Source organism: Molothrus ater, chromosome 3, assembly GCF_012460135.2.
Source record: "Molothrus ater isolate BHLD 08-10-18 breed brown headed cowbird chromosome 3, BPBGC_Mater_1.1, whole genome shotgun sequence".
Taxonomy (NCBI): domain Eukaryota; kingdom Metazoa; phylum Chordata; class Aves; order Passeriformes; family Icteridae; genus Molothrus; species Molothrus ater.
Genome location: NC_050480.2, coordinates 56,029,030 through 56,282,357, shown reverse-complemented (window position 1 = coordinate 56,282,357; position 253,328 = coordinate 56,029,030). Strand labels below are relative to the sequence as shown.

The window sequence follows — 253,328 nt, the reverse complement described above, 5'->3', positions numbered from 1 at the left end:
CTGTCTCTTGTGCTCCCAGACACAAGATTTAAAACCTTGCAAATCTTTGCAACAGAATGAATTCTGTGATGCAGGGCACCGTGAAGTGAAAAGCCACAGTGGGCTGCTGCTATGGCATGGCAGTCTTTCTCCTCTTGGAGTCTACCTGCTCATTATATAGATAAATGTTTATTCTTCCCTTCTCCAATTTGTCTGAACACTGGACAGACAAATATATATCTGATCCCTGAGAACTTACATCTAGTTTCCCCAGACTGACAAGTCACCAAATGTAATTTGCTTGCTGTTAAGAATTGGCAGAGATGTCCCAGCAAAAATGAACTTACAGAATCCTTCAGAGCAGCATGTGTTGTTAATGGGGGTTTAATTACCCAGGCATTTGCTGAAAACAAACATGACAGTACACAGATGGTTAGTCCAATTTTTAGTGTACTGGTGGAGAGTTGTGATATCAGGTGGTAAAAGCAATTGGGAAGAAAAGTACTTAAAGACTTATTTCTTACTAAAAGGAAGAGTTGAAAAGGTTATGCAAGGGAGCAATTAATATGATGGTGATCATGAAATGATACAGTCTCTGATCCCCCGGATGAGAAGAAGAGGTGACAGAACAGTCAGGGTCCTGGACAATGAGAAAATTACAAGTGTGATACTGATAATTAAAAAAGGGAAAGCAGGTGAGTTATTTTTAACCTGTCACCAGTTCTCTGATAAATTCTGAAACAAATAATTATGTGGTATTTTGTAGGCACCCTTGAGATAACAAAATAAAGATTACTGTTATGAATTTGTCAAGAACAAAGTGTTAAGCCAGTCTTTTTTTTTTTTTTTTCCTCTAAAATAGCAACCCATTGGCAGGTAAGAAAGAATCAGCAGGAGCTGGCATTTGACACTCTTTCACATGTCCTTATAAGTAAACTACAGAAAAATGGTAAAAATGGAATTGTTGAGGTGTAGAATCAAGATGTATACAGTACCCATTTTCTGAGGTGATGTTAAAGGTTTGTAGTCAAAATGATAGGATGGATCAAGTGGGGATTTGGGTAATATATATTGGGGGTTTTCCTCCTTTTAGGATCCCAAAGCATTTTTGATAACTTGAAGGAATTGCTGGGAAATATAGTGAGACAGTTCAATAGGAACAAGTTCAAAGTACTTGAACTACCAACTTCCATTATTAACTACCAACATTGGTAGTTAATAAATGGAAGCAGTCAATATTTGACCTGAGGCAGTCTGATGATTCAAATAAGACACAGGAAAATCTTCCAAAAACAAAGCACTAGAATAGATTCTAGAGTGGCAGTGTTGGTGATGCCTCATCACAAGTAGTTAAGGCAGATTAGCCAAATCTGTCCTGGAAATGATAGAGGTACAAGGTGATCCTGCTGTGGGACAAAATTATTCTGAGACTTCCTTTTCTTCCCATCCTATGTTGTTCTGACTCCTTAATTTTAAATTAAAAGCCTTTTCTGAGCAGCATTCCCTTCTCCTCTGCTCTATTTTGTGTTCTCTTTGATGTGACATGTTCTTTGAATAGTGCCGCTGATACTTTTCTGCTCTGTTCACCTGTTTCAAAATCATAGAAATTGTTTGCGTGACACTTTTATTCCTAGTGTGCAGTAACAACCTGATCTTTGACACAATAATCACTGAAGAGCACAATTGTTTCAGTGCTTGATGAAAATCTCAGCAAATAGTGAAGTAATTAGAAATAGCTTCCTGTGTTTGTTTTCTGAGTACCCTTTGGCTTTTTTTGGGATTCGATCCTTTAAATATTTTATTCTTCATCTCTTCTACCTCCACCTGTTGTATTCTGTTCTCCAAAGCCAGTAAATTTATTAGGAAGGCATTTCTTGTTCTCTGTGCTTACACAGCCCTGTTCCCTCTTTAAGTACATTTCTTCCCTTGATGTTGCCTGGGCTAAGTAAAGGAGGATTTAATGTAATTACTTAGTGAATTTGGAGAGAGCTTTACATTGTTGGTAACTGGGATGAATTTAGGAGTTTGCTGTGTATCTGTCTGAGCAGAAGGAGTTAAACAGATAAAAGGCTGCTGTTTGGTCTCCTGTGTGCATTGTTTTACTCCCATGACAATTTTTTACCTTTGTTAACAAGCATGTGCCCACTCATTCTTTCTGTCTCTCTTATTAGGAGAAGAGAGAGCAGTGAATCAACATGTTTCTGTCTTCTGTTGTGAAGTATTAAATTTCTACAAGGCTTGTAAGATAGTATGGTGACGAATCTACTCCTATCACCATGACCTGGAAGTTTTGTGTGGAAAAATTGCTTCCGAATATGTTCAGCCATTTAGTTCTGCTTCTGAAAAAACCCCACCTTTTATTCTGTGAGACACAGGGAACCTGTATTGGAGCCACCTGTTTTAAGTAGACTCTCAAAAAGCCATAGGGGGAGGGTGTCTCAAAACTCAGATGGGGTGATTCAAAATAAAGGATGAAAGAGGAATGGGACTTCTGTGAGCAGGAAGCACAGGCAATCTGTACCCTACAGCAGGCAGAAAACCACATTTGTGCTTCAGCCACCACAGATATGTGCCTGTATGAGTTGTGATGTGTGTTGCAGAGTGTGGATGAGAAGATCTGAGGTGCTGGTCACCACAGCAGCCTTGGGAATGGCCAGCTGCAGCTGCACGTCTGTGCTGATGAAGGCTATAGAAGATAAAACAAGCTTGCAGAAAGGCAAATGAAAAGATGAGAGTCTTCAAATATTTACTTTTCCCTTCTGTCAGGGTTTCTCACGTCTAGAAGTGAATGGGATATCCCTGTGAGATTTGGCTTGTTTGCAGGAGGGAGTGTCGTGCTCTCTGCAGCATCCTGCACAAGGGCAGCAGCTCAGGGGAGGGTGAGAAGACAGCTGGGCATTGAATAATCAGGAAAAAAAAACCTTCGAACTGCTGAAGTAATAAAGCCTCTATTCTGGCCTTATTCTCAAGCAGTGCAGGATAGCCTGGGAGCCCAGTCCTCAGGGAGACAGGGTGCCCGAAAGCTGGGCTAGCTTGAGGCCAATTGCTGTGGGCTAACCCCCTTAGCAAGCTTGATGATCATCAGCTCTTTAGTGACTGCAAGCTCTCTTGGGATCTCAGCTCTTGCTTGCTAAGATAGGTTGCCCTTGGCTGAGGCTGCAGCAGATGCAAGAGAGGAGAGGTCCTGGCGTTCCACAGCGATGTTTATTGGGGGAGTCTGTGAAGGGTCCCAGCGACAGCTCCTCTTCTGTCCAATGGGCTAAAGTAGGCCCCTTTTATAGGGTTAAGGGAATCCAAACTTGACCAACAGTAAGTAACGTAGCCTATAGGGTCACAGAGATAAGCTTTGGGGCATAGGTCAGAGAGACAGGAACTTGTGTTGCTGTCTCAGCAGTTCCTACTATTCAATTCTCCATGGGGCCTTACTCAGGTCCATGGGGTTTACTACACTGAAGGCCATGAAAAATCTTTTCTCTGTCCTGCACGTTGAATTCACTAGTAAATCCCTCTGAGACCATTGCAGGCAGCCTTTGCCCTTGGGTTTGGAGTGGCTGGTGAGACTGGCCACTGTTGTCCTGGTAGGGCAGCTTTTCCTGAAGGGGCTGGGAAGGGATTTATTGTCTGCTCAGTCCATTTGTTGCACAGCTACACTAAAGGCAGGCCCACATAAGATTCAGCAGAGTGGCTCTGACTGGAGAAAGGGCTCTGCTGTAGATGTATGGGTGCATCTGTTTGGTCTTCAGACTGCAGTGGTAATGTTCATCAGGGGTGTGACCCCGGCAGTGCTGCTGTTTCGGAGTAAGCATTAACACTGATGCCTTACTTATTGCTAGGCTTGATCAATGATTTCAGTAATCAGGGGGGAATCAGTGCTTATCTATTAAGATTCCTCAGTAAATCAAAGTATGACAGACAGATAATAGAACTCGATGGGTCTTTTAGACCTTTTGTTTCCTTAATAAATGCAAATCAATTGTATTTCTTATCCAAAAGCAAACTAGACAGCTGCTAAAGAAAGGCCTGGTATCCTTGCACCCCAACGTGTGCCAAAAACAGGTGGTACAGAGGGCACAAGCACCCAGGTTGCTCCTGGTGGGGCCAAGATGGAGTATGTTGATTACCAGCAAGATGGCAGGACAGAAGCCAAACTGGTGTGAACTCCTGTGGAGAGTGGGAGAGTTTTGATCACTTGTTTTCCATGAATCAGCTCTTCTGACTGTTTCTGTCTAGGAGGGGTGGGGGGAGAATGGCAGTCAGAGGCAGCACAAATTAAATTACAGCAACTTGGGATAGCAAAGTAGCATTTGATGTGAATTCTGAGGTTGAGATTCTTATAAAGATCACAGCTGGCATCAAAACGTCTGAGCTCGGGGAAATGAAAATTATTTGTGTTGCTTAGTTCTTTGTGACAGGGAGTTTAGTTCCTTGCATTCTAAAAATATGCAAGACCTCCCCCCACTTTGAACAGCAGCATTTCAGCATAAAATATTTCCCTCTACACAACCTTATTTCTCAATGGAAGGGTCTTCTTCTGTAGATGCTATTTTAAATTTACTGTACAAGAGACATGTCAAATAAAGAATGTTTCTAACATTATTTATTGAATATGATTTAATTGACTTGAGAAACAGTTCTGTCAGCTTGAAAATACCCCAAGTCATTTGTGTGATGCTCATTCAATGATTTCAGACAAGCAAGTGTCTCCATTCTGGGGTTTTCCTTTGATTAGCACCCATTACAATGCTTCTGTGAATGAATTCTTTTAGTCCTCAAGAATCTCATGCTGTTCAGACAGTGTTATAGGAAAGAAATGGACCTCTTCTTTCAGTGTGTGCATTGAAGTATACAGCAGTGTTTTACAGCATGCCTTAGAAAAAGCAAGAAGTCAGGAGACTCTGTGAATTGCATTCATAAACCACTGGACTGGCACTTTGTGATGCTCTCTTCTGGGTGACCCATTACAATTCCAGGCAATAATCCCTCCTGCTAAGAATTGCCACCCTGTGTGATTTAACCAGACCCGCTCCCATGCAAGGCTTGGTTCTGCCTGTGTGAGAAGGGAACCAGGAGCAAGTGTTTGGATTTCAATATAGGGAGAGCAAGGGGTTGGTGCAGGATATGGGGCTCAGCCCATTCTGGGGCAGTGGAGAGCAGCAAGCCACTGCTGGGATCCAAGAGGGATGGGGATAGGGTGTGTGTGTACATATGCAGGTGGATATGTAGGAAACAAAGCCTGACAGTAATTTTGCAGGAGGACTGCTGCACATCCAGAGCTTGCTGTATGTTGACCTTGGGATGCACTGAAGGCTTTCACTTCAGAAGAGATAGCACAGTCAAATACAGGAACAAGTTTTACATTCTGTACCTATTTCATCACATTCAGACACCTGAATGGGTAAGGTGTGCTCAAACCTCTGCAGCAACTTCTGCCAGCTTAGTCCACAAGAAATGATACTTGTATCACTTTGTTAGGAGCCTTTTCCTTTTTAAAGGAAAACTTTAAAACCTTTTAAACCTGTTAAACCTTTTCCTCTTTAAGTTCCTGTATCTCATTTGTTTCTGTATTAAATGTGGTGCTGCATTTTCTGACCATGTTGGAAAATGTGCTGTTCAGTGCTTTTTTCTTTATCACAAGAACACTGCTTTAGACTTAAATATCTGCACCAAAGTAATGTGAGCTATATATTGAGTCAATGACTGCTAAATATGTGAGGCTGCAATTCCCTACACAGTAAGTGTGAGTTATTCCAGATTTTGCAAGACCATCTGTATTCCAGACTTCTAGCTGAACTTAGTGCAGAATATGTTTGATAGACAATAGTGTTATTAGATAAATTAAGTGTTAGCATTTGGCTGTCAGCTTAATTATGGTAGCTGGCTGCTCCTAAAAATCCAGTAAGTTGTTTGGGATGGAAGTGTCAGTGTGATAACCTTCTCCAACTTCTTGCAGATCTTGAAGTTGGTACAGCAAGGCAGGAAAATGCCTGCAGCAAAGCCCTGCTCAGATGCTTTATTTATAGGTCCCTGATAGCATTTTCTGTTTTGACATGAAACAACCATTGACTGAATCACAGGATGACCTCACAGCTACTGAGCCACAGCTCTCTGACAGGGCACTTGGAGATTCTCTGTTATTCAGTTGGCTTGGCTGTTAGATTTTTGTTTTCCTTTTATCAGCCAATTCATATCAGATGTCCTGTGTGTTAACATGGGGCTGAAATGGTCAGGAAGCAAGATGTGCATGAAGCATCCTGGAGATGTCTCATGCTCTCTGTTGATGCTTGAAAAATACATTCATTCAAAAGTGAGCATGTGGCTTTTTTCATGGACCTGTGCCCTGGGATTCACTTGCTCCTACATTAAATTGCAACCCAGTCAAAACCTGTCTGCTTCTGCAGTCTTTTTCCTTGCTTGCCTCCAGGATCTGAGCTGGAGATGAGCTTTCTGGTAGGAATAACCAGACTCTGCAGTGAGGGTCATCACCAACACTGGGTTTTGCAATAAATAGGACTGGTAGTTGAAACGTATTACACAAGTGCCTTATATTTCAAAGCAATTATTATAATTTGCTTTTATATGATACTTGCATAATGTCATCTGTTGCATTTCAAGACTAGGGCTAAGGCAATATCCAAGAGCCACAAAACCTGACTGTAACAGGGTGCTGCACCCTGGGGAGTGGGAATGAATCTGGGGGTTCCTTCAGGCAAAGTTACGCCGAGTGTGTTCAGGAAGTGACCTTGTGCCAGCTTCTTGACTGGCTATGCAGCTGTGTGACCAGGCCTTTTTCCCTGCTAAATTCTCCTGACAAACTTCTGTTCAATGGCAGTGAGCTGTGCTGTCTCTCCCAAACACTGCTGAATGAAACATCTCTGTCTCCTCTTCATCTCATTTGCCCATTTATGTGAAAATATTGGGTTACTCTGGGACTGGATTTCTCCCTCCTTCACTAATGTTAGTTACCATGGGGACTGCTAATAGGAGAAAAATCAGTGATTTACCCAAGTAATAGCTGAAAACACTTCCATGTTTTGTTCATGCTATGAACTGAATATAAGATTCCTGAAGGATGGATATATGAGTGAGGATTGTTGTGTGAATGGTTGTAAATGCTATGTAAGGGGAGTGTTGTTCTTGCCTTCAATATATCTGGCATCATAAAAGAGTGTTCTGGTACTTTTGCTTCCATGTACTCTGTGCCTTACAATAGAGGGATTTCTCTATGAAATTGTATTTTTCCTCCTTTCAAAATACTCATAAAATGCATATATATCAGTTAGATGTGACTGGCATTTTTAGGATAACAAATAATTCTACAAAGTTTCAAAGAGAAAGAATGCTCAGATCTTAACCAATGACTTGATTTGACCTGAGGTGAGGCAAAAGGCAGATTCCCAATGAGTCTCTTGAATGTGGTGACAAGTGCTTTTATGTGTACGCTGCTTTCTGAATGGCACCAGGCAATTGTGCAGAAATCTGAAACTGCTTTCTTTTTCATTTTTTTCTTTTTTTTTAAGTAGAAGTTGTAGATGACTGAAAGAGATTTCAGGAGTGTAATTTCCATTTTTCATTACTGTGTAAGATTTTTTTTCCTTGGTGATGGCTCTCCTATAGAGGAGAAATTAAACAGAGAGAAGAAACTGCTAGGAAAAATTTCAGAACAGCCCAGCACCAAAGATTTGGTATTTGGCTAGGGCTGCTGGTAACTCTACTGAAGAATGTGGCTTCCAGGTATCCACTGGATGTGATGTGATGAAGAGGAGTGGATGCAGCTCTGTAGCTTGCCTCTGCAGACCCGTGCCACACTGCCATGAGGCAAGGTGAGCTCCACCCTCTGTCTTTGGTGCCAGGCTTGTTCAGGCACTGATTTTGGGTACAACACAGGTTTGGTGCATGCTGAGAGATTTGAGCAGGAAAAGGGAACGTGTTGAAGTATTCTGCTTCAACCTTCAGCTTGCCCTTGGGATGCATTAGGTGTGGGTTTCTGGTCTAAAATCAGCAAATGGTACTTACAGAGTTAAAAAATCCTCATGTTGGTCTTTCTCCCCCCGCCCAAACCCAAAAAACCCAAAATGCACATGCATATAGACACACATACAGAAGAAGGGGTGCAGTGGAGGAATTTGTATGAAAAGCGTTTTTATTTTATTTTTTTATGCTTATTAAAAGCTTATATCTAAAAATGGGATTTAGAGTTCTGTTCTTCTCTAGCAAAGCAGAAAATTTATGTATGCTTTACCTGCTCAGCCCTGTTTCAGTTGTGTATAGAATCTCTTCCAGCTGACCTTTCCCAAGCTGGCATTTATGTTTTGAGGGATTGTCCTTGAATCCCTCACCCTTATCCTGCCTCCTTCTGTCACTAACATCACAGTGAGTTGGCTAAGTCATCATGGAGTGCTTTTCCCCTCTCAGACTACTGTAGAAGTAAAAGTTGGAAGCTGTGCAAAACACGTTACCCAGATTGAAATTAGTGAAGACAAGGCCCCACATGCCAGACTGGAAAACAGTGTGGGGAAACTGAGTGACTGAAACAATGACTGAGTGATGAAGGGCAGGGTTTCCAGGTGGAAACCCCTGTTCTCGATCTGCCTGCTTTTTCAGGGGTCTTGCATCTGGGGCTGCAGTGCTGCTATTGTGCATGTGTTCACTGATGCAGGATGACTGCACTGCTCAGCTGTTCTGTGGGCTTCCACCTAAAGCCTCTCACATCCCCTTCCCCAATCCTTCAGGTGAATGCTTCCAACTATAGTTCAGCCCAGGGAACCTTCACATTCCAAGAAAGTCATCCCAAGCTCTAAAATATTTCATTTGCCCCTTTTTATAGCAGGAAGAGAAAATATGCCCTTGTATGGGGTTTTTCCAGTGTGGGTGGCGATGGAACATATCCTAAGCCAAGAGCACTTTTACAACCCCAGCTCTGCCCATTGTAGTTGGTTTGAAAGGCTGTTTCCAAAGAACTATTAGAAATGTTTATGGGTTATTTTGTCTTTTTTTCTAATTGCATCTGCTGTAGAGAACCTTCCCATTGCCTGCCTCTGTTATTGATATAAAGCTCTGTTAAGGTTTTTTAACTGTTGTACAGTATTTCACTTCTTCTATAGTAAGAATTAATTCTGATTGAATACTTTGCTTCACTGAACTGCAGATAAGATGAATGGGGAGCTGCTGGCTAAGAAAAGGCTCTCACAATGTGTTTTAGACCTCTGTGTCCCTGAGCACTTGATCTATTGATGAGTTTTGTAATGCTGTTATCCTGCTGATCAAGTTGCAGGATTTTACCTCATGCTGCAGAGTGCCTGTGGAAGAAAAAAGGGAGGAAGAAGAAGTGGTGACCCAGTTATTGGCATGTGTGTGCACACAGAATGTCCTGGATGCCCTCCCTACAAGTCATTGTTGTGGACAGTTTCCTTTGTGCTGGGGTTGGTCTCAGGGTTGTTACTCCTGCTGATGTTCTTGAGGAAAAAAGGAACAGGACAGAGTGGATGGTATGCTCTGTGTAATTTTTTTTTTTTAATATCCAGGGCTGTGGCCCTCATACTACCTCGTAGAAGGTGAAATTGGTGTTTTAGGGCTGCTTTAGGAATCTCCTTAGATGTGTCTCTTGAGGCTTAATGCCCTTTGGTGTGAGCTGTGCAGAGTGAGGGAGAGAATTAGTATTAACAGTACTCTTTAAAAAAAATATGGTGGCTAACCCTCAAAATCCCAGTGCTGAAATTGCATTTATCTTCTTCCAAATGCTTTCTAAAACCATAAGCTTAATAATATTTGCTTGGAGGGAAACCAGAGATATTTTTAACTGGAAGAGACTAGGCTGCAGGGAAGGGGCATTTAGCCCAGGACCACAAGCATTTAGTGCTGCTTCTTGGCTCCAGCCTCCCTGAAGGGAATGAAAGGCAACTTATTTGCTTTGTCCTTGTACCACTGCAGCAACACAGTGCCAGTGACAGCCTCATTACCTCCTGCAGTTCTCCCAGTTTAAATATTTCTTTAAAACAGATACCTACAGGGCCAGATTCCAGGTAGTGTACCTCTTCTCATTGGATATACACCCACATGGATAATTTACATTTCAGGCACTCTCATTATACATTATTCTTGACTAAGCAACTGATAGAAAATCCAAAGTATTAATTACAAGCATGATATCCAAAATCTGTACAAATAGTGAATGTTTTGGTCTTATGAGAAATCTGTTCTCATGTCATAGGCAGGGTCTATACTGATTTGGACCCCGCTGTGCAGTGTGTGTAGAGAATTACACATGACTGGCCCAAAGTAAGGTCCTGTTCAGGTTCATAGCAATTGCCATTTATATCAGTGATGACCAAGTCACAAGGCTGAGGCATATTTTCCAGTGTCTGTTAAAATTATTATTTTTTTCTGTCAGATATGAAGTGCAGTTGATACCTACCTCGATGCCTTCAACATGTTTTCACAGCTGGCATGTAAATACACATATATCAATCCTTCCTGGTAACTGGCTGGCTGCCAAAGCAGCTGAATGCAGTCACAGCCCTGTTTGAATCTGGACACACATCTTGCAGCCTCTGAGATGCTAAATAAGTCATGAGCTGTTGCAAGAGTATTTAATGCAAGAGTATTTTTATTCAAACTAGTATTTATCCACTCTCTTGTAAACAGTTCTTGGAGTTCTTCAAAACTTCCCAGCACTCTGCTTGTGGATTTCCTGTAGAGCTTCTTGCAGGGGGCAGAAGATCTCTACACAGTAATTCTGAGGTGGTGCTGGGGGAGACAAATAACTTCACTGATGTTTAAGAGCAAAGCTGCACATAATTGGGTTTTTGTTTGTTTGTTTTGGGTTTTGTTTTTTTAATTGCCTCAATAAATTGATGCTATCTGGTGTTAAGGTAGATGGCCCATGAGAGACCCATCAGGAGCCCCTGGCTTGCCTGGGCTTCCCTTCAGCAACAGTGGCCTGAGACACACAGCTTGGGTGAGTCAGGACATTGGGGGACTTATATGAACTGCCTGGCTGATCTGTGTGTGCTCTTTAGACAGAATTAATTACAACTAAAATCAGAGAATGAAGTTCACTGGGATAAGTTTCTGCCACAGGCATGACCTTCACATGTAGTAGCTGCCCTTGTTCCGGAGAATACAGTGCAGATGTACTTTAGCACAAAACCAGATGTGTTTGAGTGTGTTTCAAAGTTGATGCTTGCCAATATAGATGGTTCTTTTTGCTCTAGACATCGGCCTTTGAAATTAAAAAGAGAGCTGAATGAGCTTTTCTTGTAAATGGGGCATTTCTACCTCCCTTCCATGGGACTTCCCTAGTTTCTAATTAAATGCATGTTAAGCCAGAGCAAGAAAAAAGTCCCTTTTCTTTGTGGCTATTTATTGTGATTATCTATTTTCAAACAACTTGAAATAGATGAAAATTACTGAGACTGCATAAAGACATTTTGCTCTTTTGTGAAATTTCATGGAATTTGGCTTGTGGGTTTAAGAAACCTGTAACCTGCACACACTGGGATTGCGCTGGGTGTATTTCCACAAAAAAAATAGGCTAAGAAGGTCAAGCTGTGTTTAGCCCCAAAGTTCTTGGCTTACTTCTAAATGAAAAATATTATTTGTTTCTAACTTCTAACAATTCCTAGCACTGCAGTGTTTCCCTACTTTATTTAAGGTTTTCTGCAATTAGAAGAAAATGAATAATGCAAAAATGGATTTGCAAATTAATAGGTTGAATTTATGGTGCTAAAAATGAGGCTGCATTATGAATTATTAATGTATATCTGAATGAGCACTATCTTGTCTTATAACGTCTGTAAGGTCCATAAGATTGAGCCTCTTTCCTCACCAAAATAGTCTTGTTTGGTAGCCAAAAATAACAGCATCAAAATCACATAAGAATAACAAAAAAAACCAAAAAAACCAACCCAGATGAAATAGGTTTTATGAGTCATATTCATTAAATATGTAGAAACACAATGATCTGTTTTAAATACAGACTAACTTTGAAAGAAAAAAATAGTCTAAATATTATACAAATCAATGTGGATGTTAGTCTTTGTAGAAAGGAAAGGTTGTTAGAGGGTGGCATGAATTATTTGTTCAGAAACTTGCATTAGAAGATGTTTAAAAAAGCTCAGTATATTTTATAAAAGGGCAGAAAGCCTATTCCAGCACAACTAGCTGAATGAAATTCACCTTGGGGATTCAAGTGCCCTGAGGACACCTACTCAGTACTCAGCTTCTGCAGCCCTTCACATTGCTGTCTTTGGCCAGCGGCTCCAGAAGCACAGGAACATCTGACAAAGGTCACGTACTGAGTCCTGACTTCTATCCTTCAGATCTGAAAGGGAAAATATCTAGCACTACAACAATGGGACACGTGAATGTTGATGTACTGACAGACCAGCCTTATGTTTGTATTTAGCAGGAGCATCCTGTTTATCTGACATGAGGCAAATCCAGAAGTCCCTACCTGAGGTGCTCCCCTCTGGTTAGTGCTCATTTTCAGGGCTCTGCGCCTGAGTAAAATGGTCATATGACCTCTCTGAACTCTTGGAGGAGGCAAAAGGCCTGGACCTTTCCCCTGGTCTCTTTTGCATGTGTGTGGAAGATTCCTGAGTTTGTTTGTAGAGATAAAAGTGAGCTCAAACCCTGATGATTGTAAGTCACCATTTAGGTTTCTCCTGTTTAAATCAGATCAGTTTTACAGTCCTTTGGGTAGTCCCTGTGGATGCTGAGCTTGTTCAAACCAGCTTCCTGAGAAGTGAAAATCCCAAATATACTATGAGTTTTCTTTGCAGTAAGTGTCTCCAGCTTCACTTCCTCTGTAATCTCTTCCTTTGGGGCAAAGTGACTCAATACTGCTGGTGGTAATGAGCAGACCATTTTGACTGATGAGCACTTCACACTGATTCTGTGATGCTGGGGTAAAGAGCACAGAAAATTCCCAGAGTGCAGCCTAAAAATGTGCTTCACTCAAACCTCTTTCTTCACACTGATAAAAGGAAGGGGAAAAATGGGTGTGAGGTTAAATACTGTTCTACTTTCAGGTTTTGGCTTTTAGATCCATCCTTTTCATGAACAAATATCACTCTGTTTAAGCAGTTATCTATGCAGTTGGAGCACACCAGGCTTTTGTCAGTGCTGGGATCCCAGTTTGCCAGGTGCTGGGCAGGGGGTGCCAAATCATTTAGAGCCTAGTGAAGCCAAGACACCATGAATGGACAGAGCAAAGTGCTGAAAAGAAAGGAGAAACATGAATGGAACAAGTAGCTGTGGGAACAGATGTACATTTGCAGGCTAGAAGCAAATAGTAATTAAGAGGCTTTGAATGATTTGCAGTACTTGCATACAAACATCACCTCTTTAACTTGCTTTTCTCACTTTCTCCCTAGATCTCATCTGATGTGGCCCATCAGATGGACTCTCAAGTAGAATTTTGTATAAAAGGAATTAGAGGAAAATAAATATTCTATTTGTTACGTCTGGGAGACTCTTTACATCTGTTTTTGTGAAGACTCGTGAACAGGAGGTTTTCCAAGTGGGGAGAATTTGGTTGGTGACAAGATATTGCTCTGTCAACATCATAGGATTTGAAGAACAGCTGCTGGTTGTGTTTGAATCTAGAAGGGGGGGAGAGGAAAAGTGCTAACTCTGGGCTGGTAACTGCTGAGAAAAGGAATAATTTCTAAATCACTCTTTTTCTAAAATGTGGTGACTATGCACTAGGGACACTAACTCTGAAACATCTTGGTGCCTTTTTTCCCATTTATAATACTAACCCATCTCTAAGACACTGGCTATGGCTTCCTTTTCTCTCTCTCATGATGTTTGTCAGTGCTTTTACAGCCTTTGGCAGCTTCCCAGCCAGAGCAGGTTGCCTGCCAACAGAGTCCCCTCATGGCAGCTCATCCTATAAAGGGCTGACTGCTTTGATGGATGATAAGGCTAAAGAGAATGAAGGAACAAGGGATTTTTTTATTTTTAAGGCAAAAGTCCCTCTCTCATCTGAAAGACACTTTGTAAATCGAGTCAGTCCAAACCTTGCAAGCTTTTATCAAGAGGGAACCCACTGGGGGTAAAAGCTGTTCCTGTGGTGCTATATGTGTCATACTGGATGGGGGAGGTGGAAACATTAAGGCAGGAAAGGTTAGGAAATTAAAAACAGAGCAAATTGGAGTTTTAGGCTATGAGAGAAAAACACAGTGAGTGAAGGGAAGAATAATCAGTCAAGGGAAAAAACTGGAACAAAGAAGGAAAGAAGTTGGAAAGGAGAAATAGAAACAAAAATGGTTTGTAAGCAGAAGAGAAGCTGAAGAGAAGTGCTGGAGGAAAATAAGGTTGATATATACCCATCCATTTATGGACACTTGGTAGAGGAATAAGGAAGAGCTGAAGCCAGGATGAAAAATAAGTCATTAGAAAAGATAAAGTCTTTTTGCTCACTTCTCATCAGTCCCACTGGTACCTCTCAACATCAAATCTAATATTGATGTTGAGTTCTGCAGGTATCTGGTTGAGCCTCAAAGGTCTTGGCTATAATCATCTTGTGGAGATTTGCCTCAGTGCTCATAATTGTTGCAGACACAGAAGGAAATACATGTTTTGAATCAGTCCAGTGTTTCCTTCATTTTTTGTGTCCTGGCTGGACTCTGAAGTTGTCAACTACTCCAGCTTTGCCCACCTTACCTTATCTTACCTTAATACATATTTTGTTTATCAGCTTATTTATCAGCTATTCACATGTCAAGAACTTCTAGTGCAATGTGAACCTCTCCCGTAGATTATGTTTCACATCCTCTGGCTATAGAGAAACATAAAATGACATGTTCCCTCAATGTCCATATGATCCTTCCACAGCATCAATATGTCACTTCATTTCCTTGCTCATTCCAACAAAACTCCCCATATGAGTGTGATTACTCAGGAGCATTTAAATTGTAACTTATGGGAGAGACCTGTACAGATTTCTTGGCAGGAGCAAACCTGTCCTACATGCCTGTATGCTTGGGTAAAACTCTCTTGGGTCTCATTCCAGACTGGCTCATTACAAACCCTGCATTTACAATTGCTTTTTCCAGAGGCAATGTCCAGCATATTAATGGCTACTTTGTTAAGACATTTTTGTCTCTCTCTTTTGTTTTTTACTTTCCCCCCAGCTGAGGAGGTCTGCAGGACTGTCATTAATTTAAGGTAACTCTTAAATGTCTAGAAATAGAGTTATTCTACCTTTTGAATACCTTTCTTATCTATGCCTGTAGCTCTTGGGGCATTCCTGTCCCATTCGCGTTTACTGCGATAGCACAGACAAGTGCTCCCTGAAAATGATGCATCAACTCTTCTATTTCACAGTGAATTTTCTGGATTCCTTGGATAGCACAGGTTGTGTTCTCTGTTTCCACAGCAAGTCAGTGGTACTGCCTATCTTCCTGCTGCAGGCTGTGCTGTGGAGGCTGGCACGGGCTGCCAGGCTGCGCTGCTGCCGGCAGCCAGCAGGAATGGCCCTGGGCCCGGCTCCGCTGGAGACGCCTGCGGCACGACGAGGGAGCAATTCCAGAAGAGAGGGATTGAACTGGGTTGAAGCAAGCTGTGCTCTTACAGCACAGTGATGAATCTGGAAAAAGGTCCCATTTTTTTGTGGTTTTGTTTTTCCCCCTTGGTTGCTGGTTGCTCATACTGTTACAGGGATTAGATAATGTGTTTATACCTCAGCCTGGTTTGGCTCTTGTTACCCCCTACCTTCAAGGCTCATTCCCTGCTTCTGTCTTTGATCTAGCCTAGTTTACAAACCAGTTTCCTTAGGTTATAGACAGAACTTTTGAGGTTTAAGAGGCGGTTGTCTGCTTAGTTGCAATTGAGGTTTTATGGGACATAAGCACTGACCTGGACTCTGGATTTTTTAAAAGCAGCCCTTGGATTCCAGTGAAGGTGGCAGGTGCTCTCCAGTTCATGTTGAAGTGCAGGCATTCCAGCCTAATCTCTGAGTTGCAAATGCATGCAGATCCTTCCCATCAATGCCTGGGTGCTGGAAGAATTATGTCTTCTGGGATTATGCAGACTTCAGTTTCTATGGGTTTGATGTGAGCATCTAATCTGACCTCCTATACTTCAGGCTTACTCCTACAGATAACCCTAAAGGTCCTGAAAATAATATGTGTTTAAAAAAACTATGAATGTAAAAGTGAAATAAATGAGTTAAGAAAATTCTAAGAGTAAAAGTGAATCCACACAAGCATTCTGCCTGTGCTTATTTTGTGAATCTTTGCTTCCTCTATCAATCAAGAAGAGATTAAATTTACTTGTTTAATACTTGGTTAAACATTACATAGTCCATTGGCTCCAGATAAATGTGTCCCCAATTACATGGGACTTCTACTAATAGAACTTGAGCTAAGTAGTAGTCATTAGAGGAAATCAAATACCCCAGTAAAGTGGCTTCAGCTGAAGTTAGGTGCAGTGCAATCATGGCCCTCAGGGCATGTGGCTTGATTGCTTACAGCCTGGCATGTATGTTTCTATAAGTGCCATTTTCTAAATGAAAAATGTCTTCTTTTTTTTCCTTTTTTTTTCCTGTGGATCCTTTCAATTCATAATAAAGGACCTCAAGTACTTTTTGAAGCCTCCTTGAGGGAATTCTATTTTTACTGGGATTTTATAAAGGGAAGTAAATGGAAAAACAGGGAGAACTACAATGTTTCATCTTGCTCACCAAAACTTCACCTTGTTTGAACTCAGCAGTCAGAGTATATTCAAACATCACGGAAGCAGAAAGTGTTCAAGTTTGTGGAATAATAGCCTTTAAAAATTCACAGAGTGTTAAATATTGGATGAATAGCTGAATGAAAATTCCAGACCTAGAATGTGGAAAGATTAGTCAAACTTCCCAAAGGAAATGTAGCTCGGGCAGCTACGCTGTCTTTCTAAGCTGCCTATCCCTCCTCCCCAGGTGTAATTTTTGAACCCACCAGTCACCTGAGCAGATCTGATGGAAGCATGGGGTTTCAAAGGACATGGAGTTGTTCCAAGCTCTGTCAGGGTGGTTAGTCAGAAGGGAGGAACAAAGAGGCTCTGCAGGAGGATAGAAGCTTCTCCATGCAGATCCTCCATGATGCTCAAACCCCTTGCAGCAGGTGCTGTCCTCAGTTCAGCAGGGAGCAGGACAAGGTGGGGGGATGTGGAGACAGCCAGAGATGTTTGGGGTGGTTCCAGGGGGCCACCATGGTGGGGGACCACAGGCTGGAGGTGGTGTGCTGAGATCAGCAGGGTGCATGGGATGTAGAACATTAATAACCAGGAAATCAGCTTCATTAATCTTGTTGGGAATGGAACAACTTGTCGGTGCTGTGTGAAGGAAGGGAGAGAGGGAATGGATCTCTGTGAATTTATATCAACAATTTTAATGTGTAGCTCAACACTCAAGAATACAAAACATTGCTGCAGCCCTCCTCAGCCCCTTCCCTGATTCTGCTAATAAAGTAAGACATCAGGAAGAAACTGGGCTGTTGGAGCAGAGCAGGTGGGAGGGGGAAGGCCCAGCTGGGACTATGCAGGAGGCACCCAGGAGGGCCTGGGCACTGCAGCTCAGTGTGATGCTCCTGGGACACTGCCTGTGCTGTGCTGGCCCTGTGGTGGCCACTGATCAGCTGGCTACAGAGATCACCCAGTGCCACAATCAGAACCTGTAATTACACCAGGATTTTTTTTAGATCTCTTTTTTGTGGTTGTTGGGGGTTTTTAGTTTTGTCTGTTTGGGGGTTTGGGGTGTTTTTGCAGAGGTTTGTTTGGCTTTTTTCAGGGAAAAAGGTAGGATGTTGCTGCTGAGCAGGAGCAAGATGTCTTCCAGTTACAGCTGCTCCTGCAGAAGCTCTGTCTGGTGATGCTTTGTTTATCTTCCTTGTGAGGATTGTGAGAAGGGAGCCAAAATTACCAGGCAAGCTCTGCTTTAAGGGATAACCTCTATGATATCTCTCCTTTTGCATCAGAAATGTGCAAATAGAAAATGACAGCATTATTTTCCTTTCCCTCTTTTTTTGCTGCAGTATGCTTTCTGCCCTGCCTGGCATACTGATTTGCTCAAGAATCCAGGCAGCAATCTGGTGGAGAAAAAAAATTAAGTGCACACAGGCTTTGCTCAGCACTATATCATGACTGGACTCCTACTAGAATCTAGTAGTTTTTGCCCCCAGATCTCAAAGTACTTAATGTGTAAAATAAAGTCCTATTTCAACAATTTTTTTTTTCAAGCTTTAAACAAAGGGAATGACTGAAATATATTTCACAAATCAGCTCATGGGTGTCCTCCTTGGCCTCGTATGTGTCACACAGCTCTGTCTCAAGCATTTTTGCATAACGTGCGACAGCATTTTGCATTGCCGGGATATTCTGGTTGCAAGGACTTTCTTAATTTAAACTGAACTTCAGCAGTAGCAGTAAAGCTTTATGCAAGCCTTGAAATCATCAGGAGAGTAGCCTAGAAGGTGTAATTATGTTTGTGCTCTTTTGTGCTGGTGCTCTTATTTGTGAGCCTAGGAGAAGTAGCCAAGCTTGCCTCTGGTAGGAAATTTTAAAAAATATGCAATTCAGAGAGATTTAAAAAAATATTTGGGAGAGGAGCCAAGCAAAATGGTAGATTTGACACATATTAGAACCCTAGAGGTAAGTCAATCCATAAAGAAAGAAATTCCTTATAAGAGAGAGAATTTAGTTATTTTAGAATATAACATTGGTGATGCAGACCCTGACCCAGGTTTGCCCAGCCCAGTGTGCTATTTCTGACAGCATCCATAGGTGAAGACCTATGGAAGAGTCTGAGCAAGACAGGTATGTGTGGTACTTGATGTTCTCCCAGCCCTCATGTTTTGGAGCTCAGAGATTTCATGGCTAGACGTGGTCCCGGGCAGTTGCCCTCTGTGAGAATATGTCCAGCCTTCCCTTGAAGCCACAAAAACTTGTACCATCTGTAGTGCCCTTTGTCAAGGAGCTCCTGCTGCCCTTTTTGCTGTTATTTTGGCTCCTTCAAGCTTCAACTGATGACCCCCTGTTGCTGGTACTGTTAAAGAAGCAGACAATCAGTCTTTTTGCAGCCTTTTTTTTTTGTATACCCAGAAGTCACCTCTTTCACAGACTGATGTATCCTACCTCACTCATTTGTTCCTTGTACAGGAGCTTTCTCTACCTTTGATCTTCTCTTCTGCCTTCCTCTGAACATTTGCCAGTTCTGCTAGAAAGCTTTTGAGGGATTTTCTTGCTCAGTTGTATGAGATTCCTCTGCAATTTTTCACAGCTGGTGCTAGTCCTTACTATCCTGAATAACTTGGTCTTCTTGGTAAGTTTTCTCACTTCACCCTCTTCTAAAATTTCCATAAATACACTGAACAGCAGTGTATTTATAGAAATTCAGACTGCTCTTGAGCTGTTGCTTACTCTTCGTTGAGAAAATGTTGCTACTCTGTTTCCTAACCAGGCAAAGACCTTCTATGGATGCTTGGTTTCTTCTAATGCTTTAGAAGATGTTTTTGAAAATCAAGGCAGTCAGTGTCCACCAAATTACTCTTCTTTTCAGATTTGTGTATCCCTTGCTCTCCAGGGAGAACAAGAAAGATCTTCTCATTATAAAAGCCTAACTTTTCATACTCTGATCATCCCAAGTAGCTTGTGCTTCTCTAGTTGACCACTAGTTTTTTTCACTAATAAAATTCCTCTTAATTGTCTTGGTTCAAAGGTCAGGCTGCTTTTCCTATGTTGCTTCTGATGATTTTTTTTAGGAATTGGTGCCACTTTGGCCCACAGCTGTGACTGAATGTTGCAGTGCATCCTAGAGCTGAAGAGATGGTCTCCAGGAGCTCAGCACCCTGCTGGTGTCCTGGCCCCATCCTGGGCCAGTACTCAGGACACATCACACTGTTCTCAAGTGAAAAACCATGTGCTCAGGGAAAGAAAAGGTATTAAAGCATAGATAGGTAGGCTAGACTGGGCCCTCACATGGGAGGGGGGTGTTCAGTCCCTGCTGTGCCACTGCTCAGTCTCTCTCTGCCTCTCTCCCTGCATGTGCTGTGGGTGTAGTGGGATTTTCCCAGCTCACAGGGTTAGGGCTGGATAAGTAGTCTGCAGACAGCAAGAACCTTATTTACTACTGGAATCTGTGCCATAGTAGAGCCAAAAGTAGGTGGGTGAGTGTACTTACAGTACCAGTGGAGCAGCACTAACCTTGTGTGACAGAGTGAGGGCTAGCATGCTCCAAACGTGTTGTGCAGAGGGAGTGGGAAAGCCTTGGCTCAGCACAGTAGGATCAACCTCTCCTCATGGAAAAGGTGCTGGTTCCCCTTGTCAAAACATTGCCGCTAGGTAGGATTTTCCAAAGAGGACATTTTTTGTCTGATTTGACCCTTTGTGTGTGAGCTTTAGGGCCTGCCTAGGGTTGTAAACCCATAGCTTCAGACATGCTGGAAGTTCTTCACGGTCTGGAGATGAAACTGGGGTGGCAGAAAGGGCCAGGCCTTGTGAAACACAGAATGACAGAAAGGGACTGTGACAGAAAGGGGCACGTTGGCCGCAAGTCTGCAAGAGTAGTTAAAACTGGCTAGAGTACAGTTATTCCTTATGTTGCACTACACCTCTAATTTAAGCTTCTATGTGGAAGTTACTTTCAGCAGATAGTGATTTGCAGGAAAAAAAAATTGTTCTACTTAGTATTATGAGAGATATCTCAGGCTGTCTGGGGCACATTGAACTGTGTGCTCTCTCTGCTCCATGCATTGTGCATTAGTCCAGCCACACCTCACAGAGGCATTTGCATGAGCAATTAACTGCCATTTCCTGCAAATCAAATTACTTGGAATTAGAATTTAAAATTACTTTCCAATTACTGAACCACACTTGTTAGTGAGAGCAATGTTTTTACTGTGCCATATTTAGAAAGGGCAGAGGCTCTTAACTCTTTCAAGAGAGCAATTATTTCTGAGAAGCACAGTGTGTCCAGGGATCCCAAATTTATTTGCTTTACACTGCTAACAACCACTGGAGCTGGTGATGCTGTTCTCACAAGTGAGACAAATTAATTTGCTTCTTAAACTTTATAAGTAGAACAACATAAAATCTCCTTTATTAGCATCACATTTCAAGGATGGTTGTATGGGCTTCAGTACAAAGTTGGTTTTTGTTTTTAAGGTGTATACAAGCAAAATTGTGCAGAGCCTTTTCATGACAGGCTGTATAACTGTATGTGCAGATGTATATGTAATTCTAAATGAAGATATCCCTATTATCACTTAGAGTATCAATTTAAATTGCCAATAGGAATGATGCACTAATATTAGAGAAAAGTATTTTCTGAAAATATCCTTTGAAAATTTACAGATCCTGAATTTCCTCATGTCTTGTGTCTGATAGTGATCAGAAAAATTGTCTTTCTGTCTGCCTGAAACACAACTAAATAATAAAAGGGATTATGCAAAAATGATGAAGTAGGACATCATATTTTAAAGTTGTGCTGTGGGAACTTTGGCTGGCATCAATGTGTTAAAGAAAATAAATGCATTCATGTTTCTTGATTCCAGCAAACCAAGTCTTGCATGTAACTTAAATGACTTCCTGGCTATCTATTGTGGTTTCACAGAGTCAAAGCCTTATTATTAATGTCTGCTTGAAGAACACAGTACCCTGTTAACTGTTAATAGGAGTCAATGAATCCTAATTGATTCAGCGACCAGGGAATATTTGATGTTCAAGATCATAAAATATTATGAGAGCAGCCATTAATTTTTGCTATCTCCTGCCTAGAAAAGGAATGGATTTAGTTAAAAGGAATACTAGAAGTACAACTTTTTTTTTCTGTGTTATATATAAAAGCATAATGATATTGTGTAGCTAACTTGAACTGACAGGAGCAATGAAATGTAAGGTTAAGATTCTTACTACCTTTAATCTTGCTGAGGCTGGAAGTACTGCAGTGCACTAAGCAATAACACTATGGAAATAAAGAGACCAATTATAATTGTAAACAGGGGCATGGAAAAAGGAGAGCTTGACTCATTTCTTATCAGATTTATTGGCAGGCTGTTAGAATAATCATAGAATAACCCCTTCTGAAACCAATAGAGGTCCCCAAATTAACAGCAAAAAGAGAATTTGCCCTAAATTTGTTTCATCTCACCCCAAATGTCGCCTTTAATTTACCCTGTCAAGTTAGGGCATGGGTTTAAGGAGGAGTGATGGCACAAAAGACATGTCATTGGTGCTGCCTTCTTTCTTTTGTTCAGGCCAGATGGCTCTGCTCTGGGGAACCTGCAGTGCATCCTGGAGGGCAATCATAGTATGGGAGGTGATTGCTGAAGATGAGCTCCTCTGCCAACATCCAGACAACTAGAGTTAGGGTTTCACTGACTCTCATGTCCTGATTGTAAGGAAAGGCAATATTTGTGCTGTTAAAGGGTGTTTGGACCTGTGATGGAGGCTCAAAAGGAAAGAGCGACACTGGAAAATAAAAGGAGAGGGAAGAGGTAGGGAAAGTGAGAGGAAGATGAAGTAGGACAGCATGGGTGGATGGAGCAGGTGAGCAGGCTGATGGTAAATGAGCAGAGCTGTTTGCTGCCAAGCAGCTCCCAGAGGACAACACTGGGAAAGAGAGACTTGTCTCTGTGAGGCCTGAACATACTGCCTCCCCCTGGGCTATGGCTGAGCTTGTCAGCTTGTATCAGCATGTTTTCAGAGTGTCCTCAGGAGGGTTTGATTCAAGGGTGATGAAGAGTGCAGAAAAGAAGCCTTTTCTTAAGCCACTTACTAGCACAAGAAGCCCATCAAGCAGAGGGTCATGGTAATTCAAGCCTTTACCTTCTGAAGAGAAGGCTGACATACTTTCAGTGATCTGCCTTAACCATTGCCATGAAAGGACCTGGTTTTGAAAGAGATGAGGACTTAGCATCATCTGAAGCATTTTTTGCCACCGTTGCCAGGATGCTGGAACAGCTGAACAGTTGCTTGGATCTGTCAGTTTGGTGTCTGTTCAGAGGCTCATCACACAGTTTTGCTGGACAATTAGCTCCCTGAACCTTCTCTAATAGGAATAATGCTGGGCAGAAACCAGACAGGACAGTGCTGTGCAATGTATTCAGACAGTTAAATGGTTAACAACAGAGCTCCTGTTGTGATTCAGTCATGCCAGTAGCATAATGCCAGCTTCTGTCCTCATCTGACACTTTCATGCTGCTCGGAAGGAACCGCTGGGGAAATATGCTTTCACAGATTGTTAGTTGTACAGCCACAGCCCTCAGAGCCTTGTATAATAAGGCACTGCCTGAGGAAAGGGAAATAACCAAGTGCTGGTCACATACCACGTCTATTTTTGCTATCAGCACAACCTCAAAAGGCAGCTGATTCTGGGTGGGAGGTAAGGCTTCTCAGAGGGCACCTCAATTAACATCAGGGCTTGGACAGGGGCCCCGCCTGGTTTCATAGATAAAGCTTTGCTGCTTTTTCATTTACTGAGACAAACCTGACTAAAATGAGCAATTGGGTTCTCATGCTGCAAAAAGCCACTGACAAAGCTCTAAAGTAGGATCCTCGGTGTGTGTGTGTACCTGCTGGCAAAGCACAGGATGACAGACTACCTCACAGTTAGCAGGGGCAGGACGAAGCTGTGGCACAGAGAAAGCAGTATGTAGGTCCTAATTATTTTTTATTTTGGAGTGAAATCACACTGAAAAGCAAACAGTTGCAGTCAATACTGAAAAACGAGCTTATTTATCTCTTTGGACACAGAAGATGCTCCAGCATTGATTAACTGTAATGGACTGCAGGGCACTGATTGCAAGGTAAGGTATGATTTATCGAGGGTGGGAAGACACTTGGTATAGGGGCAGCACCTTGGCAACCTTTGAAAGAGCACCACCCACGCGTGCAGAGCTGTCCCAAGCGAGCTCCATGCGCAGTGAACAGGGACTGTGTTGTTGCTGCAAAATAACCTGGGAGCATCAGGCAGGGCAGAAGTCTGTTCTGTCACTGTACTGGTGGCAAGGTGAGGGTGAGGAATCTGGCAGAATGCCTGGATCTCTGAGTTCACTCATTTATGGTGCACATTGTATTTTTCTAGAAATACCCATTCATACATTTTTAAGTAAAGTAACCTCTGTGGAGTCTGAAATTCTTCTTCCTCATACCAGTGACTACAGTCATAATATATCTGTGATGTGAAGAGTTTCACAGTGGGTTTTGCCTGTGTAGTTAGTTTGATCTTTTCAATGAACTTAGATCCCAAAGATACAGAGGAAAATTCCAGATCAGCCCATTTCCAAGCTCAGTATGCATAAATCAGATCTGACCCCACTGGGAGGAACCACATGCCAAGTTCACTGGCTGGTAGAATAGCAAACTTCAAGAAGTTTAATTGTCTCACACAGTTGTATTTTTCAAACAGTCCAATAATATCCAGTTTCAATTTCAGGGAGCAATTGTCTGTAAAGAAGTGTTAGCTGAGTCAAGTGAATTCTTTGAACAGTGCTGGGATTTTGAACTGTCCTTGTGAGAAAGGCTGCCTTTTTTTTCTTTTTTTTTTCTTTTTTTTTTCCCCTTGACCAGCCAGGGAAAGCTGCAGCTCCTTTCTATAGGAGGGAAGATGGTGAATATTAATCATCCCTTGGCAACCTGTCAGGTGGCGGATTGCAACCCCAGAGAAGTGATTTGCTGATTATCTGATGTGACAGGTTAATAAACAAATATTTACACATAGGGTTAAAAGTAACAGTAGAGTTGGGCAAGAGATCTGCATCTCCTGAACTCTTAGGTCAGTGACTTGTGTGGGAAAAATGTTTTCCTTTCTAGCCTTGGGAAAAAGGGCGGAAATATCTTTGTCAGGAGATATTGTTTAAATTCTCTGTGTGCTTGGGGTTTCTCTTTGAGCAGATCATTCAAGAAAAGAACAAGTTTGGCAATTCTGGGTTCCTTGACTGACTTCCAGCCTCAGGACTGCTGCGGCATGTGCTGACCTGACTAACCAACTATCCCACCCTCTCTGGGTACCAAAATATTTGACATTATCAGGCGCTCTAAAAATATCTCCCACAGTGTCTGATGTCTCTGTGGTTTACCTGAGAGCTGGGTCAGCACATGTGCTGTTCTGGGCTTTGTGCATTGCACAGGCATCTGCTTCCCAGCTTCCCTTCATAAGCAACAAGTGCTGGAGCAAGGGAGAGGGAAACACTGAACAGCATCATCCTTGATGCAGGTGAACCAGCATCCCAGCTGATCCTTGGCCACTGATTCCACTGTGGGAAGGGAGGAAGGGTTTGGAGGTAATTCCAGGGGAGTGCAAAGTCCCCTTAGGGAGATGCTCTGTTAGGCTGGGTGAGGAGCCCGTGTGGCAGCTCCACCATCCAAGCCAAGCCTGCAGACAGCAAGGTGTGACTCCTGTGGAGGAGAGCAGCTGGAGAGGGTAGAGCTAATGATGGACACGTACACCTTAATGATGAGAGGAGGCTATGGATGCCCTTGGCAGTAAGGACAGAGCTTCATACTCATGATAGATTTCTTCAGGGGGCTAGGAGATGAAACTCATTCAAAGCATGTAAAGAAGAAGAAAAAAATTCAAAACAAGCAACCCACAAAAAACCTGAGCCCTTTGAACATTGCTATTTATGATTACATAGGAATTCAAGGCTTCCTTCATGTTCATAGCTAGAAACTGTTTTCCTAGATAAAGTTTTAGAGGCTTAGATGTAATCAGCTAAGGAACTCTTCAAATAAGCTAAGCCGTGTTTTGATTTGGTGCAAATAAGTGAAGTAATAGGAATAGCTATTCCTGGAGCAGCTGAAGCTTTGAAATGCTGATTTAAAATGCTCCATGCTGCCATTCAGCTGTCCTGTCATAGCAGTATGGAACAAAAGACAGTTTTCCTCTCTGTGAACATACAAAAAGAAGGATATATTAGCAATTGGAAATAAAAAAATAGGGGAGATAATTTTTGTCCTCTTTTACCTTTTACTTTATATTTTTATTCTATTTTTTTCTCCCTGTATTTCTTCTTCGCATCAAAAAGACAATAACAGTGTTTCTTACATCAGCTACAAAGGACATCCAGTTATCATTTCTCTACTGCTGTTACCTCACTCAACATCATGATCTGAAAAGCCTGATCATGTGGGGCACGACTATAAATTTGCTATAAACACTCATTCTCCTGACAAGGAAGAGACATCTGGGATGATGCCTATGCTGCAGTCAGAAGCCCAGGCAGAGCAGGTGTGGGCTCTGTGACCCTGGGGATGAAGGCTGGGGAGCTGCAGGGTGCCAGCTGGAGGAGCTGTCAGGTCTCTGCCCAGGTGTTGGGTAAGCCTTTGGCATGGTGGTAACTGTGTTGGCTCTGATAATGGAGCTGGTTTTGGTCTACCTATACATGTGCTTCAGCCCCACACCCTGGGCAGTGTGGTCAAACACAATCTGCCTTTTGGATTTCTGTCTCTGCATTCTGCCCCTGCCTTCCCCTCTTAGGCCCAATATGCAGAGAATGTTTCCTGTGATATTTGATCCAATGTTCTGATATTTGATCTGAAAGAGGCTATTCTCAGCCTGCTGGCCATTGGGAGGAGACCATTGCTACCCCTCTTTCCTGTTCCCTAAACACCCCTATCTGAAGAGGTTTTAGCAGCCTCTCTTAGGCTTTGTGCTTACATGGGGCTACTCAGAAATTGACTTTACTTTCCCCCATCAGCTGGTATCAAAGGTAACTCACAGAATAAAACAGATTTGAACACAGCCTATTATGAGTCTGTGCCTAAAAATGATTGTGGAAAAACAATATTTTGTCTTTATTTTGCTCCCAATTTGGGGCATATATCTTCCAAGGTCTGTGTTATCTGCAGACCCTTGGTGGTTTCCATGTAAGTTCAGTGATGTTTTTGGGATTTTTGTTAGAGTTTTAGTGAGTTTCTGAAAACTCAGCCATGCAGCTTTACTTCAATGAGTAGCACTAATGTCCACTAGATTCCTGCCATGTGGAAACACTCCTACAGCTTTGTGGTGGTAATGTTGGTAGAGCAACAGCAAATTTCTTGTTCTGCCATGAATCGGGGGGCAAATTAGTCTCTGGGTTAAATTTACTTTCTGAAATCAGAAATATTTTTAGGAGCACTTGTTTTTCCTGTTGAGAACAACTAATTGTGTCTGTTAAGACAGATCCCAATAAATGGATTATTCTATTTAGAAAGATCCTAGTAAATCATGTCTATAGTTAGGTTATTTCTTCTGCCTGTGGTACATAAACACAGGGAGTTTGCAAGTGAAGGGCGTTATACTGAGGACAAATGGAAAGAATTGCTCTGTTGCATGGTGCTCTATTGTGTTGTGCTTTTGTTGCCATGGGATGTAATTCTATTACCTACTGTCCTGCTAGATTTCAAAAGGGTAGTTCATAAGCACTAATAACATTTGTGGCAATCTGAGCTAAGTTAATGAAAAAGATAATCAAATCTAATGCTCCAGGGCAAGATATGTGATATCTCCAGGGGTCATAAAGAGATCATACAGCTGTCTTGGGGCAAGGGGCAGTTGTATGTGTGAGTGCAAGAAGAGGCAGCAGAAAAGTGAGGGTCACCTTGCCCAGAAGCACTGTGTGCTGGTCACTGGCAGAGGCAGGAGGGGATTGCTAGATATGTCTCAGAGATGGAGATGCTTATGAAGCTAATGATATTTTTAGTAATGCCAATACCTAATAGATAAGTTTCAGCTGATCCCAGACATTTGTCTCAATGTGTTGATTGGGAAATTGGATTAAGTAGCTCATGCATGGCTCTGCCTTGCCCACAGCAGGCATATACTGACTTGGGAGCTGACCAAGGATGGCATTGAAATAGCCTTTGGAAATTTTTTTATTGGTAAACACAAGCTTCAGTGTGAAACTGACTTCTGAAGCAAATGCAGTATTTTATTGCATCTCTAGACAATACCCAGTGGTGAATTTTTCTTACTTCTAGCTATAAACACAGATTTTTTTGGTGGACCCTTTCATCACCACATACTGGTATATTACTTGAGGGTCCAAACAGGGGCTTCGTGTTCCTTGCAGGTATGTAACTGATGATGTTCAGCAAAGGACACTTGCAATGGGAATTATAGCCAGCACCCAAAACACCCATGTTTTCTCTCATAGACTCATACTGTATTTATTGCAAGTACCTCCTTCATCTTACTCTGCACTTCTGTATGTTCACTGTGAGCATTCTTCTATTTCTTCTACTCTTCTCTTTAACACATATCTGCTTTTTGCTACAATAAGATTCTGTCCTAGTTTCAGCCAAAGACAAGTTAATTTTTAGCTGTAGCCACGAGGTGGCAGAGCCTGGAGCTGCGTTGGTGTGCCTAAGTTGTTACTCTATACCATGCAATTCATCAGGGGGAGGCAGAAATAAGGGATTCTCACTTCCAAGGAGGATGATGTGGCTTGTTGGCGTTGCCAATGTGTTTTTCTCCGCTCCTCTGGCAGCAGAATGCAGGCCTCAGTTTGCTTTCAGCTGGAGGGGCATGTAGTACATCTGGAATTGACTCCCCCAGGGGTGGAAGCACAGTCCCACCATCTGCCATGGACTGATCCAGGCTGCATTGGAAAACTGTGAGGCTCCAGAACACCTGCAGTTCTTTGATGTCATCATTGCATGGGGCGACATGGCAGAGGAAGTTTTTGAGAAAGGGGAGAAGATAACCCTGATCCTCCTAAAGGCCAGTTCTGCAATAAAACAAGGTAAGGTTAAAGGACCTGCTCAGGAAATTCAGGTTTTTGGAGTAAAATGGCAAGATGAACGTTGTCACATTCTCGTGGACATGGTCAAAAATCAGCAAAGCAAAATACCAACTGTGTTCCCACCAAGAGGCAAGAAGGAAACATAGTTTTCAATCTCATTGCTGTTTCCAGTAAATTTTTCATATCTCAGCTAAGGATACCTGCCCTTGTCTGTCTCACTGGAGACAGAGCTAGGAGGGGAATTGGTCATGGCTTTCATTTTAGTGGGAGCACTAAATTATGTAATTCCATTCTTACACCACAACAACTCCTTGTACGAAATCCCTATCTGTGTGAGGACATCAAGTGCTGTAGCCTGTGTGTATATGGCCAAAGGTAGATGATTAGGAAAAACAAGAAGGCTAAGGACTGCATGAAGTGGTCCCTCCTTCCACATGCCTTCCTAAGCCTCAGAGCCTTCCTAAATTAGGTGCTTTAACCTCCATACTTTGCCTCTGATAGTTAAACAATTCTGAATAGATGTGTTGGACCCCTTTTCAAATGCCTAGATCTAATTTTCTGTAGCACTGAAGAAGGAGTCCTAAGAGTTCTCCAATAAAGAGACTTCTCAAAGTATGTGAGAGCCTGTGATGAGCAGGTGCTGTTTGTTGGCTTCAAGTGTCCTTGCAGGCTACAATGGTGCCCGTGCCCACCACATGACAGTCTTGTGCCCATGGGTGATCCTTGCGTGACTGTCCCACCACGGGTCCATCCATACTGGCATTTGCTCATCACAACTTTTTTCTTTGAGGAAAAAAAAATAAAGGGCTGTATTTGACACTAGAGTACTTTTTTGCTTTTTCCTTCAGAAGAACAACAGCTATCCACAGAATTTAATGGGAAATATTAAAGTATTTTGAGACTAGAAGCTTTTAGTATGATAGTCTGTACCTTTTAGCACCTTTTAGCGCTTACATGTTTTTCATGCAGTAATAGTGGAGTACTTTGCTGTTCGCAATTGTTGTACTTCTATCAACATTTTCTAACGTCTTTCCATGTTTGTCAGAAAAGCTCCATTAATTTCTAGGAGTAGGATTATTTGTAAAGTTTCTCCTGACTTTTCTGAGACTCAACCCCAAAAATTCAGCTACTAGTTTTTAGGGTTTACTGTAGAGCAGAATAAATAATTGTAATAAATTTCCTGGACTTTGCCATAATATTAATCACATTTCTATAAAGCTTGAATTGAAAAAAAAATTAACAGAAAAACTGATTGAAAGCTACTGTACAAAATTAACTGCTTCCACCCACCCATTCCCCCAGTTCCTCAAGACAGCACCATGTTTCTGTTTTAAATGCTTACAATATAAAGCTATTTAAACTAATTCAGGTTTTAATTAAACATGGTAGGCTGGGGTTTCTGTGGTATTGAAGTGCAACCCAAAATTTTCAATATGTAACACCACATAGATTTTGCTTAAGTGAATACCACAGTCACTTTTATTTAACTTACTTTCTTTCTCTGTTCTACAAAAGAAGAATTAATATCACCTGAAAGGAAGTCAAAGTTATTCTGGAACAGTGAGCTATTACAAAGTTTCCAGCATTGCAAATAGAGGTAGTTATTTTAAACAACATAATTCACCCTTCTGTATTGCTTCTCTCTCTTTCAGCACAGACCTGTCTCTTCATAGGATGGATTCTCAGCTGCAGAGCATCCAGATCCTAATTTACGTGTATGTGAATAATCAAGGTTAATACATTCCCTGTGGGAGAAACTGTCAGTGCCATTCAGACCACATGCTGTTTTCCTACCTTGCCACAGAGTAGGCTGTTGAAAATGTGTCTGATGAAATTGCAGGTCCTTCTCTATTCTCATGAATTAATTTAATGTTTCTAATTGGGATTAGGTAAAGTACCTCTCCCCATGACTGGACAGCCAGCAGGTGGGACAAATGAGTTTAAATATCTACTCTAAATCAAGGAGAGAGAGGATAAATTTACATATTTTCTTTTTCCCCCAAATGATAATTGTTTCTATTCCTATAGAGTGTACTGGTTTGGGGGCTTTTTATACATGCAGCCCAAATCAATGACCCAAGCACGTGTCCCAGGTCACAAATTGACTGGAGAGTAGGAAAGACAAAATTCATGGCTTGAATTTTCAACAAAATTGTCCTCTTAGCAGAGGTAAATGGAAGTTTATTGCCAACTTTACTGTATTAGATTAAATTAGGAACCTTAACACAACTTTCTCATGTCCTCTTTATCCTCTATACATCTTGATGGATTTGTGCAATCCCTTGGCTGGTACTGGGGCCACCCTTTTTACACAGATCCCAAATACTGCCCATAAGGACTGGTACCTGCAGGAACTGGGGGCTTGTGTGTTGGAGTAGGATGCAGTGAACAGCAGTAAAGTATTTATTCTGTATCTGAGCTGGGCAGCTGAGAAAGCCCAGCCTGGGTACAAGCCTTGAGGCAGTTTCATTTTGCCTCTAAGCATGTTTGGACAATATGTTCACAGCTGTGCAATTCATTTGACCTTGCCCTTTTAACACAAGGATCTTGTACTAACAGAGGATACAGGTCTGGACTGTCAGCCAGACTATCATTGTGTGTGGCCAGCCAGTGTGGTCACACATTCCTCTTCTTGTGCAGCATCTGGTCAGTGTGCTTCCCAACACACAGATCAATCCTCAAGGCAGCTGGCAGTATCTGCTGGCGCACTGTAAAGTAGGGAGCCCTTGGAGTGACAGTGTCAAATGTGAGCAGTGAGGTGTGCCCAGTGCTGCAAAACTGGTGGGGTGAGAGGCATGAGTGGTAGGGCATGGACTGAGAACCTGTCAGGAGGGAACCTGTGCATACCCCAAATTCTCTCTCCCCTTTGTGTCCTGGTTTCCATGTTGAGAAAAGGGGGCTGCAATGACCCCCTGCAGGTGCCAGCTGGGACTCACCATCTCCTGGTAGGGCTACACTCACAACTGCTCCCACTTATCTTGGGAGGGCTTAATCAAAATGTGGATTATCTTGCCATGGATGCCAGGACATCAGAAATGGCCCTGTATGGCATGAGATGAGGCTTGGCAAGGATGGGCTTGGCAGGTGCTAAGAAGAGCTGATGGACCCTGGTGATTGCATGCAGAGAACACTCCTGCACCCTGCTCTCCAGCACAGCCCTCAGCACCTACTGCCATCTGGCATTTCATTATCCAGTATGTCCAAACAGCCCCAGACAAAGACAGCAAATCAGTGTTGCTGTGTTGGTTCAGTTCCCAAGCAGCTGGCTGAGATAAAAATGGGTTAAGCATTTAGACATTGACCATTATTGGATTATATCAGGATCCTATCGGTTTTTAATCTTCGATAAGATGCTGAAGCATGCCTTTTAAATTCACTGCAGCCTTCACATATTTTTTACTTTGATTCCTTGAATTCTTCCTGTCAGTTCCCCCAGAACAGCCAGGATGAATACAGGGCTCTGTGAATGGTCTCATGCTTTATAGAGAGGCAATGCTGCCCCTTTACTTATCTGTTTTATTGACCCATTGACATAGCTGAGGGTGGTGCTGCAAACTGATTTGTGATTGGTGATATTCTGGATTCCTAGGATACATGTAAATGTTAATTTTATGAGTTAAACATTGAAGAGGGATCATTAGTTTTTAAAAGTAATATTCCCACTTGGCTCTTCTCATAATCACTGTTACAAGGATGATTACTGGGATGACCATAACAATAAAAAATAAGAAGGGAGAAGTCTTTTGCCTTAGTCTGGAGTTTGAAAAGACCTTGAGGTTTTTAAATTTATTTTGCAGTGGACAGCATTTATATATATGGTCAATGCCTCTGCTTGCTCTTTTTAAGATGTTTCTTCTCAGAAAATATATAAACCTGGGTCTGGAGGTTTTTTTAACTGCAGGAGCTATTTATTAACAGCAGGAGCCCATCACAGATGAGATTGTGGGGGCGGTGTCTGAAAAGTAGAAGCAAGATAGGGTAGAGGACTGGACCTCGAGTCCACCCCTTTTTGCTTACTGCTTTGTTGCTCTTCCCTCTTCAGCCTCTCCTTTTCATGAGAAACTGCTGAACGTGGAAAAAGGCTCCACATTTCCATAGTCATGGCACTCTTTTCTTCCCTCACACCAGTCTTTATAGCCATTATATGTGTTTTGATTGGGGTAATAATGAAGAAGACAAATGGAGAGAAGGAAAAACGTGACACTAAAAGCAAGCATCCATCTCGCCCGTGGGTGGATGAAGATTTAAAAGATGGCACTGACCATCCCTTAGAAGAAGAAGGTAAGAAAAATCTTATCCCAAACACTTTTGTTGGTTGAATCTTATCTGCTGATATGAATAAAGGAGGTGCAGACTTTGGCACTTCTCCACAGTGGCAGCAATGCTCAGTGCAGCACTGCTGCTGTGCCCTGATCTTGTCAGCTCCCAGCCAGGGAGGCAGTCCTCATGTCATGTCACTCTTGGTGTAAATTTCTATTCCCTCCAGACCCCAGAAATCAGAGTGCAAAATATATATATAAAATATATTCTCAGAGACTCCTGTCTCTTCCTCTGTTCAGCAGATCTCAGACCTATGAGGGACTCTATGGACAGTGTAAGGAAAGAGAGGAAATCTTGCTGAATTCCCTACAGTCTCTTCCCAGGTCTTATTAGTGTGAGCAAAGGGAAGACCTGAGCAGATGTTTCTACCTGCAAGTAATCCCACTTTATCACTCAGTGGTACATGTTTGGTCTCAGCACAGCTAAAAATTTGGAAATGGGTTTATTACTGTTTTTACAAATGTCCTCCATTTGTGCCTCGTGAGAATGTCAATGACAGCTTTGTTGAGAGCTGTGTTGATCAAATATTTAAGAACAAATTGTGGTGGTGGTGATAATCTGGTCACTCAGCTGCCTATTTGAACCCATACAGAATGTCCTTTATTTTCATTAGCTTTTTCTGATTCACAGCTTGGACAAAAGTCTAAGGTAAAAATGTACCCTTCCTTCTTCTTACTTCCTAACTATCCTCCATAAACTCACTTTATTTCTTTGTAAAATAAAAATCTACAGAGTTCTGTTCCTATCAAATTTTGAAAGTTGTAGTTAATGCAGCTCTTTTTTTTTTTCTTTTTTCTCCCTCAAGCTGGTTTCAAAGACATGTTGAGGGCTCTGTCTGGGTTATTTTTTTCCCCTCATAATAGTACTTCCCCCAGTCGGCTTCTAGGCATCTTAAAACTTACAGTGTCCTGCATATAGACCTCTTTCTAAGAACTAATTTAGCTCTTTTCTCAGTCTTTCACTCATTCAAAGTGATAAACACCACTTTGAGTTAGTGTTATCAGTTTCTAAAAAGAGTTGATACCAAGAAAGGTTTAAACCCTGTTGACTATATTCCAAATATATAAAATTTCTTTACAAATCAGTTCACCTATTGTATCCTTTGTTCAATGCAAAATAGATTCTGTATAAAATTATTCCATAATTTCTTTGTCACTAATGGCTTACTACTTCAGTTAAATTGCTGCAAATTAGAATTCCTGTAGGTAGTTCAAATGATAAGCTATGAATTACCATCTTGGACTATAGCTGTTTCTGTCAGTTAAAAAATTTAGATCCTTTGCATAAACAAACCTATTAGCTCTTATCAAGGAGCCTCACTGCTGTAGCTCCATATATAAAATTTTGGTCTTTTATGTGTTAGTTGTTTTCCCTGTTATTCAGGCTCTAAATTCAAAATTGTACTAGCTTTGTTGCAGAAAAAAAATTGCTCGCAAAAAATTTTTGACAGGTAAACATGTTGGTACTGTTGCTAAGTTTTATTTACCTACTAAGTTTTATTTACTTTTAAATAAAACCTTTCTCAATATACCCTGTCATCCAATATTAAAGTTTCTTGCTCTTTTTCTTTTACTAACAAATAATGACCTTTCCCTTAGTGGTGTGTGATTCAAACCAATTTCTTTGTAAAATAGTTGCGTCTTTTATCTCTAGAAATAGTAAAATAATTTCATCATTCATAGGAAAATTTTTCTTCAGCCTAGCCTAAATGAGAAGAGTAACAAGGAGAAGAAAAAGAGTTAGTAAGGATCTGCTACTTTGCTAGAGCCTTAATTTAGGATCAAAACATGTTAACCTTACTGTCAGTGTTAAAATTTTCACTGACTGCACTAGGTGCTGAAATGGAAACATAGATGTAAGAAGAGATTTTTTAAATGCTAAAGAATGCTTTACCTTCTGTGTAAATTCTATTATTTTATTAATGTATCTTACTTTATCAGACAAGCTCAGTTCTACTTAAACGTCTCTGGCTGGCTTGTGCTTAAAGATTAAGTTCCTCTGAAGAGAATTTGAGTTAGGTAACATGACAGTGGCATTCTTAAGGCCTTTTCTAAAGCTAGAATCTAAGGTTGCTCCAGGTGAACAAGCTGAATTTTCAGCAGCCCCCTGAATAGGAAGGTGCAGCTGAAGACCAAGTCTTTTGATTCATGTCCCTGACCAAAGCAAGGTCTATTTGCTGAGAGAGTGAAGCACTCAGCTAGAAAAAACAGAAAAGCATTGACCTCACTTGTAGCCCCACGAGCCTTCCCTGCAGTGGAACCCTCAGGGAAGTTTCCCATGAGAAGGAGATGCCTTTGAGCAGCAGAGCATTCAGTGTGAGGAGCTGAACTGCTTGGGCAGACTCAGTAGGGTCACTTATTGGCAGTGAAGGGTGGAATGGTGAGGGCTAAGTGCTCCTGAGCTTGTCTGTGTTGTGTTTCCACAGCTGAAGAGATGGATGTTTCTCATGGCAGCCAGAAACTCAGTTCTTTTGTTAAGTGCAAAGCACTCAGTCCATTTGTTTAATGCTTTAACTGGCATTACTTCAGATTTTTTTGCACGCCCATCTATCCCATAACCTTTTTCTTCATTTATGTTATTAACTTTTTCCGTCATTTATATTAAGATCCAGAATAAGAGATTGTTATGCTGTGGATTGGCAAGGACACTGATGATACACTCTACTTAAGGACTACAGAACAACACACAAAGTCCCAAATGTTCCATTCCTCCTGAAAATGCACTGCTAGTTGCTTGTGATACTCCTTGTAATAGACCTCTCCCACTTAAAAGCATTCTCCTCTCCCCAGTTTCAAAAACTTAATAATACTACTACTGACATGGATGAGGCAGTAGCAATTTAAACCTCCTTTTCAAGGACAGTTCATGTTTTGTATCATTTAGGAACACAGGACTCAGATGGACACAGTGCATTACTGTGTGTATCTTCCTGCTGCTGCAAATACATCCAGCCTTTGTCATCAGCTGAATGAACATGAAAACTGGACTTTTGTCACCCTTTTTCTTTAACCTTGATGAAAGGTTGGTCCAGAATTTCTTAGGATAGGGTTAAAAACCTTCCTCTACCTTTCTGCCTGCCCAAACTTATTTAATACTACTGTATATCTATTTAATCTGTTCCATCCTCTTGATTTCAAAGGATTCTCTTCTAGCCCTGGCATATACTCTCCTGTGGTTTGTGGATTGCAACCAGATTACCTCTCATCTTTTCTTATACTAGGTTTTCTCTTTATATAATAGCCACTCTATTTACCCTAAGATTGTAAGAAACCTTCAGCAACTATATTCCAGTTGAGGCAATTTTCACAATATTTTGATGCTGGGTTATTTTTTTCAGGGTCTGTGCCTCTCCAACTTGGTACTTCTTTTGCTTAAGATCCCTGATCCACTCTTGAGGTTTCCAGGATTAGCCTGCTAAGCACTATTTATAACCCACTAGTAGGGTAATCCATCTCTTTTAGTTCCCTATTAGTCACACTCAGTTCAGGGCTGGATTCACTACTGGGATTCCTGCAGTGGCCCATTTTGCAGCAGTCTGCCATTAATCAGATAAAGAACCCACAGGGTCAGTTACCCAGCATTTAAGACTAAAGATGTGAAAGCTTTCTTTACATACATTGAATTTTTTTCCTATGCATCATGTCTTTACACTGGAAAAGAGAGTTAGAGAGGAATTGTATGCTCAGGAAGCAATTCTATAGAGAAGAAACTTGTTTGGAAAGCAAATGCAGTAGTCTTGACTGGGGTTTCTCAAGGATCAGTCTCAGGATCAATTGTTAATATTATCTAGTGGTCTTTGCATAAAACCAAGGAGAGTAAAAGTGAAATGTCTTAATGACGTACAGCTGGAAGCCAGCAACACAGAGAAGTGTCAGTGTGGGTAAAATAAGTGGCCAACAGAAGTGAAAGGACAACTTACTGTTCTCAGTATGAGTTTTTAATTAAGAACTCATGCTTCAAACTGAGGTAAAACTTATTACTTGATTTGCAGGCTGATTATAACATCCCATATGGACTGCTGGGAAGAACATAGTTATCATCTGAAAATGTATCCAGAGAGGAATTTCTGATAGAGATAGAAAAATGTACTTTTAAAATGAGATTCCATTTGGGATGTGTGAGCCAAAATCATTCCAGATTTACTTAAAAAGCAGGAAGCTTGATGATTACTGTAAATGGCAATTGATGGAATTGATGGCAATCTTGAGAATGTGGCTAACAAGGTAAAAGACTTGCTAGCAGGATGTCTGTTGTCCATCAAGTGGTGGAATGCAAAGAGACATAAGCAAGACACTTGTGGTACTGTGTAATGTGACTGTACAAACAGGAGTGTGTCTAAACACAGCAATTAGAGATATAGAGTGCATGCACTAAACAGATGGTGCTGATAATGATTTAAAGTTAGCATATGGATCATGTTAACTGCTAGGAAAGAATGGTAGACACATGATGGAAGAGAATCTATAATAGATTAATTTATTTTAAGAAAATAAGTTTGCCAGGAGAGTTTTGTTTTCGTGTGTCAGTTCCTGCACTTCTAGGTTTTTCTGCTTCAGCCAGTATTCCCATGTTGAGTGTATTGAGGTTTTCCATTCTCATTGGCCCTGTCACCTTTGTCCCATGTTCAAAATCTTTGAAAGTACATTTCTTTTTTCACTTTATTATTAAGTTGAGATATCTTGACCAAACAGCAGCTTCACTTCTCTTCTACTTACACAGGAAAACCCCCCCACAACACAAAACAAGCAAGCACTCACTATTTTACCAAGTGTAAATCACACAGGGAACATTACCAAGAGGCACCCTTTTACTTTTTGAGCGTGCACAAGATGATCACTAAAATAATTTTTACCAGGGCTCACTACTTTCCATTAACCTGGAGCCAGGTCCTTGCAGACTATGGCCAAGAGCGCTTATCACAGGCATGAAATGTTAAACAAAACAAATTCTCAGGGTGAATTCTTTGTACACAAAATGAAATGATGGTGGTTTGGGGACCAGAACCATTCAGTTTAGATTCAATTTATGAAACTGGATTTATTTTGCCCCTTTGCACAGGCTGAGCCACACGTGAATATTTCACTGCTTTTAAAATGAACAAAAAAACCAGCCTGGTCTCTAAGGCAACTGCATACTACTAAAACACAGTAGTAATTGCTGTTTGAACTTGTGCTGGAGATTGCTATGATTTGGGAATAATAGCCTAATAGCAACAGAAAAAGAACTGGAATATTTTTTCCTGACTCAGCTCTCTGTAGCAGATTGCTCAATACTATTGACTAGTCAAAATGTAGCATTTAAATAGCTTTAACTTCCAGATCATAGCTGCAAAAAATGCTGTCCATGCTGATTCTAGGAATATGGGGGAGAAAGAGGCCTCAGAGACAACAGAAGATGCATTTTGTGATATGAACAGACAGATTTCATTGAAATGGAGAATCATTTTGTGTTTTTAAATTAAAGCCAAGAAACACAATATCCTACATTTGATATGTTCTTATCCTAAATATAGATGCCTGACATCCTTTTCCTCTTATGCTGAAAGTATCGGGAAACCAAAGAGCTTAACCACAAAGTCACATTTCTGCAGAGCCAAAGCTTGCAATGTTTCTCCTATGAAACATGAATATGGAAGAAGTTGACATTCAGCTCTTCAGAGGAGATTTTGCACATATTGGTAGTTAAGCTCTCTCCTTAACTTCAATAATTTAATTGATTTTTTCCTCATTAGACAGCTCAAGAAGGAACACACATGTTCACATTTACCTGCTGAGAAAATTGGGCTGGAAGGCTGTCCGCTTTTTCAATGCTGTTTCAGGTTGTAAGCCATTTTTGCAGGCAGGCTTGCAGGCTGAAGCGGAGAAGGCAATGACTTCTTTGTGGATCACACTTGCTAGAGCAGGTCAGGACCCTCCTGCCTCTTGGGATTTAAACAAGGTGTTTATTCAGTAGCTGGAGCTAGGGATCAATGAGTTGTGTCAACTGGAACCTCAGACTTTGCCTTACCAGTGGTGTAGAAGTGCAGCATATGCCAGTGCAGGATAAGGTGCCTTACAGCGTGAATGCCAAGGATATTAACAGTATTCTGAAGCAAAAAAAAAAAAAAAAAAAATCCCTAACCACTTGTATTTTCTTGCAGAGGGTGAGGAAGAGTGGCAAGGACTTGAAGAAAATGTTGCCCATGTCTCCTTCACTGGCGAGCGCTACTCTGAGGCTGAAATGATCAAGAGGTCGCAGACATTCTATGAGCTTCTAAATAAGAGACGATCTGTCAGGTTTCTCAGTGATGAGCCAGTCCCCAGGGAGGTCATTGATAATGTCATCAGAACAGCAGGTAGGTACTGAGTGGTTCAAGGTCTGGGGGAAAAATAAAGGACCAGCACTGTTGTTCAACTCTGTAACTGTGGTGTAAAAGGTGGTGTGGAAAAGCCAAGGGAACTGGAATTTTGCTTATGGTTTTCCTAGATTCACCTGTAGCTGGAATGAATTAGCACCCATTGATTGATTGGAAATTACTCAGCTTGAACAACTGTATGTCAGAGACTCGTTTGGAGTCTCCCAATTTCTCTGTATTTGCAGTTCACCCATAAGGGAAGAAGAGCATTTCTACAGCATGGAACAAAAAACTCAATTTTCAACTTATAAAAGATGTTATTTAAAATTAAATTTATGTGTGGTTTACCGAGACATCTTTCAAATAGAAATATTGAAGTGTTTTCTCAAAAATGTCAAGCCATATGTACTTCACATGCTCTAAAATTTAATGCATTATAATGATATTTATCATGTGTGGGTTTTGCATTTTGGGGTCCCTCCACAAACAAATAGATTAAATTGTGTCAGCCATGCAAAATATTCCATACATATTGAATATATGTTGGCATAAATGGTTGGTGCTTAATAAAGGGAAAGAATTTCAGTCTAAAAAACCTTTTCCAGTCCTTCCAACATTATGCTAGACCCCTGTTGCATATGATTGGAGTGTTATGCTGAGGACCCTAATAGAGGTTATTTGACTGAATATCAGAAATGGATTACCGTTGTTGTTGAGATTTTATGTATTTCAAATCATTACTGTAATGTCCTGGCCTAATCTCATCTCTGCCTAACTAACATCGACTTCAGCCAGGAGTGGTTTTGATAGTCATGATTTCTCTTATTCTATGAGCCAGCTGCTGCTACTATAGAAAATATTCCCAAGGTGCCCTAGAGAAAAGTTCAGTAGCCTTTAGCAGGGTTAATAATCTAAAGAATCTCCACATTTGAGGTGCATTATTTTTCCTTTAAGAACTGTAAGCAGCTTTGTTACCACACTGTAAAGAGTCTCCATCTCCCTCTAATTAACTAGGCATCATTAAAACACTGAGCATGTTTTGGCAAATGCAGCAAAGCAAACAAGCCTGGCGTGCAGATGAAGTACTTGGTAACCCTGAAAGCTTTGGGCTGTGTATAGAAAAAGAAAACAAAAGGAAGCATGAGTGCCATCAGTTTTTACCCAAATCTGAGGAGAGGCAAGGTTCACAATAAAAAACATTTTCATATAACTAGAGAGTTCAAGCTGCTTCTCTAGTATTTCTTGAACTAAAACCAGTCCTTAATATTGTATGCATTCAAGTTCTTCAAATGTTTTAAAATGTGTATGAGGGACCAGGGAGGTCTAAACAGTCTTCTTAATGTCTATATCTGTGAACCTGTGCAGATATATATTCTTCAGCTTCTGGCTTTTAACCTCTAGGCAGTTAAAATATTTCTCCAGTGGTGTTGGTGGGTGAACAAGTACAGATTTAATATATATAATATATATTAAAAAAATATATATCATATATATGTCTACACTATGAACACCAGCTGTCTTTGGGACAACAAACTCAAACCTGTACACTCTGTGGCAGATGTCTGTGTTGCACAGCTCCTTATCTTTGTCAGTCAGCAACAGGTTCCTGCTGGGGATCACTCAGCCTTGTTTTCCTGAAAGCCATTGTTTTCACCCTTTAGCTAAAACCACGTGTCAGAGTTGGCTGTCTATTCAGACAGAGCTCTGCTTTTGGTACAGCACTTTGTAATAACATTACTGCATTCATATATATTGCACCATATTACTGCCTTGTCATAAGAAGCACCAAAAAAGGAGTTTTTTACAAATCCTTAACACTAGCTTCCTGTAAGATGGCAGTATGAAAGGACTAACCTTGGTTCTTCAATGGGATTTCACATTCTTTGAGAAAGAAATGAACAGGATTGTTGCCAGAACTTAATCCTTTTCTTCCCATCTCATCCACTTGCTTTCCCATTGCTCACTTGGTCAGCCTAAAAGCTCACAAGGAAGAACTGATATCTCTCACTGCCTACCCTCCTTCCTGGGTTTTCACTTTTCCCTGTTTTTGTATGAAGGTACTTCACCTAGTGGAGCACACACTGAGCCCTGGACCTTTGTGGTGGTGCAAGATCCATATTTAAAACATAAGATTCGTGAAATTGTAGAAGAAGAAGAGGAAATCAACTACAAAAAAAGGATGGGAGACAGATGGGTTAATGACCTGAAAAGATTGAGGTACGAAAAGTCAATCACCCAAGGGGTGTGAAGATAGCTGTTGTTTCAGTGTAGGAAAGACTTCTATAATTTTCTATTTCTTCCTCCCTCTCACTTTTAATGTTTTTCTAAAATCTGTGTTTGAAAACAAAAACTTCTAAATATATGTAGAACTGTGCCTTGGTGGCTGGTTCATAAAATTGCTTCCAGTAAAAGGGATTATTATTCTCTATTTTGAAAGTTTTCCAAGCACTTGGCTCCATCATTATTTTTTCCTACGTAACCTCTGCGACTGAAACTCTTGTCCCAGATTTTTTCTGTTGTTTGCCAAACAGTCAAGCTCCCAAAGTCACCGGAAGCTTTGCTACCAGCTGAGGAAGCCCCAAGGCCTGTCCCTATCCAAGTGCTGAATTATGCAATATTTAATTGTTCCAAATGCCCTCCCAAGCCTGACTGACTTGCTTAACTTCACACAATGGGAAGATGTCTACTGAGTCCTGGCTTGTCAAATGGAGCATGTGCACAAAGCTTTGTAGGGTTGACTTGCCCTACTTGTTTGATTATATTACTATTTTTTGGGTGCTTAGGTGCTATGCAAATTTATGTGCTATGCAAACAACTGCCAGAGGTTCTTATGTTTTGAGTGACAACAGTAGAAAGCACTCATTTTCTTGTCTAAACCCTATATCATGATTGTCATTTAAGAAATTGGGAACCAAATGAATTGTAACAGGGATGAAATACCCAGGAACAGAATAACAATTTTTGCCATTGGAATATATTTCAGTTTAGACAAAAAAGTTGTGAACTTTTCTGGCAGCAGGCTTTCCTGCAATGACAAAAAAATTGGTACTGCTGGTAACAGGCAAATCTGCAAAATTCCAGGAATTAAATAATCACAAAGGCAAATGCTCATGAGTCCAGTTCATAGATAAGAGGTCAAGAGCTATTTCTTATTTGTATGCAATTCCACTCTTCAGAGTGAGCACATCAAGCCCTCAGCCAAATCTGTTAAAATTGAGAACTCTATTCAAGCTTTTTTTACTTTCTGAAATGTTTCTATTTAAGCTGATAATACTTAATCCTTTGCAGTAAATGTTCTAAGGTTTTGCCCACTGCTTTAATTGTCATGTATCTTTAGTGCCCCTTTGCAGATGGAACTGCAGGAATGCAGTTACATGTAAATGTATGTACATGTAAATCTTAAACATTCTTTTGCAGAACAAATTGGATCAAAGAGTACTTGGACACTGCTCCATATCTGATCCTAATTTTCAAGCAGGTGTATGGGCAGCTTCCAAATGGCAAAAAGAAGACCCACTACTACAATGAAATCAGTGTTTCCATTGCCTGTGGTATCCTGCTTGCTGCACTGCAGGTACGTTGACAGAACCAACATACTCTGAGTCCATATATTAATTTGGATTACCTACCAAGACTGTTCTGCCCAAATGAGGGTGGAACTCAGTTTAGATTTTAACATTTTTAGTCTCCTGGATTACTCCAATTCCTGGCAATACGTCTTAGTTTTGAGTTTTAATGTTATTCTACACAGGTCGGCATCTGAGAAGGTGATTCCTATCCTCAGTACTGGATAACAGGAAGAAAAAGCTAATGTAGCTTCCAGAGTTGTCACTCTTTTCTCGGCACAGGCTTCAGCTCCTGTGGTTTCTGCCTTATGCTAACGGGGCTGACAAGCTCTTCAGACTACCCAAGCACGACTGTGTGGTGCCACACTAGCCCCTTCTTTTCAGTAATCTCTATAAAACAGCTTGACACCAAACCACTTTTAGTATACAATGCTGAAAAAAAAATCAGGGACATATTCCACAGAACACGCTGTACTATTTCAATCAGTCTTTCTGAGGCATTTCTGAAAGTGCACTGATCTCTAAAGCTCAGCATGTTTGACACCAGCCAGTTAGATTTTCTCAGCAGTTTCTCAGTGCTCAGTTCTGCTTCTTGTACCTGATGTACTCACACAAGTGTTAAATAGAGAAGCTACTCTGATAGTTAACCTGGCCTGTCAGCAAGATAACAGCAAGGTGCCTCCTCTTATATTAGGCCAACTTCCTACCAGGCACTGCCATTTCTCCTCCATTCTGTTTTGAATGACACTTCCTTTCGTGCATTGCTGCTCCTCAGGCACCATTCAGCACCATCACTGTTAGCTCTTCTCCTCTTGAGAAGATTGTAGAGATTACTAAACATGACAGGTGCATTTCCTGGGCACCTGTCCCTGGCTGACTTGTATCTCAAAGCCTCCCAAAATGCTTGCATTGAGTAGACAGAGAGACTGAAAACCACACGTGCAGCTCTCAGGAAGTGACTCAGCTGTGTGATCACACCTTGGATGATGTCAGCTCTTTATTGTTTGCCCAGAATTTTTAGGGTTTTTGTGAGGTTTTGAATGAGAGGAAGAGTGATACATAGACTTATTTTGGGATTCTGATGTAATCCATAACAATGGCCAGCGTGAGAGACGCCAACAGACTCCTGTGACAACTTCTGAGGCAGAGTCTGTGTCCCCTCTCCCTGCAAGGTACAGCTCTTGAGGAGGAGCTCAAGTGTTCACAAGGCATCTTCCTGCCAGCTGTATGGAGGCAAGAACTGAAATAGTTCTCTGTATGAGCCAGATTGTAGAATCAGGGAATAGTTTGGTTTGGAATGGATGTTTCAAGATCATCTAGTCCAATCACCAGCACCATGGGATGACTTTCCAATCATATCCCCAAAACTGCCTCTCAACTTCCCTGTGGCCATGGATTCCCCATCACACTGGCACAGCAGGCAGGCTCTGGCTCTACAGCACACAGGCATGGCATTCAGACTGTGCTGCTGCTGCTGTGGTGGAGAAATGCTCCACTTCTCTGTAAGCAGAGCAGGCATCCTTCATGATGCCACTGAGTCTGTTAATAAATCAGGTGTTCTAAAGGCTGCAGCAGGTCTAACAAAGCAGCATTTCTGGGCTAGCTGACAGAAGGATGTGTACAGGTGTGGTGGGAACAACCACTACAAACAAAGAGCACAGACCTCTGTCTCTCTGTTGCTGTCTGTCTTGCTGCAGAACGCGGGTCTGTACACAGTGACCTCCACCCCGCTGAACTGCGGCCCCCAGCTGCGGGTGCTGCTCCAGCGGCCAGCGAACGAGAAGCTCCTCCTGCTGCTCCCCGTTGGCTATCCCAGGAAAGATGCCACTGTGCCTGCGCTGACACGGAAACCGCTGGAAGACATCATGGTGGTGATGTGAGCCCAGTGCCAGGGGAAGGAGAGCAACCCTACTGCCAGCTGAAGTTGTCACTGCTGTTTCTGTGCATCATCCCCCTATGTTGTTGTTGCTCTGGCTGTTTACACCTCTATTTCTTTTAGTGCTCGTAATCTACTAACAGCAGTGAGCAGTCAAGCACTGGGCCTTGGACAGCTGCTGTTACCTATCTGACCAGGGTGTTGTTACAAGGGATATGTACAATGGCATTTAAATGATCTTGTCACTTGATTTTTCTCATGCATTTTGGGGACGAATCTCTTCTTGAGCTGGAATATATATTTTCTTTATACTTTTGTGATTGCCATTACACAGTTATTTTAAGAATTTTAATGAAGGTTGTATTAAAAGATACAAAGAGGTCAAACTGAGCTGTCCTATCTTGGCCAGTGTGTGTTGTTTAAATACCCCTTCCCCTTTACTGTGTTTACTGTGTGTAGAAAGATGGAATTTTTCTCCTCAATGGTACGATTTCTCTGCTTGATTGATCTCAAAAACTTTTTCTGTACCAGGCTTTCTTAAACTATTGCGGCTACAAGTGTCTCAGGTTGGGGGAAATTGAGTAGCAACAAGGCATATAAATAATTTGCTTGTTACCATTTATTTGTATGTGTTCCAGGCACAGTTAGATCATGTTGTAGCTATCAGTCGTGCCCCTGGAGGGAGCTCCTATTCTGGTTATCCTGTTCATACCTACAGCTATACCAGTTTAACATCCTGAAACCGAGACTGCTTTAGACACCCTGACACGTGGGAGGTGCTTTCACGGCAGCCCCAATCCGGGATGTGGGAGCTGCTCCCTGGAAGGGCCGGCGCTGCCCGTGCCCGGGCGGGCAGAGCCCCCTCGTGGGGCCGCGGCTCCGCCAGCAGCGAGAGGAGAAAGGCTGGAAGAGACGCGTGCTTCCTGCAGGGCTCTCCGTCCCGGGAAACACCTCCCCACCTTGATCTCTGCTGCATCCAGCGTCAGGCACGTTCAGCCAAATTGGCTTCGGCCTTCCTAGAGGGATGAGATGCTGGAAAGCAGAACCACAGAAGGGGGACCTTGGGGTCCTGGTCCGTGGCAAGTTGAATATGAGTCAGCCGTGCCCTGGCAGCCAGGAGGGCCAGCCCTGTCCTGGGGGCATCAGGCACAGCATGGCCAGCCAGGCAAGGGAGGGGATTGTCCTGCTCTGCTCTGAGCTGGGGCAGCCTCACCTCCAGTGCTGGGGGCAGTGCTGGGTACCACAGTACAAGACATAAATGAGTGCCCAAAGGAGGAGCAACGAAGATGGTGAAGGAAGGACCTGAGGGAATGGCCTGAAGTTGTGTCAGGGAGGTTTAGGTTGGTATTAGAAAGGGGCTCTTCGTCCAGAGGGTGGCTGGGCACTGGAACAGGCTCCCCAGGGCAGTGGTCACAGCACCAAGCCTGACAGAGCTCAAGAAGCATTTGGACAATGCTCTTGGACACCCGGTGTGACTCTTGGGGGTGGTGCTGTGCAGGCCCAGAAGCTGGACTCGATGATGCTTGAAGGTGCCTTCTAACTCAGGATATTCTATGTTCTGGGTTAACTCACTCCTTATCTGAAGTCTAACCTGATCTATTGGAAGGCTCAGCAGGGGGACTGAAAGTACAGGATCCTTAAGGTTCCTTCCAATTCAAACCATTCTATGATTCTACAAGTCAAATCCCATTTACCACCACTTGTCAGCTGAGCAAGTGGAGGCGATAAAGTTTTGCAGAGGTACAGATTTTGGCCGTGTCAATGCCTCTGTCACCTAGTGGGAAAAACTGTTTTCTTCTCTGACAGACCATTTTGCTGGTATTTAGCAGATATGGCAATGTCTCCATCTGTTGTACGGGCCTGTTTCATGTTCTCAATGGTACAGCTATGGCAGTAAGTTTCTTGCGTGGGCCTAGTCTGAGATCAGCTCTTGTAACTACAGTCAAACACAATCTAAAACAGAAAAAAAAAAAAAGAAAAAGAAGAAAAAAAATAGAGGAAGTCCTGGATCTACACACTGTCAAGGTCTAAAAACTAGTAAGGGAGATAGGGATGGGCTGAACCAAGGCAAGAAGCCAAGGCTGATCACCTGGAGGTGCCCAGTTATCAGTAATACATGTTAAAGTCACTGTTGCAAGTTTTCCTTCTGTACAGATGCTGCTCTTGCCCCATCATGTCGCTTCACAAGCAGTTTGTACCTGCTGGTTACTACTGTGTTTTAATTCAGAGTTTCACATCAACAGAGGGAGGACTGATTCCCTGCCACGTTGCAATCTTTCCTACAAAAATAAACTCTCAGCTACAGAAATAAATTGCTTCTGCCCAGTCTCAGTCTGCAAAATAGATGATACTCAGAGAAACTTTACTAGATTAATTCAGTTTCAAACAGCAGGAGCTTGCATATATAAGGCTATTTCTAGTGTGGTTTCATAACTAAAAAGCAAAGAACTAAAGCAGTTTAAAAAATACATAAAAAATGTCACAATAACACACATTGGTATATGCCAATATACCTTTTCACACCAAAGAAAATTAATGGTTGGTTTTTTCCTCTATGTGTTCATTCTCAACACTAAGATACACATAGTAGTTTGAAAACTCAAGCTCTCACACCTACTAGATGGGAAAGATTCTATGCAAAAAGCATTTCTGGAATCATGAAATGTAAGTAAAATAAGCTTCTTTTTCTTTTTTTTTTTCTTTTTTCCCTCCCTTAAAAATGCTTATTCAAATGGAAATACTTGTATTACTACTGCTGATGGTACTGCAGAGTCCCTTGTAAATCATGTTAGTACTCCTGTTGTGACAAGTCTACTTGGAATTGTCACTATTCTCTAATGAGTGCACTTTAATTAAAACACAATTAAATAATAATAAATTTTGCCTTTCCATGCAGTACACTGTTGAATAAAACAAAGGTTAGCATTTAAATTGTTTTACATTTAACTAGGGATACCTTGTCAGCATTTGCTCAATTTTAAGGTAAAAAATGTTTTTTCTCTTATCTAAATGGATTTTCCCATGTTTTCACTAGTGTACATTGACTGTTGGCCTGGTGCCACCCATCTCCAAGAGAAGTCTGATTTCATCTTCCCTGTATCTTTCCATCAGGTAGCTGCAGACAGCAGCTGGCTCTCTCCATTTCTGGGAACTTCCTTGAACTGTGTGGACAAATTTGTGTGCATTCAAGGACTCTCACTGCCTGAAATTTGCCTGAAATCAGGTGCAACACGGTGGGTTGCATTTTGCTCTTGAAATCAGGTGCAACACGGTGGGTTGCATGACAATCCAGATAATTAAAGGAATAAGTATCACATTTGTTGGAACCACGGCCAACTGCCCATCTCCTCCCACTGCAAGGCTGACTGAGCTGGCGCTGATTTCAGTCTGCCCTTGAACAGGGAGCTGGAGGATATTGCAGCTGGGGTTCATTAGCAATCCAGCTGGCCATGCCATGAGGCAGGGAAGCATTGCTCCTGGAGCAGCACCATCTTCCCCACTCCATGGTCTTCTTTTCAGGACAGGTGAGCCAGAACTCAAATGATGCTGCAGAAATTTTTTGAACTGAGGACTCTGTTCCACTGGTCTATGTGCCCATCTCCTCCATAGCTATGTGATCGAGTTCAAGATTCCCCTAAATGAGCTGGGCTGTAGTAACCATCTCAGTGCTCTCTGCTTGATGGAAATAGCAGGTTGTCAGTATTTAGCTTCTTTACAAGTAGTTCAAAACAAAGTGCTGTTACCTTGAATTTGACAGAAATAATTGTTCCCAGGCACAGTTACTGGGTGTGAGCTGGTCCACAGGGATGTAACAGGCTATAATTTATTAGCTGTGTGTTTGAGAATTTCTTACAATACAAATTCACACTAGTACAGTAAAAGTAAAGCAACTTCTGAGTGTAAGTATCAACTTGGTGCTGTGAACCTCAGATGAACAAAAACATACAAGCCCCTACCTCAGGTTGTGGTTTTGCTCTGATTAAGCTGCAGCACTTCAAAGACATTTAAGCAGGTAGATGTGCCATCAGCATCTGATTTATTTCTTTAATTGCTACATAGCTGTCATGGGCCCATGAAAAATCAATATTGAGAAATAATCCAGCTTGCACTCCAAGGCAGGATCAGCTATATTTGAATGCCAGGTACTAACAAAACATGAATCCACAGCACTAATAAACTGCTCCCAGCAAAAGACTTGAAAGAAATAAAAAATGCAAATGCTAATTCTGCCAGCGCATGCAAGTCCTAAGAAGTTTTATTTCCGGAAGGGCTCAGCCTTGGCATCATGTTGTGTCACTGATGAGACCTCCATGGAGATCATTAGGAGGAGGTTGGGCTACTCTATTGTTTTTGAAGATTTCCACCCACCTGAGCTTAGTCAAAGCAGAACAGCCACTGTACTTAGAAATATCAAGGAACTTAATTATTTTTTTGGCTAACATTACCTATATCAAGCATCTGTGAGAGCCAAGCCTTTGCACACATAGACAGAACTCTCCTTGTAGAGTGTAAATAATGAGAACACTAAATTACATGAGAGCTGGGCAACAGTTCCATTCACATTTAAGATGGAAGAGTCATTGAAGCTTGAATCAGTGCAGCAGCAAGGTACCAGTTAAATACACATCCTGTTCCAGGTTGTGCATGTGTATTAACTTAGCTACCAGATTGGAACTGAGTTGAACTAGTTCTGATAGAAACAACAAAGGCATTCCAAGAGCCAAGTCACACAGTGTAAGACATGGGAAAACAGTGCTGATCAGCAAGATGGATAATAACCATGACCCCAAGGCATCAGTTGGCAAGTTTTTTGAGGCATACATTTGAGAGATGAGGTGTTTGAAGGATTTTTAAGAAAACTCTTGAGATTTTTTATGAGGAGCTGCCCTGTGCCTGAGGGTAAGTTCTTGTCTATTACTTGAGGGCAGGATGTTGTAGCTGAGACCACAAGTGACTGAGCTTGAAAGGGTGAGACCAGAGTCCAACAGTTTTGCCCTACAATGTGACAGCATTGGTGAAGTTATCCTGAGGAGTACCTCCTGCAAATACCAGGTTCAAAGTGTGAATATTGGGAATCAGATAGACAAAAGCACAGCTGTGGAGACCCACAACAGGCACAGATAAGCTTCAAAGAGAGAAACTGCTTCAACAGGCTGCCTTTCATTTTTCAGTTGTATATGCAGTAGGGACATGGTCTGTAGATTATGCACTGGATTTTAATGAAGCTTTTGTGTCATTGTTTTTGTAGTGCAAATGGTCCAAATGTCAGAAGGCTTTTAACATCTTCAAACTATTCCTTTAGCTCACTCATAGGATAGCAATTATCCATTCAGCTTGCAGAAGGCTGTCACAGCCAATTCTCCGTGGGACTAATGCCAAGGTACCACTCTTGGTAAAGAGAAATATGCTCCCTAGCAGCATGCTGTGAAAGATCTCTCTATGCAAGTAGCATTACCAAGTGGAAGGGTTAACAACAACCTACTGGCTTTGCCTTCCTGGGGCAAATAAATATGAGATGTGATATAAGTCCCTTTTTCAGTCTGAAGATCTTAGTTTGCTTTCAGTACTAGTGTAGCAGTAAACTTGTTCTTTGTGGCTTATGAATGAAGAAAAAAGAAACAGACCAAGACAAGCCACAGCTACTAGGCAATGCTAAGTGCCCACACAAAGGAGTCAAAGAGCTGAGGAGAAAAAGAGCTTTCCTACACTGGCCATTCAGTTTGTTCCTGCTTGTGAACTGGTATGCATTAGATTTAGATCTGACTAAATTTCAGGAGACTAAGTGACCCATGAAAAATCTGTGTCATTCTTGGAATTATGTGTTAAAAGCTACTAATGAGCAATGACTTAGCTGCTGTCAAGAAGGACAGCACTCCTCTTTTTAGACTTAATACAATACAGCAGCTCATTCTTTAATATTGCTCTCCATTTCTCTTTTAACTGGAAAATGAAGATGGGGCACATGATAGAAGAAGAATAATTTTAAATTCAATGAAATATAAATATTGGTCAAAACAAAAAGGTGACATAATCAATAAACAAAGTGATGGACATTAGCTTTATAAATTTAAATGTTAAGTGATCACATATTTTATGGTTTTGTAAAATGGTATAAAGTAAGAGCATCCTCAACTTTTAACTAGGGTGAATTATCAATTAACTTTAGTAGCAGCTGCTCCTGAAAAGGGCAGAAAAACTTCAAAATGAATACTTGAAATATTTATAAATAAATTATCTATTTAGAAATCAAAAGCCACTGAAAATACTGACTCATTTTGATTAACTTTCAAGAAACATGAAAAGAATTGTGATTATTTTCTTTCACTGCTTTCGAGACCAAAGCAGCATATGCAAGTATAATCATTTGAAAGAGATTTAGGATCTGTTTCATTCTGAACTGTATTTCAGACTGCCCTTGAAATGAAAAATTGTATTTCCAAACTCTCTACTAGCCAGGATGTCAAGGCAACAACTGATCAACTCTGTGTAGGATTCCAGATATCCTTACTGTATTTCAGTAAGGATATATTATGCACTGAACAGGGCATGGTGGCTCATTTCAGTGGCTCAGTGAGATCTGAGAGACAAACACTATGCACAAACCTTAAATCCATTGCCCTCCAATGTCTCTGTTTGCTACAATAGCATCATAAATCAGAGATGGTGGATGTATGGTACCTGACAGGGAGATTTCTTGTTGTCACCACTAACTCTGGCTGTGCAAGCACATGTGAATGTCTCTGTATAAGAGGTGTATGTATAAATATAAAGCATAGATAAGGACTGTGAAACAGCAGAACTGTTCCTGCCTCATGTCATACAGATTGGTGCTTCCTAACTGGCTGCAGTTTTGCCACTCTCCCAGAAATAAATCTTAGAAAAAAGCACCAAGGTCAGAAGGATTCTTAAAAAGTGTCTTAGTTCTTAGCAGAAGATAAGAATGTTTTATGCAGGGTAACCTCTAACTATTGCTTCTCCCTGATACCTGGTATCAGGTATACCTCACAATTTGAGTGCATTCATGATGAATGAACAGCAGCAAAATAATATCTGCTTCTTGTTTATTCTTATGGTTTTGACCTCAATTTCTTTTCTGTCCTTCATTTCACATCTGTCATCTCACAGTACATTTTTGCTATAAGTACTTTTTGAGCTTTAAGCATAGTTGTAAGAACAGGTGTTCCTATTCTTCAGTAGAACAAGCATGAGTACTATGCAAAGTGTGTTGGGCTGGCAGAAGGGTCAGGAAAACAGCAAGCACAGGTCAATAGCAAGATATCCATCTTTCTGCACATATTTTTACTGTGATTTTTTTATCTATGTGGGTATAGTACCTGAACTCCACTAGATGTGTAGCAAAAAGTGGTTCAGGCTCGAAAGTTTGTCTTTCTTTTAGCTGGATTTGTTGGTACTATCTGTATATAATTAGATGACAAAACACAAGTATGAATGAGGTAATAAACAAAGGTTAGAGCAAACTCCTGTCAACTGTTGTCTATTTTAACTGCCAGCAGAAATCTGGCAGGCACCTCCTTTCCTGCAAATCAAAGTGAATAAACATTCTCTGTAAATATTACCTTCCCATCCAATTTAGTAAATTGTTGATGAACAAATTGCAAAGTTCAAGAATTATTTGGGATTAGTAGAGAATTTCTTTAGCATGTAATTGATATTCTGTGGATCATTTGATTAGCAGCTGAAAACAGTTTGTAATTGATGCTGTAATTAGCCAGCACAGTGCTCACTCCATATGAGACTGCAGTGTTATAAATTTGGGTAGACCCAGAATACAGAGCAATGCAGCTTGACTGCTAACTAATTCACACTGTTTTGTAGGAGACTACACTTTCACCTGCAGGAATTGAATATAGAAGATTGCAACCAGGTCTGAATCAAAAATTGCCTCAGAATTCTCTTGCCTTTAACTCTGTACTGATGTCAGTTGTCTTTGGGTACCGACTTTGTGGTATCTCAATGGTGTTTCAGGGCAGATAAAGGTGATTGATTTCTGAAAATCTGCATGGAGAGTAGCTATGGATGGTGATGGGTCCTCTGTATAAAAGTCTCCTGTCTGTGGGGTGTTCCCTCAGAGCACGAGACTCCCTCTTGGTTGAAGACTGTGTATGTTCACCTGCACAATCATGCAGCAGACCTGTATTGTGGGAGGAATGTGTTTCCTTCCTGTCCCTTAGATCCAGGAGAGCAGAGTCCTTCTGTGAGCAGCTAAGTGGGGAAATACTATTTTCTGCATGGATTATGATGTAATAGGAGACCCTATTGCATGCAGGCCAGTATCTCTGTCCAGAATTAAAATGCCTTTTGTAAGAAAAGTAAATGATGTTTTAAATAATCTTTCTTTTTTTTTTTTTTTTTGGTTTGTTTATGAACTGCATAACTAACCTGGCACTTCTGTTCTGCTCTCTAAGGGCTGGATACATAAATGTAATTCTATGGTTTAGCTTCTCGGAGAAAGTCTATTCATATGGAAAGAGCTTCCCCCTAACCTTTTGTAGATACAATCTTTTTTTTTTATCCCTAGCTGCTCCTAATTGGCAAGAAAACACATGAAGTGCTCCATTACATTTGCTACCATCGCCTTTGTACCACTAGATGGCACGAAAATGCCGTTTAGGAAGAGAGGACCTTTGCCTGGAAATAAACCGACTCCTTAAGTCCCCTTACTCCAGTTACCTTAAACCACACTCTGTTACTCAAATCACAGATCTAGGAATATACATCTGAGAGATAAAAGCTGGAGGTTTATCTGTGATCAAAAAAGGACCACACACAAAGACTGAATTTGTCATGCACTTCAATAGTTTAAGAATTGACTGTAAATGCAAAGGGTGAAACTCACTTCATCCAAGATCTGACAGGCTTGTATAGGTGGGGCTTTTCTTTGCTGTAGAAGGGACCCAGTTTTATCTGGCTACCTAGTCACATATTGCCATATGCTTTGCAGTCCTACAGATGCAAAGCTTCCCACTAGTTATAGAGCAGACTGTCAAGTGCACAGGTGTCTTCAAATAAGCATATGGTCACTAATTTTCAGCCATTTCCTTTCACTGATTTAATTCCCCATGTGTTTCCCTTCCTCCCCTGTTGGTCTTCATACTCTTCTCCAGACCTCTGCAATCCTGGCTGGCCAGCAGCTAAGGCATGACACACAGACACTTTGTCTCTTGAGAAGCAGATCCAGCTCCAGTCTGCTCAAAGGCTCTTACTGGCTCATGAGAAACACAAGGCATGGGTGGCCTCTGAGTAAAGAGAGTAGACTTTTTTAGTTTCTGCTGTTTGACTGAGAGAAAAAGGAGATAGTTCCTTCTTTCTTCCCCTTCAGATATGGATAAGTCATGAGGGAATTATGTAACACAAGAAAGTATGGTGACCTTAGAAGCCAAGTGGGAGCTTAGAAGGACAAAAAGGTCTGGGAATGGAACACAGGTTTGAAGGCACGTCTGTACGACTGTGTTCGGGCTAGATCTGTTGTGTTACAACAAAAATTGTGTACTGGGGGAAGGTAGGCTTGGACTTGACAGCAGGTGTGGAGGAGTTACTGTGGTGCCCAGGTAGTCAATCAGTCAGATGCCAACATCAAGTGAAGGAACATTCTCCTCATGGAAGATTCAGTCAGGTAGCAAAGACACAAGGCTGGAACTCCTGTCCATGTGACACTGGATAAATCACTTTCCATATTTTTTCTGTCAGTGCATGAATGGTGGGATTTGTGCTGATAATCTACAAAGGAAGTGAAGGGAGGAAATTATTAGAGCAGCCCATGATAATCTTGGTCTGATAATCTCAAATTTGCTACTTACATCAGTTTTCCACATTTCATATTCAGCTTATCTGTGACTAAATCTTATCTGTACTTGATCATTAATCACGACTGTGTTCTTCCTGTAAAAGTCGTTGTGTCTAAAAGGGTACCAGGAAAGTAGAAGACCAAGAAAGGAAATACTGCAGAAGTATTTTAACACTGGACAGGCTGGCAGCAATGAGCTTTGTGCACTTGAGGAAGAAAAAATTTACACTTGAACTTAAAATTTGTCTTGGATGCTGCTTTCAGCATTTCAGTTACTTCTGAGGAGGATTCCAGGTGTCTATTTGAAAATAGAAAGTGTTCCCAGGCAAGGATTTCTGTCTGTATTCTGCACTCCTGTACTCACAAAGAAGAAGAAAATTTCTTACAAAGGTAAGGAACTAGATGTAATATACAGTGTTGGATTTTTTAAAGATAGATCCATACAAGTTTAATAAAAGCCTCCTTACTATGTTGTTTGTATAATGTCTATATAGATATGAGTGAAATTTCTCCAATTATTTAGTGATTCCTTGCTGTGTAACCTAATGTACACTGCTTTGCATTTTTTCACTAGAGGCAGAGCAGTTGATGGAGAAACTGACTTTGACAAAATAAAATATCTTTAGTTTTTACTTTGAAAGAGTTGCTAAGGGGAGAAATTGAAGCAGAGGGAGCACTGAGAACTAAACAATGAGAGAGTCTTATGAATTCATGGCATATGTGGTAGAGGGTGGTTACTGTTTTGCAGAACTGCATTACTTGAGAGATACAATTCCACAGCAATCTTTACCAACTATTCTTTGGTGTTTTCATGAATTACAGCAATATGATGTATACAGCTAATAATATGCCCTTGGCAGCCTCCCTGCATACATACCCTTACTGGCTGCACCTGGAGCTGAGGAGCAAGCCTGCCTTGGGTAGTGTGGTTGTGCCTGTTGTGGTTAAAATTAAGGAGCAGAAATCAGAGTGATGCTGAGGACTGCAGGGCTGACCACCACCTCACCCAGACTAGCCCATGGCTCTTGCTGAGCTTGCATGTGCTGGGTGTTGGGCATCTATCAAAGCCTGTGGTGGTGCAAGGCAGAAGGAACAAGTTCTCCCACGTGAAGAAAGAAAAGTGTGTGTGGCTGAAGGAGGAAATAAAGCACTGATCCCACAGTCTTTAAAGATAAACTCCTATGCAAGACTGAAGGGTTGATTATTTTTAGTGAGGGTGAGCCTAAGGGAAGGGCTTGTCAAAGAGATTAAACAATTGCAAGAAGCAGAGCAGGATTCTCCTGCAGCACTTTCCTTTCCATCACACCTGCATCCTGATGTGAAATAAAAAGTGTGTGCATGGTGTGGGGGGGGAGGGGGAACATGGAGGAGGAAAAAGCTGCACTTGGGAGAGCTGAAATGGTAGCAGTTAGTGGTGGAATTGTTATTTCCTGTCACTGCTTTTACCCTATTAGCTTCTCTTATGCTGATTTCTTTCTGTTAATCCCCTGGATAGCCTCTGAGGGTTGTTTATCATCCTGGGGCAAAATGGTTCCAGCCTGCTCTCACCACTCTTTTCCTGCACACAGTGTTGCTGATGTGCCTAAGTATCCAGAAGAGCCTGAGGACAGAGTGGGAGGATATTTTCTCACTTTTCTAATCTCTCTGGGCCCATGACTTGCTCAGCACTGTTGTAGTTCCCCCTGCTTCTGACCCAGGCTGTCAGAAGCAGTGCTGTCATGCTGCAGCAAACAAGGTGCTGCACAGCTGCTGGGCAGGTGCTGTGTAGCCTTCCCTTTGGGAACACGTGTTTGAACACTGTTCAGATAGGTTTTACTAATGTGTTTGAATGCTGTTCAGGGCAGTCTGGTCACAGGGGGATGTTATGGGTGCACTGGGGAGGGTGGGGTATTATTCAATGCTGCCTTTTGCCAGCTAGGTTTTACTAATTTCCTGGTTCTGCTGCATGGCTTATCTCCCAGACAGAAGGAAAAACAGGCTGGGAGGGTGTGTTTGCCCCAGAGAGAGAAGGGAGGACAGTTGGAGGTTCAGCCAGGTGTTGTGACAACAGAAGCTTTTTTTTTTATCTGGAGCAAGAGTGTGAATATGTGCCGTGCATTCCGAGACTGGGAATTAGGGTATAACCCCATCTGAGTCTGTCTTCTCTTCTACCTTCCTATTCAATTGTTTAGGTCAGCTCTCTAAAGAAGAGCAACTTCAGGTGGCAGTCCATCACAGAAGACTTCTGTGACTCTTTAGTCCTGATATCATTCTCTAGTTTTGTATTGCCCTACAGATCCTCTGCCTTAAGGTCTTGGAGTCTAGAAGAGGAGGCTTGTACATAAAACAGCACCATGTATTTCCTAAGAACTAAACTTTGGGGGAGAGGAATCAAAGAAATATACAAGCAGATAATCCTTATACAGACCTATTCTCTTTAGAAGCCTATCAAGCAAAAAGTGGAGTCTACTGGAACTCCCAGATTTGAGTGGAGAGAAGGTGGGACTGAAGGCTGTCTACTCTCCTAATAGTCTTTCTGAATACTTCAGGAAATGTGTCTCTAAACCTAGTCAGATGATCCCTCCTCCACAGTTCTAACTTCTTACATAGCAGATTAATCTGACTTTGGGAAGCTCTTGTACCATCACAAGAAAACATTTTTAAGTCTTGTCCTAGAGTATTCGCTCACCCTACTTTATAATCTGAAAGGAGGGATGAGACCCCCTCCCTAACCTCTGAAGGGCCTAGTGATCCTAAGTGTGACAACCCTCTCCAGAAATGGTAGGTAAATGGCTGAGCTGTATGAAACTGAACTATGTTCTTCCCTGCCTGATGTAGGCAGCTTGTTTTTCAATTTAACTCCCTGTTTTTATACAGTAAATTGCCTTCCAGTAATGAAACAAACATTTAAAAGATTATGTATACAATTTCAGGCATCTTCAAATCCATCACAGATGTCCTTGGGGTTTTGTATGCTCAAGGGAAAGCTTTGGTTTTTAAAGATGGAAGAAACAGGAAGAAGATGAGAGATGAAAGGGGAGAGACTAGTTGCTTTCAGAAATATGGGAATTATCAGTCTGAGCCAGACTTAGACCATGTAGTCTGGCTTGGATACATGGAGTGCAGAAGAGGACTCTAATTATCACTCAGCACACACTGGTGGAGTGCATGTCTGCAGCCATGGAGGCTCCTGGTTTCTGCACAGCTGAACTGTCTCCCTTTGGAGCTGGGATCCCTGCAAGCAGAATTAGAGCTTAATTACTCTGCCTGTTCCTCCTGGGAAGGGATCCACACACTGACGTCTGATAGCAGGCTGAGCTAAGGGAGGAGCAGGGAAAGAGGAGCTGTTGCCTTACTGTGGAACAGCTGCATTTTGGGCTCAGTGCCAAAAGTGGGGGAGGAAAACTTCTGGAGGCCTGAAGAGATAGAGAAAGGCAAATCCCTTCAGGTCTTGGGCTTCAAGAGACCAACGCCGTGTGTGGGCAGGAGCTGGGACGCTGTGTGGGAAAGATTTGCAGTTTCAGTAGGAGTTCCCTCCCAGGTCTTCATGCAAAGCAAGTCCCCTAAATCCCAGGCTTTATCACAGATCTAGGCTAGTACTCTGGGATGGGCTGCAGAGCTACAGCCTCCACCCCCTTCCACCCACTGGGACAAGATAGTGATAACATCTGGATTTAAAGATGCACTAATGGATTTAAAGATGGTCACTAATTTTCTGCCATTTCCTTTCACTGATTTAATTCCCCATGTATTTCCTTTCCGCTGCTTTGGCACAGAGGGTCTCAGAGCTGAAACCAGCAGTGTGGCCATCTGAACCCCTCCTTGGCAGCATGAAGCAGCACATTATGGGAAGCTCATGCTCAGGGCACAGAACTTGGCAAGTCTGTGTAATGTAGTTGCCACAGCTCTCAACCTTGCATGCTTTATGCTCTGTTGGGTGCAGGACAAGAGCATTCCGGCAGGGCAGGCAAAGGGTTCAGTAATATGGCAGCTGACTGCTTGCTATGAAGTGAGAGCACAAAGACCATGTATTGTTTTTATTTTATGGTGTTTAAGATCAGAAAAGCACTTTGCAACACTGCATACATGCCTGGGCTTCCAGTGACTTCATGATTTAGAAGTGTCCAGCCACACCTGGAGGGAGCTGTAAAGTGCAAGTCAGGATGACAGCATCTTTTGTAAACAATGGGATTTCCTGGGATTATGTTTGAATGGTTGGCCCTCTTAGAGAGGGGGACTATATTAGATCTCTGACAAAGTGATGAGAAGACTTTCTGTGTTATGTAATTTTTAAGGCTACTGGTTATCACTGAGCCAAAAGCCTGCTTCCAATTTAATGGGTTATGGTTATCCACATGGTGCTGTTGCATAAATTCAAATCCCATGGGATACAAAAAAAATACATCAAAAACTTTAGTCAGTTTAAACCATGTCTCTGTCATTTTTATTTTTGATAAGCATAAAAACACCCTGTAATGAAACCAGGTAATGGTGTGTTACTTGCAGGAATGTGTCATAGGATTATGTTGTGACCAATCAAAGTGCTTTTTCAATGTCTCACAGCTTTCTGGTATGCTCTCCATAAAACTTTTTTCTTTTTTTTTGTTTTTAAAATTCATTCTGACTGTCTGATCAGGACCGGATAAATACCTCTTAATGAACCCTATAATGAATACAAAGCTGCTCTGCAAACCTATTTAATTTTCATGAATCTCATTGATAGAGGAATATATTTTTAAAAAATAAAAGGTAAACACTTCCTTTGAAATCAGGCAATATTTTGTGACCATAATGCTTAGCTCTTGTTCAGTGGCAGTGACCAGGTAAACCATGCTGTTGTGGCCCTATTAGGTGGTATATATAAGCTTTCTAATGTACACTTTAAATGAGATATCAGCAAATAACACGTGTAGCTTCAAAACAAGCTTTGGCAAGCAATCAGTCTGGCAACATTTGACTCGACTTTCAGCAAAGTAGAAACAAGAATGTACACTCTTCAAATTTGCTTGTCTGTTGGTGGAAATAGTCCTTGTGGTATTTGTCCAGTTGTGTTACTGAATCCAATCACTGCAGCAACTTAAAGACATTTTCATTAGCTAGGACCACTGGATGTCAATTCTGAAATTCTGAGCAGTAGTTTTAAGAAAAATGCTTTTTAAAGAATCAGTCTCACTTGCCTCAGTGATTGTGGCTTCAGTGCATTGTGGCATGATTGCTATCAGCATCAGGCCATGCTGACAGGCATCAGGAGCTAGGAGATAACCAGGATGTCCTGGTTATCTCCTGGCATTGCCCATAATATTGTTGGAAATCTGTCCTCCCTAGCAAGTGCACTGTCCCATTCTAAGAAAGACTGTCAGGTTTTGATCTTCTGGGGTTTTGCTGCTTCTAAAGTGAAGGGACTGAAGTGGGCCATGGATGCAGTTCAAGTGGTTCTTTGTTTTAAGCAGCCATTGGATCTCAGCAAACATCAGAGAACTTTGGGGTACCAGACATTGCCTTTGCAATCTGAGCTGTATCTTTTCTGGCATGCAATGGTAGAGATAAAAATTTCTTTTACAATATAGAGAAAGGAAGTACATTTTGGTTAAGGTTGGTATTGTCAGGAGATAACATTTGCTTGAAAATGGTGTATTGTTCTAGCACAATATACTGTAATTTAAATAATTCAGAATACAATTTCTTCTGTGGTTCCAGTTTGTAAATTAAACCAGAAACTGACATTTTAGCTGGTACATTCAGTTTCAAAGCATTGACTACTACACATAATGTAAGCAAGAATTTTCATTTTTTGCTTTGTGTAATTTTCATAAGTAGTGGTGCTACAACTCTTCTTCATCTGAATAATGTCTCTGACTTTTTTTTCCTTCCTTACTCTGGAAAAATACTGTAATATCACTCTGGAAAAATACTTTACTATTGTCATGTTCAAGATACCTGTCTCAGTTTACCTGGTTTCACTGTGCCAGGCAGATGAATGAGTTAGAGTTTTGTCTTCTGAGACATAAGCTGCTTGAGGGAACTTGAAGTTTACTGCTTTGCTCTGTACCTAGATGTTCACTGAAGGGTAGTTTTCTTCCCTGAAAGCATTTTGTTTAGCTTTACCAAATTAATCTTTGTCAGTGTTGCCTTAAGGGTTATACCCTTCTTCACTGTAGGTTTAAACTTGAGTGTGGGGACATGATAGCAGAGTTCTATGAATCTGAGCATACCTGGAATGTGCAGAAGGAGGCTCTGAACATGGGCTTTGAGTCAGCAGAGGATATGCTCCTGAGGATGCAGGGGAGCTGGCCAGAATCCCTGCTTTCACTCTTGCTTAGGAACTTGCTGCAGAGAAATGGGTTTGTCTCCCTTCAGGTGAGATTACTGCCACTCAGTCCTGCCTTCCTGGCAGGGGTCCATGAAGGCCAAATTCTCTTTCAGCCTATGCAAATCATGATTCTGCTTGTTTGCTTCTCTGTGTAGGTTTTTCTTTCAGCCCCATCTGCTGTCCTTTTGCCTCTTCCACTATCTTTTCCAATGCATCATTCATTCTTAGTGACACCTGATTTGGATCTGGTGATTCATGTATATGCTTCCCTGCTGAATAACCAGCACAAGACAGGAAAGTCTACCTGCTGACTAGTGACTGCTTCTTTCCTCCTTTGCCTTTTTCAGAGTAGATTGAAGTCTGGCTTTTAATGGAGAGAAGGAAGAAGGGTTATGCAGTACCACCAAATTGAATGCCACCTTCACTCAGCTTTTGTGCAAGCTTTAAACAGTGTTAGAAAATAATATGAGGGGACAGAAACCTATCATGTTTAGACCATAGCTAGAGCTTTTTCTTTAGATCTCAGTATCACTATTATACTCCACATTAACAAACTTGTTCTGCTTGTTTTTTAAACCAAGGTTTAGCAGGGTTTTGTTTGTTTCCTGTGGTGACATTTGAGGGATTTCCATGTATGGCTGCATCATCTGAAAAAGATGCCAAGGCTAAAATGGACCTCATGTCACAAAGTCCACAGGAGTCTGTGTAATGTGGATTTCTCCCACATCACTGTTCTGCTCAGTGCATGGTAGAATGGATATTCCTAGTAATGGTTGTGTGATTTTACAGGCTAGGGATAAACCAATTGGAAGACTGGGGAATTATTCCCAAGTCTGGCATAAGTAGCTCTGTTCAAGCTCTGTTTTGACTCCATTCATGAGCCAGCTTCCACACCTTTCTCTCCATGCTCAGGCTTTCAAGCTTCTAGAAGTAAACTCAAGCACATGAGCCTGAATGGGGTTTCACCATGGTGCAGTCAGACAGTCATGAAATCAAAACTAAAGAACATGCCAAGGAAAGCACTCACCCCACAGGCTAGATGTGGAAGCTGTGTATTTTTTGCAAGAGGAGTTGTCCCTTCAAGTAATTCTTTACTCCAAAATCAGAAACATCAAGTCCCTTCTGAATGGCATCCACCAGGGTTTGGGCAGGGACAAAAGATGGGAGCTGCTGTGCCTTCAGGGGATGACTGTGACTTCCAGGCACACTCTGCTCCTGAAAGATGGAAATTCCTGTTGTGCACAGAGGTAATGTACAGTTTTGAGCATATGGCAGGTGGGAGCTTCTTGCCTCTTTGAGAAGCAGTACGTGATTTATCTCTAGTTCAGTAGGGAAAAAAAATCTGGCGTGCTTTTGTAGAAAGGTTGCTGGGCCCTGACCTCCTTTGACCTGATTTAATTGAGGATTTTGCCAAGCTTATTACATGGGATGTTCTTTGGCAGCACTGAGCAAACAAAGCAGGCTGATCACATATTATCATTTTACACGTGCACAGAACGAAATATAAAAATAGCTATTTAAAAAAAAAACTTCCTTTTCACTGACATATAATAACCTTCCTTTAGTGACCTGTCATAGACCTCAAGATCAGTATGACAAAACATCTCAGCTTCCTCAATTTTATATCTTCCCAGACACATTACTAACACAAGGCTGAGAAATGAAAAAAATGCATATACCATTATTTTTTTTCTTTTTTTTAAACAATCTTACTGGTTCTACAGAAGAATCCATTTTGTATCTGCCTACCAGCAATGTCTGCCAATATTTACTGATGTACCTGCTTTACCTTTTACATATTCCCACAAATGAAATACTGGGACACACTAACATATTTCAGGAAAAAATATCCTTTGTATACACAAAGCATTTGCTTTTGAAGTATTAAACCTCAGCTTGTTGGCCTGACAGCTACTTTCAGGACAGTGCATTTCATGACATGAATGAGTGAGACAACAGGATAGGTCAAAAGGGAGTTACAGGTGAAATTACCCTTCCTTATTGTTTTTAGGCAAGATGCCATTTCTTTCAGAACATTATTTATTAAGTGAAAAGGTGAGAATAAATATTTCAAACTCTTCGATGAAAATGAAAATCACATTCCAATGTAACTGGCTTTGGTTTTATTTGAAGAAGCAGTCTAGCAATTCTCCTGTGGTAACTCATCACCTCCTTGACACCGGGTATGTTTCTGGGCTTAGGACAGTCAATAAGAAAGCAAGTGACAGCAATTTTTATTGTGCCCATATCAATTAAAAAGTGATAAAGTCTCACAGTGACTCCTCTACTATTGAGAGTTTTCCCATGTTTGGAAGCTAACAAGACTAGAGATTTTTGCCTTTATGAAATGTTATTAGCTACAAGACTGAATCACTTGCCAAATCTGTGGAACAAAAAACTACTGGTGACTTAACAGCTCTTAAGGTTCATTGCAGGATTGGCTTTAGTTTTCTTATTTAGGAGGTGTCTATCTCTGACCTAAGGTAACTGCATATTATATGTTGACATCAGTAGCATTCCTAAGTGTCAGGAAAGGAGACTAAACCATAATTAATTGGCTGACAAAACTGCTAAAGACTCATATGTGAGCTGGTTCTTTTCCCTTTACTTTTTTTTTTTTTTGCCATCTCTTGTCTTCTGTTTGGCTGTTTCATGTTTACGTTATAGAAAGAAACAGGTTTATGTTATAGAAAGAAACCTGGGATCAACATAGGATCCAAAAGAGACACAGAAATGGGAAAACTTGAGTGAATTCGAGCTTAGGTATGGCCCTGTCAAGCTCTCCAATTTCACCAATAAATTCTAAATTTCAACCAAATTCAGCAGAAGCGGAAACATCTAAGATGATAAGTCCCTAGAAAATTATAATGAAAATTCATTGTGAGGAAGAAGACAAAAGAAAATTTGAGTTCAGTCCTTATCTTACCTCAATGATCGGCAAGTGTTGCTGTCAGCACTCAATGGTCTAAATCAGCCGTGTCTCATGCTGCCTCTTGCCCAGTCAAACAGGTAGCATTTGGCAGGGAAATAGAAGTGTTGTGAGAATCAGGGCTAGAGCATGGAATATGGGATACTGAGAAACTAGGATCATTACTACAGGAGAGATTCTGGGGATATAAGCGCAATCTGATGGTGCAGTGGGAGCTTTGATTAGTATCGTGGGAAAATAAAAGACTTTAGTGACCATATGGATATGCAGAAGACAAGTGCTGTCTGGATAGCAGCTTGGATTTGTAATACTACTTTCTTCTTTACATGTTTACCCCTTTAGTCACCCTACCCCCTTATCTTTTTTTCTCCCTCCTCTGCTTGACAAGCTTCCTCACTTACGTCACGGCCAAGGTGGCCATAAATCAGCTGAGAAATGAGGAATGAATAATTTCCTTCCCCTTGGGGCACTAGCACGTCACTGCTATGAAACACTTAGGTCACCTGTCTTCCCAGCAGGAGCGCAGCAAGGACACTGTGTAACCCAACAACTTCCACGTGTCTCCTCCCTTTGGAAGAACCACTGTAGTGGCTACAAAGTTGGGGGGTTATATTCTTAGTGAGTTCTGTTAGCTTTTACCTGCAGGGTATTTTTTTTCAAGTCACGTTTTCTCACAAACTTCATGTTTTCAGATACTTCTATAGAGCCCTATGTTTTTTCTGAAATACTGCAACAGTTCTGGGCTGATAATTGCATAGATATTAGTTGTCAACAGCTTTAAAACTATATGAATTTTTAGAAACAAAAAAAAAAACCCCAAAAAACAGAATCACAGAGGAGTTTTAAAGCAAAGTGAAAGGAAAGTTCTGAGCAGAGCACAAGATCACAGCAAGGCTTGTAAATGTAAGAAATGTAGGTTGCATAGCAAGCCTGGCCTGGAGATTGCATGACCCACCTTGGAGATGCCAGCTTGTCTTCTGTGCCCAGTTTCACCTAGTTAGAAAGAGGTTAGTACTCCTGTCTTTAGAAATACAGTGTTGCCAATTTATTTAGCTTATCTTTTCAGAGCATTTTGTGATGCACAGCTAGAAGGCACTGTAGAAATATAAATGACTGTTTGGGAATTAGTACAGTTCTGTTACCATCTATTCAGCTCCTCAGGAAAATTGTTTTACAGCCTTGGGCTGCTCCTATAACACACTGAACTTGACACAAATCTGTTCCAGCGTGACCAAGCTGGAGGAAGTAAGCAACAGTGCTTGTTTTCCTGCCTCTGTAAACTCATCCTGCTTTCTCTCTTTGACTTACCCAGTAGAAACAAGACAGTTTAAAAATGGCTCTAAACTGTAGCCCTTGAGATTCATGACAGACCTTAAGATAATTTCCTCACTATAAGCTGAGGTGATTTAGAGATATTGCCTTTCCTTAGCTGGAAATGTTTTAAGAATGTGTTAACAGCATATAAATTAAAAAGGGATTGAAGGCTGGAGCTTTAACACTAATGCCACAGGAGGACAAGTCAGTGCAAGATCAAGAAGTTGTGGAAGTAAAATCAAAGCAATGTCAGAGCGATTAAGAATAAACCACATCAGAAGTGCAACTGGTAAGAGCCTTAATCATTCAGAGTCAAATAAAGCAGGGAATATGGTATTCCTTAGCACCACTTCTTGGAGAGATTTTTCTGACCAGATACAGAATGGAAGAAAGTGCGGTGCAATAGGCTGTGGTTCTCAGATGAAAGATGAAGACTGGACTTGTCTGGGCTAAATGGGGACATATATGGGGTGTCTAGTGGCTGATATAATGTAGTCCACTCTTTTATAGCATACGTTTGTTTTTTGGGGTTTTTTTTCTCCTTTGCATCTGGTGCAGGAAGTGTCTTAACTACAGCAGTGAACTAGCTTGTATTTGTATTTTTCCTATTTAATTCTATTCCATAGAGGGCTGTGTTGTCAAGGAGCTCTAAAACCTGTGCTCCACATTTTGCAGTATGGAGAAAACTTCTGTTTGCTAGGCTGGCAGCTGCTGTGTAAGCTTTTCAGTCCTTTTTAATCACTCTGCCTCCCATAGCAAGCTACTGTGAATTAGTTCTTTGGGGCTCATTATCCAGACTCTTTTACCACCCTTGAGAAGGAACAGGAGGTACTGAAGAAAGCCCAAGGGGATATCCTCTCCTTAATGAATCTCTGCTCTGCCTGTAGAGCCACAGTGCCAAGAGGAGGATGGAAGGGTCATGGCTGGAATGTATCATGTTCTGGATGGTGGTGCATGAGAATGAATCAGAGCAGCCATGAAATTGCTTTGCAAAACACTGGAAGTCAAGTTGGCTTTCAGTGATACCAGGAAACAGAAGGATAAGGACACTGGAAATTTCCTTTACCCATGTCCTCATTTAGGCTGGAGTGCTGAAGTCATTGACAATTGAATGATCAGTAACTGGAAAGAGGAAGGAAAAAGTCCAGTATTTCTGCATTTTCTTGGTGTTTTCTCTGATTCCAGAGAATCTGACCTTAAGCAGCATGCCAAGGCAGGGAGGCAGGGCTCTTCGCATGCAGCAGTCACTCTAATTGACAGAAATGTGATTGTATTCCTTGTACTTCCATTGATAGGTTTTACTTACCCAGATGCTGCAGATTTATACTGAAGAGCTATCAACTGAGATTTCAAATGAGGGTGTTTGCCCCTCTTGCTCAGCAGATGTGAGAGCAACAAAAATCCTCACTTTTACAACAGAAAAAGAATTCTTCCCTATTCTGCATGGTAGTTGCTGCATTCTGATTAGAAACCTGCTGAGAAAATTTTTACAATAGAAGGCTCTTCTCCCTCATTTACTGAATCATGTCAGGTGCAGGAGATAGTAGGAAACAAAGCATTTACAATAAATGCTGAAGCTTCAAACTCAACACACATCTCTGTGTAGACTGGAGGTGCATACTACTATTCCAGGTTTTTACTTCATTAAATCTCCAGGGCTTTTGACTCGTTAAACCTGCTAATCCCAGGATTACTTTTTAATTGCAGTTTTCATCTCATCTGTTGTGCTACCTGTTGCTCCATCAAAGTTGTGCTCAGAAGGAAAAGCATGAGAAAAGGAACCAGGGGAAATTTGTTTCTGTGGTCAGTTGCTGCCTGGAGCTCTCTCACTGGCTTTTAAGTACCTTGTGAAAGCATGACTGAGTGAAACAGTTACATCTGAATAGATTAGGCTGTGAACATCTTTATGAAGATGGGGAGGTTCACTTACAGGTACAGTATGTTCTTGCAGCTAGCTGCATCAATATGAAGAGGGCAGAGAGGCACACCAGCTGTGCACAACTGCACCATATTCAGCACCATATGCAGTGTTTGAATATGAACAAGGCTCTCATTTCAGTCTCAGTTCTTTCCTTCTCTCCCTGTTGAGTGAATAAATCTGCTTTGTTCCTGTTTATGTGATACAAGTGGGTGAGAATTAGCAGTTTGGAATTACTGGTTTGGGTTATTAACTTGGGTTCATGAATAAACAGAATGACTGCTGCCAGGGAATCATGCATTAATTATCCTTGAGCTATGCTGATGGAAGAGTGATAGAGAACCAGCAAATATACTACAAGCTTCTGACTGTTTTATTATTATTAGAATTGCTAAAAGGAGAAAACTGGGAAAAACTGCTTTTCCTGTCTGCATCTGGACTGTGCAGGGGGCTCCAATTCAGGCACCTCCTCTAGAATGTGAATGACGGATGTGTTGTAGTTACTAGTTTTTTGTTGTGATCATTGCTAGCCAGTCAGGGAAAGAACAGATCCCATTCTGGTATCTCTTGCCTTGGCCATCCACTTGGCTTCCATAAAATTGGTAACTGTGGCTGTTCATCTTGGGACCAGCTCTGGTAATGAAGTTGTTAAGCGAGACCTGCAGAAAACCCAGAGAAATGCACCGATTAAACACTTTAGTTTTATCTTCTGTTCTTCTTGCCTGGTCTTTTTCACCTTCTTCCGGCCTTGTGTTTTTTGAAAAAGCTGTATGGGAAATTATTTGGTTCAACATATGTTAAGGAAGTGGAAACAGCTGGGGGCCAAAGGCAGAATGTGGCTGGCAAGGCAAGTTGTTATTTTTATACAGAGCTGTTCAGTTAGGTCTCTTTGTGTAGAGACATCATCCCACTTGGCCCAATTTTACCTTGATGCCTCCTATTAATCCTCCTGCCTTTGAGCATTTTGTCTGAGTAGTTTACACACCTGCATGTTTATGCATTGTGATCCACTGCAGCTTCTCCTTATCTCTCCCTTTCCTCAGCACTTTTCTCTTCCTTTTCCTCTCCTACAGCAGTTGCCACTCCTACAGATACCAGGGGCAATGGGAGGGAGGCCCAGTTTTGTCTGTCACCTTCCCAGCCCTTCCTCTTCCCAAGGGCAGGAGAGCCTAGGGTGAAAGCTGGCGTGAAGGAAAAGAGACAGCCAATTTCTGCCAAGTTTGAAGAGCCAGACCAAGGATCAGTTGAGAGGGAATTATTAGGCAGGGGAGAGGATGGGATTTCCATGGTGCCCAGGGAAATGGTCTAATTTAAGTAATTTGCATGAAGTCATAATGAGACAGGACATAAAACTTCAAATGTATGAGTGATATTTTCTGCTCTGTATTATTATGTGTAATTACATGTATGTATTCTATTATTATGTATTCTAGGGTGATAGAGCAGGAACTCATAACTACCTCTTTTGGGGCCGGAGAAAGCCTGAAATTATTCCATTAGGAAAACAGAGATGTTACTCTCTTAGAAGAGAAAAAAGTAATGTAGTAAGTGATGCTATATCAAGGCAAAGAATAAAATTGTCTCCTCCTTTTTTCTTACCCTTTCCCTGTATGTTTCAAAAATTCCCCCTTGAGTCTATTGCCACTTATTCCCAGTAATGAATTCAGCTGAGCAGACTGGCACATTTTTGCCTGTCACGTGGAGATCTCGCATAATGTGGGCAAAGCAAACAGATATACTTGGGCCTTGATTATACCAAGGCCACTTTATATGGCCACAGGGATCACTCTTAGTGTTTTTAGTCAAACATCAAAGACCAAGGCCATTCTGTTATTTCTTCCTGGTTTGCTAAGGAAAGTGATTTAGTTGCAGAGCTCTTACTGCTGTTTTGTTACTGTTGTGTACAAACCCTTATAAATTCCTGGGAACTGAAAAACACTTCCAAGCAAAACATGATTTTGACCTAATGGCTTTCATGTGAGAGCTTTGTAGCCTAATTCCTGTGTCAAAGATCCCATAAGACTTATTCAGAGTCAGCATGGCAAGACTTAACTTTTGGTTTTGTATCATTGACTCTGAAACGGGAGTTTGGCAGCCTTATGCAGAGAGGAGAGATGAGGCTCAGAGCCCCCTCACTGATTCCTGCCACAGGAGTCTTTAAAACAGCCTTAATTCTGATAACCTCCCTGACATAATTTCAAACTGTTCTATTGAGTGTCACTAACAGTATTTCTCAGAATCCATCTTTATGTCTTCTAATAGTTTATTTGTTGAAATATATTTAGTATCTTCTAAAGCTCAGTAATGAAGTTGCTGTTTTTATGTATTTTATGTGCAAAACAGGGTAGCCTTTATGCTATGCAGTGCCATTAGGTGAATATAGGAACATTAAGCTTAATAGCTTAAATGCTGAAACAGTAGGCATGGCAGTTGCTTTACCTGATTTTTTTTATTAAAGCTTTTGAAGTGTTTACTTGTTATGTATTTATCATATGCAATAAAATGCTCCAAGGGCAAAGAGCAAATGGGTTAAGCCATTGTAATAAGTAAAGCTAGTATCAGTTAGCTTGCCATTGCTTTCTCCCATTAAGTTGGAATGGATCTTAGCTCTGGCAGCTGCACTTTTGTTTCTTTAATGTTTTTTTTAAAGGTCCTAGGTTGCAGCTATGCTTTTGTCAGTAAAGATAAGCTGTTGGTATTGATGCCAGCTAATTGCTTCATTTCTACAATCAGATGTTTTCCATTTTAGAATCCTTTGATTTCCTATCAGTCAGATGGTAAAAAGAGGAGAGAGGTTCTGTAATAAAACTTTCAAAGAAGAAATAGAAAATAAAATCTATTTAGAGTCTAACAATATAATTCTTGCCTCCTTTCTAGTTCAAAGGGACAAATTACCAGCAGCCTCTGAAAAACCAGAACATGTACAAGACTTCATAAGCCAACGATTTCAGGAAATATTGACAGATCTAGTTCTGAGGCAGAATTTCCTGCTTCCTGCCTTGATGGATAAAATACTGACACACACAGATTCATCTGTTCATTTTGAATATGTGCTGACAGAAGCAGTCTGACTTTCAGAGCACTATCTCCAGGTGTACACACTCGGGATGTCCCTGACTACACAGAGCAAGACTCTTGCATCCTGTTTGATATCCCGGGGGATCTACAAGAGGAAAACATAAGCTGTCATGGACTCGTGATGGCAAAGGTATGAAGGTGACACCCAGTGTCCTTGCTGGAGAAGGAGCATTGCCTCCTGCCAGGCTTCAGCACATTTTTGTCTGCATGAAGAGAAGTTGGCTCAGTAGCTAAACTTTAACAGCAGTAGTTCAAAATGGTTTCTGTCACTTTCTTTGCATTGCTGTTCATTTGTTGCTAACCATCTCCATCCTTTTGGTCTTCTTTTTGAAGAGAACCCCATGAAAACATTTTAAAGGAAAAAATCTCAACCTGACTTGACTGTGGAAGCATAATATGCCTAAAAATTTATTATTTTTTCCTTTTTTTTTTCTGTTGTAACTCAAACAGTTTCAACTAGTCCTAAAAATATCAGCCAACTTTTTAGTGCTAAGAGATTTTTGCTTTTTCAGTAATTTGGAGCCAGTAGCATTGGTCACGCTTAGAAGATCGTCTCACCCGAAGCTGTCACAACTTGCAACAATGCTACGTGTTGGAATGATGGACCTATTGGTGGAAACCAATGGTTAAAGCTGAAGTTGAACAGGCAAGGAGAGAGATTTCTCAGGAACACTTTCTGTCTGTAGGCCTTTAGAAAAAGCTTGATTTATAGGAAGCAATGCATTGGCATTTAAGCTGTCTAGACATAGGTGCCTACTTTGAATTAATTTTGAGGGCAGTTATGCCCTGGCGTGCTTTCTAAGTGCCATAAAAATGCCATAAAAAATGTGGTATGGTTATCTTTTGGGGGGCCATTAAAATAGTTTGTTCAGATATTGTACTTACAAAGACAGTATTAAAAAAAACAAACTAGGGAGACTTTGATAAAGTAATATACAGCAAATGTAGTTGCATACATTAGGTATGTGTATGGTTCTAGTCACGCCCATGGTAGGAGTGAAAACTTCTGTGAGAGGATAACATTAAAGAAGCAGCAAATGTTTGGGGTAAAGCTGTGGTTGTTGGCACTTAATGCACATCTAAGCTATGCATCTGAACGCCATTCAAAAGGCCTAACTTGCATAAGAGTGCCAGGAAACACTACTTTATTTGTAGACATCCTGGGTAGCTGTTGCCAGATTATAAAGAAAAGGCAGAGAAGGCACAGAAAGGAAAAAGCCTAAATGTAATGTATCTTTTGGACTGAACAATCTGTCCTCTTCTTTTGAGACACTGCAAGCTTAAGGAGACTTCAAATAGCTAAAAAGCTGTAATTAGAGCCTTCTTCTGAAACATGCATTTGTTTCCCTGACACTATGCAGGAGAGTTCCTGTTTTCCTGTTGTTTCCTGTGGCATAAACATTTATTTTAAATTTCTTTTGTCATCTGGGGAGATGCTGTCTGGGGGAGAAGTGCTTTCACATGACATTCTTCCTTCCCGCTGCTGTTTTTGTGGCCTCAAAGGCAAATGCAGGATATTCCTCTTTCAGTTCCTTCAGTGCCTCAGCTTATTCCAGTATTTCTGATCAATTAATTTGCAGTGATGTCAGCATTTCCAAAGTGTTGATACAATTGTGTGAAACAAACAGAACAGACTGGCATTGAATTTTCTAGAAAAGGCTGAAAGGTTCTTCAAGCTTGTATAGATCATAGAGGGTTTGAACAATAACAAAAGTAGAGTACTTCAAGTACTGTAATGTAAGTATGATTCAGTTGATACTAAAATGAGATGAGGATGAACATCAGATTGACATAATTTGTCTAGACCCCTTGGGGTCAAGAATGAGTTTAGCAAAACCCTCAGAAGACTTTTTAATCAATTGGGACAATCCAGATAAAATTGATCCTCTCTGTGTGTGGCCCTGATCTGTACTATCTCTCAAGTCCCTTCTTTGCTGTACTTCTGTGACAATTACATGACTCAAGTTGCTTAGCAGGTGATATCCTGTGTCAACACTAAGAGTTAGAAAGGTAGGAGAACTTCAATTAGCTGCTGGTGCACACTGATGATCATATTTAAGATTCTGCATTGCCTTCTGCACATTATTTCTCTATGGCTGCACAGCAGTGATCGGGACTGAGCAGTCTAGTGGATAATCTGTGCTAACAAACCATTAATGGGAAAAGTCTCATAGGAGACTGGGAACTGCAGAGAACCCATGTTAAAATTAGCACACAGGTGTGCTCCTGCAAGAAGTACTTGACCTGATTTACTGCATGACCTAATGACTCATGACCACATGGTTAAACACCTCTGGATAATCTAGCTTAACTTCCTAATAGTTGCAGTAAATCATTTAAGTAAACCTTCAGAAAGACAGGTGTGAAGAAAGGAGTTTCTTGGTTTAGATCCTTATAAACTCAAAAAATGGAAGAGTGACATTAGGAATCCTGTCTTTTGAGATGACATGTAAAGTCCAGTTTATTTAAGGTGCTTTCTGAAGGCTATAACTGATGAAAACCAGAAGTTTGTGTTCATCAGGACAGAAGATGGGAGGCAGGTGTGTGTGTGTGCTTTACTCTGAAGAACTCAGCAGGAATTATACTTAAAGATCATGTGGGTTTATCTCCTACTGGGAATTCCATGACACTAGTTGACCTTGGCCTTCATTCAGTAATGCTCTTTCTCCTGTAATTGGTTAAAATTTGTTTGCTTTAGCATCATGTGAAGGAAAGAAGGTAGAAAGGAAATATGAAAGGTAAAATCAACTGTGTAGCAAACAGAAAATATGTAGGTTTTCGACAGATGTGCCCATGATCAACTGAAAAGGATATGATAGAAGTGATCCAGTGATTTGTTATAAATTAATTAACCCCTACAAGTAATTAACCTCTTTGTACAAAGATCTATATTTCAATAGGAAGACATGCAGTCTGAAGAACAGTGAATTTTGTTTGTGCTGCACTTACCTTGCAACTGTTTACTCCAGTATTGCAAGAGGAAAGGTTTTATCTTGTCTCAGTGAAGGTTTCAGTATATAGCTTTGCTTGTTGGCAAACCAGCCTGTGATACCTACAAAATGTTGGTTATTTTAGAAATCAGGCTTCTCCTCTCCTCAAGCAACCTTCACCATATTCCCTTCCTCCTTCTGATCAGAGCACTGTCATCATGTTAGCCTGCCATCCTAACTATGGAAATTTTCTTTGTGTCTCTCCCCATAAACCAGATCTTCTGTCCAGGTTAAGGACAGCTGATGTGATCACAAACCAACCATAAATATCCATAAAGATATTTTCTCAGGCCCTGGCATTCCTATAGAGTTTATAGCAACTGGCAGGGGATTGGGTCTTTCAGTAGGGTCTGTTTTGGGGGAGGGTGTGGACACCAGGCTCTGGCAGAGGAGAGCAGGGAGTTGGGAGTGTGAATGTGAGCAGAAGGAAGGAAAGAGCTGCCTGCTAGTCTGCAGATCGGTGCTACAGCTCAAGGAGAAGAGGCAGAAGAGGCTGAAGTGGTTTTGGTGGTTGGGATATCAGTGAGCTGCTTACCCAGGCAATACCACAGCATCTCCATGCAGGGCCCCTTCAGCTGGATTGGGCCTGAATACTGGTGGCTGAAGTAAGATATAAATACAGTGTGGGTGTCAGCTGCTCCTTGGTCCCTGCCTGGGTATGCATTCTTACTACCTGATAAATTTTATCTCTGTTTCAGTGATGATTCACTCTCCCTGAAGGATAATGTACATTGTGGTTACTACAGAGAAGTGGCATGTAAATAGGCAGTTAATGCAAAGTAGCTGGCACAAATGCACTACTACTTACAACCTGAAAAATGTGACTTTCCAGGTGACGTAGTGTATTTTTGATATTCTTAGTCTTCTAGTTGAAAAATGTTTCTTCCCTTCTGTATGAGGCTTCTTTACCTGAAGCAGCAGGGTGTGGTTTTGCAGTGGGGAAGATGGATGTGGGAAGAGGCTTAAATTAGATGTCAATAAAATTCAGAGTAGGAAGGAAAAAGTCATTATGAAAGCGTTTATCACTGTTGCTTCCATTGCCAAAGCAGGTAAGTGTGCCATGAAACCATCAGGTGTCAGGTTCTAAACAAACAAGAGATAACAGGCTGCTTCACAGGCTACTGCATGTTGAAGTTATGCAATCCTTGGCCACGGCATGTCTTGGTGTTCAGAAGTTCTCAGAGCTTCAGAAACTGCCTTTGAAGGTTCACAGATGAAAGATGGCTTGAGATTTAACAGGCACAAATATACCTACCATGGCTTAAGGTGTCTGTCATACACCAATCCCTGGAAACAAAGTATGAAATCTTGCAGAATGTCAGTCTGAGCTTTCCATGCTAATTTATTCCTCACTGATGTCCACTGCTGGCCAGTGTCAAGCACAGTACATTGTGCTAGATGCCATTTTTGATCCACCATTAATTTTTTAATGTTCATAACTGTGCTGTTAGAGGGCACGTTTGTACCAGTACTACTGCTTCTACACTTGGAGAAGATGGTGTTATCTTGTACTGTTTTAACTATTGTCAAAAGGATCTTGTCTTTCTGTGTGGATGAGGCAGCAAAAGGCATTTCAGTAACAGCTGGGCTGAACCAACAGTTTATCTTTTGCTCTGAAGACAGAAATGCAGTAGAAGATATTTTTGATACAATCTTTATAACAAAATAAAAGTCAGATGTTTAAATTCCATATGACAAAGATGCCCTTTTAGGCAGAATTGCCTGTTTGAGAGTTCAGTGACTTGTTTTGAGTAAAGAGAAATGCTGTTTGGATTTTGAAAACAGAGGGGAAAACTGAGACATTCAAATTTGTTATAAGGAAATTTTTATTAGTCTGTGGATACCCGCTAAGTTAATTTAACTGGGACTTCATATCCTGTTTTCCCAGTTGTTGATTAGGAAACTAATACTGCTTTTTGTAAAGACTGAGTGGAAATTTATAATTTTGGCAGGAGACTCTAATGGTTTGCACACTGCAGACACCAGCATGCAAGAAACTTGGGTGAAGTTTCTTGCAGAGGGAGAAGAGGAAGCTTTCCAGTTATTTTAATTTCTGTAATGAGGATGAAGTAAGATATTATCCTTTCTCTGATAGTTAATGGGCTACAAGTAATTTGTTGGGCACAAGGAGAGGATGAAGTTGCACAGACTAACTTTCTTGGATACTCTGTTGTGGTACAAGCAAGAAAAATGACAGATAAGCCTTTGATCATGTCAGTTGCTGGCCACATCTGCCTTCAGGCTGGTCAGCAGGACAAGTGCAGACTGCAGAAAGTAAATTTCTAAGATAGGTTATTGAATATCTGCATCCATAGCTATTGACTAATATTGACCTTATAGGAAAGAAGCCACGGAAGCCCTCCATACCTCCTCCTCAAGACTTGCTGAAACCCCCCTGCCTCATGCTGGTGTATCCTGTGTCCTAACAAGGACATGGAATCCTAAGGAGGAAATTCAGCAAACCTGCACACAGCACCTTCCCTAGTACCTTGGTCTCCTTTCTCTAAACAGCTTCTCTATATAGCTTCAAGGCCCCTTAGTGCCAAGATCCTGGAATGTGGTGTACTGGGAGCAACTTCTAACCACAAGAAAGAGCCTCCCTGTCTCAGGCCAGTGCTGTCATTGGTCCCTCATTGAAACAGGATAGTAGGAATAAAGTTCTACCTTTTTTGCCTGCATAGGCAGCAGAAACAAACACAGCTGCCAAGAAGGAGGCCACAGATGCAGTGGTGATAGCTGAGACTGAGTTCAAGTGTCTCATTAGACTGGGAATGCTGTAGGAAGGTGAAGGCTGCACGATGGTCTATTCAGCCCCAAGTCTTAGAGGCAGCAGCCTTGTTTGGTGAGATAACCTGTTTTCTCCTGTGCAACATCCACCTCTGTTTAGTGTCCCACCTATGACTCTTCTGCTGTTCCTGTTGTTCCCAAAGCTCTGGATGCAAGTATAAGAACCAGAACAACAGGGCACAGGACACTGTTGAAGGCTGACAGTTTAGGGAACTGTGAGAGCAAGGGAAAGGAGGAGGAGGGGGAGACTTGTTCTCAGCTTTCCTACATGCCAGGTTGCTAACATAGCCCTGGTGGTAAAGCAATGGTGATGTTCTCAAACCTTGTCTGCCTCTTCTAGCTCAGTACATGGGTAGTTTGAGCACACAACTATCTGCATTAACCTTGGCTTGGATCATACACTTCCAGCTGTAGAGTGAATTGGTGGTGAAGTGAGACAACAGAAAGTAGGAATTTCTGGTCAGGAGGCAACACAAAATTGGGAAGGGGTTTGTGTGACATTCATTGTGATTCAGAGGAACCCCCTGACAGGAAATGTGCAGGTTTGGTAAACAAGCCAATAGCACTAAGAAAACACTTGGCTACATGTCACCAATTTTGACTCCCAAGGGAAACTGATTTGCAAAACATTGTCATTCAGCTCAACTCTCAGAGGCTGTGCAGGTTTTGCTCAGTAAACATTGCCTTACTCAACAAAGGCTATTACTAGTGAAGAAAGAAAAGGCCAGGTATACAGTTGCTGTGAAGTAAAAGCCTGCAGGCAGAATAGCTGACATTCACTTAAAACCCTATAATTCTGCTAGTGAAGAAAAGAAAATGCTCTCAACTGGCAGATGAAATGTACTCTTTTCCTTGTCTTCATGTAAAAGGTCAAACAGAAAAAAAAAATCAGGAGGTCAGAAATAAATCAGGAAAATAGCCCTTAAGTAAAAATAGCCCTTAAGACACTGCAGTGTTAACAGTGCTTTTCTTCCTGTAGCCTGATCTTGCTGCAGAAAAAAAAAAACAAACCTGAAGAACCTGCCAAAGCATTAAAAGCAATACAATTGTGTTTTGAAAGGCAATAAAAGCAGACTGTGTGGGTAAAGGGCTGTGCCATTCACCTTTCATCTCTCTGATGGTCACCCAAGGATCTCTTTTGTGTTTATAAAGGGTGCCATTTTAAGACCATTTTTGTTGTTTGGGAGAGTTATTTGAACTGTATCTATGCATTGCTGAGGTAACTTTAATTGGGTTGCTGTTTAGGTGATGCACTTAAACTGTTGACCTTCTGATAGCATAATATTCAAATGAAATAGTCTTGTTTGGGTAGGGGCTATTAAAATGTATAGTGGCTTATTGACATACTTCAGGTTTATTGACCTAACCTTCTGAAGTTACCATTTGTAATGCAGAAAAGCTCCTCTGTGCCTTGCATTAATTTCACAGACTTTCCCCCACTGATTTGTCAGGGGCAAGAGCTCAGAGCATCCTTTACCCACTATTTAGTGAAAGTCCTCCTGGAATTTGCATGTGCAAAGAAATTCAGTTCTTGAGTAGACCCGTGCCATAGGGTTTCAGTTTTAGCTTGCAGAGGAACCTTTCAGCCATCCCTTCCAGGAAGAAAGCCAGGTCAGACACAGGGCATTTGATTCTCAGTTGTAGGTAAAGAGTTAACAACATCCGTGTTTTTTCCACAGATTAGACATGCATAATTAGAATAGCTTCTCATGTCACCTTGCTGGTTTATGAATTCAGAAGGATTTGTGCATTTTTACTGGACGCTGTGATCAGACATAGATTCTTTTGTAATTGTTTTCTGTTTGGGGCTAATCTCCATAGAAGGCTGAGACCTGGAATGTGACATCAGTGTGAAGAGGGTCTGTCACTTCATAGCTGTAACTGATTTAGATTAAGACAAACTAAATTAATTGACCTTTTCTTCTTTGATATCTAAGAGCTACTTTCCATTCTCTGAATTTTGACTAGCTTTTTTTCATCACCACCCTGAAGATGATGTCTGTGTCTCTGAAACACACTACACAATCTAATCTGCTTTCAACCTCTATCTACCTGCCCTTCATTCTTCATGGGTTCTATCTGTTAGCAATCTGATGGAGAGACTTCTCCTTGAGGTCTTCTGTCTGTCAGAGCAGTTTATCCTTTGTGGTTTAACTATTTGCCTTTTTCACATCCCTGGGTTTTACTTTTGGGGAAAAAAATTGTAGTGATAGATGGCAGTGGATTTCCATACTTCAGATACAGATAATTTCTCTTGACCTGACCAAACAGTTTGTTTCTTACCCTGTTTTCCCTGCCCTTACCCAAAACAACTTTTCTTGATAATTCAGGTTGCTTTCTGATTTCTGGAGCATGTTTATTCCTTTTCCTGAGTGGCAATGAAAGCTGGTCCTGCCTGGTTGCTGTGAGTTGTCAGGACATAATTTCAAGTCCTACTCTGAAGAGCTCAATTATGGGAGTTATTTTTTTTCCTCCTCCGCCCCCAAGATTTAGCATAAGCCAAAAGGGAAATTAATCTGATGGCTCTTAAAAACAAATTTGTAAATTTTTTTATATCAGACTTTTGCCGCAAAAGAGTTTCAAATCCTGTTTTTATGAAATCCATGGAAATTTTCAGTGGATCCAAGTCTGAGGTGGGTGTCTGTTAAGAATCAGAAAACAAAATGTGGTATGAGTTAAAAACAGAGATCATGTTAACTGTTTTCTTTCCAGTTTCCTCTCAAAAGAAGTTCTGTTGTCCCACATATTTCTTCTTCAGGCTGTTTTCCTGGAGAAAGTCTGGATGGGCAGTAGGTTATCAGTTACTCTGCCCCATAAGTTCATGTTTTTTCAAATTACTACCTGTGAATGAGGTAAAAAAGGTGTGCTTTTACAACTCTAGTTTCCTGCCAAACTACCTGGGCTCAAGGCACCTCTTCACAGTGACATGTCCAAGGCCAAAAGCAATCCCCATATAGACCATGAGATAAGAAGTTTTTTTGACTTAATAACATGCCTAATTTTCCCTAAAAAGCAAAACAAGCATCAAGCTTGTTAGGATTATTCATCTTTTATGTGGTCATTTCTTTGCTTAATCTATGAAACTTATTAGAGGCTGGAATACATCTAATTTATACAATATGGTATTGGGACTCCAGGGAAAGGTCCTACTGTTCAAAAAAGAAAGGGAAAGTGAGACATCTGGAAAAAATCAGATGAGGAAAACCCGAATACAAGTTGGTGGAATTGCCACAAAAGTTTTATTTCACTAAAATTCCTAGGGTGAGCTTGCGGCATTATTCATTTTACATGCCAATTATCCTTGCCTTTGCATCTATTTATAGTTGCTCTCCTCTGGAGGCCCAGACTGAGAAACATACTTTTGAACTCCTTCCACACTCTTGTTGCACAAACCCATTTCATGCTATTTTGGGGCCAGACACCTGCAGCCAGAGCACTGGAGGGGCAGTGGAGAGGAGCAGGCCCTCAGAAAGAAAAGAAGTAAAACAATTCCTGTACAACATTTTGTAAGACTTTGGCCAGTGCCAAAATGGGATTAATCAATTTTCAGCAGCCCTGAAGAAATCACGTGCCTGGTGCCTGACCAGTTTAACCACAGGAGCTTGTCAGTGCAGGGGGAAGGCCGGGCGTTAACATCCAGAGTCAAAAAGCAGCTCTGGCTGCAAGCGCCACCATCCCACTGAGCTCTGGCTGCTCCAGGGCAGGTGTAGGAACGAATCCTGCAGATAACCTGGAGCCAGAGCTCTGGCCATCCATCCATGGTACAGTCAGAGGGCTCCTGGCTGCTCTGCCGGCCCTGTGGGCCTCGCACAGCCTGGCATGGCCCAGCACTCTGCCCTTCCAGAGCAGGGGCTTGTGGCAGGCGCTTGGCTGTTTGGCACTGGAAGCAAACTAATGCAAAACACAGTCAAAGGTTTCATGTGAACTCCTGAGGAGAGGCTGGGGCAGCTGGAGAGGATAAGCACAGCCTTGGGTTTGTTTACGAGGAGAGAGAAAGGGCTGCTGTGGGAAATGGCTGCATCACTTGTGGTGTACTGTGTGCTGTTTATACAATAGTGCCAGGTGGCAAGCACAAACACACTCGTGACAGAGCACCTCAGGAACTCCTTTTGATCTTCTTCAAAACCTAAAAAGGGAGAGAGTTGTTTAAATTTGTACTACTGTCACTGCTGCTCAGCTGTTTGAACCTTTTTTCCACCCACTTATGTTTACTTCTCTCTGCGCCAGTGAGTTTCTAGAGCACATTAGAAACATTGCAGGCAATGCCAAAGTTTGAGCAGCTGAGGTCACTTCTTCAGTCTGGAGGTGGGGAGACTTGACAGATCTTATGGTGGTCTGCAGCTTCCTCATGAGGGAAAGTGGGGATGCAGGCACCAAACTCTCCTCTCTGGTGACCAGTGACAGGACTTAAGAGAATAGCATGAAGCTGTTTGGGGGGGGAGTTAGATGGGTTATTACAAAAAGGTTCTTCCCCCAAAGGATGATCAGACACTGGAATATGCTCCCCAGGGAGGCCACCACAGCACCAAGCCTGCCTGAGTTCAAAAAGTGTTTGGAAAAAACTCTCAGGTACATGGTGTGACTCTTCAGGCTGTCCTGTACAGGGCCAGGAGCTGGACTCCGCTTGATCCTTGAGGGTCCTTTCCAACTCAGGACATTTTGTGATTATATGAAATCCATGCTTGTCTTTTGGATGGATGTTTTATAACAGTGAAGATCTGGGTAGTGTGATCATAGTTGTATTTGTAGCAACCTCTGTTGTCTGCAACTTTCCCTTTTTTACGGACATGTTCATAAGTACTATCCCAGACTCAAATGAAAAATACTTGTTATTGTTTCATAAGACTTTAGCAAGGTTGGTACATTGTGTGAGTCCAGGAGTGTAAGAACTCCTGGCTTTTCTATCCATTCTTTGTGAATTTAATTTACATTTTCAGATTAGTTTTATTCCCTGTAGGTATGTCCTGGACTCCTCTCTAGTAATTATTTTTGATGACTCCACTAACGCCTACTTCTTAAGACAGAGATGATCTATTTCAGACTCCTCCGCTGAATGAATTTAGCCAACAATCCACTCATGACTCTGGCAGATGTTTTTACTTTCTTTCTTTCCTTCAGGCCAGTAAAAACTTTATAAATCTTTCCTCTACCATTCCAGAAATGTGAGAGCTTCCCCCTTGACACCTGAAACATCTCACTGACCTTGTCTGCATACAATAGAATATATTTGTAGATACTGCAGACACCTAAGTTTAAATAAATGAAACCCCAGTATTTAGTCTTATGAAGGGTTGATCCAGATTAGACTAGTATCCACAAAACTAGGTTTTTCTTAAGAATACTTACTCCTGAGGCTCATATACCCACAATTCAACAGCTGTCAACTTGATTCTACTGTAGCAAGTCCAATTGCTTATGTTGGTTGCCCCTGTTGTTTATAAAATAACATTGTGTCTCCCCTCCTAATATGCACATCAGTAGCCATGAAATTAATGGACTATTTCCATTGATCTCAGAAAATGTTAGCAAAAGGTCTGCAGAAAATGCATGAAGTCCTGCTCCAAATCAAGCTGTGGCATGATCAGTCTTTCCTTTGTCTCAGTTTTGAGATGTTAAGTCATTGGTCTGCTCTCCCATTGAAGACCTGAGAGTTCAAAGAGGCTACTTCAGACTCTCCATATGCCCTTTATGCCTTGTCCTGTTTGGTTGGAACTGGAAAAGTTGATTATTTCCAGGGAAAGAGTAAAGTGAACTGATTGCTGTAGTCTATCTCTCCCGAGACTAGGGGACACATTATTTTTTTGGAACTAAGTTTTGCTAAGAAGCCAAAGATTAATTGGTTATGGAGACTAAATTATCCTTTGACTTTATAATTTATTAGAAAACTTCATGGCATTGTAACTAGAGGCTGTTAGAAGCCTTCATGATGATGAATAATTATGACATGATGAGACATGTCTGAGGAGGAATTTTTGAAATCACTCTGATGCGAATAAATAAAATAGAGATTAGTATTCCAGGGAAAATACATAAATTCACAAAACTGCAAATGAAGATTAGCATACTGTTTTGTGGTTTGGTTTCTTTGGTTGGTTTTTTTTGGTTGTTTTTTTTTTTTTTTTAATTGTGAAGTTGCTGGAATTTTTCCAAAGTAGTAGCATAAAAGACGGTATTTTGTATCTTATTATCTCTGTGCTAATTGCATCTTATTTACAGCCATTTTAAAAGAAAATTCCCATCAGGGTAATACACTATTTCAGATTTCTTCATAAAGGAGTGGTATGGGAATCTCTCCCTTATCATTCTATCTCAGTGCCATTCTTTTTCTTCTGATTCACAATGAGCTTGCAAGTTGTCTGTGTAGAATTTGCAGTATTTTACTGTGAAAATTTGTGTTGTACTCCCTGGACATCTTGGTATCTCACATCTACCTGAGTATTTTCTGCTTTCTGTGCATTCTCTGCAACTGCAAATCCCAAATGCTTGCATCAGTTAAAAGTTAGTGTTAGTGGTTCTATGGGATGGATTCATACAGGTTCTATGCTGTGTTGAGGAACAGCCATTAGTGTAAAACTCACAGAAATGAGACAAAATCATGAACACTTTATCCAAAAAACTCACCACTCCACAAAAAAAAGTAAGAATGACTTGGTTAGGACAACTGTACAATTTGCACTTCCATCCAGCCACAACAGCAGAGTGTGATCAAAATGAAATTTTGTTCTTCCTTCTCTTCTTTTACCCTCTTTGAAAGAAAACATTTATACCTGTAGCTTTCTGTAGGATTTACTGAGATTTCACATAGGCCAATGTCTGGGACTTGACTTTTATAGGTAGTGAGAACCTGTAACTCAGGTTTTGATTTGCAGCAGGTATGGGAAATGCCTGCTCCTGCACAGGAGGCAGTGTAAGTCAGGAGCTGCTTTGTAAAACCAGTGCTGTTGTCCTGGTAGTGATGGCAGTAGTAGTAATTCAGGGGACAGCTGTAATGAGAGTGCCATTTGCTTATAAAATGCCAAAAGGTGGAAATAACCATTACTCACTTGTAAGTGGGGTGAGATAGCTGTGTGTACTTATTAACCTTGAGCACCTATTTTATTAATTATATTGCTGTGAACATTGTGTTTGAACTATCAATCCTTTATTGAGCCTGAGAGCAGACAGCCAAAGCTGTCAGGGTCTTTCATATCTTGAAAGGCATGTTTTGCAGGACAATATGCCCACTGGGGGACACCTGAGAAGCTAATAACCATAGAATTGTCCACTTAGGTCACCTAACCATATGTCATGACTGCCTTAACTCGCCTCCTCAACAATAGCCTGACTACTTCCACCTGTAGTGCATTTTCCTAGGAGTGACTTGCTGAATTTGAGAAATTGGATCCCTTCATGGTTTAATGGGAGTTTTATCTCTGACACCCATGAGGCAGGGTTGAGGTTTTGATGATGTGTGAGGAACAGCAACCTAGCTGTATTGCCCATCTTTCTGGAATAGTCACCTAGAGAGGCCACAAGAGTTCTTGACACAGAGAGCAGGTATGCAGTGGGGAAAAGTGCTGCTTCTTTGCATCTGCTTTGCTGAGAACACTCCTCTAATGATTTCAGACTTAGAAACAATGTGCTTACAAACAGCAGAAATAAGTCCAAACCATTAATAGCTGCTCAGATTTTAGGCTGGATGTTTGGGGATCTCCTAAGCTTCTACAAGTGTTTTCTGTGTCTGTCTGGCATAAGAAGCAAGTAGTGTTCTGCCATTAATACTGTTACTGTAATCCTGTATTATTTGTCCATGTTTTACACAGCATTGTTCTGCTCCCTAAGGACTAGACTTTGGCCAGTGTTGGATTCTCATCAGTGAGGGATGGCTTGTGCATCTGGGTTTTACATCAGAAACATGCTCTCTCGTTTGTGTGGAACTCATTCAGAAAAGTGACTGAACTGTTTTTCAAAAGTGGGATGCTGTAGTTTTATACCAATGGAGTGCCAAAAGACTTAGGTTTATGTGTCCTTGTTTCTGGTTGCAGGAAAAGACATCAATACAGAACACATATGAAATTCTGCCTGTGTAATGAAGAATATTCTTTGACTACACTGTTTCCAGTGTAAACTACTGAACGTGCAAACACAAGTTGCATGGAGATAAGCCAAGGTGATGAAGTCCAAGCAAGATGAGGAAGCACAGAGACTGTAAACACATTATCTTGTATTAGAGGAAACATGTGTTGTAAAGATATAGGGTCTTGTCTTTTATTTTGGTAAGAATATGTTGGTTTTTTTCTGATACAGGTGGCAAATTTACCAAGGAAAACATCCGCCAGAGAGCAGAGGTAGGCCAGAACACTTAACAAAAGCTTCATTATCTGCTGTTCTGTTAAGCAGAAGACTGAATGCTGGTCTCCTGAAGTTACTGGCAAAACTAGCTTTTTCAATGGCCTAGGAGGTTATCCCAGGTGTTTTGCTACCATAGTGACAGTCTTTTTCACACATGCAGAGAGCAGTTGGTTTAAATTAAGAACTGCTCTTATCAGGGTGCAGTTTTTGGAACCAAGTGACAGTTACAGTTAAATGCAAGTATAATGAATAATATTTCTCAGTACACTGTTTAGATGTAGATTAATACTAGGCAGGATATTGCAGGCATCACTGCAATGCTAATAGATCATAGTAAATACAGCAGAAGTATATATGATACAGATGATTATCACCTTTTTTTATTATTATGGTCATAGGTATAAACTGGGCAACTATTTTTTGGAGGTGCAGTTCTTGTGAAGCAAATGAATCTTATTGACAGATCTGGTTCAGATGATGATCTGACAGATGATTTGGATTCACAGAGAACTTGCAGATGCCACTTGTGACTTTCCATTGCAGTTACTGGGAACTGATTTTTAATTCTTTGCTGCTGTTTGAGACAGATAGCTTTATTTGTTTCAAATTTTTAATAAAACTGAGCTGTTTATATCTTTGGATATGCTTACTGCATCAGCTATGAAGTAATTTAAATGGTAACAGTGCTAGTGAGCATAGTGGAGTACCAAAAACAAAAAAATATTTTGATAGATAGATCAATAGTTTTTTTTAAGCTCAAAAACATCTATTTGATTGAAATCACATGATGTGTGACTGTGATATCATTAAAACAAATATCCTAAATGAGCCATCCCTCACCCTTCATACCAAAGGGGTGACATAATTTCTGCACATTGTATTGATAGTTTTTGTCATTCAGTACAGAGGTCAGACAAGTAAGCTGGGAAAGCAAGTTGTGTTCCAAAAGGCCACACCAAGTCCCAGCACAAGCTTTTTATCTTCTTTGAATGTAAGATCATAAGAAATTAACTTTTACTCTGTTTTGTCCACCTGTGTTTACTGTAGCTAGGGGACCTATTGCTTTTCTATTAGGGTTCTATTTATTTAAAAGCAAAATGAGAACAGAAGAGTATATGGGAAAACTCCTAATAAGGCAAATTTGGCAAAAGGAGTCTGTACATTGGCACCCCACACAGTGGTAGCTTCAGAGCAGACTTCTGATTGTTTGCCTGGTTGATTTTTTCCTGTGCTTCCTACTTCAGGGTATGGCTCCTACAGAATCAGTCTCATTCTTTATATGTTGTGGAAAATGGTATTTGCATTGAAGTCAGTGATAGTTGAGTGCATAGACTGAAGAAAATAAACACAAACATTGCTTTCATTGTCTCTTCCTTCCTCTATTATGTATGCTAAACTTTTGCTATTGTTGTTTTTTGCTTACAGAGATACCAAGAATACCACTGGAAATTGTGTCTTCCAGTTCCTTCCTTGAAGGAAGGACAAGGAATCAGTTTTTTATTTTTATGTTTTTAATGAGGGAAGAGTACCAAGTCACAACTCTGAAACTTGTTCTACTATGAAAATAGCCCTGCTGAGAACATAGCATGGCTTTGTTTTGCTATTCCAGAGAAAAAAACCGAGAAGCTGATGAGCAAATGGAAAAATATGTTGGAAAAAAAAGGTTTTTCTTATAAAAATTTGCACATGTTTATCCTTAGAAACATTTGCAAAAGATCTTTTGTTATGTCCTGAAACAACCTGTTTCACTGAACAATATGTAACAGTTGAGCTAAATGCTGTTTGCTTTTATCATAGTAGCAGCAGAATGGATGTGACAGTGCCTGTAGTACTGTTTGCAAAGAAAGGTATGCAAATTCAGGCTCATACAGCTTGCCAGACACAGAATATTCACTGTATGGAGAGAGAAATTAGTTTCTATTTTTATGCAAATTTTCCTGCTTATTGCCTGTAGAGCTTGCCTGTCATATTTGGAGGTACTGCACATCAAGCACCGGAGGAGAGGCTTTGCATTATTTCCAGAAGTCACACTGAGATATGAGGGGATATGTAAAGCAGTCAGAGAGGCAAATTAATGCTATTTCTTTCTGCCTTCTCTGTATTTCATCATTGATTGAAGACATAATGTGGGAAAAAAGATTTTGACATCTCTAGCTGAAATAGTGCATTTTCCAGACCACTGCTATTCATATAGCTTTGTATGTAAATGTGTTCATTGTGTAAAGAAGACACAAAAACCCCAGCAGAGCCATCTCAGATTGCACTGTGTGGTACAGACTGTGAGGGAACAAGAAACTAAAGTTGCTGTGTTCAACATAGAATGAGTTCTTTGCTGTTGGAACATTTTAGTTTTGGTAGTGGTAGAAGAGAGATGAGGAAAATAGGCAGGGATAGAAAGTGTGACTTTGAAAAGTCTATCGGAAGGATTTCCTGTTTATCTTACAGCTCATCCGTTGGAACACTGTCCTGGGATGCAAGTTTATGTTTCCTCTCTGACTGAAGCAATTCTCCTCAGAGAGGCCATCCCCTCCTAATGTTTCAGAGAGGAGAGTTCTTCTCAAGCTGTGGCAGATTCCTGGGTCCTGCCTACTGGAACTGCCCCATCAGCGCTGAGCAAGTGGGACCTCAGTTTTGGCTGCTCCCCTGGGAAGCAGGACTCTCAGGTTCCGTGTTGCACATCCTACTTTGGATGGAGTATAGTCCAAAAATTCAGATAACTGTGCGGTGTACACCTGTGGTCTGAGCCCTCTCATGAAATTTAGAAATATATGTTCAAGTTGTCTCAAGCAGAGGAAGAAACCAAACTGAGGTTTCCAGTACCTAGGCAACATCCTCAAGTCAGTGGGGAAAAAGAAGTTATGTGCAGTAATATTGTCCCATGATACTCCGTGGCTGCTCTGCAGCCATGTAAGCATTAAATGGGAGATCTGGAATGGGAATCTAGAACAGTTTTTTCCATATTTTTCTACCATGGGAAAGGAAGTACTGCTTATCATACCTCTAGCTTAATAAAGCTTGTGGGTTTATGATTATCTTGGAGACTTTTAGCTTATGTTCATCTTGGACAGAAATGTTTCTATAGCCCCCCAAATACTTGGGAGTGGGAAATATGATCATGTATGTCTGGCTTTCTGGAAAATAACCAAGAACCCTTGCTTCTAACTATTCTACTTTTGTTGCTGTAATTCTCTTGGTATTTTTAACAAGCTTTGAGCACTTTTGGGGTGAGGTGGGTGTGGGGAAAGTATTCATTTGGGTCTACTATCCACAGAATTTTTAAAAACAGCTTCTTTCTTATTTTTAGAAGACGTTTATAAATTGCCCATATAGTATGTGAACTTGTGAATAGCATCACGAGATGACTATTTCAGTGCAACACAGAATTCCTCAGCTTTATTTGCATCTTCTTTTTTTGGCATGTTTCCAACAAATGCATGACACTTAGGTATGTAATTCATGAAATTTATGTCCTTGCTGTATTTTTGTAGAGTCTTTTTTCTCTTGCCTATTATTAGTGAATAAACAAATTTTGCTTTCTTAAACAAGATCTACTACAGTACAATTCTAAGATCACTTCTGTTGATGCAAACTCCCAGGTGATTGGCAGACTATACTAGAAACCAGTCATCAATACTGTCCCTTTGTTAAATGTCTTTAAATTTCAACAGAGACGCTTTATGGAGACTGCTTCAATGGCATCTGGCATTTTCATTTCTAAAAACTTTGAATGCTGGAAGACCTATAATATGTATAGCATTAATTCTAAATGACATAGCACTTACAGAATGTAATTAAAATGTTACTGAGAGCTTAGAATTCTGTGCACTATATTTTTGTTCTTACAATCTTAATTGAGAAGTCCATTTGGTGAGTATATTTTTAATCCCTCCACAATTTCTTATTGTTGTTTTTCTAAATTTGTTCTGAATGTCACAATAGATATAGAAAACATCCACCAGGTGGTTACTTTATATAAAGCTAGATTTTAAAAAAATCTTGGGGTTTGGCAAAAAGTGTGGTCCACTTTACTCATCACCCTTCTTCTTATTGACATAATTACCATGAATTACATTTTCCTGCAATTTGAAATTATGATTTCCCCCTGGCCATATTCATTGGAGTTTTTTGTTGGTTTGTTGGCTTTCTTTTTCAGTTGGTTGGTTGTAGGGTTTTCTGGTAGGTTGAACTTTGCATGCTAGAGTAGAGATGGCAGACTGTCTACCATTCCACAGAAACTGGCTCAGTATGCGTGAGAGATCTTAGGGTTCATGTCCTCATTACATGTTCTCTTTTCTGAATTCTTTTCTATTTTTCACTGCAATCTATTTTTCATTGGCTTTTCTCTTATTAATACCATACAAAGGTCAAACTGAACTTTTTATCTTATCCGGTTTTAGTTTTGGTTTTCTGTTTGTTTGTTTGTTTTTTTTGTGAGGTCAAAATTAGGCAAAAAAGAAACCTTACCTGAAAACCTCTTTTTAAAATCTACACTAATAGCACTGGGATGGAAAAATAGGTTGGAGAGAGTTTTAATTCTTAAAATGCAAAACAAGGACATGTAAAACATGGACAGTGAAATGTGGAAATAAACGGAAAAGCAAGAGGGGTTTCTTGTCAATAGTTTTTGGTAAGTGGAAAATTATCAGAGTCCAGAAAGGCCATAAAGACTTCATTGTGTCTTTCAATCAAGTTTTGGAGCCAGATGGTTACAAGGCAAATTCATTCTCAATATACAGCCTCTGGAACGATGACCATAGCATTCAATTAATCTGATGTGACCAAAATGTCAAGATCCTCATAAAGAAATCTTTCACTCATCTGGGTTTTTATATCAAGAGATTTTTTTTAGTCTGAAATATAGGGCATGGAAGGAATTGGCTTATTTATAGTTTCTTCTTGTTTCATAGTGATAGAGCTTGCCATCCCTCCCATACAGCTGCAGAGCTCCTTAGATAGGAAAGACATAGACTGAGTAATCAGAATTGCTACTAAAAAGGAGAAAACACAAAAGGATTGTATTCAAAACAACATCCAAACCCAGCTCTGCTGCCCTGCACTCTCTGTGTAATATTTTACCATTACTTCTTTTAAATGTAGTGTTGAAACCCATTCAAGCTCAGATGTCACTGGAAACTCATAAAAACACCAGTTTAAGCAATCCCATGCTGGTTGAGCATCCCGTTAGCCTGTCTCGGACAATGGCCAGCACCAACTGCTCAGGGGAAAGAGCTAAGAAACGCAACAATGATCCATTCCTCCTTCCTTTCTTCTAGTGATCAGCGCTGCAGGCATTTCCTCCTCTTGATATCACATTAGGGCCATTGTTTAGTTATCCTCGATGGACCTTTCTCCAACTGACTTGCCTAATGCCATTTTCAACCTGCTAATATTTTTCACATCCAAACTAAATTTAGAAGTGAGTCATACAGCTCACTATCTTGTTGTGTGGAAAATTATTCCCTTTGGTTTTAACTGTTTTTAAACCTGTCATTGGATAAATTATTTTGTTTATATGGCAAGGAGTAATGAACAATTGTTCCTTATTCATCTTCTCTGTCCTAGTTATGATTTTCTAAACCTCCTCTCCCCACACACACAATCCTGAGCTGAAGAAAGATGGCCTGCTTTGCTTGAGCCATACTTGCAGCCACCCTTGTCCCCCTTCAGAGTACTCCAAGTTCTACTGTATCCTTTCAGAGGGAGCATCATCATATCAACATGCTTGCCAGATGTAAAAAATGTGCAACAATGGAAGTACTCCAGGACATAAAATAATAGTATTTGTGGTTTGTCTATAGATTTAATGAGTAACTGGTTTGGGAATTTGGTTGGTTTTATCTTGAATAGAATGGTGATTTTTTTTCATCTCTCTTTCTAAATGAGCTCAAGCTGCTTTGCATTTGGACTAAGCAAGCTAGAACTTGCTTCAGAATATGAATGTTCACTCATAGAGGCAATCTGAAGCAGCTATCCATTTAAAAATGTTTCCCTATTCTATTATACATCAATTTTTATCCATCAGCAAACCCTCAGCCTGAGAGCTTTCTTCATTTCTTTCACAGGAGCATTGTGTAGATTAATTAATGCACACTGTTGGTTGAAAATAATTAGTGAAAAAATTTAATTACCTTCAACACCAGTTGACTCTTATCCACACATGTGCAAACTATAATTTCCCATTCCTTTGGGATACATTTCTCATGTGGGCCGCACATGTTTAGTAAATTGAAATGTGTTGGAGGTTCTCCTTATTTTGGGAAATTTGTGTGGTCTGCAAACCACAGCTACAAGCAAGAGTTCAAAAGGCTTCAGTAGAATACAGTTGGCTCTAGCACAGTAGATACACAGGTCAATAAACATCCAAGTAGTGCACCTAAGTTGATACTAACTACTGTGTGTGCTATTTAGACAGAACTGAGAGATGAACTGCCTTCCAGTCTCACTCAGTTGAAGCAGGAATATTGTCCACAGTTTTAACTCAGAAGAAGACAACTATTGTCCATTCAGTCCTGCACAAATCTGTAATGAAACTGTTAAATGGGAAATACCACAGGTATTTTTAGCAATTGATATTTATGAGAAAACACTATATAGTTGGAATCAAAATGGTCATTGAAACAAACTTTTTCTTAAGCCCAAGGTCTAGTATGCATTTTAAGCTAATTTGAATGTTTTTTTAATGCAGCTTGATGGAGTTGACTCTTGACCAATAACAGTTAAAGACTCTACAATATAACATAGTGGAGCCCTTACTAGGTTCAAGGCACTGAGAAAACAAGAGAGATGTACATGACAGTGATCCAGGACTGCCTCAAGGGACCTGGATTTGAATTCTGAAATTGCTGATGACCTGTATTTTAGACATGGTAATTTTTCACTTCTGATTTTGTTTGGCTTGCTTAGCTGTAATGTATTTGCAGAAGACAATTTTTGCTACATATTTGTAGTCAAACACAATGCAGTCCTCCTTCTCTCTTGGATGTCTGCTAGTCATGTTCCCTGCTACAAACCTAATAACACAGAGATTTCCTAAACTTTCCTGCAGAATATCTTTATGCACTTTGTAAATTCATGAAATTAGCAAGAATTAGTTAGCTGAAGTCAGCAGGAAGTGTCTTTTTTAGCAGAGGAGGTGAGTCCTTACTCTTTGAGTCTTGTCATATTGTTACTTACTGAGCAGTGGTTCCTCGCACTAATGACTCCCAGATTCCAAGACATGAGAGTCTTGTTCTTGTCCATGCACGTGCCATCCTGTCCATTCCTATTGATTCATTTCCAGGCTTAGAGCAGTGTAAGTGACTGGTCCAGCAGCATAAGTTACTCAGCAGAAGAGCTGGGCAGTCTTCTACAAGGTTAGGGCAGCATCCGGAAGAGTCCAGATGTCACGTGTGTGGTGTAGGAGCAGGGCAGGGGAGAAGAGAGGCCAGGCAAGGGTCACACTTCCCCTTTGTTGGCCACCATAGGGCACCAGGTTTTCTCAGTTGTCCATAGAACCTCAGCTTAATAAACTATTAAATTGTCTCCAGCTGTGTATTGGAGGCCTAGAAGATTCTACAACTCTAGGCTGGCCTGATTTCTTTCTGAATTCATGCAGTATGATCTCTTCATTTACCAGAGGCTTGAATTCAAATGCTGTGTCCCCAATATATCTTTGTTAACAATGACACAGATTAGTAAACATACTGCACTGTTGGAGCGATGACTGTCTTCTGTGGGGAGGGAGCAGTTTGTTTTGGCATTCTAGGAAACTGTTTTCATTTTATCAACAGACTTTGTTTTGCATAGCTGCTTAACATGAGACAAAGTTGAACTTACGGTCAGGTTTAAGGTTACTACTGAGGATTTCAACTTTTCAGCTGTAGAGGAAAAGGTCTTACATTTTTTTCATCACAACCTCTGAAAATGTTTGAATTTGCCTAGAAATAATTACTATTTCTGAACCCAGTAAGATCTCCCAACAAATACAAAGATCTGCCTGGAGTTCAGACACCATGCAGATCTGTTTTGTTGTTTGTTTATCTTGGTAAACTAGGAGTTTTGTTAGAATAGGATGCATATTTTGGCTTTTGAAATGCAGCAAGGAGCACAGGAAATTATATGTGCTGACAAATGGATTCTGAACTTTTGTTAGGAGGAAACAATTTCAGAGTCTCCACTAGGAAAACTCCACCCATCTTGTTATATGGTGTTTTAACCACAAGCTGTTTAATGACTTACGTGCTAAGAAGGACATGCATGTTTTCTCTTAGAATATATTCTTATACTCAACCCTGCTTGTACACAAATTGTCATGGATTTCACTAAACAAAAATCACTTTGGCAAATGTTTCAAAAAAACCCCTACTGTATTTAACTTTGCTGTCGAGTTCTGTGTTCTTTCAACATAAAAAACTCTTCTCCCACTATGTAACAGAAGCACTGCTATTAACTGAAGCTTCAAAGCAGTGATGATGATTTCCATAATATATAGCATGTGGGTCTCTCCCTGTAGTATCTTGTAATAAGGACAGGGTCTTTCTCAAACAGGCTTAACATATGTTCTTACTATCTGTTTTCCTTGAAGTAATTTAATGACAAAGGGCAAGGAACTGCCAAGCTCAGTGGAACAGAAGGTTTGCCCTCGTGGGTGAGGGACAGTCAGGAAGGCCGGTGTCTCAGGGCTGGGATTTCCCATCCATGTTGCATGCACTTGGCTGGGCCACTGACCATTGTTTCAAGTGATACACTGTGCTGGCTCCCACGCAAGGTGATTTTTTTCTATGTCACATTTACTGAACAAGCTCTTCTTACAATATCTGGGATAACGGCTCATTGTAGCTTCTGTGAATACAGGGGAAATTCCTGGCATATTCCAGGACCAAGACATTTGAAGGCCCCTCAGTGACTGAAAATGGGACTAAACCTTTCTTCAAGGTACATGAACTGTGAATCGAAGAGTAAAATTCACTTTTCACTGTGAGAAAAAATAGTGCTGTCTTGGCTTTCTGCACGGTCTTTTCTTTAGAGCAATCTATATCGCACACATTTTTGCCAGTATACAGTAAAAGTACTGAGTGATAGTGTCTGACATGGCGCTGTTGTTCCTTCAGGTTGTCCTTATTCTGGAGTTCCTGATTTATTAAGGAAGCTGTACCAATCACGGCACCCCTTCTAACATTAGACTGTGAAAAAGAAAGAGGAATGCATCAAGTGTTTTGGGACTGAGGTTTCAAGGAAAGAAGTATTAGCTTCATTTAGCCAATCTTCTATTACAGCATTGATTTTGTCTCTTTGACTTTGGTATATTCTTTGCTATACTCCCAGGAGAGAAACCTGTATGACAGAAATGAAGAAAACAATAGAATAATGGATAAACAGTCTAAAACTTTTGGCTTTAGAACATCGTGGCTTATTTCATCTCCCCTCTAACTATCTGCTCTCTCTCCCCTCACATCAGATGAACTCTCGGGGTCACATATGTCATCAGGTTTTGGGGTATTAATCTCCTAGGACAAGGAGGTCAAATATATAAACTATAATACACTGATCAATATAATGGTTGGCTAGTGAAGGTCAATTAATTAATAAAAATTATTAAAACTAGAATCACTCCTTTTATTGTAAGAATGATGCTTCCATGGAACATAGATGTTTCCTTATATAAAGGTGGGGCTGCCTCTTGACTTGTTTCCTACTTCCAGATTTCCGTTTTAACCGTGGCAGGATGACTGGGATTGTGACAATAGGAAGGGGAAACACAGAAGAACAGTTAGTAGCAGTAAGTTTTCTCATGTTTAGAAATAGCCTCTGTGTGCAAAAACAATTGTCAGCAGCTTTCAGCAATTTCAGTGGTGGGTTTTGTTTTCTCAGACCTGACCACCCCCTGTTCATCAGTCTTTTCACATCCATCAGTCATGAGTCTGAGTCTCTCAGCATCCCCATGCTGAGCTGTCATTCATCAGTCTGAACTTTGGAAGCTGCTTCCAAGTCTGCTTATGGCACAGCTTAGGCAGCAGGGACCAGCTCTATTTCAGGTTATTATAAGCACAGTAAAGCTTTTCACTGTTCTGTATAAGAGGAAAGATAGAAATGCAAGTTCTCCCTGACCATTGGGAGAACCAATGGCAAGCTGCTGTCAGCCATTCCAGAGAAAAAAGGAACAGGGTCAAATCTGATGTACTCTCACTAGGAGAGGTGTGTATACTCTTATCTGGTGTCAGAAGTCAGATGCAACTTTTTAATTATTTTCATGCCTTCTAATATCAATATAAGCTACTATGCAAGCTCACCAGTGGGGAACAGCATAGTTCTGGTGTGAAAACACATAGCTAAGATTTGGGACCGGTGCTCAAATTCCAGCCTCATTACACCATGAAATTCTAAGTTACAATTTTCTGTTGTGTCTTCTATGGGTGGTGAAAGCTGAACAGCAGTGAAGACTCAAACCATTGTGTGACACAGTGAACCATGCTACGCCAGGATAAAGTTAAACAATGGAATAGTAAACACATCCAAATCCCATCTCTGTTACAATGTCCACCAGTAGGACTGCAACTGCACCATGGGATCCTGAATTGCAAGTCCTTTTATTTGAGGGCAAGGGACACACATCCTAAATACTAGTATAATTTTATCACTTAGTTTATTATATTAGTCCAAAATGCTGTAGTGGGTGTCTAGATCAGTTATGCTTTTTCATAACTGCCATCTTTTATAGGGTAGTGCTAAAAAATCTAGTACTTTGGTTTATCATTCACATTAGAATGACCTACACCCTTCTGAATTTGGGTGCATAAATTTAACTGTGTCTGTTCATATTTTTTGTTTCTTTGCAGAAGAAAGGTTCTACTCTGCACAGTTCTGTCCTGCATGAGGAACCACCAAGGATTATGTTGTGGTTATTATGTATGAAAATGGAAGAAAACAACAGCTTCTTTCACACTCAAATGTAAAGTAGAGGTGAAAGGAAAGGTTTAGTTGCAGTAACCTTTGCTGCTTCAGCTGTTTGCACTAATGGGGGTAAGGTGCTTGAGTGCTGCTGCTTTTGCTTTTGAACAGAGTGCCCCATCCTGTCTCCCTTTGGTGCTGGGGATTGGGTGGAAGGTTTGCTTTGTTTGCAGGGAATCTGTCTGCTTTCACCTGTAATCAAAAGACTGGTGTACTACACCCAGGCCCTTATGAGAGCTGTCTTCCTTCAGTGCAGCAGACCCCAGGGAGATGTGGATGGACTTGCTGAGTGTCAGATGGGAGAGAGGTGAAAGAGGTGAGAGAGGTTATACCCAAACTAACCTGGTCTGTTACAAATTTTTGGGCATGGTCTAACTTTGATTAATGAACTGTTCTGCCCAAATATTTCTTGGATGTCTACATTACCATTTTCAATTGTGCTAACTCAAACAAACCAGCAATCAATTAACTAGAATTACAAAACTCTAGGCTAAACAAAGCCATCGTGAAGAAACTGGCTTTCAGCCCAGTATCTGCTGATGATGGGATATGAAACAGCCTATTGATTCTGCAGCTCTTGAATTCTTGTATAAGAGTAAAAACAATGGTATTTGCCTTTTCAATAGGGAGAGAAAAAAAAATCCCATTTTATTCAATACCTCCACTTAGAAAAGGCAAACTACATTACTGAGCCAATTTTTTTAAGGTTGTACAGAAAGAAGTGCTTCCAGCACATTAAGAAAACTTCAGCTTAAAGCTATACAAACTCTAGAAGAAAGGCAAGAACACTAAATTTTAAATTAGATTTATATGTCCACCTGTCAAAAATGCTGTGAAAACTTTTTGAGGTATTTTTATCTTTCATCAAGAATGCAATTTGAGAAGACAAAACAGCTCTTTCAAGTTTTTGTGCTGGTGACTGTCAAGTTTATTGCTAATACTATGATATTTAGTGCTTTTCATCTGGCTTCAGATGACAGAACCCTAAATCGTATGAAGATCTCAGCTTCTAGTATTCATGCTTTGGGGGAGAAAAACTTGGAAACTTGAAACAAACACATACAAATGGCTTAAATAAGAGGACAAGCAACAACAACTGAAAACATCACTTTCCTAAACCTCTTCTTTTTAATTAATTCTCTGCTCTGGAGGAGCAGTTTTGTAGTTTTTCGATACACGAGGGCTGCCAATACAAAAAGCATGTGGTAATTGTAAAAGCAATAACCAGTCCAGCTGCATTCCCTGAGAGGGACAACAAGCCATAAATAGTGGTGTCACCGCCACTCTTTGCCTCAGTTAAAGAGTATTATTATTCTAAACACAAAACAAACTATTGCTTGGGTTCCAACTGAAAGTTTCAAAGCCTCATAAATCTGCCAGGTCAAAGCCAATTTTCATTGGAATTTTGGAAGGGAACTTCTTGAGAGAAATAACCAGTGCTAATTTAAATTTCCTTTTACTACTTGTTTTAACAGCCTTGTCGAAACCCAAAGTGTTCTTCAAATGGAAGAATACAAGTTTTCCTGTGATTTTCCTCATTCTATGTATGCCTATAGCTCAGCACTAGTCTACTACAGCAAACCCAAGCAGGACATCTACAATGAATACATATTTTCCTTTAACCTGAAGCTGCTGAGAACTGTCTGTAGGCAGAGACTGATGTGATGAGTACCTGCATGTTAATTACTGATGGGCTTTAGGTAGAATATTGGTGCCTAAGCTGTTGTCTCCAAGGTCCCAGTCAAGGCAATTGCTTTTCCTTTAGTGTAAACCTTTTTTAGGTTTGTTCAATAACAGTTTGGAAACTGCTGTCAATGAGGAGCGTTGCTGGCTCCAAAACACAAAGAGGAAGGTTTTGATTTTTTTTTTTTTAATAAAAAGAAAAAATATTTCCATGAGAGCTCAGGAGACATCTGAAGCAATTTTCAGAAATGTCTACTCAAAAGGAAGGATGTGTGTATGTGTTCACTCTCTGATTGCCCTTCCAAGAATAATTTTTTTCCACTACTTTTTCTGCTTTGGAGTACCTTCCCAGGTGGAGAGGTCAGCCTTCCCAGCCTTCTGAAAAGGGAGGGGGACAGGTCAGAAATGATGGTGGTTTTCCTCCCTTTTCTTAAGAAATTCCTCTTCCATCACTACCCTCCTGCTATAATACTTAATTGTCTTTATGCATTGTATTTTACACAGAAAACCTGCTTGCAGCACAGTGTTTCCTAGATGCAGTATTTTATCATTAAAATATATGGCATTATATGTTTGCCAATATATAAAAGAAACAAGATGAGCAATATTAGATAAAATCAGAGGTGTCTTTCTTTCTAGGGATATTTATTCCATTTTCATGGTTAGGAAATTGTGTTATCCTTCCATGCAAAAAAAAAATTGCCTCTAAGCATCAATGAATGCAGAGATAGGATAGCCATGATTAGAAAGAACTTCAAAAATGAGAAAAGTGGCAAAAAGATTGTAGAGTAAGAGAGATTGATCAAGCTATTTGGTATTGTGTGAAAATTCTCTTTTTTCCCCACTTGCTAAATCTTTTGCCCCAGACAGGAACAATTGATTTTAACAAACATTTGGCTTAATTTTGGTGGGTTTTTTTTTTGGTGGAAGCATATCGATAGGCCCATACCATGCACTCAGCCAGTCAAAACCTAGGTCTTTGGCCTAAAGAAAGGCAGCATAAAAGTGTGGGGCTTTTTTCAATTAAAAGACAGAAAGTAATAAAAAGGAGTACTTTACATAGTTCAAGTGATTAGGGTAGAACAGAAAAATATTCTGCCTCTAATGTGTATTTAAATAAAGATGTTTCTTTGCTTGTTAACCACCGTCAAAAGGGACCTCATTCTGGGAAACATGCTGAAAAAAGTTTTTCTTTGTATACCATGCATATCAGCTGCCTAGTAGACAAAGAAAGATTCTTTGTGACTCTCTTGTTTTTATACACAAAAGCAAAAAAACAGTGTCTGCATCCATAGGTATTGTTTTCCAGTGAAACAGTTTTATATCATACCAGTCCATAAGATTCAGAAAAATAATTGTACTATTGTTGGCCATAATAACATGTTGTGATTAAAATAGATCTTCACTCTGCATGTCAAAACCAAATATATAGGCTTGAGAGCATTTTTTAGCTTTTTGCTTCTCTGTTTTGCCCCAGATTGACTCTGCATTTCTAAATTTCTTGCTCTACTAGGATATCTCTTAACCTTATTAACATAGGCTCTTATGAAAGGAATTCCTCCAAGAATGACAAAACAGATAGTTACTATCTGTTACTATCAAAGCAAATCCAGGCTTCAGACACAAGTGCTTCTTTCTTTTTTTTTTTGCCCAGATACTGTGGAAGCTATAGCGGTGTCTTGTAGGTGAAAAGAAATAGCTGGAGGGTCTCAGAGGTTTTTCCAGCAGTATCCTTGTCAATAAAACAGCCTGAAACTTTGTTTATAGCTTGGCAAAGCCATCATAGGCTGAATTAGTCACAGCAGCGAAGCTATCTGCTCACAAGTAGGGAATCTTCATATTACAAACTTTTTGCATAAACCTCATGAGGTTTAATAGGAATTACTTTATATACTAGTAAAATCTATAGATATTTACAGACTTTAGAGCTTGTTTTTACTCTTTCCAACACTTTGCAAATCTAAGGCGAGTTCCTCTGGCTCCTAAGCTCTTCTCTGTTAGCTTTCTCCCAGATGCTGCTGCTAAATGTTCAGTATGCATGGATGAATCTGGAGGCTTGGCTGGAAGGCAAAAGAAGTCTGGGGCTCAGGAATATTGCTGCCTTTCCTGTCTCTCTCAGTGAAGTTCCCAGAGTGACTGCTTCTCTTGTTTAGCTGGTAGTGTGGTTATGATCCCATCAAATAATTGAGCACAAATGCAATTCTTTGGTATAGTTTACAAATCTTTAGGAAGATTGGTATTTTCAAGCTGTCTCAAATTTGTGGACCCCTGTAAAGTGAATCTAAGTCCACTGAAGCAAACTTTCTTTGCTCAGTTATCTTTCCAGGAGATAACTCAGTTATCTTCTCCTAGGAGTAGACCACGCGTTAAAGACCACTGATCTAGAAAAAGAGACCTCTCTTCCAGCTGAAATTTAAGCTACCTTTACTCAAAAGTTCAGAACACTCTCAACATCACTTAGACTGTAAATTCCCTGTTATAGGGACCTTCTTCTTTTTTACAAATGGTGCATTCAGTTCATTGGTTACTGTGCTTTGTGAACATTATTGCAGTATAAATAATAAATGGCAGTTTTACCTGAGGGTCCTCAAAAATATCACTCTGTAAGCAAACTTCTCCTCACTGGATTTGGAATATCTGGAAATGATTACTGTTACATTCTCAGAAGCAGGATGTGTTTCATGATGGTTGGTAGACTAGAGGTATGAGGTAAACATTGTCCTAGCTGACTGAGTTTTTGTGGTTGCACCCAAACTTGTACAGCTTTCATAAGAGAAGCCAAGACTGAAAGGAAACATGGGAGTTTCATGGAGTACAATTACAGTTGTTTATTCAATTATTAGCCAGTCCTGAAATGACTCACAACACAGCTGCTCAGATTTACAGGCAGTTAACAGACTTAAGTGTTTGTTGGCTTTTTTGTTCAAAGTGATGTAGTGGGACGCTGTCCTGGGACAGATGTACCACAAAGTTGAAGGCTTGAGGAAACAGAACAGACTTTTGTCAATGGCTGTGAGAAAGATACTATGGAAGTGATTTTATCTGTCATATCTTGAGATATCAGAGTAATCTAGTAACAGTATTAAGTGAAAGTTGGGCACTATTGTCTCTGAGATGCTCTGAAAATTCTTGGATTCTCTGATCTGTTATTTCCAAATACTCCAATTTTGATGTGGCTTTATTTGGTAACTCTTGCATCTGTAATGATATTACAGTTTGCTGGCTGCTTGACTGATGGAATTGTTTCAAAACAGTGATAATTGACATTCAGTCAGAATAATTTGGAACTGTTTTGGTTACATTAACATTCAAATTTCATACTTTTTATATGGACAATTGCTTTGTGAACAGAGATAGAATAACCAGTATGCATGGGCTGTGTCATGTCATATAAACAAGTATTTACAAAATGCTGCAACACGTTGCCTTTTCTAAATGATATGGTTTCTGATTTTAATTTGGGGTTGTTCTCCTGTACTAGACTTCTACGTTAAGTAACAGGAACTAACAACACTGACCATAACACCTTAGGATTTTTGGGTTTCCTTTTTTACTTTTTCATTTTCTTCTGGTTTTCTTCCTTATTTCATTAGTTCACTGAGGTATCTCTTCTGCTCTTAATATCCATTGTCTAAGGTTGAGGTACTATCTTTTTTCTTGTTTCTGTTTATAGTATTTTGTATTTTCATACTTCTATATACAACCATTAAAAATTGAAATGATCTATCCCTACTGTAGGTAGCAGGATTTGTAAAAACTGTAAGAGATTCTCTGTCTTTTTGTCAATGACAGATCTTCATTTCAGGGCTTGCATCCTTCTTCTGGACAGGCACTGACCAAGCTCAATGCAAGTTCCCATTTGGAGGTTAACAGCCTTTGTTGTTACAAATCCTGATAAAGCTTTAGACTTCCTTTTCCACTGCCCTGTCTGCACTCATGTAGATAGGTGCAGAATGGAACGACAGCGAGTTTGTTACATCTTTGTTCTGTCTTGACAGGATCTGAAATATCACCTTCCCTCGACGAGCCTGCAGTGGCTGCGAGTGAATTTTTGAGTGTTACTCAAACTTCCTGAGAGTTGTGATGAATTATGCCCTGCTGCCCATGCTCTGGTTGGCTTTTGCCACTCATAGAATTTACTCAGAGAGAGAAAAATCTTTTGCTGTGGTAGTAGGTTAGGACAGCATGGGATGCAGCTTTGATGAGGATTGGGATGGCTGAACAGTGGCCAAACAGTTATCTGATAGGTGATTTGCACTGCGAGTTGCATTAGACAGCGATACAGCAAAGTAGATTACAGTCCTCTTAGCTCCTTCTTGGAAGTTTGCCCCTTGGGATCCTCTCTGATGCATGCCCAGAGAACTGCCCTTGCAATCTTCCTGCTCTGGGGTCCTCACTCTCTGATGGGCAGCAAACCAGAATAAATGCAAGGAAGAATCCAGGACTAGTTGTGCTTGAGGAAAATACTCCAGGGACTGGGTGGTGATCTTGAAGAAGTTAGGGGCTGAATTTAGTTTATTGCCTAAGAAAAAAAAGCACGTTTATTACTTATTACTCAGAAGGTAGTTTAAAACAATTAGTCTAATTATTATGGAGCATTGTGCTTTAAAAGCTATAGCTGAAAGTAGGGAACCACAAGATTTCCATGTAAGTAGTAAAAGTTCTTTTTAAATAACCTAGATGAGTCAGAAGAAACCAAGAAGAAACCAGTGGTTTCTTATATTTGAAGGAGTTTCCTTGAAGTTGGAGTCCTGTAATCAGATGAGTTCATCTGCCATCTGAGCACCTGTATTAGCAGTGTTGAAAAGTAACTCTTAGCTGCTGCTTAAAACAACTCTAATATACTCCTTGTTGTGCTCTGAAGACCTTGGACTTGATCCTGCTTTTTTGTACACATAGACTCACCACAAAGCATGCAGCAAGAAAAAACCCTCTTAAAGAGCATGATCTTGCAGCCCCTAAATAAAACACACAAGATGAAGGCCTCCTGTGACATCCTAATACTCTTTTTGTGAATAATTAATTCAAGCCAAGAAGAGGCAGCTGAATTGTGAGAAACAAGCACCTCCTGTATGCCCAGTAAGGCTGTTTGCTGTGCAAGCAACTAAACAGAGAAGAGGAAGTGGCTGGGATCCTGCTCCAGCTTTATTTTGAGCTTTTGACTGTTCTGTCTGGAGAAAACGGGGTAAGCATCTTCCATCCTGGAGGAGTTGCAATAAGTCATCCTTAACTTGTGGCTTTGTTATGAGGAGCATGGAACTAGTGGGCATTTTCTTCTAGAGCAAGATGGCTGCAGGCCAAAGTTTGAAATGAATGGCTCAATTCCAGCTTTATAACCTAAAATGCTCCAAAGAAAATTCAATTGGGAAGAAGATGAGCCCTTGTAAGACTGAAACATGGTTTTTGTTTGCAAGGGTGTAGATGCAAATGTTTTCAGGAATAATACAGAGGAAAAAATTCTGTAGAAGAACAGATGGGAAATGTAGACAGCTAATCTTTAATACAATGAAAAAAGCATCATGGTGGAGGCTGTGCTTAAGACCCAAGACTTGTAAGGAATTTGAGACCTGAGCTGACAACATAATTGCACCAGCTTTTGAATTTACCAGAAGCCTATTTCATGAAAACTGCAGCTGGTCTCCATGCTTTTTTTATGAAATACAGTTGCATTTGTGGAAGATCCAAGCAGTGCTGCTATGTGGAAAAGCAAATCATCTCAAAGATGTTTACTTCTGCATGGAAATATTCCCAGACAAAGGAATCAAACCCTCTCCCTAGAAAGATTAAATTCAGTCTTTTCCTTCTGTACAATATTTTGCTCTTTTCTTATGTTGACAGTCTTCGTACTTGTAACCACTAAACTTTTTCCTCTTACTCCCTTTCTTTATGCATGCTATTTGTTTCCCAGGGCAAGTGGCATGCAAAGTCATCTTGTATTTAAAGTACTTCCACTTAAACTCCACAGTAAGATTGGGAGTAAGATATTTTGAACTTTGTGATTAAATGTTTTAGCAGCTGTTGCTGTAAAGACTTAAATAGGCTTCCAATTTTTTTTTTTCACACAGGTATCTCATCAACTTGGAGGTAATTGAATACCTGCAGGATACAGGCATAAAGTAGTTATGATAGCATTTTATTTGATATTAATGGTTTTACTGGAACATATAATTACTGGAATGGTTGTGTACTCCTTGGCATTAGTGTACATGAAAGAGTGTGTTCCATGAAACAGGAGCACAGCTCTAAAAACCCCCTACACTTAATAATATTGCTTTGCAAAGCAAATGAGTGTACCTGTGCCTGCCAATTAAATTATATTGTGGGTGGAATAATTAATTTGGACACAAGGCAAGGAGAACACTGCATTTTTTAAAATTATTATTATTATTGTTGTTATTATTATTGCTGACTGGGGAGTGCCCAGGTTAACATTATATCTGTTTTCCCTGTTTTACACCCTTGTGTAAAACAGGGAAAATAGATGAAGCAGTTTTCTTCTACAGATCCTCCCCCTCACCAAACCATCAATTCTGGGATGTGTCCTTTTCTTTTAAGTGTGTGTGGGGGGTGTCTTTACAAGTAGCAGTTTTCTCTTATTATATGGACAGGCTTTCCCCCTTCCCCAGGTTCTAACTCACAACAGATAAACTTGTGCTTCTCCTCAAGTGAATGCTGAAATTAATCATCAGTCAGCAAAACTGAAGTGACAGTGATTTCTGTACATTTAGAGGCATTGGTTACAGTTTTGCTGAGTCACAGCCAGAATGAGGAAAACATTAACAAATGACTGGTGCAGTTCAGAGACGGTGACATAAAGATATGCTGTGATGTTTGAGAACATATGTACAAACTTACTGGTAGACCAGTTGATATAAGCAGGCCTAGAAGGAAAATAATTTTAGGTATAGGTGCCCAACACAGTAAGCAAATCACTTTCAAGTAGTACATGAAGGGAAGTCCTGGCCACCATTGTGAAAGACACCAACTCATTAGCAGTGCAAATTTCTGACTGCCAGCACAGCTGGAAGGACAGAGGCGAAGAGCTGGCAGATGGAGCTGGATCCCACCTTATGTATGGAGGAACACAGGGATCCTGCAGTGTGAGAGTATGACACATGCTGTGAGAGTGAGCAGAAAAAGATGTGTGTCAGAAAAGGTGGAGCTGGGGGAACAAGGACTTGCTTCTTGCCTGTGCACAGGAGTGCTGCTGAGGGTGACTGACAACAACTGGTGCTCCCCCTCTGCCAGTGACCTTCTGGTGCACAGGCAAAACCCAGGAGAAAGGTTCACCTGCCTGCAGCTTCCTTGGTACCTGTGCCCTTTTACCAATAGTTACATGAATTAGCTTCAAAGACAGGAGTTCCTACAATTGGTCCATGTATCTAATTCCTCCAAAAATGGGTGGTTCTTCAGATAGACTATGTTGTGTTACACTGTTGCTAAACTTGGCCTTTAAACCTCTCTCACTCCTTCGTGACGATAATCCTACATTATCAGTCAGTTGCCTTAAAACTCAGGGTATTTTGTCAGTCCACTGTAATGTTATTTTTAGCACAAGCAAACAGAAACCAGACAGACTCATGATCAGTCCTTTGGGGAAACAGAGGTAGAAGGATGAAGAGAGAGGAAGAGACTTCTCCTCTTGAAGATTTTTCCTGTTAGTCACAGCACTGAGGAAAAACAAACTCCATATGGAACAGATCATGTAAGGCCTTTAAAACATATTTGGAGAGACTATACAGTTTCTTAAAGGAACTTGGAATAGTCTGTGGTTTGGGGCTTTTGCTGTATTTCCCATTTGGGGATGTGTGTGCGTTTTCATTTGTTTTAATTTGGACCAAGTTAAATGCATCAAGCAGTAGTTTGTTTTATTGCCATCTTTCAAAGATCTATTCATAAAGGAAAAACATTCCCTGATTCCCCAAATGGGAAAGATTTACAAATGCTTCTCTCCCAGCAGTTTCATCAGAGAAGTATTGTTGCTTTTTTTCTTGATTTTTTTCTTTTTTTTTCTTTTTTTTTCTATTGACTTGCAAATGAAGGCTCACTTTTTGTTCCCAGCACAAGGCCAGAGTGTAGCGTGCTGAGGCAAGGATGTGTGCTCAGCTGGATGCTGAATTCAGACATGGAGTAGGTATGTAGTTCAGGAGATCAGTGGGCTGATTTCAGTGAAGCTACTAAATCTCATCTGAAATTGCCCTTTTCCCACTTGCCCCCCTGTCAAGCAACTTTGTAGAATACTGCTCCAGAGTATTTACTGTGGAGTCCAGCCTTCTGTGATCTGCCTTTCCTGCCTGGTAGGAGAGTGGTGGCTCCCAAGGAAATAGGAGTGGAGCGAGATTTACCCCTGGGTGATAAGGTTCTTCACCCAGAGGGTGGCTGGGCTCTGGAACCAATTCCCCAGGGAAATGGTCACAGCACCAGCCTGGCAGAGTTCAAGGAGCATTTGGATAACTCTGCCAGGCACAGGGGGATTCCTGGGGCTGTGCTCTGCAGGAGCAGGACTTGGACTTGATCCTTGAGAGTCCTTTCTAACTCAGAATATTCTGTGATTCTATGATAACTATGCTGTAATTCTGCAATGTCAATAAATGTTATGGATAATAACATTATAAGCTGTAATTAACATTATAAGCTGCAATTAAACCATTTGAGGTGTTTTTTTTCTTGAAAAGGTAATACAATCCCACTTATTAAACACAAACTTTAGTGTAGAAATGTGGCCAAAATGAATCAATAAATGGGGGAATTTTTTAAAATTCAGCACCGGTCTGAAGAATATTCAGTGTGTATGTTGGAAAAGAGCTCTGGGCTTCTGAATCAATGACAGAAAAACAGACCCTGACCAAGGTGTTTTGGTGGTTTTGGGGGAGTTTTTTGGTTTGCTTTTTCAGGATTCCAATGAGAACAGGTAAGATGAGGGCAAACACTGAAACTTCTTGCTTTTCTGAATTACTGCTGTAATTACTTCTTGTGACATCTGAAAAGAATGAGCTGCTCTAACCTCTCAATTTTCCTTGCATTCCACGTGCTGTGTTATTAGCACAAGTAGAGGGAGAAACTGTTATAGAACTAAAGCAATACAGCTTTACTAAATGTGAAATATGGAATGAGGTTTTACAGGAAACCAAGGATTTTGTTAGGGCTCAGAGAAAAAAGGAGCACTGAACATGTATGAAGAATTCAGGCTTTATTTAAGCCAGTTTTTTCTCTTTTGTGTGTTTTTTTAAATGTATTGGTTTTTAATGTTGTGTAACTTTTAACACACCTTTCCAAAGAAGACGACCCAGCAGCCTGCCACGAGGCAGGTGTAATCTCTATCTACAACCTCTTGGAATTTGCTTTTTATGGGTCTGTATTTCGTGGTGGCCTTGCCCCCTTCGCATTTTGGCAATTTGGCAACTCATTTACAGAAGCTCTCTCAGACCTGTGAATTGAACTTCAGACCTGTGGTGGTGGCGGAGAGGAGCCGGTGGGCAGCTCGGCGAGCGGGGATGGGGCTCGCAGCCGGGCGGAGAGGCTGTGACCTGACACACGGGGGAGGGCAGGAGAGCCCAGCGCTTTTCCCTCCGTGAAAACAGTAGCGGATTTTTTTTTTTTTTTCATCCCCCATTCCCTTTTCCTTCCTTCTTCTTCCCGGGGCTGTAATCCGACTGCTCTCTTTGGCTCCATTCCAGAGACAAATCCGAGTGGTTAATCTCTGTTCCCCCCTTTCCCAGCCTCGGGGGCTGGGGGGCGGCGGAGCAGGGAGGGGAAGGAGAAGGAGAGCAGAGCAAGCACCAGCCCAAAGCCGGGCCAGGCCTCCCCGGGGAGGGGCTGAGGCAGCGGCTGGGCTGCGGGAGCTGCATGGAGGAGGGGAGTTTCACAGACTCCTCTGCCCAGCCGGCAGGAGGAGGAGGAGGAGGAGGAAGTTTGGCGATTAAGCGGCTGCCCGGAGCTGCAGCGCACGGAGTGAGCCGGGGCGCGGCCGCGGGCGCTGCGGGGCGGACACCCGGCAGCCGCTGCATGTGCTGCGGAGCGGGGTAAGCTCCCGCACTCCACCGCACCCCTGCGCCTGGATTTCCAGCGGGAGGAGGAGCGCTGGGCGAGGGCAGAAGACGGCGAAAGGCTGCCGGTGAGCGCTGCCGGGGGCTTTGTTCGGTGGGGCGCGCCGGGGAGGGGGCGGCGGCTCCCGGGGCGGGACGGGAGGTACCGGTGTCCCGCAGCCCCCGAGACCGCGCCGGGGGCTCGGCAGCGCAGCGCGTTCCGTGAGCGCAGCCTTTGTGCGCTGCCCGCCGCAGGCACCGTGCGCCCGGCTCCCACCGCGGCCGCCGCGCCGCTTTGTGCTCCGCCGGGGCAGCCTGGCCGAGCTGCACCCGCTCAGCCCGAGCCTGGGGGCTTCATCGACTTTCTGCGGCGAGGGAGAAGGTACTTCTTTTAAAATATGATAAAATTCCATAGGGCCTCAGGTTTTGTGGGGATGCTTTAACAAACCCCCAAAACCCATCCTCTATTTTAAAAAATGTTTTAAAGTTAATGGGATTGTGATAAGTATGGCCTGAAGAGGTTTAAAAATATGATTGATCTATTGTTAAGTAGCAGGAGCTTTGATTCTATGGCGAGGCAGTGGGGCAGAGCTGCCCTATAGGATCCTGTGTGCATTTCCCCATATCCTGTGCTCATCTTTTCCTTGCTTTGCGGGTCGTGTGTCCCAGTCGCTCCTGCTGGAAGAGAAGCCCTTCAGATCTCATGCTTCAGTTAGGACTGACAGACCTGAGGCACTCGTTTCCTTCTTTCTTCACAAGCCACACTGCTCCAAGTATGAGGGAAAATGACCTGAAACAAACTTAGGCGAACGTTCAGCTGGTTTCCAATACGGTCTCTCTCTAGTTGGCTTTTTTCCTCCTTTGATTATTAATTGGCAGGCACAGAAAGAGCTGTGGCCTTGCTTTTTTCTTTAATGTTCGCTGGTACTTCAGCAGTTTAATAACACTGCCTAGAGAACCTGATGACTTTAAGGTGTTTTGAAAGCTGTGTAATAAGAGCCTACTAATAGTCATCTTTTGCTACTGTTTCATTCTTGGAGGGAGCAGTCTTTGCTGCTGGAGAGCTGCGGTTCGAATTTCCACAAGCGTTTGTTGCCCGTGCCTCTAGCTAAATTTATAAAGGAATCCTGTTAGCTTGTGTGAAGCTAAATCTGGATGTAGCAACTTCTGGCTGTACAATTCACTGTGGTTGGCAAGGCACAATATATAGCTTCCTTGAGATTTATTTTTAGGGTTTTTTCCCCCTGGTGTGTGTAGGGCACGTAGTTGTCATAATTTTGGGAACTCTTCACCAATGTGTGTGTGGGTGCTTTGGGATGAAAACATAAGAGTTATGCTAAGGTTAGGAAATGTATTAATAGAGTGCTTGTCTCGAAAATATGAGAAGGCAGTTTGAGACTGGCCTCTTAATGAATATTGGTATTGTTCTTGGGTCCATGCAGATGCTTAGCTATTAAACTTGGACTCTACTTCTGCTCTGTGTTCTCAGTTGGCAAACTAGAAATAGTGCAAAACACTCTGATAAAAGGTTCAGTTTTAAATGTGTTCATTTACGGGAATGCTGGCTGTTTCTCACAGATCTGGAGAGCCCTAAGCAAACAATGTGGACCTGTGGCCACACAACTTAGTGCATCTCTGCAAAGGCATGCTATGATTCTAACACTAGGTGTTAAGGTGTCATTTTTCTTGCTGTTTTACTTTTGATTTTCCAAAAAAAAAGAAAAAAAAGAGAAAGGAAAAAGAATAGGTTTGTAGCCTAATCAGTTTGTAATTGATAGTCTTACTTGATAACATCTTGCAAAGACAGCATTGACTTGATTTTTAAGTGGAAATCTTCAAGTAGTGAACCTACTTTGTTGGCAGCTCTCAACATTTCAGGACATCTGCTAATGTGTTCTTCTTCCTTGGGCAGGATGTGAGACTACGAATTAACTGTCTAGAGGCATACTTTGAGACTAAAGTGTTTGATTGTGAGGCCATGGAAAAAGGTAGAAAGGGTTTGGAACTAACTAACTGAGCACTTGGTACCTTCCTGTGTGGAAGTGGGGTGTTTTTGTCTAGGTTTTTTTATGGGGTCGTGTTTTGGGTTTCTTTGTAGTTTTGTTTTGTTATTTTATTTTAAACCTTTGTTGTTCCCTAGAAGGGAAGTGAAAATACCTGCTTACTTACCTAATAAGTGGCACGTAGTGAGCTTGGGTACTTTTTGCTAAGGTTATTTGTGTAGGTTGGTTTGTTTGAACCTTTCACTGACAGAGTCTTTCATGTGGCACCGGTGATAGTATTTCTGTGAAGTCATTTGGAGCAGTGCGCATGTTTGAAAGCTTCCTTGTGTGCATTTATTTGGATTGGGCTGTTGTATACCTGTTGTCCTCTGCCTTTCATATGCTTGTGATTTCTTGGCTCCTGTTCAGGAAAGGCTTTTTAAAGCCCTGCTAACCAGATAGAGCTGTAGCAACTGACAAAAGGCATTTACTTGAAGTAGTGCTTTATTGTCTTTGAATGCAAACTCAGCAATGCAAAGCTGGTCTGTTTCTCTAACCATAGAACACTAACAGAACTGTAATTTGACATTGGCTTCTGCCATATTATCTTGCTTTGTGGTAGCATCACCCATACAATTTTTAGAGACTGGTGAGTACTTTTGAGATCAACCCAAAAATAATCAAGAATCAAGAAAACAGTTACAGAATCTGCTGTTACTAATTTTGAAGAGTAGTTCCACAGATTAGCCAGAGATACTGCTATTGAAAAAAAGTTTATGTACAGAGGTGTCATCTCTAAAATTGTCACTAAAAAAGACCAATCCTAAACCAAAGCAATTATTAGGGAAGGATACTACAGAATGGATGGAGCTTTTTTATTTTATCTCTTCATTTTTTTAAGAATTCCAAAATAGCAATATTTTAACAGATACTTAGCACAGTTGTTAAAGCAGAGAGACTCATTCAACTGTTGGCTTTTATTTATTTATTTATTTATTTCTTAATTTTCTTCATGCTTGGTTGCAGCAGTAGCAGTTGCTGGGCACCACTAAGTTTCTACTGGCCAAGCCAGAGCTGCAGCTCTTGGTCTTGGGAGCATGGGGTTGTGAAGAAGAGGGACCACATTTCTGGGTGGCAGCACGGCCCTGTCATGCACCCCAACTCCGTAGGGTCAGATGTGCTGGGTCAGGAAATAATGGGAACATCCAAGCTGATGAAGGGAGGCATTTGCAGGCTCCATTTAGAAGTGTTTCTCAGATTAGACATGTATAGAGCTGTGGCAGTTATAAGTTAGGACAGAGGAATTAATCTGATGCATCTGATGCTCTTTTGCATTCAGTTGTGTTGAGAAGGAAGGTTGCTGTGTTAAAGAAATGTTTTATTGACATGTTAAATTAATTATGGCTTTAAGTTACTTTGCCATAAATTTCTTAATTGCCTAATATAGTGAACAGATATATAATATATATCTAGAATATATAATAATAATATATCTAGATGATAATATATCTAGAATATATAATAGAAGATAGAATAATAAAATATGAAAAAATGTAAGTTAATAATGTAATGTCTACTGAAGACATTTGGAGAGATGGTGATCCTCTTATAATAAACTGGATTTTTTTCTGGTGGGGACAAGGAGGATGTCTTACCACTACTTACTCTAAATGACATTCTGTTTCTGTAGAGTTAAGAGGGGGAGGTGGGGGAAAAGAATTTTTGCAGCCCTCAGCAAAGTCTGGAGTGACTGAAAGGCTTGCAGAACTGCTGCTGAATGGTTAATTCTGAGAACCTGCATTACTGTCTCTGCACATGCAAAGTTGTAGCTAGTAGGACTGTCAATGAGGAAAAAAAAGTGGAAGAAAGTGTTATTCTTGTAAACTTAGAATGCAAAGGATGTGGAGCCTAGATTGCCCCTCCACTTTAGAAAAGCCTCACACACCACAGTGAGTGGTGAAACCACAAAACTGGCCTGGGAACAGGAGTAAAGGGAATGAAGAGTAAAGTCAATCTTAGTGCAGTGGCAACACTTGCAACTCTAAGTACAGGAGTCTTTTATATGTGTGGATAAGAATACAAAAGATGAATGTGAACAGATTTAATAATAACTAAAAGTACCAGTATGGCCTGTTGGTATTAATTAATTTTTTAAAAAGTGTGTGACAAACTGTCTCTTAGTGCTTAAAGTCTCCCAAATCCATTAATTTTTTTTTTTTTAGTTATGGTGGTTGTATCAAATAGGTTAGTCTAGGCTGATTCACCAAAAGTTGAGTTTATATGAACTTGGCCTGAAATAGGTTTAACTTGAAGTTGATTACAAATACAGGAAGAGAAAGGGGCCTAGTCAGGGAGGACTGGGGAAGGAAATGGAGGGGAAAACTACTTATACTTATCAAGGAGGCCTGAAAGAAGCAGTTGTCTAAGTCATGTTACAACTCTTAAACCCACTATCATCTCTTGACTGGGGTGCCTGCTGAAGTACCTGCATGTGGGAGTGGTCACTACCTGTGTTTTCACTAATCACAATGCAGAGCATTGCTGTGAAAATACAAAGCAAGGTGACACCTTGAAAATTTATCTGTAAGAGTGACTTCGTGCATTTGACTTGATTCTTTTCTTCTTTCCTCAACATGAGCTCCACTAGTTCTGCTTCCTAATGTTCTCTGGGACCATGATGATTATGCTAGTGGAGGCTGCATGTGTTTTTTATAAGGGTAATGAACAGGTATAAATTGAGCTGGCAGCAGTTTCCCATGTAAACTTTAAACTGAAGCAGTGCTAATTAACTTTGAATCCTTTAAGCCTTGCTTGCCTGCTCTGAGTTTCAGACTGCAAGTGGTGCCAAGCCTCTTCCTGTAAGCATACATTCTGTAGAAACTTGCTTGTGAGCCCTGCCCAGATGTTTTAAAACCTAACTTAATGAATGCTAACATTTAAATATTTGAACCTTCGTATCCATTCAGTGTTTCAGGATCACGCTCCAAGCATTAGTATCACTCAGCTGCTGTTTTCTGCTGATAAGATGTGTGCTTCCTTTCCCTGGAAGTACAGAGCAGAGATAAAAAGTGTGTCATGGCTAGAGTGATTGAATCACCTGCTCATTTGCTTGCTCACAGCCATTGGAGATAAAACCTTGGGGAGAGGATGGCTGTTTGGGTTGTCGTAAGGAGCGGTATCGGGAACAGCGTAACAGCCAGTTTCTTTTCATGGTCATGGCTGACATCTTCCAGCACTGTCATCTGCCTCCAAGGTCGACTTATGCCTTTTAATTAGCCCATGTAAGGAGTCTCTAGCTCCTAGATTTAGTGCATAGGCTCTAGTGCTTGTACTTTCTCCTGTCCTTCCCTTTGTGTTATGCAAAGTTATCTGTAAACATAGACAAGTCTCCTCCCTAACCTCCTGCAAACTCTGGTTTGTTAAAGTATTTGGAAAATGTTTACCCTCATGTACGTCCCCTAAGATTAGATACACAGTCTGCTGCAGCTTCATTGTGTACTGGAATCAGTGTGTTGTTTGGGGGTTTTCTTTCTGTCTTTGTTTCTTTTTCTGTATTTGCATTGTCTACCCCAGTGAGTCCAGATCCATAGCTGATGTCCCAACATGTTTCAGAAAGGCAGAGACAGCAGCTTCCTTTCTGCTGCTGCCACTGATCTGTGGTGCTTCAGTATAAAGTAACATAGTGCTTTGTGTCCTTGATGTCTGATATGGGGGAAAAATGATAGTTCCTTCTTTGTAAATAATTTCGGAAATAGGTGAGATGAAGAACTATTTATTTGCATGTCAGTAATCTTTATCACTTCAGTATGCACTGAGCTTTCCACTTACTGGTTTAAACTGAAACCAAGTTAATAGCAGAAACTTGGGTTTGGCTTACAAGCAGTATTGGTGCTGCCAAGATGAGCTTGCTTCATACTCAAGTGCTTATGAAGCTTTCTCACTGTTTAGTTTCCAGTTCCTTCTCACTATCCTGATAACAGGCCTCGTGAAGTTGCTCAGGGAGCTGTCACACCTCAGTGTGTGAGTGATGTCATCATAGTTCATTTGCTTGTGTCACATCACATTCAGTTGCTTGTGGAAGCACTAATTTCTCTGAAGAATCAGTAGTCAGCCTATTTGAGTGGTAGACAAAGATGTATTTAACAATAAATCATTACTGAATTTGGAGAGATAGTTTGCCTTCCCTCATACTCTACCAGCATGTGGTTTGTAACATCTTTCTGTCAGTCTCTTCTGGTAATTGTCAGTCTCTCTCATGTTGGATGAATCTGAAGTCATAAATCTCTGATTTGCTTTATCTTAGTCATTCTGTGCTCCTCCTGCCTTGAAAAGGGTTTCTGTCTGTGTCTGCTGGCAGACAGGACCACTTAGCCCACTCCTCACTGGATATAGCCTCTGACAATCCTTGCCTTATCAGGTTGGTTGCACTGTGAGCTTTATGGTATGATGAGATTGCCTCCATCATCTCTTCCTCCTGAGCTTGAAGTCATTTAATCTTCTGAGTTTTTGCCAGATTTTTGGGGCAAAGCTGCTGACTTTCTTAAACTCTACCCGCAGTACCAAGCATCAGGCACAGTGTAGATGTTTTGGCAGGCCACTCTAGCATACTGTGATCTGTTATTAAGTGGAAGTAAGTGATTTCTGAGGGCATTAATGACCATTTAATCTCTAAGGTTTCTTTCTGATATGTAGGGCAACATCTTGGCATGCTTGTGCTCCTCTGTTTCTTTAGATGACACAGTTCCTAAATTGGTATTGGAGATATCTGTGCTAGGAGAGTCAGTGCTAGGCATATTTCTGAGGTGAAAAGGACAAGTTTTCTGCAGACCTTCCCTTCAGGAATTGTTTTCCATTTTCTTAGAGCCTGCCAGCAGGGAAGTGTAGACCAGAGCACTAAGAAAACCCCACTTTTCTCTTGTGAAGGACAGAGTGGTTTGCTAAGGCACAAGCCATGCTGGGCAGATTTTGGAGCTGATCTCTTGGTGCTGACTCATCCTGGTGATCTCAGTTACTGCAGTTTGCACTTTGCCACTTCACCTGCAGCAGCTCTCTCCTTGGCAGTGTGGCCTGTTCCCAGCACAGGTGTGCTTCCTCACTCATGGCTGTGCATGCTGACAGGGTCACTTGTGTTCTTCATCTTAGACCTAGGCTGTCCTGCTGCTGCCATGCACACTGCAGATCCAAGAGGATCCATGTTGAAGAGGTTCTTTCTGCAACCTTGCAGCAGAGGATCCTGCTGATAAACAACCTTTGCTCTCAAACACAGATTTGGCTCTTGCACTCCTCAGGCCCCTTTAAATCAGTTTGTTCATCCAAAGCACAGAATAAGTACTGACCCAGACTCCCACAGGGTCAAAGTAAGGAGAATAGGTGATTTTTTTTTGTTTGTTTGTTTTTCTGCCCTGTTTTGGTGAAGCATTGATGTGACTGGGACCTGTGATGTGCACAGGTAGGGTATGGAGGAGAAAAGTTTTCTTCCAGACACTACTGCATGCTGTTTGGATAGGATAGGGGTTGTGGTTGCTTTTCAAGGAAGAATTCTGAAAAAACAAAACCTGATGATCTCATTTGCTCTCTTCAGAAGAAAAGCTGGTCATCAGCCTTTGTTACTGAAGATCTGTTGCTTGTGAGTCTCTTTCATCTCAAGGGAACAGTGCTGACACACATACCTGACAGATGCACCTGCCCACCCTGGCTGTGTGCATCATGGAGCTCGTGGACCTTCCACAGGGGTCTGGATGCTAGGGCCATCTGGATGCTTCTTCATTGCTGCTGTCTTGTACCGATAAGGAGTCTGCCACTAAATGTTATGGGTTTTTTCCCTTTTGCTCTTTAAATCAATGTCAGTGTTGCACAAAGAGTTCTTTCAATATTTAATAGAGGATCAGTGATGCCCATCCTCTGATGATTTCAGGAAAATGTACTGGGTTGGTTCCTTTTATTTATTAATTATAAATATTGAGTCATATCAGGGGGTGATTAGTTCTGGTATCTGGGTCACAGTTACTTGTCTAGTGCTGACTTCTTTCCAGTGGACAGTTTGAGGTCATAGCAGGGATGGTCTGGAGAAGTTCTGGCAAAGAATCACTCAGCTGTTGACCTTGTCATGCAACTCACCTTTGTGCTGTTCACTGTTGTGAATGGGTAGAGTGAAGGAAACTCCAAGAGCGCTGCATGAACTTAGTCCATGAAATTAGCTTGATGTGTCTGGGAAAGCTCTCAGCTGATTGCATGTGGAATAAATCCGTTTGCTTGGGATGTGGCGCATTTTCCGTCTGTTAATCGGTTCTGTCGTGCAGTGAGAAGGTGCTACAGCGTGTGGCCTTCCTGTAACAGCAAACTGCGTTCCTCAGCCAGAAAAGCTGGGCTTTAGGAACTGGCACATAGCTCAGTAAAAGTCATGTCAAATAAATTTTTACTTTAGTTCTCCTCTCTGGTGATTAAACTTGCACAATGATTTGCTGTCTAGCACATGTGAACATCTACAAAGAATTTTATTCTGAGCTTTTTTATAGGGTCAGTATGTGGAATTGTTCAGCAAGAGTGTTTGTTTTAAAATGCTACAGTATGTGTTGACACAATTTTATTAAGTCCAATGCACAATAAAGTCCAAGTTGTAGGGATGGAGTTGTATGGATGTGAGGTGTGGCTGGGGACTAGGTGAGAGCAGGAATGTCAATGAGTGGAACTAATGTCTTGATGTCCTACTTGAAATGGAAGCAAATTCTCACCTGTAAGTTTGTGGAACACAATTACATGTAGTTGAGTGGCTCTGGCTTACTGTAGTCTTTTAGCCTGGCTGAAGCAGGATAAGGAAATTCTTTAAAAGCAGAGATTTCAAAGCTCAGACCTCATGATTTGAGGGAGCCCGTTAACTGGACTAAAGTGATAATGCTAGCTTTCACCACACTGAGAGTCAGTAGGACACAAGGGTTATGTGTCATTTACACTTCTTAGTGAAACTGAGGTAAAGATAATCTCAGTGACTCCTAAGGGATAAAGTAAAGCACCCATCCTCTTACTGAAAATTATTTTGCTTGCCTCCCCAGGTATACTAGAGTATACCTGAAAGGAGCACCTTAATTTTACAGCATTTTGAAAGATAGTTTTCAATCTTACAGGCTTTTAATTTAACATTACAGTGTGAACCCCAAGTTCCAAAGTGTTTTTCACAGGAGAGCCAGACATTATGGTTCAAGTCAGTTTAAATATCTGAATGCAGGTTTCTTTGGTACTTTCACTTCTTAAGCTACTATTTGCTTGATGCTTTAACCCTATGTATTTTCTAAAAGTGATTAAGAAGTAAAGCTTTTTGTTAATAACTGTTAATAATATATTTCTAGACTAACTAAGACTATTTTAAATCATGTAAACTTTTAAAAAATGAAATGGAAATTACAGGACAAATGATGCTATATTTGTTAATCACTTTCTTGAAGGAAACATGCAACATCTTTTCTTCATGGTAGTTTTTCTAGTACAAAAGTGTTCAATTTTCTTATACTGATGGTTAAGAAATAAACCACTGAATTGATATAAAAATTTCACAGCATAAAAATTCTTTTTCCTTACAGATTAACCTGTTTTATAGTGTGAGGATAGTAAAATCATTAGAAAACCTTCTTGGAAAAGTTAAAGAAGGCTGATAGAACATTCTCTAGCATCCAAGATCTTGTACTTTAGTCAAATTGGATGTCACTGTCTCAGATCATCAGTTGAGAGGTTTTGAAAGGCCATTGTATCTGCTGGGGGTTAGAGAATATCTCAGCTTTTGGCAAATAATTTTACCCTAGAATTAAGAAACTGTTGTTGATGAAACTACAGTCAAACAAGAGAGCCCCAGTAAAACGTTTAGGCTTCTTTGGGGTTATCGGGTTATCTAGATTCCTGATTTTCATTTACTTATATGTAATGTATATTTTATATATTTATATATATATATATACACACACACACACACACACACACAAATGTGTGTATATTTAAATGGTTGTATTGTAGTCTGTTTTTTTTTTCTAGGGTTCTTAAAGAAACTGGGTTCTCAAGCAGTTGAAATTGAGTCCTTTGACTCTGGAGGATTTGAGGCTAGGGAAACTTACATGACAAGTGGAAAGTAGGATGGTAATTATAGGGCACTTTGCGTTTCTGTTTTGCTTAATTTACAATCTGAAGTACAGTCAGGTGGTTGGGTATTTGAATGTTACAGCTGTTACAGTCTGATCACAGGAATTTGGTGAGACTACTCATGTAGTCTTCTTCATATTCCTCGAAATGTTAGTGGAGACTGCTCTTTGTCTTCAGTTGTTAAAAGGAAAAACTAAGTGAAGGAAATAAAATTATTGCTGTAGCTGTCACTCAGTGATATCAAAAGAAAAAATATACTGTTTTAGTCTGTGAAATTGTCTGCTAATTTATTGCTATAAAGATAGCATGGAGAAGGCAAATATATTGATATTTTGTTAAAAGAAAATTTCAGATGGATTTGTTTTCTGTATTTAAAAATGTGTTCATCTGTAGATGAACATTATGCCCCATTAGCAAGATTGAATTGATGGCATTACTGTTGAAGTTAAAAATAGACCAGTATTTTTGAAATGTGTTTTTGAAAGAAAAAATTTTGCCTGTTTATGATTTGGGTCAGCTAGACCAAATTAACTTGGACACTTAGCAGGGTCTCTCATTTATTCTGGCATAAGAACAAGCGTTGGGCAGAGCTTCCCAGTCTCAAAAAACTGATGGTGGTGAGAGGCCTCCACAGTGTTCCCAGCCAGCTGAATGCCTGAGGTATTTTGCCATACAGGAAATCAATTGCAGCTGAATGTGCACTGTTTCCATTTCAAGTATATAAACAGGCCTTATGATGGTATAAAAAAAGAAGAAAGATATTAAATAGTTTCTTGAAAGTTAAGAACAGGAACATTTGATGTTCAGTTTCTGTGGATTCTTCACTGTCACCTTTGGCTCAGTCCATGGCACGAAAATAGCACAGAAGGAGAGGTGAATTAATGTTGGATACTGTAGAAAAGGGAAACGTAAAGCAATGTCTTAGAGAAATGAAAATAATAAAAAAGGTATCCTTGTTCAGTTCCAGTTGATATTCTGCTGAGGCTGGGAGGGGTTACAAGTTTAGCAGAGGGAATGAGCTCTTTCCCTTGTTAAATCAAAAATCCTCCATTTTTAGGCTTCAAAGCAGGCTAATAAATTTTGTTAAGAAAAAGCTGCACCGCAATTCTACCTAAATAGCTAGGTTTGGTAGGAGAAACACTATTTTTGTTCAGATATTTATCATGCTTTGTTGACCTTGTGAAAATACCTAGATTTGATGGAGGTACCAGACAGATCACAGTGACCCATGTCTCTGATGTGCTTTATAGGCCACTGATGTTGCTTACCAGGGAAGTGAGGGCTCATTTGGATAGAGGTTTCCAGGCATTAAAGATAATTAAGTTGAAAATCAGCTCTAACAATTTCCAGAAGGAGTGTGGCCTGAAGCCCTTGGGGTTTAGAGCTTGGGAACCCACCAGTACTTCCTTGCTTCAGCACAGGCATATAGCATGACCACAGGCAAGCTGTCCTGATCCAGATTTTTAAAGATATGTAGGTAGGCAGAGGTGGTAAAGGCTCTTAATGGGATTTTCAGAATCACATTAGTGTCTAATTCCTATTCAAAATCTGACTCCTTAGCTTGTCTGAACTGGATTCAGCCCGTGCTATGTTTTATTCAGCTGCTCTTTAGGACAGAATGGGAAGAGCGAGCGTGACTTAGGGGGAATATGTACGGCGAGCGTGACTTAGGGGGAATAAACCAAGGTGGGCCTAGACCCCTGCTGAGCTGTGCAGCTGAGCTCCCTTTTATCCCAATTCCATAATTTCCACTCTCCTTTCTGCAGAATGCCAGAGACTCAACAGAGGAGAGGAAAAGTGACTCCATTTTGCCCAACCTAACAGCAACATATTTGGTGAGTACTCTACCAGGTAAATTTTTTTACTATTATTTTAATTTTTTTTCTTTGACTTTGTTTTAAATGTGAGATGATTTTTGGTGTGCCTCTGACTGAGAGGATTACCATTGGTGTACAGTGAATGTGCCTCAGGTTAACCATGAGGCTGCTTAGTATCCAGACCCAGAGTAGGTCACTGTGCTGAACAGGCCTGGCGTATGGGTTAGCCAAGAGAGAGGGTGTTCCTCATGTGTACGCTACTGGGGTTTTATGCTAATTAAATTCAATTTTGGGGGCACCTTAGCAGTTAGGGGAGGTTAACTGTTCAGTTTTAGCCTTTGTTTCTGAAACTGCGGTTTTGCTAAAGATCTGTAGCTGAAATTTTGTTCTGTTGCTTGATTCCTCTCCCTTTGGAAGCGAAAGTGCCACTTTCATGGTGTAGCAATGGTGTCCCTGTGGGGAGGGGGAGATCCAGGACAACTTTGTTCTCCTGAGATTTCCTATGTTAGTCTGTGTCATTTTAGCTTATTTTTTAGTGATTTAATTTTGTTTATATAATCTCACTGCCTGGCAGTCTTGGAGCATCTAAGAAACTTGGGAATGTAGGAGAAGCAGGTTTAGATGCCATGGAAATGTAACCTGATTGCAATAACTGATTTCACTAATTTGATTATCTGAAACAAATCGACATTCCAGAAAACTTCTCAATAGGGCTGGAAGGAGAATCTACAGAAAATATTAAATAAGAGAACTTTAGGCAAGATTCCTCCTCTCCAACAAGAAAGATTCCTAGTGCCAACCTAAAGGAGTCTTTTCTTCTCTCTGATAAAAGCAGACATTCAGTGGCTGACAACTCAAACACTGCTATTTGGAAAAACTTGATGCCTTATAGGTAATCTACTTCTTTGCAGTGCTACTGTTGAAACCAGTGTAGCATAGATAAGTTTATTAAAAAAAAAAATAAAAAAGGTTCATTATGTTAATTGACTCTGGCTTCTGTGACCTGCAGAGGGAATACTAATATGCTATATTAGACCACTAATTAGTAATATTTATTCCTTTACCTTACTGATAGTGGGGCTTGTAATATAATTTTGTAATATGTATTTATGATGCAATTATGTTCAAATGTTTATGAAATTTTAGAAGAATGGCAACTTTATTTTGACTCCAATGCTTTGAGATTGCATAACTGTAATAGAGAGACACTTGCAGGACTCTGGAACACTAGATTAAAGCTTACATCTGACAAACATTAGTAAGATCTTACTTTCCTTTGGATCCAAGGGAGAACAGTCTCTGTAAGTAGAAAAACGTTTTGTGGAGACTGCAAGAGGAAAGACCAGAAATTCCTCTTCAGCCTTTTCCAAAAATAGCAAGATTTGAATAAGGTTACATGTTTTAACATGCATTAGAGAAAAATAATTGACATGACCTACATTCAGTACACTAGTTCTCTGTCTTGTTTGGTGATAGTTAATTACTCGCATATTTTTTTATCCACAAGCGCGGAGGGGCTGTACATTCCCATCTTCCACACAGGAAATAATTTTATTTATTTAGCTTGAAGTTTGTGCAGATCCAAATGCATGCAAAGTATTTGCTTAGTGACCTTAGAGTGAATTATTTGCACAAACTTTCCCCCTTTCCTGATCTCCATTTCATTTCAAGTGTGCTGCTTGGCCTTGGTTTTGAGTTGCAGTGGTTTTATTGTGTTTTCATGATGAACAGAAAAGCTAACCAGACCAGCAGACTCAAATAACCTCTTTTCTGAAAGAAGAGATAACATGGATTGTGCCTGTGGCCTAAGATGCAGAGGATTTCCTAAGATTCTTTGGGATCCCTGGCAGACAAGCATTCACTGTGAAGTGCTTCAAAAAATTGTTGTGTCAACAAAGCTGGAGTGTGTGGGAATGTATCAGCTAAGGGGATAAGGCATTCAAGGACTAGATGAAGTGGATATTGTAAGGCATTAATTTTGTGGGAAAAAGGAAGAAACAGAAAATATGAGGACTGGTATTCCGTAAAAAGTAGGAGCTTAATTGTTTAGGCAGGTACAGCTTTGAGGGATGGATATTGAATCTTACCAAATAACGGCCAGTAATTTTTCCAAATTTGCTTTGTATGTCAAGCTTAAATCTGGAACATCTAAGAATATTTTCAGTCTGCAAAACTTTTGGGGGTGGTGGGGGGAAATGTTTTATGAAATTTGTTTCTATTTCATTATTATCCATTTGACTTACATAACAGTATTGTTTGTTTTTAATTGTTTCAATAAGTTGGTGGTTAGAATATCTTTAGAAGGATTAAAATGGGCTTCAGCATCTATTAAATCATAACATGTTGTTGCAGAGAAGGAAACATTAGATCAATATACTTTATTCTGACAATTCCATGTGACTTTTAATATGCAGTGTGTTTATCCTAAAAGTCAATACATTAAAAAATTCCTTGAGCGTTTGTGCATCACTGAATGCTTTGTTTAGGTCATGCCTTTAGTGGTGTGAGTGCTTGCAAATCTGTGTGGAGGTGGAGAGGAATGATCCTATGCCCACGTATGAGCTTTTCTGTAAGTTGGGTCTATTTTTGGTATGCAGTGAAGCAGAGGTACAGAGTGAAAATAAGGGTTCAGTTGCGATGTGAAGGCCTGTAAAAGCTTTCCTATTGTGGGAAGTGCCTACCAAGCTGTTAGAGCAGTTGCATTAGTGTCCATGGGAATATTTGGAGTTTAATTTAGCATGCTAGATTAGGGCCTAATACCTTAATTAAGGCTCACATTTTTAATAAGTTTCCTGCAAACCCTTTGTGGCTGACTACAGTTGTGGAACAGACATAATATAAAGCCCATCTCTAGGGCTTTCTGTTGTTGGCAGTTTATGAAAGCTGTCATTCTATTTCAGAGTGATGAAGCTGACCAGCAAACGTAATCTTTAATGGAAGGATTCACAGATCTTGCTAGACTTCTTAAAAAATACTAATCCAAATAATTTATGCCAGTGATGTATTGACATTCTATGTACCTAGTACATTTAGACTAATGTTTTTATAAAAACTGTGATAACTGTTTCAGAAAAGCCTTTGTTAATTGATAAAATGGCATTTCCAGATTGAGGCTGCTTAATTCTCTTGTCAGTTCCCATGCTTGGGATTTTCTGCTGTGAAAAGGACTAAATGAATTGTCTGAAAAAATTCAGAAATAATATAATTAGGATTTTGTGTAAGTTGTAGGCAAAGTGAGTTAGTTTTTAAACATTTGTATATTAAAGTGTTGAACAAAATTTTTTTTTTTTTTTTAAATCCAAAGAAACCAGCTTACTCACGCCTCTCTGCTTTCCTCCGCCACACTTGCTCGGAGCGGTGAGTCCTTTCCCGCTTCCATCCCCTATTGTTGTGGTCAAGTGACCAAGGAGAAGTCTACACTTCCTTTTGTGTCCTGTAGATAGAGCTTCTTAATTGATGACTGCTGCTTTCTGGCAAAAAGGAAATGAATGGGCAGTAGTGATTATAGTACATCTGTTGTTTTCTGGTGAGCATCCTGTACAGCAGTGAAACTGTCTTGAAGACTACTTTTTTTTCCCTTTTTTTTTCTTTTTTTTTTTCTGTTGGCTGTTTTTTTGCTGCTTGGTTGTTTTTTTATCCTGTTCAAGACTAGTTAATAGAGAGGGTACAGGGAGAGTGTTGTTCCTTTATCACAGGTATAGCCAGAGCAGAAAAACACATTGCATACTGGAAGAAAATAACTGACTTTTCAAACAAGTGTTTTTTACACATGCATACGCACACACACAATCTTACAAAATCTTTATGGATGTGCTGTGTACTGGTTGCATGTGAGTCCTGTCTTCATAGGTTGACTGCCTTGTAGATTTAATACTCCAAAATCAAGCTGGAGATGGCTTCCTTTGGGGAAGGGGAGAAATAAGACAGCATTCATACCAAGGACCCAAAAGCTGAAACATTCACACATCTTTCACTACATTTTCTAAGATGCCATTTCTAAGTCTGTGATACCATTGTCCAGCTCTTGCCTGTGCATCTGCTGCTTGATCTGTTGCAGCATAGCACTCAGAAGTGCTGAGAAACAAACAGGGGAGCTCTGTAGTGTGCTCCTGCTCTCCCAGAGAGGAGGTTGGGCATTTATGAGGCTCCTTACTTGTCTTTACAGATGACAGGGAAAGAGGTTCTGGGGACAGATGAATGGTGAGCTATTGGTAAGTGTCTGGCCTGAGAGAAGAATGAGACTTGATGCTGGGGAAGACAAATGTCTAGAGAAATGATTGAGGAAGGCCAGTAAATCAGCTGGGTGAAGTAGGTTATGGTAGCAGAGTGTACCACAGCTTGTCCCTTCCATCATACCAGCCATAGTTTTTCCACAACTTCTTTTTAACTCTTGTACTATAAAGATGTGAAAGTGGTATGCACTCTATGCAAACCCTGAGTGTGTTTCTTGACCATTTTGTTCTCTCTGGCCATGCAAAGTGCTTGAAAAACCATTAATTGAAAGAGCTCTGTGAGTCTCAATTCTTACCACTTATTTAGTTGTTCTTTGTTCCTTCCTTTTCTTTCATCCTGTTTAATTGCACTATTTCTTGTAAGGTGCCAGTACTCGGCTTTTGCACAGACTAAACACATTGGTACTTGAACTAACGGAGTTTGTGTTGGGCTTGGATGAAGCTGCTTAGCTAAAGTCAGTGAACTGGGTAGTGCTGCCCTCTTCCTTGGGGGTTTCTGATGGGTATTGGATAAAATAGGGGTTTTTTTCAGCCCTTTCTTGTCACTTGCAATCCCGAGAACTGCTTTGTCCCTGTCCTCTTAGGAGAGGATCCTTCAACAAAGGGTATGTTGAGATACACAACTTTCTATCCATACGATGCTGGAAGCTTACAGCATCAAAGGTTTTTCAAATAACAGATGCACCTGGCCACTAGAAATGGGAAAAGTGAGAGAGCATTCTATAGGTGCACATGAACATGACTGAACACAAAATTTGTGATAACAGAAGTGAATCATGCTGCAGTTAATGTCCCAGGTTAACCTTTAGTCATTCCTTGATCAGAACAGAATTCAGAAGATGAAAAAGCAGGTGACATAAACCCAAATTTAAATTAAAATTTAAATTGGGTGGGGTTTCCTTCTACCTGTGGTAAAACTGGGAAGATGTGTGATTTTTTCCCCCAAAGACTTATCTAAGAGTAATTTAAGCAACTAAGTAATCCTTTTACTTTCTGAGTGAGATACACAAGACCCTGTTCATGCCTCTGAAGCCTTTTAACCATTTAGCCTACCCCCATAGGATTTCAGAATTATTTTGCATCTCTTGGCAAGCATTATGGTGTAGCTAAATATTAGTCATGGCAAAAGCCAAGTAATACAGGAAAAAACCTACAGAATAATTTAAAATGTATTTATTCTAGTTTTTGTAAATCCCGTTTTACGGATCTCTTAATATATTGAGCTTTATAAAGAGTGCATTATTAAGAAATATAATATATTGTTCATGTGAGCTTTTTACAATTCTGAGCACTACATTGATAGATTATTCTGCACCACTTGAATTACTTGTGAGAAACACTTGAATATTTGTGTGACTTAATGTATTCAAATTACTATATACAAGTTTGCCAGGATGGTTTTATTATCGAATCTTGTCTTTGAGAACAGATGTGACTTCTTTTATCATGAATTTAAGATGCAAAACGTGATGTAGAGCGTGACTATAGATTGTTTTACAAAATTTTCAAAGACAGCTCTTTGAGTACATATGCATTGATGACTATACACACAAGCCAAAATCCTATTAAAAATTAAAAATACTTCTTCCATTGAGGCAGATATTCATTAAAGCTTGATACATAGCTCTTCAGTAAAAGAAACTTCAACAAGACCTTCAACCTCTAAAAGAAAGATTAGCTACTGCTTTTATCAGTACGGGCATCGCTTTGAAGAAACTGAACATCTGGTTTCCTTCTGGGAGAATTATGTTCTGTCCACTTGACCCTTTGTAAAAGTAAATATTTTTATTAGTTATGTTATGTAGGAATTTGAAAAAAATTTAATAAATGAAAAAGCCCCAACCTTTGCATTTTTAGCTTCAGTTACAGAAGTGCAATACATCAAATGATCTCATGTTCTTGATTAATGACTTTCTATTGTATTAAAAATTATACCAGTATGGAATTTGATAAGAGACATAACTTTTTCTTTGTTTTCCTTTTAATAAGAAAATATTTCTTTTTCTCCCTTGTTCCCTCCCAGAATTATGTTTGTCAAACCACAGACATTTCAGCCCTCACTCCTTTCGTTCAGCTATGGCTGTAAACTGCACTTCCAGGGTAAATCCACGTGGATGATATTTGCTTTCCACATAATTTAAATGTGTAAAGTTACTTAGTAAAGATAGCTATATGTTTTGGCTGTGATCAAACAGAGGTTAAGGTTTATTGGAGATGTAGATTCTAATCCTGTTTTCAAGGTAGAATAGAACGGACTGTAATATTGTAGTTGTTATATTTATTTCTTCTATGTAGAAATACACTTCTTAGGAAAAATGCCCCCTATGCATCACAGGTTTAAACACAAATGTTACTTGTTTTGTGCTGGTATGAGAGTGAGTGGATATCTTTAAAATACACAGTGCAGCCTTTTAACTAAGGAAAGGCATTGGACTTAATGAAATGTTACACTCAAGAAATTATTTTACAAGTCAAGCCAGTTAGGAATTTTTCAGCCAAAAATATTTTGTTGGAAAACAACAATTTATTGAAAACAGAACATTTCACGCAAGCAGTTTTTGACAAAACTATCAGGAAGAGAAGTTTTTCAGATACAGGATTGTAAGAAAACCTGTTTCAGTTCCATAGAAAAATAACAATGTAACTCAAGCAAATACTATCTCTCTGGAAAGCTCTGTCTCTATTTTTAATTATACTTTCTTTTTGAATTAGAGTCCTTCACTGATCTCTAACTCTTTTTCACAAGGAACATGGCTATTTTCAAAATTCTACTTTTTATTTTTTCATTAAGTGGCAAAGATGGCGTCCTAGTTGATTCTAGTCTATTGATGTTCATATTTGGAAATTGTTCCTATGGAAAAGAGTCTTCCATTGTTTTAATGCAAACTTGCTGACAAATGGCAGACGTAGCATGACTCAAGTCATGACAAATTATTTCCTCTGTTCTTTTTCATTCCCCATTTGACATGTATCAAAATCTGCTGGTCAGTCACTTGTCAGTGAAGTTAAGACTTACTCCAAATTCTTATAAATTTTATTTGTCCCTTTTGTTGTTGTTATTATGATTGGTCTAAACTGTGTTGCTTATGTAATAGGCACTGTAAGTGCCTGTCTCTTTACTGGATATGCCAGGGTTGATGGTTTATTAATCTTCAGGGTGAAATAAAGCCTTTCAAAAGACTGTGTATCAGAGTAGACAGCTTTTGATCAAGTGGGTTGCAGGATAATTGAGCAATGCTTGTGCCAAATCTGTCTAGGATCTAAACCAAAAATACAGAGTTTTTGTGTTTATTTTGGGAATAGGTTCATAGTTGTACGTTTGCCTTGTACAGCAATATTTATGAGAAATGACATTGAAGTGCAGTTAAACAGCACATTATAATATAAAATGTTACTGTGTCTCTGAAGCACATCTGGTAATGCAAGATGTAAAGCTATTAATTTGGTCAGGACAATGAGTTCTTTATGAACTGGGGCTAGCCCATTGAAATGAGTTTGCTCCTGAATTAATGATGATGGAGGGTGGGGAATTTGGAGTAATGACCATCTGCCGGGTTGTTGATGTCCAGCAGGCTTTAAGAGACAGAGTGACGCCTGTGGTAACATGCTTGGGCAAATCTTAATTTCTTTATTGTTACTAAGCATAGAGCAAGGAAACAAAAGATGGGTGAAACTGTAAAATTTAGGTAATTTTTGCATGAGTGAGAGGACTGTCTTCCAAGGGTTGAAGCTTACTATTATTCTCCATTCTTGAGAACAGCTTGATTTGATTCCCCCACCAGCCAGGAGAGATGAGAGGCAAAAAACCCAAATGCTTCTTACTCTGGGGACTGGAGGAGCCCCACACACGTGCTGTTGTGCTTCATCTCCTGTGGTGCAACAGTGCATATGTGATAAACTGAGTCCCCAGCTCTTCATCCCTGTTGCTATTCATTCCATGTACCTAAATGGCTTCCCAAGATGTAGTTTATCTGCCTGAAACTCTAATTCTCATGAAGCTCTTTAACAGCCTTTCAGCACCAAGAGTGGTGTACATTTCTTGAGATTGTCAAATCATATTTTGTCTTACCCACACCTTTATGAGACCTAAAGATACTTGAGTAAATTCTGTAGTGTAAATAACTGTATAAATGAGGGAGGCATGAAATTCCCCTGCACAAGTAATTTCCTTCCCTGCTTTCTTGGATATTAGTCTTCAAGGTGAGTGACATAAACTGCTGCATGCTTGCTGGAAATGAGATTAGTAGCTGAGGGGTTTTCCTTAAAATGAACTGGCAGTACTGGTACAAAAATGCATGCTTCTTTCTGTATATGTGGAAAGCATAATGTAAACACACATCTATTTATAAGTAGGCATCATACAAATACCTTAATATCTCTATAGTATCATGCTTCCTGCCATTGATCTTTATCACTAGAAGTAAACAAATAAGTTTTCCTTGATGATTCTTATATGTTAATCTAGGATTGCAAACCTCTACTTCCAAAAATGCTGCTCATGGTAGATATCTTGAAGATTACAGCATCCATGTGTTCTGATATGATTGGGTGGAATATTTTCAAAGTGTATTTCATACTCTGTATGAAGTGTTAGTTTGGGTATAGGGTTTTCCCTGCAGTCTACAGTAGCAGGCTCCCACTTGGGAATAGGTGGAGTGCAGCCTTCTTGGGGGAGGCACCAGTATCCCAGAGAAAAAGTGGAATGTAAAACACTACCCAGTAATCAGGCACTGGGAGAGCTGTGGGCCATCTTCTTCAGGCTCTGCATTTGTAGAGCATTCAAGTGTTCTTCCTAAGAGATTTCTTTTCCTTTATTGTGGCTAAAAGACTGATAGTCTTTTTTCATTTGGTATCTTCTTATGATCTTGCTAAGTGTGCACTCTGATGCATCCGTTAAAGTAGATCTTTGATGGAGTTTTTGCAGGGTAGAAAAAGAGCAAAAAGGCAAAAAAAAAAGCAGAACGTGTGTGGGTGAAATGGATTTTATTATCTATTTCCATGTTAATACATGCTTGAATTTGTGAAAGAAAAATATCTTTTTGCAGTTACTTCTCTGAAAAATTGAGCAGTTCTCTTATTTCCTTAGAGAAATATGCTGAATCTTCAGCTTCAGAGATTTGAGGCTGGTAGTTATAGGTAATCTGTTTTAGCTAGTAACTTTAGTAGCAAATTAATTAATAAAATAGTTGAGTTTCTGTGTAAATTTTGCTGACAGTTAACTTTGGAAAAAGACAAAATAAATCTAGACATACTGTAAAGGTTATATTAATTCAGCCCATCAGAGTTTACATGATTCAAACCTCGTTCCTTTGTTTTGTTTTTGGGGGTTTTTTGCCTGTTTGATAGTAAGAACGATATTAAAGAAGTACCACATAGTTTACATGTTTTAAAATAGATCAAACTTTTCTTAAATTTAGGTGTAAAAACTCAAAGCTTTCAAAAATAACAGGTAATTTTGAAGTTTGGTAGTTGCTTTAATGTTCACTACAGTTTTATTAAGTTTTTTATTTACTTTTATTTACTTTTTATTTACTTTTATTAAGTACCCTGGGTTTCTGTTTTCCACCAGTTGGGGTAGATGCTAAAATGACTGAACAGTTTTTTTAAAAGTTTGGCCTTCGTTTTATAACTGTGATTCATTGCAACTTCTTCCCAAACTTTAATAGTTTTTGCTTAAACGATATTATAGCTGGATTTAAAAAGAAAATCTGTAGCCCCCAAAGCACAAAAAATTCCCTCCCCTTAAGGATCTGCTTTACATTTCATGCTGGCATTTGGCTGGAAATACCACAGGGATGCCAAGACTTAAACTTGTGTATGGAACAGCCAAAAGAGGACTTGGCTTGCTACAGGAGAGCTGGGCAACTGCCCCTGAACTCTGCTCGTGCAAAAATCTCTTGCTCTGACACTGTGGAAAGAGGCATCCACCATTTGGTGGATACACTGGAGCTGAAAGTTGCAGAGAGAGATTTCTGGAAGTACAGAGACAGAAAATTATGCTTCTTTATGAAAGGTTTGTATCTGGTCTGTTTTAAAGGTCAGGACTGAAAGGTGGAAGCAAACCCTGACCCAGTGGCATATGCATAGGCGAAGAGGAGTTCAGTTGCATGTAATTATACTTTCTCATCTGCAGAAAGTATGGTTGTCTTTTTTTTCTTTCTTCTCTCCCTGTTCTGCTTTTTATGCCAGCATTTTTCTGTCTCTGTCTCCAGTCAGAGTTCTTTAAATCTTTGAAGTATGTAATAATACACAATTAAGAAAAAATTGTTCTAAACTATGTGTCAGTAAGTTTTTATGAGCATAGGTGGCCTGAGAGAGGAATGCTGTAAGGTTATACCAGTGTAAAATTCAGATGGGCCTAGGAGTGTTCCCAGGCCTGAGAGAAGATGGTCTGTGATGGCCATGTGTGCTGGTGTGATGTTGGGAAATGACAGCCTTCTCCACAGACAGTTTCTAGGCATGACTCAGTCCCTAGTGCAGTTCAGCCATCACTTGAGAGATGGCTTTTATGTACCCTATTTTGGAGACTAGGATTATTCATTACCACAGAAGTCTTATTCTGTCCCAGCTTGCTTTTGCACCCAGGAGCACTTTTTGGGCACGTCTACTGCATTAATTTAAGAATAGCCTTAGTTTTTCTGATTATGAAACCCTGCAACGTGACCTCAGCATTTATTCAGCCTCAGAGAATCTGCAGGTTGGTCCAGAAATCCCATGAGTGTTTTCACTGTGGGGAAGATCAAGGGTCACGTTTTATTTGATGTCAGCACATCTTCTCAGTCAGCATTTCTCTGAAGATTTTTAGTTCTTTGCTTGGGTAAGTTTACTCTGCAGAATTGCTATTGTTTATTTAAAGTGAATTTCTGGATTGGTTGCTTTGTAGAGAGAAATGGAGGAGTTTGGAACTGGGAAAGAGGAAACAGAAGAGTTTGGAACTGGTTTGGCACTTTGATATGCCTTGGTGGGTGAACACATAGTGGTGACCATTGGGGGAAAAGTGTTTATAGCTTGGTGGTATCTCTGGAAATACTGCAAGGCTGTGGGAACTGTGAAAGGATGAGGAGGAGATCAAGTAACTGTCATTGAATTTAAAGGGAGCAAATGCTTCTTCCCCCTACTCCTCTTGCTAAATGCAGTAAGGCTTAGAGGCTATAGAAATTCATTTGCTGATCAGATAGAGTGGTTCCTTGCTTTTTGTGGCAATATACATAGCTCTTAGTGTGTGTTTGAATTACAACAGGGACTTTTTCTTTTTTTCCTGTAGCCCCACTGAATAGACTGGCATAGTCTCAGAGTGAGGCAGGGCCAGGTGGTTTCCTCACTCTGCTTTGCCTCTTGCTGGGTTAAGTGGGAACCTGGTGTTGTTAGTATGCACCCTGTGTGCCTGTGTTCCTCAGAGGACAAAATGTGGGCTAGGCAGCAAGAATGGAGGAGCTGGGGTTTTTATGTACTAAGGATGGTATTACATAACTTGAAACAGCATTATTGGAATACCTCTGTGTTGTTTCAGTAGATCAGTGCTTAATATTTGAATGAAACATTAAGGTTTATAAATGGTTAGTTGTGTGTCTTGGCAGTGCTTTAGGTTTGTTCCCCACTTACTAAACTCAGAAGGGTGTTTTGCAGAAAGTTCACATAAGTTATTTCTTCCCTTAAAAGTGGAAGAAAAGGAACTTTCATCTGAATTCACCAGGCTTAGCTCTGAGAATTCAAAAGGCTTTGGAAACTGGCTGAAGCTCTTGGTACTGACTTGAGTAATATCCCTTTGAATATTTACTTTAATCAAGCCTGTTTAGAGATTCCTGCTCACACCCTGCCCTTATTTTTGTTGGTTTCCAGTACTAGATCAAATGACTAATGAAATATAAAGCTGTTTTCTTAAAAATAGGTTCTTTGGAGTTGTCAGTGGTATTGCTATAGCTGGATTTTGCGTTATTTTAGCACATAATAGGTATTTGTTTCTGTGTTTGAAAGATAAGTCCAAGTTATTTATTTTATTTTCTGAGAAGGTGAATGAAGTATCAAGGTGCACAATGGCTCAGACTCCATGCAGTTGTCGAGAATTACTTATAAACAACTGATTGATCAAACCATATCTCTTAGACTGATGTAGAAAGGAGAAAAGCATTCATCTGAAGGAAACTGCCTTTCCAACTATAATACTCTTAAGTCATGTTATTTGTTTCCCCTTGTGTTTTTTCTGAATGGAAGTAATATTTTGGTCAGGGGCCAGTGAAGGTTTGCATTTGGCGATTCAATCTTAAATAAGAAATTTGGCTCTTCTGGGAAAGAATAGTAGAGATAAGAGGCTTTATATATTTATATAGAAGGAGTTTCCATGTCTAGAAAATTCAGCAGTTTAACCCAAAAGAAATGTTAATTCAACAGCTTGTCACCTGCTTCTGTCAAAATGGTTATTCAAATTCCTTTGGAAATTCTGGCAGGTTAAAGATTGTTACTGTGAGTGGTTTCCCTTTTACCAGTTTTAGTCTCCTAGACTCTGTACTTGTGCTGATCAAGTACAAGTGCTGAAATAATTTCCTTTCCATTTCTAGTCCTATTTCATCTAATATTCCTTATTTTTTCTAATGAATGTATTTAATGACTATATAAATGCATGTGTTCTGTCAGAGATGAAGCATGAATGTAATTTGAAACTGTAGTTTCTCTGTGCTCTGCATATGCAATTCAGTGCCACAAAAGCCAGTTGGACTATGCCTGCAGTTACAGAACTCTAAATTGAGGACATACTTTTCAAAGCTAATATACAGCAAGAGGGCTCTGGCTTCTCCATCCCCACTAGTTGCAGTGTTCTGTAGATGACTGCAGGCTTTGGCTCTGGAAAGCATGTTGTTTGCAAGGCATGCTTCAACAGTTGCACTCTGGAGTGGCTTGATAAATAGTGAAGTGTTTTTACAGGAAATGTCCCAATCTGAGTTATGAGGCCATTCATTTGGGTAAATTGCAAGGGAATGTACTCAATGCTGTTAGCTTCTGTTATTAATTTCCTCTTTTTTAACATGTGTGCACAGTGTGTATATAAACATGTATACGTATATACACATAGATGTATGTATTCCCAAAGTAGGGTGAAGGAAAAGCTGGAGGAATGTGAAAGGGTCCTACAGTCAGCTGCCTGAGCCAGGGCTGGGGGGCTGCCAGCTTCGGCAGCGTTCGGAGCCTGGAGTATGTCAGGGCTCAGAAAGCTTTAACTGTTGACTCTTTTATGTGATTTGCTGTGTTGTTTCCTAATGTTTCATACTCTGTGATGAAAACAAAACCCCAGAATTTTCATTAATGATACTTCACTGCAGTCAGAAAGTTAGATGGACTTTTTCTGATGGCTGTGGGTAAAAAGCCCGCAACAAACGTGTTTCAGAGGGCATGCCTAAGTAGTTATGCATGGCTGTACTCTGGCTAGCCACTTAAATGACAATTTCTGGAAAAGCCAACTGAGTATTACTTGTCTAATAATTATAAAGTCTATGTCTAAACCTCTCATTTCAGCAGTAATGCCATACTCAGGCAATTGCAGTTGGAGGAGACACACAAATGGGCTTTGTAGAGGCCCGTTCTCCTCATGGTGCATCTGTGTCTGAGTCTTTCCTGATAAATGTAACGGTGTCACTGTGTGTCATGGAGACAAAACTAATGAAGGATCTGCATATAAAGCAATAATTATCCATTATTCTGGTTTTAAGTAGGCTTCCCCTCCATGAACGTTCCCCTTGTCAGCAATGCCAAACCAAACATTCCTTTGTATCTCCCCCCACCCCCCTGCTTTAACTCTCCTAAAGAATTTGCACTTGACGGGGAAAATATCATTCTCTCTTCTTTACTTGGAATTAAAATTGTTTAGGAAAATATTTAAGAAAGTCAACTGACTTTCTGGACAGTGCTGACATTTTTGTCTTTCGTCAGTATGACCTTATTCTGGAAGTTCTGTGGTTTTCTTTTACAATGAGGTCTGAAGTTATTTCTTTGAAAATTTGCAGTGAATCCAAACATATTGCAAGTATTTTACAGAAGAGGTGTAGCAACCTAATTGGAGTTGATGCATACTAATTTCTCTACTGTTAGCCAAATTGGAAGAAAAACAGCAGTGCTTTTAAAAAATATGCGCATGAGAGGATAAATTTGTGATTTTAATTTGGTGCAGAGCAGCATTTTGTGGTTTGCTGTTTTTTGGGTTGTTTTTATTTTGGGGGGTGGGGAGGAGCTTTCAGAAATGTGTTGAAGTGCAGAGAAGAAATACCCCTGAAACAGCTGATTTTGAATAGCACTTTTCTGTATTTATATCCTTGAAAAGCATTGGGCTGTTCTGTACTCTTGGAGTATTTGCTTTTGGATGCACCTTATCTCTGTCAAGTTGTCAGGGTTTACATTGCATACTGGTTATGTGAGTTGAGGAAGATGTCATTCCCTATCTCAGTGCCTTGACTTTGGCCCTATACAGAGTTTAAACACATACAAATTTCATTCTTGCCATAGATAATAGCTTTCTACTGACCTTGACTATAAGGAATTTCTCTGTAAGAGGGCTATGAAGTTGTAATTTAAAATGAAGCAAGCCCCAGAAAAACCTTCATAGTCCTGTGATTTCAAGAGAAGCTACCCTGCGTAATAGACTCAGCCTGATGTCCTTACTAAGCAGATGGCAAGGTTGTTTCCTTTCTTCTGATGAGTGAGTGTGACAAAGTTAGTGAACTTTAGTTGGGTGTCAAGAAACTTCCTGAAGCAGAAATGAAAAAGACAAAAAGGAAGTGTCAGAGGGTGAAACACCTGCAGACATGGTAAGATTGTTTCTACCATTGTTAGGTCAAATTTTTCAGATGTATTGGGATTCACTGACATGTTATCCATCACTGTAATATTTATTCAGCATATCATAGTTTATTTTCACTGTTATTTGACTTGTTTGCTGTAATTGGATTCCTTGGGCTCTAACAACAGCTTTGCTTCCTCTCAGCCTGTTTTGATTTTATCTCTTCCATGAAATGATGCATTTACCCATCAGTGGTGTTTTCCAAGATGTTGTTTGGTGATACCCCCAGCACAGGCATCATGTAAAAAGAGAAGTGTCTTTTTAAGTGCTGCACAACCTCTCTAATAGAAAATACAATTTGGAGGAGGCTTACAGCCTGTAAAAGAAGGTACCAGGTGCTCTTTACTACATAAGCCAGATGCAAGTCTGGAGGATTTTTTGTCTGTTTGTTTGTTTTGCTTGCTTTTTCTTGTATAAAAGAGAAATGGGAATAAAAGAAGCTGCATGCTAGGATGCTAGCTGGGTTATTGCTCATTTGCTTCTTTGGTTTTTTAATATCTGTGAGTGGAGTGGAACAGCAGCAGCAGTCCTTGTCTTTAACCCGAAATCTTAAAACTGTAGTTGCTGAGCACCGGAGGCTTGAATACAAAAATGACTAAAGGGGGACAGAATGTGAAAAGGACTAAAGAAGGACTCTTTGCATGTGTGTATCCCTCTGATTGTTTATTAGCCCAATCAGCATCTCTTCTAATTGTAGCAAAGTTCAGAGCTTTGAAAGGAATTTGAGTAATTCTCTGATAAACAATGCTGAAATTCTTTCCTCTTCAGTTTCCTTTTCTTAACCATGTGCACTTTAAAGCAATCTCTGCTACTGAAGAGGTTTGACAGGTTCACATCCAGCTGTGGAATGTTTTGGAATTTTTTTTCTTCATTTATTAGGCCAAAACTTTTGGCCTGGTAGTGAGGTTTAAGCTCTGCAGCTCATTAGAATGAAATCCCAGAATAGCTTTGTTTGGAAGGGATCTTCAAGTTCATCTAGTTCCATCCTCCCTGCTCTGGGCAGAGACACCTTCCATGGGACCAGGTTGCTCAGAGCCCCACCTAACCTGGCTTAAACACTTCCAGGGATGAGACATCCACCACTTTTCAGGGCAACTCCTTCCAGTGCCTCACCACCCACAGTAATAAATTAATCTAAACCTATTTCCTTTCAGTTTGAAGCCATTCTCTCTTGTCCTGTCACTACATGCTCTTGTAAAAATGTCCCTCTCCAGCTTTCCCATAGGTCTGCTTCACATTCTGGAAAGCCACAATCAGGTCACCCTGAAGCCTTCTCTTCTCCGGGCTGGAAAACCCCAAGTGTCTCAGCCTTTTTTCCTAGGAGAGGTAGTCCATCCCTCTAATAAACTCGATGGCCCTCATCTGGACTTTCTTTGACAAAATACAAGACCTAATGCATTTGCACTTGTATTTCTCTTAAGAAAGATTCAAGAAGAGGGGATGCTAGTGAGCAGTCAAAATAACTAATGTCGATTTTAAAAAAATACTTTAAACTTTATTTTCCCCCACAAAGTCTGAACAGTTACCTGGAGTGTTTAGCTGGGAGGGTGAGTGGTGAGCTAGGCAGAAGTGCAGCTGTAAACCCAACAATCCAGAGACTGTATTTAGGGTGACGTGGTAAAAGGACTGTGTAAATTCTGACAGTGACAGAGAATTTGTTGAGGGGAAAGTCAGGTATTCTTTTTTGGCAACTGTTAGGGTTCTGGCCATGTGTTTGGCTGTTACCACAATGTGAGGACTTGTACCCTTAAATCCTGTAGTCTCTTTAGTGCTGTAACTGGTCTATGTGCATAGTACATGCTCTTTGTACTTTTTCTGCACTTGGTGTATGCATTACTGAAGAGCTACAAATTAATGGTGCTGGAAATAAGCTCTTGTAATAAAGAAAATGTTGAACTGTGAGTTCTTGTCTATGTTGAGGCATTTGGGTTTCTCTTAAATAGGTTTGTTTCAAATTCAGTTTTCTTTGTGTGGCCCTAATTAGCACTTAACAGTAGAAGTACTATTATGTAAAAAATGAAATCAGGAAGCAATATAAGGAAAATTCAGTTAAAAGATTTTATCTCTATCTTTCTAAGAGCCAATAAAGAAAACTATGCTGTTGGTTTGTTTTTGCAGAGTAACTACATGTAATGCATTATTTGGGGCTCTTAATTTGCTCAGAAAATGCTTTGCTTAGAATACATTGTGTGCTTCACTGTATGGTTGTTAAGTAGCAGATTTCTTTGAGTAGATGACAACAGTATTTTGTGATAACGATAGCTGTTCTTGGCAGCTATGACTTGCTGCTGCTGTACTCTCAGTGGTCTGTGCTGGGACTTGCCTCTAAGTCCCTAAATATCTCGGGACTGATCTGCTTATCCTGCTTTTCCTTGGTTTTCATCAGTGTATGTCAGGCATGTCCTCTGCTGAGCCACTTTACCTAAGCCTGTCTGTTTTCTCAAGCTTAGATTCAAAAGAAAGTGTCTGAAGTGACAGACTTTCTGTATGTAAGTGAAACATGATCTTTTGATGGATTTTTTTTCTTCTGTTCATGTGGGGTTTTTTAACTTTAATGAAGAGCTGGAAGAGCTGCTGAGATTAACTGCACTGTACAAAGACATGAGAGAAGCAATATGTGTACATAATTTGAAAAACGCCCAGTGCTTTACAAAATAATTCTGTTCATTCTGATTATAGGGAGTTTTGAAATAAGGAAAAGGTGGTAGAGCAGTTTAGCTGTCAGGCTACCCACTCCCAAATCCAGACTCGAGTGATGGGTACGACGACTCAGAATGATTTTTACCCCTCGTCCGACACGCTGACCGGGAGGGAGAAGCAGGTTCTGCTGCAAGCGCTCAGTTTTGTCTCTCGGTGGGGCAGCAGCGGGCGGAGCAGCGGCGAGTGCCACCTGCGGGAGCCGCGCTGGAAGCGGTGCCCGGCGGCTCCGAGCATCCCGGCAAGGATGCGCTGCCGCCGCTGCCAGCGCCGCGCACCGAGCGACGCCTTGGGTGGATTTCTGTCCGCGTTCGGCAGCGCAGCGTGATTCCTTGTCGGCTTGGGCAAAGCTGCGTGTACAATAGTACTAAAAATACTCTCAAAAATACTCCTCAGTGGTTCAATTTTACAGAAAGAGAAATAGCAATGGTTAATCATAGTAAGGAATTTCTTACAAACTGTGCTGAGATGACTTGAGTTTGAAAGACAGTGCTTTACCTGAGCTGAGAAACTCCTGTGATCAGCACAGAGTTAATGCACACATGCAGGAAATGCATGCATTTCACCAATTAAAGCGGATGTCTTTCTGCTTAGGCTTTGAGCATATGCTTCACAAGGGTATTCGGGGAGTGTCAGTCATGGTTTTGATCCCTCTTCCTCCTCCCACAAGACCCTGTGGGGAGTTTTCCTCTTTGTTTCGCTTGGCATAGAAGCAGCATATGCTGTTTTAAGTAAGGAGCCTTGCAATGTGGTTGGACACAGACCAAAAGTTGAGTATAGCTCATCTTTTCTAGAAGTTCTATACAAAGTTTGAAGGAGAAAATACTGTGTCACATGCCCTTCTAGACCTCATATCCGGCGTTACTTTGTAAAAAACACGCTGTCATGCCTTGCAGACTGAAACATGGTGATTAGCTGCTGAACTTGATCTTTTAGTGGGTTTGGAAAACCATGACCAAAACCTTGGAATAGTGCTGGGAATAGATTCAAAATTGTTGGAGAGACTGGAGGAGGAGAAGACATAACGTGTAGCAGTTAAACCACAGAGGAGCCAGACAGCTCATTCCTTACATTAGAACATTCATGATGTTTTTCACATTCAAACACTGTGAATTGCAGTAAACCAGAATGAAAGTGACAAAGGGATTCTGTGATTTGGTCTTTGCCTGCTGGCAAAAAGTTAAGTGTTTTGGATTGGAGCCGCAGTATGCATGATTAGCTCCAGAAACTAGGCAGAGGATGCTGTAGATTTAATATATTTTGAAGAGGTGGGCAGGAGAGTGATGTTACTGTGACTTTTGTCAATGGGCAAGTGTGTAGAGAGGGTTTTGCTCCTCTTACCAATATAGATCAGAGGATCTTGTTTGAACCAGCTCATCTCTTGCTGCATTTGTCTTAAGTGTCACAGTTACTGCCTTTCTGTGGAAAAGAAAGTGAAAGGATGGCATGGCTTGGGAATATCAGCGAAATCTATAGAATCTTACCAAAAAAAGCCCACAAAATTCAAACCCCAAGCTCCAGCAAAACCCCTCAAAGCTTGGAACATTTTGGTATGTGTTGATGTGAAGGGAAGAAAAGACTGGAAGATTTTTGTGGGACATTGTTGAAGAAGGAAAGCTGTAACTCACATCCAGAGTGCTGCTGGAAAGGAATGAAAGGAGCCATTAGAATTCTGTGCAATTTTTGAAGGAATAACTATGAACTTGAAATAACATTTGAATCTTAAACAGGTACTGCCATATTACTTAGGAAGGCTGAGGGGTGGTGGTGAATAGGAGCAGAAATGAGGGCTTGGTTTATGTCCTCATAACTGCTATCCCTTAGGTCAATGTTATTTAGGGTTTCATTCAGTGTCACTTCTTGGTTCATGTGAAAGAACTGTGTTAGTGTTAGCATATGAACTTGTTTTATGGTTTCTGTGACCTGGGATCAAAGCTATTCTCATGGGGTTCAGAGCAGCAAGGCATCTGCTCCAGAAGGGATTTTGTAGGCAAACAAATGGCAAAAACTAGATCAGGGACAGATGTCCTTATTCTCTAACAAAGATAATATGCAGTGCTTAACACTCAGATGTCAGAGTCTGAGTGTTTTGATGTGAGGATGAATTTTACCATAGCCATCCTTGGAGTTTGGAGTTCATCCTGAAACCTGAGAATTTAAGTGCTGGTTTTGGGGTTCTGTGAGTTGTTTTGCATTCAGAAGTGCAACATCCAGTACCATTCATCCAAGAAGGGGGGCTGGCTGTGCAGGCTGTCTCTGGGCATCTAATTGTCCTTATTTGTTTACAAAATGTTTTATGTCAAAAAACCTACTAATATCTATTTTATTTCTACCCTCCTTGCACCTTTTTTTTATTGCAGCAGAAAGAACTCATCTTGATACTATTTTAAAAACAATCCAACAGACAGCTTTTCTGTTAACAGTACAGTATGTAATGTAGATTTTCAGGAGTTCAGTTGTTTTACATGTATTCATGTGTGTATAAAGCACTGACTGTTTAATTTTAATCTGTAAAAAGGCTGCATTTAAAATTGTATTAAAGTATCATAAGGGAACATGTATTCTGATTGCAAATAAAGTGACCATAGCAGAATCTTATATTAATGTTGATTGTGCTTATGGAAGATGGGGGAGAAGTGCACTGTCTGTCATTGAGAAGTGACTGTATTTGACAAGTTTTTGAAGAAATCCAACCAACTTTCTTGAATACGATCACTTCCACCTATTTGGAACAGATGTAGACTAAGGGCCAAGGGTTTGACACAAAGGAGGAGGGTCAGGTTAGATTTTGGTTAGCGACGATCATTGTTCAACATAAATACATAGCTGAGCTCCATAGTTACAGCTGCAAACAGTCCTGTGACAAACAATAGTCTCTTTCAAGCACCTGGATGCTTTTTTGCGAGTATAGAAATAAATTTTTCAAAGAATGAAAGTAGAACAGAAGTCTTCTCTCCAATGGAAATTGGTCCATGAAACTTTAAATGTGAAAATTGTGATTAATAGTGATTTTGAATAGTTGGAAATCCTTACTGATGGTTTTCTTTTATTTGGTTGTTTGTTTTTTTTTTGGTTTTTTTGCAAAGTACAGTTAATTAAAGAGGCAAGGAGTATATTTGTCTGTGAAACACAAGTAAAATAGTTTTTGTGAGCGTGATTTTTTTAAAGTATTTTTTAGCCACCCATGTGCTATAAATTTGAATGTTTTACTAATTCACCTACAGCACACTATTGGCTTAGATGCTCTGTTTAAAGGATCTTATGTTTTTCATAATGCTAAAGCTGATTTGCAGTTTTTAGCAGCTCAGGATTTTAAAAGCAAATCAATCTACTGGTAGGAACAAAAAATTTCTTGAACTAGGACCTCCCAGTATGCCTGTTTGGGTGGCCCTGGCTGATTATGGCCCATGAAAATGCATGGTCATACATCTGACTGGTTTTGGTTGCTGTTAAAAGAATTTTGCTTAACTGAGCAATGTAAACAGTATAGCTGTGTTTATTCATAAATTATCAATGCATATGTATTTCAAATTCTCTTACTAGGATGTTCAGTGAAAAAGTGCTCTAAGCAATAGGTAGCAGTTTTGACTGATGAATACAAAAATACAAGGTACCTCATGGACTACTAGAATAGCTGAGCCTTAGGTTCAGAGAAAATTAGAACTATTTCAATAATAACATTGCAAGAGTATTTAGAAGGGTCTACCTGGAATATTTTTATAAGGTGCTTAAAAGCTTTAGGGTACTGCTACTACTAAGATTGTCTGGATAAGTGGAAATTATTTGTATAGGAAGTGAGCAAGCATTATTTCCTTTTACATTTACTAGCAAGCTTGTACCCCAAATGCTTCTTTTGGACCGAATTTTACATGAGTCCAGCTTGGCCTTACTGCAGAGAGAGGGAGATTTAGTTTCCTCGTCTGGTTAATACTTTTTATCAGAGATTTTCTTCCTAGATTAAAAGGAGGAATTGTATAAGTAAAGGAATGCTCTACATTGACTTCTGTTCTTTGAATAATTCAAAACTTGGTGTGTTGCAGAAAACAACAGCAGAGTTCTCTGTTTCTTTTTTTTAAAGCTTTTTAGTATATTCTGCAATTTCTAGCAATAGCATGGAACTGGTTTGCATTAATGAGACAGAAAGGGGGAAAGGTATTTTTAAAAATATATAGATTTGTGTACTTTTTAAAGAATTAATAGAACACTTTTCTGTGCCGCGTTACTGGACCTCAGTTTTTAGATGTAATGTTTTCAATTGACACTGAATTGGAAAAGTGCTGAAGACTGTGTCATGTTTGCACCTGGTTGTACAATTCTGGTACAACTAATCTCCTGTAAGCTTTAGAAAAAGCAGCAACAAATTTCAGACTGTTTCATTACTGAGAACCATTACAGACAGTGGCAAGAATCTTTGGGGGGGGAAAATTCTTTATGGAAAGGGTTTTTCAAGCATTGAAACAGGCTGGCCAGGGAAGAGTTGGAAATACATGGAGATTAAAAGACACATAGACATGGCACTTAGGGACATGGTTTAGGGGTGGACTTGGCAGTGTCAGTTTAACAGCTGGACTCAGGGATCTTGGAGGTGTGAGAGTTTTGAGACGTTCTGAAGGTGCACTTTTCTAGGCACAGAAGCCGACTTTCTTTAACCTGTAGTAGTATGTTAAGCCCTTGCTATCATGTTTTGTAATGCAGAGCTGCTAAACTGGCGAGTCTGTAGAAAACCATTAGTGGGACTGTAGTTTTTAAAATTGACATGGATTATCCAAATGAGCTGTTGAGACAGAGTTGTAGCAGTGGCAGGTCTGAACCTGTTCAATAAATACCTTGGTCTGTGTGCAGTAATTGAATGATCCAGCTTTCAAGTTACTATTCCATTATTAAAAATGACAAGGTCATTCAACGCCCATTTGAATCCCACTTGGTTTTGTACTGGGAATGATAGGTCATACTCCATAGCAAGGGATAAGCACAGGAACTCCATTAAATTCACATAAATGACTGTTGGGGTGTGTCTTACTTGCAGTAAAATTGCTTTCTGGTTTTGAGTGTAGATAGCAGAAAATCAAGGCTGTCACTTCCTTAGAAGGCCAAGTAGAAAATGCTAGCCTACTTTAGACAAGGAAAGGTTTGACTTATGTAAGTAAAAATCAGGGCAGAAGAGGCAAGGAAAAAAGGTCATTTTTCTTGCTTCTATTTAGCACCTCTACAAAATGTCAGTGAAGAAGCCCAAAATGATTTCTGAGACTACTGATTTTTTTTTTGTCATTAATATGTTAGTAAGTGACTCTGTGAGCATTTTCATGGTGAAGTTTACGTAACATTTATTTCAAGTCTGTGCAACTCCAACCAGCCAAAACCAGAAAACAAATATGTGGATATCTGTGTTTTTCCATTTTAAACATATTTTTTCCTGAATAAGTTATATTAAATGATTTATTTAAAATTTAAATAAAATGGTTTTGTATTTTAAAATTAATCACAGAAAGTAAATACAGTATTTATTGATGACATTTTTTGTTTCAAATATATTGTGTGATTAACTGGTTCCTATCAACTTTACTAGTAAGTCACTGGATAGCTGAAATTTGATTTATAAACCTGTGTAATGTTCAGAGAATATGTAGGGCATCATTGAATGCAGAGAGTTAGACACAAGCTTGCCAAGTTTTAGAATTAGTTGGTGTATTTGTTCTAGCCAACTGTTAAGTGATGATAACCATAGATAATTAAATTTGAGTAATCTGTTTGAAGAACAAACAAATTTTTTAATTGTCTTGTGGAGAGCGGGTTCTGTTTTACAGCAGATTTATAGAGGAGTTTGGAGACCCCGAGATTTTTATAGTTGTTTAAGCCTCTGTTGTGGTCACACTTGTTTGTTCAGTTTGTGGCACTGTCCAGCTGAGTTTTATGAACTCATAAACCCAGACCTTCAGGTGGATAAGCATTACAGCTATTAATTTGGGGGAGTTAGAGAAGATGTTTAGCTAGCTCACAGTCTTCACTATATGTACTATTGTGTGGATGAAATATCTATGTTAAGGACAAAGTAATTCCTGAGTAAGACATGGTGGATTTTATCTTGAGAAGAGATGAATTGGCTGATCTAGAAAATCATATAGAAAATCTAGTAGAATTTCCATCAGCTAAATAGAAATTAATTTCTACCCTAAGAAGTGCTAGTGGATTATAGCCTTGTGTGTGTCTAATATTTCTAAGTATTTTACATATTTGTGAATTAAATATGACAAATATACTTGTCCTGGATAACACACCTGAAATACTATTTTACAACTTAAACAGCTTAAGAAATCCTACAAATTTTGTATAGTTTGGTTGTAATGTAAACCTAAGATCTTTATTGGACATTAGGGCAGAAATGTTTTCATTTTATGTCTGAAGATAGGATTCAAAACAAGCTATATGAATTTGAAAGCAAAGTAATTTAAGGAGGGAGGAAAAAAGGGCCATTTATTTGAGTTCAGTCTCAGTTCTGCTGCAGGGTTATCCACTGAGGTCTCCAATAACTCTGGATCTAATGGCTATCTTGAAAACTGCATGCCAAATCTTCAAAATTCTTTAGGAATTTACTGTGTATTTACTAGTATTCACTTTACTGTGAATACTTCTGATGCTGTGCACTCTGTACAGTGCTGTGCACATCACTGAACTGTGTGAATTGTCAGCTGAGGTGAAGTCCCACACAAACTCCTTCAGACAGAGAATCATCCTTGTTCTGATTTGTCTGGTCTTGGTGCATCCTGTCTGATCTTGAGGCTTTCATTATGTAAAATGGAGTTGTCAGCATTGCTGGTGATGGGAAAATATTCAAAGGTGCTGGAAAGGAGGATACAAAATCCCAGCCAGTGTGTGGTGGCCAGATGTTGACCGCTGGCCAGTACCACAGAGGGTACATAAGGTTGCTCTAAGAGGAGATGTGTTCACTGCCTTCCTGAGAAGCCTTTTTTTCTCTGCCCACTGCTATGCTGGAAGAAATATTGGTGCTCTACAGGGTGTAAAGCTTTAAGTTAGGGGATTTTCTGTTTGATGCAGGCTGCTGTGACGCTCCAGATGGTCACTCCATGGTTAACTTCAGCAGTACCTGAGTGTAAGCAGCTCTTCCATCCCAGTTCAGACCTCTCACTTGAAATTAACTGTGGCAGAAAAATGTGTGAAATCAAAGGCAGAAGTTCACCAGATGTAATAAGTGCTCTCAGGTCTGAGAGGGTCCTTTTGTGCCTGCCTACCTGGTAGAACATCCAACTGAGAGCCTCCTGAATGGTATTGCAGTTAATCCTGAGAGAAGTTTGTGTGTTTACACTTCTTACACACAGACACAGAAGCGATGACAGCTGAAAACCTATCCTTCACAGGGGCTGTGGAGCAGCTGAAACGTGCTGGTTTTGATGGAGAACTCTTCCTTTGCTTTGTGTTCATCAGGTTCTACTAAGCTTGTGTCTGCAGAGATGCCAGATAAAACACCAGGTGCTACAGAGCCTGTGCCCAGAAGTGAAGGTTAGTAGTTTTCTTCCATTCTTTTGTCTATTGAAAAAAAAGAAGTGTTTGGATTCTGTGAAGAATTTTTTGAAGTTAAAGACTGAGTTTCCCTTGCTGGCCTTAATTTTAAAGGAGAGCTGGATTAGTGTTATATATGCATGTTTATCTAGATAGCAGGAAATTTTCACTTGTCTTTGAGTAACTTCTCCATCCCTCCCTAGCCCAACATCCATGATTGTACTAAAATATATAATAATGGGGAAGTGCACTGCTAGGATTTCAGCATTGGAGATGTTTTGTCCCATTTGCTAAAGAGATCTTGTTAACTGAAGCCAGTTTTTTGTATGGGATTCTTGAGCCTCACAGAACCAAAGCTGACATTGTAGATGTGGGTTGATTGATACAAGGAGGAATTGTCTGTGAGATTTTCACTAAATCAGTGGAATCTTGAAATGCTCAGTCAGACAATTTTGTTTCCTCTTGAGGTTTATTAATTTTAAATTTCCACATATGAAGGTTTGTTACTTGGTTTCAGGGAAAATTCATTCGTTGAAGACAATTGTAACCCTGCCTAACTTGATTCCTTCTCCAGAATCACTGGTGGATGTGTCATTAAGCATTTTATAAAAATTTCCTATTTCATGTGAAGGGAAATTTGCTATTTCATTTTGAGGTGTTTCTGACAGTATTGTGTCTAAACTATAGTAGCTCTTGTATATCCTTGCTTTCTAGATCATTGCTGTCCTCACACAAGGACTATATTAATTAAAATGTGTGGTTTAGTTTGACTAAAGTTTACAGCTCAGGATTGTTTCTTCTATGCCTCAAGACAGAGGTCTCAAAATTTAGTTTTAAGTATTTTTGTAGATTTTGAACCTCAGTTTTGGCATTTGAAAGGCATGGAGGAGCAAGCTGCAATAATAATTTCAAGAATTGCATCAAATATAGTAGAGAAAAGTAATTCTCTTAATGTAATGGGAGAATTAAAATTTAAATTTACATTTAAAATTTACTGTAAAGCTTAATATGTTACTGGGAGAACCCTCCACACAAGGGGAGAAGCAATTACAGCTAGTCTTTTAAAGACTGAGCTCTCTCTGATGCACATGTTGTGTGTCGTCCTTATAAATAAATGCTTATGGCTAAAAGCATTGCAGTGAGTTCACTTGAAGGAAAAGCCTACAATAAAATATAGCTAACTAAAATGATGAGATTATTCTGAATCTTCATCTTCAAATTGCAGTTATAATTTTTCTTTGTTGTGATAAGAGGTCATGAAGTTATTCCAGAGTCAGTATGAAATATCCTTGCTCAGTTGGTTAGAGCAGGATGCTGATAATGCCAAGGTCACAGCTTTAGCCTCTGTATGGGCTGTTCACATTAGAGTTGCACTTGCTGATACTTGTGGGTCCCTTCCAACTCAGAATATTCTGTGTGATTTTGTGTGTGTGCTTTAACAAATGCAATGTTTACTAAAACAAAACTTTATCCAGGTTTAATCTGGATGCTTTGTTTTTAATTGCTCTTTAGGAACTAATTTTTAGATTTAAAAAAAAAAGATGAGCTAATTAGTAATGATGAAACTGCACTTAAGAAACCTGTATTTATGTCTTGATGAAAATGCTCTATTATAGATAAAACATTCTAATGATATGAAGTCATGAGTGCTGGAAGTTAATGAGAGTTTGTGTTGGTTTATTGTAATAAATCCATTCAAAGATGTTATGATAATGTTTACTGAAAAAAGATCAGACATATATGACAGTGGCTGCTGCAGCATGGATTACAAGATAAACTTCCATAGTTAGTCTTTGATCATATACATCTCTATTTACTTAGCATTTTTACAGCTAACTGGTATGTAGAAATATTTTGTTGGTATTACTGAGTCAGAATTGAGAAGTGGGTGTTTCATTTCTCATGATTAAGATAGCAATGCTCCTTATGTGCATAAACATTTATGTGAACTTTTGTAATTATTTCCAGAAATCATAACAACTTATTACTGTTTGTTTTTTCCCCCAAATGAAATATTCTTGCAGTCATTGGTTAAAAGAAAAGAAAAAGGTGTATTTGTTGTTACAGATTTCTAACAATTAACCTCTAGTGTTCATCAGGGTCAAGTTGGGTTGAGCAAAGTGTTGGCAAGTAACTGATTATCTGGAAACTTTGAAAAAGCCAGTGTTGCTTTAACCTAGCAGTGCCCCTCCCTGCCCCTGACCCACTGCTCCATATACTCCAGTTAAGCCATGAAGCACACAGGAGCAGACAATTGAGAGTTTCCTGTAATTAAGTTACTGTAACTTAGTCCTTGACTCGAGGGTCCCCAGTGGGTGGGCAGACTGTTTGCTTTTCTGCCACCTCTTCTGTCAAACCTTCTAGAGTCAACAGTTGTATTTATAAATGTCAATGCTTGCTTTGTGCTATCAGGAGAAAAAAACCAGGACCTGGAGATTCGGTTGTTGCAAAGATGGAAGTGTGTGCATATCACACAGGGAAAAAATACTTTTCAAGAAGCTTGTCTAGCTATCAAGGAGTGGTAGACAAACAAATTAAAACAAAAAACTCCTACCATGATCCACGTATAACTATTTCTTAACCGTTTTCCTTTGGCAAAGCTATTATATTCTATTTACAATGGATGCATTTAGAACAATGTACTATGTCAATACCAGGAAGTGGATTGAGTGTATTTCTGGTTTAGCTTGCAAAGGAATTGGCATTTTTTTCTGCTTGTGTTTGCTGAAAAATCACCCTTAAACTTCTGATATAGTTAACCACTGGAAATGAGGCTGTGACAGGAGCACCCCAGCCACAGCTCAAATTCCTGCTCTCTCCTTTAGAGAGGCTGCTGTGATTCACAGTGACTCATGATGGTATCTGGAGCTGAGGAGTTACTTATTTGCAAAAATTTAGGGGAATGATTGTAGAATTCTTTCACTACAAATTATCTGTCTTACAGGATTAAAACCTTCTCTAGCTTAACAAAATTTTGATGATACTGAAAACCTTTTCATAAAACACGAAGTGTTTCATCCTGTGGATAGTGGATTAATATTTTTTGTCCTGATATCCATGAACAGCTGTTCGTAACATAGCTAGGCTTGCTTCAAAGAAACCAGATGAGGTCTACCTTAGTATCTATTTGGAAGATTCCCAGACTCTAAGTTTTTGGGATATCAGTCAAGTGCTACCTTAGCAGTAGCTTTATGCAAAACACTTAGAAAATATATATGGATGTGGGAACCTTTATTCAGTTTCTCCAGTCAGCTTGACTGGTTGTTTTTCTGTGCCTTAAAGTAGGCATATTTGAAGAAGACATGAGGAAGTTAAACTCCCACAAAATCTTCTTCCTTTCCCTCTTCCCACACCAACTTTTTCATTAAGTAAGAGGCATGACTTCCCACAGCTGGATCCTCTCTTACTAACTTCATGGTCCACACTTGCATCCTGAAGGAAATGAATGTTACACCTGGACTTTATAAACAGCCACTGACAAATCCCTATGGACAACAAACTTATGTCATTGTAAAATTATCCTACAGCAACAAGCAGTGGTTTTCCTTGCATTGTGTACCTGATGGCACTAGTGGGAGCCTGCCAGCTCTTTCTGCTGCTGCTTGTGATGTCTCATAGCATTTTGTAACTCCTCTGACTTAGGTTTGTGTGCTATTTTTGCTGTAATGTGCAACACTGCACAGGAAAAACATGCAAGCACAGCCATAATGGATCATACACTTCAAGTGCAGTGAAGAAAATAGCATCAGTATTCCTACTTCCAGATTTTGCCAAGGCTGATTCTTTCATGGCAGGAATGCCAGGGTGTGGTTGTATGGGTTAGGAAGTGCTGCCTCTTGTCCCAGTGCTGTGTGGGCTTTCAGTGCATCATGTGTAATGGAGAAAGTTGTTGTTGCACTTTATTGTAACTGCACCCCTTTTAAAGAAACACAGAAATAGATGGGAAAATGAAGCATCTTATCTAAAGCTTTTTCAGATCTTATGTGCATGTGAAGTTATAGGAAACTGTGGTGATAATGCACTTGTAGGCTTAATGGTACATCACTGGGCTGAGATGGGCACAAAAAATCTGTGTGCTGACACTGAGTCAGTGAGATGGAACATAAAAGGCCTTGCTACTTATGCAGAAGATGGTGGACATTGTGGACTTCCCTGCAAAATAATATTGTGAATTTTAAAAACTCATGAGTTGAAAGGGAGACCAGAGAAGACAGCTCCAAATAAATGAGCCATTGTAAACTAAGGAAAGGCCTTTAGTTGAAAATGGTTGGAAGCTAGAAAAGTGATGGGGAAAACATAGTACATGCTTTTTATATCCTCACTAACCCCAGTAATTTAATCTTTCTCTGCCAGGTTATTCCTTAGTTACTATTCATAGGCTCATTTTGCAGCAGCATGTAATGCCCCGAGAATCATATCTTGATGAGGAGGAAGTCTCTGTATAAAGACAATATCTGAACTTCTTAACCCCTAGTGTTTATAAAAGGAGGTGATGAAGCCTAAGTAGATTTGAAATCTGATTGGAAATGGGAGAAAAGCGAAGTGGAAGGGTGATGAAATTGGGTATTTTGTTTCTGACTCCTCACTAAATTGTTGGCTTCCCTATGCACGCTGCAAGAGGGTGGCACATCTTCCTTTGAAAAAGGGGTTGAAGGCTGTTGTCACAAGGCATAATGACTCTTGTCATAACTCTTGACATGTGGGTGAGCCTCCAGGCCGCAGAAGTTGAGCGCTCCCAAGAGCCTGAGCCAGTCCGTGTGCAGCCCCTGCGGTGTGCAGCACAGCTCGTGTTCTCTGCTAGCGCCTGAGGCGTTAAACCACAGCCTGGAATCCACTGGCTATTTTCCTGAAAGCACTTGGGTGAGCTGCCTTAGTCACTGAGCCACTCTGCCTGGGTCCCACTTTCTTTCTCAGTCGCCAACAGGCTGAAACCAGATGGGCTTCTAAACTTCCTCAGCTCAGTGAAGAGGAGGAGGAGGAGGAGGTGGTGGCTGTCTTGATCGAGGGCAGAGAAGGGCAGTGAGAGGCAGACTGTTCTGAACATTGTGAAATGTCTGAGTACAGTAAAGCCTGCTCCCCATCAGAAATGAAGATGCAGTTGCTGTAATGTCATGGTGATTAAGTCACTGATTACAAAGGTTGGGTCATTAACAGGTAGAATGGCTTGTTCTTCAAATGCCGAGCACTTTCCCTGGTGTCCTGACTGGCTGGTATCCTGCCAAAGATCAGTGTACCAGTCATCCACAAATTATAAAAAGTTTATGTGGCCTGAACTGCTTAACCTTGAGGTTTGGAAATGATGGAGTATTTTTTTACATCAGTGATCCCATTTTCAAAGAATTACTTATATTTTTCTGTTTCAGTGGTAACTAATTCTTAGTTCTCAAGCAATTAAGAAGTGTAGCACTTGAGTTTGATGCATTTTTATGCTTTTGTATCAATAAATTGCATACAATGTAAAATTTTGTGTATAATGTTTCACACATAATGTGCACATATTAAATAACCAATTTGGGGTAGTTTGAAATAGGGAGGCTAAGTGTGGCTTGCATGAAGCAATCAAATGTGATGCATCTTGATGAAAACCAGCTAGTTTCTTTAAAGCCCTTCTGTGTCCTAATGTTATTAATTTATTTCTAAATTGATCTTTCAAATCGAGAGAAATCTAAAACAATTAAAACATTCCTGGAGGAGCAAAGGTTCCTTGCTAGAGAAAAGAAAGATGTGGCATACTAATTATCTGTGTATTGAAGTGTAAAAATTCCTTTTCCTATCAGGAATGATAAAGAGTGTCTAATTATTGAATTTATTAATTATTTTGAGCTTAGCTGTGTATATAAAATGCATGACAAAAAGATTGATTGAACACTCCTTTATAAATAGGTTTTTTAAATTTTTGTGTTATGTTTAGTGTCTGTCTTGCTTATCACCTCAGAAATGTGCTGCTGATCCTAAAATAAGCTATTGCAGTTTTAAATTACCTTTTCGTGTTTAAAAATAATTTGAGTACCATAATAGTTTTTGGAGAAGTTACACTCTAATACTGGAGTCTTAGCTGTGCATGGCCTGGTGTAAAAATATAAATGTACTATTCTGTGATTACAGATCTTAGCAGTATGCTTTGCATCTGCTCTTTCTAGATTGAGATTGATAACCATTGCTTCTCTTGAGATTCCTTTTCTGGGAAGACTTTGTCCCCAAACAGAACAGTTATTGTTAAAGCAGCTACTAGGTGTCAAATTGCCATTCTGCAATAATTGAAACAGCCTAAAAAGGCAGTTATAATGAAAATTGTCCTATTAAAAATGCTGATTTAAAGTAGTTTCCTTTGCCAGTTTCATAATGGCTTGTTTTGGTTTGATTTCTTTTTTTTGGTGGTGGTTTGAGGTGTTTTTCTTTACTATCATATATTCCAAGTCATTGTGTGGAAACACAGTCCAGATTGCTGGCAACTGCACAGTGTTAATATATGGAAAATAAGTAATAGTAACAGTTAGTCTTTCAACAGTTTCTTAAATGTAAATCAGCTTTCATCCCCACAACTGTACTTTTTCCCTCCCTTTTGGAATTTCTGTCATATTTTGCCTTGCTGCTTTATTCAAGTGACAAGCCAGAAATCTGTTTTCAGATTCATTGATTCCACCTCCTCCCCAGCCATATTTCTTCCAAAGTAACTTAAAGGACATGGAAGGATAACAGACAAAAATGAATTACGTGCTACCAATTAAAGTGAGCTGCAACTCTTAAGATAAATTACAATGTCAAGGTTACATTCTTTCAACTTGTGCTGACCATATCCTTAAAACCAAAAGATCCAAAGTAGTAAAAATAAAGATAAAACCACATTTTGCTGTCTGAGTTGCAGCAGCACAGGTACCTCCCCATTACTGACCACTCGATTCTGAAGAATTTTGACAGGTGCTATATAGATAGCAAATGTAAGCCTGCTAGTAGTAGGTATCACTATTTTTTGTTATTTACCCAGTTATATGTCTAGCAGTAATTTTAAACTATTCCACTGACATTAGAATTGGGCTGAGAGGCCTTGATATGCTAAATTTAAACTTGAGAGATTAATATATACATAAGAAAGCTTAGTTGTAGTTTTGCTTTTTTAATTGGTTCCCTGTAGTTTTATTTAGCTTAAAAAGGGGGGTAAATGCTGCTTGCTGATAAACCAGAAGGGGAGGTAGCTTTGATGTTTTATGAGCAATAAAAAATTTTGAAGCAATATGTCAAACTCCTGAAGTCAACTTCTTGAAGAGTCAGCAAGCTGAGGAGAGCAGGGAAGGGGAGTAAAGGTGGGAGCTGCTTTTGTTGTACTTTGCCCAGATCCATTAGTGGTGCAGGCAAAAGAGCAAACAAGATACTTTAATTCTTCAAATTATATCCACATTAGTTTCTGGTCATCTCTTTGGTCAGAATACACTGCAAAACCAATTGTGCAGTTCAGGACATGAGAAGTTAATTATTTTATTTTTTTCTAATCTGTTCTTAGTTGTGGCTTTTGTGGAGTGAGTCTTAAGATAAATTCCATTACATACATCTTGGCAATGGTTCCTCCAACATATATATTGTAGAATAATTCAAAAGGGACGCTGCTTCCAGGTGAAGTAAATACTTTTTTTCCCATATGCACACAATGTAGCCTGTGCTTCAAATGATGGAATGACCAAAAAATTTATTAAGGTGGTAAGAATTTGAGCTTAACCTCTGTCCTAGGAAATCTGGACTCTTCTGGTTCAGGAAAGCCAGGCAGTCCAAGTTATTTGGGTTCTGTTTTGTCTACTTTCTGTTGAGATAGTTATAAACCACATGCTTGCTCTCAATGTCTGTTTGTTAAGAAGGGTGGTTATCAGTTTGTGTATTTGTACTTTTCATTGCATAAAAATTTCATGTTCATGGTTAAATCTTATCTCTTGTGAGGGTATGTGTTTCACAATGGAAAGCAATATTGGAAGAAGCAAGTCATGTGTGAGGCTAATTGTTAGGGAATTTTGCCTAATGTCTGGCCAGGAGATGGTTCTGTCTGGTCATATCTGAAGTCAGCCAGTGTTTCTAAAGATGGAACATCCTGCCACGAATGTTTTGTGGTTTTGCCATATGAATACAAATTGTAGGCAACAGGAAATCCTTTAGGAAGATAAGACTCTGCTACAACTCTCCCAAAAAGCAAATGGCTGCATTCAAGGTTTGGCCCCAGTTAGGATACCTACCCTGTGAGAATCTTGGTATTAGATCCCAGTCCTAGGAGCTCTGTAGTCACTCAAAAAGAGACACAGAGACCCTTCTTCACACTGTAAGTATGACATGTATAAATGGAACTTTTCTCATGTTATTAGTGATTTTTTTTCTGCAACCGAGTAGTAGTAAAATACATTATTTTTGTTTAAAGGCTGTCTAAAATTTTGAGGATCTTTTCCCCTTCAGAGAAGTAGCAATATTAACTAGAGGCACTGGTCTAATCTTACAGCATTTGGCAAATTTCAAATAGGAGATTGAAGGAGTCCCAAAGCTGCCCTCATCAACCCCACTGCACAAATATTTTGTGACCTGCTGAAACAGGCAAAGTATTTAAAGACCCATTCCATTGACATCTGTTAGCTAGGTAATCCTTGTGACAGAAAGAAGACAGTGACAGAAAGATGACTTTTTTGAGTGTGAAGTCTGTCATGAACTGTTGCTCATTTCTCTCCTCAGAAATATTAATGAAGAATGTCCTGATTGTATTTTAAATCCATATTCGTTATTAGAGATTGTTAGCTAGTTCTGCTGCTTGCCACCCCCTCTTATTTCAACCTCTTGAAGGAAAAAACTCACACCTACATCTTCTTACATACCTGGACCCCACTTCTTGGGAATTTAGTCTTAAAAGAGCACTGTGCTACAGTCCTGGAAGGAGGTGGCTCCTTGTAATTATGGAGTAATCAGTGGATGTGAGGAGCTATATGGTGAGTTGCGTTGCAGCACTGAGGTTTCAGGTTACATCTTCAAACAGTAATTTTAGGACCTACAAATAAAATATTCGTCTCTTTGCACATTTCCTGTCAGTGTTGTGCATTTAATGAAGTGCCTAGAAATATTTTAAGTGTTTCATAAGAGAAATGCTGAAGAAAAATAATGCCTCCATTTAACATGCTGAAGAAATTGAATGCTGTTGAGAACCTGAGCTCCAGTGTTTTGTCACAGTTCTTCAGCTCTTATTGCAAGATGTGGCTACAACCAGGGTGACAGGGACTGATGACTTTTTTGAACAGGTCTTACATTAATGCCTAAGGTTTTCTAGCAATAAAGTTTATCTGCTCTCCAAGGCTTCAGGCGTACTGAAAGTACTGTTTTTTTGGCCAACACCCAAAGCTGAAGGGCTCGTGATGACATGACAAGCTTCATTTGATTTGGAGAAGCAGCAGTGGGAACTCACAGTGCTTTATGCTTCTGGGAAGTTGCTCTGTACACTGCTTCCAGAAACTTCTATGTCAAGTCAGAAAGCTAGAGTTTCTGCTTTAGAATCAGAACAACTGATTCTGTATACAGCTGGACCTCTGCAATCTTCTGTTGTGACTTAAACTTTTGTATCCTACATGGATGCTGTGCATTCATCACAGACCACGACTTGCTCATCACTTCAGGCCTGCCTGGAATCCACATTATTAATACAGCAGCTCCAGTTCCTTCTGCCACACGTCTTTCAGACAGATGCAGACGTGTGGATATGATTCAGATCATGCCTTTGGAGTAGTTTTGTGATCTAAATCCAGCTGTCCCAGCGTGTTCCTGTGCCCTGTGCTACACTGAGCTCTCCTGGCCACCAGGGAGGAGTGGTATGACCCTATCAGAGCTAGCATTGGCCCCAGCTGGGGCTGTGTTTGTGTAATCAGGGTGCAGGAGAGTGAGCCAAAACCACCAGAAATGCAACACATTTTTAACTGCTGAGCCCTCTTTCTTGTGAACAGCCCGAAGATAGTGGTTTAGACTTTGTTTGGATTGTGAGGTGAATTTTTTTATGAGCCCTGATGGGGCAGGATTTGACTCTGCTTCATATATTTCTTTAGTGTTCTAAGAATGTAGTGTTTATAAATGAGAAGCTTTTTGGTATTGTTTTTGGTTTTTTATTTTCTACTTCTTTGTTGGTGCTGAGCTTGTATTTAGATTTTCATATTTTTAGAAGACAGCTGGGCTACCTGGATAGCTGGCTTCTGTGGACCCTTTTCTTGAGAGGTGGGGAAATCAAAGTCTTACTAAGAATAAAAATTATTGCCCAAGCTTTTTAAGTTCACAAATGTAAAAGTCATGGAATTACTGCTGTGACTGAAGACCACGATACCCAAAACCAAGTTTGCACTTACCTATTGTGGGAGAATGTCACTGCATTGTTGTCACTTCTGAATACAGACAAATAACTGCCTTTTATAAAATTGTCAGAGTTTATAGGCATGTTTACTTTACAGCTACTTTTATAAGTTACCCACACCCTTCTCTGCATGTGAATAAAAGAGCTGGAAAGGCCACACTGATAATGTCATACCAGGAAATCTTTAATGTGAAATACAGAGAATATGGGGAGGAGGGAAGCTTGTGGGGCAGGAAAAATCACACTGAAGATACTGTATGGAGGGGAAAAAATATAGGGTTTATGTCTATTCCTTTTTTTTTTAATTTTTAAATTTAAAGAAAATAAATTTAGGTTGGCTTTGACATAAAACAGCAGATGTGTTTGTAAGCACTGATGTACAGGAAAGCTTCTTGGTTCCAGGTTTAAGCCTTTAAAATTCCTCTAAAATGAATGCATATTAAAAGGAGAAAAAAGAACCAGAAAACTAAGAAAACAACCAACCAACCAAAAACACCCCTGAGTCTCGTAGAGCTGAAAATACTGCCTGTTGATCAGACTTGATCCTGCTTAATCTTTTTCTGCCAAGTTCGACATTCTGGCAAGCTTCCTCAAGTCTGGATGTATTCAAGTACTGTATTTGTCTGACTTTTGTCTGACTTAGTTTGTTACTTTGTAAAGATATATGAAAATCCCAGTTCAAACATTTCTGCCCATAGTTGTTTTTACAAACTGTCAAGAAGCACAACTAATTGATATTTCATTTTATACATCAGATATAATTTTTCTACCAGTACATTATGTATTTGGAGTACATTTTCCATTTGAGCAAGTTCTGCTACTATGTATTTTACCTGAAACACTTTTACAGTTTTACAGAATATGTGCTCTTTCTACTGAACAAGGTACAGTAACACTTGGCAAATCACTAAATTGTTTCTACCTTTTTTCAAATTAGCAACATCTTCCAGGTCTTGGCTTCTAAGTGTTTCATCTGGCTTTAATGCACAGTCTGTCCCTGCAGAGATGACATCTTTGTTGTCTTAACTTTGATTTTATGAAGAACTGCAAAACCATTACATATGAGACTTCCTGTATTTGAATATCTTTGATGGTTCCATCCCTTGTATAAAGCTGAAATTTAAAATGATAAAAGTAATGAAAACTGTATGGTTTGATTGTAGATGTTAATTGGTCTTTCTTCTAAGGCCAGTGCTGATTTCAGCAGTAATTCTGCTTGTCAGTACACGTATTACCTATTGGATTTAGTGTATGAAGAAAAGTGGGAATTTTTGTGTCCTCACAGGAGTTTTGTGGACTTCCTGATGAAGAGAATTAACACTCAATCTGCACCTGTTGGAGAGGTGTCTAGAAGTTTCTAAAACCTAGAAGTACTGCAATAGGTGTGTGAGGCTATCCCCTGCAAAATGTGGTCTTTGGAAGCTGAAGACCTGAATTGCAAAGGTTTTATTTCTGGGATCTTGTACTGTTTAGAAAGAGATTTAGTCTCTTAAGCAATAACATATTGTAGAATCAACCATGACAAAAAGATTTTATCCTAATTGTGCCATCAGTTCAATCCTGTTTCTAGACTGAACATGTCTGTGTGTTTAGCTTAAACTATTAAATTTTTGTTTGAAGAAATGGTTGTGACCCTCAGACAGGTACCTGTTGACTGTGTAAATTGAACAGATGGAGCTTCTTTTGCCTGTTGTCACAGTGTAGGATTTCTGACAGCACATGTTTCTCATGTCTTCTTTTGCAATCTTTACAATTCTTGGATGTTCTTTTAGAAATGCTACAGCTTGAGTGCACTGAAATCCTGCACATCTTTTCATTTGTCTAGAAGGCATTTTTTCCCTATTCCCACTTGATTAAGATGCTTAGGATTATTTATAAATAGGGGAAAACTGGTCCCCTGCCATTTGGAATTAAAGTGTACAGACAGAAACTTGATGAGTTTCTTTGCTCTGTTCCTAAAATAATGTGAAAGACTTTGTAAGAAAGGTACTATCTCATTAGTAGACTACACAGGGTTAAACTTAGGCACAGGAACAAGCCAAAAGTTGATTTTCTTCATTTATTTCTCACAAGAAGTTCACTTGGAACAGCAGTCCTTGTAATTGATGCAGATGTTCGGAATTCTTTTCTGCTGACATGGAATAAAGGCTAATCCAGGTCAGTCAGTACCTTGTAATTAATGCACATTCTTTTCCCTTTTTCTTTTTAAATCTCTCTTTTAATTTATTTCCCTTTTTTTTTTTTTTTTACATTTCTATTCTTTTTTCCTCTTGGTAGGGAAAAGGGAGCAGTCCCTGGTTTAAATCTCTGAGCTAGACCAAAATTATAACAAATGTTTTGAATGGCATTCAGGTTACAGAGTAAAACTATGCTAACAGAGCCCTTTTTACAGGTAATTTTTAAATCCAGGGTGGGTTTTTTTGTAATGTTCTTCCCTGCCCACCCTGGTATTGTGAGTTTGCAGAGAAGCAGTAACTTGCATTACCATATAATAGTGCAGGGTGTTAAAAGGGTTAAGCAGAAAGGAAGATAAAAGCTACTTTGAGCTCACTTTGTTGCCGTGAACTTTGGATGCTGTTGAATATAGCAGTCATCTGTGATCACAGGTATCTTAGCAGCTGTATAATCAAAAACTATAAATGTCCAGATAGGAAATGATCCAGTAATTAGAGGAAACAGTACTGAAGTGATGACTTAAAGTCACTTTCGTTCTTAAATCACACAGTTGTAGCTGTTAGACTTTATCCTGTGATCTTTTCTCAGTACCTTGGCAGAGTACTTGAAAACTCTGATAATCAGATTGGCCGAGAGTTAGAAAGGAGAGAAGGATTGGGACTGCTTTTTGTAGCTCCTTGCCAAAGAAGCACCTCCTGATGGAGAGGTGCTGTTGTTAAAGTAGACTGGAAGGAAGCTAAGGGCTGGTCTCTCTCTTACCTAGGTGCCCACCTTTCTTTCTTTGTGTGTTATATTGCAAATATTAATATGCAGGGGAGGGCTCTAGGGTGGTTTTGTATATGTGCCACTGAAATCTAACCACTAATCAAAGCTTCAAAAAGAGCTCAGATTTTTAGCTTGGATGGGTTTCAGAATTAAGAAAAAGAAATCTGTGGCCTACTTACCAAACAAAAGGGCAATACGTTTTTAGTTCCTGTGTGTAATACAACCCTGAATGTTGGTGGTTTGTGGGTTCTTTTCTTTACTATTTTTTTTACCTACCAGAAGAACATTAGGAAACATTCAAAAATGAAATGGATTTGTTTCAAGCAAAGTGGGGTTTTGTAATTAGGCTCAGAAGTCGTCAGTGAAGGATTTCCTAAAAGTTATGTAAGAGAACTCTGTTCTCAGAAACACAAAAAAATCCTCTACCTCTTCTATAATGTTGAATAGTTGCTTAGTTATCAACATGTGTGCACACAATAGTATCTGCTTCTTCAAGGTACTCAAGTGTGTTTTTGCATATTATGTCTACTAACCTTGTGCATGTGACTTGGGGATCAAAATAATGACTCACAAATTTGCTTGCTGGCATGGTCGTAATTATGACTTATATTACTGAGAAATCCCTTGTCAACTCTTCAGATTCTCACAAGAGATTACTCTTCTAAAATGCCAAGAGTCCTCTTTATCAGTACTGAATACTGAAAACAGTATAGTGTCAAACAGCCTAATGCAAAAGAAACTGAAATATACAGTGATTCACTGGCTTTATTTACCACTGTGGTAAATAAATACAGGTTATGGTTAAAAGTTCTAAGGACTCTGCATTTAATGCTAAATTTCTGCTTAAAATATGTCCCTTTTGAAACACTAGTATGTTCTGGAGAGGTGAGTAATTTAGGCTGATTTGTAGACTGCCAGTTTGATATCAACAAAAACAATCCCTGAAGAACTGTGTCCTGAAGCAAATACACAGACACAGACAGACAAAATCGATTTGTTTTCTATTTTGGGTCATAGGTAGTTGGCTCACAGTTCATGTTACTGTGCTGTGTCCTTGTAACTACAGAATAATTGTGGTTAGTATCACAGAATAGTCCTCTGAAGTTTATTCAGTATATTTAAGATACTCTGAGATCTTCATGTCAAGATGTCATAGCAATATTTTGTGTTTAAATTAGGTGTGGGGGTGGAATGTCTGGAAAGCTTAGGTGTACTTTGAATGCCATTCCTCTGCACAAAAACCAAAATAAGTTAGTTGTGAAACACCTCCCATAAACTATGCTGTCAATAGCAGCAATTCTAATATTAGCATAGAGAAAACATAACTTTAAAGTACCTATTGAATCAGAAATCAGTATATTTGGACTCAGTGATACAAAGCTCTCAGAACAAGACATTTAACCAAATGAGTAACTTCATGAAGGATTCATAGATATAGAGAAGTTGGCATGCTCATTGCTAAGTACTCACATTAAAATTTCCAGTTTGCAGGAAAAGAGCTATGATTTCTTGATACAGCTAAGCAGATTTATCAGTAGTACCATAAGAAGGAACAGTCCCATCCTGTGTCTAGTTACATATTCACTTACCTCTGCTTGCTCTCAGCCAGCATGCAAACCACAGCGTTGCAGGAGCAAGACCAGCAGGAATGTAATTTTCTTTTTTTTTCATTTGAGGGTTTTTTTTTCTCATGTGAACCGATTAACCATGCCTGAGCCCATTTACCTTTGGGCTTTGCTGCTAAACATCCATGTTCATTTTAAATGCTTTGCAGGGTAAATCGTACTTGGTGCAGTGGATTTGGCCAGCTTTATTAAATGTGAAGGCTTAGTTCAACATTATTCAGGCCTTAGTAAGATGTTCTGCTTCATGCATGCTGAAAAAGTGGCTGTAACTCATTTTCCCTTCACTCTGGTGTTAACTCTGTGCTAATGAAATAATGGAACTTCTGGACTCAAGCAATAAAAACATCACTTCTGAAGCAGATGAGAGGCTGTTTCTCATCCAGCCAGGGCAATTTGATACTTTTAATGCCAAGTTGGGAAAGGATGTAATTGATAGCTTTACACAGAGCAACAGGCACAGCTTGCAGAGGGAAAGTGGCGTTTTTGTTGGCTCTGGGACGAGACTTTGAAATCTGGGTCTGTTTATTTCCTTGCCTGTAATACTTAAACAAGTCCCTGACTTGCCTAAGGAACCTGATAGGAACTTGACAGTGTTCTAGGCAACCCAAAGGGAAGAATTTAAGCTGTCATCTCAGGGGAATTTTTGTTTTTTCTCCTCCATGGTTAGTATTTAATAATGTTTCACTCTGCCTACCACTCTTCTTTGTCCCTATAGTCCCAGATTTTATCCTAAGGCAAAAAAAGTGCTGCTGATAATCCTATTTGTATAAAGCAGTAACTATTCACTGCTGTAAGGCTCTTTAATGACTACTGCTTGTTTTGTTACAGGAGGTAGTTGGTTGGAGCTGGAAGGATGTAAGTTCTGACTCAGACACAGAACTGAGGTGTAGTGGCTGGCTCTTTTTCAGGTGAAGCTTCACCCATACTCTAACACAAGCTCGTTGGCAGATTTTGTTGAGAGATTAAATGACAATGATAATTACCCTTTGGTTATGGATTTACAGAGGATGGTTATCATAAACAAATATAATCTTAAAAATATTTTTACAGTGATAATTGGACACTACAGCTCTCAAGCTCTCACAGGTCTCTTCCACTCAAATTAAAGGGGAGAAGCATCATGGTTCTAGAATCCAGGAGGATCTCTGCTGAACTGCAGATTACAATCCAAAACAAAAAGCATGAAACATACTCTTTAAAAAAAATATTAAAATCTCAATGTCACAAGTAGGAGAAATGCAAGTGTCATTTTACTGACAGATTAAACGGTCTGAAGGGGTCAATGTGCACATAAACACCAAGAAGAATAAAAAAGGTATCCATGGGTTTCCTCTGAAACTGCATCCCTTGAGGGTGGATGAAAAGAGACCTTATCCATACTTGAAGGGTTGGAAAATGTTGTAGAAAATGGATTTGCCTGTAAAATACACCACAAATGTCTGGGCTTTCTAAGAGTAAGTGCTAATTTTCAAAGTCCTGGGATTATATTTACCAATTATTTGGTATAATTACTTGGTTGTATTTGGAATGCAGTGCCCAGACTATTCTTTGTACAATGATATTTAAATAAAGCCTGTGATTATGATCTGTGCTCTTCAAATCTCTAATCCGTCTGAAGGAGAGCAAACAGGAGCTCTGATTTTAAGGTGTGTTTTTGGTGGGTTTTAATTTTTTTTTACAATATTTGCTCAGTGGTTGGTATAATCCTGTTTAAAAGGTTTTTTTTTGCTTATTGGGCATGTTCTGTCTGGCTACCATTGTTTCATCCCTCATTCATAACTGAGTAACTTAATACTGAAGTCAGACAAGTTGGAGTTTCAAACCCAGACAAGGTTTTTTTGTCATCCCATTTTCATTTTGTTTTGTGCAAACAGGTCGTACTTTTGTTGGCTGTTCTGCTGCTAGTGTCACATTGAAAACATGCGAAGCCAATTTTTGTACAGAGTAAACATCCTGTGGTTAGAAGGGCTTAATTAGCTCAGGTGCCTTTACTGCTGGCATATACCTCCTTATCTTGAAAGTAGTGTCCACCAACTAATCCTTTATTTATGTTGAGCTTTGGAATTTCCCTTGAAATGCCTTTTTGTAACCTCTCCAAAGTATAAATGGAAGTGAACAAAGTGTCAGGTAAACAGTGAGGTTGCTGGTAAGCAAATTAATAATACAGATGAATGTAAATTTCTTCTCACTGGTGGCAGGTTGGATGCCTGTGATTAACCTCCGAAGGAGTGCCAGTGATGTGCTTATGCCTGTGATATGGTTTGTTACCTTTTGTTGTACCATTTTATAAAGGAATCTTTTTCTTTTGTTTATGCATGGGAGGACTGAATTTGTTAATCAAGTGTCCAAGGCTGTGTTTTCAGTGCTCCAAAGGAGGGAATTGTTCAATGACAATGGCTAATTTGCGATAGCAATCGCAATGTGAAATCCTAGTGGGCACTTGGATCTCTTCGTCTAAAGCAAGCTGATATCACAGTGTATTCTACAATTCAGCATGAACAAAATGGGAGCCTATTTCCATTTTTACAATGATCGTACTAGCTCAACTTGGCTCCCTTGGCAAAAAAAAAGGTATCATTTTAGTTTGGTTTTGGTAAATTCTTAGCCCCATTGTGAAATGGTCTTTCTGATTACAGGATTAAAGGTAATCCTAGAGAATCCTGATAGTGGTGGCTGAAAAAGAAAATCTGTAAAACCATTGTATTCTGTTTCTCAGGTTTCTGGTTCTATAATAGTATATGATTGCACTGACAACTGGTTAGTTGAGAGTATCCCATCACAGGAGGAGAACAAGGAGTATGGCAGAAGTTACTGCTTTCTCCTGTCCCATATTGAAAGAAGGGTAGTAGTGTAGGGAAGTTGAAATACACAGAAGTAAAGAAATCATAATTTTGGCTTAACTATACTCTACATGGTAAAAGAAGCTTCTAGACATCATACCTGAAAAAGCTGCCTTCGTATTCTTTTTTTTTTTTAACCCAAGAGTCAGGTAGCCTGCCATTTCAGATTAGGTCATGGTGTAGGCCTTCCTTACAACATAAAAATAAATTCTGATCTGTTTTGAGTTTGTTTTGTTGCTCTTATTCAAGATACTGCAGCAACAGCAATATAGCTATTAGTGTATAATGGAGTAAATTGGGCTAGACTATAATATATCTCCCTGGTGCAATGGAGGGTGTTTGCCTGTTTTTTCTCTCATACTCCCTGCATTTAGGCTCTGAAGGAAGGATTACATACGCCTATAGTAGAAAACTTTTTTGAGCTTTAGGGGGGAGTTAGTGGGAATGGACCCTCAGGTGTCATGGCCATGGGCACAGGTGTTTGAACTGAAAGTGATCACCCAGGCTCCAGCTGGCAGAAGAGTGCAAGAAAAATGCTGGTTTAGGTCCAATAAAAGCAAGTGCTCATGAATATGTTATTTCTGCTGCAAGTTTAACATGTAACGGTAGTACAGAATATGCCTGCTCAAAGGCATTTAACTCGGAATTCAGGGTTGACTTGTTCAGATCAAAGGGAAACTCAACCAAAATACTCAGATTTTGAGAGCTCAACTTTTAAATTTTTTAATGTTGCTGTTATTTTTACTGTTATTTAGAATGTAACAATCTGCACATCTGAATGTAATGCTGATCCTGCTGGTAAGACTTTAAGAGGGAACAGGTTCCAGGGGAAAATCGAAAGCATAACAGCTTTTGGTATCCAGTCTCTTGTGGAATGGAGTCAGATCTTTGTTTTTTATCAGAGAAAGGGTCATAACCTCATCAAGCATTCCCTCCCTTCCTCATGACTCCCCAAAGGTGCAGTACTCTTAATTGCTTTTGGCAGATAAAAGCTATGAGGAAGTCGGGGAATAGGTTTTATTTTATGTTACTGTCATTAGTCTGAACTAGTTCTTAATCTAAGATTACAAAGACATTGTTTAGAAGGATATACCTACTGCAGTTTCTGTTTCTACTCCTCTAGGTTATAGAAGGCAAACAGTAAAAGATCTTAGATCCTTAACTTACTGAAAATTGAAAATGTAAATGCTTAAAATTCAACACTTTCCTCTTTGTTTATAAAATCATTGAGCTCTCTTCATGTTAGCCCGATATAATGACTGTATCTACAGTCCATATACAACACTGACTATTTTTCATCTATTTATACTTGCTAGGTCTGTGTAAGGATAAATTGTGAAATAACATGAGGTGTTTCTAATCAATATAGCAAGTGAACAAAAATGCAAAGCCTTGCTTAGCATTTGATCCTAGTTTTGTGAAAAGACTTCTAAATCATACTACCAAGGCAGCAAGTAATCTATATTGTACACTTAGATTCTATATCTAGACCATACTGGCAGTATGTCTTTTATTTAGCATTGAATATAATCCAACAGTGATGCTGGGGGCTTGGTGGTCCTGTGGCTGTTCCTCCTTTAAGCTGAGTAATGTTAAAAGAGCTGGTGGCCCTTCTGATGCTACGTTTGCAACAGGGTGTTGTCAGTGCCTGCTCAAAAATCGATAGCTAAGGTGGTCATGTGACTGTATCTGTCCTTTCCTTGGTGTGTCTAAAAGTGCTGCCTTTAATGTATTGCTCTCTGGCCTTTCTATTTGTTTTAGGGAAATCCCTTTTGTAATTTCACTCTAACACGACTCTGTAAAAATGCGTATTTACATAAAGAACTAAAATTTCTCTGTAAGTTGATACATTCCACAACAGAGCAGTGACATTGTCACAGTCTAAGCAGGTTGTGTAATTGTGACGGAAGAACTTTTAATAAAAAACAAAACAAAAAGAGTAGGAAATGCTTTGAGTGAATTCATGGACATATAACTTCTAAGTAAGATATGCTTAATATTTAAATGAGGAACTCTGCTTAAGAGGACAAGTGAGATTGCTTTGACCTTGATTCTTTGCTCTGAAGAACAAAGTTAAGCATATGTGATAAAGATAAGAGTACACATTGCTGTTTGGTGAATTGGAGCCACTATTAATATTTGAATGTAGTGGCCAAAGCCAAGCCTGTAAAAATGGGAAACTTGGAATCAAATTGAGTATTACCTGACACAGTAGTACTTTTTGATACGTGCAGCTGAGAATCAAGCCCTCCTTTCTCCAAATTCTTCATGTGTATTCAAAAGGTGCATGCAATTTGTCAAATAACTTCATTTTTGAACAAGTGTGATATAAAACCTCCAATTTTTGGATGCTGATTACAGTAATGAAAGGAACAAATCTGTTCCTGGTCATACAGAAAAGAGCTGAAAAGACAAATGTATTTACTCGTGAATTTTAGTTCAGATGTAGCTCATTTGCTTAGTGCTGCTTGAGGGAGGGAGCTGGAAGATGATGAAAGTAGTTTTCTGCTTGTTTGTTCAGAGGCTTTAAGTGTTATCATTGAGTTGAGTTTATTTTTCTTTTCTGATCAAGGTTAGGTGCATGAACTGCAAAGTTAAAAATTGCTGTGCTGATGATGAGAAACAAGCTGCCTCCTTTGCTCCTTCCTCTTTGCTATCCCAGCTCCCTTTTCCCCCATCCAGCCCTAAAACCTTCAATAATTACTTTGATGATTGAAATTATGGAAATGTTCCCAGTGGTTCAGACCTGCCAGTACTAATTAAATCTCAGGATTTGTCAGTCTTTTCAATTTAAAATTAAGCTTTGTAAAGCTTATCTGAAGACATGATTTTCTTATCTGTAGGGGCCCTGACTCACTTCATACTTTAATATGATTTCTAGGGAGTAAACATGCTTTATCTTTAATTCTCACAGCTGTGAAAAAGAATTAATGAAAAACCTTCATTACTTAGTCTCTTTCTATTTGCAGCTTCCTTGTTGCAGAATTTGGTCAGAACACATGAAAGAAGGGACAGGTAGTTTCCCTGGAGCTCAAATGAGCAGGCTGTTGGCCCCCACCCATGAAATATATTACTTAGGTTTGTGGGGTGTATTTTAATAAATGCTGGGAAGCATGTAGTTGCTGTTGTGATAACTGCTGAAGTTAGGTTCTGGAAAATACAGTGAGCTTTCTTGCTAATTTATTGCTTGGCATGCACATAGCTGTTTGACAAACACTGATGGAGCATGCAATTGTAGTTGTTATTCAGCTTAGCACTTACTTAGTGTATGTATTGCCCTCCAAAGCAGCTAGAATTTATCTTTTAATGCTAGGATAACTTCAAGTAATATTTTGACTCTTTATGAACAACTTTACTGAGGCATGCATTGTACTACTGATAATACAAGCAGTAGTGAATATAACCAGTGATAGTGAGCAATAATAGGTGTTTTAGAACATGTGGTAACTGCACATCTGGCGTGCCCTGCGCTTTGAACAGCTAATTGGTACTTCTGGGACCTAAACTCTTGTACTCTTTAAGGACTAGAGTCAACTGTTCAAACGTCAGTGTGGGTTCCTTATTATGCACAGTGCTCTACCCTTTGCTTACCTACTGACATTATTTATGTGTGAGACTGACCTCCTGCAATTAGTATGAGTGTGGCTTTGCTAGCAAGTGGTACCATATACCATAAGTGTTTTTGTTCAAAATAATTTTAGAAAAAAGGAAGACTCTTGCTTACATAGCTGCATGGCTATAGTGTTTTCTCTCTTTTCCTGTTGTTTCTGCTCTTTCTAAACATTTGCAAGCTTTCAGTTTTGGATTAGGAAAAAATAGTATTTACAAAATTAATAATTAAAACCCCCAAAAACAAAATGGAAAATAGCTCTGTCTCTCCATGACTGTATTTGAAGAGAAGAAAATTTAGTATTCATGAACACCATGGAAAAGAAGATAAGTCTGTTTCTAGTAAAGAGATGTCCACTATGGCTTTGGTGCTGTTTGGTAACTTCAGTAATTTAACCATGTGTCTAGAAGGGAGAATAAAGAAAGAGATGTTGTATACGTAAAGACGTGCATTTCAGAAGTTTGAGAAGATTCTGCTTTTGTCCTTAAGTTATTATAATTAATTTAATATACGACTAATTTATTTTATTTTGGCAGAAAATAGAATTTTTTTCCTATTTCTGTTGCCAGATTATATGGGTCTAGGTTGGTGATGTGGTGGGGATGTTACTGTTTTAAAAAGTCTTTTCTGTCAGTCTTTTCTGCAGTCTATACAAGGAGCTTGACTCCTAAACATAGTGTGAATTTATCAAGCAGCATTTCCCAGACAGCTTATGGAAAACAATCCTGGAGGACTCCCAAACTTAAGTAACTGAAAGATACTGCTTGCTGTGCCTGCAGCTCTCTGGAATTGGAATGTAAAACTGGCAGTGGAATAAACGCACTCCCCGAGGAGGCTGAAGATGCTGCAGAGCAGCAGACGGGGAAAAAGAACTTTCCCGAAAGAATGAAATACGCTTTTCTTCTTTTTTTTTTTTTTTTTTGTTTAGCCTTATTCCTCTGTGAGGCCTGCAGTGATGGCAGATGTCCAGCTCAGTATCAAAACTACGGTTTTAAAATTGGAATGAAAGTATGGCTCTTAGCCACTCGTTAATCCTGTGCTGAAGGTCTCCAGGAGAGTGACCAGGGCTGCACAAGTGCCCGAGTAATCACGGCGGGGTGGTGCGGAGAGCTCACTCTGCAAGTGTGTTTCTGGACAATAACATTTCTAGGATATTTGAGAAGCACAGTACCTAATTATCTGCTATTTCTTGGCTGAATTGGGCTGCATGATGTATATAGTTATGCTTCCAGAGAAAATGAATCTGCATTTGTTGTAGGAAGAGTTTTTGGGGTAAGCTTTTCCTATTTTTTTCACCTTTTCCATCTTTCTCTCTTTTGCCTGCTTCCTCTAAGAGTTTTCACCAGTATTTAGAGTTCTTAGAAGATCTTAAAAGCAGAATATTTTATAAATTTCTGATAATGCTGTTCTTTAAAACTATGTGTGACATTTTTTTTGTTAATCTTTTCTTTTCATGTACCAGCTATATAATGTAGTGCAATAAGCATTGAGTGTTGAGTCATTTAAAATAGAAGATTTATTGTGCTATTTCAATGAAAAGCTAATTTCTAAGAATGAAATAGCAAGAAAAATGACAAATAGTGACACCTTGTATTTTCATGACTAAATTTTGAGAGGAGGGTCTTTGAGTCACTGAGTTGAGCATCTCCGGGATGACCAGTCACCGTGGCCATTGAAGCAGGTCCATCTCTGTGTGCTTGTGTTCTGTCATCTCAGTCAAGCACCTGAATGTCTTTAATTCACTACCTAAGTGCCAAATGTCAAATCAGCTGTGGGACTGATTTGATCATCATGGTAATTGTATTTTGTATGGGCTTACATAGCTGTATAAGAATGAAAAGCTGTGTTACAGCCCAAAATGCATTATTCTGGATGTTTCATTTGCCATTTCTCTTTGAGATGGGGGAAAAGAAGCAGAAGATAGAGAGAGACACTGCAGACTTGGAGTGTTTTGGAGATGCTTCATGACGTGTTTATATATAAACCATAGAAGTGCAAAGTCTTTTTTATTTTGGGTGTCAGCATAATATCCTATTCCTGTCACTGCTGATGTTGTTTTATCTCTAGAGATTGATTTGTGGAAATGTGATATGCAGACACATGTGAAAACACAAGTAGTTGTTGTCTTTACTTAAAGGTTAAGGAGATCATTGCCTCATATATCATTCTAGTTTCCCATAGTGACTGAAAGATTTGCTCTCTCTAAAAGTTGATAGCTACAGGAGAAAAATGCTTTCCAGAATCATTTTTCCTTTAGCTAGCTGACTTTTTAAGTTCAACAGTTTACCTTTCTATGGTTCAGAATAAGTAACTTGTATGTCTTGGCCTCCATGTAAGTGATCTACAAAGGATGGATGGAAGTGAAACTATGCTTGTTGTGGGAGAATGTGGGAAAAAAGGAAAAGGGTATATTTAACACTCTCCAAAGGCACTACCTCTAAAAGAGATAGAAAGTCCTGAAAAATGCACGTGAAACCATTGAGGCTTACTGCAAGTTGGTTTTGTTTGAATCAGCTGACATGAAGCAATGTCTATCCAGAAACTAATGTGCCATGTGTGCATTTCTTCACACACACACACACACACATACACACAGACACACACACATGTTGTTAGATTTCTTAATTCCAGTTTAATCAATGACACTGCATGCCTGAACCCGAAGTCTGTATTTAAAAGCGGATATAAGGAGGATATGGTCTGTCAGTCTGCCTGTCTGTCTGTCATCAGGTTCTTATGCTTTTTAATAACCCACAACACCTCCCCAGAGGTCCTTTGATAGGCAAGGGCATGGGCATGTTTTCTAGTTGAACCTGCAAAACCATCTGTCCAGTCTTTGGGACAGCTCAGCCTGGTTTTTGTGTAGCTCCACAGTGTGGGTACCTTTGTTCCCCCCGAGGTTTCCAAACACAGAGGAAGCTCTGCAGCAGTGACAGAGGGGATAATTCCTCCTCCCCCTGTAGCCCCTGGGCTCTGTGCTATGGCAGGAACAGTCCTGCAGCAACCCACCTTGAACAGAAGCCTGATGCAGGTGGAAAGGGAGCTGTGTCCACAGGACTGTTACTGCTGGAGCGAGCTCTTAGTGAGCTTGAGGGTGTGTGATCCAGAGTGAGAGGAGAGAGGCAAACCCACCAGTGGGCTTAACAGGGATTTAAAGTGACTCCCTTAGAGTGCTTTGAGACTAAACTTGTCTGAAAATTAAGATCATAAATACATTTTTCTGTCAGTTATATCCTTATGTGTTAGCATTTAAACCTCTTGCAAGGATTTTAATTGGCATATAAACCAGATAAATGTTTCATTGCAGTCTGTCAAAAGGAGTAAGAAAATATTTAAAGACTATTTATTAAGAAAATATTTTTTAAAGATACATTTTTCCTGTGCCTTTAGAGTACAGACAGACAGCAGATGGAAAATGCATTATATTATTGTTTCCTTCAGGAATTAATGTCTTGAATGACAAGAGCAAAAATTTGGGGAGGTGTGTTGTTCCTGTGTATGGTGTGGATTTTTTTGCAATGCATGTAGATATACTTTAATCATGTTTGCTAGCAATGTCAGATACTTTGTGCATTTCCACAGCTGTGTCTGGATTTTGGGAATAGTCTAGAGAGTACATGTCCAGTTACTGTAATCTTGGATAGCTTTTTGTAATTCCTTTAGTTTTGTAACCTGGGGCTTTCCACTGCACTGAGTACTTACTGACCTTTAATTTCATTTACTGGAGGGTGGAGAGGAAAGAGGAGAAAAGAAAGGCTTTAGGAAATCCCTTTCCCCACCCTGCAGAAGAAGGTAACTTTCTGTTTAAGTCTTCTTTGGGTTTAAAGGCTGTAAGCAGAGGAAAAAATACAGATCATTTTGCATCCTTCATAAAAGCCAAATGTTGAAAGCAAAGTATCAAATATTCAGGAGCATTACAAATTTGATAAAACCTCTGGAATAGATGATAAAATGTTTTTAGTCCCTGCTGAACAACCTTTATGCTGATACATGATTATTACTAATATACTGTAGTTAATATTTCAATAATGGTCTCTTAAACAGGGTACTTTTATAATGGATTTTGCTTTGGATTAATAATGCACACACCAGATCAATAATCTCTTAAGATGCTTTTCTTCCTACTTAACAATCATCTAGTTTTCTCAAACTGAAAATATTTCCCCATGCAGTTGATTACTTTTCTTGCTAGATTAATTTAATCTGCTCTTTTATTTCCATTTTAAATCGATAGCAGACATTTAGTATAAAATAATACTTTTTTTCTTGTGGTCCAAAAGGTTGGGTTTGTCAGCTACTTTCCTACAGCTGGGGAAAATCTATTTGTTCATTTCTTAACCTTTTGACATGTCTGTTTTTACAAGCCCAGCTGTTTGTGATGGGGAATTGAAGTATAGAGTAACAACAACAGAAGGAAACATCTCTTGTTATGATCAGAGTGTAAACTGAGCCCAATGCAGTGAGGGGTTTGTAAACCTACTGGTTTACACAAGATTTTTGAACACTAGAAAAAAATAAGAGACCCTCTTCTTCCTTCACGCGATTCTATGTTGAATTTTCATGTGGTGTAACAAAAAGTTCATTTTTAAAAGTTTTATTCACATTTCTTGGACATATGACTGTAAAATTGACTTGCAAAAAGTTTAGACCACTGATTCTCCTCTATAAAAGGAGGTTTAACAAAGTCATAACTGTTTTTTTCTTCTGTTCATGTGGCAAGTGAGACAGGTCTGAAAAGTCAAGACCACAGAGCCCTGTGTGAAGTTGCTAAAATGCCTTTGCTGTTGTAACAAGCAGGGAAATGCAGGATTTCAGAAAGGAATCAGTTGACAGGGTCTGCACACTGTTTTCTCATGGCTGACCCTAGCCTCAGGAGTGTCCCAAGTTGATGGTGCATGTAGGTGCTGAAGAAAGAAGTAGCTCTATCTGTCTTCTGTCTCAGAGTGTTACATCTATCAAACCTTCAGGCTTCAGCAACTCAGTGCCAGTCCTACTTTTATCACACTTGGCAAGCATAACCATTATATCAAAACTATTTAACCTTGCCTATGTTTTTCCAGTAAGAGTGGAGAGTTGTAATTGTGACAACAGATCCAGCTTTGTCCTTCTTTCTCAAAACAAGGTGTATCATCTGGCAACAGATAATGATGCACGTATTTATGCCATATATATATATATAAAATATAAAGTTGAAAGGTTTTTCACTCTCCTTACGTCATAAAAGCCATATCTGAATGTGTTGCAGTGCCAAAGGACACCACAGTGATTACATGTGCTATAAGCACGTGTGAGATGGCTTCTGCACTAAACTGAGGAACAGTTAAGGGTCTATCTACAGCAGCAAAAGTACCAGAATGGGTGCAGTCCTGTTCTGGACCCTACAGAGGCACTAGCTGGGGCTTCTGTTACCAGTGGGACTGGGAATCTGTGGCAGAGAGCCAGCTATGCCTCACCACAGGGCTGATGGCAGACACTGCAGCATCACCTCTGGGTTATGCAGACAATCCAGCTTGTCTGCTAAGTGTGTAAAACATTATTCTCATGGGTTACTGGTAACTAATTACTAATGAAAAGATGAAAAGTATCATTCCCCCCCCCCCCCCCCCCCCATTTTGGTAGAGTGGCTATTTTAGCTTCTGATTTAAATACAGTAAATGTTTCCTTAAAACTCACATGGAAAAAGTCCATGTTTAAGCACTTGGAAATTTGAAAACCCTGACATGCTGCATGTGCATCCCTTCTGTACTGCTTTGGCAAGTCCAAATGTTTCTTTTTTTCTTTTTATTTCCCTCCTTAAAATGAATCTATTTCAGATGAGAATGTGGAGTTGCATAGTGAATTACCTTTATTTGTGCAAAGTATAAGCTGTCACTGCCCACACCCATTCATCTCTGTAACAAAGGGGATAAATGAAAGGGGCAAGTGGGAGTGCTAAGGAGGGATTCCTAGCTACATCACTATGTGCAGAGTAATATTACAGGCTCAAAGCAGAACCACTGGTATCAGTGATATGTCCCTAAACCAACTGTGTTAGTCTGAAAAGAGGAAAGCAAACATAAGAGGAAGGAGTGTCAATACAGGGGCTGGGGGAGGGGGGAATGGTGGGCTCCAGTATAACACACTCAGTGCATACTGCATAATTGTTTTCCTGTTTGCTAATGGTGATTATCAGGTCTTTTATCTTAAATATGCTTCTTGCCACCTTTGGATGTCAGAGATAGTGCTGACATAGTGAGGCTTGGAGTTTGAACTATCCTTTTCATAGTAAATAGAACTTGATAATGAAAAAACCTCATGATCCTTCCACTTACAAATCTGCCAAATCCCTATGATACTAGTTTTCTCCCATCTCTGTATGTCAGTGTTATTGTGACTGCTAAGAAAATCCATAAAATGGAAGATGGCAACTCAGAATCTTACAAATTGGCAGTGGTGACTGGCTAACACTGTTGAGTGGTTAGGCATTCTCTTCTTGCTTTCCTGGGCTTTCATCCTCTCACATTTCTCCCTGTGCAGTATTCTTCCATTTCAGAGTTATTGGCAGATGCAGAAGTATGATCAATACATTGTCAGCTGTATCAGGATTTTTTCTTGAATATTCTTTTTTTCCCTGTGTATGAACAAGTTGTAAATAAATCACAAATCCAACATATATCAATATATGTTAAATGTAGTGATCAAACTGAGTTAGATTTTGTACAATCCTCTGGCAGATACTTCTAGAAACAGATTGTGTCAATGCTGTTCATTGAATCTTAAAAATGACTTCATGTTATTACACCTTAAAGGGCAAAGAGGGAAGCCTCTCTTAATAATTTCAGTGAATCTGTACTGTGCTTGTTGGGAGGTGCTTTTTACCAGTCTCTCTCTGCTAATTTTGCCATTGAAGATCTCTTACCCATGTGGTCCTCTGGCAGCTTCCCTTCTTTCCATCAATGTGCACGTTCATGTTACATTTTAGCTGTGGCACTCTTCAGTTTCTGATGTTGCATTTTTCTGAGTCAAGATCAGCTGTAACAATTGCCATGTAAAAGGCAGCAAAATGACCACAGTCAGTTTGGCTATTCTTGCTATGAATTGTTCAGGCCTTCAGTGCAAGATGGCTTTGTCATTATTTTCAAAGAACTTTGCTGTAATTTTGTCAGGAGAGGAATGTTTCTCCCAGATTGTTTTTCTAACCTTCAAAATATTTTGCAATGAATTTGTAATTGGCAGGGTCTGTGCATAGTTTAAAGGTTTGAAGTGTTTCAAGTCCATTAGTTTTACATTATAAAGAACATGTATTAATTGAAAAATCATTGAAGAGGAAATTTTTGTATCTTTTGCTGTTCTGTTAAGTGATACTGATCAATTGTAAAAGGAACTTGTACTCTCATGCTAACTTGGTCTGGCAAAGAATATAGCCATCCTTATGGCCTGTGGTATTAAGAGATACATGGTTTTGGATACAGAAATAAGTATAGCTGATTTCATCCGTGGCTGTATTTAGAAATTACTGGAAAAGAAGAAAAAATTGAGTAAACCCACCATCCTTCTCTTTTGTTGAATAAAGTTACTTGAACTGAACCGGCTTGCAAATAAATTCATCATCTTACTAAATTGTTATGGCTGGTCATCTGTTTGCATTCTCTTACTGACTTAATTACAAAAACTTCACAAATCTTTTGTCAAGATCTTTGTTAAGGGAACACTTCAATAGTGACAGAATTTCTATATAAATGTAAAAGTGAATGCTTCTTAATGAAATTCTGCCTCTGTGAGTCACACTTTATAAGTAATGCCAGAGAGGGAAGAGTAGGGAACTGCCCAGCTAAACTTCTTTTAACCTGTGCCTCTTTTGTAATCAAATAATGGTAGTCAGGGTTTCCAAAGAGATGAGGGTTTGAAAAGTGAGCATGCCAGCTAATAGCTGTGGTAGCAGGCTGAGGGCCACGGAACAATGCCCGCGTAGCGGCCTCTCAGTGCGTCTCTGGTGTGTCTGTGCCGCGGAGCTCAATAGTGAATGCGCAGCATTGTTCAGCTGGGAAGAGTCTCGGGGCGCTGGGGATGTCAGGGCAGACCGAGGGAAACTGATTTTCAACTTGCAGCCTCCTTGTCAGAGGGCTGGGAGAAGCCTGGGGGCAGTTGGCCATTCCTCAGGGCTGCTCTGCTCTGCCAGCTTCGTGCTGGTGTGTGCGGGTCCCCTGCGGGGATCTACCGCTCAGCAGTGTGCCCGTGGGACAGCATGGAAGAGAGAGGAAGGATGTTTTCCCCCTTGTGATGCGTTTAATGTTTGATTAAGTGAAAGCTTCCCTGAGGGAAGTTGGAAGATGGCATTTGAAATTATGGAAAAGCATGGACATAACGGAAGTTATTTTATTGAGGATTTACACCTTAATGGTCTGAATTTGGTCATAGGTTTTGGAAGAAGAGAAATGTTTGACTGTGTGGGGGTTTGGATGTTTCTTAAATAAAGAGACTCTAGATAAGTCATGAGAATGGCTCTTAGAATTACCTGGTAAGTTCCCATGTGTGTAGGCCACGAAATTGAGAAAGCTTTGATGTTCTCTCTATAAACAGGAATAACAAAAAGAATTGGGGTTCAGAATGGCTTGTTAGTTCTTGCAGTTCCACCACAGAGTTAATACATCCTCCCCTTCTCAGCCCCCTACCCTCACCTGTTTTAGACCACAAAATTGGCCTTTGTGGCCAAGCTTCTCCAAGTCCAGTCTGTGTATTTTGGATTTGAGAATTTGATTTGGATTCTGGCTCTAATATTTTAAAAAGGAAGGCTTTGCTACTTCTTTCTCATAGAAAACAAGCAAGTGGATAACCCAGACTAGGAAAGTGGTGGGACTGAATGTCCCTATCTGGAAGAAATATAAAATGCAAAGGAAAAATCTGAGAAAAGTAACTGCTTTAGCTGTACTAACTGTATTTAAATACGAGTCTAAGTTTTTGTTTTCCCTGTCTCTGATCTAAACACTGAGAAGATTCATCTGAGTTGTTTACTAAATACCAATGGGTTTAGATGTTGTTTATTGTAGTTAACAAGAACTCTGAAAGCTGGCCTATATAGAAGTGCTTGAAGGCTGCAAAAGAGAAGTAGAATGGTACTGGCTATAAAAGCCAAAAAAGCAGAAGGATAGGAGCAGACTCTTGTTATCTGATGTCTTTTCATGAATGTTTTAAATTTCAGCTACCTTGCTGTGAACCACAAATTGCTACATTTTTAAGAGGTTTCATGCCACTCTCTTGTTTGCATTTGTCAAGGTTTTTTTTTCCCTCCAGATTGACAAAAAATTGCATAATAAATCCAATGGTCGGAAGAAATCTGAAGATCCCTTTTTTACTAACTTTCTTTGTATGGTGTTACATGTCTATAAAATTCAATGGATATACCCCTGAATAGGAATGTTAGAGAGTTTTGGTACTTTGAAGTCAATAGGATTATTTTTCTGTAGCTGTTAGTAAAGAAGGCACAGGGATTCTGCAATATATATAGCTTTAATAAAATGACTGTCTGGTTCAAATTAAGCTTTTTATTGCTCTGATAAGAAAGCACAGAGAAAGCCTTATGACTCAGGAAGTCAGTTGCTGTGAATTATGCACCAAATGTTCTCTGTAACCAAGTCTGGGCCTCTAATCTGTTTGCTTCTTGCCCTGTGGCTTCTGAAGTGTGATTGTTGTCACTGTTAATCTTGAATTCTGATATGTCAATAAGTGTTGCAGGCATTAACACCATCTCCATATGGGTGCAGAGGCTGCACTGGTCTGTACACTGACATTGCAGAGATTTCAATCTCAATTCATGCTTTGCTTCTTGAATACAAAAACTCTAAGGAAGGTATTGCTTGTTGGGATAGGAGTTTTGCACTCAATGGTTTGTCTTCATGAAATAACAGCAAAGAAGTAGTAGGAAGTATTGCAGGTGCTGCAGAAGGGCCTTTAAGCAACTCTGAAAGCATTGTGAAGGCTTCTTCATCACAGACCTGCATCTGTTGGGGTGGCTTTCATAGACAAGCCTGAAAAGCTGACAAGGCAGGGAAGGGAAGGGGAGGGAATGACAAGGAAGGGAAGTTTCATTTTCATGGAGCACTGTATTTTCTCTGTATTGCAACAGGCAAGGACATTGAGAGGAAAGGTGTAAAACATGATTCCCATAATTTAAAAATGCAGATGTTCTCCCCATGCTGCAAGGGGTAATTTGGAAGGACCAAATCAAGGTAAACAGCAGTCCTGATGAGATAGGGTCATCAGTAGAAAATAAAAAGTGAAGAACTGGGGTGGCTACATTTTTAAGGATCTGTTGTTTGTGGCAGCAACAAGACACCTTTGATTTTTCTGCTGTGACCAGTTATTTCGCTGCCATTTGGCAGTTTTAGTCTACTTGACCTTATTTATGTAAAATTCCACACTTAGCTGTAGAAGCAATACAGTGAGAAGACATTGTATATGTTAAACTCCTTTAAACCTGAACATCTGCTTGGTTTCTTTTTATTTCTTTTCATTTGAAGGTTTGTGAGATGTCAAAATACTGATTATTGTATTTTGTAAAAATCTACTGCAGTCATTTATTAAATCCAGAGTCCTTTAACTGTCATTGTGTATGTCCCTATTGAACTGGGATTTTGAAAGAGCTGTTAGCTGCCTGTTGTAATGCCACCTTAAAAATAAGACCTAATGTTCCCTTTTAGGAGGATGAGCACAAGAAAACCACTGACTTGAAATGCCAGAGCCAGTCTGTAGTGCAGCCAGACCACCAATATGTCTTAGTTCTCTTAGTTCCAACCTGTGTAGAATTTAAGGATTCTTCTCTCCAAGATGCAAACATGAATAGTGCTTTCTACAGCTTACATTTTTATTCAAGAGAGGAAACACAGAAGAAAGTTTTCATTTCATTGTAAATGTGAACATCTGTTAGGAGGAGCCTGCTGTTACTATTTCAGTTCTGTTTCAAAATTCTGGTTGCTTCCTGAGGTGCAGAGGAGGTTCCAGTAAGTGGCTTTAGTTGGAAACCAAATGGGAGAGATCATTTAGCTGTATTTAAAGAAAACCATCAATTATTTAAAGCTTCTGAAACTCACTTCTATTTGGCATCTAACATCGTCTGCTGTATCAGAGAAGTTGCTTTTATAAAATATGTTTTGCTTCATGCAGGATTTTCACTTGAGAGATTTGAGAGTCAACAGAGAATTTGGAGGCAGAAGCAAACAAAAAACTGTTAAAATTAGTTTAAAAGAACTAATCTATTTGTGCTAGACACTGTAGTTACAATTGAAATTGAAAGAGGTGAGTTGTAAAAGAATGTCTTCTTTAGCATCACACAATTAAGTTTTTCATGGGAACTAGCAAGAATGATTCATCGATGCTACGTTTCCTTCTTCTGAAACTGTGTCTCACTCTCTAAAGTTTCTTTTACCTGCTTTAAAGTGAGAGAGAGTCTTTTAGTCTTAAAAACTTCCCAATGTTCTTGGTAAAGCAACAAATGTTGTGTGCTATGTTGGCTGAACCAAGATCTTCTGTGTGCTCATGCTGCAGTGGGCTTTGAAAAATTGTGAACTTCAGTAGGAGCTTTAGGCTGCTTAGATGAAGTTGAAGACAGTAATATGTTATATATTGGCCTGACAGGACATTTGCCCAGAGCAGTAGATTAGTCCAGGAAGAAGTAAAAACCAAATGTGGTGTCGAAGCACAATTATTTAGAAAATAATTGAACTGTGCCTTTTTAATTTTTTTTAAAGAGGAGAAAAGCCAGCCTTCAAAATTGACAAGGAGATGCAAAACAATTCTTCTAAAAGGCCTATAAATGGACAATTGGATCCATATGCTCTGTTTGTGTTGCAGTACATCAGCAGCATGTGATGGCTTGTTCCTTTTGTTAGGTGTCTCTGCAGCACTGTGTACAGATTAAATAGCTACTGCATTGCAGAGAGTTATTAATACATTACATTGCACTTCCAGGGAAGATGTCACTGTGTCCTTTAGCCTGAATGTACCTTGTGGTTGAGTTAGGGGTGATTTTTAAAAAAAATTTTTACTGAGGATAACTTATTTTTGAGTAAATTCTTAGCCAGCTGGGAACTATAGAATAACGTCATTCTTAACATCTATAAACTTCACTTATTGTTGAAGTTTAGAAAAATCAAAGCCTTGTTCCAAAATAAGAACAGGTCACCCTTCTTAAATCTTAATCCTGATACACTAAAAATGTGATCTTATGCCACTGTACATACAATAGAAGGAAGCAGGAGATGGGGCAGAGAAAAGTATGCAACTCCTAAAATATAATGCAGATAAACAAAATGCACGAAACACCACAAAATGAGAAGTGGGGCCAACCCATTGTTTTTCTGACCCATCTGTGTACTGTTCCATTTGTGATGCACATCAGTAAAACAAGAGGCTTTTTGCTTTCCAGTCTTCTGCCCTGACAGCTCTCAGAGCTGTGCATGTTTAAAGTGATGGAGGTTGAGCGGTTGTTCTTGGGGAAATTCTTACGTGTGGGGGAAAATTCTGCTGACTTATACATGGGGATGAAAGGGAGAGCTAAGGTCAGGTGTGGGTGTGCAGAGATGAAAGACCAAGACAGAGCAAAGTGAAGATCTCAGCTCTGTTTCCCTCATCCTCCACCCCCAGGAGTGCTCGTGAGAGCTCCCTGTGCCGGTTCAGACTGAACCAGCTGAAGCTCACACTGCAGAGCTGCAGCCCCTGATTTTACCCAGCCCACTGAAACAGATGTAGGGCACTTTCTGTCATTGAGACTTCAGAGTTCAGGAGCTTTGTCACCACTAAATGATGAAGCTGCTTATACTGCTTGTATTTCTTAGGACTTCACAGAATTGACCAAGTAGTGCTCTATGTCTGGTTAATGCTCTACAGGTCTGTCCAGGAATTAGTTCAAACCTCTGACTCGGAGGTGATAGAAGCTTTGTAGGCAAGGTGGGCACAAGGTGTGAGGAAGCAGAAGTCCAGAGGAGTAAATCATTAGCTCCTGCCAGAAATATGTGTGCATGTGGAACATTGCAAATGTAAGGTATATTTGCCATATTGAAGTGATTTGAGTAGCTGGGTGCTGCACTGTAGATGTACTGAAAATTTTGGCACCAGTGTTGTCCTTTCTGTGCCTTTGAGTGTGTCCAGGACTTACAGATGCCACAGTGAGTGGCAGCTCACTGTAAAGTATTTTGCACAGATCTTGCAAAAAGGTCTTTTAATGTAAATATGTAAGTATTAAAAAAATTCTCAGAAGTTGTGGGAGAATCCAGAGAATACAGGAGGGAGCATATCTCAGTGATCTGTGATGTCAACATGGCAGGCTGTAAACACCTGATCTCTTAGCCTGGGTAAAAGGACTTTCACCCCAAGAGTGCTGATGTTCAGATCAAAGTGTTTCACAGCTTTGCCAATGGTCTCAAGGCTTCCTTTTCTACCTCCAGTTTCCTGCTGTAAGGCATTGTTCAAGGACTGTGCTCTTTAGGAATACTCTGAATGAAGCTGAGTCTGTGCCATGTGCAAGGACATAGGTAGTGGATTTCAAGTATAATTTTAAAGATAGAATGCCTCTTTGTGGGCTACATTTCAGCATGCAGCTGTGAGAGCACACCTGGAAAGTGGTGCCAGTAGCTGGGAGCTCTTCTGACTTCTTTTGCCTCCCAGCTCCAAGAGGGAAATGCCACCACACCCTCTGCAGGCAAAGGAGATGTCAGCTTTCTCATGGGTTAGCAGGTTAGCACCAGCCTATATCCTTTTTTCTTATTTTCTGTTTTTCATCTTTTCTTTTCTCCTGCTTCTCCTCTCACTGTCTCCTCTCCTTTCATTTTTTTTTCCTTTTTTTTCTCTTTTTCCTTTTACTTGTCTTCACTGTGATTTAGCACAGAACACTTGATGGTATGGTTTTCACATTTTCTTCTGAAATTAATTTCTTTTGCCCTGAAAAAAACCCCAAACCACTGAAGCTTAGCAAGCACTCTGCAAAAACCTGTTCCTGTTTATGTTAGGGCAGAATAAGATCCAGAATGCTTCTATTTCCCAGCATCGTCCTATTATATTGCAAGTTCATGGAAGTTTCTAACGTAAACACAGAAATTTCACAGTAACAGCAAGTGATTTATTTGCTTTACATGCTTATCAATATTGTCTACAAATCAAGCAAACAAATGCTGTGGAAGTGGGGGCTCTATTTGATGTTTTCTCTGTGTTGTGCCTGGAAAAATGGAAGTTAGTGGGTGTTGCTCAGTGAAGTGTGCATTTTAAAGTTACCCACGGCGATGCCCATTGTCCTGTCCCTGAATTGCATGATGTCATATGTCATTTAAAGCTTGTAGTGATGCCGAAGGCTGTCAGTGCACTGGGAAAAAAGCGACGAGAAAGTTGTGAATCAGGTTTCTGTAAAGCCTTTGTGTTTAGGGTTTTGATAGATAAAAGCTGACTCATGCAATATTTCTGGCGAAGGAGCTGTACAGACTAGTAAGAGCTTCTCATTTTACCTGAGTGCCCAATGAGCTAATTCGGGAGCAGCTGAAGTCAGAGCCCGCGCCTCTCTCCCCTCTGCCGCACAGGTAGGTCCTGGGCTCTTCCTTCATTCGGGGAGGACTGGAAAAGAGAGAGGACTTGTTCAGCCCGGGTGTGAGGAGCCAGAGACATTCCTCAGCGGTGAGATACTGTCGCAGAGGATTTTCCCTTGCAATAATGTTCTCGGGTATTAGCGTGCTGGGTTGTGACAGAGGCTATTCTGCTTTACGGACTGCAGGCAGTGGGGGTGGGGGGACCGCAGTTGGGCTGATAGAAGCACATTAGTTGGTGACTCTTTTCCCTTGTAGTGAGATTTCTAATAAATGGAGTTCCTCAAAGTTCACTTAAAATACTTGGCAGAGGATTGTTTGTGACAGTCCAGGCTAGAAATCTAATCCTGCAAATATTGTAGCTCTCTAGTGTGCTGTTTTTCACAGAGGGTGTTAGTTTTAGAACTGATACGTATTCATATACAAAACTTAGTGATTAAAAATCTGCTGACCTTCACTTGGACAGGATTCAGAGCAGAAGATATAGGGAGTGTGTTTAAGATCATTTGGGATTGTTAGTGGATGGATTTTAATCTTTCTCAGGAAGCTGGAGAGTGTTTTTGTTTCTCAGTTCCAATGTTGCATTTTGGATTTGATACTGAATGTAGAAATTGTTCTCAACTAGTTTGCTTAATTGTATCCACAGTATGAATGCTTTATTTGAAATACGATGATATCTCAGGGCAAAAAACCAGGAAAGATATTTCTTGTAGTCTCATTGCTTTTTGGTAGCTAAACTCCAGAGGTTGTGAGGACTGTAATTTCTGGTAATGTTGACTTTGTAGATAACACCTGAGGTGCTCTTTTTCTTGCCAGGAGAAAGGCAACAACAATGCTAATCATGAATATAAATTAACTTTGGAGTTTTTACTTATGCAGTATGTCGTAAAATTTCATGTGCAGTAAACAACTTGGAGGAATAAACACGTATATTTAGTAGGACTTGGATAACTTTAAGTCACTTTTATATTTAAAGACAAAGCACTTTATCTCTCATTGTATACTAATGTTCTAGCATAGCCAAAGCTGCAGAGATAATGGAAACCCATTTATCATTACCATGAATATAATTACAGGAAGGAGGTTTTTGTTAAAGAAAAGCAAGTGATAGAAGAAGGTTATGCATTTTTGGTGAGAACTTGTTTATGACTGCACAGTGAAAACCCGAGACTTGCCAAGGCCAAGATGGTTGTTTTGCATGTGCCTTCAGCCCCGTAACTAATATTAGAGTTGCCTGTTGGGATGAAACAGTAGTATTCCTTGCCCTTGCATGTCTGTGGAGTAAGGGACGTGTCATTGTTCTTGCTGGGGAGCACTCTGGGGTCGTGCCATGCCAGTGTGTGTGTGACACAGGAGCAGGGAGCTTTGCAGGGGCTGGGAAGGGGGAGAGAGTAACTGAATTAATGCAAAGGCACAAACAAGAAATGACCTTGTTTGGGGAGCACGTTTCCTTATGAGTAGGGACAAGTAGTAATTATCCTCCTTTCAGTGCTGAACTAACAAGTAATTACTGTTATTCCTTAATTAAAGTATGCAAATTGAAGATTTTTTTTTTCTCCCCAGACTGAGTTAAATACCGTTATTCACAACTGACAAAAGTTCTCAATATTATTTTGGTTCATCCTTGAAAAGGTTCAGTAACCAAAAGAAAGCCTAACAAAAAAAGCAGTGAACCACGCCAGACATGGGTCAGGGTATAGAGGACTTGCTCAGTCTGTGCCTCTGCGGGCTCTGGGGGTACCTACAACTTCACACAGTATTTGCAGACTGAGTTTTGATGTATGCACCTACCTGCTGGTGCTGCTGCTGAAACTGGGAGGTTGGGGTGGACTGAGCTTGTAAATCAGTCCCACGGGGTATGGGACAAAGTACTTGCTTTTTATAGTAAGTTTCTATGAAAGACAGAAATTTGCAAGAGGTTACAGGGTTTGCAAAGGCACTGGGTCAGTTATGATTCATAGAGAGCAATCCTAGGGAAAGCTGTTTATTCTCTCTTTACTCTCATTAATTCATTGGTGAATTTCTCACCAGGCATTTGCTACAGACCTTAGGTAGCTGGTGCGAGGGTGAAGTTACTTAGTGGTACAACTGCAGAGTAAAACTACTCTTGAGAGTTCTGAAAAGCCAAATACAGATGCTGACAAGAGAAAAGAGGATAGGCATGTGGCTGTGGCAATGAACTCCATTCAACTGCTCTCTGTCCTGATGCCCTTGTGACTGCAGAAATCATTTAAAAAGTCTTCCTAATTTTAACAACAAGGGTAATTGTAGAGGTTATTTTCCTACCTAAGTGTTTTAAGATGATCAAGTCCAACTGTTAGCCCAGTGGTTATGCCAATTCCACCACTAAACCATGTCACCAAGTGCTACATCTACACATCCTTTAAATACCTCCAGGGATGGTGACTCCACCATTTCCCTGTGTACCCTCTTCCAGTGCAGTTGTGGTGGTACCAGTCATTGGTTTTTCTGGGTCTGGGTTGAGGGCACTTGAGACAGTAATTCTTGTTCAGCCCATTTGGTAAAGAAATATTTCCTAGTATCCAATATAAGCCTCCCCTGGTGCAGCTTGAGGCTGTTTCCTCTTGTTCTAATATTTGTTATTTGGGAGAAAAGGCCAAACCCCATCTGGTTACAACTTCCTTTTAGGTAGGTAGTTATAGAGAGCAATAAGGTCTCTCCTGAACCTCCTTTTGTATTCATACCCTCACCTCTTTCAGATGCTCCTCATAAGATTTGTGCTCCAGACCCTTCCCAGCTCTGTTGCCCTTGTCTGGACACACTCCAGCACCTCAGTGTCTTTCTTTCAGTGAGGGGCCCAAAACTGAATGCAGGATTTGAGGTGTGGCCTCACCAGTGCCAATTACAATGCTCAGATGGGTTTCTGAAGACAAACTTGTGAAGCCTTGGAAGATTGACAGATCCAGTGTCACTGGGAAGGGCTATAGGTTTTTCCCAGCTGCCTCTACCTGAGGCAGGAACTGAGAGCTGGGCAGAACCAGGGTGTGCCCCCAAGCCCTGATTTCCATGAGCAGGGTGTTTGGTGTAGCACTTGCCAGCTGAGGGAAGGGAGCTGCTTCCTGGTTCCATGCCATGCTGAAATCCCCACTCTGCTGTGCCCTGCCTTTCTTCCAGGTGTGCCAGCTGCCCAGGTGCCTACCTGCTGCTCTGCAGGAACCATCACAGTGCACCCTGAGAAACATATTTTACTGGTTGGAGACACAGTGCACAAAATTGTAGCAGAACTCTCTACAGAGAAGCCAAATGACAATTTATATCCGCCTGGGAAAGGAGTAAAAATGAAGTAAAAAGTAACTTTTCAGATTAAGAGTCAGGATGAGGCTCTGAGGACACAACAGACCAAGTAGAAAATAGCTAGTTTGGTGTAATTTATGTAGAAACATACAGGTATAGCAATTTGTATAAAAAATAGAGGAACTTGGATCAACCATATTGCATGCAATTAATTAGCCATGCCTTGCAGTTGCCTGGGGTTTGCCAAGGTCGCTGGGGATGCAGGTGTTAAAGAGCAAGCCCATTTTAACTATTCCAACTAATCCTCAGCTTTTTTAGAAAGCAATGATACTGTCATTAAACAAGAGAATAAGTGGATTTAATTTGGTTTTCTAAAACATGTTAGGTTCTCCTAATGCTTCTGGCTACAAGTGTGTCCTATGTAAAACTACCTTACCATTTTTTCTGACTCCACTGTCATTGATGTGAACTGTATTTTGCTTCTATTTTTTTATATTACTGAAAATTTTTGTGAAGCTACTTTTTATAATATTACAAAAATTCTTCTTTTTGTGAAGCATTTTTGTAATACTACTATTAATGCCTTTGCATTATTACCTGAGAGGCAGACCATATGTCAATGAAACAGGAAGAAAAGAATGTGGGGTAATGGAATTTCATAAGACTTTTACCTTTACTTCCCTTCTAAATGTAGCTAATCAGGTGTTTCTTTGTCATGTAATTTTAGTAAAATACCTTGGAGTAACTTACCGGAAGTGCTGCTCCCGTTATCTTATTTATCCTGCACATTTTTCAAGGGGGCATTTTTCATTCAGCAGTGTTGTGCTTTCTAACTTGAATGTGAAAAATGATCCAAAGCTGATAACGAAAATACATTCTTTCTTATCAAAAATGTATGCTTTCTTATCACCAGTAATAGCAAGGCACACATCATTTTCTGTACCCACATAGAAACAAGAGAATTTCAATTTTCTCTTTTATTTCTTCTGCATTTTTCTGTTTTAATTTTCCCTGATTTTATTGTTTTATATCTTATTTTTGAATTGGTACTTGATGTGATTTTTTCAAAAAGAGTATGAAAATATGCTTCTGTGCTTCAAAACTAGAAGAAATTGGCACAAAGAAAGGCTATAGATTTTCAGACTACAAGATAAAACCAGAGGTACAGACCTTCTGAATTAGGTTTTTAATCTCATGGCCAATTTCTAACCCTTGTACTGAGCAAATTACTCTCAGTGTTAATTCTTTGCAACACCTTGAGGGCAATACTTCTTAATAGAAAGCTAATCCCATCATGACTGAAATGGTGTTAGTAATACTCATATACAAATGAAGTCTTATGCATTCAAGATAGGCCAAATAAATCAAAACATTCTTCTCTGGTATTTTATTTCTGCTCGTTTTGGATTTATTTTGAAAAATGGGAGAGTTGCTTTCAGCTTTGTATGAAATCCTCCCCCTGCTCTGACAGCTGCAGGAGCTGTGTGTCGGGAGGTTTCTGCTTGTAATTGCACAGCAAGTCTGACTCAGTTCAAGAAGGGCCACCTTAAAGGTTGGGCGGGTTTGATTTGCAGCTTTATGGTTTCTTTACTGAAACTGCTGTCAAGAGCTGTAATTACTTGTATGAATTTTTGAAAAGTTGTCACTGGACTAAAATAAGGACTAAGCTACCGTGCAGTGGGTAGCTCCAGTATTGCTTTTCTTCCTAAATTGTTGCAAGTTTCCCTTTTTTCACAGGACAGGCATTATGAAATTCCATGAGTTTGTGGAAAGATTTTTTTTGGGATGACACTTCTTACTGAAACAGAACTTTGAAGTATTGAATTTACCTGCAGCTGCTTTTGCTGATTCTAATGCTGTATTGAGCATACACAATACAGCATAAGAACTTGGCCAGAGACAAATCTGCATTGCATCGTGGACAGTGTCCTGCAGGGCAGTTTGGCAAGGAAAATAAAGCAGAATTGAAATGCCAACAGGAAGACAGACATCTTATTTTGTTGTTGCAATGATCTGAAAAACAGCTTTGGGTCAGTTCAGCAGGGGGTAATATTCTGGCTTGAGCAGAACAGTTTTAGAATTACTTATTTTTCCCAGTAGAAAACTGAATTATTTGGCAGCATTCTTTCCGGTGGGGACTCTTTCTTCAGACACTACATTATTTTCTTTGGGAAATCATTCTGCTTTTAGTATTTTTGTGCAAGCCACAGAGCTGGTAATTGATAACTGCTTTTAGGTTTTTTAAGATTGTTGGCTTTAGGGGATTCAAAATGAAAGATGCTTTCTGGAATCACTGTGTGTTTCTTGAGGTTTCCAAACCTCTCAAGCCAGGGTCAGGGCTCAGCTGGGAGATAGGAGGGACTGCTCCCAGTAAACTTATGTGGGTCTTTTATAACCTTAGAGAAAATGTTTTGAGTTCTGTTTTTCTCCTGTGCTGAGCCTGAGCAGTGGATGTGCTAGCGACAAGCCCAGCACAATGGCAGAAGAAGGATGTGCCAGAGGCAGAAGTGTGAGCAGGAGGAATGTGGTGTTGTAGCCCTCATTGGGGGATCCCCACAATCTAAAAAGCATTAGAGTTACAGTGTGCCCCAAACCATGTTGTTCTGGTTGTCTTTTGGTTTAAATTGAGTTTTGGCTGCTTTCTATGCAAAAAGTTTTAAAAGTATCTGCCGTCAACTTTTGCGTTACATGGAGCAGGAACAATAAACCCACTTCTTGTTTGTTTGTTTGTTTAGATGACTTCCACTTACCTCTTGATGTTGTACCAGCTGTGACAGAGGCCCTTGACTCCAAGAAGAAGGAGGAAGATTTGCACAAGGAGAGCAGAACTTTCCGCTACTGTGAGAAAAACACCATGGACCTGTCAGACAGTGACCGCCCTGTCAGCTTTAGTTCCACTTCCTCCTCCACATCCTCCAGGGACAGCCACTGCTCCTTCGGAAGCAGAATGACCTTGGTTTCAAACAGCCACTTGGGTTTGTTTAACCAGGATAAAGAAACAGGTGCCATCAAGCTAGAACTGGTCCCAGCCAGGCGATTTTCCAGCAGCAAGACATGCAGAAACTCTGCTGTGGAGCAAGAGGATCCTGAGGGAAGCCTTGAGAAGAGGCCAAGCATGCCAAGGAAAGCAGAACCAAAAGGAGCAAGCAAGAACTGTGCAATGTCCCTGGTCACAGAGCCCACCAGTCCAAAGCTCCTCTACGTAGACAGAGTCGTCCAAGAGATTCTGGAGACAGAGAGGATGTATGTGCAGGATCTAAAAAGCATTGTCAAGGTAGGGGGCTTGGTTAACACAGTGTTGACTGCTCCATAATGCCATTTTTTACATTGCTTGATTTCACAGTGGGCCAGATGGACTTGACAATGGAATTGGCATTTGCTGGTCTTTATAAATTAGTGTAACATCATTGTTCAAATGTATTTCTAGATTTTATTTGATTAGATAAATCTAAGACTTTACTGTGTCTTCATGAAGAAATAACAGAAAACAAACATCCTACAGCTGACAGCAGTAGTGAACAAAGAGTGATAAATGCTTTGTAGTAAAAAAATATAATATTTTTATATTTACAAAAAAAATTAGATTGCTCTGTGTCCTAGAATGTATAGTAAGAAGCAAGAGGGATTTAACTGCCTTTTCATATGCTTTATCTGAAGGGTCTTACTGATTTTTCCCCGTCTTCCCTGAGTCCTAGCCCTGCAAGTTCCTGCCTTTTTCCCTGTCCCTTTCATACAGCTCACAGCTGCAGTCTGTTCTCTCTCTGTCCTTGGCCTGTAGTGTTTAATATGGCATATGTATCTGCTGGAAAATACTGATTGTTTGCTGTAATATGAAGGAATTACATTTTCTTTAATGCTTATTCTGAATGGCTGTAGCATTTATTAGCAGCAGTAGAGTTTTTGTCCAATCCCTAGCCTAACAGTACCTTTCATTTTCTCTTTCTAGTACAGGGAAAAATATGGATGAGTCCTTCTGTGGATTGTTCTTTTCACTCTGTACTTGTGTCTGTGTCATCAGCATCATTCTGCTTTGCATTTTTTAAGATGACAGTTGATTTCCTTGGCTATTGTTTGTAGCCTACATGTTTAACACACAAAGAAGTGCTTAGTGTGCTGTTTGTAGAACCTGGAGCTCTAGGTAGGTGTATGTGGCCATCTGAGATAGGAAATATCAGCCAGCTGGAGACACTCTTCCCCACCCTCAGCTCTAAGCTGCATGGTCCCACAATAGCAGGGGTAAAATGTGAAGGCTTTGATAACTAAAATGCATGTTGTGATTAAAACAGCAGTACCCCACCCTGCAAAGTTCTGAGAAAGGTTGCTGCTTCTCCAAGATTTCATTGGTTTCCATAGCTGGTGCTGTTTCACTACATTCAACAGTTGCCTGAGTTTCATTTTGGAGTGTTTAAGGTTGTCATATATTGCAGAACCAAGTCAGTTTCTGTGTATAGTAACCACCCATTAGGCATGACTTCATGGTTTTGGTTCCTTAGCCCTCACTCATCCTCCTATGCTGTGAACTGTACAACTTGAGAAACTGAAAACTAAAATGAATATCTTGTAACAGATTTTCCAATTACAAGCAAGAATACCAATAAGTGTTTTCTGGAAAATACTTCAAGCATCACTACAGTAGATGTAGAGTGAATAAGGCAAATGCATTTTTAGTTATGGAAGAACTGAAGGAGTTGTGAACCTGTGAAATGCCCAAGCCTGTTTCCTGCAGCAACTGATAAAGAATCTAGAAAGCTTCATGTGAAACTGTCTGATCCAACCTCCCAGCTCAAGCTGTCCTAGAGCAGTTGGCACAGGATTGTGTCCAGATGGTCCTTGAATACCTCCAGTGAGGGAGACTCCTCAACCTCTTTGGGCAATCTGTTCCAGTGCTCAGTCACCCTTCCTCATATTCATGTAGAACTTCCTGTGCATCAGTTTCTGCCTGTTGCCTCTCACCCTAGTGCTTGGCACCCCAGAGAAGAGCCTGGAAGCATCCTCTTAACACTCTCTCTTCAGGTGCTTGATTGACAAAATTCCCCTCTTCTCAAGGCTGAACAAGCACAACTCTCTCAACCTTTGATTGTAAGAGAGATGCCCCAGTGCCCTAATCATATCCATTGTCCTCCACTGGACCCACTCCAGGAGCTCCATGTCTCTGGTGCTGAGGAGCCCAGGACTGGACACAGCACTCCTGGTGTGGCCTCACCAAGGCTGAGTAGAGGGGCAGGATCCTGTCCCTTGACCAGCTGGCAATGCTTTTCCTAAGGCATCCTAGGATACCATTTGCCTTCTTGGCCACAAGGGCCCACTGCTAGCTCATCTAGAGCTTGTTGTCCACCAGCACCCCCAGAAGCTTATGTGCAGAGTCTAAAAGTAGTAAGGAGGGCTGGGTTTTTTTTCTGTGTCAGGGTGCAGGTTTTTTTTTTGGCAGAGGGAGGGAGAAAGAGGAGGGGGGCAACCCACATACAAAGAGCTGAAAGCTGAAGAGGAATCAGATTGAGAACAGCATAAGAACAAAAAGGAAAAAATCAATAGGTGCTATTTTAATCACCCTCTACCCCATCCAAGAGCTATCATTAGAGATGTAATCTAATGCTTTTTGTCCTCTAGTAGAGGGATTTGCTGAGTTCTCTGTAGGCAGTAGAAACATACTTAAAAAGAATATGTTCTCACTGTTGTTTCCAGGACTTTCAAACAGGTTTCAGGGCTGGAACTGAAAGGATGTCAACACTCACATCCATGAATCTACATTCTCTACATTTCTGGTATAAAAATACAAAGCAAATTTGCATGTATTTTCCCTTCCTTTGGTGGGGGTGCTATTTGTTTGGCTTTTAGATTTTTAGGGGGTGGGAGCTTTTTTGTATTAGTTTCAGTGGTGGTGTTGGGGGTGTTGGTTTCGTTTATTTCTCTTGATCATTTCTTTTTTATATCCACGCTCTTTCCCATTAGCCAGATCATTAATGAATACATAAACCAGAATGGAAGGCAGAATAAGCCCCTAGTGTATGTATGCCACTAACCACTGGCCTCCAACCAGATTTTGTGCCTGTGATCACCACCCTTGGGTCCTGTCAGTTCAGCCAGTTGTCAGTCAAACTTTCTGTCTGCTTATCCAACTCCTGCTCCTCCAGCTTGTGCATGAGGATGTTAAGGGAGTTAAAAGCCTTCCTGAAGTCAAGGTAGACGCTATCCACTGCTTTCCATTCATCTACCAACCCAGTCATTTCATAGTTAAAAGGTTATCAGACTGGTCAACTTTCCCCTGGTGAATACCTGATGACTGCTCATTACCTTTTTGTCTTTAGTGTGCCAGGAACTGGTTTCCAGGGCTAGCTGAGCACAAATGACCTACTAACATGGATGATTGTGAAATTGCATGTAGGATCCTGGTACTAGTCATATCAAAAGTCAGCTCATTAAGAGTTAGCCTAGCACAGTATTTTGGGCAGTGTCCTTTCCAGCCTATATTGTCCTTAGAACATGGAGTTGTCATGCCTGAAGTAAAATACTCTGGAGGAATAGGGCAAAATAGAATTTCATCCTTTTTTATGCCCATATTGACCTAATGATGTTAGGTCATTGGTTAGTAAATAAAGTCATAAATTCTGTTGCCTTTTAAATATCTGGGTGATCTTAACAGTGCCAGATTGTTAGACAGAAGTAGAAGTTGACTTCATGGGATGTGGTTAATGTGATTTTTAAGTGATCCTGGAGAGCTGCTGATGTTTTCCAGTTTTCTTTCCAACTGCTGACAAGAAGTATTTGGCAGGCTTAGGATGAGTGAGAGGAGGCTGTACAGGTGCTGTTTGGCACCTTTGTTCCAGGATAAGCATTGAAAACCAACTGCTTTTCTAGCCAGTGCAGCCATTTTGCCTGTGACCTGGAAGGACAGTTGGGTTAGCATTGTTTTGAGGCACGCTGCTGTGATTCTTGCACAGGCAAGCATTGCAACAAGGATAGAGTGAACTTTACCACCATTTGCTATGTTTTATCAGATGATCTGTTAAGGATAATTACAATTTTGTATGAGTGCAGCTTGAAGCTTGTTTTGGGCAAGTTTGTGATGAGAAATTGGATACCTCTGCTTCCTGCTTGTGTCATGCTGACAGGTGTACTGGCCAGGACAGAACTCACTGACCTTTTCCTCTTCAGGACCTAGCCTGACTTTTTCAAGTTGTAATGTAGTTATAATAGACCTAAACTTCAATTAGAGAGTCACTTACTGAAGTGATTTTATTTTCCCCTGAGTAAAAAGCGGTCCCTGAAGTTATAAAAAAAATCTGTGTTTTGCCCTTGCAGTTCATAGGTGTCAGAAGCCCCCATTCATAATGTGTATAAATGCTTGCAACTGTAGAAAGACATAGACATTTCTGTTTTACCTTTGCAAAATAAAAGAACAATGCAAATGCACTATTACAATACTTGCATCTGCACCGCTGTCAGTATAAAAATGTAATTATAAGGTCATTGGTATCTATAGAATGACTAGAAGGGGCTAAAGTGTGCATTGTCAGTGTATTTCACATATATTGATGTAAACATGGGTTGAGCTTCAGAAATCTTGAACTCTGTCTGAAATCTGGGAGACTTCACTTATGTGAATTGATTCCTCTACACTTTAATCCCAAATGTGACTTCCTTTTTTAAAGCATCTCCACTGTACCAGTTGAAGTCTTTGTCCTTTCTCCTCTCCAGATCTTTGGTCCCTGGCCCCCTCCTCTTATACTTAAGTCTCCTCATTTGAAAAAGTCCCATTCCCCTCTGCACAATCTCCTGCTTGTGATCTTTCTGCTTCTCTGTCCTAAGTCTTCTCTCAGTAAATCCCACCTGCATCCCATCAGTATGTTGTCTCGTTTCCTTACATGATCTTTTGCTTTTCAGTATTAAACTTTCTCATGTTCTTCATTTCTGCTGATTCCAGAGCTCTCTCCATAGTTCTCTCAGCAGGCCTGACAACATTTTCATCACCATTCCTAATTTTTCTGCCCTCTTAAGTACACAGAATTTAAGAGGGGTGTCCACCAGGCTTTCCTTGGTTCCCATTTTGTCCTTCCTATCTTTCTGTAGTACTCCTTTATGTCTCCTCTGCCCTGAAATTGCACAGCATACTTTTCTATACTGTTTATGGCTTGCAGAGAGTCACTGAGATGTGGGAACAATCCTTTCCATGCTCTTGCCTCAGAAGATCAGATCTGAGCCAGATATCACTGGCAGCACCTGAGAATGGCACTTGTGGGTTAAGGCCTTGTGAAGCCTGAGCTGAACCTTGCAAAGGACCATTGCTAGAGATTCCTATTGATGATACATTAATTTGGAGGGTTTCTCTCCCCCCTACCCCAGTATGGTCAAAAATAGGGGAATTTACATTAAGGCAGCAAAAGGCACTACTCTGAGAAACAAAGTCTCCATTATGCTTGAATCTGCTGCTTTTCTCTCCCTGAGACATGAGGATATGGTTCACGTCCCTGCTAGTCAGCCTGGGGGTGCTTGTCTTCTCAGGGGAAAGGTCACCAAAATTTTTCAACATGAGTGAAAAAAGGGCATTCTTTCTCAAAAAGCCTCAGGGGAATGGCTTTGCTGAAATCTCCTGGAACAGCTCATCAGGGAGGCAGGTTTCTGGCATGGAAAGCTTCATCTGAGGTGAGCATGTCTGTTGAAGCTGTATACCCCTTGTGGGGTTGGGAGCAAGCCTTGCAAGGGGAAATGTTGGATGTTTGAGGTAGATACGTGTTGGGGCACCAGTGATGAAGGGAAACCCTTCTGAGAGGAAGTCAGTGTCGGAATGTTATTGTTCCCTGTTTCCTGTCTCCTGGTGCTGCAGCTAGAGGACGTCTCCCTCTCTGTTTTAAGCAGTTAGTTAAAAAGACCACTCTGAAGACTGCAGTGTGCACATTGTCACTTGTGATGTGTTAGTAAAAGCATAGCTGCTTGTGCTCTGGGTTTGCTGGGTAATGTAGCTCTGAAAGTTAATTCTCTGGGAGTTGCCATATAGCTAAGGCAACTCATAATGTTTGTTCCCACATTATAGTTAATTTCTACACGTGACCTCTTTTTCTATGCCTGCTAACCTGCATCCCTGAGAAAGACACCTTTGGACTGCTGACATAGGTTGCATGTGAAAATTTGGATAAACAATTTAAATTATGTGAAAAACAAATACTATGTTTTGTATAAATGCAGTATGATTATGCAACAGTGATAAGTTTAATTGTGATTAGTATTTGTTAAATTTTTGAGCTGAATTTTCTCACTGTTTTTCTTTTATACATGAAGAAAGAGCAGTGTCAAATTCTGATTGACCTCCTTAAGGGAAAGCTTGGCTTAAAAGCAAGGGAGGTTTTGTCCAGTGATACTGAGATATCACAGCTGAAACTGAAGCATCTCAGTACATGTCCAAGAGGCCTTCTTGAAGTTTGTGAAGTTTAAACAGAGCCATGTAAATCAGAGCAGAAAAATGTTCCACTTAATTAATTTGTAATGAATTTGTAAATAGGTTTATTAGAGGGCAGTAATATTGTGTTTTGTTTCTGGAGTTGCTGTTATGAATCAGGACCAGTGCAGGCTGCTGGGAAGGGAGGTAGTTAGGAACATCACAGGGTAAGTTATCAAACAGGTGTAAATAGCTGTTCTGGCTACCTTTAAATAAAAGCAAATCAGACTTCTTTCTTCTGATGCATTTCAGAGATAGTTCAGTTTTCCCTGTGGACTTCTTCCTTCCTGTATGTGAGCCATATTAAACATCCTTAAGCAACCTAAAGTGGTGGAAGTATACACAAACTGGGGTTTGTGTTTGTGTCTTAAATAGTTTTAGATGCGGTTGTTTCTGGAGCTCTGAGATCTTGAACAGAAGTGTTTTGCCAGCTACATATGCTGTAAACTCCTCATCATATGTGCCCTTTAATGATGCCTAACAAAAGCAGAAGCAAAACCCAAACCTCGTTTTGCTTCTGGGCAGGATGGGAATGGTTCTGGGTTTTGGAGAAAGAGGTTTTATAGCTGTACAGTAGGAATATTGTGTGTTGTGGACAACCAGAAGTAACCTAATAAACAATTTGTGTGGTGTAAGCATCTGCTTGTGCTGTGGCATGAACAGGAGCTGTTTGTAAACTAACTTCACAGAAAATACACAAAGCCAGGGTTAAATATACCGATGCACGGTTTTTCTCATCTGCATTATCACTACTTTGGTCTTATTTCTGCTGGCAACATTCATAAATTTCTTTCATTCAGCATGTTCCCAAGTAAGACACTGAATAAAATATCATTGCTGCCTTCTGTTTCCTTCACCTGTACTTTGCATCCAGTTCTTATCTTACAGCTGCATTGTAGAAACTTGCTGGGACAGAGTCTGTCTTTGTCAGGTGATTGCAGAGCTTCACTGGTTGACTGGGACTGCAGACATTAAGACAGCACAAATGTATAGCCATAGCTTTGGGTTTGTTTTAAGGTCAGCTCTGTGTTTGGACAGCACAGAGGGGTGAGTTACACTGCAGTAATAAATGAGCTGTCTATAAATGTACACTGAGCCTTTCTTAAGCTGTGGGTGGGAGAGAAGCAGCAGGGAGGGCTGCTGCTCTTCCAGGGAGCCACAGAATTGCCAAAAAGCCTGGCTGCTGCTGCTCTTGTCCTCCCTTTTCTGGCAGCAGGGTGTAAATCATTCACCCGTGCTGTCTGCAACCTCCTACCCACTTGCTGAATGTGAATGAACATAGATTAAAGGATGGAAGTTAATCTTCTGTTCCAGAAAGCTTTATTCTTTTGGGAGCAGGGAGGCAAGGGGAAGATGTAATTTAAATATGGAGTGTGCCATTTAGGAGTGCTGGTGGCAGCCAGGGGACTCCAGGATTGAAACATCCTTCCTGTGACTGCACTGAGGCTGGAGCAGGAGGTTGTATCCCTGCCTAGGGGGATGCATGGAGCCCTTCTGGGATTCAGGAAGTAACAAAAGAGAGATCTGTTCACCTCTGCTCTCTGTCTTGTTGTTGCTTACTGGCCGTGGATAAGGAGCTCCACAGAGCAGAGCAGCAGCAGCTCTACAAAAGTTTATAGAATGGGCAGGAAAAGTGTGAAGAAGAGGTCTGAGAGTGGAGAGGCAGGGAGAGGATGTACAGCTTATGCTGCAAAATTTTCAATAAGCATTACAATGTTTAATGAGATTATATCTTTTTTGCAGAATAATTGGGATTTTCTGTAAAGAAATTCCATCATGTGGAGGTGATATCTTAAAGGCAAAGACATTTCTGCATTTCCACCCAGGCCATAGTTTCTGGACTTTTCTTTGTGTTTATACGCATTTCCATTTTGGTCCATGGAAACATTTGACTACTTTTAAAGTTGTTGTATCACTGTTATTAAATATTACTTGTCAGTGAAGAGTGTTCTAGTGATCCATGACCTTTAAGCCTGAATGCTTAACAAACCACATAGTAGTATCTCTCTTTTCTGCTCTTACCACTCCTGCAAATTAAGGTGTGGAGGTAGCTGCTATTTTTCCTGGTTTCATGAGCAGACCGTTTTGCAAATAAGACACTTGAACAAAGTTTTTCCTTGCAAACCACCCACTATAAAGTTCCATTTCATTGCTCTTGATATATTCATAAGAAAAGCCATCCAGAAGTCTCTGGTAATCATGTGGTTACCAGGGTTAAGATAAATGTGTGTTTAGGATGTGTGCAGATTTTCTCCATTTTGCTGGGTTTGCATATTCTTTGGAAAACAGACTCTTTCAGTTTCCCTTCTTGTGTTTTAAAATAAACATTTCTCTTCTGGAATGTCTCATTTAACTTGTAAGCATATTGAGATCTCTTTTAAAAATGTTATCATTCACTTGCCTTACAAATTGGGGGAAAGTTTATTTAACAGGGCAAGGGTCTACACCACAAGGCTCAGGTTCTTTTCCTAGACAATTCATATATTGGAAGTCCAAATATGCCTTAATAATTCTCAGTGTTTTGTTTGATTATGGTTCGATTAGCTTATAATCAGACCCACTAAAGTGCGTTGTGAAAAATAATTTATAGATGTCCTGATGAAGTTTATTTTTTTTTTTAATTTATAATTACTAAGAACTTCCAAAGAACTTCCAGCTGGTACTTTTTTGAGTAAGATTGAGATTATTGAATGATGATGGTGATTGACACCAATGATATAGATCTAGAAATCTTTACAGCACTTCATCTGCCTGGGAACCTCAAACTAATTGACATCCTAATTACTACTACTAATATTACTATTATTGTGTTCATTTGGCTGTTTTCATTACTGTTCTTATTTCTTCTGTGTTTCCTTTTAACTTTAGAAAGGCATTAGGTGAGGGCATCACATTGCTCTTAATGACATGTCAGTAAACTACTGATGGCATTTGTAATTCTGTGATCTCCACCTGTGCTCTGAACTTGCTCCTTACCACACCTCTGAGCAGCAATTTTGAGTGCTGCCTTCTGGGAAAAATCCTGTAACTCTGATGTGGCAGTGGGTGCTGGCTGATAACTGAAGATAAATGTGGGACATGGTTTTAATCAGTGGGTTTCAACTTAAATAAGTTTGTGTGCTGAAGTGTCTAAGTGGGGTTTCACATGAGTTTCTGTTCCTGGTGATTTACCCATAATCATCTTTACAGATGTTGGACCATTTACAGGACTTGTCTGTGTACAAGCCATCAATCACAATTTCAATGTGAGTGCTTTTAATGCATCTCTGTAAAATTACAGTTTGTTTTAATTGACAGCCTGCCTTTCAAGGTGTCTTTTTAAGATGGGAGATTTTAGCATGGAATTCCTGCAGTTGAACAAGGGAATATTGTTAAACTCTGACCGTGTTTCATTAGAGCAAAAATTCACTACAACAAAGAAGGCAAAAATCCATGAGAGCAGTCCATCCAGGCAGGCTGACAGTTCAATGCTGGATCAGCTGGTGTCAGGTTTTAACCCTCCCAGAAAGCTTTATGGGCACAGCATTCGTGCTAAAACATCTCATGGGACACAGGAAGACAGCATACACTGGGCAAAAAGAGAGGACATAAGAACCTTGACTGGTGGAGTAGGCATTGCAGGACATGTGAGTCGCCCCACCCCAGTCCTAGAAGGGAACTGTGGGACAGAGCTGGAAATTGATACAGGCCTCCTCTGACACTGGGGCAGGGGCAAGAGGATGTGTAGAGCTTGCTTTAAAGGCTCAGGCTCTAAAGCAGTGAGGGGGAACCCAGAGCTGCAGGAAGCTGTTCTGCTATCTCCCAGCCGTGCTCGCTGGCGAGGCAATTGTCCTTGCCCAGGGCCCCTTTGAATGGATTCAGTGCAACAATGTTGAGGGACCTCTCACTGACAGAGTTTTCCAGGGCAAATTCTTTAGTTCATTTCCTGAGATTAGCTGTGCTCTGACAGCTTGAAGTCCTGTGACAAGATCTCCTGACTGTTAAATTGTTGACATTGATGTGCCCTAGAAATTTCTAACTTTGTATAGGACTGTGCCTGTGCTCATGTCTGCATGGCCACAACTGTTCAAAGGCAGCCTAAACCAAAGAAAGCGTGTATTTCCAAGGTGCAAGGCATAGTGTTAGGACTAAGGAATCTCTCACTGCTAATTTTGGCTGACACATAACTCCCCCTGTGGCTTTCCATGCATGTGGATGAAGCCAAGGGGGGACCTACTAGGGGTCACTACTTCCAGACCTTAGTGGAAGCAAATGGGACAGTGTTTTAATATCTATAATATAGGTGAGGAAGTTCAATGTCCTCAGGAATAGCTACATAGAAAAAAGTACTTTTTTTTTTTAATCCACTTCTCTAGGAAAAATTTCAGTTAATACTGTTAACTTACTTATTACAAGCCCCTAACTGTGTGAAGTGTAGGGAGATCTCTGTCATGGTCACCTTACTCTGCTGTGTTAAACAGTGGAAATAAAACTTGTAAAGCTTTCTGTATTTTTAGTCTTTCCTCATGCCCTGTTCTCCTGAGTGCTCCCACCATCAATCTTTGCCCTTCCTACATGCAGTCAGTCAGCAGAGTATCGCCTTACCGTGTCACGCTTTATTGCCGCTGCCTGCGGGCTGCGTGTGAGCCAGCTGCACGTGTCACTTTGGCACTTGGCACTTCCCAGGAAGCTGTGAGCTTGGTGTGGACCCTCCACCATCTGCCCAGGGAGAGGGCTGGTGCTGGTGAGGTGGCCTCCTGCCAGCTCAGAGACTCAGCTCTACTGCAGTGATACTGGAGAGGAAATCACAAACCACACCTAGTGTCAGATTATGTAAAGCAGATGGGTTATCTTGGCTGCTTCCATTTGTAGGGGGGGCTGGCTGTCAGTGCTGGGAGGTCTTCTCCATGTCCTTTTCCCTTGATGGCAGAGTTAGTGCTCTCCAAGCACGTCCTTGGATGTGTAGGCATGTCCTCCCAAGCCCACCTGCAAGGCCTGGCATGCCCATTTCCCACAGGGCAGAGCTTTGCTGCTGCTGACAAGTGGCAGTCTAACATACAAGTACGGAGGGATATAAAGCAAGTGGAAAAGGTGAGGAGGAAGCACACAGAGCACAGGAGCTTTCTGCTCACACTGCTGAAGGGAGCAGAGGAGGCTGTGTCTCCAAGCCTGCGTTGTCCTCAGAAAGACCCTGGCTGAGGCTGTTGGTCAGTGGCAGCACTGTGCTGTGCCTTAGTGGGCATAGCCCTGGGTAGGGGCTGGTCCTTCAGACCTGTCCATGCTTTGGTCTGTGTGAGCTTTTTCCAGCTTCAGATGTTTGTGTACAAAACCCCACCAAATACCAGTAAAAGCAGAAAGTAGAAAGACATGCTCACATAAATTTTCTTTTTTATTCAGGGTTTCTGGGTTTGCTTGTAGTGAATCTGTAGCGTGGACAGTGCAAGCATTTTTAGGTTTCAATCCCTTGGACTCATATAGCCAAAGGAACCAGAGCAAGATAGCAAAGTATGCTTAGTATACGAATGTACATTGCCTCTGCAGAACAAAGCAGTACTTTAAATAATTGAAAAGAGCTTCAATGAGCTGCCCTGACCAAAATTCATCATCCTTGGCCACCTGTTGAGTGGATAGCATGCTATTCTTTGAACCACAAGACATTCAGCGTATGCTGCTATGCATGCTGGATAAATTACTAAATAAAATAAATAATGGGGAAAAAAAACAGAAAAAAAAAATCAGGCAAAAGTTATATTATAGTTACCTATAACAGTTAGCAGAATAAGCACTGGGAAGCATTTTATAGTGTCTATCCTAGTGTACATCTGTTGCCCACCTTTCTCAGTGTACAAGTGTGTGGCTGGTTGGGGCAGCATGGCTCAAGCTAGCAGGCTACAAATAGGATCCATTATGTGGCGTATTTTCCTTCTGGCCTGCAGCTTTTTCCTCCAAGTGGTGTAGAAGTAGTGCTTAGGTGGCTAAGGCTGCTGAGCTGTTTCAGTGGTTCCTCTTCTCCACAGACATCTGATTTTGGCCAAACACATTGTTGTTGGGTAGAGCGGAGCTGGGAAAAAATATGGCCATGAGTATGCGGTAGTACCTAGGAGTAAAATCTGCTTTACTAGTAGCACAGATCTAGGGAGTATCAGAAAACTGAGGGTCTGAGTGATGCTATGGCACTGCCTGGATCATGTCCTGCTTGATTTAATATTACCTATCCTTCCTCTGTCTGCAACACTACTAGAAGCCACTGAAGTTTTGATAAATACCTGGTTTTAAATATTTTTAGGTCAGAGACTGAGGTTTTGTGATGTAAGTAAGTCCTCAGCTCTTGAACCCAGAGTGTGTTGCTGAAATCAGAGACATAGGGCAGCTTTGCTTTCTCCTGCAACTTGTTTAGGCATTAGAAAGCAGTTTCCTAGTGGATAGAATCCTTTTTGATTCTTTTTTGGTATTGATATTTAATCAGATTTTCAGTCCTGCGTGCCTTGTGGGCCTGCCTCTTGGCAAAGGTGTACCTGTGCCACTACACTGCTCTTTTAACAATTTTGCTTATCTTTTGTGAAATTTCTATATGCACACTCCTGCCCTGTAAAGGGATTACTATGAACTTATATAGTATATATGTTTCTTGCAGAGCAGGATAAAAATTGATTCTCATTTTACAAGGCAGTCTGTTTTTTTCCCCATTTTTTTTAGAATTAATATGTTAATATTAGCATTAACATTATCCCTTTTAATGTGCAATTTTAACATTACCACAGTAATGACTGATTTATACTATGGTCTAAACAACAATAGATGGAGTTTTTAAAGTTAGGGGTGTGAATGTGTTCGAAGGAGAATCAGGGTGGCTAGATAAAGAGGTACCACTCATTTGCATATGGTTTCTAAAGTTTAGCCATGGAAAACATTAGTCAATATGTGAAAATATTCTGCTCATTTTGTGGTTTTCTTGACAGTTTTCTCTCATTTCTGATTCATATTTTTTAGCCTCTAAGGTTAGTGTTTTCATAATTTTATTCCTCTAGAGATCTTTTTTTTTTTTTTTGTGATTGTGGAGGAGGAGACGGTAGTTAGGCTGTGCAGCTTCTAGCAGACATTCCTTCTGATGGATTTGGTATGATGAAAGACAAATGGGGAGAACATCAAACCCGGCAAGAAAGGCAGGGCAGTCTGGCAAGACTCTCCTAGTTTTTGGAGAGTTTCAAGGAAAAGGGAGGAGAAAATTGTGCAATACCATGAGAGCAAACCATGGTCCATAAATCAGTCTAAGGAGATGGACATTTGTGAGGGGTTTTTTTTTCTCCTGTAAAGTAAGCTAGATGTTTATGCCATAACTGCAGAGAAGCAGTAAAAGGCAAAGGTTATAAACAAATCGTTCGGTGCCGACAGAGGGTTCATAGATGCTGACAAGAAACAAATAAAGTGAATAAGGCCAGTACTCTGTTCTGATAAATTTCATTGATTTCTGCACCATGTCATTACATTTGCAGCCTGCCCTGTTGTTATCTTGTAGCTCCAAACCTTTCATTATGGCTCCAGATGATAACAGCTGTTGATACACGGCTGTGACTACCATGGGGGTAAAGTACCATTTGCTAAGAAATAATGAGGAAAACCCCCACGTCTGGGTAGCTTTGATCTGCCTGTGGTGTTGTCCTTGCAGAAGGTGTTATATGCCAATACTGCATCTGTTTCCTGGATGAGTTCATGAAGCCTTTATGAGAGCACACGTGCCCTATAAAGCAGTATAATCAGACAGGTCCCACTGGCTGAGCCAGTGCAAGCAGTGTGCTGCTGTGCAGGGCCTGATCTGCAGGACACCAGTGTGTTAAGACTGTCCAAGGTCCACCTTTTTCCCAAAAACTTGAATACCTGGAGCTTTTTGCTGTGTGTCTATCTGCTTACACCAATAACAGCAACGTAAACATGTCTGTAGTCCCATGTCAGTAATATTGACAAAGTTAGAAAGCTAACCCAGGACAGCAGTCCCCAGATTGTGTCATTTCCTAGCAGGAAAATGAGGTGAGGTATAAGGTAACTCTGAATCCCAAGAATTTTGAACAAATAGCCATCTTGCCTTACCCTAGGGAAGCACAAATCCATCCAGTTGTTTCTGGTTTGTTTCTGATCTGAGGCTGGATGAAGAAGGGGGCCTGAAGCACAGTCTGAAGGAACTTCTAGCAAAAGGGAGCACAGACTGGGTGTGTGGTGTTTGCAGGCTGATACTGGCATATGTTACAGGAGTGCAGGAAAACTGCCAAAGCACCTGCAGGCTGCTGCTTGGCAGCAACATTAGAAGGGTACCTGGTTCCCTCTTTCTTACTAATAATTGGTAAAAGACTGAGAAGGGTAGGTATATGTGGAGGAAAATCAGGCTAAGAGGACAAAAGGAGCAGAAACCAGGTCATGCATGTAACACTGTCTACAATACTGAAAATAACTGTGGACTGTTTGTTATTTTGAAGAAACCCAAACTTCGGCTATGTTGAGATGAATGAATTGGAAAAGAACTCCTCTTTATTCATTAAATGTGCTGTATGGAGTTACTTAATGTAGGATTTCCATTCCTCTGAAGGCCAGCCTTGTCATATCAGCTCAGGATGCTGCAGTGTCCCTGCAGTGCTGAAAATGTTTTCAGAGGGTCACAATCACACTGGAGCTTTTCTATTCTTTGCTTTTATATGATGAAGATGTGTCTCTGGTCAGAAAAGGTTATTTGTTTAGTACTATTACTGGAGTAGGCCTGAATATATTATCTGTTTCTGCCTTTGACCCAATGTAATGCTTGCTGCAGTCCTGTCTGCCTCACTATCCTGAACCTTTTTACTCTTCTGCAGCTTCTGAGTATAAATAAAAAGCTGAAATTCAGGGAGTGTGTGGATGTGATTCCAAAGACTTCCTGCACAAATCTATTTCAAGGTCAGGGGTGGGCACTGAGGCTGCTGCCAGCCAGGAGGGAAGGTAGAGTAAGTTTGGATGCTATCACAGGAGAAATGACATAGATCTCCAGGGACTTGCCTGTCTATTGCTACTCATTGCTCTTCTTAAAGACACTGAGGATACCTTGGAATCTACTTACTTGCTTTGCCCTGGCAAAAAATACTGAGTTTTGGGAGTGATGAGGGCTACCTTTAACTGTAGGTGATGATGGAGTGTGGATTATTGATAGGGGAAGGGGACAGGAAATTCTGCTGATACCTAAACCTCAATCTTGGCTACACCTCTGAGTTTGCTGACACTGCTTCAGCTGAACAGAAGGATATGGGCATGGAGGCTTAAATGCTGTAATTCTTAACCTTCCTTATGAGGACACCTTGAAACCAAAAGTCAGATCCTTGGCTGATTCAAACCCTTTGTCTGCACAGAATTTACACAGAATAAATCTTGGCCAGTGTATGTGTTCTATAATACCTTTTTCTATGTGACTCAGGAGCACAGTTACATCTTAGAAGTTTTCATGGTCTTTTTGGCATTTCACAGGGTTCCTTCCCCACAGCACCCTGGAATGCTGTGTTGCTTTTGGGAGGTTGCCACACCACATTGTCTAGCCACAGGCTAAAGGATTTTATTTATTTTTATTTCACATTGTTTCAGCTGTTTTCACTTTTATTTCCATACTCCAGCAGAATTTCTTTGTGAATGTGGCAGCACATCAGGTTTCTTGTTTCATGAGCTGTAGTTAAATAGCCTGCTGGATTTGTTTGCCCTTATGAGAGAGTTTTAATACTGTAGCAGCAACAGAAAAAAGGTGACATTTAGCTCTTATTGAAGTGAGGGAAGAGGTGGGAAAGTTATTCTCCCAGAACACTGCTGATCTGAGCTTTTCTAGCTGTCATGTTCTTATTCAAATAAAATCCCTGGATGACAATCTATCAGTCTTGTAAGGGCAAAAAGAAATTTATGCTAGAGTATATAGCAATGTAATTTGCAGTGTAACTCTATGCTTTGTAAATTGCATGGACGTAGATACATTGAGATCTGTCTTCTACATACTCTGCATTCTTTGGTAACCGTGATTTTTTAAAAAGTAATTTATTCAGTGGTTGCTTTTTTTAGCCGCTGTTGTTTGTGTGCTTTCTGTTCTTCATTATATAGCTTTTCTGTTACTAAGACTGCATTAAATGACATTCTTCATCTCTTACATTTTTTTGTCTTTGAGCCAGACAAATGATCAATTAAACTGTCACTGTGAATGAAATTTGAAAACATTCGTTTATCAGTAGCGAGAGAAACATTGGCTGTGCCGTCTAAGAGGTATAACTTAGCTTTCAGCCTTTTGTTATTTTCTTGGTTTCAGGGAACAGTAAGTACTGTTACCGTTCATAATAGAGTGACTGTTCTCAGAGGGGCTGCTGAAGGCTTTATTGTAATAATAAGGTGAAACTGATATTCAGAGACTCATCTTGTACAATAAAACATAGCTCTGTTTACTGATCTAGGAAAGGAGGAAATGTCTGAAGACCTCCCTCTCATTTCTCTTGTAGGATTACCTCGACTGTATCACTGATCAGACCAAGCTCTCCCTGGGAACAGAGGAGCGATCAGCCCTGTTTGGAAACATACGGGATATCTACCATTTCAACAGGTAAATTCCTTTTCAGCTGAATGGAAACATCTCAATAGCCTGAGTTAACGAGAGGGAGCAAAGAGGAAACCAGCCAAATTCACTTTTATCACTTTTAAACTGCCAAGATCTATGAATCAAAAAATTATCTAATTTTAATTCTAAGCAAAGTTGGTTTGCTGACACCAGATTTTTTTAGCTGTTTATTTGATACACCAAGATGGTCTCCATGTTAGTTTTTTGCTTTTATGCTGGGTATTTAGATGAATGTTAGCTTAACCTGCTCTGTGCTCTAACTGAGCTTAATGCAAGACCACTGTAGAAGAAATTCTTTCCTTAATGAAGAGATTTTTATTCCTACTATATCAGCTCCTTTTGTGTACCTATGTGCATCACCCAGATCTGGCTTTTGTAGTGATTTATGCTACTATGTGCTCCCTGAATTAATTTCTCAAGCCTGTATTCAAGTACCTTTCCTTGAATTTTTTTGTTCAGTGTCTTTGCAGCCTTCTCTAAAACTCTGCAGATGGGATTCTAGTGTGTATTGGGAGCCTGAAGTAAAATGTCTTGCTTGCATAGCTAGTGCCACATTGTGTGGGATCTCAGTATCTGCAGTTTGAGGAGCATGCTACTGCTACTTCTGTCTGAATCCTCTGTTACTATAAAAAATTAACTTAGTCAGCATTTAAGGAAAACCTGACTATTCAACCGATGCAGGAAATATATTGACATAAAGTTCCCACCTCTTTTACATACCAATACTCCTGTAAAAGCTCTCTTAGCTTTGCTTTAGTTGACAAAACATCTCCCAAACCTCTGTGTTCTTTGAATAGCAACAGATAATTTAATTGAATCAAAAGAGGATTCTGAAGTGGAGCACTTGTGTCAAAGATCATCTTCAATGTTTTTCCATCATCATGGGAAGTTACTTTTAAGGGCTTCAGCCGCTGGGATTGCTGTTTGGTGTCAAAGGAAAGAGTGAGAATGGATCTACTCAGAATTTATGGACAAAGATGAAATCTAAAGTCTTTTCCTGAAGCTTAAAATAGCTACTGCAGGGTAATGGAAATATGCTTAACTAGAAAGCTGCTGTGTCCTGCTTCAGCTACAACAACTGACTTTACTGAATGTCTAACAGCTGGAAAATACATAGTGGGAGCATGCTAAAACAGGCTCATGGACTGTTTTAGAGCCATGAGACAATGATTGTGAGCTTACAGATTCCCAGTGGTCACAGAGCGGAAAAATACAGTCCTGGCCATTATATTTTCTGAACCTTCAAATGCTAGAAAATGACAGATGTGATAGCTAGGATGCATTTATGCCAGCTTCACTGCAAATATTGCTTACTAAAACTACTTTCAAGTATGATCAGCTGTTATAGAGAATTACTGAGCTGTGTAAAAAAAAAATTGCAGCAGTTAAAAAGAAAAAAAAAAGAAAAGCAGTTTTGGGAAATTTTAAAGATAGATATGTTAGAATGGTTAAAACCTACTGGAAAGTTGTCCAAAGCATCTAGTAAATTACTGATGTATTTCAGGCCTTCTGATATAAAGTTCTGCTTGGAAATTGTGAGTTCTTAAAACTGAACACTCACTGTAGATCCCAATATAGCAATATAGCTTCAAGGATTAAGTTTACTCCTGTGTGAAATTTGGCATGTAGCTTTTGGGTCCTAAACATACTCTAGAGCCTTTTTTATTTATCCTTAGCTTCAGAAAAAGGTCCACTTGGCAGTTCTGTGTTAGTCATTTTTGTGAGCATGATTTTATAGATTTAGAATTACCTTGTTTTTCTCAATTTTGAATTCGACTGTTAATCATAATCAAAGGTTTCAGTCTGGGGTTTTTTTTTTCAGACTTGCAGATCTGAGAAATTTCATTTCAGTGAATGGGAATTTCTCTCAGTTAAACTACCTAGGATTTTCAAGTGGTGTGTTGAATGGCAAAAATTTGGTGATCATGGTAATTGTTAGCTACTTCATGATTATGATCTCTTCTTGAAAAACTATCTCTTTCTGAGTTTCATGGTGGTAAGGTCTGGCTTCTTCTGAGGAGAAGCCATCATAAAAGCTTCATCAAAAAATCAAAATATCCTAAAAGGCATTGTAATAAGACTTTGATTCATTTTACAATCATTTGACTTGAAGCATTCATTTGACTTGAAAAGACAATGAATGCACTGTATGCAAAATTGTCAGTCTTTATGCTTCCCTCTCTCATCCCAAAGGAGTTAGCATAAGCTCCCAATGATGTTCGTACAGATTCAGATTTTCCAAGCTATATAGCTCAGTACATGGTCTTCACTGGCCCTGGCTCCTGTGTCATGTTTCAGTCTGAATCTTTTTAGTGATTCAGCTGAAAGAGCACAGAGTTCCTCCAGCAGTGCTCGCCCCTGCTCCCTGCCTGGCTGGCTGGCACGAGCCAGTTGCAGAGGCCAAGAACTGTGACCAGCAGAAAACCTCTGGATATTCAGGTGAACAGGACCAGCACTTTTCTCCATTGTTCTTTCTGCCTCCTGCCAGGTACTTAAATGCAGCCTATAACAAAAGCCATACTTTTTCACATCAGCTTCCTTTTATAGGCATTTATTTAAGATTTTCTGAGTGCGTGAGCATGACAGTTTTGCTGTTTTTACAGTGGCAGACTGCTCTTACCAATCCTTTTCATACCATCCCGATGAGACAGAGCAGAGTGCAGTATAGGTAACAAACTCATTCAAAAACAGCCCTTACACTCTGGGCTTGTGCTGAAGACACAAACCACTAGTGCATTTAACACATACACATGGATTCAATTGCATGAATACATACAATCTTTAAGTGTTCCTCTTCTCTATCATGAAGGAGAAATGATGTGGTTTCATCGGAGACCAGTAGGAATAAAATGACAGTCCAGCATATATATATATATATATATATATGTATGTATATATATGCGCTGTGTACTTTAGGCCATCAGGAGAACTTCTGACTGCCAGCCAGCAGGAATCCTCTGAGCCTGCTTGGCATGTTTGATGTTATTTCCAAAGCTTGTGTGTGGGACACAGTCAATCAGTATAACTGGTGGCTATGGTCACCATTGCTACAGCTTGCTTCTTTTGTTGATGTAAATGAGCTTCATGAGGGTGGGGTATCAAGCAAGGCTCATATTTTTATTCCCATTTTGATGAAGGGAGAAATTGAGGTGCAGAGGTTAAATTGTCATTTTACAAAGTGACTTAGTGAGTGCTGAACCCAAGGTCTTTGCCTGTCTTTTTTCCTTGTGACTGCATGTTGATTTCTCCCTTTCCTTCCTTTAGTAATTAGAGGAGCAAGGAACAAGTCAGGAAACTCTTCTGGCTTACTCTTTTTTGTACATGCAGAGGGAAATTGTGTCTGCTTACAGGGGAAAAGGGTAGATCCCTAGATACAGGCATAGGAACTCTTAGACAAAACTTGTTCAGGGAACCAGCTGTGAATTGAGAGAAAAGTGTCCCTAAATGGAAAATCATCTGTGTGAGTGTGTGTGGGGGGTGGGGGAAGGGTCGGGGGGGGGGGGAAGAGGGTGAGGAGGAGGAGAAGAAGAAAATTCTTTTAGGGAACAATTTGGCAGAAAATTCAATTTCTTCTCTGAGTATGTCCTTCAGTAAGACTAAAAACTCTTTGCATCAATGAGATAACTTTTGAGGTTTTCTTCTTCTACTTGAACTCTTTCTTTCACTGAATTTAGTTTCAATAACTGAGTTTAATTCAAGAGCAGACAGGCTCCGTTATTGCTTTGCTCCTGCTCAAATGAATTAATTTTCTCTTTGGGATGTAAAAATTATAAAATCCTCTCATGTGTTGTTTTTATGCATGTAGAACATATATGCATATATAGTCCCTCACAGAAAACTTTAAAACTTTTTCCAGGCTAACCGTTTTATCTTTGATGGAGAAACACATTAAACGTAGACTAATTTTCCTGAGTGAGCTACATAACATTCTTCATGTATGAGAAATATGTTCCCAGTTCTCACCACTATTTTTCAGAGCAGTTCATCATTTTCCTTGGTCAAGTAAAGCTTGTAAACACAAAAAGTCTTTATAGGACAGTGCACATGCTTCAGTAGCTTTTAAATTTTCTTAATTATTTAGTTAATTAGTTTGATATCATGTTAATTGATATACAAGCTACACAACTGTCTGACTGCACCACTATGATTATTGTTAAAGAGCTGTCAGTCACAGAGTCATGGATTAGTTTGGGTTGGAAGGCACCTGTAAAGGTCATCTAGCCCAGCCTCCTTGCAATAAGCAGAGACATCTTCAATTAGATCAGGTTCCTCAGAGCCCCATCCAACCTGCTCTTGAATGTTTCTAGGATCTTCATCTACCTGAAGGAAGGGGCTCAGCTTTGCTTAGCAGAACAACCAATCCATGGTCAACCTGATGACTTTAATTTCAAAATAGTGGGAATACAATTTCCTTATAGTTCTCCTCTGCCTGCAAATAAAAACACCCAGTAGCTGGGGGGGGAGGGGGGGAAGGACATCAAAGGTGTTCCTGTTCCCTTTGTAGGACTCCCTGCATCATTAAGTGCTGCCATGAATAGCACAGCAGTGTCTGGTTCTGAATATACAATTGTGTCTATTCTAAAGTGTGCCATAATTGCCTTACATTGTCCTGTTCTTTTTTTTAGTGAACTTCTGCAAGATTTGGAAAACTGTGAAAATGATCCTGTGGCTATAGCAGATTGTTTTGTTTCCAAGGTAAGTCTGCAGCACCAGATTCAGAGTGCAGTGGGGGAAATAAGAGAGACCTTTTGAGACCTAATCCTGACAGCTTGTGTAATGTTAATCAAGAAAAGTCAGCAAATCTATGGAAAGGGAAGGATTTTCTCTTAGCAATTGATAGGGATATGTATTTGCATTTCTAAAAAATTAAGACAAAGGTGTCATTTTCTTCAATAAGTGTATCTGAGCTGGTGGAGCTGTTTATTGAGTTCATTTTTAGGATTTAGGGTTTTTTTTGTTTTTGTTTTTTTTTTTTTGTCAACTATTACAGGGGTTCTCTGTTTTACTTGCATCTATTAATGTAGGTGATCAAGTGGTACTCTGGTTATGCCTTGTCAGCTTAAAAACAGCTAGAGAGTAAAACTTGGCTGCATTCTTAAAAAAGGCAATACCATTAACATACAAAATGTGCCCATATTGTTTTCTGAGAATTTTTCCTGAAACCCACAACTATACCTTAAATTTTCTTTTTAAATGGAATGGCCCAAAGTCTAGCCTTAAGATTCACATCCCATTCTCTCTGTAATGCTTTGAATTTTCTGAACATTGATAGGACATCTTGATTCTGTTGGACAATACTGAAGCCAAAAATATGGAGTATGGGAAGTTGTTAGATGCAGCAGAAATACAGGGAAGAAGGTGACCTTCATTGTAGGAAACACACAGAGCCAGTCAGGGAAAAGAGGAATGGCTGTAATGAGTAGGACAACAAGAAATTAAATAATTTGGGCTACACATGATGCTAGTTCACTGCAGACTTCACCAGAGAATCAACATGTCTTGAATCTCTAGAGCCCAAATGTGTTAAAAAATTAATTCTATCTCTCTGGTATTTCTGGAAGAAGAGATCATGTAGTTGTCAAAAGCTGAATAGTCGCTTTATAGGTGTGTTTGCCTTTTTGTATTAAAAAAAAAAGAACAACAAAAAACAGAATTAAAAAAATACAAACATGAAAAAAACTCCAAAGAAACCAAAAAGCCAAAGGCTGTCATGTTTTATACTTTGTCCTGAACTCAGCATTGTCAGCACCAAGCACTCAATGTAATAAGTCTAACACATGGATTTAGGATTAACAGGACCACCCTCTCATTAATTCAGTAATTTGTTTGGCACTGTTGTGACATAAGGGATATTATAGTAAATTAGAGTGATGATACCAGCTAACTGCTGCTGTTTCATCAGATCTCTTGGTTCAGCTGAGTTTGAGAAAGCTGTAATTTATCTAGTAATTGGTCTTTTGTAAGCACTGAGAGACCTTAGTGTTGGCACTACTAATGCAGAAGTAAGATGCATTTTTGCCCCATTGCATAGGGGTTTATGGCATGTTGTTATTGCTACAGATAGCCTGGATTGAATTAAAATGAAGGAGAGAGAGAATGGGATAAGGGCAAGTGCAAAGTCCTCCTTCTGGAACAGAATAATCCCATGTGCCTGCTGAGTCTGGCTGACTAGAAAACAGCTTAGTAAAAATGATCTGGGGTCCTGGTGGGCAAGAAGCTGTGAGTAAGTCAGCAGAGTGCCTGTGCAGTGAAGGCCAACTGGGAGGCCTTCAGGGTGTTTACAGATAAAACAGTTTGGAGCTGGTACATATTTCTGCTGTATTGCTTGCTTATAGCTGGGACTGCTGGGACTGCTCCTGCTGGGATCTCCTCTGCAGAGCAGAGATGGTGCAACTGATAATAAGAAGTCCAGGAAAAGATTGTGTTCTCTTTCAAATTGGCCAACTGAAAGGGCTTGTCTGGTAGTCTTTCTGGCCATTAGTTCCAAAACCCATCTGCATATCATTGCTTGTGCCTTTTGTTCCCTTGTCAAATGCTTTTAGCATTTGTATTATTGGCAGGCAACTGCCTGATGGCTCAGAAATTGCTAGAGATTGCAGTACTAACAAGCATTTTTTAGCTTCATCCAGACAAGTGCAAACACTTAAAAGCAAAATCAAACAATACCAAAATACCCCACAGTTCTGGTTTTGGCCGAGAGGATTTCATTACAGCAACTGCTGACTGCCTTAACAAACTCCAGTTGTCCATTCTTGGTTGCTTGTGTCTTCCCAGCGCCGAGAAGTGGAAATAAAACTGCCTTTTTTGGCAGCATGGACTCCTTCAAGTCTTACGGGACTTTGGCCATTTATTGTTTCATTGCTCCGTTAGATCTTCACTGTGAGTTAAGCACAGGGATATTATCATGCTGAAGTCATAGCTCACAGCCTTAGCTAATGGATATGGCTGTGCTGGAGCTTCTTGAATGCTTCCAGTGGAACTGTGCTTAGGTCCAACAAGCTCTGGACCTAGTGCCATTTTCTCACCCAACTGAATATTGTAGGTGTTGCAAATCTTAAGGTGTAACCAAGTTTTCACTGTAGTTACTGTGTTTGCTTTTTCCACTCTTAAGAAGCTCAGTAACTGCATAAAGTAAAAGTTTTTCTTCTTAGGATTCATGTGAAATCACATGAATTTGGTTTGCAGTGTAACAACAGTTACGGTTAAAGTAACTCTGGAGCTTGTTGTATAAAATGTTTTATATTTGCGAAGATGTGGGGAGCTTGATTTTTGAACTTTTAGATCATTCTCTTTGAACTTTGTTATTTGGTTTAGCTCAATAAAATTTCTTGTATAGCATATTATACTTCTCTCACACAATCATACATGACTGTGTTTCCTATGTATAACTTTCATGCTTCAGTAGTAAAAAGCTTTGTAACTTTTAAGGGAAAGGATTATCAAAACACACTTCAGTGTAATTTGAACAAAAACCACATCATTGTGGGTTTGAATCTTTCTCTTAACATTTTTGTGCTGAGAGCCCAAAGTAAATAGCCCCTAAAATGGCAGCTTTGATTTATTAACAGACTTCGGCAATGTTTTTAGTCTAAACTAGCCAGTAACATAAAACCCATTAACCAATAAAATAATGATGCAAAGCTATGACTTTATGGAAATGGAAATATTTAATATCGACTTACAACATTGTATGGAATCCCTCTGCTTCCAAATATTTGAATATATTAATAACTCACAGGCAGATAGACACAAAGGCACAAAAGCACACTTTTAAAACCTGCTGTCCAATGAATTGCAGTCTTTTTTTCTGCCTCAAGATGCAGATGGTATGGGTATGGATATTTGCTTTACAGTGGGATGGCTGCTGCAGGGAAATAACCTGCCTCTGAGGGTAGTGTTGTACTAGTTCAGTTTATACCAGTTCTGATCCTCTCTCTTTGTCTAGAAGAACTGTATTAGCACTAGATGTAAAAGTTCTTGGAGACATATTGCTGGTAACTAATTGGAGACTAATAAAAAGGTTCCAGTGCAAGCTTAGCTATGGCTTAATTATTCACACAGAAGACTGTTTATAAGGTTTTTTTGCCAGTCCAGTCTTTCATTTTCATAGTAATGATGCCAGTGTTAATTAAAAGATTGACTTCAGTATTCTGTACATTTACATTTAAGTGAATTGTTTTAAAGGAGAGCTGAATTCTGGCACATCACTCTTCTCACTCAGCACCCCAGAAATTCAGAACATATGTTTTCTGCAAGGCACACTTAACAGCTTAACCAGGGGGAAAGGGAGAATTACTTTAATCTAGCATCTCATTAGTGAAGAAGAGATCCAGGCAATTGGCTTCAGTTTGTACACTGACTCCACTCATTTTCTCAGTCTCCATTTTCTTTTCAAGTGCCTTTTGGCTATATATAAAAGCACAACTAAGAGTTGAAGGAAGATCTGGAATATATGTAGAGGAGATGTGCAGTGAATTGATTCCAGTGTGAGGGACCAGTCTAAGTATAGCTGGGGTCTGCTCACACTTGGCTTTGCTCTTGAGAGGAACTTCCAGTCTGTGGACAAACTCTCAGCTTGAGTCTCAGGTTTTTGCAGCTTCTACCACAACAGCTTTGGGCCCCCAGATTTAAACTGATCCCTGGAGCAATTCCAGTCTCCACGCAGAGATCAGTTTTAATCTGGTCTGAAGACAGTTGATGTGAACAAAACTATTTTCACGCTGGGTAAGTTTTAGAATGTCAGAAGAAATACTGATAAGCATAGCTGGTGTTTTCCTTATGTTGTGAAAGTAGTTGGAAAAATAATAAAACCATCTTAGTTCTTGGTTTTTCTCTTGCTCCTGTTCTGAGCAGTGCAGTTTTGTCAGGATGAGGAAGAACTTCTCTTAGAAGTGGCTCTCTTGGCCACTTTCCCAACATGTACACATGAATCCACCTAATGCCTGGGCAAGGTGTATGGTGTTGATTCACAAGAGATCTGCAAGTTTGAGTGCGTATCAACAATCTCATCCTGGAGGCAAAACACATGTACTTGACTTTCTCCTGGCACTATGCTTGCATTGCTCAGTAAAAGTAAATGCTCTCTGATGGTTCTGTGTGGTGAAATGAGCTGTGGCTCACTGGAGCGAGTACACACCTAAGTGCGGTGTGGAATTTGGTGTTATGTCTGCTCAGAAAGCAGGGGTGATAGTGAAACCATTCTTAAGGTTTAGAGGTATCAAGGGCATAAGAAACTATCTTTTTTTTTTAATACAAATTTGTTGCATTTAATAGCTAGATGAAAGTTCTTTTAAAACCAAAAAAAAAGCCCCATTAAAAGTAGTTCTGACCTTGTGTAAAAAAACCCCAAACCAAAAACCAAACCAAAGAACGAGAGTGTGAAAAGGCTCCTGGGGATTTCAGACATGCTTTTGATTTTGAGGGGAATGTGCACACAGCCTACTCAGTAAGCCTGAAGTGTTTGGCCTTGTTTGTTTTACAGATAGTACTTTCATTGGTTAAAATTTCACAAGAGATACTCTTTTCCTTTTTGTTTGAAAAGCAGACTAATCATGTGATATGAGCAGAATAAAAACATAAAAATAAACTGGCTCAAAATGTTCTTCACGCTGCTTATGAAGTAATTCTATAAATTGTATTATTCTGTTAGGATAGCTATGGGAATATATTAAAATTTTACCAAAATCCCCTGAATGAAAACTTTGAATTAATATATGCATATATAAAATAAATTACATTTTTTCTCCACACTGAATTTCACCTTAGTGTTCTCTCTTAAGCACCCTGACTTATTATGAGTGCTGGCTAGTTTGGTAGTGATTGCCAAAGAAAATTACACAGTGTAATATCTGCAGCTCTCTGAGGTTTGTTAATTCTTCATTTTGAGGGGAGAGGGTTTGGAGCTGTGGCTGTGTTTCCAAGCATGGACAGGAACTGTCTGTGACATAGGCTCACTTCCTCTGCATGTGGACATGGGCCATAGATAACACCACCACAAAACGTAGCTGAGATGACAAAGTTAGTTCAAGTGTGAAAAACCAAGATAAATTATTTAACTGTATTTGTATCAAGACTCCTTTTAGTTGACTTGTTGGTTTCTAAGAGAAGAGCAGTTTAATAGGCTTACAGCCCACCAGTGAATAAATGGGGATCACAGTCCCCTGGGGAAACATTTATTAGAAGTTTGCTTGAGTTATTCTTCTCAGAACAATGAATACTGAAATCCAGTAGGACATACTGAAATGAATTGCAATGACTTGTACTCCTGCAGGGTAACATCTTACTTTATATGGGGTCCTTATGGATCACTGCTCAGTGCAGAGATGAATGGCACAACCTGCATTACCCCCAGGAGAGGAGGACGGGACCAGTGCTGTTGGAATTGGCAAAGGGCACTGTCTGAGATGGCTCTTTCTGATGAATGGCTGAATGAAAAACAGCCAAACCCCAACAGTGAAAAACAAAAGCCACAGCCTGTGTCAGCCCTCCCCCCAGGGGTGGTGTTCCTCAGAGCACTGTGCCTTCTGTGAATGCAGATGTTTGGTCTCGCCATTCACCAGCAATGGTCCCTGGGAGACAGCCCCTCGTGGAGCACAGCTATTGTGCCGCAGAATGCCAGAGCCCATGCTGAAGATGCTTGGAGTGGAAACTGGGGTCTTATTCACTGCTGGAGGATTGTGTTTTATCTGTCGAGGGCTTATGAAAGAAAAAGTGATTGATACGGGGAGCACTTTGCCATTCTGCAGTGCTTTCTTAGCCTTTAGGACTCCAGTAAGCTGCAGAAATTGTGTTTGGGATAGAAGTTGATAGGCAGATGTGGACTTAGAGCACATGGGAATACTTCTGGAAATCTGTTCTTGCATAGAATTAAATTATGATTATTAAGAAAAAATCTTAGGCCAGGGAAGAAAGACTTAAAACTCAGACTTCAGCTCTGAGAAGCTTATCAGCATTAAGTTGGAGTAATTTCAGTGTGACAGGCAAGTGTGGAAACCCACCCAGATCTAGTTACAACTTGTTGGGGTAATAGCTGTCTACTTTCACATAATTTACTTCTTAAAAAAAAATCGCTTTTGTGGCTTCTAATTTCATGCTTAGACTGTGCTCACATGTGAAAGTATTTATAATTGCTTGGAAATGGCACACCAAACATAACCTGCAGAGCTTAATTCTCCCAGTAAATACACCAGGTGCATGGTGTGATTGTTGGGGTTGTTTTGTGCAGGGCCAGGAGGTGGTTGTGGGTCCCTTCCAACTCAGGATATTCTACGATTCTATGATATGGGTGTGCTTCAGCACACAAAAAAACTAGATAAGTTCAACCAGCTGTTTGAAGGACATAAGTGTGTTGATTGTGTTTTGGTCAGGAATTTGGGTTTTTAGGGTTTTTTTGAGATGCATAGATTTTCATAGGGTACCTTGGAGGCTTTGTTGCAAAGTCACTTGTTTTATCTCTGTGTAGGTTTTCTTGGTTTTTCTTTCAAGTAATGGAAAAATCTCTCCCACAAAAAGATGAAATTAAATTCTGGTTGTGTTAGGACTATCACAGTGAACATAGAGAATTCAGCATCAGGAGCTGAAGGAAGTGTTGTCTTGACATCATCTTTATCTTGCACACATTAGCTTCTAGTTTGAAAAAATCTCAATATATGCAAACTTTTCCTCCCTGTGCAGAGTGAAGATTTCCACATATATACACAGTACTGCACCAACTACCCAAGGTAGGAATTATGGGTTCCTTTTCTTCCTTTGTTCCTTGGCTAGTTTGTGTAATGCAAGTTACACTCTATGAAAAAAAAAAAAAAGTCAGCTTCTCCCCTTCCTAAATTGGAGGGAATTTACCTTTTATGTAAAAAAGAAAAAAAAAAAAAAACAATGGAGTTTTGCTTCATCTAATCTTGTGGTTCACTGCTTTACCCTTCTTTAGAAAATGATGGTCTTATTCTGCAATGCTGCTTATAGAATTTCCAGTAAGAGAGACTGGTTGCATGTCAAGGGAGAGCATAGCTGAATGCACAATATAATTTTTTAAAAAGCCAAACCAAACGGCAGAAACAGCAGTTATTAGAATGGGAACCTGCTGCCCCTTTTTACAAGCTGAAAGGGAAGCAATTCTTTACCTCCAGACTTAAGGAAACAGAGTGTCTTACAGCCATGTGTGGATGTTTTCAGGTCTGTGGCTGTGCTGACAGAGTGCATGAGGAACAAGGCACTGGCCAAGTTCTTCAGAGAGCGGCAAGAAGCACTGCAGCATTCTCTGCCCCTGGGCTCTTACCTCTTGAAACCTGTCCAACGCATCCTCAAGTACCACCTGCTTCTGCACGTAAGAAGTGTATTTCATTTTGGGCTGCTGCACGTTGGGGTTCCTTCCTCTGGTAGAAGGCTTGGTGGTTAGAAAGGTTCTGGTTTTCCTTAAATGCTTATCCTTTTGTGGGTATTTGATTTCAACATGTGGAGGCTTTCTGTCTTTGTCACTTCACACCATATGCATCTATTTGGAGTGGAGAATTTATGGTAATTATTTTAGACACATTGCATCAGTCTTTGCATCCAAATAATTAGCACTTTTTTTGAATGCTGGTCTGTAATTCTGAAGTTGTTTGGAAAATTCTTGTCATGATTAAACATTTGGTACACAAATTTATTGTTCCAATGGAGAACAATGTTTTTCCACATGTTGCAATGCTGGGGGTGGTTGAAAGTAGGACTAAATACATATAAACACCCTGACTGCTAAGAATTTTGTGGAGAGGAATGATGGAGGAAGTGGGAACTCTTTCCACATTCAGTCAATTGACTTAAGCAAGTTTCAGAAATTCATGCTTTATTGTTAACATTTTTCCACATATGTTTCCTATTAGAGAGTCATGTTCTAGTGAAGTGTAAAGACACTGATCCTTATTTTAAATGCCTAGTGCTTTTCTGCTCTCCAATGGTAAAGCAAAGCCTGGTGTAATTCCATCAGGGTTTTGTAAGTATGTAGAAATGTTCTGCATTGTAGGAAAGCCATTAAATGCTGTCTGAAAGATCTCCTGTCAGTGTGCTGCGCTCTCTTTCTGTGCCTCTTTGGTCACACTAGCTGCTTCAAGTGTCCTTGCTGCTAAACTGACCCCAAAGGCTTGACTTCGTTTGTCACCTTGTGTTAATTAAATTGATAGCAACATGCATCACTAACAAAGGCAGGAACGTTGCCTTCGAGTGATTGCGATGCACAGACAAAACAGTACAGATAAAAACACAGTATTGCATTTGACTGGGAAAGTTCACTTAGGAATAAGAGGACTCTGGTTATTTTCCCTTTGTCTTAGGAAATAGAAAACCACCTTGACAAGGACACGGAGGGCTATGATGTGGTGCTGGATGCCATAGATACCATGCAGAGAGTGGCATGGCATATAAATGACATGAAGAGGAAACATGAACACGCCATCAGGCTCCAGGTGAGTTCCCAGAGAGATTTTATGGGTGTTTGTGAGCTGGTTTTGTCAATATATATGCAATTAACATTTTTTAGTTTATCTTCTCTTTTAATCTTTGTCAGTCATAATTTAGACTCCTGTTGAGCATGCCTGTGGCTGTTTGATCTTGGAAACCATGGTCATAACTGCTGCAGGAAAATATCAGACATCTCTAACCTACAAGCAGCATCCTGTAAAGCATTTATTTTGCAGTAATATGGAACTTCAGATAACTCTTCTTTCTTCCTTTCCCTCAATTGTACAGCACTGCTGTACAACCCTAGGGCATGGCTTTGTTCAGAAACCCTGTGGTTTCCGATTTCTTCCCTTTGTGCTGATTAATTTTGTTTTCAGGCATTTCTTTTGCTGATTCTTGTTTAAGTACTTTCCTCTTGGGTTTTAGAAAACTCATTATCAGTTGCTTTGTGAAAAGCATAAACCTAGAAAGATGATACTTGGAAAAACTCTAGCTTCACTTCAAATGAAGATTTTTGTGGGGAGAAGAAACAAAAGCTACACCCTCAGTAGTTTTTGTCATCAAGAGCAAGGAGCAAGCTCTTTTGTAGAATTTATGCTCTCGTTCTGTTTCCTGGTTCCCAGTGAATCACACTTTTATGTTACATTTTCAATATTTATGTCACTTTAAGAAAATTTAGGGGATTTTTTAGTTTATAAAATGGAGTTATAAGCTTATCCCATTTCAGAAATCCATATAATGTAATTCTTTGCCCATTTTTTTTAACATACATTAAATTTATTTACCCTTTTTGTGGTTTACTTCTTTTTTCTATTTTGGGGTTTTTTTAATGATTGTTTATTTTTTGTGTTGCTTTTGTTTATGCGTAAGAAAAATTTTACAATGTCTTGCCCGCAGCAGGGTAACCTTTGCCACACATTGCTGGAAATGCATGCTAATGACTTTTAACAACAGTCTGCTATAAATCTGAGTAATTATATTCAGAAATAAATAGGGGTTAAATGCTTTTGGAAAAAACAAAAGCTTTTTTTTATTTATTGAGCTCAGCTGGCAGATGTTTGGGTTTGTGGAAAATGTTTGTGTTCATGGTTCCCTCTTAAAAAAGTAAAACCTACTTCTGCAGCCATAGGGATAGGCCTTCTGTGGGCTCTCACACTGAAATGTGGTCTGCAAGTACTGCAACAGCAGTTCCTGCACAAAGTGTCCCTCAAGAGTGGTGGACTTGATCCCTGTGCTGTATCCTGACTTATTAACAAGCTCCTGGAGAGATCTGATACAATGCAACATTTTTTAAATCTTTTTTTTTTTTTGCCTTTTATTGTTTTAAACAACTGTCTGTATAGTCCAAGGTGGGCTGCTTTGGGGTTTTATTCCTGTGAATGCTTTAGCCAGCATTGGAGCTTCAAATGGACTGGGATGTTTTCTAGCTGAAAGCTCTGTTAAAGTCTAATGTTCTAGAGTGACCAGCCGGGGATGAGGCAATCTGTCCTTGCTTTGCTAATGCTGGCAGGCTTAAAGTCTGATGGATGTTTTTAAATAGTTCCCTAGTTAAAAGTTTAGCCTGCTTTTAGAATTTGATGTCCCATGCTTAAGTCCTATGTCATTGCCATTGACAGAAAACATAAGCAGTTTAAGGAAACAGAATAGCCATAGCTAAGTGACACAGTCTTGTGAAGATATTCTTAGATGTTTCTCCAACCTTTCTTTTCCCTAAATAATAAATAAAGTGAGAAATATCTGTGGTATCTATACAAATCACTAATATACAAGCAAATATTCAGATGCTCAGTTGACTGAATCACTTGTGGTTGTTTAGTCTTCTGAGAATCATCTCTTCAATCCAAACGCCTCACAGAAGTGTCTTCTGTCATGGGCCTATGGGACATGGCATTATAATTAATTCAGTGGGAGACCACACAACTTCAGGAGGATACCCAGGATGAGAGGGAAGTGTTAAAAGAGATTGGTTGGGGACATGAAGGAGAGTGTGAGAGAGACTGATGACTGAATTACAGAAGACTTTCTGTCTCTGGGAGCAAGGGGAGCAGAGGTTGTGCTCTTTCATTACAGGCTGCCCCAGGGAGTTCAGGGCTTTTTGCTGGGTCTGTGCAATGGCAGTAACCAGGACTCAGGGCATGTTTTAGTGTGGGCTTTGCAGTGAGCCTCCAAGCACCTGGCTGCAATGTTACACATAACCTACCAGCCTCCGGATTGGTGTCTGGTGACTTTCCACTGTTGGATGCTAAACGTTACATAGGAGAGTGTGAATGGCTTCAGCAGATCATTTGGGTCTTTTGCTTCAGCAAGATCTCTGAAATTAATTTTGCTTGTTGTTCTTTGATCTGTTGCAGGAGATACAGAGTTTGCTCACTAACTGGAAAGGGCCAGACCTTACGAGTTACGGGGAGCTGGTGTTAGAAGGAACGTTCCGCATTCAGCGAGCCAAAAATGAGCGCACGCTGTTCCTCTTTGACAAGATGCTGCTAATTACAAAAAAGAGAGATGAAATGTTTGCGTACAAAGCTCACATACTGGTATGTCAGAGAGCAGGTGGTAATGTGCTGTCTACAGGTCTCCCTAAAACTCCTCTGTTATTCACATTGTTTCCTCTCTTCGTTGCAGTGTGGAAACCTGATGCTTGTTGAAGTAATACCAAAGGAACCACTTAGCTTTAGTGTCTTCCACTACAAAAATCCTAAGATGCAACATACTGTCCAGGTACCACAGAAAACCCCCTGCTCACTGGGTTACATGGCTCATGGCCATATTGTGTTTATGGCCCTGCATAGTACAGGAATGCATTTTTCTCATGGTGCCCAATTTTTTTTATCAGGCAAAGTCGCAGCAAGACAAGCGCCTTTGGATTCTTCACTTGAAGAGGTTAATTCTAGAAAATCATCCTGCTAAAATTCCTGCCAAGGTAAAAAAACTAACCAAACAAAAAATACAAACAAAATCACAAGACCCCCTCCTTGTATGGGTACTAACTTAAAACACTGTTAGCTGCAAGATGCATGCAATATACAGAGAGTTTTGACTCCAGGATGTTAATTAATGTGTTGTTTCCTTATATCTTTAAAAGTTCCTCAGAACTAATGGTGTAGTTACACTGTAATTGTCTTCAGGGCTTGGTATGGGAATAGAAGAATGGGTTAGCAGCATTTGCCTGCCAAGGCATAAGTAATGGAGGTGCAATGTCAGAAAGTTTTACTCTAGGAGCACATTTTAGCTTGATGCTGCCTGTCTGCAGAGCACTGGGGTGCAGTATTTGCAGTACTGTAGGTTTTTTTAATCAGACTTGGTTAGGTATCATAGCAGTGAAGCCATCGGCAGCACACACTTCACTGCAACTACACACACCCATCCTCAACCCAGCATCCTTAGCTGGGGCATCTGTCCCTTTTTAGTGGGATAGTTAGAGAGCTTTATGGCAGAAAAAATGAGGCACTGATATCATATTCATAGCGACAATATCTTGGAAAGAGGAATTCTCCTCCTCTTATTTATGGAATCCCCTCTTAGAGCTTCAGGTGATGTCTGCCAGTGTAACATACAGCACCTCTCAAAGTGGGTTAACTCGTGTTAATTCTTGCCAAGACACAGCAGACATTGACTGGTATGGAAACAGGATTTTTTTTCGCACTGAGTTTACTCTTGGTTTTCCAGTTTCCCTGACTGTTTTTTCACTCAGTTTTATGCTGTAATGGCTAAAAAATGTTACCTGTGACTGACATGCACCATACTGTACTAACATGCATTTTCAACAGTGTGACAAAAAGAGACTTAGGGAAGAAAAAAGCACTAGCAGGTCCTATTGCTAATTCTCCACTTTTTGTTAACAAAGTCTATTGAAGGTATAATGTTTATGCTAGTATCCATATTTACACTGTAAATACTCTATTGGGTTGTTAAAAAAATACAGCATGATCTTGGCCTTTGTATCATTTCTTTCTTATTTCTTACACAATTTTTATTTTATCTGTAGAAAAAAAATGTGAAATCAAAAATATTTTCTTCTCAGAGAAATAACTTCACTTGAGAAAGAAATAACTTCACTTGAGAAAGTCTAATGAAATAAATCTTTGAGGTTATCTGTACATTTTAATTTTTTTTTCCCTGTCGAACCGATAATTGCTTGTTGTGAGGCTTCTGTCTGCCCAGCTTCTGGAGAATGCAATAGTAGTCCACATGTGACGCCTGGTGGAAAATTACCAAACTGCACCTGTACAAGGGCAAGCATCTTAGACAGGATATTTCAGTTTAGGTTGTTTTCTTACTTAGTAGCTGATATGCTTCCTAAACCATCCAGATTTTTTTTTTCCTATTAAAGAAGGGACAAATTTTAAGCAATCAGCAGATGCTCTTTATCCTGCATCAATCTTACTTAAACTAAATTATGAATTTTTTTGGCACACACTCTTCCTCTCCTCCCACTATCTGTGCAGAGGTGGGCACGCAAGACAAAGATTCTGGGGGCAGTGAACAACAGGTTTTGTGTGCAGACCTGGAGACAAACTCTGCTGAGTTCCTGCCACCAAAATTTTCCTCCCCATATGAAATATGTCCAATACACAGAAAAGAACAAAAAATACAAACCAAAAAAAATAATGCTGCTAACCATATTTATTAGTTCCCAAATTAAAATTACTGTTATTTTCATATAAGCTCACTACTATCTGTAATATGCAATGCAACGTGCCCTGCTACTAACAGTTTTAACTTCTTCATTTGTTACTTTTTCTCTTGCAGGCCAAGCAGGCAATTCTCGAAATGGATGCCATACGTAAGTTGGTTCTTTTTCCCTTTTGTTTTAAAAATTAATAAAATCATCTTCAACATTTTGGCTTTAGCTGTTGATGTCATTTGAGATGGAAGAATACCAGGCTTATGTTCCTTGAATTATGACCCTCCTAGAAAAGGCAAAATTAGATGCAGATCCTGTGGAGTTTGTTGGGAAGGCTCTGATTGAGAAACTGGCAGACAAACATGTTGGTGGTGGATAAATGTTCCTGGGCTAGCCCTCTGGAGCCAGGCCCAGCTACATGGGTAAAGCATTCCCATGGCTGCCTGGGAGCCAGCTACCCTAGCAGCATAGCTGGCTTGTGTAGCTTCAGGCTCTGATGGGGTGCAACTGGATTAGGCATAAAGGGATGATGGCACTGCCTCCAAAGAGAGCTGCCAAGGTGTGTGAAGTGCCATCCTTGTCACTCTCTTATTCCCTGTGCCTCTGCTTGTTCCACAGATCACCCAGGCTTCCACTATAGCCCTGAGGGAGAAATGAAATCATCATACCAGCCTAAGGAAGGCACTGCTCCTCACAGAGTGAGACGGAAATCAGGTGAATTAACTAATTTATACCCTAGATGACAAAAGGAAAAACGAGCAGGGTTGTTTTAGGGCTGGATTAGGCGGGGTACATGGAATTGGTTTTTAATCTTCACTCCAGGCAGTTTAACATGGTACAGTATCTCTCCAATACTGTACCATATTAAAGTGGTACGGTAGATGGTGGATGAAGTATCTTATTAACCATTTGTTGTTCTTGTAATTTATTTTTTTACTTACTGTTTGGATTTAATTTAAGGAATATACATTTGTAATGATGAATGTATAAAAAACAGTTGGTACTCTCTAATAGATTAAAGTGCATATGCAGGAAGGCCTATCACATTATTTAAATTTGACAGCCCTCCTTACTGCAGTTATTATTGTCTCAGAAGTGGTCCATCCTGATTATGATAGGCTTATTATTTCAAAACATGATTACTATCAATACTTAGTGTCATGTTTCCCTTATGAATAATAGAGATTTGAGAGGTGGTTTTGCTGAATCTGGGCTTTTTTTCCCCTTGTAGCTCAAACATCTATCTATAATTACTCTCAAAGACACTACCAATGTCTTTGTAGTTGGCTGACTTCATATTGCAGTCCCTGTGTTCCCCTCTTTGTGTCCTTAAAGACCTTTCCAATTTGGTGTGTAATGTTGGATATTGGGAATAACTTAAACAAGGCTCATGAGAGTATTGATGTAATGATTTAACATACAGCAACATTTGTGCTTGAAAAGCAATCAAGTTCTAATTATGTTTGAGGTATGTTCTCCTTTGTTTCTGAGGTGTTTGCACACCTTTGTTGCATTGGTGCTGCTCTTTCTGTGAAAGGAAGAATAGAAAATGTTTCTACTGATCAAAGGTCCTCCTATGTAGCCTTCAGCTACTTATACTTTTTAAGCCCATCTAAGACTTTGGTACCTTATGCATATTTCAAATAGAAAACCTCTAACACTGCAGAGCAGTAACAGAGGTGATATGGTCTTTTGAAAGCAGGAATCTTTGCATGGGATAAAAATGTATGTATGCCTAGATGAATGGAGGACAACTGCTCTGGCATTAAGAAACAAGTATATGCTTTGGTAACAGCTGTAGATTTGATACTTCAGCAGGTCATCTTTGTGAGGAAATTTTGCAATAAAGAAATTAAAATCTGGCTTCACTGTGTGAGCTCAGAAGCTTAAATTTTTATATACATGTTAAAAAAAAGTTGTTCAGGATGCCCACAGCTTTCTTTGGAATACCACAGTAGGTAAACATGTTGGTTTTTTTTCAGAACCCTCATCTAGAGTCCATAAAGCTTTGAAGTCAAATGGTAAGATATTTTGTGTACTGTTTACTGACCTGGTGCTCCTGTACTTTGTAAAACAACTGAAGACGGAATCTTTTTTCTTGTAACTGTCCCTAAATACATTAAGGGGAGGAAGAGGAATTTTTGGGGGAAAAAAAGCCAAACCCAAAATGTTAGTGTTTAAATCTAATATCTTCTTTTCCACACTTGGGGATTGGTCCTGTAAACATCCTAGGAACTGAACACACCAAGTCTTGGCAATTGTGAACAGTTCCTCAAATCACAGCAGTGCTGCAAAATCAGGGCCTCAGATGGAGCTCTGGTAAAGCTCATGCTGTCTCTGCTTTATCAGAAATCCCCATATAGTCTGTTTGCTCAATTGCTGCTTCATTCAGCCCCCTTTGGGGAATTTATAATTGGGGTAGCACTAAAACAGGCATAGCCTGACACCAGTTTGATTATTCATTGATGTGTTTTTGTTTTCAGATGTAAGCCCAGACATGCAGAAGGTAAGCTGTTTCTTAAATTCCTTGTTTTAGCCCATTCATGTGACTTTAGAGCACCAGTGTTTACTGGAGAATCTGTATCTTCTTGGTTGTGTTGGCCTTAAGAATGAAATCAAACAAATAAATGTTATTTAGCATCTCAAATAAGATTACTGGAATGAAAAAAGTAGAAATACAGCTTACTATTTTGGGAATATTTAATAAAGAAGAAAATCAGCAGGCCATATATGGTTGTGGTTTATAATACAGTCCAATCAATTAGTAGTGCTACAGGATACTTAAAAATACCACTAGAATCAAGGAAGTGCAGTGTATAAAAATAGTATAAAAATAGTGTTTATTCTTTGGCTCATATTACCTTATTAAATACAACTGGAAAGTTTCAACTTAGTCTGAGATATAGATATATATATATATATATATATGTAGATATATATATGTAGATATATATATATATGTAATGATATATATGATATATCACCAAACAGAGCACATGCACCTTGAGCAGATTGTAACGAACATTTGTAATTTTTACATTTTCTGTAAGAATTTGTATGGAAATTCCCAGTGCAATTTGAAAGTCTCATTTTGAATTTCAGGTCTTGGGGTTTTGTTTAAGACGGAATTTTAAAAAGTGTGTGTCTGTTATAAACAGAGTACATTAGGTATTACTTATTGTCATGCCATAATATTGAAGCCCAGGATTCGATGTGAATGGGGTCTTTTGCATATATTTTTTCAGTTTTAAATATTACATGGAAAAGTACTGGTTGTTGTACTTACTTCTTTATAAATCTCACTTCAGTGCAGCTAACTGACTGTGGGCTAAACATTGCCTGTGAGTCTGATGTAAGAGGATCTTACTAAAATATAGAATCTCTAAAAACTTCTAATCAAAGTTTCATGGGTTTTTTTTAAAGCGGATGGGCATTGAAGGAGCCCTGTTATCTCAAGCCACCAAACTAGGATCAAGTGAAGCCCTGCTGAATTCTAGGAAAAAGGTTTCATTGGAATCCAGTGGGCTGGAGAGCCAGTTTCAAGAGTCTATTGAACCAGCCTACAGTAGTGATCACGATGAAACTCTTCAGACTTCTGCAACAGAACAGATTGATGCTGATGATGAAGAAGAGTCTGAACAGGTAGGAAAAAGTGGGGAAAAACATTATTTTTTTTTTGTGGAGAATGGAAGAAGGATTAAAATTATATGTAAAACAGGCATTTGTGTTGCAAATGTTTACAACTTCCCCTCCTCAGAAACATTTTAATTTAGGCTTCACACAATACTCACTTGCATTTTAACAGAGAAGATGTAAAAAATCCTACACAGAGGGAGAAATTCCCACTACTTGAATTTTACTTACTCCTTTGCAGTCCTCCAACCTGGTTGTTAAAGAAAAGTTTTACCTGTTGCACACAACTGGCTTTTCCTTGTTTCTTCAGCTGATGCCATGCAAAAACCTTTTTAGGCCTTCTGGCAGTAGCTATGAATGTGTGAACTTGAATATGAGAAGTTTTGAGTACGATTTATGAAAATGAGAATCTTTATCTCCTACTACTGCACAGATGATAGTTTTTTCTTACTTGGTATGATGTTTCCACACATATGCAGTACCTTTGAAAGACTAAAAATCCAACTTCAAAATGAGGCTGTATTAAAGAATCTAGATTTTCAGTTTATTTGGTTTAGTTGATACTGAGGTCATATCGTTGTGTGGTTCATCTATTTTGTGAATTATATGAAACCAGTGATTGAGATTCTTTTTGAAGCTGATTGCATTTCCTCTTTGAAATTACACTATTTGCATTATAAATATTTCATTAAATAGTAGTATCTTGTACCAGTGTAGTGCAGTGACTTGTAATTCCCCCTCTTGCCAACATAAGTAAGAACGAAAGAATGAGTAAGCACAAAAAATATCACAAAAAATTGATACTATTAGCTTAGTGGTTACTACTAGATGTGGCAATTGTACTTTTACAGGTTTTATAAGCTTTGAATAATTCTTGTGGCAGTGCTAACGACTCATAAGCTGTTTCATCTCCCAGTATAGGCCCCTGAACTGTTGTAGCTTCTAGTAATTCCTCTGAACCAGACTGTACAAAGAACTGTAGGTTTTATTACCCCTCATATTTTTTTCTTTAAAACCACAGCAAAACTCACTGCAGAAATCAAAAGGGGGAAGAAAAAGACTTAATAGTCAAGCTGCTGAAAATGTTGAAAAACGAAGAAGTCTCAATCTCAATAAATGTGAAATGCAGGTAAGTAATTTTTATTTTTTACTTCTATTTTGCTATGCATCATAGGTATTGCAAAGAAATGTTTTCCCTAGATTGACAGATACATCATCTTCTGTTTATCAGTGTTCATATCATTAAAATATTCATGTCTATGACAAAAGACTATTTCTTTTGGGGGCTGGGAAAAACAAGTAGCTAACTAAACCAATCAGCATTAACTGAAGACAAAAGGAATTATCTTTCCCTCTCTCCCCCAGATTCTGGCCAGCAACATCTAAAGCATCCTTTATGTTGGCATTAGGGAGCACGTGGCCTTGCTGTAAATTAGATCTGGATGAAAACTTACACTAAAAAAAAAAGACATTTTCAATGGCATGTGCTAGAGAGCATAAGATTCCTTTCTGCTAGGGTTATAGGCAAGGAAAAGGAGAAGAACAAAACTTTTGGCACAAACCCAGAGTCAGATTAGCTTAATCCAACTGTGAAACTGCAGAGTTAGCATAAAAGATTTAATCCAACTCCTGCCAAACAGATTTGCCTTTAATTACTCATGCATTAACATAAGCTACTGTCTTGTATTTGAAGTAAGATGTTATTAAACACTGAGAGTGAACTCTGAGCCATGGTAAGGATTAGGAGGCAAAGCAGTCTGGCACTGCCACCCTGGCTCCCTCACTCTCTGTTGGGAGAGAGCACTTGCCCTGCCGATCTGCACGTGATTCTCTGCTGCAGGACAGACTGGCGCTGTGGCAGTCCTGTGAAAAGAGGGAATTGCTGTATTATTACAGGGATATGCTAATGTTACCTGCAAATTTCAAATCTCCACAGAGCTCCAAGGATCCTTCAGATGAAGAGTCAATGCAGTTGAATACCGATCTTCCATTTTCCTGCGCAGCTAGGCAGCCACAGTCTCCTAGACAGTTCAGCACACCCCAGAGCAACTCTCTGATCATGAATATCCTGGGGGGAAGTACCTCTGTCAGAAACATCTGGACGGACCATCAGATCAGGCAGGCATTGTTCCCCAGCCGGCGCCCACCTTATGAGAACGAGGACGATGAAGATGATTACCAGATGTTTGTACCATCAGTGTCTACATCCACCACAAGCTCAGCTCCTGGTGGAGAAAGGAGGAGTTCTTCTGGCCGTCCATGCAGCTGGCACTTGGGACAAGTGCAGCAAAACGAGACTTCCAGCCCCACTCGTCACAAAATCGTTAGACGGGCCAGCAGTGCTGGTGAAAGCAACACATGTCCAGCCAGCGCCAGGTGTAAAACAGGGGAGCGTGGTTCTCGGAGGGAAGTGAAGACAGCAGAGGGGAGCAGTAAGAATGTGTATCCTGAATCTTCAGAGGAGCTGACTATAGATGATATTGAACATGTTTATGATAATATAAGCTATGAAGACTTAAAACTGATGGGTCTGACAAGAAGGGAGGAGACACACCATGGTCCCCGGAGATCAGCTAGAGACTCTCTGTATGAGGCTGAAAACAAAAGCAGCTCAGATTCAACTTCCAAAAAGAAAACAGCAAATCAAAAGAGGACCTCTGTTCATGCTAGCAGGGAGGAGATACTGCTCAGCAAAGAAGCACCAACTTCAAGTTTGGATGAGCTCAGAATTATTGAAGACAACATCTATGACACCATACGGCTTCCAGAAACATCTCTATTGAGTTTTAAATGTGACCCCTCAAAATCCTCTAAAAGGAGGAGTTTTTTGGAAAAAGATTTTGCATATTGTGACAATCTACGACATTTTGTTTCTGAAGAGAGTCTGCAGTTCAGTGAAGATGAAAGCCCTTACCATCGTGTGCCCATTGACACTGACTATTTGAGCTTAGTTGATAGCTCCTCCAACTCTGACTCGCTGTCGCATAAGTCTGTGGCAGACAAACTCTCAGAAGAAGTAGATGAGATTTGGAATGACCTGGAGAATTACATCAAGAAAAATGAGGAAAAGACAAGAGACCGTGTCCTTGCAGCCTTTCCTGTTTGTAAAGATGACATGCAGGAAAGGCTGCATGCTGGTAGCACACCTGAACTGAGTAAAGATGTAGAGTACTCACTGTCTACTCTCTCTCTGCCAGAAACTCCTATTTTCCCTAAAACTGTGAAGCCCAGGGCTGCCACCATAAGTGAGGCTAATCTCAGGCTTGAAGACACTACGCCATGCAAGGAGAACTCTTTCATGAGTTTGAACAGATCTTCCTTCTCCAGTGAGATGCCTTTTGTAGACACTCCATATGAGCCCGTCAGTAGTGTTCTGTCCAGCACACCTGCAGAGGGTGTGGAAAATGACTTGGCTGTTATGGATAAAACAAAGAACAGAGTTTTTATGATGGCAAGACAGTACAGTCAAAAAATTAAGAAGGCTAACCAGCTTTTGAAAGTTAAAAGTCCAGAGCAGGAGCAGCCAGCTAGCAGACAACAGAAACTGAAACACAAAGATCTTGCTGCTATTCTGGAGGAGAAAAAACAAGGAGGTCCTGCTATTGGTATGTTAAAAACATTTCTGTACAGATACATTTCTTCAGTAACTTTCAGTGAACTTTGTGTTCTGAACTGGAAGATTATGAATTTTTCTCACCTTGATCATTGAGTATCAGGATCGTATTTTCTGTGTTACAACGGAAATTAATTTTCTCAGACTGCTTTAACATGAATGGTCCTTTATATCTCATTTCTTGTTACTTGATAACTTTGGGAAGAAATAGCAGGGCAGTGTCAGGAAAGAGCAATTCAGCTGAGGCTGGAAGTAGAAATCATGCCTGAAGCACTACTGGCCTCCCTACAGAAAAGCAGTTATTTCCTTTAATAGTGTGATCTTTAGAGTTTGACTAAACCAGTGTTTTTTCAAGTCGGTCTGCCTTCTAACAAGTCACATACATTTGCTCAGTTGCCGTTCAGAATCATGCCTATAAGCATAAGGAATGTGGTCAAATAAGAAAGAGCTGATAATCTTTCTATCAGCTAATGAATGTGCAAAGTCATGGATATGCAACCGATCTGGAACCATTTTTGTCCATGATCAATTGAAACAAATGGAAGATGTGGAGCCAGCAGACTCCATGCAGCAGAGTGTCATTCTTGCTTTCTTGTGATATTTTTAAAATCCCCTAAATGTCTTATTTACCAGGCCATTTTTAGAGTGTTCTTTTCCATTTTAACATGAAACAAGCAGCATATTATTGGAACCGTGTGCTGCATTGTGTCCTTCATGGCTATTCACTGTAGCAAGATATTTTATGCTTCTTTTTCTCAACAAAGTGTACTGAAATGTGATGCAAAGGCCTCCAGTGTTTCATGTTACTTTGCAGAGGCCAACTGTTTATTGACACAACTGAAAGCTCTTCTCCAAGAGCTTTCTAATACTAAGCGTTTTGAGATTTTTAAATTTCTGTATGATTTGCTGAAATGGATTCCTCGTCTCTGCTAAGTTAATTCTATCTTCTTTCTAGGTGCCAGAATAGCTGAATATTCCCAGCTTTATGACCAAATTGTCTTCAGAGACAGTACGCCTAAGGTCCAAAAGGAAGCCGGGGCCACTCCCCAGGAGCCCTCAGCTGGGAGGTTTTCCACACCCACATCTCCTCCCCATTCCCAGCCTGCCTATGACTGCTCAAGAGCAGAAGATTGGCTTTTGCATTCTACCTACAGTAACGGCGAGCTGGCCGACTTCTCTCCGTGCTCCGAATCCCAGGACCCAAAGTCCAAGAACTCATTTACAGAAGCTGGTACAAAAAGCAATTCGAAGCAGTTGCCATCAGCTGGCTCAGTGCCTTCCCTTCAAATTTCCAACCGTTTGCATGTCCCGGCGCAGAGGTGGAGTGCCATTATAAGCCAGCCAAACAAAGAAAACTTGCACCAAGATCACGTCTATAACTCACTGGGGAGGAGAGTAAGCAGTGTAAAACCACAGGCATACAGCAGGTCACAGTCCTCATCCTCAATAGTGGTCAACAGGTCTGGAGAATCAATTGTATATAATAATGAAATTGATAACAAAAGGCTCCATTTGAATAGGAACTTTCGATTCAACAGCCATCAAACTCCTGGAATTGCTTCAGGATATACAGGGCCAGAGATGAGAAAGCAGATCCCTGAAAACTATTCAGATATGATTCTGCAGGATTCTCAAAAGGTCCTGAGAGTGAACAGAGCTTCCCCTCTGACAGCACAAATGGCTACTCAGAACTATTTCTCGAATTTCAAAGATTCTGAAGATGGAGAAGGGGATGATGATGATGACTATGTTGAAATAAAGTCTGAAGATGAGGGATCTGACTTAGAGACTTCTCAGAACCAAACAAGAAAATCAGATCCTAAACTGCGTAACACAGATGCTGTTCCTTCTGACATGTTCTGTGGCAAAACTGTCTCCTGTACTCCTGCAAAATCTGCCAGCAGCAAACACGCACTTACCCCATATCTGACTGCTTACAGTGATTCGGATAAACTGAATGACTACCTGTGGAGAGTACCATCTCCTAATCAGCAGAATATTGTCCAGTCTTTAAGGGAAAAGTTTCAGTGTCTCAGTTCAAGTAGCTTTGCTTGATGCTTTCAGTAATTTCTAGCTGTACTGCCTTATCATGACAGAATATATACTAGGACAATCAGTACTGGCATCACGTATTTCCATAATATTACACTATCAGGCATTGTATTGCAATAATGTTGTAAATAGATGCAAAACGTATCTTTTAAAAAATGGTTTAGAATCCTGGATGTGAAAAAGGCCACGTGTGCACTGTCTGGAGTCTCTCTGTAGCACATGTGAACTTCTCATCTCCTGCTGAACCTTCACATCTCTTCCTTTCTTAGGTATGATACCCCCTGATTCTTGCCATCGAACCAGGTGTAACAACATTTGATTCTTAAGCCATTTTATCATTTGGAAACCTTGGTATTTAGACTTTCCAGTTGGTGTCCAGTGTTCTGCATCCAAAATACCTGTATGATTACTCTGCTTACATACAGGAGCATTTAGCTGGGCAGCTGCTCCTGTGACTGTGCAGATTTCTGAGCAGGGTTCTGGTGATTACACCAACAGGCTACGTGTGCAATTGCACACACCTTTTTGCACGTTACTTTTCATCAGGCAGATTCCAAGTGTGTGGGACCAATGCATATGCTACATTATTTTAGAGCAAGCTTCTTACGTTTTAAAGAAAATCTAGTCCTAGTACTTGTGCCAGGCTGATAGCTCTGTGTCTGAAGCCTCTTTTCTACTTATTGGAACTGTGTAGGAGGCAGAAGACAGGCAGTGGAGGCTTTATGAGAACCTGTGGATGTGACACAGTCCTTGCCTGGGGAATGGTTTTGGCATTAGAAGGGGAGCTGCACTGCTTGTCAAGAGGGCTAGGCCAGTCTTGGTACCTCCAGTGATGGTGGTGTTTGTGACATGCAATCCAGATCTGAGTATCTTGTAGCTCAGCACCCAGCAGTCGAAAGCTGCTGGGTAGAGTTGGAAACAAAGCTGTGTGTTACATGCAGTGAGCTGCTGGGCGCTTGTTCAAGCCCCAGTGTCAGTAACCCTGTGCGACAATGAAGTTTGGCCAGATTCTTGGGTGAAATACTAATTGTGGGGCACGTTTGGCCCATAGAGGGGTTCAGTGACACTGCTGGTTGAGTGACAAGCTGCAGTCCCCAGGGCGTGCGTCTCCTGTAGGAGGAAGTGACCCTTCCTGACAGAGAGAGGTAAAAGATATCTTTTGTAAATCAGTCAGTGCTGACTCTAATCCAATTTATGTACAATAAAAAAGTAGCTTAAAAATGAGAATACATTCCATTCTTTTGCAAATAGCGTATAGAATAAAAGCTGCCATTTAGAGCAAGGACAGGCTTTCCAGTACCATCGACATTTAACTCCCCTTCATCATCTTTGTTGCACAGTTTTGGATTCTGTTACTTGAAAACATTGTACCGAAAGGAAAGCCTAGATACAGCTACACTGATCATCTTGTGTGACTGTTCTTTTTTGGTGCTTACATTTTTCAGATTACATGGATAAAGCCAGTACCGAGTTAAACATATCAATAAACAAAGGAATTTCATTGAAATACTGTTTTTACTAACCACATATCACTCCCTTCAGTTACAGAGCACTGTACTTCCAGAACAGCTGATTATTTACTACAGAGGTTACCATGAGGAAAAACTGAAGTTATCAGTGTACAGCTAATTACTTGTAGACCAAGATTTGAGGACTTGAATTTATTAGAACTGACTAAATTATTTACCACACGTATCTTGCATTGGCTAGGAATTTTGAGGGCTGGTTGGTCATGGTACTTACTAGCTCGTACCACAGGGATACTTGTTACAGTCAGCAAAACCCCTGTGATAGGACCCCTATCTATCTAGTAAAATCCGACTGAAAAAATAATGTTGTACATATTTAAGACGCCGAGGTGTAGCAGAGCCCATATTTATTTAATATAGCTTGTAAAGTATTGTAAATATGGATAGAAGGTAAATCTGTGGGCGAACATCTAGATTTGTTTAAACGGCTTTAGGAGAATGTTTAACTCGCAACTCATGCAATCAGTGGAATTGGGAGGGAGGGGAAAACAACCAACCAACCAGAAAAAAGGGACTTCTACTACTATTGTAACTTCTCCCAGGGACCATTTCATACTATTTTTAATAAACGTTGAGTATACAAAAAGCTTTGGGTGCTTTTCATTGCGGGGCGCGGAAGAAACAAGTTATTGTCTTCAGCCTGTCGGAGCTGCTGTTCGGGGGTGATTTGGATGCAGTTTTTCTCTTGCAAAAAAAAAAGCGGAAGCGAAAGCGGGGCAGCGGCGGGGCGGGGAGCGGGGGCAGGCGGCGCTCCATCCCCGCCCGCCCCCCGGCCTCGCTCCCGCCCCTGCCCCGTGCCCGCCGCGGCTGCCGGAGCGCACCGGAGCGATGAGGAGCGCGGCGCTGCGGCGCTGCCTGGCCCCGGCTCTCGCCGCCGCGGCGCCCCCGCCGCTCCCGCCGCGCCGCGGGCTGAGCGCGCCGCTGCCCCGGGCCGGCAGCGCGGCGGCGGCCGCCCGGTAAGAGACGCACGTGGGGAGCAGCGCCGGCTGATGCAACCGGGGGGTGCGATGGTGTGGGCACGCAGGGAGGAGGGGTGAGGGGGATTTGGGCGATGCGCCCTCACCGGGTGCGTCGGGTTGGTTTTTGAGGCGGGATTTTTGGGGTACCCCGTAGTAAAGTGCCCCCCTTGCCCCAGAAGCGCTGGCGGGATTTGCTCCGGGTTTTGGTTTTGGTGGCGTTTTGAGAGCGGGCAGAGCTGCCGTCATGTGGCGGTGGCTCAGGTGAGGCGGTGCGCAGATGTGTGCCTGGAAAAACGTGTCCCTGGTCCCTCCCCGTCCCCATTCAGCCCTGGACGGGATAGTTTGCAACGGCATTGAATGGAACGGGTCCTTGGCTTCTGCAAGAGTAGGAACTGTCAAAAATCCACTCCAGGCTGTTCTTCTCTGATTATCTTCCTTGCTATGGGGGACAGACAGACAGACATGTTTCAGGGGGTCTCCTCTTTGCCCAGCTGGGTAAGTATCACCTGCACACGCAGAAGGTAACGGAGGAGAGCTGGCCGCCGCTTACCCAGAATTTTTTTTCCAGAAAGCATTCCCAGTGCCTGGCTGTCACTAGTTTTTCCAAGAAGCAGTGTGGGCAAACAGAGCTGCCTTGTCTCCTTTCTGCCAGTGGTTTTTAAAGACATCCATGAAAGTGGCTGCTCTGCTGCTCAGGGGCTGGTGTAGCCCGTGTTAAGCTGTGGCAGCCCCAGCTGTAAAGGCCTCTGCATCTCTCACTGCCCTGGCCGCGGGGATGGAGATGAAGGACCCACCTCACCCCAGAGCTGATCAGACAGCTCAGGGTGGTGGTTCCCTGCTGTGCTTCCCATGGTGGGGCTGGACAAGCCTTCTCATGAATTAGCACAGCCTAGCTATAAAGTTTTGGGCATGCCAGAGCAATGCCCCACATACCTATTAAAAAAAAAAAAAGGCCTTTTGAGGTTTTCTGTACCTACCTGCTGAGCACCAGCCCTCACAGTTCACATCCAACCATAATTTTGGAGACTGAAAATTCACGAGCCCAAGCGTTTCTGTTACATTGTTGACTAATACTGGTTTCTGCCCACTAATGTTGGGAGGATTTATTTTGTTAAAGATTTGCTTGTCACTGTGTTGCAGCAAAGTTACTGACAATGCAAAGAATTTCTTGGCCTCTCTTAAGAGAGAAAACCCTCGGCTTGAGCCAACGCTTGCCATTATTCAGGTAAAGTATGTCTGTGCACTCACTGGCTGTGAGAGCTCTCCTTTGGTACTGTTACTTGTCTGAAACTTCGGAAGCACACCCTGCAGAAAGTAATTTTAATTTTTTTTTTAATAAAGAATATTGTCTGCTTTATTATAAAGCAAAGCAATAGGATGAGGTAGCTCCACCAGATGGTGGATTGCCCTTCTTCAGGCCTGAAACAGTCACAGCAAACTTCAGACTGGGAAGGCTTTGCAAAGGAAAGGAACAGTTTTATCTCTTCTTCCTTTTGCCAATGTAGTCTTCCTAATTTTAAGTATGGATCAGTTTTTCTCACAGCTTGTCTAAGTTGATTAACTTAATAGTTGAATTAAAGTAGTGTTCTCAAACCTCTATTTAGCTTGAAGCTTTTTTTGCAATCCTGAGCAAAGTCCTTATGTTCCTGAAAATGTGGGCCCCCTTCACTTCCCACCACTGAAACCCTGAAATAACAATGCCAGGATTAATGAAAGACCTTTTTGCTTCCTGTCAGCCATGTTACCTTTGGGTAGCTACAGCTTATCAATGTCTTCCTGCTCTTCTAAGGAGAGGAAAACCACACTAAAAAGTCCCAGTCAGCTCAGAAGGGTCTGTGTGGAATAAGTGTAAAGTGTCAGCATCGGGTAGGAGTAGCAGCACTTTCTGATGTGAAGGAATCTTGCAGTAATTGAGAACCATTGTTTCACAAATGCTGTGAAGAGCTTTGCATTTCACTGATGGTGCCAATTTTGATAGGCAATAAAAATCAGAGATGAGGATTGCTATCTTTGCAAAGCTGAAAGATGTTCATCCTTAGATTTCTGAAGGTTTGAAAGCCACAAAACTAGGGATGTTTATCGTTCAGAGGGGACCCACTGCCATGCTGGCAAAAATGTAATTGTCCTGTTTCCTAGGCTGGTGGTATTGATTTTGAGTGGGCACACACAGAAACTCTGACCCAGTAGGTTTTGAGTTTAAAACACAACTGCAAGTATTTTTTTAAGTACTAATAGTGAATCTAAGTAAAGCAGCAAGAAAAGGTCTTCTAGTGAGGATATCTGAACAGTCTCTCTCGTCTCTCACCCTTCCTGGTAATTGCATTTTCACAGAGCCCTCTAAGGCTAAAGCTTAAGGATTGATAGGAAAGCAGTGACCTGTTTTTTCTCACTCCTGTTAGTTTCCATCCAGTTGCACCATGATCTGGACTAGGACTGGGATCTACTCCAGCCCAAGGGGTTTAAAGAGGCTTCCTTTCAACCACATTTGTCTCCTGGATCTGGTTTTCTGCATGGCCACATGTATGCTTTGTGCTGGCACAATGGAAGGGATGTCCCTCTTGTCCCTGTTTACCTCACTTGGTCTGCCTCATGAGGTGGCTCTAGGAACATGTGGCCCAGATCCCTCTGGGTAAAATTCACCCAAGCTCTGTTCTCCAGCTTTCCAGTCACCCTACCTCTGATCTGGTTGCGAAGACTGAAGCAGAGCCCATTTAAAATGTGTATTTGTTGGTGCAAAGAAAACTTGCTTTGGTCTACAGATGTTCTTGTGATGCACTGCTCTACCAGTAATGTGGGCAGAGCCTTAAGATGTGTGCTGCTCCCCCTGTGCCACATCTGCCCAGAGGAGCAGAGGGAGGGCTGGGAAGTTACCTCCTTTACTTGTGAGTAACAGCAGCTGGCATGACAGGGCACTGCCTCTTCTGCAGGACTGGGAATGAGGAGTTGCAGGCTGAACCTGCAGTTGAATGGTTTTAGGACTGTCCTTTTCCTCTTGAGTCAACTAAATCTGAATCAATGCCAAAATTGATACCTCTGTTGCTTATTATTATCCATGTTGAACCTTGGTTGAAGCTATGCAACAGCAAAAAATGATTGGGGGGGTGCTTTTAATTTTTTTGATGCTGAAAAGTAAAATAAAGCATCAGGATCATGCTTAACAGTGAAGCTGTTGCCCTGGAAAGCTCAGCAAAGCACGTCTGGCTCCCCTGCACCTCCTGTCCTGCCCTTGCACTCTGCCAGCCCATGTGCTGAGCTCTGGCCTCACCTGTGCTGCTCAGTGGGTTTTGATAGGAGCTGGTTTATGGCAGGGACCGTCTGCACTTACACAAGGTAAATATTCACCTGCCAGTGCTGCAGCAGCAGGACATGACAGGGGGCAGTGTGGTACCACCGGTTGCTCCATCCCAGTTAAACTTCTTGAGCAGTCAGTGTGGGGACACAGTCCCACATTTACTGTCACAGGGGAGCAGCTGCTGGGCTGTCCCTAGACCTGTCTCTTCTTCCCTGGCACAGTGTGAGCTCTGCACAGTGTCCTCAGTGCAGCAGCTTCTGTTCTGCCACTCAGCACCAGGTGCCACATTTGGGGAGTGGGATGCTGGTAGTGCAGTGCCAGGAATGCTGGCAGTGCAGGGAGGGATAGAGGAGTTGTGCCTCTCCATGAAGCCTGTGCTTTTTAATGCTCTTTTTTTCACTGTCAGCAGTCTTGAACTATGTGGGATTAACAGGCACGGCCTTCTGCTTCTTTCTTAGAATTGTTTCTTATTAGTTTGAATACCTTTAGACACAGACATTGTCACGATGTTTCTTGCATAGACATGTGCATTAGTGTACTCATTTTTAAAATGCATTATTTTAAAACTCAATTACTGTTTTGTTCCCCAAGGCACATAATGACCAGTTGATTCAAGAAGCAAACAAGAACTTTGCCAAAGAGGTAAGCTTTAGCTGCTACATGTGTTAATAATCATGAGCTACTTGCCTTGGATAATTTTAAGTATTTTCTTTTAACAGATTGGTCTACGTGTTATTCACATCTGTCTTCCTGAAGGCAGCACCAAAGATGAGGTAACTGAAGTACTTGAAAGAGCCTTCCTTTTCCATTTTTGTCATAAACTTCTATTTATTACTGACATTCATTATTATTTTGACTGATCTCTGGTAACTCAAATTAGGCTTAGGATTGCCTTGGTTTAAATAGCAAATATTATCCTCTTACTGGCAAGAGTGAAAAAAGAGAATTAATGGGCATGTCTGCTGTTCCCTGGCAAGCTGGGGTAGAATCAAGAGTAATGTTTTGGGTTTGTGCTTGGTGTCTAACCCCATACCAGCTCAGGTATCCTGTCTCCTGCAGTCTCCCTTGTGACTGTACCTGATTATTGCCCAGATTATTCAGGGAAGTTAAAGATTACATGATTGTATGGGGAAGGGAGGAGGGAAGAAGAGGGTGTTGAATTTGTCTATTGATCTTTTAATGTTTCAATTATGCATTAAAAAACAAACATCCCCCCAAATAACTAGAGGCCTGAATTCTTTACCTTGTTGAAGGTGCAGCACTTAATATCAATTATGTTTTAAATATAGAAAACCATGTGAAAGTTAAACCAGTGAAGGAATGTGTAGTAGAAGATGAATCTGTTATCAGCTGGCCTCCTTGTTTGATAATCCTGCAGGCTTGTGATTTCTGTGTACTCTTTTGTTTTTTGGTACACTTTGTTCTTAAAATGTTACTGCTTTGCAGTGTAATCTCAAGAACTGCAGCAGTAGTTGCAGTTAGTTTGAAGTTGTATCTTAGAAGTGGCTTTGCTGTGTATTTAAAGAGAAAATTGGGATATTTCTTTTATTTAAATGAAGTTATTTCCAATAAAATTTATCATGGTTTGCTGACTGTCTTGCTTACTCACTATGGCAGTTTTTTTTTCATCTACTAAAATCCACATCTCAGTTGTGTTCCCTGGTGTGGGAAGGTGGGAGGGATTTCAATACCATGCACATTTGGGTTTTGCCATAACTTCCTGTGTACAAAAAGGGCAAGTTAATACTATACTACTTTACCCTGCATGACTTATAAGTAATTTAAATGCTGTGATGATGGGAAGCTGAATTAAAGTAAGATGCAATTAAAATGGAAAACTGAATTACTTTTCCAGGAAGCAGAAATGCAGCTTGAGTTTTTAATTGCTCTGTAGGCCCTCAGCATTTTGTAGCATATCAAAGGGGTTTTTTTTAACGAAAAATTCAGATATTTTCATGTCCGTATACATTAATCGTTTCTAGTGCAATGTATACCAGTCCTGTTGCTGTCAAGTGCCATAGGACCTTAAGAGATATGCCTGGTTTTGCCTCAGGAGTCAGGAAACTAAAGAGGCATTTCTGTACCAGTGACATACTTGTGTAATCTGTGTTTAGCATGAAAGTGGTTTGTTCTCTTGGTTCAGAGTTGCAGCTAATCTAACTCCTGCCTATTTCCCCTAGCTTAATGTTGATTGCATATCAAGTGTTCGGGTAATAGAGTTCACAATTACAATGAATAGTTTACAAGAAAAGCATTTTAAAAAGGCATAGTATTAGTTGAGGGAAAAAAAAACACTTATAATCCTTTACTGTTGGATGTTAATCCAATTCTATTATAAAGCTTTGTGATGCTTGCACACTGGTTTTATAGATGAGATGGGAAAACGTGCTTGCATGACATATTTCTCACCTTAAAAAACTTTGACATGTTTGGTTCCTTTGTATTCTTTCTGGTCACAGCAGAATGGCATGAATCAGCATTATATTTTAGAGAGGAGGGTATCAAGGGTAGGTAGGACAGTCTCAGATGTGAGATATGCCCAATTACAAACCACTTGAACTTGCATGTGGTTCAGTACTTGAACTTGATAAACTTCCCTGCGGTGCCTTTTCAACATAACAGTTCTTCACAAGGCAATTGCCAGCTCTTAGGATCGGGGTGTTTTGAGAAGGACAATTGGTAACCATATAAGCTGGTATAATAAAATGAGTTTTTTCTTGTATAATTGTTCTTTCAAGTGGTACAGCTTTTTGTCCTTTTATTGGGATGTGATCTGGTCCTGTTTTGCGCTATGTATTAACTCAGGTGTCCTGTGTCTGAAAGCAACTTCAGAAGCCATTACAGTGACAGGCTTTTGCTGAGGTTTGGAGTGCTGAAACCAAAACTGCTTTTGGCAGCATAATGTCACATAATATGTGTTTGCTTTGCAAGATGTTTAGAATAGAGTCAGGGTGGCTTAATTTGTTCAGCCACTGATAATAAACTGAGTAGAGCTTTTTCATTTAGAATTTACTGTAATAAGCAAGGGAAGCCAAGGTGGCCATAAAGTAATTTTAAAAAATTACAGTTTTTACCTCATTCTAATCATATTCTCCTTTTATCTGTTGTTCTGATCTTTAATGTTTTCTATTAACTTCGTAGATTGTCAGTGAAATCTTGAGACTCAATGAGGATCCTAACGTGCAGGGCCTTGCTCTTGACCTCCCAGAAAGCTTATATAGCAGTAAGGTATTAAATGCTGTGAAACCAGAGAAGGATGTGGATGGGTAAGTGGAGCACTGAGAAATAATTTTAGCAGGCACAAGCCTGATGGCTCTGTAAAATCAGTTTTCTCCTCTTCTTTTCATTAATGGATTCCTCAGTCAATGTGTCTAGCTGTGCTATTGAGCAATGATAAAAGATGCCTCTGAATCAATGAGAAATCTTTTGCTGAAGTAGTTTTGGTCATTATCTTTTTATTTTTTACATAATGTACATTTAGGGCATAGTCCTTTCAAAGAAATAAAAAATGAAATCTTGATTTACAGGCGATACTTAAGGTATTTCAGCACTTCAGTAATACAAGTGGTACAAAGTACTGAATTTTCACAAGAAGGATTGATGGAAAAATTGCAGAGAGGTTTTAACTTCCTTACAGCACTCTCTTGTGGTGAGAGAGTAAGCTATAATAGTTTGGACCCATTAGCACAGATTTCCAATCAGTGTTGAGTTGTACTGCTCTCAGAAGAGACCACTGGTGTAATTTAGGTTTGTGAGTTATCATTTTGCTGCTCTTGTAGCCTTCCTGCTCTTAGCTGCAGGCTATTACCATTTTTTTTTTAATCTCACTCTCTTATTTTTTTTTTTTTCATGTGAGGAAAAATATCTAAAAATCCTTCAAAAGCCTTTCCATTATGTGGAGTACAGGAGATTTTCAGAGAATGGAAAATTTGGGGCATCCTTCTCTGTGAGAGAGAATGGAGTGCAGTGTGGGAACACCTGGGTTGCCCCCTCCTAAGCCAGCTTGGCTCTGGCAGCACTGGTCTGGTCTCACTGCAGCCACTGAAGTGCTTGTGCCCAATGTGCTGTGGGTGACGTGGTGACAAGTAAAGAGCTGCCTGTGTATCCTGGGATTGTGTTACTCATTCTTACTCAGATCCCTTTCCTGGCCTCTCTTGAGGCTCAGTGTTTGTCTAACTGAGGTGTGGGATGATACAAATTAGCTGCAGTAAATGACTATCAAAGGGTTTGCTTTTGTGAGAGATGTTTGCTCCTGGGATTTAGTTCTTAGCCATGTTACAAGCATTGCTGGGGATTTATGTTACACAAGCTCTTTTTTTATTTGTTAAATTGCCATATTCTTCCACTGCAGATTATCCAGTGTAAACCTAGGTCGTTTGGTACATGGTGATGTCTGTGACTGTCTAGTTCCTCCTACAGTGTGTGCTGTGATGGAACTTCTTGAAGATATAGGTGAGCACTTCTATCACAATCATTACATTAATTTTGGCCTGTTTTACTCAGTTTTAATCCTGGCTGGGAGCCAAATATAATCTGACCTTGTTGTGTTTTTTATTTTGTGTTGCTTTCCCACCTGACACGTATTTGTCTCCTGCTAGTGAGGAGGAGTCCTCCTGCTCAGTGACATCTGAATGCTGTATTTGTAGAAACAGGTCTCAGGCCTACAGATTTTGGGTGTTAGACAGGGGTTAGCTGCCGTCAGCAGGTTTCATTTCACTGAAGACAAACAAGACATGAGAGTCTTCCAAACAGAAAATACAGGCATCACTTGGGGATTTCACTTGATTGTTTTGATTAGTGTGAGGAGTTGGAGAAGCCCAGGTTTGCCTGTAAATTGCTGCTGAGCAAATCCTTTGGTTTGGATTGTGCTGTGTCAGTGCTGACACTGAAATGGCAGATTTAAACAAGCAGGTTTATTGTGTTTGAAGACACTGTTGGTTTAAGGCAGTGTGTCAGAAGTTGTCACTCTTACAGTGATTCATAATTGTTGAAGTGAGGATTTCTGTAGCAGAACTGTAAACAGGAGGTTAAATGTACTTAGTAACAAACATGAATGAAAGGATTTGTGCAAAATACCAGAAAGCCAGAAGAACAGTATTTGCCTACTAGAATTTAGAGAGTCACCAGGAAACTCCTTAAGACCTGTGGTTGCTGTCACTGCACGGGCTCCAGAAGTGCCAGCTGTGCTGCCCAGCTGCTGTGCTTGTGCAGGCACAGGGCGCTGTCCTGTTCTGAGCCCCTTTGCAGCCCCTTCTGCAGTGCTGCAGCCCTGGGTAGCCTGGGGGGAGCTCCATGCAGCTGCTGATGCTGGTGCCCTGTGCAGGGGGTGGCTGAGTGATGTGCCTTGTGTCACACAGGTGGGAAGAAGGTGCTGCTGGTGGGAGCGCGCGGGGCAGAGGGAGCTGCCCTGCAGAGCGTGCTGCAGCGCCGCGGAGCCGCCGTGCTCAGCTGCCACTGGGAAGCCCCACAGCTGCAGAGTGAGGTGAGTGCTCTTCTGTCTGCCTGGCCTCATCCTGCATCCCCACTACCTGCCCATCCATGGCAGCTGTCCACCTGACAATCCTGCCCTTAGCTGCCCTTCCCAAGAGGGAGACTCCTCGCTGCAGTCACAGGTGGCACTGGGGTTGCTGGTAGCCGATGTGGGTTAGGGTCTTTTCTCCTTCTTACTTGCTCAGAAATAGTGCAAATACTGACCTCTACCAGAATATTACATGTAACAGCAGCTGCTCTAACTTCATTATTTTACACCAAGGGAATCCAACAAACAAATGTTTTAACTCTCCCTTTTGCTTTCTCACTGTCCAAGAGAAATGCCCTCTTTTTTTCTTGTCCTGTGATACTGTCATCTGCATGAAATTACTTCCACTGGATTTGTGTCCTAAAGGTTTGCAAGTGTTGCTGCTCTTGGGACAAAGAAATTCCCAATCTTTATCTTTGAAATTCCCAATCTTTACCTTTGAAGAGAACTGTAAAAGAATTCAAAGAAATTCGGGAGCCTTAAACCAAAGGATTTGAACGGTCTCCGTGGCTGCTTTTTGCGGAGCTTTTAGACACAACTTAGAAGTTGGTATGACTTCCTGTGGAACTTAACAGTTTGTTCCTTAGTCCCAGATTTCAGAGAATGCTCCAGCTGGGGTGGCATTGTCGTGGGGGCATGTGCAGCAGGGCGCAGGCTCGATGCTGGGGACAGCTCTTGTGTTGGACAGCCCGAGCCACAGGGTGGCAGCCAAGGCAAATCGATGGTGTCCGACCTCCGGGCCTTGGAGGCGCAGACAGGAGGAGGAAACAAATCCGAGCAGCTGCGATAGAAAGTTCTCTGGCACACCCGTGTTTTCACAGCTGTGGATGTTTTTGTCAGGCTTGTCTCAGCTCTAGGCTTTTAAGTGACTGACAGCACTTAGGAAACATATGGTGCTCTGGGAGATGGAGTGCTGTGAACTTGATCCTTGCCATGTCTCATTCCTCAGCTATTTCTCATTGCTTGGGGCTGTGCTAGAGGACTGCTCTGGGCTGGATGGGGTGGGTGACAGGGTGGCCAGAGGTGTTTCCACTGGTTCACAGCAAAAAATCTGGATTGGGCCCGGAGCTGCTTGTGCAGTGCTGTCAATAGCTGGAGAGAATTCTGTTTCCTTCCATCCAGATGCTTTCCCATAATCATGCTTTGCTTTTTGGCATTCCCCATAGCCTACCTCTTGGAGCAGGCCACTGATGGGAAACAGAATGGGAAGCCTAAGTTTGAGGCTTTGTGCACTTAAGTCTTCCCAGGTTCATTTTAACTTTTGGCAGTAAAAGAGTTTGTACTTTGCCTGTGGGACTAATCAGCAGAGCCCAGGGGAAACCTACCTTCCTCTTCCTCACCTGTGAGCCTGGAGCAGCATGTCACCAGTAATCCCAGAGCTGTGCTGAACCTGTCTGGATGTCACTCTGATTGTTAACTCTAGTTCCTTGATAAAATCTAATGCATGCAGGGAAAACTATCCTGTTTCATATTCCCAGAAGCTGGAGAGTCAGAAACTGAGCACAAGTTTCTAACCAAACAATGAAGTACTGTGGCAAGCTGTATTTGAATGACAATGTAGTTAGATAACATGATTATAGAAATTATATTCTTCTGCTTGTTTAAAATGCTGATTTTGAAAAACAGGTTTAATGTTCACCAGGTTTCTTCTCTTGATATTTTTTTTTGTTATTTGAATTTCAAGTAAGAAAATGTGTTAGATGATGTTTAAGTTTTTCAAAGACTTGAAAGAATCAAGAATTCATGTTTTGTTTTCCTACACAATACACTAACTTTTCCTTTCTCTGAACTGCCACTTCTACAGTGGCAGTTTGTGTGCTGTTGTTTGGAAGTATAACCTATGGTAGCAAAATAACTTCACTTAGGAAGTGAGGGATAAACTTATGAAGAGTATGATTTTTTCACTGAGATTCATTTGTTTTGCAATATATAACAGGAAAGGACAATTTTATCTTAAGGGTAGGGGAATGTTATTTGCTGTAATCCATTGGCCAGGCCTATTTGCATTGAAGCACTAACCCTGACCTTAACCATATAATGCATTTCTTAAGTGGTTACTGCATTACCTTAGACTAGCTCTGCTGATTTGTTCTTCTTTTTAAAAAGGACAGCATAACAACAAGTGTTTCCTTTGGAAATTCTTTTAATTTAAATGAGTTACACAACACTAAGTTTGTAGGGTTTTTGGATGAGGTTTTGTATTGCTACGGACTTATTATTGCTTTTTTCATTTGTGCACTTTTGCAAAAATATTTTGAAAATGATCAAGAGGAACTGTGTTTTAATCCACCTTAGGAAAAGTTTGAAAATATAGGGGTAGCTCTCCTAACAAACAGCATAATGCCATCTACCATCTGACTTAATGTGCTCCTTTAAAGCAAGTCTATTCTGTCTTATGGCAGGAAAAAGGAATAAAATAAATAATGGTACATTTTCATTTCATTGCTTTGGTCTGAAATAATGGACACGGTCTCAATGTTCTTTTCCCTCCCCACTTCATGTTTTTTTAAGTTGAGCAGATTATTAATATTTCTTTTTGTACTATTTTGGGTTTGCTTGCCTTCAGTTCTCATGGCACAGCTGAGCCATGTCCTTCAGAACTGTTGAGCTTCCTGGGTTTTCTAATAGTTCACAAATGCATGAAAGCATTTTACAAGGTTCTGGCACATCCATGCAAAGTTGTCATGAAGAAACATTGTTCTGTTTGTATGGATAGGTTCAATGTAAAAGAAGTTATAAAGTGAGAGATAAAGACAGAAGCATCTTAGAGAAAATACTTAAGATGTTATCATTATGTTAAGCTTTGTGTAGATAGCTCTTCAAAGCACATTCACTGCATTGTGCCTGAAGTATGACCTAGTGACATACTTTTAGGGACATGTCCCCTGTAATTTTAAAATGGGACTCCCCAAAAGTCAGTTCTGTATTACATGTGAAGAATAGGAGCTGATGTCTTGAATCCTTTTTTATGTCAGAATTATGCTTTCTAGTTTGAAAGGAGGTTGTCAAGTAGATTCATATTGAAAAAAATTGATTATTTTCTTGCCAAAATATAGGTGATACTTAGAACCTGTAAGAAAATAGAATTTTGTTTCAGTCATCTAAATTCAGTCACTCATTATTTCAGCACATCATCTTTAATGTTGCCCATGTGTGAACCACATCACGCCTATTTTAAGAGAGCTGCTATCATTTACAATTTTATTGTAAAAGAAGTGAGCATTGGTCTGTCTAGGTATAATTAGGAATAGAAAAGTTGTTTGCAAAAGCGAGGTTAAGAAGTATGAGAGTGGTTCAGCTGGAGTGCTGAATGGGAGTTTCCTTTTCAGGTTGAAAAAGAGCTTCTTTTGGCCACAGTGTGCTTTTCCTTAGAGCCAACACTTGAGCTTCAAACTCTTAGACATCTCTTAGCTATTTGCTCTCCTAGTTTTGCTTTCTTGCTAATACTCTTGTTATGGGCAGAAAAACACTTTTTGTATTGTAAGCATGAAGGAACAGGAGACCAGGCACATGGATCCTGGAAGAGGTGAGGAGAGGGAAGCTCCATGAGTGTTTCTGATGATGATGATGTAGACAAAGTATTTCCACTTCAACATCTTATGCACATCATCTCTGTTCCTTCCAATTTTGAAGTGTATCTCCTGTCTGCAAGCTAGAGGAGCAGTTGCTAAAGTGTGGGTCATAGTGGCAGGCTTGAGCCCACAGCTAAGGTGTGGGTTTGATTTTCACATGCACTGTGTAGGGCAAGTGCATCCAGGGTGATGTGGCAGGGAAAGCAGGAAGCAACTGTATAATTGGTACATGCCTTTGTGGAAAAAGTACCTGAAACTAGTCACTGACTGAAAAAAATTTCAAGATTTCGGAAAGAAATTAGAATTGCTGTGGTTAAAGTGGAACCTGATCTGTAAACTGATGTGCAAAGAGACTTCTTTCATAAAGAGAGTTGTGAAAAAACTTTTAATCAAATTCCTATTCCTTGTTGTATCTCTTCAATTTTATATGGCCTAGCTTCATACCCAGGACTCTGAGAGTCTACAAATTTCAATTTGTAATTTTAATTTTTATTTTGTTTGATCATGCATTTAAAAATGGCTTTTGTAGCAGTCCATTTTAACTATGGGTAAATGAAAATTTTATGCAGTCTTCACAGCAAAATGGAGTTTCAGTGATCTGTAATATACAGCTACTTTGTGCCATTATCATTTAATACTTGGCTGGAAAGTCTGTATTGTTGTTTTAACATTTGGTGTTCTGTCTTGGGAATGGGTGGTGCCTCTTAATCTGCTTCAACTTAAATCTTGGTGGAGGGGATCATATTTTGTTATGAGGTAAGGTTGCAGATTATTTATTGGCACAGCTCTTCCCAACTGAAAAAATATTTACCGGTGAGAAGGCAGGATACTACTGGACTCTTGGCTTACTTTGTCTCCAGCCAGTTGCCTAGTGCATTAGGGAGGGTTTGGCCTGCTGCTTGTCATTCCTTCCTCTGGCCAGCCTGATGGGATGGAGCCTGGCTGTCCAGGAAGCGTGAGGCAGGCAGCCACATGTTCTCCCTCATGGGTATCTCCTTGACCTTCTGCTATGGCTGCCTATAACATCTGGTTCCTGTCAGATGTGTCCTCTGTGTCCTCTGTGCAGGGACTCTGGTGCATTTGCCAAGGGAGGCTAATTGTGATTATTTCATAGGACTTTTCCATCTCTCATGTCCATGATCGGTTTCTGCTGTAGGAGTTGACCCTGAACACGTGTGCCAAGGCTTGCTTCTCGCTTTAGTGATTAAACAGGCAGTCAAAAGGGTAGGTTATGGCAAGAGAGAAAAATCTAAAAGCAAAGGAGGCATGGGTACAACTTCTTGCAAGTGAAACTAAAATTCCCTGATGGAGATCACATAAATCTCTTCCAAGGATACCCAAAATTCTGTACGCAAGTATTTTGCTTTCAATGGACTTGCTCTCCCAGTTTCTGGATATGCATTTAAAAAATACTCACAGGGGAAAAAATCTCTAAAATGTTTGTGATATATATATATTTTATTGACTCTGCAGGAACTTTTTTCAATAGTTGCACATAAAATATTGTTTTCTTTGTGAAATAAGGGAAAGGAAATCACAGTGGGGAAGGCTCTGAGAAATCTGTGTCTTGAACCTGTATTACAACTCTTTGCTGCCATGTGATACAACTTTTTTCATGGAGGAGGTGGGGCAGGGAAATGAGATGAAAGGTCCAGCTGGTTTTCTCTAAAATTTATGGGTATGTGTGATGTTAGCTATCCGAACCACTGTTAATGTTGGCTACAAAAATAATTGTGTTCAGCTGTTAAGAACATTTTTCAACATTAGGGTCGGTAGTCATAGAGATGAATATTTGGTTCCATCAGTTGTTTTCTGACATTACAGTTACATTGAATCAATTCTGTCATAAGTATGTTGGCTGAACATTCATCAGAATTATTACTTGTTGCATACAGCTCTCAACTTGTTCATCAACTCATGATGCTAAGCACTGTGCAAAGCTCTTAGTCCTTGTCCCAGAGGCTTTGCATGGAAAGGCATCTTGACTTACAGTATATGATTTATAACTGCTAGAATATGAATTATTTTTTTCCTTGCAAAGAAAAGGCTGTGATCATGTAACTGAGAAAAATCACTGTTTTTCTCTGTGTTGATGTTGATTGTTACAGCAGAGATTTCCTTCTTTTGCAGGGCAAAGTGTGCTTTCAGCATGGTATTCTTGGTACATGAGACACTGAAGCATCTTTTTATCCAGATTTCCTTGCAGATTTCCCAGTATCATTTGACCTGACACTGGGCAAGCATTATGACTTATGTGCCCCTCTGGGAGTGGCATGTAAGCTGATATTTGCACCAGACTCAGGAGTGTGACCAGTTTGAATAAGGCTAAATGGCTGTGCACAGGAGTGTTGCTGGACATGTGACTGAAGCCTGAATCAGCTCATTGCATTAGTCATTTGTCAAGCAAGTAAATCTTCTCCCACACTGCTGGCTTTGTTTCCACATGGGGATCTCTAAGGAGGGTTAGGCCATCCTTGGGTCCTCTGAGGGGAAGATGGAGTTTTTTTAGTTTTCTGCCTTTTCCGCAGCAGTTACGTTCTTCTCCCCTCCTGGATGCTCAGCTGTGCCAAAAACCTTGCTATCCTGACAAGATTTGTAGCTGTTCTTTCTTGGCAAGAGTGTTGGGCAGGGTTGTGTCAGAGCACTTTTGGCCAAAAAAGAAGCTGGAACTCTTGTCAGTCACAAATCAATTCACAGAGTGGCTCACTGAGTTTGTGACACTTGGAATTAATTTGCATTTATCCAAAATATTACCAAAGCTGCTGTATTTCTGAAATCATTTTTGCAGTCAGGCTTGATGCAATGCTATGTCTGTGTTTTACTTTTTTAGTGTATCTTAATACATCTGCCTCTAGTGCTGTCCATTACCTCATGGTGATTCTAATAACTGGGAAAGGACCCTGTTTCAGAGGAAGTGAGGAAAGAAAGGCACTTGGGTCTTTGATTATAAGAATTTTTGTGGTAACCGTTTTTGCTCCAGCATCTGCTGGGTTGAGCTAAATCAGGGGTAGTGATTAGCAGACATGAGCTGAGAAGGAAAGAAGTGCTTTAATTGGTATTCAAAGGCACTGATCTTTGCAGAAGGTGTCATCCTGCATTCCTGTCAGCTGGCCTGGTTTTCTACTGTCAGACAATCTGACTGTACTCTTTATAAATGACTATTTACTGTCTTTCTACCCTTCTTAAGTTACTCCAAGTTATTTTGGACTTTGGAATAATTGTAGAACTTTTTATTTGGAAGGATATAATTCCCATTAAATATTGATACTTTGACCTCATTCACCTGATCTCACATTTTGTTTACCTGACTTAATTTTGAATGTTATTAAGTTTTGTCGCAGGTAAGAATCAAGCTATCAGTTTGGATAGTTTGGATCAGTTTTTGCTCTTGTTGTCTGTAAAAGCTTTGCTCAAAAGGCTATTGCTGTGTAAGTCTGAATATTTTTAAGATGCATATCCAAGTGTGTGTTTCTAAGATGAAGTGCTTGTTTTGTTTCTGGGGGTGCTTTGGGCTGTGCCCAGCTCCGTCACGCAGACGCGGTGGTGTTCGGCAGCACGAAACCCCACGATGTTCCTGTGAGCTGCATAAAGCCTGGGGCCACCATCATCAACTGTGCTCACGATCCTCTGCCAGGTAAGAGGTGACAAAAGGTAACAGTTCTTGCAAGAGGTGTACAGTGAGCCTTTGAGATGTGTGTGGCATCTTGGTGACAATGCAGCGTGGTTAAAAGCTGCATCCCTGGGAGGGCCTCTAAAGGAGTGGGCACAGGGCAGGTGTACACCTTTCTCTGGTGTATAAATAGGGAAAAGATGTTAGGTGGGAGAAGAAAGGTTGGAACAGATTCTTCATACCAAGATGGTTAGATAAGTGATGACCCAATGGATCCAGAGAGTCCAGAGGGAAGACATCTGGGTCCTCAGATGAGCTATTACATAGTGCTGTTTTGTATAGTGTCTTATCCTATGACTTCTGTGGACTCACCTGGAATATGGGAAAAGGAGAAGAAGGGAAGAAACATCAACTGCAAAGTGCTGTGGAACTGCAGAGAGTGGTGCAGGAGGGAGTACAGAAATCATGTGTAGTTAAGAAGAGGCAGAACGTCTCCTGCAGTCATTTTTCCAACAAAAAAGGGTTTGGATTCATCTCCTTTCTTTTCCCCTAACTTGTTGTGGAGGGCGTATGTGTTCAATAATTTCTCAGTTGAAAAAATGTTACAGAATTTTCTTGGGAATAAAATTAAGAAATCTTCCCAGAAGTTACTCTGCTGCTAGAATAATGTGTAGTAATAATAATAAACATGTAATTTTACATCTCCTGTAAAATTTCTAAAATTCTGTGAAGATCTCTAGATATTTTCTAGATTTTTGGTGTGTATATGAATTTGACTGCTCAGCATCCCAATGAGATTATGCTGCAAATGAATAGGAAAATGAGGAAGTACATGGGTAGCATGACTGATTAATCTGGGGTTTTTTAAAATCTTATCACAAGTGCAGTAGATTGACATCTATTGACCAAAACTGTGGAAATGGGCATAAAGCTGAGAAAACCTAATTGCATGGATTTTAAACTAGGGATATTCCCTAAGGGCAAATGAAGCAGATACTCCATGCAGAGCTAATGCAAGATCAGGCTCATAAAAGAACAGCTGCTGTTCCCATGCAAAGCATGGCCTTAGCAATAGATTTCTTTCCTTGTCTTTCATGATATACTCTTGACTTGAACAGACACTGCAGGTGTGGAGATCTGGATTATTATTCACTTGATTGTCTGAAGGCATTTGGACATTCACTGTCTGCCTCCCAAAGCAGATCTCTGATCCTGCTGAGGATCGCAAGGGTGGGTACTAAGCCTCTTCCCTTCCTGATGCTGCACAAGTTATCCAAAAAGAGTACATGTTATATTTTTCCTGGACTAGTGACAAAGAGGCTCCTTACATCTCTAATGCCCATTTGTTTCCCCTAGGGATTTTTGGATATAATTGTTAAGTATCTGTAGGGCAGGGCTTGGCACACAGGTCTCTTGAGCAGGTACCCAGCCTACTAGTATGACACAGCCTTACATGAAGGAGGAATGGGGGAGAAAGGGAAAGGACTAGAGAAGAGAGGGAGTGGTGGTACAGCAGTCATACCTATGAATAAATAAATCAAAAGGAATCTCCCCTCCTCATTTTAATCTTGAAGGTAGAAACCTCTCATGTGACAGACTTGGGGCAGTTCTGACAGGGTGAGATAAGCCAGTCTGTGCAGCTGGAGTGGATTCCAGGAGTGACTGGACTCTCCCAGCACTGTGTGCTGCCTGGTGCAAGTCCCACTTTCAGACACCTAATTCTCTGCATTGAGAAGCGAGTCTGAGCCTTCACAGGCCTGAAAGTTATGCAGTATAACTGCATGCTACGTCTTAAGACTTAAATGTCTTCATGCCTTAGTTGCTCTAAAGAACTGTAGATAATACTAGTGTTTCCCTTCTCTGAAAGAGTGTTAGAAAAATGGCATTACACACCACAGTAACATTCATTTTAATGCAGGAAATGTAAGATTTGCATAAGCATATACATTTTTTTGCATTTTTCAAATTGTAGCAATGTGCTCTGTTGAGTACTGCATTTTTTTGGAAAGGCAGCATGAGATTTTTATCAAGATAATTTAGCTAGAACTCATCTACCAAATGTCTGTCTGTCTTTTGGTAATGCTTTTGAGGTTGTCAGAACTTTGGAGAAACTCCAAAATTACAGCAGAAATGCATTTCACCAGCTATAAAAATGTTGGTCTCGAGGCTTCCTAGAGAGGAACACGAAACACAGGTGTCTGACAGGAAGAATGCACTTAGTTTAGATGCGAGATGTTTGTGGAAAGCCCATTGTGGAGTAGTTGTGACCTTGGAGAAACAACTGAGTCTTATAACTGTCTCTTGACTTCCATGGAATCTGGCTGAGGTGCTTGGAAATTGTTCTGGATTTTTTCTTGCTTTAGAAATGTCCGATTTAACATCTGTGGGGTCTCAGGAGCTAAATGAAGCCTGAAAGCAATAATGGCCATGAAGTAACATTTGTTCTTGCTAGACGGTGGCTAGATTTCCAACTTGTGTGGGTGTACGTGTTGTCTAACACACATGTTTTAAAAGCACTCAGAATTTGCAAGGATGTAGCTGAACTGGGGAAATGTAATGTTGTAAATCAGGAGAGTCGAGATAAAAGTGCTCACTCCAAAGTGACAGTTATTTTTCAAGGGCTTTTTTTAATCAAAGATTTTTAAATTATCACAATTTTAAAACATTCTGCAATTTTCTAGTAACATCTGCTTCTGTTGCACTGACAATCTTGAAATCAGGTGAGTGCTGGTAGAGTCTAGCAGGAATATACTTTATATGTAAATTTATGGAAATGAAAATAACTTTGAACAAAACTTAAGGATGCCAGAATTATTTGAGATTTGATGTCCAACTCCTTTGGGGTCACTTGAAAGCTGAAGCCCACATGGTTTAAGTATGTTAGTGGTAAATTCAATCATTTCCCCACCTCTTCTCTATTCTAAGCTGCCTGAGCAGACAGGTAGCACCTAACAGCAGCTCTCACTGATCTGTACAATAGGGTATGAGTCAGAGGAGGGAGCACAATATCTGAATTTCAGCTGATCTGACCATAGTCTGAAGCAGAGAGTGCTATTGCAGCTTCCATCTGGAAAATTTATCGTAGGAGAGCTGTTGCAATCCTGTGATTGTCTTACTAACTCCATGCGTGCATGACTTTCACCTCTAGCTTCACCTTCACCCCTGTAAAAGCCTGGTTAGTCAGTTGTGGGGGTGACTGTGTAGCATAGGCAGTCTGAGAGAAATAGTTTATATGTATTTACACACATGCTAGCTCTGCCCTGATAAAAATAGTCGTATTAAGCCAAATAACATAAAAAGTCAAAATGTTTCTGTAAAGCACAGCTGTCTGAAAGGGGATTTTAAACTTCATTCTTCCTACTTCATTTGTCTGTTTGGCAGCTCTCCCATCCTGGTCTCAAAGCAACAAGAGTCAGCTTATGACTGTAATAGACTATTCCAGTAAAACTCCTCTGTCTAAATCTAAAGCTGAGCATCTCCAGAAGAAATTGTTGGGGTTTTGTTTGTTTGTTTGTTTGTTTGTTTTAATTGCAAGTGTTAATGCAAGAAGAAGGACTTTTCAGACACTTTCTTAATTAGAGTTTAATATGAGGACTGTTGCCTTCAGCTTGATTAGCTGTGTCACTGATGTGTGGATGCCTGCTGGCAGGAAAGTTTGAGAAAGGGTCAGGAAACACATGGAGTGAGGCTGAGGGCTCTGCAGAGAGGGTCTCCTGCTCTCTCAGCAGTGGATGTGGGAGAGTGGGCTGTAGCTGCCACCCTGTCTCCAGTCTGAGGGTTCTGTGCCCTGCTGCTCTGGGAACCTTGTTGGGAGGGGTGATTGTGCAAGGAAACGTGAGCCTTTTATGACCAGTACAGAAGGGGTGAACAGAGCAAGAGCTTGACCAGGTCAGGGCTTGCACTTCAGTTCCCCCATGGCAGAAAGGTTAAAGCTGTCAGCGTACAGTTGTTATTTTTTATTACAATTATATCTACGCCCTTCAGAATGTGGCTACAGCCTTGATATGCCCACAGAGACTAGGATGTGAATTTTGGAGAAATTGTGTCTAGATAAAAGTCAATGAGCAACAACAGAAGAACAAGCCAGAAGAAGGATTACAGCAAAATGACAAAACAGCAAAATGTTTAGTTGGGGTAGCTAATGTATGATTATCATTTGATATATTGCCACTAGAAACAATTATAACTGTCTCTGAAGTTGAAGTCACTCTGACTTGTGTAGACTCTCCAGAATACCTTCTTTTAATATCATTCTGATGAAGATAACTGTT

The 253,328-nt window shown here is 40.3% G+C and overlaps 2 protein-coding genes across 2 annotated transcripts; both read left to right on the top strand.

Annotated features, from left to right (window-relative positions):
- Nucleotides 1-30,348: 30,348 nt before the first annotated feature.
- On the top strand, nt 30,349-45,162 carry IYD (iodotyrosine deiodinase). The gene is made up of 6 exons (XM_036380693.1): nt 30,349-30,397; nt 32,725-32,963; nt 39,142-39,336; nt 41,394-41,553; nt 42,754-42,910; nt 44,600-45,162. The coding sequence occupies exons 2-6, from the start codon at nt 32,783-32,785 to the stop codon at nt 44,780-44,782; spliced, it is 876 nt and encodes a 291-aa protein (XP_036236586.1). The 5' UTR covers nt 30,349-30,397; nt 32,725-32,782; the 3' UTR covers nt 44,783-45,162.
- Nucleotides 45,163-106,675: 61,513 nt separating this feature from the next.
- Nucleotides 106,676-232,692, top strand: PLEKHG1 (pleckstrin homology and RhoGEF domain containing G1). The gene is made up of 20 exons (XM_036380094.1): nt 106,676-106,942; nt 118,726-118,794; nt 143,971-144,045; nt 185,945-186,483; nt 203,106-203,206; nt 207,847-207,916; nt 214,895-214,941; nt 215,393-215,543; nt 216,529-216,660; nt 219,007-219,189; nt 219,278-219,373; nt 219,489-219,575; nt 221,405-221,438; nt 221,898-221,993; nt 223,262-223,300; nt 223,763-223,785; nt 224,703-224,921; nt 225,934-226,041; nt 226,849-228,517; nt 229,481-232,692. Exons 3-20 carry the CDS (start codon nt 143,997-143,999, stop codon nt 230,578-230,580), a joined length of 4,743 nt encoding a protein of 1,580 aa, XP_036235987.1. The 5' UTR covers nt 106,676-106,942; nt 118,726-118,794; nt 143,971-143,996; the 3' UTR covers nt 230,581-232,692.
- The last annotated feature ends 20,636 nt before the right edge of the window (nt 232,693-253,328 follow it).

Bases quoted from the DNA above. Each gene is read 5' to 3' on its own strand.
- PLEKHG1 (XM_036380094.1), top strand. From the start codon at position 143,997: ATGCCAGATAAAACACCAGGTGCTACAGAGCCTGTGCCCAGAAGTGAA. The intron at 214,942-215,392 runs GTAGGAATTATG...GGATGTTTTCAG, and splicing joins TACTGCACCAACTACCCAAG to GTCTGTGGCTGTGCTGACAG. The intron at 216,661-219,006 runs GTGAGTTCCCAG...GATCTGTTGCAG, and splicing joins AACACGCCATCAGGCTCCAG to GAGATACAGAGTTTGCTCAC.
- IYD (XM_036380693.1), top strand. From the start codon at position 32,783: ATGGCACTCTTTTCTTCCCTCACACCAGTCTTTATAGCCATTATATGT. The intron at 32,964-39,141 runs GTAAGAAAAATC...ATTTTCTTGCAG, and splicing joins CCATCCCTTAGAAGAAGAAG to AGGGTGAGGAAGAGTGGCAA. The intron at 42,911-44,599 runs GTACGTTGACAG...GTCTTGCTGCAG, and splicing joins TCCTGCTTGCTGCACTGCAG to AACGCGGGTCTGTACACAGT.